Source organism: Plectropomus leopardus, chromosome 10 (assembly GCF_026936395.1).
Source record: "Plectropomus leopardus strain MGB_pleo_1.0 chromosome 10, ASM2693639v1, whole genome shotgun sequence".
Lineage (NCBI taxonomy): Eukaryota > Metazoa > Chordata > Actinopteri > Perciformes > Serranidae > Plectropomus > Plectropomus leopardus.
This window is the reverse complement of record NC_142185.1, coordinates 12,905,843-13,194,200: the sequence shown is the minus strand read 5'-3', so window position 1 is coordinate 13,194,200 and position 288,358 is coordinate 12,905,843. Positions and strand designations below refer to the sequence as shown.

The 288,358-nt window shown below is 38.9% G+C and overlaps 11 protein-coding genes and 4 pseudogenes across 14 annotated transcripts; 11 read left to right on the top strand and 4 right to left on the bottom strand.

Moving 5' to 3' along the window:
• The first annotated feature begins 1,481 nt into the window (after window positions 1-1,481).
• On the top strand, window positions 1,482-2,457 carry LOC121949113 (olfactory receptor 10A6-like; annotated as a pseudogene).
• Window positions 2,458-6,127: 3,670 nt separating this feature from the next.
• On the top strand, window positions 6,128-6,921 carry LOC121949111 (olfactory receptor 10A3-like; annotated as a pseudogene).
• Window positions 6,922-7,452: 531 nt separating this feature from the next.
• LOC121949106 (olfactory receptor 51E1-like) lies at window positions 7,453-8,430 on the top strand. The gene has a single exon (XM_042494705.2). It carries the CDS (start codon window positions 7,453-7,455, stop codon window positions 8,428-8,430), a length of 978 nt encoding a protein of 325 aa, XP_042350639.2.
• Window positions 8,431-12,100: 3,670 nt separating this feature from the next.
• LOC148188490 (olfactory receptor 10A3-like) lies at window positions 12,101-12,894 on the top strand (annotated as a pseudogene).
• A 540-nt stretch (window positions 12,895-13,434) lies between these two features.
• On the top strand, window positions 13,435-14,412 carry LOC121949105 (olfactory receptor 10A6-like). The gene has a single exon (XM_088083872.1). The coding sequence runs from the start codon at window positions 13,435-13,437 to the stop codon at window positions 14,410-14,412; it is 978 nt and encodes a 325-aa protein (XP_087939998.1).
• Window positions 14,413-17,126: 2,714 nt separating this feature from the next.
• LOC121949104 (olfactory receptor 6N1-like) lies at window positions 17,127-18,062 on the top strand. Its single transcript, XM_042494704.2, has one exon. It carries the CDS (start codon window positions 17,127-17,129, stop codon window positions 18,060-18,062), a length of 936 nt encoding a protein of 311 aa, XP_042350638.1.
• A 2,723-nt stretch (window positions 18,063-20,785) lies between these two features.
• LOC121948992 (olfactory receptor 4B13-like) lies at window positions 20,786-21,718 on the top strand. The gene has a single exon (XM_042494576.2). It carries the CDS (start codon window positions 20,786-20,788, stop codon window positions 21,716-21,718), a length of 933 nt encoding a protein of 310 aa, XP_042350510.2.
• A 9,092-nt stretch (window positions 21,719-30,810) lies between these two features.
• LOC121949103 (olfactory receptor 6E1-like) lies at window positions 30,811-31,755 on the top strand. Its single transcript, XM_042494703.2, has one exon. The coding sequence runs from the start codon at window positions 30,811-30,813 to the stop codon at window positions 31,753-31,755; it is 945 nt and encodes a 314-aa protein (XP_042350637.2).
• A 1,765-nt stretch (window positions 31,756-33,520) lies between these two features.
• On the top strand, window positions 33,521-34,447 carry LOC121949102 (olfactory receptor 4E1-like; annotated as a pseudogene).
• Window positions 34,448-37,497: 3,050 nt separating this feature from the next.
• LOC121948993 (olfactory receptor 6N2-like) lies at window positions 37,498-38,430 on the top strand. Its single transcript, XM_042494577.2, has one exon. It carries the CDS (start codon window positions 37,498-37,500, stop codon window positions 38,428-38,430), a length of 933 nt encoding a protein of 310 aa, XP_042350511.2.
• A 6,629-nt stretch (window positions 38,431-45,059) lies between these two features.
• Window positions 45,060-50,468, bottom strand: LOC148188489 (uncharacterized). Its single transcript, XM_088083071.1, has 5 exons — window positions 50,303-50,468; window positions 49,134-49,850; window positions 47,066-48,403; window positions 46,028-46,089; window positions 45,060-45,344 (listed from the first exon to the last, which is right to left on the bottom strand). The coding sequence occupies exons 1-5, from the start codon at window positions 50,346-50,348 to the stop codon at window positions 45,075-45,077; spliced, it is 2,433 nt and encodes an 810-aa protein (XP_087939197.1). The 5' UTR covers window positions 50,349-50,468; the 3' UTR covers window positions 45,060-45,074.
• A 523-nt stretch (window positions 50,469-50,991) lies between these two features.
• Window positions 50,992-76,464, bottom strand: agpat3 (1-acylglycerol-3-phosphate O-acyltransferase 3). Of its 3 annotated transcripts, none has more exons than XM_042494390.2 (10): window positions 76,167-76,464; window positions 61,809-61,866; window positions 61,397-61,627; window positions 60,758-60,927; window positions 60,493-60,654; window positions 58,924-59,077; window positions 57,963-58,065; window positions 56,083-56,158; window positions 55,633-55,831; window positions 50,992-54,900 (listed from the first exon to the last, which is right to left on the bottom strand). In XM_042494390.2, the coding sequence occupies exons 3-10, from the start codon at window positions 61,572-61,574 to the stop codon at window positions 54,809-54,811; spliced, it is 1,134 nt and encodes a 377-aa protein (XP_042350324.2). In that variant the 5' UTR covers window positions 61,575-61,627; window positions 61,809-61,866; window positions 76,167-76,464; the 3' UTR covers window positions 50,992-54,808. The 3 variants fall into 3 exon arrangements, with proteins under 3 accessions (XP_042350324.2, XP_087939196.1, XP_087939195.1); XM_088083070.1 differs by lacking the exon at window positions 76,167-76,464 and adding an exon at window positions 74,225-74,374; XM_088083069.1 differs by lacking the exon at window positions 76,167-76,464 and adding an exon at window positions 69,825-70,267.
• Window positions 76,465-79,381: 2,917 nt separating this feature from the next.
• LOC121949016 (pyridoxal kinase-like) lies at window positions 79,382-90,942 on the bottom strand. Its single transcript, XM_042494602.2, has 11 exons — window positions 90,662-90,942; window positions 88,646-88,700; window positions 85,479-85,583; window positions 84,997-85,080; window positions 83,765-83,799; window positions 83,318-83,403; window positions 83,107-83,152; window positions 82,896-83,007; window positions 81,791-81,927; window positions 81,602-81,668; window positions 79,382-81,181 (listed from the first exon to the last, which is right to left on the bottom strand). Exons 1-11 carry the CDS (start codon window positions 90,740-90,742, stop codon window positions 81,069-81,071), a joined length of 921 nt encoding a protein of 306 aa, XP_042350536.1. The 5' UTR covers window positions 90,743-90,942; the 3' UTR covers window positions 79,382-81,068.
• A 5,821-nt stretch (window positions 90,943-96,763) lies between these two features.
• On the top strand, window positions 96,764-108,255 carry chpfa (chondroitin polymerizing factor a). Its single transcript, XM_042494856.2, has 4 exons — window positions 96,764-97,270; window positions 99,568-100,132; window positions 103,897-104,079; window positions 104,206-108,255. The coding sequence occupies exons 1-4, from the start codon at window positions 96,981-96,983 to the stop codon at window positions 105,466-105,468; spliced, it is 2,301 nt and encodes a 766-aa protein (XP_042350790.2). The 5' UTR covers window positions 96,764-96,980; the 3' UTR covers window positions 105,469-108,255.
• A 1,031-nt stretch (window positions 108,256-109,286) lies between these two features.
• On the bottom strand, window positions 109,287-218,099 carry asic4a (acid sensing ion channel subunit family member 4a). Of its 2 annotated transcripts, none has more exons than XM_088083068.1 (10): window positions 217,138-218,099; window positions 128,536-128,680; window positions 128,032-128,159; window positions 127,762-127,915; window positions 123,236-123,289; window positions 118,669-118,822; window positions 116,876-116,967; window positions 116,641-116,720; window positions 115,966-116,073; window positions 109,287-113,967 (listed from the first exon to the last, which is right to left on the bottom strand). In XM_088083068.1, the coding sequence occupies exons 1-10, from the start codon at window positions 217,711-217,713 to the stop codon at window positions 113,830-113,832; spliced, it is 1,629 nt and encodes a 542-aa protein (XP_087939194.1). In that variant the 5' UTR covers window positions 217,714-218,099; the 3' UTR covers window positions 109,287-113,829. The 2 variants fall into 2 exon arrangements, with proteins under 2 accessions (XP_087939194.1, XP_042350573.1); XM_042494639.2 differs by having other exon boundaries at window positions 109,287-113,970; window positions 217,138-218,096.
• Between the last annotated feature and the right edge of the window lie 70,259 nt (window positions 218,100-288,358).

Genomic DNA, 288,358 nt, shown 5'->3' with positions numbered 1-288,358 from the left:
TGTGCAGGTCAGAGAGAGGAGGTCACTTTGTCCATTATTTTCCTTACAGAGTTAGCATCTCAGTGCTAACTTGCAATTGAGTTCATGTAAGGCAAATATCGTGGTTATAGGTTTGTTTACTTAAATGCACAACTTCATCCGTAAGAAATGAGTGAGGTCCTGGTGTAGGCAGGCAGGCCAGAGGCTAGCTGACTGAGGTCTTCTGTTCCATAATGTAATATTTACTGTGCCTTTGGCTTTGTTGGGTATTCTTTCTGATTTGAGTATGCTCTAAACGGGTGAAGCAGATGCTGAACGTAAGAGATCTGACGCTGCTGTTCTTTCCTGGTGCGCTGCATCTGATTTTAGAAGGGGCTATAATGGTTGAGTTCCTTCACATGAACATCGCTTTCCCATACTGGACATGAAGATTAGACTGTTGCTGAGGGCTATTGCAGTGGATCGCAATGTTCTTGGGTTGGCATCCCAGCTGGTGCCAATGAGTTTGAAGAGGATGCTGTTCCTTGCACTGTTGCCTGTTGTCTTCTCATATGCATTTTGAGTAAGACATATCTGTCTCGAGCATAGCTAGTTTAAGTGCAGTCCGCAAGAAACATTTCGTGCAGCCCCAGAACATAACTATATTTTAATCATCTAAGTAAAATTCAACACTATGATTTTGAACAGCCTACATTTAATGCATTATTCCACTACAGTGTCAAACTGTGGACCCCTAACAAGTATCTGTCAGCTTAGGAATGACAACTTTTAAACGGCTACTGGTTGCATGGAGCTAATAGTAACTAGTGAGAATTATGATCTGCCATCAATGGTAGTACTGACAGCTGAAGTTAGGTTTTGTGGGACAACTATGCAGTTTATCGTCGAAGTGAGGTGCATGCATTTTTCCTGTGTGGCCCTCAGCCCCCTAAATTTGCACTCATCGAAAGTGAGAAACTCTACCTTACTAAGTCCCATTTGACAATGTTCCAGGTTTGATCCAGATCATGTTACTAACAACGTACAATTGGCTTATGGCAATTAATTTAATATTTTTTTGAGATTTTTCAGTCTGGACAGAAGTTAGGGGACCAACTGACAGACCGACTTTGTCATTACCAGAGCCAACCACTATGGTGTAAAGAAAAAAAAAATGCTCCATGAGAAAGTTCAATATGCTTCATGGAGAAGTTACCAAATTCTCCAGAGGCAAAATACTGTGGTGTCTCCTACCAGGCTGGACAAGATAAAGGCTGCTGAATACCCCCCCAGAACACATAGTTGTTTATCTGTGTCTAGATCTTAAACCAATGTGCAAAATATGACTGAATGGGTTAAATGGGCTAAAGGTATATATATTTTCTAAAATGTTTAATGACATTGCCTGTTCAGTTTAGTAAGACTGTTATTTTTACAATACAGCGATAAGAGGTTTTACAAGAACAGATAGAGATAGGTGTTGAATTTTTCTCTCAAAAATTAGATGCCTTTCAATTTAGATAATGGAAAATAGCACTCTCTTGTATTACTTTAACCTAACCATGTTCATTAACATTGGAAACTATCGTTATATAGCCTTTGTCAGTTGCCTTCTGTGCTACAGCTTTATTGTGATAGCTAATCTTGCCATGATATTGATAATAGTACAAGAGAGAACACTACATGAGCCCATGTATGTTTTCATTGCATTTTTATCTGTCAACTCTGTATGGTTCTGCTGGTTTCTTCCCCAGATTCCTCATGGACGTTCTGACTGACATTCATTTGATCTCCCGTCCTGCTTGTTTCACTCAGATCTATATTATTTACACATACAGTCTTTATGAACTGACCATTCTCTGCATTATGGCATATGATAGATATGTTGCTGTATGCCATCCTTTACATTATCACAGAAAGATGAACTATAAAACTGTCTACACATTGTCATTTTTTGCTTGGGTCTGTCCAACCTGTTACCTTACAGTAAGCATTAATACGATTGTCAGGCTTCCTCTGTGTGGTAACAATATACAGAAGGTATACTGTGCCAGCTGGAACGTTGTAAAATTATCATGTGTCACCACTGCTGTTAACAGTATTGTTGCTATGTTGGGGGCCATAGCCATAGCCTTTCTTCCCTTTGGTTTCATATTGTTCACTTACTTTAGAATAGTGGTTGCTTGTTGGAAAAAGTCATCGGAGGTCAGGGGGAAAGTATTACAGAGTTGTCTTCCACATGTTATTTCATTTATGATTTATTCTATCACATCATTTAGTGATACTGCCCTCAGCCGACAAAATCTGAAGGAGATAAATCCATTTTTGGCTGTAGTTTTGTCACTAGAATTTGTTATAATACCTCCAGTTCTGAATCCTCTAGTGTACGGTCTTAAATTACCAGAAATTAGAAAACACATCCTCAAGATATTATGCTTAAAGCTCCAAACAAAAAAGAATTTCTGTAGAACATTGCCAGATTCTACACTGATCATGTAAATGTTGTGTGTTGGGAATAAACTGTTTTCCACTTTAACAACCAACTTAATTGAAAATGCCTTGTCAAAATGTGTTTCCTGTAAGTACAAACTTAATGGCACAAAGTGAAATTTGTGCTGAGAACCATTGCTTATAACATGAATCAATAAATAAACATTTTTCATTTTCATTTTTAATGTATTCATCTCCATAACACTAGACAATGTACTGTGGTTGATCAGCCCACTTTATGCTTCATTTATATTCCCACATCAACTGTGTTTACGTTCATTAACTTTGTAATATTATATTATGTTACACAAGATTACTTTAGCTGTCACTTTTATCCAAAGCCACTTAAAAAATGTGCATTTAATCATGTGAAATTAACCCATTAATTTCAAGAATTAGGATTTATCAGCTCAATCAAATATGCCAAACAGCCTTAAGTGCAGTTAGATCTAAAAACATTAAAAGATAACGGGTCTTTCATTAGCCAAGGTACAGTCCAGACAGATGAGTTTTCAGTCTGCAATGGAAAATGTGTGGAGTTTCTGCTGTCCAGATGCCATGCGGGAACTCTTTCCACTATTGTGGAGCCAGAACAGCAAACACTCATAAATTTTCCTGAGCAGTACCTTAGGCCTTTCTGTGGGGATGGAGTCGCAAGCCACAGGTAACACAGTGGACAGCCTGGGTTCATCCTGCCAGTGTCACTGTGAGGCAAAAGGGGAAGGACCCAATCGCAGTCAATTGAGGCAGATTGGGACAGTTCAGTGATTTTAGCTTAAAGGCAGGTACGGGTACACAGGTAAGCAAAGGGAAACAAAGAGATTGATGGCCTGGGGACTGAGAAACAGTGAAGAGGGAAACTCCTGGCTGAAGGCCTGCAGATGGACAGAGATGGAGCAGGAGACCTCAGTGGTTAGCTGGGGGTTGGAAGGCAGGAAACCTTAGATGGACGGCCTAGAGGCTAGACTGTGGCCTAACAGTGGTGGAGCAAATGAGTTCAGGAGGAGCACCACACAATAGGGCAGGTGGGTGGGGTCACTCTAGAGGACAATCAAAGGGCAGGGCAGATGGGTGGAATCACTGCAAAGATGATGGGTGAAACTCTCTGGAGGTTGGCCCCAGAGGTTGGTGATGTAGGCATAGTCACTAGCAGGGCCATGACTTGATGTTGGGAAAGATGAATGGCAAATGAAGATTTTGCTGTAGGTGTGCTTACCACTTGATGATACCAGAGAAGAAGCCTGGCGACAGGACAGTGAAGACAAACTGTCCAGAAGGACTGAAGCTGTAGTGGTCCCCAGTGCAAAAAAAAAAAACGTGTCTGTGAGGAGTTTGGGGAGGCTATTGAGAAGGACTTTTGGTTGGCCTTAAGGAAGTCCTGGCAAACTGTTACACGCCTCAGGAAGGTACAGCAGGGCTTGTCTAAGGCTATGCTCAGGAAAGGGGGAGAGCTGCTTACCTGGACTAGGGATTTTGTCAAGTGCTGGAAAGAACTCCTCAAGGAACTCCTGAACCCCACCATCACATCCTCTGTGGAGGATGTGATGAACCAAAAGTAGTTGCTGAGGTAGTCAAAAAAACTCCTTGGCAGTAGGACACTGGGTGTTGATGAGATTCACCCCGTGAAGCTGCAGGCTCTGTACATTGTTGGGCTATCTTGGCTGACAAGCCTTTTCAGTGTTACATGGAGAGGTCGAGAACATTGCCTGTGGAGGGGCAGACCACATTGGTTGTTCCCATTGTTAAAAAAGAGGGGACCGTGGGATGTGCTCTATTATCGGGGCTATTGCAACGATCATCCTCACTGGCAAAGTTTTTTCCAGGTTGTGGGAAAGAAGGCTCACACTAACTGTAAGCACAGATTAAGGAGGAACAATGCTGATTCCGTCCTGGCCATGAAACTAGACAGTGGACTGGGTCTTTACCCTTGCTGGGCAGCTAGATCTTTCATGGGAGTGTGCTTATCCAGTCTACATGTGTTTTGTGGACTCTGAGAAAACTTATGACCATGTCCCTGTGGTGTCCTGTGGCGGGCACAACAGGAATATGGGGTACGAAGGTCATTGTAAACAGCCATGTGGTCCCCATATAACTAAAGTGAGAGCTTTAGTTCTCACTTTAGTTTTACGTCGATGTTGGCTTCCATCAGGGTTGTCCCTTGTCATGGATTATGTCTGTTAGATTTATGGACAGGATCTCAAGGTGCTGATTTGGGGACCTCAGACCTTCATCTTTGTCTTTTTGCAGATAATGGGACTCTATTTGTGTCATCACCAGGGGCGTCGTAGTGGGGGGAAAAGTGGGAGTGACTACCCAGGGCCCCAGTGGGGAGGTGGGCTCTTAATGGGCCTGAAATAAAAATAAATTTTTTATTGTCACTTTTTTTTCTTTAAGTTATAACTGCAATCACTTCACTTAATCCCCTACTAAATGTACAAAATGGTTTATTCCACTAACACAGCATTAACTCCAGCATACACTGGGGCACTTTACAGGCAGGTGTGAAGGAATTACGATGAGAGGGTTGAGATGGGTTTGGACTGTGTTAGTGCCAAAAGCAAGACTTCAAGTGTCTAGGGGTCTTGTTTGCAAGTGAGGGTACAATGGAGTATAACATAGACAGGTGTGTCAGTGTGGCATCAGCAGTAATCTTAATGTTGTACCAGACCGCCGTGGTGGACAGAGCTGAGCCAGAAGCCAAAGCTCTATATTTACCAGTCCATCAATGTCACAACCCTCACCTTAACTAATGAACTTTGTGTAATGACAAAAAAATGAGATGGTGGATACGGGCAGCTGAAACAATTTTCCTGCATAGGGTGGCTGGGCTTAGCCTTAGAGATAGGGCGAGGAGCTCAGACACCTGGAGGAAGCTTAGAGTAGAGCCGCTACTCCTTGTTGAACAAGTCCAGTTGAGGTGGTTCGGGCATCTGATCAGGATGCCTCCTGTTCAAGGTTTTCTGGGCACGTCCAACTAGTAGGAGGCCCCAGGAAAGACATGCTGGCTGGATTTTATGTCTCATCTGGCCAAGGAATGCCTTGGAGTTCCACCAGAGAAGCTGGAAGGTGTTAATGGGGAGAGGGATGTCTGGAGTACCTTACTCAGCCTGCTGCCCCCATGACCCCAGCCCCTATAAGCAGATGAAAATGGATGGATGGATGAATGGATGGATGGATGGACAAATGGATGAATGGATGGACGGACACACGGAAATTTATTTAGTAGTTATTGAGTTATTTCAGTCTTGATCAATGGTGAATAGACCAACCAACAGACCAACACTGCCATCACTAGAGCAATGCCAGTGCAAATGTAAATGTAAATGCAAATGCAAATACAAATGCAAAAAAACCCCAGTTTTTTTTTTAAGTGAAGTTCAAAATTTCTTCAGAGGTGAAATAATGTGGTGACATGTACCAGGCTGGACAAGATAAAGGATGTTAGACACATCCCAGAACACACAGTTATGGTTTATCTGTGTATAGATCTCTCCAAAACCAATATGCATAATATACATTTCTTTATAGGTTTAATGGTACTTTTTTCCATAAAATTTGATGACGCTGCCTGCATGTTTCAGTAATGCTGCTGATTTTTCTAAAGAGTGATAAGAGGTTGTAAAAACAAAAATAAATGTTGACTTTTCTCCGTACACAGCAAGACCCTTTGATTTAGAGAATGGGAAACAACACTATCCTGTTTTACTTTAACCTAACCATGTTCATGAACATGGTGTTTTTCTTTTGCCTCCTGCTCTACAGCTTTATTGTGACTGCTTATCTTGCCATAATAGTGATAATAATACAACAGAAAACACGATATGAGCCCATGTATGTTTTCATTGCAGATATGACAGATATGTTGCTGTATGTCATCCTTTACATTATCACAGAAAGATGAACTCTAAAACTGTCTACGCATTGTCATTTTTTGCTTGGGTCTGTCCAGCCTGTAACCTTACAGTAACAATCAACATGACCGTGAGCATTCCTCTGTGTGGTAAAAATATACAGAAGGTCTACTGTGCCAGCTGGAATATTGTAAAACTGTCATGTGTTTCCAATGCTGTGAGCAATGTTGGTGCTACACTGGGGGCCACAATAACCGTCCTTCCCTTTGGTTTCATATTGTTCACTTATCTGAGAATTGTGATTGCTTGTTGGAAAAAGTCATCAGAGGTCATGGGGAAAGTACTGCAGAGCTGTCTTCCACATGTTATAACTTTTGCAATTTTTTCTATTACATCATTTAGTGATGTCACCCTAAACCGACAATATCTTGATGAGATAAATCCATTTGTGGCTGTTATATTGTCACTTGAATTTATTATCATTCCTCCACTACTAAATCCTCTTGTGTACGGCCTGAAATTACCAGAAATTAGAAAACACATTTTTGAGATATTATTTGCAAAACCCAAAACTAATAAGAATTGTGGCAGAATATTACCACAGTCTACAATGATCATGTAACTGTTATATATTGGATGTAAACCATACAAAAGCCATGAATAATGTCTAAGCAAACGACATAAAATATATAAGATAAGAACCAGGCTAATAACAAAATATTTTAAATTCAGTGTGAATAGAAAGACCAACCAACAGACCAACACTGCCATTACTAGAGCAATACCAGTGCAAATGTAAATGCAAATGAAAATGCAAAAAAAAAACTCAGAAAGTTTTTTTCAGTGAAGTTCCCAAATTCTCCAGAGGTGAAATAATGTGGTGACATGTACCAGGCTGGACAAGATAAAAGATGTTAGACACATCCCAGAACACACAGTTATGGTTTATCTGTGTATAGATCTCTCCAAAACCAATGCGCAAAACATACATTTTGCAATAGGTTAAAGGGTACTTTCTTCCATAATATTCAATGATGCTGCCTGTATCTTTCAGTAATACTGCTGATTTTTCTAAAGAGTGATAAGAGGTCATGAAAGCAGAGATAAATGTAGACTTTTTCTCTGTAAATAGCAAGACCCTTTGTTTTAGAGAATGAGAAACAACACTGACTTATTTTACTTTAACCTAACCATGTTCATGAACATTGGACACTTTCGTTATCTAGCCTTCGTCTTTTGCCTCCTGCTCTACAGCTTTATTGTCACAGCTAATCTTGCCATGATATTGATAATAATACGAGAGAGAACACTACATGAGCCCATGTATGTTTTTATTGCATTTTTATCTGCCAACTCTCTGTACGGTTCTGCTGGTTTCTTCCCCAGATTCCTCATGGACCTTCTGTCTGATACTCATTTGATATCCCGTCCTGCTTGTTTCACTCAAATCTTTATTATTTACACATATACTTCTTATGAACTGACAATTCTCTGCATTATGGCATATGATAGATATGTTGCTGTATGTCATCCTTTACATTATCACAGAAAGATGAACTCTAAAACTGTCTACGCATTGTCATTTTTTGCTTGGGTCTGTCCAACCTGTTACCTTACAGTAAGCATTAATACGATTGTCAGGCTTCCTCTGTGTGGTAACAATATACAGAAGGTATACTGTGCCAGCTGGAACGTTGTAAAATTATCATGTGTCACCACTGCTGTTAACAGTATTGTTGCTATGTTGGGGGCCATAGCCATAGCCTTTCTTCCCTTTGGTTTCATATTGTTCACTTACTTTAGAATAGTGGTTGCTTGTTGGAAAAAGTCATCGGAGGTCAGGGGGAAAGTATTACAGAGTTGTCTTCCACATGTTATTTCATTTATGATTTATTCTATCACATCATTTAGTGATACTGCCCTCAGCCGACAAAATCTGAAGGAGATAAATCCATTTTTGGCTGTAGTTTTGTCACTAGAATTTGTTATAATACCTCCAGTTCTGAATCCTCTAGTGTACGGTCTTAAATTACCAGAAATTAGAAAACACATCCTCAAGATATTATGCTTAAAGCTCCAAACAAAAAAGAATTTCTGTAGAACATTGCCAGATTCTACACTGATCATGTAAATGTTGTGTGTTGGGAATAAACTGTTTTCCACTTTAACAACCAACTTAATTGAAAATGCCTTGTCAAAATGTGTTTCCTGTAAGTACAAACTTAATGGCACAAAGTGAAATTTGTGCTGAGAACCATTGCTTATAACATGAATCAATAAATAAACATTTTTCATTTTCATTTTTAATGTATTCATCTCCATAACACTAGACAATGTACTGTGGTTGATCAGCCCACTTTATGCTTCATTTATATTCCCACATCAACTGTGTTTACGTTCATTAACTTTGTAATATTATATTATGTTACACAAGATTACTTTAGCTGTCACTTTTATCCAAAGCCACTTAAAAATGTGCATTTAATCATGTGAAATTAACCCATTAATTTCAAGAATTAGGATTTATCAGCTCAATCAAATATGCCAAACAGCCTTAAGTGCAGTTAGATCTAAAAACATTAAAAGATAACGGGTCTTTCATTAGCCAAGGTACAGTCCAGACAGATGAGTTTTCAGTCTGCAATGGAAAATGTGTGGAGTTTCTGCTGTCCAGATGCCATGCGGGAACTCTTTCCACTATTGTGGAGCCAGAACAGCAAACACTCATAAATTTTCCTGAGCAGTACCTTAGGCCTTTCTGTGGGGATGGAGTCGCAAGCCACAGGTAACACAGTGGACAGCCTGGGTTCATCCTGCCAGTGTCACTGTGAGGCAAAAGGGGAAGGACCCAATCGCAGTCAATTGAGGCAGATTGGGACAGTTCAGTGATTTTAGCTTAAAGGCAGGTACGGGTACACAGGTAAGCAAAGGGAAACAAAGAGATTGATGGCCTGGGGACTGAGAAACAGTGAAGAGGGAAACTCCTGGCTGAAGGCCTGCAGATGGACAGAGATGGAGCAGGAGACCTCAGTGGTTAGCTGGGGGTTGGAAGGCAGGAAACCTTAGATGGACAGCCTAGAGGCTAGACTGTGGCCTAACAGTGGTGGAGCAAATGAGTTCAGGAGGAGCACCACACAATAGGGCAGGTGGGTGGGGTCACTCTAGAGGACAATCAAAGGGCAGGGCAGATGGGTGGAATCACTGCAAAGATGATGGGTGAAACTCTCTGGAGGTTGGCCCCAGAGGTTGGTGATGTAGGCATAGTCACTAGCAGGGCCATGACTTGATGTTGGGAAAGATGAATGGCAAATGAAGATTTTGCTGTAGGTGTGCTTACCACTTGATGATACCAGAGAAGAAGCCTGGCGACAGGACAGTGAAGACAAACTGTCCAGAAGGACTGAAGCTGTAGTGGTCCCCAGTGCAAAAAAAAAACGTGTCTGTGAGGAGTTTGGGGAGGCTATTGAGAAGGACTTTTGGTTGGCCTTAAGGAAGTCCTGGCAAACTGTTACAAGCCTCAGGAAGGTACAGCAGGGCTTGTCTAAGGCTATGCTCAGGAAAGGGGGAGAGCTGCTTACCTGGACTAGGGATTTTGTCAAGTGCTGGAAAGAACTCCTCAAGGAACTCCTGAACCCCACCATCACATCCTCTGTGGAGGATGTGATGAACCAAAAGTAGTTGCTGAGGTAGTCAAAAAAACTCCTTGGCAGCAGGACACCAGGTGTTGATGAGATTCACCCCGTGAAGCTGCAGGCTCTGTACATTGTTGGGCTATCTTGGCTGACAAGCCTTTTCAGTGTTACATGGAGAGGTCGAGAACATTGCCTGTGGAGGGCAGACCACATTGGTTGTTCCCATTGTTAAAAAAGAGGGGACCGTGGGATGTGCTCTATTATCGGGGCTATTGCAACGATCATCCTCACTGGCAAAGTTTTTTCCAGGTTGTGGGAAAGAAGGCTCACACTAACTGTAAGCACAGATTACGGAGGAACAATGCTGATTCCGTCCTGGCCATGAAACTAGACAGTGGACTGGGTCTTTACCCTTGCTGGGCAGCTAGATCTTTCATGGGAGTGTGCTTATCCAGTCTACATGTGTTTTGTGGACTCTGAGAAAACTTATGACCATGTCCCCTGTGGTGTCCTGTGGCAGGCACAACAGGAATATGGGGTACGAAGGTCATTGTAAACAGCCATGTGGTCCCCATATAACTAAAGTGAGAGCTTTAGTTCTCACTTTAGTTTTACGTCGATGTTGGCTTCCATCAGGGTTGTGCCTTGTCATGGATTATGTCTGTTAGATTTATGGACAGGATCTCAAGGTGCTGATTTGGGGACCTCAGACCTTCATCTTTGTCTTTTTGCAGATAATGGGACTCTATTTGTGTCATCACCAGGGGCGTCGTAGTGGGGGGAAAAGTGGGAGTGACTACCCAGGGCCCCAGTGGGGAGGTGGGCTCTTAATGGGCCTGAAATAAAAATAAATTTTTTATTGTCACTTTTTTTTCTTTAAGTTATAACTGCAATCACTTCACTTAATCCCCTACTAAATGTACAAAATGGTTTATTCCACTAACACAGCATTAACTCCAGCATACACTGGGGCACTTTACAGGCAGGTGTGAAGGAATTACGATGAGAGGGTTGAGATGGGTTTGGACTGTGTTAGTGCCAAAAGCAAGACTTCAAGTGTCTAGGGGTCTTGTTTGCAAGTGAGGGTACAATGGAGTATAACATAGACAGGTGTGTCAGTGTGGCATCAGCAGTAATCTTAATGTTGTACCAGACCGCCGTGGTGGGCAGAGCTGAGCCAGAAGCCAAAAATCTATATTTACCAGTCCATCAATGTCATAACCCTCACCTTAACTAATGAACTTTGTGTAATGACAGAAAAAATGAGATGGTGGATACAGGCAGCTGAAACAATTTTCCTGCATAGGGTGGCTGGGCTTAGCCTTAGAGATAGGGCGAGGAGCTCAGACACCTGGAGGAAGCTTAGAGTAGAGCCGCTACTCCTTGTTGAGCAAGTCCAGTTGAGGTGGTTCGGGCATCTGATCAGGATGCCTCCTGTTCAAGGTTTTCTGGGCACGTCCAACTAGTAGGAGGCCCCAGGAAAGACATGCTGGCTGGATTTTATGTCTCATCTGGCCAAGGAATGCCTTGGAGTTCCACCAGAGAAGCTGGAAGGTGTTAATGGGGAGAGGGATGTCTGGAGTACCTTACTCAGCCTGCTGCCCCCATGACCCCAGCCCCTATAAGCAGATGAAAATGGATGGATGGATGAATGGATGGATGGACGAATGGATGAATGGATGGACGGACACACGGAAATTTATTTAGTAGTTATTGAGTTATTTCAGTCTTGATCAATGGTGAATAGACCAACCAACAGACCAACACTGCCATCACTAGAGCAATGCCAGTGGAAATGTAAATGTAAATGCAAATGCAAATGCAAATACAAATGCAAAAAAACCCCAGTTTTTTTTTTAAGTGAAGTTCAAAATTTCTTCAGAGGTGAAATAATGTGGTGACATGTACCAGGCTGGACAAGATAAAGGATGTTAGACACATCCCAGAACACACAGTTATGGTTTATCTGTGTATAGATCTCTCCAAAACCAATATGCATAATATACATTTCTTTATAGGTTTAATGGTACTTTTTTCCATAAAATTTGATGACGCTGCCTGCATGTTTCAGTAATGCTGCTGATTTTTCTAAAGAGTGATAAGAGGTTGTAAAAACAAAAATAAATGTTGACTTTTCTCCGTACACAGCAAGACCCTTTGATTTAGAGAATGGGAAACAACACTATCCTGTTTTACTTTAACCTAACCATGTTCATGAACATGGTGTTTTTCTTTTGCCTCCTGCTCTACAGCTTTATTGTGACTGCTTATCTTGCCATAATAGTGATAATAATACAACAGAAAACACGATATGAGCCCATGTATGTTTTCATTGCAGATATGACAGATATGTTGCTGTATGTCATCCTTTACATTATCACAGAAAGATGAACTCTAAAACTGTCTACGCATTGTCATTTTTTGCTTGGGTCTGTCCAGCCTGTAACCTTACAGTAACAATCAACATGACCGTGAGCATTCCTCTGTGTGGTAAAAATATACAGAAGGTCTACTGTGCCAGCTGGAATATTGTAAAACTGTCATGTGTTTCCAATGCTGTGAGCAATGTTGGTGCTACACTGGGGGCCACAATAACCGTCCTTCCCTTTGGTTTCATATTGTTCACTTATCTGAGAATTGTGATTGCTTGTTGGAAAAAGTCATCAGAGGTCATGGGGAAAGTACTGCAGAGCTGTCTTCCACATGTTATAACTTTTGCAATTTTTTCTATTACATCATTTAGTGATGTCACCCTAAACCGACAATATCTTGATGAGATAAATCCATTTGTGGCTGTTATATTGTCACTTGAATTTATTATCATTCCTCCACTACTAAATCCTCTTGTGTACGGCCTTAAATTACCAGAAATTAGAAAACATATTGTTGAGATATTATTCGCAAAACCCAAAACTAATAAGAATTGTGGCAGAATATTATCACAGTCTACAATGATCATGTAAATGTTATATACTGGATGTAAACCATACAAAAGCCATGAATAATGTCTAAGCAAACGACATAAAATATATAAGATAAGAACCAGGCTAATAACAAAATATTTTAAATTCAGTGTGAATAGAAAGACCAACCAACAGACCAACACTGCCATTACTAGAGCAATGCCAGTGCAAATGTAAATGCAAATGTAAATGCAAATGCAAAAAAAAAAAAATTCAGAAAGTTTTTTTCAGTGAAGTTCCCAAATTCTCCAGAGGTGAAATAATGTGGTGACATGTACCAGGCTGGACAAGATAAAAGATGTTAGACACATCCCAGAACACACAGTTATGGTTTATCTGTGTATAGATCTCTCCAAAACCAATGCGCAAAACATACATTTTGCAATAGGTTAAAGGGTACTTTCTTCCATAATATTCAATGATGCTGCCTGTATCTTTCAGTAATACTGCTGATTTTTCTAAAGAGTGATAAGAGGTCATGAAAGCAGAGATAAATGTAGACTTTTTCTCTGTAAATAGCAAGACCCTTTGTTTTAGAGAATGAGAAACAACACTGACTTATTTTACTTTAACCTAACCATGTTCATGAACATTGGACACTTTCGTTATCTAGCCTTCGTCTTTTGCCTCCTGCTCTACAGCTTTATTGTCACAGCTAATCTTGCCATGATATTGATAATAATACGAGAGAGAACACTACATGAGCCCATGTATGTTTTTATTGCATTTTTATCTGTCAACTCTCTGTACGGTTCTGCTGGTTTCTTCCCCAGATTCCTCATGGACCTTCTGTCTGATACTCATTTGATATCTCGTCCTGCTTGTTTCACTCAAATCTTTATTATTTACACATATGCTTCTTATGAACTGACAATTCTCTGCATTATGGCATATGACAGATATGTTGCTGTATGTCATCCTTTACATTATCACAGAAAGATGAACTCTAAAACTGTCTACGCATTGTCATTTTTTGCTTGGGTCTGTCCAGCCTGTAACCTTACAGTAACAATCAACATGACCGTGAGCATTCCTCTGTGTGGTAACAATATACAGAAGGTCTACTGTGCCAGCTGGAATATTGTAAAACTATCATGTGTTTCCAATGCTGTGAGCAATGTTGGTGCTACACTGGGGGCCACAATTATAACCGTCCTTCCCTTTGGTTTCATATTGTTCACTTATCTGAGAATTGTGATTGCTTGTTGGAAAAAGTCATCAGAGGTCAGGGGGAAAGTACTGCAGAGCTGTCTTCCACATGTTATAACTTTTGCAATTTTTTCTATTACATCATTTAGTGATGTCACCCTAAACCGACAAAATCTTGATGAGATAAATCCATTTGTGGCTGTTATATTGTCACTTGAATTTATTATCATTCCTCCACTACTAAATCCTCTTGTGTACGGCCTTAAATTACCAGAAATTAGAAAACATATTGTTGAGATATTATTCGCAAAACCCAAAACTAATAAGAATTGTGGCAGAATATTACCACAGTCTACAATGATCATGTAACTTTTATATATTGGATGTAAACCATACAAAAGCCATGAATAATGTCTAAGCAAAAGACATAAAATATATAAGATAAGAACCAGGCTAATAACCAAATATTTTAAATTCAGTTTGACTATAATTGTATGATAATATTCATCATGGTACAATGGCATATGACTGTTGCTTAGAACAGGAAGAAATTAACATGCATACTTTGATTTTAGTTGAGATTCAAGTGATTTATGTCATTAGGCTACTAATGCTTATAATGTGCTATATATCAAAAAACACCATTCACAAATACTGTATCTCATCAGTAAAAGTCAATCTAGAGGAATAGTTTTTTGATATTTACCTCTGCACTTTAGCACTTGATGTCTACATATTTTCAAGGTTAACAAAGCAAAGAAAAGGAAATGTGACTTTGGATCATTTAATAAAGACACTTTCTTGATTATTATAGTAAAGGAGAAGGACTCAATTACATTTAACATAATATGAACATGTTAATGTTTAATTTTTTATGCTTCTGTATTTTTTAAATTTTTTTACCAATAAATACTGAAGTATTAAATGCCTAGATTCTCAAGCTGATCTTTGAAACTCATGTCAACACAATGAATAAACAGTTCAGTTTTACTGAATGTTTCTCAGATCCACTCTCAGCCACACAATAATAAAGCAAACTTTGCACAATGGCCAGAAATTTGTTTTTGCAGAACATTATGATGTAACAGTTTACCCCTAACCTTTTGGATTTAAAATGTGTGAACTTCATTTTTATATACTGTTAGACATTAGTGTGAAATTTGAGCCTATGAATTCTTGAGTTATAGTCAAAAACATGTTTTATGAGATATCGTGTTCGCAAGAATGAGATGAATGAAAGGTCACAGTAACTTTGACCTTTGAACATCAAACCCAATCAGTTTATTTTTGAGTCCACTTGTATGTCTGTCAACTTTTAAGATTTTACCTTAAAAAATTCCTGAGATATTGCGGTCGGAAGAATGAGACAGACAAGGTCAAAGTGACCTTGACCTTTGACCTATGACCACCAAAATCAGTTCAGTAAGTTCATCCTTGAGTTCAGGTGATTATTTGTGCTAAATTTGATGATATTTTCTCAAGGCACTCTTGAGATATCATATTCACAAGAATGAGCCAGGCAGACGGACGGAAGGTGCCTTCAAAATGTTGACGTGTCCTGCACTTCACATTAGTTCCTATTGCTATGTGCATTCTTTGCCAACCCACAAGCAGAGCTATCCTCTGCTTAGCGCTGTAACAGTTTGGTTATGTTCAAGGTGAGACCAAAGGTCAGTGACAAAAGTAATGCACTGTGATTGCTGGATGTGCTTCTAGAAAACTGTGTTCTAAAATGTTTGGCATAAGAACTGAGAAATGAGTTTACAGCTTATCCATTCTGCCATAGGGGCCGCAAAACCATTTTAATGCTGTACAAAACTGAAGTTTGATTCATTAAAGATTGGGGTTTTTTTTATCATTTTTGATGGACCTCATAAAATAAGACTATATCAGTCTTAAACCTTAGCTTGCCAGAGAAATCACTACAAAGTCTTTTAGCTTTTACTTAATACTGTGCACACTCCCGCAAGGTGCAGTCAGTTTTTGATGAGCAGACACAAGATGGCACAACACTGGTCCCCAGAGGATTTCCGGCTAAATTTCATGGGTTTATATTACCACAGACCTTCGAGGCTTTGTATTTTAAGGGCTTTTGAGGGCTTCGTATTTTAAGGTCAAATCAATCTGAATCCACAAAGTGATTCGGATATCCACCTTTACTCACCTCACACTCCCACCTGTCGTGTCCTGTTGCACACGAACACACTGCAAAGACTTCAGTCAATGGCAAGCTGGTCACCAATATTCATGTACTTTGTGTTCCTGCATCAGAAAAAAAATTGTAAGTTGTCTGTATTTCGAGGTAAAAGATAAAACTTTGTGAGTTAAAGATCACAGTCAAAGTTAGACAAGAAAAACAAATCTTAAAAAACTGCAATAAAGTTTTGCTTCTCATTTCTCTAGCATTGTTACCTGGTGGTATCTATGTAAAAAATGACAAGACAAAGTCAAAGCCAAGTATATGAATGAACCACATATGAAATGCTAGAGGGCTTTTCATTCTGAAACGGTGGAGTTTACTTTGCAACGATGGACAATATGCTATGTTATATCCAAATAAGTATCCTTTCTATTTTATTTGTATCTATGGGTAGGAAATTAGAGCATTATAAAATAATATTTACACAACTATTGTCAATCAAGTTATCTTTACATGAAATCATACAATATGAAGTCGTAATATGATATTACGATTTTGAATGATTGTGTTACCGTCTCAATTCTCTGAGGTAGAAAAATCATGATGATGTGCAGTCAGACAACATAAAAGACACAGGACTCCTCCCATTACTTACACCAGTGGTGTGGCTATAGATCTAACCAGGAGCAATATGTAGAAGAGTACTGACCACCAGTTCAGTGAGTATAGTTAACCTACAGTAGGTATGACCAATATTATATGACATTATATCAAAATGCCGATACTTAAGTATTCTGTAACACAACTTAAACTTAAATTTTCATTTGCACAGATGCATTAAAGTCTGTCAAATCAGATCACTGATTTCCAAAGACAGGAATGAGAGTTTGTCCATCAAGGGCAAAAATACTAATTCAATTGTTGCCGATTTATTGTAAGTGGAATGGAAAACAGTACTGTTTCCTTTTACTTCAACCTTACCATGTTTGTGAATGTTGGACCCTACTGCTACCCAGCCTTTGTCTTTTGCCTCCTGCTCTACAGCTTCATTGTGTCTGCTAATATTGTCATAATACTGGTGATATCTCGAGAGAGAACTCTACATGAGCCCATGTATGTCTTCATCGCTTGTTTGTCTGTCAACTCTCTGTATGGTTCGACTGGTTTCTTCCCCAGATTCCTCATGGACCTTCTGTCTGATACTCACATGATCTCACATTCTGCTTGTTTCATTCAGATCTATGTAATTTACACATATGCTTCCTATGAATTAACCATTCTTGGCATTATGGCACATGATAGATACGTCGCTGTGTGTAATCCTTTACATTATCACAGAAAGATGACCTCTAAAACAGTTTTTAAATTGGTAGTACTGGCTTGGATTTTACCAGCCTTTGGTATTACAGGTTGCATTTATTTGTCTGCCAGGCTTCCTTTATGTGGCAATGAGATACAAAAAGTGTTTTGTGCCAACTGGAATATTGTAAAATTATCGTGTGTCACCACTGTTGTCAACAATGTTGTGGGTATGCTTTTGACCATAACTACAGTTTTCCTTCCCCTTTTTTATGTCCTGTACACTTATTTACAAATTGTGGTTGTTTGCTGGAAAAGCTCAGCAGAATTCAAAGGGAAAGTATTGCAGAGCTGCCTGCCACATGTTGTTTCATTTGTGATTTATTCTATTACAGCATTTTGTGATATTGCCTTGAGCCGGTACAATCTTGAAGAGATTAATCCATTTGTGGCTGTTATTCTGTCACTGGAGTTTGTAATCATTCCTCCAGTTCTGAATCCTCTTGTGTACGGCCTTAAATTACCAGAAATTAGAAGACAAATTATAAGGATGATACCTTGGAATAAAATATTCCCCTAAAAATGATCAGTTAGAACCAAAACTACAGCGTATTGTTTCCCTAGAATTTTATAAATACAGACTGTGAGAACATGTTAGTCTATAGAAGCTGAGAATAGTGTTTTAATACTAATAAAAGTCACCTGGTAATTATTTATTCACGATAAATCCAAAAGAGAAGATTACAGTCATACAGGATTTCATGACTGAAGATAAATTGGCCACAATTTTATGTTCTCAGGATATTCAAATAAATTAATCCTCAAAATACAAATATGTTGTGGACATTAAACTGTATGTTGCCTCACTGTACACTGGCTTTAATGATAATATGATCAACTGAACCTGCTATTTCATGTTTTTTGACACATAAGAATGTAAAAAAAAATTATCAGCCGATGTAAATATTTTGGTTTTAGCTGGGCAACTGAAAAGCATGTTGGAAAGATATTGGTTATGCTAGAATTGACATAAATAAATAAAGCCCTTAAATACAGAAAATGACAATACATTTAATAACTGTTGGGAATTCGCATTAACTAGAACCTTCCAGAAACACGACTGTTTTGATTACAAATTACGATTTCCTGAGGCTAAATTGATGATTTGCTTTCCATTCACAGAACACATATTGGCATTTTATTTTAAGAGGCCTCATTTTCACTTTCACACAATTTCAAGAGCTCAAGCTGAGAAAGAATAAGAAACTTTTGGACATAATAGTTTTGCTAAATTCTAAAAAAACAGAACAAGTCCTTGGTTTTATTATACAGCATTTATTTGTATGGTTAAATCTTCCTGTAATTTCTTTTTAAAATCTGTTAAAGACGATAGTTCTGGTTGCTTTAGGTGGGTTTGTACCCACTGACTCTGGGTGTGATCGTCCGATTTTAGAAATTCAATTTAGTCCCATTTCAGTCAGATTAACATGCTTACATGTATTTTAAAAATTCAGTTTTAGTTGACTAACACAATAATTTGACTTTTTCTGGCATCATGTAAACGTACTGACTGGCTATGGATAATAACCTGATACTACCCCATTTCAAAACATATGAACTATCCCTTTAAGGTTGAAGGTTAGAAAATACCATATAAATCATATTTACCATCCTTACACTGACAGAAACTGGAACAACCAGTTTCCACAATATTTCTCAGAGTAACTGCATTCATTTTACAAAAAGTGGACATCTACAGTGGTAAAGTCAGCATTTCTTCAAGTAAATTTAACTGTTATTGCTGTGACTGCCAGTCAGCCAACTGGCTGTGAGCCGATAATGAGCAGAGTAGCATTGACTCACAAAGATCATCATCATCATCATCAATTTTTAGTAATTATTAAAGTGTAGTTTAAGCTGCTGGGAAGCCCTTGAAAATGAATGAGGGAGAAGCTTTGCCTCACAGCATGTACAGCAGGGGGTGGGAATATTAGGCCACACGCACACAAGTCACAAGCAATCCTCAAGTTACTGTGGTGAGAATCAAGCTAGTCAAGTCGAGTCCCTACCTAAAGTCACACAAGACAAGTCATTGCTCAGATCAAGCAAGTCACAAGTCAGTGACAGTGAAATTCTGATGTTCAGCCAGTAGCAGCTGAAAAGACACATTCATGTACCGTTCTTTAGGGGTCATGTAGTGATAGATGAGGTTTCGATGTTGCATACCGCGGTTCTCTGTTCACTCAGCAACATAATCTTTGAATCCAAATTTTATTGTTTCTGGACCAGCCCCCTCCCTGTTAGCTGCCTCATGTCCTTTCAGGTTGCCAGGTTTGTGCGCATCCCCCAGTCATGCTTCAAAAACAATATAATATGTAAAAAAATGCAAATATTTAATGGAAAAAAAGTCCTTTTGAGCCATTTGTCTCAAGTCTAAGTTAAGTCTCAAGTCATAAATACCAAATCAAAGTTAAGCTGAGTCTTTTATCAATACTGGTCAAACAAGTTTCAAATCCTCAAATTTGTGGCTTGAGTCTGACTCAAGTCCCCCACCTGTGATGTAGCCTGCAGTAGCCTATCTATTAATCCTGGATTCCTGAGCAAATCCATCTGTTGCTAGTCCAAACATGGACAATGTTACCTAGCTTAAATAAACAGCAACATTTCCAGTGGCAGCGACCAAAAACAAAAGGGTTTACCTCAGTGTGTCAACTAACGGATCTAAGCACATGAAGTGGAATAATGATGAATATTGATGAAAAGCAGAAGGACTGGTTAGCTTTCAGACTGCAAATTTGCAAGCTATGGGAAATTTTAACCCCCAAAGAGAGAGAGATTAATAAACTTATAGTTATACCACTTGAAAAAATATTTGAATCTGTAAAGATTTCCCAGGCAAATGTAGCGCCACCTAGAATGTCATTCCAGTGGGCCTTTCTTTGTCTTGATGGCAGTGAAGTCAGCCAATCACCAGATTCCAATGTATTCCTCCAATGTATCACCATGAAATAAAGAAAGACCTTCAACTCCTGATGAACTCACCATCAGGGAGTCTCCAGCTACATGTCGGCTACTGAGCATTTTGTTGAAGGTATAACTTGAAACTAAAAGAGGCTAAATAACAAGCTCAGGTCAGGCTTTCTAAGTGATTTCTTAAAAATAGTTTTATGTAATTATACAGTCACTGATTAGTCTTCCACAGGATCTAAATATTAGATTTACAGAAACAATACTAAAAGAAATTATTAGAAGAACAGTTTAAGGATTTTTCTTTAAATCTCTGTTTCATCCCAAGTGTGTAAAATGGAAAATGACACAACGTTTCACTTTAACCTCACAATGTATGTGAACATAGGACCGTACCGCTATCCAGCCTTTGCACTGTGCTTCCTGCTGTTTGCCTTTAATGTATTTGCTAATCTTCTTTTATTAGTGGTAATATCACGCAAGAGAACACTACATGAGCCCATGTATGTTTTTATTGCATTTTTATCTGTAAACTCTCTGTACGGTTCTGCTGGTTTCTTCCCCAGATTCCTCATGGACCTTCTGTCTGATACTCATTTGATCTCTCGTCCAGCTTGTTTCACTCAGATCTATGTTATCTACACCTATGCTTCATATGAATTTACCATCCTGAGCATTATGGCATATGATAGATACGTTGCCGTATGTGATCCTTTACACTATCACAGCAAGGTGGCCCCTCGGACAGTTTGTTGGTTGGCAGCCTTTGCTTGGATATGTCCAGCTTTTTCTGTTGGGGTATGTCTTTATTTAACGATTAGACTTCCTTTGTGTGGCAACAAGATCTTAAAAGTATACTGTGCTATCTGGAATGTTGCCAAACTGTCATGCGTTACCACTTTTATCAACAATATTGTTGGCTTGCTTGTAACTGCAATTACAATAATTCTGCCCCTGATCTATGTCTTGTATACCTACTTTCGACTTATACTTGTGTGCAAGAAGAGATCAGCAGAATTCAAGAGCAAAGTGTGGCAAACCTGCTTACCACACACTGTGACATTTGTCAGCTATTCCATCACTGCATTTTGTGATATTGCCCTAAGTCGTGTTAATGTTGAAAAGCTGAACCCATTTTTTGCCGTAATTTTATCATTGGAGTTTGTGATGATACCTCCACTTCTGAACCCTCTTGTTTATGGCCTGAAGTTGCCAGAAATAAGAAGACACATTTTCAGCATGCTGTCATGTTTGAAAGCTCTTTCTTAAACTCTCTTTGAAATAATTACTTCACAAAGTCACGAAGTTGATTATATTCATGTCATATTGCCTATGAACATTTTGCCTGTAGGGTCTGTGTAGGGTATGTTACTCATTCAGTTATTCCATTCAATCATTAAACATTTGAAGAAACAGGCAGGAGTATCACCGCAGAAGTTAGCCAATGTACTGCTGTGGACAGGGGCAGCAACAAAACACATTTTATCCACCTAATTAACCATCTATGCTTTTGTCAAAGCCAACAGACTTTTTTGAAAAACAATGCTTTAAACTGATACTTTGTGTTACTATAACTGAATAGAAATATATTTTTTGGTTTTTGGTTAGGAGCCTTTAATAAGGTCTGTGGTTAACAACAGCTTAAGAGACTTTCATGTTTTGTTCTATGAGATAAAATACGTCCGTAAATACCCCACTTCTTAAGATTTTATGTGTCTTGCTATGAAGTTGCTAAATGAGACGACAGAACACCATAAAGCAGAACCGCGCTGAACACGGCTTCACAGCCTCGTAGTGTTGGCGAGGCAACCATTGTGTAATTTATTTATAGCCTAACATTAGCCTTCTGCTTCTGATAATTGTATTTAGGCTTCAAAAATTATAAAAGTGCAGTTTATTTGTGAAAATGTATTTGCTAAACAAAATGTGTAAGAATCAGACACTTTTGTTTGCCACAGAGCTTATTTTCTGCAATGATCCAAAATCCCATGGAAAAATTCCATGGGCTGTTTGACGAGGGAACCAGTGCAATGTTAGCTTCCGGGCTGGCCTGCAGAAAAACATCATCCCTGGACTCTACAACCATTAAAATAAACTTTTTTTTTTCCTCAATGTGACCGTTCTGTCATCAGGTGGAAAGGAGAGGAAGAGCTGAGTGTCATCAGCATTGGCTGCTGGCGTGCTGGCGTACTGCGATGGCGTGTTACATCACTTCCGGTGTATCTTGTCTGTGTCTCTGGTAGCGTCTCTGAGCTGCTCCTACAAGCGATCCTCAGCTAATCTTCTAACTTGTTCCTTACTTCGACTGCTCTTATCTATCTGTGACTGAAAACTCACATAAGTTTTACTTAATCACTCACAGCTGTCTCCTCCTCTCAGCGGTTTTTTCTGTGTATTCACAGCCGCTCTCTCACTGTTAGCCAGTTAGCTTCGTTAGCATTAGCTCTGGTTAGCGATGGCTTCTCTCTGCTCCTCTCCCTCTTCTGCTCTCTCCTGCTCAGTGTGTCAGATGTTTAGTTACTCCTCTGCCTCCTTCAGTGATAGTGGTACCTGTAACAAGTGTAGTTTATTTGCTGCGCTGGAGGCGAGGCTTAGCGATCTGGAAGCGCGGCTCCGCACCGTGGATAATCCCTCTGTAGCTGCGATAGCTAGCAGGCCTGTAGCAGTGCAGACCCGACATAGCGTAGCCTCTGCTAGCGTCCCGGCAGCCCCGTGCAGCCGGGAGGCTGGGTGACTGTCCCGGCGAAGCATAGTAAGTCGAAGCCAGCACACCACCCACCCCCTTCACGTTTCAAATAAGTATGCCCCTCTCAGCCACACACCGACCGAGGACACAACCTGGTCGTTGGTAGCTCTATTTTTGAAGCGTGAAGTTAGTGACACCAGCGGCCATAGTCAAATGTATCCCTGGGGCCAGAAGCGGGCGCGTCAGTCAAATTTGAAGCTGCTGGCTAAGGCTAGCGTAAATACAGTAAGATTGTTATTCACGTTGGCGGCAATGACACCCGGTTACGTCAATCAGAGGTCACTAAAATTAACATAGAGTGGTGTGGTACGCCAAGGCGATGTCGGACACCGTAATCTTCTCTGGACCCCTCCCAATGTGACCAGTGATGACATGTTTGGCATGTCAGCACTCAACAGCTGGTTGTCGCGGTGGTGTCCAGCAAATGATGTGGGCTTCGTTAATAATTGGTGCTCCTTTTATTAAACCTGGTCTTATCGAAGGGCGGCATCCATCCCACTTTGGATGGAGCCAGCTCTCCTCTCTAAGAATCTGGCCGATTTATTTAGAGGCCCAAAGCCATGACAAACCAGAGTTGGGACCAGGTTTTGGTCGCAGTCTTACACGCTTCTCTATGAGCTTCCTCTAGCACAGTCACACACCCATAATGTAAATGTTATAAAAACAGTGTGTCTGTCCCCCGACCACTTCATTTGTTTAATACTAAAATAAACAAAGGGAGTTGTACATGAAAATCTCATAAAAATTAACTCATCTCCTGTCATACAGCATCATAACAGGAGAATTAATCACAGGACTCTTGAGCGTTAGATCCTTATCAACCAAGGCTCATTTAGTCACTGATTTAATATCGGATAACCATATTGATTTATTATGCCTCACTGAGACCTGGCTTTGTCCTGAAAAGTACGTTAGCCTGAATGAATCCTCCTCCTGGTCATATAAATAGTCATGTTGCCTTGGGACACTGGCGAGGAGGGAGTCGCTGCTATTTTGATTCAAGCTTACACTAAGGCCAAGTTAAACTATAATTCATTTGAAAGCCTTTTTCTTAGTCTTTCTCACCCATCCTGGAAAACTTTACAGCCAATTCTATTTGTCATAGTGTGCGTGCCCCCGGCCCATACTCTGAATTTCTATCAGGTTCTCTGAGCTTATATCAAGTTTAGTGCTCAAATCAGACAAAATTATTATTATAAATGGGATTTTAACATTCATGGATGTTAATAGTGACAGCCTTTAGTTCTGCTTTCTCCACACTTTTGGATTCAATAGGCTTCAGTCAGTGTACATAAACCCACCCACCCGCTACAATCACACCTCGATTGGTCCTTGCATACGGCATTGATATTGCAGATTTATCAGTCTTTCCTGAGATTCCTGCTCTGTCTGACCATTATTTGATAACTTTTAATTTTTTATTACTTGACTACAAGCCTCTCAGTAAGAGCTACTCTTCTAGATGTCTATCTGACTCAGCAGTGGCTAAATTTAGAAACTAATTCCCTCTGCTTTGACATCATTACCATGTCTTACAACTCCTGAGCACACTACTACTAACCAAGTCATTCCCAAATTGACTGTCTCATCGATAATACTACTGGCTCACTGCGATCAGATCTCGACACTGTTGCACCCTTCAAGAAGAAAATAATGAAACAAAACAAATTAGCCCCATGTTTTAACCTCCAGATTCGCAAATTGAAACAAACATCGCGAAAATTTTAAAGACATTGGCATTCTACCAAACTGGAAGAGTCCCGCTTAGTCTGGCTGGACAGTCTTAAAGTGTATAAGAAGGCCCTCCGCCATGCCAGGGCAAACTATTATTCATCATTAATTGAGGAAAACAAAAACAATCCCAGGTTTCTTTTCAACACTGTAGCCAGGTTGACTCAGAGTCACAGCTCTATAGAGCCCTGTATTCCTTCGGCCCTAAGCAGTGACGACTTTATGACTTTCTTTAATGATAAAATTATAACTATTCAAGATAAAATCCATCACCTCTTACCCTCAACTGACCTGACCCCGGACTCAGATAGCCTGATTATGGCAGCAAGGCCCGAAATTTATCTAGACCATTTCTCCCCCATTGACCTTCATCAACTCTATACTTTGGTTTCTGCATCTAAGCCATCAACATGCCTGCTAGACCCCATCCCAACTAAGCTCCTTAAGGAAGTTTTACCTTTATTAGACAACTTTTTTTAGATATAATCAATGCGTCTTTATTAACAGGTTATGTACCCCAGTCTTTTAAAGTAGCTGTCATTAAACCTCTTCTAAAGAAGCCCACTCTCGATCCTGAGATTTTAGCTAACTATAGACCGATATCTAATCTCCCTTTATTTCTAAAATCCTTGAGAGTGGTTGCTCATCAGCTCTGTGACTTTCTCCGACACAACAGTTTATTCGAGGACTTTCAGTCAGGCTTTAGAGTTCATCATAGCACAGAGACGGCACTAGTAAAAATTAATAATGACTTATTTATCGCTTCTGACACAGGTCTGGTCTCTGTTTTAATCCTATTAGATCTCAGTGCCGCATTTGACACCATTGACCATCAAATCTTACTGCACAGACTTGAATCCTCAATTGGCCTTAAAGGAACGTCACTAGCCTGGTTTAAGTCATACTTATCAGATCGTTCCCAATTTGTTCACATCAATGATCAACCCTCCGCTTTATACAAAGGTCTGCTTTGGAGTGCCACAAGGTTCAGTGCTGGGACCAATCCTTTTCACTTTATATATGCTTCCTCTAGGCAACATAATTAGAAAACATTCCTTAAATTTCCATTGTTATGCTTTGATGATACGCAATTATATCTATCTATGAAACCAGATGACACTGATCAGCTATCTAGACTTCAAACATGTCTTAAGATGTAAAAGCCTGGATGAGCCGTACTTTCCTGATGTTGAATTCAGACAAAACTGAAGTTATTGTTCTTGGCCCAAAACACCTCAGAAGCTCCTTTTCCAACAATTTAATTTCTCTAGATGGCATTACCTTGGCCTCTAGCACAACTGTAAGGAACCTCGGAGTTTTATTTGACCAGGATTTATCCTTTGCCTCCCATATAAAACAAACTTCAAGGACGGCTTTCTTTCACTTGCGTAACATCACAAAAATTAGACATATCCTATCCCAAACAGATGCTGAAAAATTAGTACATGCATTTGTCACCTCTAGGCTGGATTACTGTAACTCTTATGTAATAACTGTAACTATTATTTGGTTGCCCAAACAAATCTCTTAGGTCTCTCCAACTGGTGTAGAACGCTGCTGCTCGTGTTTTAACGGGAAGCAAGAAAAGGGATCATATTTCTCCTGTTTTAGCTTCTCTGCACTGGCTCCCTGTGATATCCAGGATTGAATTTAAAATCCTCCTCCTTACTTACAAAGCTCTAAATGGTCAGGCTCCATCCTATCTGTCACAGCTCATAGTTCCTTACCAACCTCAAGATCACTGCGCTCTGAAAGCATGAGGGTTACTTGTGGTTCCCAAAATTTCAAAAGTGGGTTAGGAACCAGAGCCTTCAGCCCTGCACGCTCCTCTCCTATGGAACCATCTTCCAGTTTCGGTCAGGGAGGCAGACACTGTTTCAACTTTTAAGGGTAGACTTAAGACCTTCCTCTTTGATAAAGCTTATAATTAGGGCTAGCTCAGGCTGCCTGGACCAGCCCATAGTTAGGCTGACATAGGTTTAACCTGCTGGGGGACTTCCTCTGATATGCTGAGCTCCTTTCCTTCTCTCAATGCCGCCATCAGAAATCATGCATGTTTGTTTACTGCATTGCCATTTGCAAGCTTAACTTAGCTCTGTAATAGCCATGTGGTACTCTCACGATTACAGAGCCTGGGTCTGTTGAACTGCACTATGCTAATCCTGTTGCCTCCCGGCAGCGTTCCTGCTCCCTTGTTTCCTAGTCTCCCTGGATCCTGGCCGTAACCTTGACTGTGCCTGACCGTGGTGATAGCTGTGCTGATGCTGCGACCCTGCCTTTGGTTGTGTGCTTTCGTGCTGTGGCTGAACTGATTCTGTGCCCCTCGCCGCCCTGATCGTGGTCTGGTCCTGGATTGCGCCGATGCTGTGATCTTGCCTTTGGACAACTCCCTTTCACATATGCATGAGACTGTTATCATCTCTATCAACATCATCCTTTAGAGCAATTACTAATTTCACACCTACCATTATTGTAATATGACATGCATCTGTTTCTATTGTTCTGTACCCCCCTCTCCCCTCTCCCCCCTCTCTTTCTCTTTCCTTTTTTGCCATGATTGTATTTCACTTGCTATTTACGACATCTATTGCTCGTCTGTCCGTCCTGGAAGAGGGATCCCTCACTATCCTCTACCACTCTTCCTGAGGTTTCTTCCTCTTTTTTTTCCCCGTTACAGGGGTTCTTTTTGGGGAGTTTTTCCTTGGGTGATGTGAGGGTCTAAGGGCAGAGGGATGTCGTACACTGTAAAGCCCTCTGAGGCAAACCTTGTTTTGTGATAATGGGCTATATAAATAAAACAGACTTGACTTGACTTGACTAAAATATGTTTTGCTCCTGCACCCCGTCCACAGGAGGACATTGCTTAGTTTTAATGGCAGTACTCCTGCCAGCTTCTCCAAACTGGGGGCATGCCAACTGTCATTCATTATATGTAATATACTGACTATGGATAAGTACCTAATACAACCCCATTGAAAAAAAATCTGAGCTATCCCCTTGGGGTTAAGAAATTTGATTAAAAAAAATTTAATTTGTGATAATAGACGCACTGTAGCCTGCTATGAATGTAAAGGGGAGGTGCACATAAATAACATTTGCTGCATAAATTAAACTGGTGAAATCATTTTTCGCCCTTGGTTTAGACAGTTATCCTATGATGCAATATAAATAATTTAAAAGGAGACAATAAAGCCTTGTTTCCAGTCTTGTTTTTGAAATGCTCACATCGTACAGCGGCATCTAGTGACCATGGTCATCATGACAGTAATTAATTATTAGAGTATAGTGGGTGTCTTTCCAAAATGTAGCACATCAACCTTCGGCCAATCCATTTCATTTGTAGCCAGAACCACCACAACCTCAATACTCCTAATCCTCACCTTTATCACTGTTGGATGGGTTCAAATCCACAGCATCATAATCACATTTGCATCTTCATGAGGCTCAAAGGCATAATGTTTTTTAATGTTAATTAATTAATTAATTAATCAGTAACTGTACTGTATGTACAATACAGGCATGTCAAGTCAAAGATTGTATCAGCGCAATAAGGGCATTATAGAGTCCAGGTTTGACATTTCTCATAGGCCGACAGGCAGATTAGCATCTCCCTGATTCCCTCATCAAAAAGCCCATGGGATTTTTTATTGGATTTTGGATTATTGCATAAAATAGGCCCTGTGGCAAATAAAGGTTTATGATACTTACATGTTTTGTTCAGCAAGATAATCTTTACAAATTACCCAGACTTTTATGATTTTTGAAGCCTAAATTTATCAGTTACAGTTATCAGAGGTAAACAGCTAAAGTCAGGCTGTAAATGATCTACACCCTGGTCACAAGCATTCAACTGATCCACAACAAATGGACATAGGTTTCACATGGGAATTTACATGGCTTAACACAAAAACACCAAAATCACGTGATTTCATGTGCAAAGCACGTTTCACGTAGTTCCCATGCGATCACATGTGACCACATGGATTTTTGCTTATGTGAAATCCATGTAGTTTTTCTGCAAGGGTTTAAATACTTTTTAAAAATCCCAGCGAACAGATACAGGCAACTCAGCATCCCTCCTCTCCTCCCCTGCACTCCTGCTGAACAGCAGCACCAAACGGTATGTAGTTTGTGTCTAAATGAATAATCAAAGCCACAGTGTGACAAAAATAAACATTATTTCAAGTTGAGTTTTGGGTTTTAAAGAATTCTGGAAGTGGGAAAGCAATGCAGCATCTGTCTCCCTTCACACCTAGACAGTTAGTGAACCTGAATCTGACAGAATTGGAGGGAGATTGTGTGGTTTTCCACCAGAACTCAGTTCAATTTATTATTTGTCTCAGATGGCCATTTGTGTGCAGCAAGTGTAAAAACATAATGAAATCACAAAAAACACAACAATATGACACAGAAACATATAACAGTGGACATTAATCTGTACTCAAGGTGACTTGCACCGATGCAAATTCAAGCTCCACAGGAGCAAATTGAGAAGTGTCCACGATAACTCCATGGTGCCTATAATAATTCAGATGGTGTTCAAAATAACAACATCTCCTAATAACATAAATCATTTCCAGTGTAGCACACATCACCATCAACAGGACATGACAGTCACAATAATGCAGGACCAAGACCGCTACCATAAAGTCCAATGCTGCAACATAGCACACAAGTACAATATATACAAACTATTACTAAACACATCAAAATCTTCATAATCAATACTAGAATTACAATATGTCTAGCTACTGGCACTCAATCATCGTCATCAACAACATCAATACTACAAACAATATGTGCTGTTACTGTCACCATCATCATCAACATCATCATACTACAACAGGTACTGTTACTGTCGCCATATCATCATCATCATCGTCATCATCATCATCATCGTCATCCTCATCCTCATCCTCATCCTCATCATCATTATCATCATTACAGGTACTGGAGAGCCAAAGCAGTTACCTCCTTCTGCTGTTAGTGTTTAAAGCGTGAATGGAGATAGGACTGATTAGTTTACTTGCTGTTAAAGCTTAATGGTGAGTTATCTGCTAAGTTAGGCTAGCTGTACTGAGATGTTTTAACAGTGGTTTCATGTCACAACAGTAACAAAAAATGCAGGTGCTTAGGGCAAACACTATTGTTAGCTGGCTGTCCATGAAGGCGGGCCACAGGGAAGCGTGGATGCGGTTCTACAGGGCCCTCCATTTGCCTGAACTTAAGTGGCTCTGACAAGGGAAGGGGAGCGACAGGGGCTCACCTCACATGCAGCTGTTGGGCATAATACATGATTTTAATGAAGAGCTGATGTCATGGGCTATCTCGAAGAACTAAAATATAAAATTACTAAAGGAAAAAGAAATAAAAGTCTTAGAAAAAGAGAACACATCTAGTCAGAGGCTGAAAGGGAAGGTGCTTGACCACCACCTGTTCTCGGGCCTGACAGGCTGGCTCCCCTCCACACTGCTCCTCATTAGTAAAGAAAAAGGAAGGCAGCTCTGTTACGAACAAGATCAATCTTATTAAGCTTTTGTTATGAGGCATTAGACCAGAATGCTGGACAGTCATCTAGATGGGATAAAACTAAAGATTGCATTTATTTGTTTTTTGTTGGTAATTAAATAATTGAATCATTAGATTATGCAGACCACACACACATCTATCTGGCACGGAGCTGATTTAGAGTTTGAGGTCACATGTTCACAACGTCAGTAATGATTACTGCTAAGAGAGAATATAAGCAACTGGGAACATACAATCTAAGGGAATGGGTGGACACAGAGCTAAAGGCACCTTTTTCCTTCTATCAAGTAAGTAGTGCAAATTTCTTACATGCAGTATTAAAATGACATCTGACGATGACAAACTGTAATGGTTTATGATGGATAATACATCAGTAATTACTATGTTTACTCTGTCAGGGTTAAGTGGGATACAAAACTACAGAATTGGTCTCTTTGTTCTCACTCTGTTGTGTTACTGTGTAATTTGGGTGGTAAATTTGACCATTATTGTGACAATAATTATGGACAAAAAGCTTCATGAGCCCATGTATATCTTCCTCTGTAATCTGTGCGTCAATGGACTTTACGGGACAGCAGGCTTTTACCCCAAATTCCTCATTGATCTTCTGTCTACCACTCATGTCATCTCTTATGCTGGATGTCTTTTGCAGGGTTTTGTGTTGCACTCCTCAGCTTGTGCTGACTTCTCGCTTCTAGCGCTAATGGCCTATGACCGATATGTGGCTATATGTAGCCCTCTGTTGTACCACTCTGTGATGACGAAACAGAAAATTTGTGTGTTTGTGTTTTTTGCTTGGCTTATACCATTTTACCTTTTGTTCATGAGCACAATAACAACTTCAACATCTAGGTTGTGCGGCTCACACATACCGAAGATCTACTGTATTAATTGGCTGGTAAATAAACTAGCCTGTTCGGCCTCCATAGCAAACATTATTATTCCAGCTTTTAATTATACTTTTTATTTTGGCCATTGTGTGTTTGTTGCTTGGTCTTATGCATATCTGATCAAAACATGCATGACATCAAAAGAGAACAGGAGCAAATTTATGCAGACATGTGTGCCACATTTATTCTCTTTAGCAGTAGTTGTTGGCTCTTTGCTTTTTGATTTGCTGTATGTGCGTTTTGGATCCAAAGCATTACCACAAAGCGCAAATAATTTTATAGCAATGGAATTTCTCATTGTTCCTCCAATTATCAATCCACTGATGTATGGTTTAAAGTTAACACAAATAAGAAACAGAATTCAAAGATTTATATGCAGTAGAAATTCAGTTGTTGGACTGAAGTCATGAGCTGGTCTGCACAAAGGAAAATTAAACTTGTATATGTTTGTGATTTGTGAAAAATACCTAATATGTCTAACAATATTGTTATCCTTAGACAACGTGACAGGAGCAGTGAAAAACACAAAACTGACAGAACAAATGAAAGCAGTTTAGGAGGAACAAACTGTCTCTAAGGCACGGAAAGCAGGACTTTTAAGTTATATCACAATAATGTTTTAAATGTTTCAATTGATTTTCAAACATCTGTTGTTTTGAATAAATCTGAACCTAATAACTTATGCCTTGTTTTATATTGCAGTGCTTATCTTGCATGAGTTGTGGAGTTTTAAAAAAGTAAAAGTGAGTTTACCCCCATGAAAGAAAAACAGCACATATAAGCAGAGTAATAAAAAGAAAGGCTGTTGCTTTGGCGACCATTTGTCAAGTAACAGACCACAGTCAAAAAGGGCAGCTGATGTACACACAGCATTTGAATAAACTCTGAAATTCTGTAATAAATACCATCACATCTGAAACAGTGACTTATTGACAGTGGAATACTGTTGTTACTCTCACAGCAGACGCACAAAAAAACAACATATAGGCATAAAAAAATATTTTGCAGTAAAGTCACAAAGCTGTCCCTCAACATCTTATTATGTTTTGCAGGGGTCAAATTAAATGTGCTCTAAAAGTTGTTTTTTGTGTCATTTTATTTGATTTTTACATTAAAAAATTAAATAATGGGAAAAGTGGCAAAGTGTGAAGGACAGATCATGCTCTGCAATAAACTCACTCTAAGACACATATTTTTTGTTCGGAAACAGTCAGTCAATGATGATGAGGTTGCAGCGGTAACTGTTGCTACTGGTAACGTTGTAGTATGCTGGAGTGCACACACGGCACACGGTTTGTGACCACGGTCCAATTCATGTCAGTAAAGCACTTTTTTACCACTGGTGGCATATAACAGCTTCCTCGAGCACACTGTGCAGAAACAAACGCCCGACTCCTTTCCTTTGTGGCACCAACTGCCAAAAGGCTTCCCATCTACACCCGTTTCTTCAATCCACACCCAGTGCCATTTGTTTTTCAGTCCTTTATCAACTAAGGCCGTATCTTCTCCAGGCTTCATTAATCTACTTTTCATTTTTTCAGCCAAATCTAACTTTTTAACACTAAATCATTATCACACACCCGTAGAAGCAACTGAGTTTGGGTAATCGTTTTACTTTGTGTCTTCGCTTTGCCATTCAAATAAATTTGGCTACCAGTTTGTGTTAAAAAAAAATCTGTAATCTGTGATCATTCAACGGTTCATTTATCTCTCCCTGCCTTTTTGAGCAACATTGCTCCATTCCTAGATCTCAGCAATTAATGTGAGTGCAATGCCAATATTTCCCTCAGAAGCGATGTCTTACAATGAGGTCATAGTTGCAATAAATTTATATTTATAAGGATCTCTGCTATCAAGTGCATCGAAGTTATCAAAAACAAAACCTTTTCCCAGTGACAGTCACTTTCAAAGTTCCACATCTTACACTGATATGCAAGTTTACTGCATTTAGAATTACATCACTAAATGCTGTGTGTGCCAACAAACCGTATTTTAGTACCTTCTCCACAACCCCTACTGCTTGAATTCCCCACTTATTCTGATTCATCAGAGAGATGATTTAAACAGAAGAACCAGCCTCTCGTAAGTCACACTCTATGATCTGCAGATTGTGAGGTTTGAAATATTACTACTGACCATCTACATGAATGAAACTGTGCCAGCTGACATAGTTTAATGGATAATGATTCTGTACTAACATTTTTTAGGTTTTCAGGATTAAATTACACAGTGCAACACAGAATCACTCTCTTTGTTCTCACTTTACTGTGTTCCTCGATCATTTGGATAGTAAATGCTGTTCTCATAATAACCATCATTGTGGAGCAAAAGCTTCATGAGCCTATGTATATTTTCTTGTGTAATCTGTGTATTAATGGAATTCACGGAACAGCAGGTTTTTACCCCAAATTCCTCATTGCTCTTCTGTCTACCACTCATGTCATCTCTTATGCTGGGTGTCTTTTGCAGGGTTTTGTGTTGCACTCCTCAGCTTGTGCTGACTTTTTTTTTCTAGCTGTAATGGCCTGTGACCGATATGTGGCTATATGTCGCCCTCTGGTGTACCACTCTGTGATGACTAAACAGAGTTTGCGTGTTTGTATTTTTTGCTTCGCTTATACCCATTTATTTGGTGTTCATGGGTACAATCACAGCATCGACATCGAGGTTATGCGGCTCACTCATACCAAAAATCTACTGTGTTAATTGGCTGGTTAATGAACTCTCTTGTGCTGCCTCCATGGTAAACATTGCTATTCCAGCTTTCAAATATACTTTCTATTCTGGCCATTTTGTTTTTATTATATGGTCTTATGTACATCTGATCAGAACATGCCGAACATCCACAGAGAACAGGACAAAGTTTATGCAAACATGTATGCCACATTTATGCTGTTTACTTACTTTTTTGGGTGTTTGCTTTTAGATCTGTTGTATATATACTGTATATTTGACTCAGAGGACTTGTCACAAAGTGTACGAAATTTTATGTCGATTGAATTTCTCCTCATTCCTCCACTCATGAATCCCCTCATATATGGTTTCAAAATGACACTTCTAAGAAATAGAATAATAGAGTTTTTGAGAGGTAAATGTCTGTAGACTAGTACACCATCATCTATTGTGCTTTTAATAATGATGTTTAATATAACCTCTGATGCATTTATTTCAAAATCTTCAGTATCAATAAAAGTCGATTTAGTTGTAATATGAATGATATTAGAAGTCTTTTGTCCAGTGATGGCTGAGTTAACTGGTTGGGAAATACGGGTTATTCAACTTCTAGAAGACATCTTCAACACTGAACACACACAAATGCTCCATTGGTTTCGGTTTTAATCTAATAGGAATTAAGTTTGTTAAAAGGGCAATAATGGTAAATGCATTTTAAGTTCAAACTAAAATATGGTATTCTCTTTTTGATCAAATGCAAACAAACTTTCAACCTACATATATTGAACAACAGCTACAAAGGAAAATTAATGTATTAAAATGTATTCAATTACATTTAACAGATCTTTTTGAAACTTATAAAGTAGCAACTTGAGGTTATCATCTGTTTTAAGTGGATAACTTTAAGATTCTCACTCCGTCTGGATATTGAGGTTCTTTGGGGAGTACAGCGGACGCGGACCTTACTGTGGACAGTTGTAATAGGGGCTACTTCTGAATATCTCCACTGACATTGTACAGATGTTGTTCTATGGAGATCCACCACCTCTGTATTGTTTCTGACTCTGGAAAGATGTTATGCTTTGAAATATTTTGAGGCCAGGAGAGAAAAAAGGCTGTGTTGTACCTCCACAAAATGCCAAGGTTCCAAAATGTAGTAATACAACACAACAGTATTTTATACAACTTAGATGTGTTGTGAATGTAATTGAAAGGCTATTTCTTATTTGCTGAATTCTGATTTAGGAAACACTAAAATTCCTCCTATCTGTAATCAGCCTATTTACCCAAAAAGGCAAGTGCTACAGTAACATACAATTCAATAAAATGTGTTTTCATGATTACTAACTGTAACCATCTTTTGTTATTTCCTTTAACAACTGGAGATACACTGTTCTGTACATGAATATGATACAGTAAAAATACAAATACTTCTAATATTTTTGAGACACTGGATTTAACCAAATAAAAATTAAAAAAACTAATATTTCCCTGTAATAAGAGACTGTACAGGAAAACATGAATATACTATGGGATGCCATTCAGGAAAATATTATATATAAAGTGTAATGTGAAGTTTCAGTTTGTTGAAAAGCCAGTCGGAACTTATAGATTTAAATTTTGAAAAGAGTAAATGGAATTACAGTTAGAGTGCATGGAATGATGTTCAAATGTATGAAATGACAACTGGAATATACAGACTGAAAATTTAAATATGGAATGAAACCTGAATATATGGAATAAAAGTCAGAATGTATAGAATTACATTGTGAAATGGAAATGTCTGTCAAAATGGAATGACAGTCAGAATATATGGAATTAAAGTGTAAATATATGGAATGACAGTATATACAGAATACAGAATATATTGAACCAAAGTTGAATGAATGAAATCCGATGTCATCAAGGCGCTGGAGCTATTTTTTGTTTTCCATGTGATTAAGCAATACAGATGTTACTTTAAGAAGTGAGTAAGCGACAAGCGAGTCAGCACAAAATCAAGTATCACCAATTCTGAGTAATGAAGATATAATCAATGTATGGGCCAAAATAATACTAGTTACCGTATTCAATTCCATTCCACCGATGAAGAATTTTTTTCACATTGCTGATCACTAAAAGTAGTGGACCTTAAAGGCCCGGCAGTTCCTGCTCATCAGTGATTGTTAACACAGAAAGAAACAAAACCTTCATCTCCCAGGTGCTCCCCAACAACCGTTACATGTATCTGGAGACTCTAATAGTTCACATGAAAAGGCCAGAGACACAAGAGGTAACACCGGAATGAAAATTGAAATGCTTAATTCGGATCAGAACGGACCAATTCAACACCAGAGTTACACAATGAACTGGCACGGGTAAATTACTGTTTAGGCCAATGGAGTCTGGTGGTTTTTAAGAGAGGGATATAACAGCTGTTTCTAGTTAAAGAAAGGATCTTACTCTTGTTGTATGAAATGTTAATTATCTTTTTATTACTTAGGATTGCTGATACTTAATTTTGTGCTGACTCCTTAGGGACAGACTTACGGCAATATCCATACATATTAATCACACTGAAAACACAAAATAAAAGCTTAATAATTTCTGATCACTCAGTACATGTATTCTTCCCATATACTCTGCTCTGTCATTCCATATAGTCAAACTTTAAATATACTGCAATTGCAACAATGCAATTACAGACCTGTGGAATCCAGTGCTACCAACCATGTCATGCTAGCTCCTCAGGAAGAGGGCAGAACAGTGCTCCAAATTTGGGCTTAATTTTGGATAGAAAAATGGCATGGACATTGTGCATGGGCCCCTTGACCTCTGACCTTCAGGTATCAAAATGAAAAGGGGTTATGGGTACCAATGAGTCTCCACTTTACAGAAATGCCCACTTTATGCTAGTCTCATGCAGTTCTTTCCTATTCAAAACTGGTAAAAAAAATAACTTTCCCTTAATACCTTAATATGGACTTCATAACTTTTTTAAAATGCAAAATAATGGAACTGGAAAACGTGATTTAAAAAATGTGATGAATCACTATAAACCATAGAAATTCTTAATTTTTATACACATAAAATATATGTGTGTATATATATATATACACACACACACACACACACACACACACATATAGATAAATATATATAGATATAGATATATATTTATATATACACACACACACACATGGCCTCCTAATGTCAACTCAAACAAACTGTATTTTAGTGACTTGTCTTGAACCTCTGTTGCTTGAAATCCCAGTTTGTGTTGAGTCATCAGAGAGATCTGATTTAAACACAGGAACACACACTGGTGCAGTCAGAGGCACTCACAGGCACAGGATGCTCGCTGCCCTAACAGTAACTCAGGAACATGTACGTCAAAGATGTCTCTGTGAAGTCACACTGTATCATCTGCAGATTGTGAGGTCTGAATTATTACTACTGTAGATTTCAATGAATGAAACTGTGCCAGCTGACGTAGCCTGATGGATAATGATTCTGTACTAACATTTTTTAGGCTTTCAGGATTAAACTACACAGTGCAACACAGAATCATTCTCTTTGTTCTCACGTTACTGTGTTACTCGATCATTTGGATTGCAAATGTTGTTCTCATCATAACCATCACTGTGGACCGAAAACTTCATGAGCCTATGTATATTTTCCTGTGTAATCTGTGTATTAATGGACTTTATGGCACAGCAGGCTTTTTCCCCAAATTCCTCACAGACCTTGTGTCTGACACTCACGTCATCTCTTATGCTGCATGTCTTTTGCAGAGTTATGTGATATACTCGTCATGTGGAGCTGACTTATCAATTCTAGCTGTGATGGCTTATGACAGATATGTGGCTATATGTCAACCTCTGATGTACCACTCTGTGATGACTACACAGAGGATATCTCTGTTAGTTGCCTTCTTTTGGCTCTTACCTCTTTTTTGCATGCTTGCTAACACAATGACAATATTCCAATTAAAGTTATGTGGCTCACACATCCCTAAACTTTACTGCTCAAACTCACTAATTGCTAAACTAGCTTGCTCAACCCCTTTGACAAATATGAGCATTTCATATTTTAACATTATTATTTACATTTTCCATTTTTTCTTTCTTGTGTGGTCTTATATATACCTGGTCAAAAAATGCCTAACGTCCAGGCAAGGAAGGAAGAAGTTTATGCAAACATGTATGCCACATTTGGTCTCTTTATTTAATTTTGCCACTGCAGTGCTTTTTGATTTAATGTACGCACGATTTGGCTCAAGAATATTATCACAGAGTCTTCAGAACTTCATGGCAGTAGAATTTCTTTTAATTCCTCCTGTTATAACCCCGCTGGTGTATGGATTAACATTAACCGCAATTAGAAGCAGAATTCTTGTTTTTTTGGGGAAAAAAAATAAAGTGTCGAAGTGATAAAGTAATCAAGGCGAGAGATCCTCCTCTCTACTCTTCCATGCTTGAACAGGTGTTATACCATCTTTTTTTCTAAAACATTTTCTCATTGATTCAGAACATTTATGTGACATTAAAAGAGGTATAAAATAACCAGTGTTTATTTTATTATTCCCAGTAAATTTCTGTTGATGTCTGATTTGACTGTTTCTGTGAGCTATGTTATATGACATACATGTCATGATGGAAAGTATCACAATGCATTTATCTTTTGTGTCCAAATTTTAAAAAATTCATTATTCCAAAGCCCTCTAACTGTGCAACTTCATTGCAAATACAATATGCATTTTTAACCTTTGCCCTATCACATTATTTGTTGGAGAAAACAATACTGTAGTTTTACTTAAAAAACCCTCCTCCACTATATTCTTTTAACTCATATGTGCCAGTAAAATTGAATGCTATTTGCAGGTTTTGGGCTTTTAAAATATCTAATCATTTGCAAATCAACCAGCTGCTTTTGGAGTTGTTGCATAATTTTTTAAGTTGACAAATGCTTTTCTAACTGTTCCACATATTGAGAGGTCATGTTTAAAAGCATGCAACTGCATATTTTATATCAACTGTGGCTAAACAATTGTGTGTGTGTGTGTGTGTGTGTGTGTGTGTGTGTGTGTGTGTGTGTGTGTGTGTGTGTGTGTGTGTGTGTGCACCTGACTGCTTTTTGTCTGTCAGCAATGGCTCAGAATGTCTGAAATCTTTTTTGGGCGCAAAACCTTTGCACAGCCACAAGTACAGCTTGCAACTTTTTAATAAACAGTATTTGAATTAACAACAGAGGGATAAAGGCTCTGACTTGTGACTGCATTTATTCCCAGCCTCAGGCCTAAGGGTACCTTAGTTAGCAGCAAACACACTGTCATATAAAGGAGATGAGACTCACATGTTGTGCTTGCATTCACTTCATGACAGGAGGAATGATTTTTCTGTGCTGCCGTCAAAACATCAGGTATAAAACATTTGTTCTAAACTAATGGCCTTACCTTCAGTCTCCACTTTATATAACATGGCCATTTAACAGCATCAAGCTAGAGCAGTAAACATTATTTCACCTGTTTATTTACATGTTCATTCGGAGATAAAGATTCAATATTGCAAATCATGTACAAAAAAATTAAATAATAATTTACAGTTATAGTAATTGTAACATGTTAGTTTGACCGTGGAAGTAATAGTATCATAACGTTATTTTAATTTCTATTTTTACCATATTCTAGATTTACCATTACAGTACTTAACAAGAGTGAATTTTCAAGTTTTTTTATTTAAATAAACGGAGTCTGGCTAATAACTGGAAAACAATTAGGCAAGTCTAGAATATGTAATGAAACCTTGTTTACTAATGCAGAAAATAGGTCGAACCTTGGTAATGACCTAGCAACAGACACGTTTTCTAGTCCCTTCAGAGTCTGCTAGCCAACTTGAGCTTATGCTTTCTATCGATCGTGGGGTTTCCCAAACTAAATAAATACCCCAGATATAAACACAAAAATGCTTAAATGTTTAAAAATCTGCTTATCTGCTTTTTAGCTAATAGCACCATATGACTGTTCAAGCTGATAGAGGATGCCAAAAAAAATGCTAAACATTTCCAAGCAAGGTTATGTCCAAATTCATTTCATGAAAAAAAAACAAAAAAACAGATTAAATCATTTACAAAATTCACATGTTTTTACCTGACAAAATGTTATGCTTCAGTCCATATTTGATGGTGTTTAGCCTTTCAAAAACAACTTTTTTGCTGAGATCACTTAGCCTAAGTATTGTAGCGATTAGGCCTGGGCAATAAACCGAAAATTTATCGATACCGAAATTTACGACGATAACCGACGTCATTTTGCCCATGTCGGTATATTCGGTGTTTAAAAAAAAGAAAATGAAAATTGGTTTTGGTTACGTGTAGGTAGGCTATGTTCTCATGTCCCTTTAAGACGCTGTACTACGTCGGAGACGTGACTCCGCCCCACCCAGTCTGTAACAAACAGGGAAAGAGAGGTGAGGAGATGGAGGACGGTTTGAAAGTTGCAGCGGCTGCTGTGGCGGCTGAAGTAGACGAAGTTGATGTGGTCGAGGGAGAAGGTGAGCAGCTTGTTCCAAAAAGAAATGCTTCATCAATCGTTTGGCAGTATTTTGGGTTCAGCAAGGACGATGTCGACCAAAAAAATGTGAAATGTAAACTGTGCCAAAATACTGTGGCGACAAGTCACAGTAACACATCCAACCTCTTCCACCACCTGCAGTACAACCACGTTATTCAATTCGAAGACATAAAAAAAGCGAGAAGCGAGAAGCGATCAGGACCAGCAACAAGTGCTTCCACCACCAGGCAGCAGCCTATAACCAAAGCATTTGCTTTTAGTTTACAAGGGATGCAACTTGTTTCTCTCATTATAGAGAACCTGATTACTTGACAACTTGAATGTGGCCATTTTGGAGTAAGCTCTTTGTAATATCCATATTTAGAATTTGTTTATTAGAGATTGTATTTTTAATACTTTGTGTTTGCAGGAAATTTAAGTTATCGTTTACATTTCAAGTAATCTGTGCTTATCAGCTGTTCAATAAATCTTAACAGCTAAAAGCACTTAATTTGTATTTTCTTCATTTATTTTCAGACAGTGTGGTTTTACAGTCCTTTAAAGTGGCAAAATAATTGCAATAAATAGGTCCAGGGGAGTCATACTATGAATGTAACTGCCACAGCCCCATCTATGGCCAAACTTTTTTTTTGCACAGGGGGCGCAGGGTTATCGTCCATTTAAAGTTATCGAGGTGAACTGCTCAATATATCGTGATATTGATTTGAGGCCATATCGCCCAGCCCTAGTAGCGATGCCCACTTTCTAAATCCGGACTGAGTTTTTTTTAGTTTGCAGTTAAGTTTGCTGTTTTGTGTCCCGAAATGCAAATGTCACCTTTTGTCAGTGTTTATATTGTGCCTGTTCAGGACACAGTGGTCTACTTTATGGTTTACACCGTCAGCGAGTTTACTGCTACTCTTCATAATGTTAACTTCATTGCTTCAGTGAATACTGGGGGTCCTTGTGCATTATGTGTCTCACATTTACTGATGCCACTTTGACATGTCCTGTTTGTCTCCAGTCTGATGAAAGAAATACCATAGACATACATTTTCTGCAGGAACAGTAGTTAAGAAATGATATAGTTGTTTTTGTATCCATGGGGAAGGTGTGCTGCCATGCTTATCCCAGCACATTCTTGACTCTGAGTCTGAGCTCACATAATCTGGGTACTCTGTCGCACAATAGCTTGTTACTTCACATTCCCCAAATCAGAACTGAAGTAGGAAAAATGTAATCCTCTTAAAGTGCACCTTATACAGGGAAGAGTCTGCAAAGGGACTTACTGTAAACTTGGACACTTCCATCATTACGGTCATTCAAATGCTGTATTTCAGATCTTGATTTAAGTTAGTGTAGACGTGTTTAATTATAACTCTACACCTCACCATGTTTGCTTTTGCTGTATTTTTATTGTTTTTTAGCTACTTACGTTGCTATTACCGTTTGTTGTTTGATATGATCCTGTCTCTTTTTAAACTGTTATTTGATCGCTTGTTGAATGTTTGAAATGTCTTGTTCACATTCGGCATCATTGAAAATGAAGCACTCCCTCAATGATTTCTCAAGAGTCTTAAATAAAGGTTTGAATGAATGTCTTTTACACAAGTGCACCACCATTCTGTTTATTAAACTACTTTACAATAACATTTCAGACCTAAGCCAGAAACCACATATACGTCTGTTTGGCTGCAGAAAATAATCAGAAAATAACGTCTTGCACAAAACCTGCATTATAAAATCAAATGCCTAATTCCGCTTGGTAACTTCACAGGTTTCTCTGTCGTTTTGAGTTAGTTTTACACACACACTGTTACACACTACACAGGCCCGCTTGCATTAGCAAGTTAGCCAACCGATCAAGATCTCAGTTCACAGAAGCAAACAAATCACACACCGCACAGCTGATGGTTTCCAGCCCAAAACATGTTCAAAAACCGCCCCAAAGCACAAAACCGCACAAAACATTTAATCGGTAAAGCAACGTCATTTTGACCACCCTAATAATTTCTGTATCATACTTAAAAGCAACGAAGGCCTGCAGCTGAGGCATGCATAATAAATCCTAAAGCAACAAGCAACCTGCAGCAGCCAACTACCACAGCAAAGCAGCTTTTTAAGGTGCATTCCTGCCAAACTGAAGCTGTACAATGAGATCATCTTCATCATATTTGTTTATAAGGCAGCTGGTATCTTTTTACAACTCAGTATCATTTCAACAAATAATACAATAAACTTTAACCTTAAGTGGGGTAACTTTGCATAAATTCAGATTTATGCTCCAATTTATGCCCCAATTTACGCTCCTCTTTGCACAAGCGTAAACACGCACAGAGAAAATGCACTTTTACAAGGCAGATTTTAATTATTTTAAATATTTCCGATTATTCATTACATATGCAATGAATTATATTATAATTACTAGGTTTTAAGTCAGACAGGCTGGTGTGTGCTGCGAGGTCTTACCTTTAAACGCAGAACAGGTCGTCGGTTTGCAAATTGAACTGGCTGCTGCAGGACACAGCTGAACATCGGGAGGGTACTGTGTAGAAATATAAAGGGTCCCTTTCACATCGCTTTCAGTATGCCTTCTCGTATTTGGCATGATGAAAAACACACTTTGCCACACTGGCTAACTTGCTACCGCCAAAATTTCACCACCACAGCACACTGCGTCGATAGCTCCAGCGCAGGCGCTATGAGGTCAGAGGTCACGTTAGGGTGACGTTGTCAACCCCAGCTGTTTCTTCTTCTCTTGATTATTGGCGGATCACAAAAACCCAGCTGCTTCTCACAAGAATGGAGTATAAATCAAACAGATTTGTGCTAAGTAACTGTGTGCAAAGAAAAAATATATATATATATATATATATATATATATATATATATAGATATATATATATATATATATATATATATATATATATATATATATATATATATATATATATATATATATATATATATATATATATATATATATATATATATATATATACATGTAAAACCAGCCCAAATTCTCTCTACCCGCCCGAGCTCAATTTCCCTGCACATTGCAACCCAAAGCAGCCCAACTGGCCGGAAAACCCAAAAACCCTATCCGGCACATCCATGGATGTATTATGAGGAAGTCAACACAGTCTGTGTTGCCGGAAGTGTTATCCAAAAGCACCCAAGTGTGATGCGCCATCTAGTGACGTAGCGTAGTAGTGGTTTAGTGACTGAAATTACATGGCGTTGACATGAATTGAAATAAATGCAAAATTATAATTATAATTATTATTATTATTATTATTATTATTATTATTATTATTATTATTATTGTTGTTGTTGTTGTTGTTGTTGTTGTTGTTGTTGTTGTTATTATTATTATGCAATGCCTTCTATGAAGACAGAGTTTACTTAATTATTTCTTAAGTCAGCTGTTTTCAACCATCTGCATATTAACTTTAAAGTATTTAAATTACTAAAAAGATTTAAACTTGGGAAGTGTGTCTGGACAGTGGATTGTCTTTTATCCCTGATATATACAGTACCAGGGATTTTGTGGAGTGTCACTGCAGATTTCACACAAATCAGTAAAGTTAAAAATATACTACTATAAAGGATTTTCCAAAATACAAAACAGATGTTATAAAGTCCCCTTGACCAAGAAAAACACTTATTACAGCCTTCATTCCCACTGCTATAAACATCTTCAACTAAATGGTAATGCACAACACATCTACATAAACACTATGCCACTCTGCACATAGTAGAATATTGTAATTTTTATTCTGTCTAAATTATTTGTAGTAGGTATTTATTCTGTTTTTAGGAACACATGCTGTATGTTTATTTTCTCAGTTTGTTTTGTAAAGTATGATGTATGTTGAGCTACGCCTAAGACGATTATTTGTTGACAGACAATAAAGTTTCCTGCCTCTGAATCTGAATCATCACTTATAACCCAATAGAAGTGAGTGACGGTGTATTTTTCTGCAGAGACTCTACCTAATTTATTCCATATTTTCTGTGTTTATGGGCATGTACCCGCACAGTGCTGAAGTCATAATAAAAAGGTAGAGACCCAGTGATCAAGAGTGAATCTGGGTGTGGCTTTCACTTTTGCTGGCGAGTATGTTCACAAACAGTAACCAACTATCCTCTGTGTTGTTTGCTGTTGTGTTAGCTCCTCCTTGCTGGACAGAGTTTGAAGTGTTTACCAGGAGGAGAGCTGCTGTGGAGCTGGCAACAACACAAAGTTTGCTGATCCGGCAGGGAGTCAAGACGGTCCAGCATGCTCCTACTTGGTACTGGGTTATTTCAGTCATTACCTTTTTCCTTTATCCACTGTTTCACAGCTGCAACAGTAGCGACCGAACAGGCTACAGAGCCTATGATGTTAGCACAAGTTTAAATAACTTGGTTTTCATTGGCCAATGAGCCCCGTCCTGGAACACATGATGCTACTCTAATGTGCACCCTGAAGGACAGACACACACAGAGGGTACATAAAGACAAAAGAGAGAGCTGGATAATTCTTTATGGATTTTTTGTTGATCTACTGGCCCTCCGATGTGCGGGCCCACCTGGAGTTGTCCCAGTATGCTGAAGCCCGGCTCCTTGGACCAATAAGCTGCCCAGCAGGGCCCCAGCTGCAGCCCCAACAGCTGACCTGGTACTTAACCCTGTAGCCACCCTGGAGGAGCCAGCAAGGGCCCCAACTGCGGCTCCCAGCGCAGTGCCTCCAGCCCTCAGCCACGACGGAGTCCAGTCAATCTCAAGTTGCCCCACTTGGTCTGCAGTCTCACTCTGTGGACCCAAAAAGAATCACTCTATTAATATACCTGGTTACCATCCCAACTTTCAGCAATATCAAGTGCACGGTATCTCACAGCTGATTAAAATATGTCCTTATGTTTATATCGCAAGCTGTCTGACTGTATTCAGTCAACCAATTATCTTATATTTGCAAAAAGTATGTGTTTCCAAGACTTGGGACCCACCCCAAGGACAGACAAACCCTGATTATGACACTAGTGCCAACTGCAGGTCTCTCGTTCTTGGCAAAATGCTTCAGTGACTAATGAGTGTAATGAGCTGTGAATATATAAGGTACTGACATTCTCTGTGGCAAAACAGTTGGATCAGACTTTCCAGCTCTGCATGAAGTAATGTAACACTGTCTGTCATGGGTCATGACGTTTGCTGAGTACATTCACACTCCTCAAAACATGAATCTTTGTTATGTGTAGAGGGAGGAAACTATACTGAACACCCAGGCTTATCAATATGGTTTAGTTGGTGGTAACTCAACTGGCTTAACAAAAATAATTTCTCCAGTTGACATTAACAAAGTTTGGCTTTGTGGCAAAATCTTAAAGAATTTTTACAGAAATCACTTGTTTTGCAATCCTCCTCTGATACAGTTATCAACCAAGATATATCTGTTTGGGCTTATCATATGTTTTTGCAGCAATGTTCATCTCACTCACCTTCTCATGTAACATGTTGTCATCATCCAACACTACCAGACCTTTCTGTTCTGTCTCTGCAACTAAAAAACATTAGTGACATTTACTCAGGCAGAAGAAGTCACATAGCATTGTTATTAACTAAAATTACAACTTTGTATGTCTGTGAATACTTGGATGCTGATTTAAGCACACTTTCAAGGTGGGCACTGATGGAAAAGCTACTACTACACCAATTCAGTATCTGATCAAATATCTCTCATTTTGTTCCTGAGTAATGAATAACAGCCAGATAAGTATTTTTGCAGAACGTTATGATGTCACAGTGAAGCTGACCTTTGACCTTTTGGATATAAAATGTTATTACTTCATCATTTTATCCTTTTAGACATTTATGTATTGTCATATCGAGTGGGTGAATTCCAGAGTTATAGCCAAGAATATGTGTTGTGAGGTAACAATGATCTTAACTTTTGACCACCAGGATCTAATCAGTTTATCGTTGAGTCCACCTGAACGTTTGTGCCAAATTTGAATTTCCCTCAAGAAGTTCTTGAGATATCGCAATCACAAAAATGGAATGGATGCACGTACAGACAAGAAGACAAAGAAGTTGGTCAGTCGGAAACCTGAAAAAAAACGCTATTACTGAAAGGCTACCTGGATCAGTGACCTCTGTAGCGCATTCTAATGCGGCCATTTCTCAATATGATAGAAGAGTAAGGTGTAAGGAGAGAGTCAGCACAATTTTGGTCGTGTCCACCATTGCACAAAATGTCGCCTCAATGAACTGTGCACACTCTGACATTACAAGCCAAAAACTCTGTTCTCCCTGTTTCCATGTCAACACAAAAAACAGTTTCTGAAAATCTTCAACCTGGCAGAGTTTCACAAGAGATCTGTTTAAAGTGACCTAAAACACAGTTTTGCGTGTTGAAAAGACCTAAAAACATAGAAAAAGCAACATTTTCAAATATACCTGTGTACATGTGGACAAGGCCTCAAATAACTACATCAGACTCATTTCACTAAGGATCTGCAGGGTTGAGTTTTACTCACTGGGCTTAACAGCTTCTCCATGGTGGCTGAATGGCACCGTAAATGCCCATTTGTGTTGTTGGCCAAGATCCTCCAATGATTTGAGGCCAGTCATTGTTTTCTTGTCACTTTTGTTGAAGTGCACAGTGTTCATCTCATTTTTGGGTTCTTTTTTCTGGTAGTGCCTCTGCATCCCTTCGATTGTGGCCTTCAACACCCTCTTTGTATCCTCATTTTCTCTCTTCAGCTGTGCTATTGTCTGTTTAAGATCTTTGGCTTCTCTTTTGTGATTGATCATCATTTGATCCAGCTCTTCATCTTTCTTCTCACACTTTTTCTTCAAGGCTGCCGTCTCTCGCTCTTGTTCCTTCACTCTTTCCTCCAGCTCTACCTTTTCCACCTCAATGCTTTGCTTTGTAGCTTTAATGACATCATCTTTCGCAGCACATTTTTCACTCAAGCTTGTTATGACTCTGTCTTTCCCTATAATGACTTGCTTGAGCTGGCTGTTCTCCCTCTCGGCCTCCATTAATCTTCTGCCAATCTCGTCATAGTCTTTATTCCTCCCCTCCCTCGCTGCCTCCAGAGCGTCAGTGTCCTCATCTTTCTCTTGAGCTGCTTTAATCATGTCCAATACTATCCTCTCCTTCTCTTCAACTGTTCGCCTCAGCAGATCATTGTCCCCTCTTGCCTTCTTGAGCCGTCTTGCTTTCTTTTTGGAGATTTGATCCAGCTTCTTGTTATTTTCTTGGAGTGTCATAAAACTACGCAACAAGTGTACGTTATCATTACCCACCTCAGTTTCCTCAATCATTGCCAGCAGTTCTTTAACCTGAACATCTCCAACCTTGTTTAAGTTATCAAAAACATGGTATCTATTTCCACATTTGTCCACCAACCACTGAAGGGCAGGCCACCTCTCAATGTGCTCCTCAATGGGGGTGACTCCCAGTTTGTCTCCCCAAGTGAACAGTGTGATGGCTCGAGTCCACCCCCAAGGTCCAAGCAAGTTTAAGTGTTCCTCCGTTTTCAACCGGTCCGTTTCAGTGAAAGTCTCATCACTGCGTACGACCACCAGGACAGCATGAGGAATTGGGGAACACAGAGATGCACTGTGGGTAATCTGCTGTTGCACTTCCTGTGGAGTGTCCTCTGAACAGTATCTGCCATGCCAGCCAGGAGTATCAACCACAGTGACTTGCTTTTGGTCAGCGTTACCCCGTCTCTCAGAGCACTGCGATGTTGGATGTCCAGCAGGAAATACTTCCTCCCCCAGTATGGTGTTTCCAGCTGAGCTCTTCCCAACCTGCTTTGGCCCCACGATGAGAACTCGAAGCATTGAGATCGGAGGCAACTCTCCTGGATTTTAAATAACATGCAGAATTTAAGCAACAATATTAACTTGGAATAATTTCATATTTGGATATATTTGACAATTTAAATGACAATAATGTAGAAATCTGTTAGGAAAAGTGTACCTAAACTCTTTCAAAAAGGAAAGCTTTTTTTAAAGAAACTTTAGCTATTTAATATTCCTTGGTAGAACCATAAAATTATTTAATCAAAATTAGTCTTCAGCTGCAAAGTTCCATGTGAACTTAAACTTGCAATCTGAGGACAGCAAACTCAAGAAGTAAACGCTACACTCACATACTCAGAGCATTAATATCGCAGCAAACAGCTATTTGAAATGTAAAGATATAGCGGTGTAATGGTGTCCTGAGCAGAGAATGACATTCACATTGACTGAGACCTGTGGGCAAATATTCACTCTCCTTTTAGCTCACATTTTGGTCTCTACCAACTACAGAGGGAAATATTTAGCTCTGAAACTGCTAAATTTTGCAGCTACCTTATTTGTTTAAAACACTAACCTATTATGGCCAACAGCTACATTATGAAAGCGTGAACAAGAACAGCCAATTTGCAGAAAACCAGAACAACAGGCTGAAAGAAGCTAAAAACCTCTGAGGGGAACCACAGTGATAGGTGATAATTCTTTGTTGGGTTCAACACTATAAGTGACTGCTTTCACATCACACATTCAATCCAGTGTCATAAAAATATCGACTAATTAAAGAATACTTACCCATTAAAGATCTGAGTGTGCTTCTGGTTATTTGCACATTCATTCGTCTCAGAATCGCCCTCTTTTCCACTTTTTTCCTTTCCCTCCCAGTTATTCTAGAGACTTCTACGTTTGCAGCCACATAACCATCTCCACCTGCATTTTTCTTCCTTGCAATCATTGCATCAATCTTCTTCAAAAGTTCTTCAATCTGAGCATCATCATCTTCTCCCCAAATGCTTGTGTCTAAAAGGTGGTATCTATGTCCACACCTCCCCAAAACTGCTTTCAGAAACCTGTGTCTTGCAGCGTAGTCCTCAATGGACGAGCCTCTCAGTCTCTCACATCTGGTGAATATTAATATCATGTTTCTCCACACCGTCTCATTAAGCAGCTCAAGAGGTCCTTCAACTGTCCACTCCCTGCCTCTGTGAGGGCTGATGGGTATGACCATGAGGAAGGTGTGAGGTCCTGGCAGGCACATGGTCATGCAGGCTGCCATGTTGTCATTCACCAGGCCGGGGTCTCGAACGGAGTAGTGGATCCACCTTTCAGGGCTGTTGACCACAATAACTGTACGGCCATCATCAAGAACACCCTGTCTCCTAACACACATCTTCACATCTCTACTGGTGTCAAACATCTGTCGGCCCAGGATGGTGTTTCCTGTCAAACTCTTCTCCAGCCAGTCGTGGCCAAGAAGGACAATCCGCAGCTCCTGAGGACAGTGTTTGTCCCCTGGAAGATGACAAAATTAATCAGCAGCAGTGCAAACATGTCATCATATCGTAATTTATATCAGACGCAAAAGTAGAACTGAAATGAAAGAAGAAATAGAAGGATTTTGATATAACTTTTCAATGAAGTTGAAGGGAATGGAAAGTTCATTCTGGACCCTGAAAACAGTCATTGTCAAGCTCAGTTTTTCAATCTTTAACCAGCGCAGTCCTTAAAATATTCAGAAAAATTGAACATGATACTCTGTCTGCTGAGGAGGATCATTTGAAGCACAGCGACCACAAAGACCTTGCTGGCAGATTGCTTACTCATGTCTGTGTTTTTGATTGCTCTACTCTGACAACCATAAAGTCACATAACTGTTGTAAAGCTCAATGCTACATGCGAAATAATTTATTTTATTCTCAATAAAGTGTTAAAAGTTGAAGAGCAAATATAATTCAACTGCATACCTTTTCGTGTCTGTGCTTTGCAGCCCATTGAAACTCTTTCTTCCATCTTTTATCCTGTCAAATGCTTTTTGAAAAACCACATTGTCAGTCCCCATGGTCAACCTGCACTTTAATGTTTGACTCGGCTTCCTGTCTGATAAGCGGTCAAAGTCTAGCCGACCCAACCACTCATATAATCTCTGTAAGGGGAGATATCACACGTATAAGCACAATCAGAGAACAACTTTTGAACAGTGACACTAAGTTAACCATTACATTTATTGCCAGGGTCTGAGGTCAGTGTGTTTAATTTATTCATTTTTCAATGAGCCTCTTATTTTAAGTGATATACTGTTGATTGCATAATAATCTGTCAAAGCTGGTAGTTTTTATTAATTGACATGGGCAATTTCTCTATTTCTGCTCTTCCCACAGCTTTAGGGTAAGAGGGCTCAGTTGGAAAAAGTTGAAGTCATGTATATCCACCAATCAGAGCAGAAAATTTGACCAGTTAAAACAGCTTAACAAGTTTTCAACTCTAAACCCTTGATAAATATTACCGGTGGAATTTTTTTCCCTTTAAAATTAGTTTTGATGGTTGCTTATTTAGAATATTTTATATTATTTAGAAAAACATGTTTGGAACCAAGTTTTCAAGGGCTCTTGAGAAGATATCTGAAAAGTAACGTTAACAAAAGCAAGAATGACACTTTTTCAGCTTCCTCAGAAAGCCTTTTTATTCAGATTCAAATTCAGAGTTAATGCCACAGCTGCTGCATTGCCAGTCTGTAAGAGTCCCTGAGTCAGAATTAACTCGATTCAGTGACTGTGCAATAGTGCACATCATGCAAAAAGTAACTGACTACAGTAAGAAACCATGATTAATTACAAACTTGAAAAAAAATGCTTTGTAAGCATCATCAGCCTTCTGTCTGTGGCTTTAATTAGAAGAGAGGCATCGCTGAAGGTATTCGCAGCTCCAAACCTGAAAAGGCGAGCTTGTGTCAGGTATAACCTTTGCAGATCATTTCGTATACTGCACCCTGGAGGCCAGCTCAGTTCAAATCCTCTTCTGCTGTAGCTTTTCCATCAGTGTTACATTTGGTTGTAGCCTGAACGCGTGGCCCGTCCTTCAAACGAACTATTGCAAAAGAACAGAAGAGCATCTCTGCCATTTCTAAAAGTGAACATCATACTCATCATTTACATTATGTACATATTTATACAGTCTCTCCACATCCAGTCACATGTCTTGTGACTCTGTTTCCAATATGTCCCCAAGATGTTTGATGGACAGTTGGTCAATGTGTCATTCAAAAGGTCTACTGCAAAAGAACAGCTACGTACATCTCTACAATTTCTAGGAGTGAATGTGACATTCATCATTTACCTTATGTACATATTTTCAGTTTACAGTCTTTACATTTGGTCACACCTGTGACTTCATACTCAATGAAATTTGTGGATGTGTCACAATGACCGGCGAATGTAAATGTACCTCTGCAAAGATGGCTGTGTTGATGGATGAGAGAAGATGGGAGGGAGGAAATGGATTAAACATGTTTTGTGTGAGTTCAGCTGCCCCTGCCCCACAAATCACGCTTGTCTTTTTACCTGACCTGCTGTGCAAACAGACAAAGTCACACAAATCCAAATAAGTCAAAAGAGTAAGAGTTGCTTTGTGATTAAATCCTTTAATATTCTCAAGTGTTTTGAACATAAAAATAGCCTTAGAAAACAAAACAAAAGCTGACTCAAGAGGTGCCACTAACTAAATTATCTTAGATTTAAGAAAAAACATTAAGTGGTGTCAATTTGTTAAGTTATTTGATTCCATTGGAGAAGTCAGAAAAAAACAACAGCCACAAGTTACAGTAATACTTATTTACTGAATAAAAAACATCCCGTGTAAAAAGTTACTTTTTTTCCCCCAAATACTTGTCTGAACTTCTCAGCATACTTTCTGCTTTGGATTATGATTTTTACTGAATGACAGGATGAGTTGGACTGGGTTCGAATCTGATCAGATCTCTCAAGGAAAAAAGATACTAAAGCTTTAAAGAAATATTTGAGGTGAAGCAACTCAAAAGTATCTTGTAAAAAATGAGAATTACAAACAGAGCTCTTTGTGCATCAGAGCAACCTTCATCCATTCTCCTTTCCTTTCAAATGTTAAACTTTTACAACAAGCTGCTTGGCAACTAATCCCAGCACTTGTTTTAATACACCGGAGGACATGTTTGAATCAACCTTTACTACCACAGCGGCTCAGTTAGCTTCTACATTTTCACACAAAAATTAAGCAGCACTGTCTATTAAGGCTTGCATGAAATCTGTCTGGGTGGAGAAAGCTCTACAGAGAGAGGAGGTACACAACATGTTTCTGCTGAGTGATAAATTAAAACCAACAAATGATTAAAACTATGTGGCACGGGGGGAGGAGGGGAGAGAGCAGGACACCAAATATCCCCTCCTTGTCTTGCTACCATTGTTTGTATTTTGGACCAGAGAATGTGGCTTGAAGCATCAGAAGAGATCCACTCATGCTTTAGCAGCCACATTTGTTTCAGTTAAAACAACCAACTCTGGGACGACTGATTCTAAAAATGGTGAAATATGTGGAGCCATGCACTGACGACGGCGAGGACTTCCAGAAGAACAAAGCTGCCTGTGTGTAAGCAGCTTCCTTTAACTAACAACTATGTTCAGGTACAAAGACGTCATAAACAAACCAACAACGTTCAAGCTTTACACTTTGAAGATTAAAGTTTCAATTACTCATTTGGTAATCAAACCAATGAAAGCACACTGCTCCTCCATGCACTTTACTGGACAGAAGAGAATGAATATTAAAACCGGAGGTAAAAGGGGGGTGCTGTTTTAAAGGGGTGGCGAATAAGCAATCCCTTGCCTGAGCAAGCTTGATTTAAGGCAAAGGTTAAAACATTACTACCACAGTCTATATCTGAAGACAAAAATAATTCGCTAACAGCTGTGAGGCTACATGGAGACAGTCGGTGACCTTTTCCTGGAATCTGGATCTGCAGATATTTAACAGCAGAAGCAGAGCAGAGCAGTGTGGACAGCTTTTAAACTGTCGACACTGGCATGGGAAGAGGGTGGGGGGGTTGTAGGCTGAACTGCTTCAGTGTTTGGACTATGATTGCTGGTTGAATAACCATCACATTTAGCAGGTAAGGAAGCGATTACCCTTTAAAAACAAACAATAATATGTATGCAAATGTCTATTTGTGTAAAGCAAGTGAAAATAGGAATAAAAACTGGAAAAAAACAAAAAAATCTGAAAATGTGTCAGGATGAGTCTGTGGGTGTTGGTGCTGCGGGCTACAAATGAGACCTGTAACAGATGGTAGGTGTCCTTGATGAGGACGGTTTTCACATTCAGAGCCCTTGCTGTGGTTTAGCAGACACCAGCCTTTTTGGAGCCACGATGTTAAGAGGTCAGTTCACCAAGATCACAAGTTAAAAAAAAAAATCCCATCTAACCCATGCAGTATTGAGGTCTGGAGATGATGTGGGGTTTTTATTTTGAGATCTCTGCCTTGAGACTGCTGCTGCAGCTAATCCAATTCAATAGAGGTGAATTGCAAGTCATTGGGGGTGCTACAAGTATTTAAAATTGTATTTTAAAAAAACACTCAAGAGCTATGCCTTTGTCCAGAGCGACAAAAAAATTGTTTCTGCAAAGACACACTTCTGTCAAGTTTTTCAAATGCACCATGAACGTTTCATTCACCTGTGTTGTATTGAAGCTGCAGTAGAAATGTCAGTGGCAGCTATCACAGACCCGAGGAACATAAAAACGATCCGGCTGGCTACACACCTGCAAGTTAAAATGGCAAACGTTTTGTGATTTGGGTGAACTGACCCTTTAAGATTAAGGAAACCAGGCTGGGCCTCAAGGCACCGGTTCCCATTACAAGTCCCACTTTGTGAAAACAAGGGAGGGAGATGTTCTGCATGTTACAGATTGCTGTTGCAGAAACGCACTGCCCCCGGATGGCTAAGATTAAAACAGATCTGGTACGGATCGGCTTGTGTTCTGATTGGCTGATGACTCTGGCAGGAAGTGGAGGTAGGTAGCGCAGAGCAGGAAATGGGCTGACTGGCTGTCTTTGTGACCCCAGGCAGGTTAAGAGCTTAACCTTGGGTGTTACCAGGATTTACATGGGACTTGGATGTGGACAGTGGGTCACTAGCTGGATTAAGAAAGATGCAGGGGAATACAGTACTGCATCTCCCCCTCCTTATGTTCTGTGTTACACCAGAGAGCTTGAACCCCAGACCTTCCACGCTCTCTCTCTCTCTCTCTCTCTCTCTCTCTCTCCCTCACACTAGTGCCATTTAGTAATTCTAACTCTGGTCTCTATTATGTTTTCACAGCTGGGTCTCCTCCCCCGACCTGCCGACTGACTCAACAGTAGGAGGAGAATAAAGTTGGGTAGAGGTGAGACACCGCAGGGCGACTGTACAGACACAGCCGTACACGGAGGGGGGTGACACACTTTAGTTTTGTTTCTTGGCCTCCTGGTTGCCGTAGCTGGAGCCTGTTTTCTTCACCTCAGTGACCCCAATGAGGCGGCGGATAGCTATGGAGGCTGGGGAGAGAACGAAAGGAGAAGAGACAGAGCGGAGTGAATGAGGACAGCGATTCAAATATTTAAACAGCACTGGGTGTTCAGCAATTTCAAGAGCTTTGAATTTATTTATTTGTTTTTGTTTTGTCTTTATTGTATTTTTACAGGTGAAGTCAAATAATATCCCCTTTTCACAGGGATCTACTACAGGGTGGTTATGAAGTCAATTCCTTAAGTCTCCTTTGCATTTTTACTTAAAACCAAACAACAGCATGCTGCTCCAGGGTGTGGTTTTAGACAGCATGCTAGCATCACAGAAGTAAAAGTGGCCTGACTCTTAACACAACAGCCTTGGCCTATAGTGTGGTGTACAACAAACGCATCAGCAGCCCTTTCTCAACAATAAGGCTTTTTTTTCCCATGTCGAGTTTTAAAGTTTGAATAAGCTCAGCAGACAGCATGACGGTGGCATTCATGTAACCTTCCACCCATAAACCCATCCTGCCAGTTGTCCCTTTTTAATGACACTTTCAGTTCTGTTACTAACTCCCTTGCCAGCTCAAAGGGAACTCTCTCCCCCATTCTGCAATTGCACCTTTTATACAGAAAGGTAAGACAGCACAATGGTGCCATTTTCCCACTTTGAGCAGGCAGTGTAAAAGGGGCTAACCACTGCCCCCCCCGGTCAAACCACAGGAGGAAGATGCTGTGTCATTTTTCATTCTAAGGGCTGCTGGTGCAGAGTTTACCTACCTATGATGAGGAAGAGGATAAAGCCAATGATTAGGAGCGGGGAGCCACTGACGGCCACCCCACAAGCAAAGTTGATGAGGGGCGAAAGCAGCAGGGTGGCCCAAAACAGGAAGTTCAGAAGCGTCCATGGCCTGCGACGTGGAGTTATTGTGGGTCCGGGGAACTTGCCTTCCTTTTTATAGATTTCCTGTAGGGCATCCTGAGTGGGACAGGAGGAAGAATTGGTTTGCACTGAATTAACTGAACATGTTTGCCACTGCCTCATTTGACCTAACACAATAGTAACCTCCCATTTTTACTTCAGAAAATATCCCTCAACCCCTCAACCCCAGGACTTAAGGGCCAGAGCAACAACTAGCAATGACTTGCTGGTCCAAGCATCTGAAAACTTTGTGCATTCTACATTTTGGCTGCAGATTGTTCCTTTAATATCAGCTTTCCTCAGTTTACCTTCTCCTGGTACAGTTTGTGCAGCCAGATGGCACACTCCTTCTCATCGTCTGGTATCTCCTCCACAGGAAAGCGCCTGGTTGGCAAAGAGAGAGAAAAAAATCTTAAACTGGGAACGGACCTGAAGATTCTTAAAACAACAAAGACTAGACACCAAAAAATTCAGCCAACATTCACAGATTGTTTTGCCTTGACAGTCTGAAATGAGCACATAATGAACAACTGAGGAAATACTTAAAGGACAACACACTGCATGACAGGCTGCTGCATTGCTAAGCAACCGCCAAAATCCTGAACAAAATCCAGGAACATGCTGCAAAAACCCAAAATGTATGTCCATCAAAAACAATTTGACTTGCTGATCTACGCTGTATTTTGCGCAGAAACAAAAAACATAAAAACAGCAAACTTTGAATAGGCAGGTAATTGAAATTATGCACAGAGAGCTGAAGGTGTGTGACCTCTAATAGAATGATGTGAACGTCAGGTGCACTGAAACCTAATGAATGGGATAAGCACACCACACAATTATACTGCTTCCTCGCCAAGTTCTTATTTTTCTCCCTTTTATGACTTGCTACTAACACACATTGAATCTGTGGTTTTGTGAAAATTAGTCTGGATGAGAATGGCAGGTGGGGTCTGGATTACACTGCATGACTGTCTCTTTATCAGTGAAGCCAACTGACCCAGAGTGAGACAAATTTAATCTGACATCAGTCCTGAGCAAGAACAAAAAGGGAGAACTAGAAATACTGAAATCATGACAAACTGACTCAATACAACCAGAAAGTTTTAAACAAATAGCCAATATACATCTGACATATGAGGATATTCAGTGAACATTGCACGAGAGCGTATGACTCTCAAATCATAATGTAATGGAAAATAGAGTTGAAGCAATCAATCGATTAGTTGATAACTATAAAATTATCTGTCAACTAATGAGATAATTAATTAAGTGGTCTGTATAATTTCTTATTAAAAGCTTCTTAAATATGTATGTCTTCTATTTTCTTTACACTTTAATGACAGCAAACTGAATATCTTTGAGTAACAGACAAAGCAGGACATTTGAGGATGTCATTGAGTTTTGGGAAATACTGACCAACATTTTTTGCCATTTTCTGACAGTATACAGACCAAACAACTAATCGAGAAAATAACAGACAGTTAATTAACAGTTAAAGTTCTTAAATATTTGTTAGTAGTAACCCTGAAGGACATTGAGACACGACATATATTTCATGATCAATCCAGTCCTCTTAAAGTGCAACAGAAAACATTTCACAATATAATAAACCACTTGTGGCCCATTATGACAGTCTGTCACCACCAGGTGGCTCCCTCACCTAAAACTTTCTTCAACTCTGCACCAAAGATCATCTGTTACTGTTCTGTGTGATTTCTCAAGGTTACAATTATCTGACTCCACTCTACTCAATCATGTTTCCACAAAATTATCCTCTGGTATTATCCTTTTTATTTGATTTACTTAAAAAAAATGAAGAAACGCTATATTTCTTTAATTCTGTTCTGCCATCCAGACAAAAGACATGCTTTCTGAGCCATTTCAGTGTGAGCTATCCCAATCTGTCCCTGTCTCATGGCCAGCTCTTTACTCAGTAGGAGTGTCCTGGCCATTAGAGTTATTGTTCTGAAACCATAAACGTGCTGGGAAACAAGCCAACATTTGGAGCGTTCTCACTGTCTCTTCCATTGTTATGGGACAAAAAAATGCAGTTGGGAGGAGGCCAAAAGGTTTAGAATACATTCATCATTTTCCTCTTGAAGAATCTCAGTACAGCTGGCACTGTAATGCATCATTATTACAATAACTGATGATTCAAAAGCAAATGGAGGGTATCAGTGGCACTCACCTTACGCTCATGTCGGCTTTGTATTTCTTGCCATTGACAATGCCCAGGAGAGTGGGAGTTTGGTTGTCTTTGAAGTTGAGAGTCACATCGTACACAGCAGTTACTGTAAGAGAGAAAAGAGACAAATTAAGATTAAATGCCCTTTTTGCAAAACACTTAGCCCGAGGCAAAGAGAGCTGTTGGCCTGGAGCTAAAGAGGGTTCACACACTGACACATTCAAAAGTGGGGGTGCTGATACTGCTCCAGAGCGTCATTAGCCTTGAGTTTTTTTGGGTTATCCCCCAAAAAATGACCAAACACTTTGCTAAAAGTTGCTAACAGAGTTATGTCACGTTTTTGTTGTCCAATCATGCAAATCTTTTGTAACATCATCAATATACCTGTGCTTTATATTTATGTTGTGACCACAGGTCAGCTACTTTAAAACAACATTACTGGAGAACACTGAAAAAATCGTATTGGTCGCAAGCAGAGGGAAGTTCGCCACTACTGGATAAGGCGAAAACAACAGATATCTTCTTTTCAATCTCCCCTTCTCCGCTCTCACTTAACGTTTTTGCGTACTGATTAAAAGTAGTCAATCGTCATTCTAGAATTTAAACATGAGCCATTTGCTCAAACGACTTTTAACTCAGGAACTTCGGGAAAGTGCAGAGTGAACTGTTAATTGTTAAAATACCTTCACTCTGACTTATTAATATGAGTGAAGATTATGACAAAAGAAAAGATGTAGGCTACTAAAACAATCATGTAGCATGCTTATTTATATTGGTAATGTTTAGTTCATTTATTTTACATAGATATTTTAGTAGAAAATAATGGCAGTTTTTCAATACTCACAGAGAAAAAAGTATTTGGAGCCCTACAATGCATGTTTGAAAAGGGAGTATTTTTTTGCCCAGAGCTACAGACAGCCCTGGGCTAAGAATGTGAAGTGTGAAAAGTGCGAACAGACGTTACCTGTGCCCTTAAGACACTGCAGTGTGGTGGTGAATCCTTTGGTCCGGGGTAGAAGGTGGTATTTGAGTTTGGGCAGGCCTTTACTCTCTGCAACCTGCATACTGATTTGGTGCTTCGTTTCTGTGAAGCGGGTGCCCTCGCAATACAGCAGAAACTGAGGAGAGAGATGAGCTGTGTTAACACACACCTATAAAAAAGATTCACACAGACTCGCGGTAACCTCTTTTTTCTTGTCCTTTCCATTAGCCTGCTTCTGCTTGGCTAAATTACAGATCGAGTTCGCCTCAGCGTAACCCTAAAGTAAACGCTCTACCTTTTCTCAACAGGCATGTAAATGACAACTCTACCAAAGAGCGTTTAGTTTGTTTATCTGAGAACATAGAAACTGTGTCATCAGCAGTGACCTAATGCTTGACTTAAGGGGTAATTAGATCAACTGCTGATCTGCCTAATCTCAGCTGGTAAACTGGTTGAGTCAAGGTAAAAAGCTGCTCTACACCTTCAGTAAAAAGCTGCACAACAAACAGCAGCACCTGCCACAACCAGGTAAAATGCCATGGATGAAAGCCACCTGCTTGTTTGAACACAAAAAAACTGTTTTGCCTCCCAAAGCAGGGTGAAGCCTCCTCTGGCTGTTTATGCACTGTGGAACGCCGAGTTCATGAGGTTTCAAAGAAAAAGAAAACACAGACCCTCCTGCTGAGTGTTTTAAAAACAGCTGGTGCACTCAGAGAACTGGTGTGTATATCTTTACAGAGTTCAATCAGTTCAACGTATGTAAGTCAAACGGCAGCATCTTTTTCCCTATGAAACCTAAAGAACAGATATGAGAGGATTCAAGAGTGATTCAAGTTCATCAAAACTTGCATCTCACTTTTTAAGGTTTTAGCCACTGCTTTTATTGGCAGTGAAAACATTGGACTCACCAAGTTGACAGCTGAGATTTGGGAACACAAGCTGTCACATGATTACACAGGTTTTTAACAAACTGCCAGGTTAGTCAAACTTGTTTGGAAGGAAAAAAAACAAAGACAAACAGTATTCTCATAACCCAAACTGCTCAGTGTGAGTTTATGGTTTTTGCACAGTTTTCCTGTGCAATACGGGTTTATTACCTCCAGAAAAATGGTCTGATATGCCCAGTTACTTGTGTCTTCAACTGCAGAACCTCTATTTAGTGATCTCTCACTGCTCTGATATTTCAACGATTGACTTAGTATAGAGTAAAGAACAGTAAAAATGAGGCATAAACTACAAAAATGATACCCAAATTGTAATTAAAAAAAAAAAAAGTAAACTGCTTTGTCCACATCAATGATTTCTAATTCCAAATGTAAACAATCATACATACAGTTCACTGAAATCATGCACTCATGTAACTACTTGTCTGTTACTAAGATGTCTATGTCTATTCTGAGAGGTTATTTCACAGCTGTTATTGTCCTGCTGGGCCAGAGTTGTAGCATGACAATGATTCTAGACAAACTGCTAAACCTTACACACAGTTTACTGCTACACCTACACACTCACAGAAGACAAACGAACACAGTATGTCTGACGAGTACCTACCCACATATATTCAGGATAGTCTTTGAGCCTGCTCAGTCCTTTAAAGACAGTCTTTCGGTCCTCCTCCCACTTTCTTTTGCAGAAGACTATTTCTAGAAAGTACCAGGTCCAGCCAATCAGAGGAACCTTCAGTAGCTCGTGTTTGGCTAGCACTTTTGAACTCTGCAGAGGGAGGACAGGTATAGGTTTATAACAATGAAGCTTGGGATTCCTTGCAATCAGATTTTTTTTCCATTTTCAATTTATTTTTTGCAGCATTACTGACCCCGAGGACACCAAATCTTTCACACATGGTCCAGCCACACAGGAAGTCAATCTCAAAGTTGTGGTTGAGGATGGTGATGACATGCTCTTTACCAAACTTGTCCACCGTAGCTTGGTCGGTGTATAGGGTGCATTCTGTGCCCGACCACCACTCCAGCAGCATCACCAGCTCTGCACAGACATCACAACACATCATATGGGGTGGGAATATACTGACTAGTCATCATTTATAGTATTGCGAACTATGCGAGTGCCTATTCAAGGCATTTTTCTTTAAATAAATGTCAGGTTTGTTCCTCAGATTTGCTGAGTACTTTAACAGTGATTAATGACACAAATTAGTTGTCCATTGTTTAACTGACACAGCAGCTGAATGGAGCTATTTTAGTGTTAATGCAATGTCTGTTTGAGCCTCAGCTGCTCTCATTAAGCCACATAGGACTGTCACTGCCACCTGACCGGCACCAAACAGTGGACAGAAAAAGTTAGCTGGTGCCTTGAGATACTGTGATACTGATACTGCATAATGAACATGCATAGACACCTGGCACATTTCATCATTTACTTTTTCTGAACTAGGAAATTTGAAATATGCATTAAATAAAAATACAACAACAGCACAGGAGAATGCTCTACTCACGACTCCAGAGGGAATAGGAGAGCCGGCAGTTGATTCTGCGATAGAGTTGCTTGTTGATCGGCCAGAGGATGCAGGTGCAGAGCTGAATGAAATTTATGATGAGGCCGCTCACCACAAACACAAAGCCCATCAGCAACTGCAGGATGAACAGGCTCTTCAGGTAGGCCAGCAGAGCCATGGCTGAGGAGCCTGGAGAGCTGAGTGGGCTCCTCTCTATACACTACGACCAACCTGAGAGAGAGAGAGGGCACAGCGATGAAAACAACTTGAGTGAGAGATGTGGGCAAAAAGACAGCACAAGGGAGGGGAGGGTGGCAAACAATTAGAGACTGAAAGGAAGTGGCCTGTTTAAATCTGTTGTTCTGCAGGCAAACATGCTTTCAGAAATTCAAAAAACAGCAGTGTTTCTTACCACGGTGGGATCCTTTTACAAGCCGCGTTTACACGGTCCTTCAGCCAATATTACAGACCTGATGGAGACAGAAGAGCAGGGGCTGAGCTATCAGTGGCAGAGGCAACATAAAAGGCTACAGCACAGTCAATGCAGTAGAATTTAATAAAGGCCATGTTTGATCTAACAGGTTGAATCGTGTTAGCTAAAGGCAAGAGAACATCAAAAATAGCCTTTATTGTTCTTAGTGTAGGTGGCATGCTTACATGAAGCAAAAGACAGATGCAGGGTCAAACTGTAAAAAGTAATATGCCATGACAGCTATGAAAAATAATTATATTCTTGTTAAACAAAGAGCATGGTTATTTGTTGTGGCTACTCACATTGTGACCTGAATCAGACTTTTCACAATGGCTATGAGAGAGAAGAATTACGCATTTTACAGGGAACCCCAACACTACTTGAATATAAGCAGTTTAATTTCAGTAGACCACCTCTCGTAAAACACAGAATAATACAGGATGACCACCGCTCCAAAGTTAATAAGTCCAAGCTGATAGGATTTTCTTTTGTACACTTGTGATTCATCACTGCACAAAAATTGATCATAAAAAAAACTGAATTCAACTGAATTGTAGGACAGTGTAATGTAATAAAAGGCATTTTCTTCCTCCTTTAGTCTCTGAAACCTTCTCTGTTTCCCAACTTCCTGCATTTACTATGTGAACTCTCCTGGTCTTGGTATGACATTGGTGTTGGGAGCTTGTAGAAAGTCATAATGTAAAAAAATATGCATAATTAAATACAAACAAATGTAACAAGATAAGATGTCTGCACACTTGATTCTATGCAGTGTTTCACTTTAAAGACTGCATTGATCTAAATGTGTGGAAATCTTTTCAATCAGCTAAAACGAAGTTAAGCTTCGGGGTTTATACTCCATAGTTCTAATAAAAATAAGGCACAGGCCTCGGAAAACTAAATTTCAGTTTTCAATAGTAGGCTTTAGGCTGGGAGGCTTTACATTTAAGCCGAAGCACAGCAGTACTGGGTGAGATATTAAATTCAGCTGATGCCACTTGCAGTGCAACGACTAATTGTTGTGATATCCCTCAAGTTTCCATTGTATTATTAGTAGAGTGCAACTCAGGGTGCATATTTCTGTCCAAATCCGAGACCAATCCAAGAAAGTAGTACTCCAGCCCGACCCAAACTCGACAGGCATTCTGTTTTTTATGTTCGAACCCTACCCGAGCCTGGTGCAGTTACTGTGACAAAAACCCTCCACTCCAGTGGCGCTGCTGAAACACATAGGCAACCCTGTTTACACTAACATGTCCTTCTTTGCATCAGTTTGACAGCTAACTAAAAGGCGTAGCATAGCGAGAAAGCAGAATTTTACAGGGCAGCGAAGGATGACGTAACATGTCAAGTGGGATGAACCTAGACTTCATTTGTAAGTGTTTGTCAGAACCTGGCCGGCTGGGCTCGGGATGGTGTGCAAGCTGTACTAACAGAGGTTATGTAAACACATAGAATTGGAACCACAGTGAATTAGCGCATTTTTAAGTGATCTGTATCAGTTATAAAAAACCTGGTCCTGAATTTGATGGTTCCAGCTTAAAAAATGTGAAAACGTTTTACATTTCTCTGTTTTATATTATTCTAAATTGAGTATCTGTTAGAGTGTTGATCACACAAACTTGTAAATTAATCACACAGATGATCATTAGTTGGAGCCTTGGCACATCATATTCCGCCGCTGATGCTCTCCACCATGACAGACCTGCTGCCAGTGTAGCGTTTAAGGTTCTGTGCGTGCTTGTTTGTCTTTGGGTGCTCCAATTTCCTCCAACAAGTCAACAACACGTTAAACCCAAACGAACTGGAAACATTTCATTGCCCTTAGGTGATGATGTGACTGTGTTCGTCTGACTATTAGCAACTGATTGGAGAACTATTCAGGATGTTTCTGTGCAAAGCATGCTGGAAAGGCTCCACCCCTCCATGATGCTGAATGATAATGGACTGGTAAAAAGATGGCTCTATATTATGCAGGCACCTCACACATGTTTATACAGCTTGGATGCTGCCAAGGTAAGGTCAATTGGTGCCCATTAGATGTCCCATTAGACATCTCACATTACACCATGTACTGGCAAAAGACTTGTTCGATCAGCCCCCATGACACTGTTCACAAAAATATTGAGCGTTTTTGTTGGAAGTGACAGTTACTACCACTGAGTACCAATCATGATGACTACAAGATGTCTGGCCTTGGATGGTCCTTTCCCACATCTGCACCAAAGCCCATTAAAGTGTAGGTCAAGCCAGTTTAAAGCTGTTCTAAGAAGCATGTCTAATCTGAGTTGTCCTATTGCCAGTCTGTGCGGCGATCTGTGGACACCCAATCCACTCCAAGACTGCCAACTGGGCCTTCACCCGCTTTGTTTTACATTATTTTTTTTGGTGACAGCACAAACTGTCAACATGAGAGTATATGGCTAAAAATAATATAGCTGCTGAGTTTCTACTAAAACATTTTAATGAAATAGATCTAAACATCATGAAACCAAATCTTTGTTTACATGAAACTAGCGTCTTCTTGTAACACATAAGATACAAACTAAATGAATAATATAAGGCTCCAATCTGAAAGTGAGCGCTTGATTTAATTCACCACAACAAGCACTTTAAAAGTAAAGCATCAATACTGCGCTCAATAAAGTTAAACTCAAGCACAGCGTAAAATTTAGTTTTATTATACTGTTAACTGTGCAGTGTTAGCAACATGAACATATGTACAGTCACCTGCATTGCTGATACAAGTGTGTCAGCAAACCAGCAAAAAAAAAAGAGGCCGTCTGGCTTTACAGAACAACAGCCTGTGTGTTAGACAACAAGGGAGAAACAGAAACACTGTGTGCCTGCGTGTCACACTGACATAACGGTCTCTGACCACAGACACTGTTCTGTTCACATAGCATCTGTAATGACTACTTTATTTGTTTCTTCAATCAAAGTCTCGCAATTTGTTTTTTTCACAAGTGCAACTAGATAAACAGAAATGGGTAAAGTGAGTAGAACCCTAATGACCAGAAATCCAAGACGTTTACAGCCGCCTTTCACCTCAAGTCTGTATCATATTTGATTCGAACTATCTCGGGGAAGAGCAAACCAAGCAACCTTAAACTGCACCGCATAATTAACACAAGGCCAGTTCATTGTGGGCAACTAATGAAGGCAACTAGTCTTATCTAGTGCAATCAATCTCTCTCAAACACTGTAACACAACACAGAATAGCACAGTGCCCTGGGTGTGACGGAGAGGAAATCTTACATGCACATCCACAGAGCTTCAGCTCAGTCTGTGGGGCAAAAGATAAAATGTTTCTAAACCTCTGTGGTTAGGACGCACTGCTGTGTTGAAATACTGTCACGTGTGCATGTATGTCATCAATCACCCGATGGATTACACGATCAGTCCAAACATCCACGGTTGTATCTGTATTTCGTTTAAGATATGACCTTTGTTCCGACTGGGAGAGAGTGACTTGGAGGGGTTAAGTTACACCATTGCACATTTCACTCGTGGCGTCTGTGACATATTTTGCAAAGGTGGTGAGCTGCAAAGCTGTAGAATCAAAGAGGACAGTGTGTAGTAAAGACAAAGTACAAGTTGTACATGTTTTTTTTATGTTTCAGTTACCTTCAACATTATGAATAGAAGTAGCTAAATGTGCTCTGGACAATAAAAATGAAAGTCTAGAATAAGCAGCTGGGCACATGTTTTTCAATAAGTTCCTCAAAAGTTGCCCAACCGACTTATCTATATTTGTTTATAATAACACTGTTCATAAATAAATATAGTGCAGTATAATCAACTCTACGAGCTTAAGATAACAGATCTTTGCCCCAGGATGTCATCTCTAATCTAATGTTTCATAATTTTGTGAAAATTACTAGTAAATGTTATTAGATAAAATTGTTGTCATAAAGATCACATGAAATGTGCATGCTTGTGGTGGGGTTATCAAGCAATGATAAATCAATCAAGATAAACACAACTATTACGTGTGTGATTTTCTACTGTAGACTACTATTCAGCTCTCGCTTTCAATTTATTAATTTTGGTTGACAGCAAAAACAAGCTGTGACATAGTTTGATCAAGTTACTCATGACAATTCGTCTGTAGTATGTTTAAGGAAAGATAAAGTATTCCTTGTTGTCCCTTTGTGGAACTTTTCATTTAGGCAAGCACAGCTGCAATCAACTTAAAACAATAGGTAGCCAATAAGAAGGAGTACAATATCAAATATTGTGCATGCCTGGTGCGATAAAAGATACATACACGGGCTTTACAAAAATGAGGACAGAAACCATAAATCCATAACACATAATGCGTAAAACTAAGTTTCACAGTGCCTCTTTGCTTATGAACTACCTAAGTCAGGATTAACCTGTTTTATCGTTGAGTGGTGTATGTAGACGTTGGGAGGAAGGAAAGCTTAAGGCAGTTTTACGTTTGCTGGAAATGTCTACCTGAAGGTATACTTAGTATTCACAACACAGATTACAGGTCCTTAACAATACAGTGTGCATGCAAGGTTGGATATAAACTTTTTTGGCAGGTGGACTCCAAAATCTACCAGCCACTCAGTTGCTTACCATTGATTTTTGGCTGGTGAGTGAAGCAAGTCTAGCAGCAACTTACATAATTTACAAGCATTTGACTGGTGGCTGGTGCTAATTTTCAACCCTGTGTGTGTGTGTCTGACAACAGTTCTGTCATAGACAGTGTGAAGGGACGGATGTTCAGTCTGAGTCTTTGGAGAAAATGAAGCCCCTCAGCTAGCCCTGCATACAGATACTCAAAGTGGGCACTCCATTTTAATTTATTGCCTATTACGCCCAAATTGTTTATAGGAGCACACACACCTGCTCAATTTCACGTTCACTAATGATTACAGGGTCAGGGACTCCTACCTCCGTGGGCTCGATTTATCATTTTAAATGGTTCCTACAGCTTAAGGCAAGTAGGATTTGAGACTTTTCAATGCCACTTGCAATAAAAAATTAGACCAATTTCACAGCAATGAATACAGAATTACAAAAAAAAAGAAAAAAAAAAGGACATGGACCAACCTCAATTACATAAGATTAAGGAGAATTTTGCCCAAGCATTTATTGTAACATAAAACGTGACTTTTTGGTGATTCTATTGCAAGACGCATTATTTAAATTATTATTTTTAAGTTACCCATTATTTGAAGCTTTTACAATGCAATGTGAGGGAAAAAAACGATTAATAAAAACTGCACCTCTGATGTAAAATTTTGGAAGTTAATCAAAAAATATTCAACAGATTTGGAAGAATAATTGCCTCAAGTCAAGTAAAGTAGTGCTTAGGTTGGTATTTTAGGGCCTTAAAATATTAATTTATTTTTTCCCCTTACAATCAGCTGCTGGTTCAAATGTTTTATCAATGCCGTATGAAAATCAGCTTGTGGAGACTTGAAACTTGCTGGGAAAAGCAGAAACATTTAACTTTCTGTGTTGTTTGGCTTCAAGCAGCCAATGGAGAAGTAGTCTGACCACCTTTTGCTGCAGACACAAGCATTAACTGTGTGAGAGTTTAGACAGATTTCTAAACATATCATGAACCTCGTTCTCATTTTCCTCCATATTCTCTTCTTTCCGTCTCTGTACAATCATGGAGTCATATAACTCTGAACAACAACAAATTTTCACGCCAGTTGAAATGGAGGCCTTGAGTCACAGTGTCTAGAGCAAAGTGCATCTTATCACTGACTTTGTGTGCATTCTTGCTGCCTCCAAAAATAACTTCACTTCGCAAAACGCAACCATCTACCAGCACTCAACATATTTGCTTTGAGAACAGGGTTAAATGGCCAATCAGGATCTCAAAGGAATGTTCGTCCAACCAAGTTAATACATTTTTTTCTTTCTTTTCATGAGTACTGTCTTAAAACCATCCTCTATCGTGCAGTTTTATTCTAATGAAGAAAAATATCTGCTGGTAAATAATGTGATTTATACATTGAAGGGCTGCTCCCTAAAAATCAATAGTTTGCGTCATCAGAGGAGACTGCAAGTTGACTCTAACGGTCGAGTAGAGAAGGTTAATAGAGACAGGAAGAAGTGCACAGGCAGCAAAACTTGTGTGATTTCAACTTGAGCTGTCCCTATGCTCTCAGCACCGATTCTGACTGTTAGAAAAGTTGCGTAAATATTTTTGAACCACATGTTGGTGCAACCTTCTTTACTGCTTTCAACTGTAACTCAATTTTGGACTGACAGCAGCCCGACAATAGAGACACTCCGGGTTGCATGAGGATTTTCTAAGTATTTGCAGGATGCATGCTTTTACTTTCTTTGACTTCACATGAGAAAAAGCATGAATCCTTTAACCACAGTGACATGACAAATTATTAATATATTGAAGACATGTTGCTGCAGACTGAGTCAACTCCTTACATCCAGATTCCAGGACTAATACATTCACTTAAGAGTCTATTGTTTGCATTTTGCATCAAAATGTATAGAAATCTAAGAACCTGGTGAACCTGAAAGGTTTCTGCAAACTTTGACTGATTAGGTGAATCAATGACACATTTCAAATTGTCAGTTTTATTTTAGTTAAACTTTGTTTAAAATATTGAGTGTGTCATTTGCCCCGTATCTTGAATCAACATTAATGCATAGGAGGTGAAGTGTATATAGTGTACACCACAATGTAAAAATTTGACTTCACGTAACACAACAGCTTTATCCTACAAGCAGCTTAACTATGCTATGGTTTAGAGCCAGACAATACTACATTTCTGAAATGATACGAGGTGTATCAGCCTACATAAAATAAACACATGTAATAAGTACCCCTTAAACAAATCGAACAGTTAAACCGAGTACTTTGTAGAACAGATGACAGCATTTCTGAATTATTTCAAAATCTTTTACATTTCTACACATTCATTTCTTTTTACTTTTTGCCTGACATATACCGCAATACTGACTTAACCGCAATAAGGAAATACTGGCCAATAACGGCAGCCTGCTCTACTAAGATTAGGGAATGGGTCCTTAAAATTGTTACAAAAATGTTTCCTCATTTTAACCATTTCTTTACACAATATATTGACTACAACTATGTATATAAAAACTTCCAGGCAATCATGCCAATGTAAATGTTGCTCTATATCTGAGGTCAACAGGTAAACAATCCTATGTGTCTCAGCCAAAGTGTAATTGATTAGATCAGTGCTCCATTTCAGTTATTCAGGTTAGCCATTCAGAATAAGCAGTAGAGAGTAAAAACCCATTTTGATAAAAATGTTCACACTTGATTCTCCCTCTTGGCCCAATAAGAATATCACTGCCATGGATCTTAAAACAACAAAATAATCTCATAACATGTTTTTGCAAATCAAACAAATCAAGTTGTCCTTACTGTGGTGGTTTAACCAAACTTTAGGTGTTCTGTTGTGAAGACTATATTTATCTTGTGTTGTGGTTTCAATGACTTCATATAACAAAGATGGAATAAAAGATGTTCAGAGGAACAAACACTGGGTTTAACAATGAGAACAACCGGTGGATGTCCACCTTCCTGTGGGTGCAGGCCCACCTGCAACCACACAAAGATTAGAGACGCTGACTGGGTTAAAGCTGCTTAAGGCCGGACAGCTGCTTCTGCTCTACATCACTTGAATACAGCTACGCCAACAAATAACCACTGCCTGCTAGGAGGCTCTGATTCAAGAAAGGAGAGTTGAAATGTACATTAAAAGACACCAGCTAAACACTGGCAAACTGTAGCCACATCCTGGAAGGCACAGCACCTTTGTTGTCTTTTTAATGCTTAAAAACTTGGCAATTTGCCTGCAAAGTCTGCGCTTCCCACTGTGAATAGTTGAACCCTTTAGTACTATGCTTGCTTCCACCTCTTCAATAATTCTGATAAAAATGGTCAGGCCCATCGTATCACAGGTATACCACCCTTGCTCTTAACTTACCAGTAGACATAGTAGGCCATTGCCATAAGCACCAATGCCCCACAAATCCCAGTGAAGATCATCACAGCACTCTGGTTCAGCATTTTGGCTCCTGGTATCTCACCAAATCAAAGCCAGAGTAAAAAAAAACAACATATAGAAAAGTCCTGCAGAGAGCAGTGGATGGTCACAGGCTGTCCTGCCTCATCGCCATGGTAATCCCACAGAAGGAAAGAGGGAGATTATGTTGATGACAGCGAGAACACAGCGAGATCCTGTTGGAGGAGCTGACTAATCAGCACAAGAGTTTACTGAGGAGCAAAGAAGTTCATATCACCAGAAAATGTTTCAATAAGAATAAATCCTCATTGAGAGCAAGTGCAAAAAAAGCACCAAAACCTTCCAAAAGCCACAGTGGATTCTCACTGGAGTCTACTAATGAATGCTAGGAAGACCGCTCACTTCTGGAAGGAGGGAGGCAAACATGTACTGTAAGCAGTGTTTTACATGCATTCCCATCCTCTAATCCAATGGATCAGATTAGGACTGATTAGCAGGCTATGGGCACCCTGGATATGTCACATTTCATTAACATTAGCAATGAAGAACGCTGGGATCTCCACAACCAGGGTGGAGTTTGCAGAAGGGCGTCTGTTGTGTTAAAGGAACCAATCATAATGTAGAATATCTTGCATTACCTTGCCACTGGCCACCTGTTAATAACGCCTACGCTGCATTAGGCAGATGTGACAACCTCAAGAAGAGGAGTAATCATTTCCTTAAACAACCTCTTCATGTGAGTTGCTGAGCTGTGCTTCTTTTCTCTTGGGTGTAATATAAAACCCCAGTAATGAATCATTAAACCCGGAAATCTGCTAGCATTTTAGCAGCTCCAATTCCCTCGTCTCAGAGTCAATGGGTTTTTGGTTAGAAGCCTTACAAATGGTCTGTGGTTACATGTTGTTCTATGACATAAAATACATCAGTAAAAACCCCATTCGCGAACTCTGAAAGTTGCTAACAAGTAGCTAAATAAGACTACTGGATGTCATCACGCCGAACCATGCCGAACACGGATTTACAACCTTACAGCGGTGGCAATGCGACTGTAGTGTAGTTTGTTTTAGCAATAGCTTTTCACTTCTGGCAATTACACATAGGCTTCAAAAATACTGAAAGTGGTGCTCATTTGTGAAGATTATCTTGCTGAAGAAAATATGCAAGTAAAATAAACACGTGTTTACCACAGAGCTTATTTTCTGCAGTGATCCAAAATCCAGTGGAAAAATCCCATAGGCTTTTAGGCAAGGGAACTAAAGTGACGTTAGCTTCCAGGCTGGCCTACAGAAAAATGTCATCCCTGCGGCACTCTGATAGGGATAAATTAAATAAATCTATGATGTTTATCCTACATCCTTGCTCTCTGTCTTCTTGACAGTACCTTAGGTACCAGAAATTATTAATACCAAATATGTATAACTCAGCCACACAGAGATGGCGAACTGGGCCAGTGGGCAAGCCAACAAAAAAGCCTTTGAGTTCCCACACAGAGCTAATGTCAAATATGGTTCAGACAAGCTGGCAGAGAGATACAGAAATATACTCCTGCGTTTACTGAAGCAAATGGGTCAAAGGTTAGTGTACAGTCCTAAGGCCTCACCACTGGCCGTTAAAGCCAAATATAAATAGAGATAAAAATACATTGTGATAGCTTGACAATAAAGGTCATTCATGTTTCAAAGCATGAAGTACACTCAATCCTGCAGTTAGCACCACAGTGCTGCTCAACTCTAACAATAGCATCTCTAGTTATGCAGTTGTGTGTTAGGCCAAGTGTGATACTTTAAAGGCAGACTTTATAATATCACCAAATATGGCATTTTCATCCAAAGAATAAATATAATATCATATCCTGATGAAACTAGTGTGTAATGACTAAGTGGGCAAAGGCAAATAAAACAGCTAGAACGGTCTGCTCAATTTAGATTATTGCGATAAGATATTACGATATGCACAATCTATGACAATATCTAGTCTCATATCACAATATGTCTGTAATGTCTATAGTATAGCATTACAATAGTAAGTTTTGACTATATAAACATTCAAGATATTAGCCTTTGGGTGATATATGTCACAGTGAGTGCAGTGTAAACTGCATCCATGAGCATGTTCAGTGACATTTTTCTAACAGAAAACTGCTACCCAGATACAAAATAAAAAATGCAGCTGTAGCACGGTTTCAAATTAATTCTAAAATGATGGGATTTGATACTGAGGATATCTTGAAAACAACTCAGACATCGCATGCAAAGTCTCAATACATTGGCATCTCAGAAAGGACAGGCAATATTCAACAAATAAGCTTAAGAGCTGGCTAACTTAGAAAGGCCTTGCATCACTTAACACTGTTACAACCCTTTCAAAGCTCACTCCAGGCTCTGGATGTGGCCATAATAAGAAGTGATGACTGGTAAGACTCATGGATATTTAAGGTACTTCTTGCTGTAGTCAGCTAAATAATGGGACTAATGTTAAAGGGAGGAAGGGGAGTTAATGGGTAAAATTGACTGCTTGAGTATAAACACAATAAGTTGAGTATGATGGTTCATAGTTACATTGCTTTTAACCAGACAGCTACAAAAAAAGATCGCATGGCTAATAAACTTACACGTTCCTAGAGTGGGATTACCGTCCAAGGTGGTGCTGCTCAGATAAAAGCTTATCTACATAGTTATGTCTGGGAGTCCTAAAGGGCAATACTTGATTAGCTGATAATGAGTTCAATAGATTACTATGTGTAAAGGCCATGTCAATGGACTCTGAACCAACAGTTGTTCATAAAACAAGAATGTTTTTCTAACATGTATGATTCAGATATACAGCCTGACACGTTTTGAGGTAGATGTTTCAATTTGGCCACCACCGCAACACATACATGTCTAATTATAAAATACATCATTTCTGTTTGCACTTTGATTTACAAGGCAAACACTGTTATAAGACACCGTAATAAGAGAAGTGCTTAAGAAAAAAACACAATGACTTTTAAAATGCTATGGTCTGTAAAGGGATTATTAAAGGAAAATAACTGACTTTGCTTTTTCTTAAAGAGAACTCTGGGTAATCACCAAAAGGAAATTAAATAGCTGATGACCAGAGTTGGCCAGAGAGATTTCTCACCAGGCTGAAAGCTCGCATACACGGCTAGATATTTGCAGTTTTCCAATTTATTTTACATCATAGCCACAATTAGTGTTTGCTACACATTTTATCTGATTAATGAGAAATGGTTATTAGGAGACCCTGTGGTCAGCAGGATCACATTGTGATTACTGCCAATACTGAAAAGATTAGACAGTCAAGGGGTAATTCTCTGAACAGAAAATTTACAGATTGCAATTTAGATAAGTGGCTATTTGTCATGGTCATTCATCAGATTACTGAAAATGACAGACACGCCTTTCATATTAACTTATAATCTATAACAATAATCATGAATCACTGACATGGCAAAGCACAGCAGTCAACCCATCTCACTGACAAGGTCTGCTGCATACAAGTATACAGGTTTGGAAATATTGAGTCATAAACATATTCATATTAAAAATTCATTACTCTCTATTTGCCAAGACAAAAGATGTATAAATGGACTACACATTAAAGGTCCAAACTACAGCACCATGCAAAAGCCTTAGGCCACCACACCATATATATATATATATATATATATATATATATATATATATATATATATATATATATACAGAGACTATGTTTAATTCATTAAAATACAAAAAAAAAGTCAGAAGAAAATGGCTTCTTCAGGATGAATGGTGAAACATGGAATTGTACAACTTAAAACAAATGAAGCCACAATTACTGAGCTTTGGACATGTCTTAATTGCAACCTGGTGTAAATACACCAGAAGGTTATCACTGTAAATCTTACACTGTCTGCCCAGGAGGAGAGTTCAAGACATGCTGAATGAAAAGGGAGTGCACACTGAATACTTGCAACTTAAACCTGTTAAAGTTGTTGTATTCTGAAATATTTGCATTTTTAATACTGTATACATATTTCCTGAGTGTTCTGGTTGTGTTTTAGTGAGGGACTACTGAGAAATTCAAATGTATGATCCTTGGTAAAAAAAAAATAAAGTTTAAGGTGGCCTAACACTTATGCACAGCAAAGTACATATTCCCATTAAATATTCATCATAGTCTATTTGTCAAGCCACCCGCTGTATAAACGGACGACACACACAAGGCTCTAACTACGTGGACAGTGTTGTGAGCTGCCTCCTGCACAAAGCATCAACACTCAGAGCATTATTATGATCACACTAGTAAACATCAAAACATGCTTTAAAACACAGCTAGCAACAACTGTCAGAAATGATCAGGATAACATCACTTGCCTGTCACGCACGTACTTCTCGCCTCGTTGGTTAAAATTAAAAGCAGCCTAAAGTTGGCACTGACCAAAAGAGCCGCAGACCTGAATGAACTCCAGTAACCTCACGTCTGGTGTGTGTGGTACGACATCGTTACGCAGGTCAACTCGGAGCCAGCTGCTTCACATGACGTACGGCGGGGCACAGGCGGCTGCAGTATAAGGTTTTTTTTTTTTTTTTTTTTACATTGAACCCAGTGACATTTTGCCACCTACTCTGGTATGCACTGCCTTGCTGCTACAGTATATCACACTATCCGACTGCAGCTCCATGCCCCCCCGAATAAAAGTGCGGCATAGCTAGCTTAATGCTAAAAAACGAACTAGCCAGCATGCCCATTTTGGCCACTGACGACGACGAAGTTAGCCTCCGCTTCGTGGCTTCCGCTTCAGCAGTTTGGGGGAGTGTTAAAGGAAAATTAACTCATCTTGCATTACATTTTTACTACTACAATAAAGGTTTCACAGATCTAAAACTGTGTTTAAAATAATATTTAACTTATCTGGGATAGTCTAGTCCAGATTGTACTGTCCAAGTATGGTGTTTTTTGATTCTGGACATGGCCCACAATGGTCAACATTTGAGAAGAAAAAGCAGTGAAATCTTCCTTTTCTATTTTTTCCACGACTAGAATAAACTAATCACTAATCCAAACTGTGTTTTTATCAACCTTTAGCCTTACTGGGATAGTCTTGTCTAGATATTACCTGTCTATGTATAGAGGTTTAAAAAAAAATCTGAATATGGTCTTACGTACTCTACATTAAAGTGAAGTCCCCCCTTTTTTTCTTTTTTGCATTTTAACAAATAGAAAAAAATGTTTCACAAATCTGAATCTGTGTTTTAAATAATATCTGACCTACATAGAATAATCTAGTCCAGATTTGAAGCATTTACATATAGTGGTTTTTGGTCCGAACCTGGTCTAATATGGTCTGTATTTCAAAAATAAATATGAATACATAAAGAAAGAAAGAAAGAAAGAAAAAAAGATCTGACCTGTCTATGTAGTGTTTTTTGTTGTAGATCTGGTTCAATGTGGACTAGACTTAGACTAACCACAGTGTAATCTACCTTTTTATAATTTCACAAAATCTGAACATGAGTTTTAAATAATCTTTACCCTCTCTGGGATAATCTGGTCCGGATTTGACCCATCTAAGTACAACGGTTTTCAAGAAAGACCTAATCCAGAGCAGTCTCTTTTTTAAATCTACCATTTTTGCATTTTCACAAATGAAATAAATGTGTTGGTATATTTGTGTCTGATCTGAACCTGGTCTGGTGTGGACAGTGAAAAAAGCAGTGGGATCTTCCCTTTTCATGCATTTCCTCAAACAGATTAATAGGTTTTTACAAACGGTAGCGAGCCAAGCAGTGTTGGGACTGTTCCCTTAAGTTTTAAATCGGAAGCCAACTTCAGCGTCGTCGTCCACTGGGTTTATCATCTAACACACATGTCTCTACTGCGGCCGGGGGACGCAAGTTAAGCTAGGTGCGCGGTGGACTCTAAGTTGCAAATACAGATCATTTCACATCTTTACATGACAAAATAAAATAATCACATATGATCTGCAATTATTATCAAATGCCGAAAACACATTAGCGTTAGCTGACAGGAACCCGGACCTGATGAACTCATCCGAGCAGCACAAGGACAGAGTGAGCTGCTAACGCTCCTGGCTAGCATGCTAAGTTAACAAAACCAGTGTAACTATGGTAATAATTATATTTAGGGAAGGGGATTGAAGCTGCAATTTGGATAGTTGAACTCCCAATGAGTGCCAAATTCTCCACGTCTATTGTCGTCTAATAGTCCGCTGACCTGTGCTGTTTATCGCTACGCTATGCTAGAAGTGTTAGCAAGCTAACGTTAGCAGCCAGTGTAACGGTACTCCGGGCTTACCTGAATATTATTCACTTAGGAGTCGGAGGATTTTGTTAGACTTTTTAGCCAATTCCTTGTCTTCCGGGGCGTTAAATAAGTCGGTTAAGGAGCCCCTCTCACCTCGTCCGTTTCCCCAATAAAAATGACTTGAGGTAATGCGATTTGCAAGACCGCTATTGTTTGTCTGTTAAAGCCCCACATTTCCTCAAAGCCCATCTGAAGGTGGTATGCCCTACATCCGGTCCGGCCCCTCAGTCATTCTTAGGAATAATTAAAAAAATATATTTTTACAAAAACATCCGGCTTCTGCAGCGTGCCGATCCATATTCTGCAAGTTCAAATAACGTGCTAGTAAAGTGGTAGATTTACTGAAAATAAGCTTTGTATGTTCTTGTACAGTGCTGATCCTCTCTCAGCAGCTAGACTACACTGGCTCACAGAGTAAGCTTGTGCTTTTAACCCGTTGAAACCTGGAAAAATTTGCTTTTTTTCCCCTTCTTTTTTTCAAAAACATGGGAAGAGGGCGACGAGCAACTTCAAAAGAAATGACCCCAAAAATGAACAAGGAATGAGTTAAAAAGTGAGAAATTTCTAAAAGTAATTATTTTAAAAAACTGAAAAAAAGAGGAAGAAACCTCACCTCACCTCAATCAAATACATTATTTTTTGTAAAATAATCTTAAAGCTATAATTAAGACAATCAAATATAGTATAGTTCGCTGGATTTTTCACTCATTTTTAAAAAAATATTATCTTTTTTTTTTTTGTTAATATCTAATAATCCCTTCAAGCCAATATTCAGATACTTTTGTAGTCACTTTTTTTTTCTTTGAGTTTTTTTCAGTGTGTAGGACATTTTTTTTCCACCTTGCTCATTTTTCCCTGTATTTTTGAAAGAATTTAAACCAATTTTCTCAGGTTTCAAAGGTTTAAATGCTAGTAAAAAAAAGGCATCTGAATGCAGCACAAGAAAACTGATGTTCATCCAGGTGTTAACAGGTTGAACTAGATTTTGTGAGAATCCCCATTGTCTCAGAAAGAGAAGTTGAATCTCCTCTTCCCCAAACATGTACTGTCCACAAGTGACGTGTATTACCTGAAACATGATACCCTAAATTGCACAGTCACAACCTGTGGCAGAGTTTATTCTGTTGTGCTGCAATGCTGCAAATGAAATTGTTCTAATAACATTTAGCCTTTTTAGCCATTTAGCCATTTTTTAATTAACACTCAAATGAATGGAATTGTATCAAATCTAATCTGGCATTGGTAAGGGACTGTGAGCTACTTAACTTAACAGAGTAGGAGTGTAGTTGGGGTGTGACTACTAATATGACCCTCCCTGGAGCGTCCAATAATTTTCATCCAGCCCCCCTGAGTGCCTGGAAGAACATGCAGGACCATTCCTCCACCCTAGATAACTATATTTAATAGTTTCTGGCTATGATAAATGATGTGATTTGGGAGAAAACATGTCTTTAAAACCCACTTGCAGGTTTTGGTATTCTCCATTTAAAATATATAAAAATAACTACAATTTAAAGTTCAATTTCTCTCTCTGCGAAGCAATATCAAAACCTTCAACTCCCTCGCCAGTGCTGAAAAAAAATATTTGAAGTGCCTCTCCCAGTGTTGCACTCCCCTCTCATAACCAATGGTCCCTAATGGTGCACAATACATTAACCTTTTACCAGACATTTTTCTCCCAAATCTCCATCTTTCACAGCCAGTAACATGTCATTTAAGTAACCCCCTAAGTAGGTGTGCATGCCTGATCAACTTTAGACCTCTTTAGCCCCCTGCTGGTGTTTTTGCATAGCTGCAGCACAAGTCAAAGTGAGGGAAGCTGAGGGATCAGTAACTTGTCCACATAAGCCCCAGGGCCTTTGTTTGACAAATCTGGTATGTCTGTTGGGAACATATGGCATTTTATCCTGCTGGACTATTATGTCTCAAACATGATCCAGTCACAGCAACAAATTTATCCCTTATCTTTCACAAGGAAATCCAGAGTTTCTCACTCGGTTACTGCATAGATAGTGCCAAATACAGCGTCCTTCCAACTTTGCTTACTGTACTCAGGTTGCAGTTGGGCCGACATGTTGGCCTGCCTGATTATTTGGGTTAATGCTGGCTATTCATACTGTGGATTAGTGTTCACAAAACAGAGCTGTCACCTGGCCCTAATCACACAATATAGTAAGCACTTGGAAGCTGACTTGTTTGCCTTTCTTTTTTATTCCTTGCTTTTATTCTCTCGCCCTTTCAAATTAAAAGCACCTGCTCTGATTTCTCATTTTATCCACTTTACAATACATAACGATCAATTACAATCATGATTTTTTTGAGGTAGTCCATTAAAATTTATTTGGAATACATTTTTATAGACTTTTTTTTTTTTTTTACTTTTTCTTATGTAAAATTTAGTAATTATGTCTAAAGGTTAATGTATAATTTATCAATGTCAATGTGTCACTTTACACCTTTCTAATGAACATCTATGCAAGTTAGTTTCTTTCTGATCCGCCACAATATTTTCTTTTCCTCTTTTATCCCCTCTCATCATTATTCCTATTCTAACTGAACTTGATTTGGGGATTACATCTTTCACATTTACAGTTGCGTTATGACGTCCAGTAATGACCAAGTGCTTGCAGAACATTCTGATGTCTCAATGACCTTTGACCCTTTGGATTAAAACAAATGTGTGAAATGTTGTCATTATTAGTGTATGAATTCCTGGGTTATGGTCAAAAACATGTGTGAGGTCACAGTGACATTGACCTTTGGCCACTTATGAGTTGATCCTAAAGTACGTGGATGTTTTTTGCCAAATTTAAGGAAACTCCCTCAAGGGCCCTTTTCAGATATTGCGTTCATGAGAATAAGATGGACAAAAGGTCACACTGACCCTGAACTCTGACCACCAAAATATTATCAGTTCATTGTTGAGTCCTACTTGATGTTTGTGCCAAATTTTAAGAAAGTAACTCAAGTCATTCTTGAAATTTCACGTTCATGATAACCCAAAATGGGACTTCTTCACTTTACTAAAGCGCAATGCCTCCACCCACAGCTATCGTTGGCATACAAAGTTATTTGTATGCAGACATAAAGTGACCTTCATGTTAACATGAGGAAGAATCAGTGGCTTTACAATGCTCTTTTACCAAGTTAATAGGTCTATCAGTAAAAATAAATGACATGCTTGAGATCAAGCAAGAAAAGACAGGTTCAATAAAATATTATTCATTTATTATTTCTATTCTTATATTGCTCTACATCAGAGCAGCAGCTCAAGGTTTGGCACTTGACTTTTCTAACATTACGTGTGAGGATCAACTATTACATTGGTACACAAAAGAAAAACATTCATAACCAAGTTTTTCTTCTTTACCCCGTTAAGGCTATTTTACAGCATGGTCTCTCATACCGACTCTTTTGTTGAGATATGACAACAGTTGAAAAAAGAAAAGAAAACAATGATCATTAGTAAATATATTAAAGATTATCTGTGCAAATACCTCAATTTGAGATGCTTAAGACATGGATCTAACATGTTACACATCTGCTAGTTCAAGACATCAATGCATAATTAAAAAAGGAGGTGAAAAACTTTTTTTTTTTTCAGAAAATTGATTAAAAGAACTATTTTAGACATCAGCTATTCTTGTGATTATCATTAAGTTACAATTGAAACACACTGGTGTAATGAAACTGTGTAGACTACATATTAATTGCATAAGATGTCTGACATTTTGTGGGAATCACATTACAGCACTGAAAATGCATCCAATCGGCATCTATTGGGTGATGACACTAATCTTAAAGTGCATGATAAGACACCCAAGCGCATTATAAGCACACTGCATGCATTCATATCTTTATTTTGTAATCATTCCAGAAAACTTTCAATGCAACTAAATTCTCTGTAAACCTGGCATCATTGTTGAGAAATTGTTTTTTACCCTCACTAGAGTCGGTTAAAGGTCCAGTGTGTTAGATATAGTGGCATCTAGTGGTGAGGTTGCAGGTTGCAACTAACTGAAATTTCTGTGTGCAATGCGCAAAGGACAACTATTGAGGCCCATGCAAAAATGCTAAACTGCAAATGGCACCATCTATAGCAAGTGTTTGATTTGTCCATTATGGGCTACTGTAGAAAAAACATGGCTGACTGAGAAAGAGGACCCGCTCCGTATGTATAAATGACTCATTCTCAGGTAATGAAAACACAAAGAGTATTACTTTCAGGTAATTATACACTGATGAAAACATAGTTATGAATATTATATTTGATTTCTGCCAATATTTCGCCCTAAATCCTACACACTGGACCTTTAACCCCTTTGCTTTTGCATTTTTGCATTACTTCCTAAATCATTATATTTTCATTACATTATAAATTGTATATTGATGTGCTTATAATGCCTTGTGAGCAACACACTTTAATTAAATGTGACTAGTCCTTACTTTGGATCATAGCCAAAACAAGTAGAGGCATGGTCATGCATGCATCTATTCAGCTTCATTTAAGATGAATTGTTTTCTAGCAAGAAATAATTTCCACCATGTTAAGGAGGATTCAAGTACACTTACACTATCTTTAACCCTAAACATAGTTGGGTAATGTCCTTTTTTCTTTTGAATGGCAGATGATGTCTACACAGGCCATAGTACAGACGCATATGGCAGTGATTCCAGTGTTTCTCAGCAGAATCTACATACAATAAATCCTGCTGAACCCTTTCATGAAAACACTGTTGTACTCCTTCAGAGATTCTGTAAGGCAGAGACACGTGAAAGTCTTTGATGTGAAGATCCTACATGTGTCTGGCGGACTGCCCAGATTTCAAGCTGATTTGTACCGTCGCAGTGTGAATGTTCACAATAATGTTACGGCCTTCAGTGTGAGGGCTTTTATAAAACCTTTGCTTCCACTACAGTGGCAGGATTCTCAATGTCGGCTTTGCTCTGAACCATCCTCAGCTCCAGTTGTGCAGGACTGGGCCTTTTCCCAGGGCCAGCCATTTCTGAGAAGAGAGTTGAAATACAGAAAGAGGTTTTTGGACTCTCACTTACTGATCAACCTAGTGGTAAACAGGTCATTCTTATCTCACGCTGAGTTTGTTATTCTTCTTGTTGCTTTTTACATGCAGTTATAAAAACAACAGCTATGACATAACTTCTGTGCCTCCTTCTAAATGTAATTTATTTTGAGTTGATACCTAATAATAGTGAAACCAAATCTGTCCTGTAATCAACGAACACATGCATCTTGACATTGCCACCTCTACATAATGCACACTACTGGCTGATTACTATTGACTTTGTGTAAATATAACAGCAGAGGGAAGCAAACAGTGCTCTTTTATGTCTGGTAAACGACTTCAAGATAGAGTGGAGAGGCCACATGACGAACAGAAGTCAATAAACACACACACAGTTCCTACCATTGGCATAAGTAATGGTCCTCTTAATGACATGGTGCATGACTGAAACAGTCTTTTCACAGGCAGTCTGAGAGAAACAGAGGGCAGACAAGGTTACGAGCAGGTTCGGATTGATTTATTACAACGTGGCAACATAATTAGACCTGATTTCATCAGCTTTTTAACTGAAAAGTCAAGTGTACTACTGACCTTCAGGTCTTTGGGGTGATGGTGAGTCCAGGCTAGCAACATGGCAGCAAACAGGTCTCCTGTCCCCACAAACACAGCATCCACTTTAGGGATGTCCATGCAGATTTTCTGACTGGTGTTGGTCCCATCTGGTTTCACTACAGAGAGGACACAGGATAATTATATCGGTACTATCTTGGGGCAAAGGTTTCTTCCACCAGAAATGAAAAATAAAGAGTAAAATTAAATAATTTGTTGTAAACACAAGTTTATTCTATTTTAGTTTATTAGGATCCCAATTATTCCCATTACTACAGCATTACTGCAGCAATTCTTACTGGGGTCCACAAAACAGACTTAACATAGTGAAGATGCTAATGTTAAATTTTCTTCTATAGCGTGTCAATCTAAAGTGAATGATAAATTATTGAATAAAATAAACAGTAACAGATGTTTCATCTAAATCCAAGTAATGAACAAAGTAATTTGTTTTTAACAAATAACCAATTTAGACAATTATGCATTTCAACTACACTGATCGTGTAGTCACAATAGAGTGCTATAAATGCTGCTCAGTTTAGTACTATTTGTAGTATACCACCAAACTGCTTGGCAATGGTCAAGATTGGACAATATTAAGGCCTGAATCACCTGTCTAATTCAGTTTTGTGTCAAACATTATGCACATCTTTTAATAACTGAAATACCACTTTACATTTTAGCAAGTATCTTATGTATATGTTTTGTCCATGTTAGTTTACTATCCTAGACAATTACCTGGATGTTAGCACTTGGTCAATATGCATCATTTACACAAAGATTTAAGACAGGTTTTTTCCTACGTGTGTGGTTTGAACCAAATATAACGGTATTATGGAAAGATCGGTCTTAGACACATTCAGGACAAGTTTATTTTCCCTTATTCATTTAACCACTGATTGCAACTTTAAGTGAAGATCAGTGTTTAACTCACTGGTGGTGAATGCTGACATATACACAGAGGAATCATCTGCATACATCAAAATACGGGACACATGTAAAGAAAGTACTACACTGTTTGTGAAAGCGGTGTGAAGTAAAAATAAGTAAACAGACACTGTATGGAGAAAGTTGGTCTGGTACTTACCCATTTTTTGGCTCCCAAGGGCCACCAGGAACTGGTCGCCATGTTTTGAGGGTAAGTCCGTGCTAGTGAGGACAACGGTCTCTGGACCCATTTTATGAAGCAAGTCCATCACCTGAAAAGTAGAAGGAGTCCCATTTCCTCAAGCTTTGTACTTTTTGGTGTCACAAACTAAACTAGACACAGCACAGTGAGACACAGGTTTGATACTCACCTCAATAGCATCTGCCTCTGTGGTGATTTTCTTCCCTGTTAATAGCCTGTGAGAAAAGAGGTCACGTATCAAATAATTATTCCTTTTAGCTAATAATGCCAAATAAGAATCATCCTTTACATAATTTTTACAGCCAGATTTTATGGATGTTTTTCAAACGATGCTGTGTAGTGTACTATTAACTGTTTATGATGATTGAAAGTGCACTCACTCTGCTTCAAACTGGTTGGGGGTGAGGATGTCGGCCAAAGGCACTACTTTGTCCCTGTATACTGGAAGCAGGTACTCTGGAACGTACTGAAACACATCACCAAAATAAGAACTTCATTGTGAGTGTGTGTGTGTTTTTTTTTTAACCTCCTTTTCTATGCAGTTTTGAACCCCTTACAAGTGTCACCTACTTTTTCTAAATGACGGATTTCCGCAAAGTGAAAACAAATAATTACTATATGAAGAAAAGTTAGAGGATTACTTTCACACAATTAGTTTTACAGACTAATTATGATTTAAATTAAAATTTAAATAAATATAGTTCTTTGAAAGTTTACTTCATTAATACAGTGCAGAAAAAGGACAGAAGAGGTAACAATACAGTAAATCCTCATCAACTGTAACGACTGGGCGAGGAAAAATTGGGAATTTTCTGAAAGATGCTTACCATAGCACCGTGGTCTCCCATAACAGGGTCACAAACTGTGGAAAAGAAGACTCATATTTAAATGATGGACTTGCATAAAAATAGCAAAAATTAAACTCTGTTGGGGCTCTAACTGATGACTGTCATTATTGGTTAAGCTGCTGATTTTTATTTTACCATCACTTTACCATTTGTTTACCATCACTTAGTACAGAGAAAAGCAAATGAGAAGCTGAAAATAGGAAATCTTGTAATACTCTAGTACTTTTACTAAAAATTATCAATCAATTATCATAATGTTTTTGTCCAGCCACTGATCAGATCAGCTAACCAGCAGTGGTTATTTCAATTTGCATTGAGGCTGGACGATATGAAGAAAACCAAATATCTCAACATATTGACAAAACACCTGAATAACAATATTGTAACGATATTGTAGGGTTGACTGTCAGTGCTTTTACAAAATATTGACACAATGAGATTTTTGATAAATAATCATCAGTAATGTAGATATAATGACTATATGGGTAAAGGCAAAAAATAAAGCAGCTAGCTTACAGTCTGGTAAGTTCAGAAAATCACATCACTTTACTGTGATGCAGCCTTTTCAACCCGGAAAAGACAACACTTACAATATTATGATACCCAAAATCAAAGGCTAGTCTCATATAGTATTGTCACAATAGTGACATTTCTAACTTCAATATAATACCTTGAAAAATTTTCGATGCCACCGGGAAAATTCATCATTGAAGCCATAAAAAAGAGCAAGGAAGTGCAGCTAGTACTGGTGTTTTGATGCTACGGTGTTATCGATACTGCAGAAAATACTGAAACCGTTTTAAATTTTCAGAATTGATATGTATTGATAAACTGATATTTTTAACAATCCAAGTGTGGCGCAAAATCACACAAAATCAAAATCAAACTTAAATCAAACAATCAAAGGGCCACTGGCACACCATGGTTCTTGCTGCCCCTCTTGCAGGGATATAAAAACCAGTTTGCCTACCCAGGTGCATGCTGGTCCTACCTGTCTAGTTATCGTTATAACCGTGGGTGCTCCGTATTACAAAAAGAAATACTAATTGTGCAAAAACTAAATCTATTACAACACACTAATAATAATAATTAAAATAAAAAGGACCAACATATAGCTCCAACAACAAGTCTTCCATCCTGATATCGATGTAATATCGATATATTTCCTAGGCCTAATTTAAAATGTGAACAATATAACAGTGTTTACTCACCATATACCAGGCTGGGATTTGCTTTCTTCAGCTCTTGAATAATGTCAACCACCATCTCCAGGAAGGACGAGTCTCTGCTGTACCCTTGGGGATAAAAATGTGATGAAGATAAAATTACCTACAGTGAGCCTGTTTTACTTTGCTGCTCCCTCTGCAAATACTAAAACTACTAATCAAAGTTTATCAATGCAAATATGGCAGCTCATACAAACTAATGATCAAATTTAAGGTCAGAGAAATGCAGGTACACTAGTGTCTGCACATCGATAACTTTAAGGGGGAAAATGTGCCCCTTCATACAAAAGGCAGCACCACATTGTGTATTGGATTTCTGTCCTGCTGAGGCTGCTGTTGAAGGAGAATTTAGTATCAGTTCTCATAAAGGACTAAACAAAGCTGTCATCAAATGTAGCTGCTCAAGATCACTGCTACCAGGTCTGAGCTTTCTCATCTCTAAACAGGGACACGGTGCTCAGACTCACCTGTGAGGATGTAGTCATAGTGGTTCACCTTATTGAGCTTGATGCCTTCATAAAGCACATTTAGCTCCTCGGCTGTCAGTACTTGACCTTTCCAGTGGGCGTAGCCTAGGATTCAAGAGGGACAATGGAAGTTTAAAACTACATGACATTGTGAAGACATTCAATTTGAAGTTGGAAAACAAAAACGAAGATGTTTTAGGACTTTTTAAGGATCCCTGGGGAACCATGACAAGTACTTAACATTGCTTAACCGTTTAAATCCTGAGCAAATTTGCATGATTTCTTTCAAAAACATGGGGAGAAGGTCATGAGCAATGAAAGACGAAATGACCCAGAAATTAGCAAGAAATTAGAAAAAAAATACAAGAAAATGACCTGAGAATTGGCTTTAAAAAGAAAAAGAACATTAAAAAAACAGAAATGATCCTGAAATGTACTTGAAAATTGGAATAGTTGTGCTAAGTCATTTTAAATATGTAATTATGATCATTACAAATATACCATTTTCTAGACATTTTTAAAAGAAACTTCAAAATCTACTAACTTCTTTCAATTTGTAAAACATGTATTACCAAGTCACTAATTGCTTTTTTCCCCAATGTATTTTTGAAAGAAATCGAGTCAATTTGCTCAAGGTTCAAAGATTCAAATATTTTCATAAGGCCTCTGAAATCAGCACAAGAAAAGTGATGTCGCTTAAGATTTCAAAGGGTTAAACTAAGAAAAACACTGTAGTATTGTATTAGCCCTGCTGTGCATCTGTCTAAAAAACAGACATCCAAGTGTTTTTCTCCTCCTTGCTCTGTCTTCCCATCCCCCACGCCCTCTGCTGAGGTCCCCCTCCTCTGTGTGGTGTCCGGGGCCAAACAGGGGCCTCCACACTGACTGAATGGGATGCCTGTATCCTGGCTGCCAACTTCCCCCTTTTCTTTGTCCCTCTTTCACCACTGACCTAGAATAAACATGCACAAGCTGTTCTGACTGCAAATGATTGGACATGCACATAAACACACTTCCATATTCTTCACACGGTTCACACAGAACCCAAACTGACCCTGAGTCAGTGAGAGCACCTCCATGCAGCGAGGACTTAGCAAAGTGAAAGCATGTGCTGCGGTTGGAGGGCAACCTGAGCGCTAATTCCTCTGACAAGGGTGTAAGTTTCTGTTTATTATTGTTGTTTACATATTCTACTGTGAACTAGATGTAAGATTATAGTCTACACAGCCTTGTAGTTTTCTCCACATGCTCAACACTGACCACTTTCCTCCCACCGAGAAGCAGATGTTTATATTGATTTAAGTTGTGCAAATGTCTGCTGCCCCCGTGGCGAAAGCACATTCTTCACATACTTTGGCACATGATCCCCAGATTACAATTCTATCCTCACTGCAGGTGATTCAGCCAACAAGTTTCAATCAAAACATTAAATGTTGTGTTGCTCTCCTTAATGAGTGAGCATTTCACTGCTCCATTGCACAGGGTGACTGTAATGAAGTATGTCTATGTGGGACAATGATAGTGCCGGCATTTATATATAAATTAACCACCGAGCCAGAGATGACGTTATTTGGATCAACAGGATTTGGTAAAATTAAAGGGTGTCTTTGTTTTTTTTCGACCTGGTTCCTGACTCGTGTTTTTGTGTCCAAGTGACTAACGGGAACAATAATGTTATTGTGATCAAATTTTTATTTTGATGAATAAATACATTAAAATGGAGACCAAGGACCAGGGAACAACAATTTTTGATAAGTGGTCCAGTACTGAGTGAGACAGGCTGCAATGTAAACACTCAGAGCACCGTCAATTTCCGTCCACTAAAAGCGCTTGTGTTTTTGCCAATAAAAGGGCTCAGATTGTTCTGAGTTTCTGACAACATTATGGGATGGATACTGACAGAGATAGACCTTTTTGTTAAAGAGTTGAAACAACCAGAAACACAGCCAGAAACAGCCCCAGCACTATCACTACAACCCAATGAAATTCATTTCAATTAATATTCATTTTAGCGAGTATAGAGCCAGCATATGTTCACATCTTTTTAACCCAACCAGAGTTGAAAACAGTGAAAAGATGAACCAAGAGAGCATTTATGAGTTTTATTTAGTTTCTTTCGACTTTGGATTCCCTTTGTCAGACTGTAAGCTGCAGTATAAGTTTTATATGTGTTTTTTCTTTTTTGAAAGGTTTACTGTAATGTTAATTCCTTAATAAACTCAATTTAAAGAGGAAAGAAAAGTCACACTTACATTAAAGAAAGCCCCAGTGTGCAGCATGTGTGTGATTGTAGCATCTTTTATTTAACTTGGCGTCAATTGTCCCTGAAAAGACTAAATTTTGTGCAACACAGTATCCATACGAGGCAACATGCTCCCACAGATACACCCAATGTCAAGTTAACAGAGACAGAAGACAAAGTGATCAGACAGAAATGGTTCTTAGAAAACATTAACTTTAAAACTCAGTGATCGATTCTTCTCCTCTAAACCCAACTGATGATTAAAAAGATTGGATTTGTGTGAGTCATCCAGAGGTTTCTGCACTGGAAGGACAAAGTACAAGAACTTCCGGCAGTGATTGACTCCGTACGAACATCAGACCTCTGAACCCAAAACCTAAGCCGCCTAATTAAAGGTAGTAGAGTCAAACAAACACAGATTGTCTTTGGGTTCAGCATTTCTCACTCAAACATTTTGTGAATACATATTTTAGCCAAAAAATTCATTTCCAAATCCAGTTTCTGAATGTTTTGAAACCTGCACTTTCTTAATGGGCTGCAGGTATTTTTTTGGTGTCCGTGTGTGTGTGTGTGTGTGTGTGTGTGTGTGTGTGTGTGTGTGTGTGTGTGTGTGTGTGTGTGTGTGTGTGTGTGTGCGTGTGCTGGTAGAGCACAAGATTCAAACAAAATGAGTGTTTGAAGTTTACACAAAGATCCTCTCAGATACTGACACCACAGAGAACTAAATGGTTTTTGACTGAAATGTTTTGAGCATTTCCAGTCTATGCACTACACCAGTAAAAAGTAAAACACACAGTTTTATATGAGAATAGAAAGATGAAGGGGTCAAGTTGTTTAGTGAAAATTGGCTCAATATACTTTGCGAAACTGAATAAAAATCACCCCGTTTTCCTCACATGGGGCAATTTAGAAGCACTCAACCAACCTGTGTGATTGGAGAACTGCACAGAGTTGATAGAGTCCACTTCAAAGCCCAGCACCTGAGAAAAGAGACATTTCGCAGCTGTTAAAACAGAGAACAATGACGTCTACAGGTCTAAAGGAGCTGCTGGATTTCACTGTACTGTGGGAAGAGCAATTACTGTGGGAGTTGTTCAATGAGAATAGTGTGTTTTTTTTAAATCACAGATTAAGTTACTATCTTTTGTAATCATTGACAGGACTCAGGTCACACTTTATATATATCACATTACATTTTAACACCGTTATCTAATGCTCTAGTTTCTGAATGCTTTCCCTGCACTTTTAGACACACGGTAGTTTCCGTGAAAATTAGCTTGCAGAGCTTTTGTTAGGAAACTTGTTTTGAGATAAGAACCATAAAATGGATCGCTGAGTCAGCTCTTTGTCGTCTCAGCACCGTCACACAAATTTCAATGACACGAACATGATATTTGCTGGGGCTGGGCGATATAGAGAAAGTTAAATATCATGGTATTTTTGACCAAATATCTCAGTGCCAGTATTGCAAGGACATTTTAGGGTTGACTATTGGTGCTTTCAAAAAACATTTACACAATGAGATTTTTGATAAATAACCATTAGTAATGTGGGAGTAATGACTAAGGGTGTGAAAATAACAGAACAGCTACAAACGTCTTGTAAGTTCAGAAAAATGAAATCACTTTAGCCTTTAAAAGCAAGAGAAGACGAAACCGACATCATAATCTTCAAAATCTAGGACGATACCTAGTTTTAGGCTATATCATGATATCTATATAATATCAATATATTGCCCAGCCCTTAATATTTGCCATTATGGATTTATTTATTCATGCTTGTATATCTCAGAAATTGCATTGATATGGGAATGAAAAATAAAACAGTAGCTGAGTAGAGTGGGAAGTCAGATTAAAACAATCTTGAAGGATTTATTTTGCTAGGGGTCAACAGATATTGTTTTTTTAGAGCTGATACAGATCCAGATTATAAGTAGTTAATGAGATTGATAGCCAACATTTGGAACTTATATGCATTTACATTAAAAATTTAAATCTTTGTGTCAATATTTAGAATTTGGAATATAACCAAACTCCAACACAACACTTTGTAAAAATGTTTATTCAAAACTGAAACTTTCAACATCAAATACAACAAGGTTCCCAGCAACTTGTTTTTAATTAAGTCAGGTTTAAATCTATGTTTTTCAAAAAATGAATGAAAAAAATAGAAATAGCTCCCTAATGTTTGACATCGTAAAAGTTCCTCTCATGCTGACACTTTCTTTGCACTTTAAAATCAATTCATTTTATTGGTGATCATTGAAATAAAACGCTGATCCAGATAAACATCAAAATGCCAAATATCGAGCCAATAATCATCCAGGCGATATTCTGTTGACCCCTGCAATTTTGCCTTTGAAAGTGGCCAGTTATAATGTAAAATTGTTTTTCTCAAACAACACACAGAAACATCAGTATGTTTTATTAAACTCTTGTTTTCTACATGGGGAGAAATCATTAGGCTAATATCATGATTTCAAACATTTCAATAACCCACACTGTTTCTAGGACATTAAATTGATTAATATAACAAGCAAAAACAAAGTTACAAAAAAGCTCACACTGACTGAAGCTGCTACCTGTAGCTACACGCTGTGTTTTTTAAGGAGAGGAGATAACTGGGCTCTAATTTATTTTCAAACTTCGGACTGAAAAGTTGTCATATTGCACTGTTTTTTTTGTTGTTTTTTTTTAATTCTATTTAATTTATTTCACAGCAATTGTCTGTTGAGCTGTAGGTGGGTAAAGTCTAAAAACGGGATATCGGCCTCAGATGTTTGGGCAGGACAGGAAGGATCCTCACAAATGCAGGACACATGTCACACATCACGAAGTCTCGCTCTGTATTCAACACACCCGTCCGCCATCGTTTCTCTGTTTTGTTACTGTTTTCTTAAGACATCTCGTGCAGCCACCTGAACATTAGATCCAGGACTTACCTGCAGCGGGAACGTTGCCGACTTGTTCCCGACGTATCCCCTGACAACATGACTCTGAATGGACAACACACGACACTCCATTACCGCAATTATACCGACTGCGTTTAAAAACACCGCACAGAGACAACAGGCGTGGGAAAACCTAGAGCTGCATTAATAATGTGTGCTGGCTCTGATACGCCGATACTTAGCATGTGAGGAATAACTCCAGCATTGAAGGGCAGAAGCGGCGCCGCTGCTGGTGACATTTGGTTTTTCTTCAGGCAGCTGCAAGGACACCTAAACTGATGCGTTCACAGGTTCGTAAAAAAGTGGGAGACACCAGCTTCCTGTCAGAGGAAACCGTTCACCTCAGCCTTCATTTAGTTAACCTTTTCAAACCCTAGAAAATTCAATAGGTTTAAAAACATGGCAAGAGGGCAAAAAGAAATAAGTAAAAAGTTACAAGAAAAAGGCCTAAAAATAATAATTTAAAAAAGTAAAGAAAATGCCCTGAAAGAAAACATGAAAAAAACCCCCACGTGTTTTGTTCTATTTTCCTAAATACATTCTCCAAGACATTCTTTTACTTTTTAGATAACATTTAATAATCTCTCCACGGGTAATATAAGTTATTTTCTTCTCACCTTTTAATTGATTCTCTCTTTTTTTATTTGCAGTTTTTCCAAACATTTCTTGCAAGTGCTCCTTGCCTTTCCCATGCGTAGGAACACAGCACAACACAACTGATGCCAATCCAGGGTTTAAAGGGTTAAATGATAGGTCACAATTTCTTAAGTCTTAAAAACAATATTCAGGAACATTGCAAAAGGATTTGCTTACCGTGATTATTCCTTCTGTTCATACTAGATCCCTAATGCATTTACAATGTAAGTGATTAGTGATAAAAACACACAGTTCACCCTCTGTGCAAAAATCATACATACCACTTTTTATCTGACGATTATTCTCAGTTAACCTTCAGCTACAAACCAAGTCAAGATCTTCAAAAGTAACAGTCTTTTTAGTTACTTTCAGACAGTCTTTCTGACATTAACACAAACAGGAAATTGTGTACACCTACATAAAACAATGAATCATTGTATGATATTTACCTGAATTTTCAGACTACTGAAGCTTCATATCAGATAAACTTTGGAATACTTTTTCTTTTTTCTTTTTTTCTATTTTACATAAAAAGTAGACTCTAGATGTTGGATTCCATCACTTACATTGAAATTGCTTTGGGGACTAATGGCCTCAGGGTCATTATAGGATCATAAACAAGCCATACCTGTTTTAATGTTTATGGGCGTTGTTACCTGACTACTATTTGAAAACAGGCCTGATTACTACTTTTCAAGAGTTTTCAGTGATCTAGGGGTGCATGCACAATACAGTGAATGAGTGGAAGATTAAATAAATGATTTTTTATAGGACAAACCACCCCTAATTAAAAAAAAACCAAATAAACATTTTTTAATCTAACGTGTAGTGCTATTTATCAGTCTGACTGACAGTCTGACTTTTTTATGCAAGTTGCTGTGTGTTAGTGATATTGTGATGAGAGATGTCTGCCTTCTCTCCAGTATAATGGAATTAGATGGATCTCCGCTTGTGGTGCTCAAAGTGAACAAAAAAAAAAAGAAAAGAAAAATAATTTTTAAAACTCAACAGCAATATTTCTTTCCAAATCATGACCTGGTCACTCAATATAATAGACAGAGCTTGTTGTGAGCAGTTTTCCTGTCTACTCATGGAGGAGAGGCTTGTGGTCGTGATAGTGCCAGATGTAAACATTAATGGCGTCCTCCTTAGCTGAGCTGTAATGCTAAAAGCTCAGGTGAGCCGGCAGTATTGAACTAAGATGCATACTTAAGGTTTCTATTCATCAAACTCTGTGGATTATTGCAAGTAACCAGGTCATGATTTATGGAAAGAGACATTTCAATTGAATTTTTTCAATTGAAATTTAAAAAATGTAAATGAAAAATTGGCACCACATGCCAAATGCCAGAGAAGGCAGATATCTTTATATCTGATATCTCCAACAATAGACAACTCACAGAAAAACAATCTAGATTGACAAAAAGCACTACAGGTGAGAGGAAAAATATGTGCTCTTGATTTAGAGGTGAACTCTCCCTTTCTGTTGTGAATCTAAATACAGTACATAGATTTTTGAACCACAAAGAGTTAAAAGAAAAAAAGACATAAAAAAGAAAAACAATTAAAATACTTTTCACAGTCACATTTTCAGATATTTATGTCAACAACAAAACTAAAAAAAATCACCAACAAAATATAATGAGATCAGCTTTGTATTCTAAAGTGCTAAGAGAGCACATACTTCTGACAAGGTTTCATTCTAAATTTGTAATTTTAAGAATAGAAAATGATTAGAAAATTTGAATCTATGTCAGGATGTATCAAAATTCATACAGCAATAGCTAATTGTGGTGATTTAATGTTGGCGTGCATGACTTTTGGGGTAATGTTAAGGTTTTGTATAAGGATGCAGCGTGCAAACTCAAAAAAAAAGGTTTTCAAACTCATCACTTCAGAGTTTTGACCATTTAAATACATAATCAATGCCACCTATGGGTGACATCATTAGACTCAGTGGTATACATGTGCACATGTAAACGGTTTGCTCAACTGCGAGTTTTGGCAGTCTGTGCAAAATAGTCCACAATACAATCAATTGATCAATTAATGAGAAAATGGCACACTGTTATTATTGTTGTTCCCAACCCTTACATTAGACTTTTTCATTTGTATCTAAATTGTTTAAAAATGTAATTTTAATATTTCAGTGACCAATAAAAGACACTATAATCACTTAATCTGTGTACTCTTTGTTTAAATCTGGCTGCCTTCATTTTGTATACTATTTAATGTTTTGTTTTTACTTACTGTAAAGCACTTTGAGCAGCAATGTGTTTATGGAAAATGGTCTATACATAAATTTACGGTTATTATCATCACCATAAAAATACCACTAATAATCCACAAATTGATTTGAATATATTCAGTAATTATGGAGCCAAATGTAAAATATTCTAAGTCAATATTTATTCTCTAATCACTGATCCTTGATCATAGTTCATTGCTTTCAATAACCCTCTAAGTTTCCAAAGTCAGGTGAATTAATGTAAGTATTTTGGTTTCCACCAGAGGGCACAAGAGAGCTGAGATTTAATTTGTACCTGACTAAATGAAAAAGCTGAGAAGGTGTAGTGGTGAATGGAAAGCAGGATCACAATAATCCAAGCATGGATATACTTGTTATGTTTTAGTTATATATCACAGAGATGGCTTTAATTGAGGATATGAAGCAAAGAAAAAAAATTAACTGGCCACCGAGGAGTTCTCTCATCTAGCTGCTTGGGCTGTGTGGGGCTTGGCAGGTGAGGCAGGTGAGGTGAGAGGGGTGAGATCATCTGCAGCGAGTTTCAGATAAGGACTCAAACAGATGCAGTTGAAGGATCGACTGAGCAGACCACAAAGCACACTGGCCCTGACATCTGGGTGAGGAGCACAGAGGCCAGATAGAGAGGAGCGAGAGCCAGGTGGACGAGCTGAAAGCTGAGCGAATCATCACTAAAATATACAAAGCTGCAGACAGAGACAGACATCTGCTACAGACTGATTACTTTTCTTATGGATCATTCATAACGATGGTCTTGTGAAACTTGACTGAATTGTGTCAGTGCACTACAGCCTCTGGATAAATCCCCAAATGTTTTCAATGATTCACAAGACACACAAATAAAACCTTTTTCTCGTCATGCCCAATGCCCGGTGCTGATATACAGGCTACACCTGCCTGTCGCAAGAGCAAAACACGTGACCTGAACAGAGTAAACTTAAATATCTTGAATTATATATCTGAAATCATGCAAATAATACAAAATGTGTTTGGACAGACAGACTAGATGTATATGATAAGGTACACAAGATACGTGATTTATAACCAGTTTTTATCATCACCATTGCTCTCTTTTAGATAAGACACTGTAAGATATATTCAGAAAGGGCAAATCGCAATGAAAGAGATAAAAGCAACGGACAGAGTTTTAAGTTTTTGAGGCCAAGGTAACAGTCCTTATCAGTGTAATGTGTCCGGTAACTATTAAAGGCTCGATGGCCAGTGAGGAAACATCTGTGCTTTCGGTGGTGCTCCCTGCTGGTATCAGTCTGCTAATGAAGGTGTTCATCCAGAAAGGCATGAAGGTGCATGTCAGTCCCACAAATGTGGAGAAAGTATTCACATGCTTTACTTAATAACACCTCCAAAAATACTCCATGACAAAAGTAGTAAGAGCTATCTGATGAAGGTTTTGGGGGAGAATAAGTTTGCCTCTGAATTGTAGATGAGTGGAATTGTTAAGGGACTGTACTTAATTTATCAGAGTAGGGAGGTAGCTGGGATGTGACTCTGTATTTTTGTTTGTTTGACCCTCTCTGGAGCTACAAATTTATTTTTCCCCGAGCCTCCCTAAATGACTGGAAGAAAATTTATGACCCTCCCTTTACAATAAATGCATATTTCACAGTTTCTGTCTTTGATAAACAGTGTGATTTTGGAGATTTTTTAAAGAAAACACATGCCTACTGACAGGTTTTGGGGTTCTGAGGGTATGAAAATGCATACAAACATCAATCATTTAAAGTCAAATGTAACTCCCCTAAGCTAAATAAAAATATCTTCCCCACCTTAAAAATATCTGAAGATAGGTGAATACAGTTATGTTGCTGACAAATTTGATGGTTTGCTTAATTTTACAATTTTGTTATTACATGGGCCATGGGGTACATTAACCCTTTAACACCTGGATCTACATCGGTTTTCTTGTGCAGCATTCAGATGCTTTTCACAAGCATTTAATCCTCTGAAATCTGAAAAAATTGTTTGATTTCTTTGAAAACATAGGGGAAAAGGCAATGCATAACCCTGCAAGAAATGTCCTGCAAATTGATTTTAAAAAAATAAAGTGAAAAAGTGACCTGAACATGTAGGAAGAAAACTATATTTTAAATTCCTGTAATTATGTATTTAATATTATGTTGCAGTGGAAAAAAAATCTAGAAATACAGGGGCTGTCAGTGTTAACATGTTAATCGCAATTTGTACATAAGGTGTTATTTTTTTTTAATTGTGTCAATCTCAGGCGGATATTTCCGTCTTGAGACTGCAGGCCTATTGGGCTGGGTTTTAAAAGCTACCTGTGATTATATGAGCATCATCTGAAACTAGAACACAGAAAGAATCCAGTAGTACCAACTATGCCATGATAGCTTCTCAGTCAGGGGACTGAATAATGCTCCAAATATAGGCTAAGTTTTGGCAATTGAAAAACGGCATGGTTATTTCACAGGGGCCTTTTGATCTTTTGATGACCTCAAGATATATGAATGAAAATGCATTCTATTGGTTCCCATAAGCCTCCCTTTTACAGAAGAGCCCGCTCTATGCTAGTCCCTATCATTTGATTCCTAGTCAAGACAATCGGGTAAGCATTTCTGTACCTTGTCAATATGGACTTTACAACAGTTTTGTAATGCAAAATAATTGAATTAAAAACATGTAATTGAAACATGTGATTAATTGCAATAAATTATTGAATTATTGAAACCCAATGCAAATAATCACAATTTTTAAAAAATAATTGTTTGACAGCCCCATTAGATACATATATTTTTATACTTTTTCTTTTTAGCTCTTTCTTAAGGTCACTTAGTACTTTTGCTTTTCTTTGTTTATAACGTTTTTACAAATGTCTTGCTAATTTTTGGGCCATTTCTTGTTAAGTTGACCATTGCCTTCTTCTCATGGTTTTGAAAGAAATCATGCCCATTTTTTCAACGGGTTAGCTGTATGTAATTTCAGTTTCAGTTAAATGGGATTAAAAAACTGCATCAAAATTGGCATTTACAGCTGAGTCCACATGACAGCGTGTATGAATGGGGTCATCACCTGTAATAAACCAGAGACACGCAGAGGGACTGTGGCGGTGTTCCAGGTCGCATTGCCCTACCTTCAGTTGTTGAGTATCCCTCCGCCCTGCGCAGCCTGAACACATCCACTCAGTCTGGAACTAGTCCCTCCTGTGACGCTGTCGTCTGGCCGGGGAGGAGTCAGCCAGCAGCTACACTGACACGTAACAATCCTGCGTAAAATTTAAGGAAGAAGTTACATCTTTTCCTTGAGTTGAGAGTCTATACGGCTGCGTCGAGTGCGACTCGATGCACAATTGACCTGTCCCGGACCAGAGGCCTGTTCGGACGCTTGTTTGAAGCGACGCGGGGCTGTGAGACAGAGGAGCCGACGCACAAGATGAGATTTTCAGCGTTTATTTCTGTCCTGCGGTCGGTCGGCCCGGTGGTGATCGGTATTTCTTTAGGGTTCACGTTGAGTTTGTTGAGTGTAAACTGGACGGAAGAAGCGTGTTACTTAGACGGTAAGGAGGGAGAGGAGGTGACTTTGGGTCAGGATGAGCAGCTCAAAGGAGCCCGAAAGCCCAACTCTATCTCCACCATCAACGATGCGGAGTCTGAAGAGGATTTTGAACCAAGAATAGTCCCATACAAACAAGTCCAACAGAGTGCCCCAAAGAAAGTTTTCAGGTACGCTTTGCATGTGCTATAACTGGTAAATGCAGTCTATTACTGCCTTATAACACACGTATTATACTTGTTTTGAAAACAGGCCACATTATTATAGGCCAGCTACAGTACAATAGGCCGTAACTCATCCTCTTTAAAAGATGATGAATTAATCGTTTTGTTCACATTTTGCCAGGTGTCATTGGTTGTCATATGAGATTTTACAATGACAACATTATAACGGCAGGCACTCCTAACTCCTCTGTAGTCTTTTTCATCTCCCTGACAGTCTGATAATAAGTCTGCAGCCTCTTTTTCTTCCTGCTAACACTCTCTGCTGCCACAGAGCTAATATTAACTGCATTTTGTGCCATGTCTCCACGCTGACTGACTTCTGCCTCACATTTTCTTTGTAAACAGGGCTGACATTCCCAAGATTTCCTGGATAGAGACCTTGTTTGAGTGTTAGTCCTCACACCCAAAGTGGTTACATTGCATTGCAGTTCTGAGAAAGAGACTTTCCCTGTGGAAAAGTTCTCCTGAGGTTAGATTTGAAAGCATTTCAACATCCAGGTTTTACAGGCAACCAGCTGTCAAGCAGTGGTTTGAGTTAAAGATAGAGCGGCAACGATTCATTGATTAGTTGTCAACCATTACAGTAAACACCAACTAATTTGATAAGTATTAATGAGTTTGGGTGATTGAAAAAAAAAGTCAACATTTTCAGATTTCAGTGAATATTTTCTGATTTTCTTTACTCCTGCTTGACAGTAAACTGAATATCTTCTGGTAAAAAGCAGACGTTTGAGGACGTCATTGTGGGCCTTGACATGTTATAGATTAAAGAACTGATCAATTCATAGAGAGAATAATAGATTAACAAACAAAAACAGTCGTAAAGTCGCAGTTATATATTGTTTTAATGGAATGCCAAAAAGTGTCAAAAAATGCTCATCGCAACTATCCTGAGTCCAAAAAGATGTGTTCAAATGTCTTGTCCCAAATATATATTTCGTTTACAACGTTAACGGAAAGTGGCAAATCCTGCAGCAAATGTTTTGCATTTTTGCTTGAAAGAATAATTTCTGATTTGTTTTTGTTCTTTCTGCTAATTGATTAATTCACAAATTGCCGCAACTCCAATAAGAAGCCTGATAGATGCCATGTCCAAAATCATAAAAAAACCCCCAAAAGTTAGGTTGGGTTACTTTTACTGTGATGAATCACAATTCAAGTTGTTGCATGTCTTACTTTCCAGTGAACTCATGCTTTTTCTTGTTAATCCGTTAATCTTGATATTTTAAAAACACCCAGGAAATCTTTTTGGGTCCTCTTTTTCCCACGAGTCAGATAGTTATCAAATTATAGTCATTTGTAAAGCAAAAATGTTGAATATTGCATGTCCACTGTACTATATAAAAAGATTTCCAGTGTTTCCCTCTATGTCAATGTAAATGTTATATCTTTGGATTTTGGACTGTTGGTAGGATAAAAAACAAGCACTTTGAAGACAACACTTATGGCTCTGGAGAGTTGGTCATTTTTCATGAAATGACAACTGAAAAAAAACTAAAAACATGTTCTACTGTTGAATAAAAGCAATGGTTAACTACAGTCTGTTCAGTTATTCCCTTATTATAATAACTGACAAATCTAACAAGTACATAAATCACTCCAACTTGAGAGTTACATTTGGCCTCGTGTGGAGGTCAGGATTCAAATTTCAGAGTTGGCAGCGTCCCGACTCAAGTTGTTCTTGGTGCTGCACCATGTTCCAGATACAAAGACAATACATAGAGTTGTGCCGCCCACACGCCACACAAAAAAGGACTTCTGAGTCATTTTCAGGAGGTTTCTTCATTTGAAGTTAGATGTGCAATAACACGCCTTGTTAACATTTGGAATTGGGGGAAAAGGGCTTTCAGATCATTCAGTTAAAGCTGGGCCCTTCCAGAGACCTCAGTGCCGTTCCTCTCCTCGGTTTATTGGGCAGCACCTGCTGAGAAAAAGTATTTGACTTCATCGACAGTAAAGGAAGCCAATGTTAAAAAACAAAACAAAGCAGAAAACACTCTGGATTTCCTTAAAAGTTTGTGAATACAACCACAGAGTAAGTCGTTATCCAATATTTTCTGCTTTTTATAAACTGTTGTTTTTAAGTCATGTGAGCGTTATTGGAAATAAATAGTCGAAAAATGTATTTTGGTCTTTCAGTAACTATTCAGTGTTGATAAAACTTTGTTTAGTTTTTTTGTGTGTGTTTTTAATTCAAATGTTTATTCAGCTTTTATTCAGTAGCTGTTTGATGTCTCTTTCAGGGCTAAATACATAAGCACAGAGTTGGGGATGCGAGAGCGTCTGTTCGTCGGGGTCCTGACATCCAAAAACACCATTAACACTCTGGGGGTAGCTGTCAATCGCACCATCAGCCATCACCTGGACACTGTGATCTTCTTCACCGGCATGCGCAACCGCAAAGTCCCTCACGGCATGTTTGTTGTCTCTCACGGAGATGAGAGGCAGATATGGAACATGTTTCAGAACATCAAATACATCTTAGATCATTACATCAATGAATACGACTGGTTTTACTTTGTCCAAGACGACGCCTACACGGAGGCTGACAGGATCAAATCCCTGGTGGATCACCTGAGTATGGATCGAGAGCTCTACATGGGCAGTCCTGAGGAGTTCATAGGTGGAGAAATGGAGGGGAAGTACTGCTACGGAGGGTTTGGGTACATCCTGTCACGCACCTTGCTCCTCAGACTGCAGCCCTTCCTGGAAAACTGTAGGAATGACATCCTGAGCGCGAGGCCCGACGAGTGGCTCGGGAGATGCATCATTGATTACACCAACACAAACTGCGTCGGTGAATATGAGGTAGGTTGAGCGTATTTTTAAATGGGCTCATGATCACAATGCACTTATTCAGCCCTTTTCATCGCTTTTTTCAATAATGCATCGTTTTTTTTAATCCGTAAAACTGTGTCTTGGCTTCTTAATGGTTAAAGGGATGGATTGAGGCAGTTCATAGTCAAATTGAATGACGAGCTGCGGAGGGAAATAAAATGCTGTCACTCAGAACAGTTTGCGAGACAGGTTACAGCAGGGGTTCTCCATCTGCACAGAAAAACAAAACTGTCACGGCAGAAAGCATGCGCTGCCTCTGGGACAGCGCTTAAAAACTGACAGACAGCTATATAAAAGTGTAATTACCACGCGCCAGCACAGAGGTGGTGTTTATATTACCGACTAGATTGTTAATACCCTTTAGCCTTTCATTTTTTCTCTCCACGGCTCCAGCAGCAACGTGGAATAGGTAAACAGGCAGGCAGAGCGCCGCTGAATTCAGCCTTGCTTAGGTTTAATGGTGTTAAAAATCCCCTGTGGGTCAACATGCTCTGCTCCTGTAATGTCATTAGCATTTAAGGTCAAACAAGCTCTGTGGAGACCTGATCTGTCCCAGTGCCCTCTGAGGAGGTGGTTTGGAGCATTCAGCACAGTTTGCTTCATCCGCGTGTGCGTGGTCTTCTGCAACATATTCAAATACATTGTCCCAAGGTTATCAATGTAAATTGGCGCTGTGTATATTGGTAGGTATTGATAATGTGATGGCATACTAGATATTGTCTTAGGTTTGGTATATTTTATGAACTTATCAGATTGTGCTTGTTGTTCCTTTGTTTGCATGTACTCAGTTATTATATAAACATTTCTGATAATTGTTCAGCAAAAAAAATCCTTGTGTAAATATTTCTGTGAAGAACCCTACTATTTTTTTGCAATATATATTGTTGCAATATACACTATATTAAGTTGGGGGAATTAGCTTCTCTTGTACAATCAAAGGCATTTTTAAGTTGCGTTTCTACAATAACTGATAGTAAAACACAAGTTTTTAAGTAAGAAAATGTGTTTTGCTTTGTAGTTTTTTGGCCTGCAGGTCCTTAACACAATCTTAACTGTCTGAATTTGTGCAGGTATTGTAAGTGAAGGTTTCATTACCTTGCTACAACTTTTGTTTGAAATGAACTGACGCATACATTTGACTTTAAATTGCACACAATATTAAGTTGACGGAATTATCAACATTATTATGTCAACACAACTCATCAGAATTATATTTGCAATTTAAAAAGTTTATCAACTTAAATAAATTAGAAGTTTTTATCCTGCAACCTTACATTTATTTAGGCGGGGGTGACAGGTCCCCTGAATTACTTTTTAGAGTGCACAGTAAAGGCTGACTAATGTAATTCCTCCTCAGTTTTGGAGTGCCTGGATTTCCTCCCTACTTGTATAAATAAACTTTTTTTCCCCCTCCGCTATCAAGCCGATCAGTCAGCAAACAACAAAATCTTATAAATAAACAACTCAGAGATCGACCACACATTACCACATTAAACGCTTAGTAAATAACTATATCTAATGTAAGGCGTCGCCGTCACAAAAATCAAAGAAATGAAATTAATCTATAAATGGATCACTCCTCGCGCTGGCGGAACACCACGGCGCGCGCACGACGTAAATAAATATACATAAATACTTAACTTGCGGTAGGTCACAGATTATTTTGTGCTACTGTTAAACTACATACCAATAACGTCCCCGTGGTTGTCTGAGCTTTGATGCAAACAAAACTTTTCTCCGACGTGCTCCTCTTTTCGGGAGACAAACACAGGAAGCGCACCTGCACAGCTGATGCTGATGAGATCAGAGCGCGCCTGCGCCGCCATCCCTGTTACACGAGGCTGCCTCTTTTCTGCCACTTAAGTTGCACAACTCTAAATCTAAACAAAAGAAGGAAAAGGAAAATAAGTCTGTTATTTAAATGCTTCACAGTGAGTCAGTCAGCTAGCCTAACATGAAGAAAAACACTGTCAGGTTTCTGAGGGTGGTCAGCTCGAGGAGATGACTCTTGGGGCAAGTGGATAACCCTTAAGATAAGAAAGATTTTCAGCATAAAAAAAATTACATTTGTGACATGAACGTGTTGTAGTCAGTTGATAACGTATTGTAAGAAGTTGGTCAAAATTAAAAATGAACAACACTGTTTACAAATATGTTATTTTTGAATGAATACTTGGATGAAATTAGATGAGGTACCCTAAATGAATTTGAGCACTTAATAGCACCACAACATTTTTATTCATATTAAATTAAGTCAAACTATTTGGGTATGCCAAATTATCAAAAGCTCATAAGATTTTCTAAATGCTACCAAAGTTGAAAGTACTCCTCTAAAAGACCTTACCTTACCTTTTTTTTTGTAAGTTGAACCAGTGGACTATTTTTTGGGGTACAAAGCTTCACTGTTTTCCTGTCTCAAGATGATGTATGTCAGTCACTTAGATATTTTTGTCAGCGTTTCAAAGGATTGAGTGTAAAAGAGAGTCCTAGCAACACTACATTAAGCTAGCTAAGCTCTTAAATATTATTATCAATTATCAGGCTAATAGTGGTGGAGTGACTTCCTCATGCCAGTAATGAGAATGATAAAAACACTATGTAACAAATGGTCAATACTATACAATATGTACAAGGCTAACTGTGAAGAGAGAAGCAATGTTCATTAATTAAGGAATAAAAATGCACTGTGATTATTTAAGTTGGAGGTGAAGGCAAAAATGTTACTGTAGAGTAGACAGGAAATAAAACGTACATAAAACAGATGCACATTATGCAGGTAGACAACATACATGTGGGCCAGTATTTTGTATTTGAGTTATTCAGCTGTCTTTTGCTTCCATTTTCTCCTCCTTGGCTGTGACACAAAGCAGGAAACCATCTTGTTACACAGTTGAGAGTGAGTTGCACGGCTAACTAAAGTGCCGTGAGCCAGAAGAGCTCCAGCAGGGCCCCCTCGATGTGGGAGGGAAGCAGGGGGAAAGTTAAAAGGCCTGGTGTGAGTGAAGAAAACAGCTTGAACACTGAGCCAGACATCAGTTTTTTCTGTTTAAGAGAGAACATTGATGACAATTAGGCACGGATAATGCATCACTAAGTGAACCACTACAGGCTGTTGGCAAACATTTACCACAGAGTGGCCTCGCTGCTCAGTTAAGCAGTGTCTCCATTCTTTGTTCTTTTAATAGCTTGATCAGATTGGATTCACTTTTTTTAATCACTCAAGCTCCTTAGGTGACTACTCTGTTTTCAGCTTAAGTGACTGTGTCTTTAAGTGGGATTCGGTTGCTGGTGATAATCATTTGTGTTACTTGGTTTCAGCCTTTAAATTCTCAGCTGTTGCTTTTTCTCGTGATGCTGCAGTGATTGGACTTTATTATCTATTTAAAAAAATGGCAAAATGATTTAAAATGAAGCATCTCTTAATCTTCGTGTTCCCAGGACAAATGTAATTCCTGAAATGATCAAAACTTTGACAATAGACAGTTGTTGTACAACAATAGTATCCAATTCTTGCAAAATAAGAATGCGTCTTTCATTCACTGTGCAATTATGGTTGAAACCAGCCTGTTTGCAGTGGAGATGAGCACAAGATGCTGTCTACATAGTGTGTGATGTTTGTTTGAGTGGAAGTAGCACAGCATAACAACTAAGCTTGGAAAAACATTAAGCATGTTTCTGTCATTCCCGATTTAAGATGCCTCATGAAAAGACGTCTCTGTTCTCTGTCTTCTCAGGGGCTTCAGTACCACCATTATGAGTTGGGAAAAAACTCTGATCCGAACAAAGAACAAAGTGAACAGTTCAAGAGAGCTCTGACTGTCCATCCAGTGTCTGACCCTGAGCAGATGTACAGGCTGCACAGATACTTCACTGAGATTGAACTCCAGAAGACTTACGATGAGATTGCTAAGCTGCAGGTAAGCTGCTTTTCAAGTGTCACACATCACCCATGGTTCAGTCAAAAATAAAAACTGGGCTTCTCTTTTCTTACCCGTGGCGGGTCAGCAACTGTCCAGATCTGAACACTTCTTGTGTTTCCACAGGCAGAAATAAAGAACGTCAGTGTTGTTGCCTTTGAGGGCAACCGAAGCGCCCAGTGGCCCGTGGGGATCAATCCATCTTTTGAACCTAAATCTCGGTTTGAAGTTCTGAAGTGGGAATACTTTACTGAGGAGGAGATTTATTCATGCATCGACGGTCCTCCAAAGTGTGAGCTGCAGGGTATTGACCGCATGGATGTGGCTGATGTCATTGACATAGCCGTGATAGAGCTCAACAAGAAGTACAAGCCCGTCCTGCACCTGAAGAAGCAGCAGCTGATTAACGGGTACAGGCGCTTCGACCCTGTCAGGGGTATGGAGTACACCTTGGACCTTCAGCTGGAGGTGGTTAACCAAAAAGGTCACAGCCGTTCCATCACCAAGCGAGTTCATCTGGTACGACCTTTGAGTCGGATTGAGATCATCCCCATGCCCTACGTTACAGAAGCTACAAGGGTTCACATCATTATACCTCTCACTCTGCAGGACCGGAGCTATGTTGATCATTTCCTGGAAGTCTATGCCTCAAATGCTTTTGAGACCAGTGAAAATGCCATCCTAACATTCTTGTTTATTTATGATCCCATGGAAGCACAGCAGGTTAACCAGAATGATATATTTGCCAGCGTAAAGACTCAGATAAACACTTATGAACGCAAATACCCCACAGTGAAGATCCCCTGGATAAGTGTGAAGACAGAAACACCATCCCAGATTAAATTCATGGACATCATCTCAAAGAAGCATCCAGTGGACTCTCTGTTCTTTTTGGCAAACGTCAACACAAATGTCAACGCAGAGTTTCTGAACCGCTGCCGTATGAATTCCATAAACAACTGGCAGGTTTTCTTCCCCATCCATTTCCAGGATTTCAACCCTGATGTGGCCTACCACAACCAGCAGCGCCCGGCCACAGTCGATCTGGTTAAGGACGCAGGCCATTTTGACCGCAGGTCATTTGAAGAAGCATGTTTTTACAACTCGGACTACATGGCGACACGCACCCGGATGGTGGCAGACGTCCAAGAGAATGAGGAGATTCTAGAGACCCTGGACATCTTCGACATGTTCTTAAAGTATTCAGATCTGCACGTGTTCAGGGCAGTGGAGCCAGCATTGCACCAGCAGTACAGCTACCAAGCCTGCAACCCACGTCTAAGTGAAGACATCTATCACAGATGTGTGCAGAGCAACTTGGAAGGTCTCGGTTCTCGCTCTCAGCTCGCCATGCTGCTGTTTGAGCAGGAACAAGGAAACAGCACTTGAGAAAACCCATTAACTTCAGCTGTTGAAATAGCTGCTTGATGTGAGCTAGAATTTGGAACAGTGCATATCTGGGGTTTTAGGTTACATACATGACCCTGTCTGACCATCTCCATTTTTCAGTGTGCATCAAGGACTATTCAGTTGATAGAGTTTTTAGTTAGTTTGAAGAAATAAATGCAGTATATTCCCAATGAAACCTTTCCTTAAATGTTTACAGTACTTGTCCATACAGATGAGAGCTAGAACCAAATATTTTTGCAACTCTGGCGATTCTAAAAGCTGCAATTTTTGACCACTATGTGGCAGAAACTCACAGCAGCAGAGCCATGACGTAGTGCTTGCTTATCCAGTTGTTACGTTTGAGGTGTCCACTGCACATCCAACGGACACAAGGCTACATAGGTAACCCGTTAGAGTTGTTGTTCTCGTCATGCGTCCAGTGCATTTCCAATATTTGCTTGGATTTTATCCTGCTTGGTCCATTAACTCTTGGAAGAAATATCTTCATTTTGACCATCATGAGTTGCGGAGGTATCATACAGTACATAAATTTGAGATAAGGCTGAGTACAGCTGCTTATAGTTTTGTTTGGGAGGACTGAATCAGTTTAACCAAAACAATGAGTTGAAAGTGTCAAAATGCCGCAGTGATTTGTTGATTCTCAGTGGGATCAGAAGTACTAGCAGCATCACTTTCACACTTATAGAATGTCATAATGTTAATATCAAAGATATTGTTGAAATGAGCTTTGTTGTATAGCTCTAGTGGTTATATTATGTATATTAGTATAATGCACCACAGGTTGTGTGCCCGTTCACATTGAAACATAAAGCTTTTGACATTTACTGATTTCAGTATTTACAAAAGCGCATCTTTGTATATGTGCCTTGACACTGATTTTTCATACTCATACAACTGTTTTGCAAGTTGCCCGGTCAGATGATGCACAGCTGATGTTTATCGTTGGAACATGAACAATGGTTGTGAAGGGTTAGGAAATGTTATCTTTCGCTGTGGATAATGCCTGTTACATAGCTGGGAGAACTGAATGGGTACTCTGTTAGCCATTAATGTTTTTGTAAAGGGTGACGGGGAAATATGATGATCACAACCATCCACAGGTTGTTTATGTGCCTCAAAGCAGGGAAGAAGAGTTGACAGGAAGTATCTTCTGTTGGTCTTTTTAGGTCATTGATGAGTGTATGCCAGCAGTGTGTATTTAAGTTTAAACTTTCTCCGTGAAACCTTTTGATGTTGCAAGAAAATTAACATGCAGAAGGCAAAGGAGAAATATGAATAATGGGGAGAAAATCACCTTGGTAAATGTCTGAAGTGATTGCAGGTGAGTCCTCATTGAAGTGGTACTTTAAAACAGGATTTAATTAGCTTAGATGATTGAAATTAAGAATGTATGAAACTTATTTTTTCCACTTCGTCAAGTATAGCAGAAAGTTTTTATACTTTAAAAGATGTTTAAATGTTCCAAAGTGTTTTGGACTGTATTGTTAAAGATTTTGTAAGTTATTGAATGATGTCATTGTCCTCCATTTCCTGAGCTCAGTTTTAGAAATGGTTTCTTCCTAATAGTCTCAGTGCAGTCCAACGGGAGGCCTTTTCTACATCATTGAGTGGTGGTTTTGGAGGTAGCGGTACTGGACACCAGATAGATATCGGTTTATTATAATGTGCAATATTACAGATAACACGACTGGCGAGATGTCCGATGGAGGGCTTTTAATTTCAAAGACATTTGCGTGAATATCACAATACTGTTCCTGATGTTACACAAAGACTTGTGCTTTCTGTTTGATGTTAAGTAAATACACTGTAATTTCTTTTGAAGAGACCTTTAATGTATTTTGCTGACACTAGACACTTTTCATCATCAAATTTACTTTGAAATATATCAAATTAACTAAGGCAAGTCCTTTAATATAACTTTAATTGGATTCGATGTATTTGTTAGAAACACTACATCCACAGTCGTGATGGTCAACAGTGTTTGCTGTATTTTGAACAAAGACCATAGAGGTCATTTTATATAACGCATCTCTGTCTCGATGAGAGCAGACGACACTAATAATGTGCGGAAATGGAAACTGATTCTTCCAAAAAAAAAAAAACCACTGTGAAAGATGGAGGGATTAGATTACAACATGAAGTGTGGTAATCTTTGTCGTCTCTGCCTTCCGTTGACGTGAGACGCTTTGAATTAATGGTGCGTGGCAGATTAATCATCCCGTGTTGTTAACACAGCCGCCATCGCTGAGCGAAGTCTCTAAGTATTTTGTCCATAATTTATTTATCTGTAATTTCTTTATGAATTATGCAGATTCTGAATACTTCCGCACTAGCAGAGACTTTCATGACATTCTCTGTGTGTATAAATATTTTATAGACTCTATTTTTAAGCCTTTTGTAGCTTTATGTACACAGCAATTAATTCATTATTTTTGTTGACAAAATTAAACATACATTGTATCTTAGTTTATATTTTGTGCTTTGAAAATCATGTCATTTGACCATGAAGACAATTTAATGTGTATATATCTCTCACTTTAAAATCAAGTGATTTGTTTCAAACTGCAAATGCATAGGCTGATTTTTTTTTAAAAAATTTCCATTGTTGTTTGGACCAGTTGGTTTCCATTATTTTATGCATATGGGTACTAGTATAACCAAAGCGATATGTTTTAATCAATGCTCATCATATTTAATTGTGTGCTGTAATTCCCAATGAACTGTGAATAAATGTAATTTTTAAAATAAAGAATATTTGAATATAAATATTTTCTCTTTATTTTTTTTTTGAAGATGGTCAAAATGGTCATTTTTGTATTGCAGCTACAAAATCCAGTTTGTCCTTTAGGTGTCAGCAGAAGAGTGTGTTTTCTGTCTGCAGCTCAGGTCCTGGCTGCCAGTTGCTGAGGTGAGCAGCACTATACTGAACAACATTTAGAAATTACATTTCTAACAAAACGTAGCTGTCTGCATGTTCCCGGTGTGTGCTCAGTGGGACTGCAGTTAACATTCCTGCTCATGTCCGACCCGAGGTATTCCTGATGTCTGGGTTGGGTAAAAACAGGGAAAACGTTGCGACCTTAATTACAGCTTTAGTTATTTCAGGGGTCTATATGCACTACCCCGAGGCATGCTGTAAAACCACATAACTACAGAGCAGCTGGGAGTTAATTGTAAGTCATTATTTTGTACTTCGTTTTACGTTCGATCCCAGCACTTTCTCCTCCCACACAGAGACGCAGTTGTTCCCTAGAAGCTGGTACTTGGAGTTCTGAGTTTCCACGACAATTTGGGTTTACCTGGAGGGCGTTTTAAGAAGCAGAATGACACAAATTGCTAGATATTAAGAAGAATGGTCAAGAAATCACTTCTCCTCACTAGATAATGACACTTCCTTAGAGACTTGCTGAGTTTTCCCATGTTGTCTCCCCAAAATGTACCTCTGACATGCTGTTGGTCTTTTGTAAGCAATTCTGGTAAAAAGGTTGTAAAATTGGGGGGCAAAACTGAAAAACACTTTGACTGTGTTGTGAAGAAAAAGTAGACAAGTTACAGAGTGAATTGGGCTCTTGATTTAGGAGGCACCGGTTTTACCAATCTAAACTTTAATAGTTATCGTAATTACCATATTTAACATTTATAAAATGTGTTCTAACAGAGGAAATAATCACAAGATCACACATCTGTACAAAATGTAAGCACTCCTTTTTACTGCAGTGATGGTCCATTTCCTTGTCTGTCAGATATGCGATGGAATTTCTTCTGAGGAATTCCTGACAGCTGCTTGTGTCGCCCTGCACTCTGATTTTTTTTTTTTTTTTCTCAGACGACCTCTCAGACGTCAGCTAAAAATAAGTGGCTAAAAAAAATCAGGTCAACATCAGATATTCTAAATTTAACATCAGTGGCTGGTCAGATTAAATTGATTTTGTACGGATAATGTAGTCAAAAGCACATACACATGTGACTGAATGTCACAGAGCTATAAAAAGGTAGGCCCCAAAGAGCTGTGCAACAAGGGAGCTCTGAGTGGAGCCTCGAGGAATCCCAGGAATGTGAGCTACATGTTATCAAGCAGGGAAGTTGTCCCATCTGCTACAGTACAGACCTGCCGCCCACCGCCCAGTCCTGTAGCATCCCACACAGACAGCATGCTGCTGTGTACTTATGCGTAGTTTTAAATGCTTTTGTAATCAGGTTGTGTTTTACAGTGCACAGCATCCTGAGGACAGAAAGCCTTTCGACTCCCGGCTCCACCATTCAAACACAACTCCACAGCGATAATGCGGCCCAGCATTCATCTCAACACACCAGCCCCTGTGTGACTTGTCTGAGGATGGCTACAATTATTGATGACAGAGGAGAAGATTGTTATGCATAGCCTGTACAGGATGCCATCAGAGACTGTGATTGGGAACCTTTTGAAAATGTCAAAGTGACACATGATTATGAATATTAAACAGCCATGTATAGCCCATGATTACTTGACAGGAGGAGGGGATTTGACAGATGGGGGAATCTCATTGTGAGCTAAAGCGATGAATGGCGATACTGCGGCGACAGAATGCACCCATTAAATTAACAGAAAAATTATGTCGACATTTGTAAACATGATATACATTAACCGGTCAAATGTTGTCATTTACACACAGAGGGGATTGTCAAAGGCCTGTCAGAACTTAAAGCAGGCTCTGTGCAGTTTCGACTTTAAAATTAAGTTCACAATTAGCAACAAAACAGTATGTGATGTCACAGATCTGAAGCCCAAACTGTTACATTATAGCAAGGAAGTTGCCTGCATGCTATGATGGAAACACGATCAGCATCTCCACCAAGATCAAAACAATTCTCATGTGATTTAGCACACGTGTTACAGCTGCCTGTGAATCACTTTCTTCTACCCTAGCATTGTCAAATATGTAAATGGCTGATGGGGCAACATCAGAAGTTATGATGCACTAATAAAGCAATGCATCTAATGTTCTGCGGGTGAGAGTTAATTAAAAAAGACCGCATCTCAGGGATTGCATCATTTCTGAAAGCACAGTCCTGAATGCTTCTTTCACTAAGGGTGAATGCGAAGCTAAACAAATATTTGCAAAAGATGATGCAAGTGTGCTTGTAGTATAAGTAACATTAGATTGAAGCAAAGGGCAAAAGGGTAAGAAAGGAAGAAACTATTGTGAGGCTCAGTTAACTATTTCTACTGACACAAAGCAAGGGGCCAAGTCATGCCAAATTGTCTAGAAATGTATTACCAGCCTGTAGTTACTTAGATTGTTTTAAACCATTTTCCACTGCAGGAACTTAACATAACTTAACATGCACAAGTTCTTGTTTCCATTTTTTGTAGATGAGTCCTGGAGCAAGAGGTGAAACGAAATGCTGTGCATTTAGGGTTTAGCAACAGCACTGTTAATGGTGACTGATAAACAAATAATCTATATTGAGTAGAACAAACAATATGATTAAAAAAAATTAAAAGAAAAAGAAAAAACAGTTGCTAGGTAGAGAAAGAAGTCTGGGTGAGGGAACTATTAAAAACAAAGGAAGACGAGTATTTCTCAGCATCTGCAGTGACACATGGCCAAACAGTGCAGGGAATAAAGTAAAAAGATCAAACAACTGAAAAACTACAAAGTGGTTCACAAAGCTGGACCCCACTTTTGACCACCAGCAGCAGCAGTGCCCTGCAGCGAGCATAAATGTGCAAGAAAATCAATATCTGCACTACTTCTTCCATTGTCTATCCCACTTAACTCTCCTACCATGAAAATTACATAATAAAGTTATATAACATATATGCTAAAGGTCAATGGTTCCCGACTTTTTTTTCTTAAGGGACCTGTTTTCTATCATTGAGCAAACTGATAACCCTTAACTAAGCTACACATTGTATGGATATTTTATGTTATAATCAATGCATAACAATTATAGTACAGAACAACTGATTAACTTTACAACTAACCCAAATAGTTAACACAATAACTGCAGGAAGTTTTTGTACAATAAAGATTTGGATCAATTTTGATGTTTTTGTTTGCTGTGACAATTGCACCAGAGATCAGAGTTTTCTTAATATTTTTAGGATTTTTTAAATACAGTTCTCACTTGGTATTATGTAGGTTTTGATTTAAATTATTTATTTTTTGACAAATTCTGTCTTTCTTCTTACGCTTAAGTTGTTTGAACTGCATATTTTTCTAATGCAGGATGCGGCTGCTTAAATGGAGAGTGAAGGCTCTGTAAGTAAAGCTTGTGCTCAGGTCTTGACCGTACCCTTTTGCTGTGAGATTTCTTTTAAGTTTACATCTTAAATAATAAACTAAATCTTAAAAAACAAAACAAAAAAACAAAACAAACAAAACATACTCCCCTTAAAATCAAGAAGGCCTCATGATCCCCAGTAAGGCTTAGGCAACCCATAGTGGGGATCGGGACCCTCAGGTTGGAAACTAATGTTATAGGTAGGACTGCTGTTACCTTTAAAATAAATTGTCTCAGTTTGTAAAGAATAACACAAGGAGGAACCTTTCACTGAAGGCTAACAAGATAATAAAAGATCAGATTATAGGAAGCCAGAGATTACTGGTTAAGTTCCTGCAGTGCATAACGGCAAGTGAGGATGCTGGTTCTCTATAATGATAAATATGATTATGGATGAATTGATGTAAGTGCCTGTATTTGTATTTTTCATTCCCACTTTGCTATCTTGTGCTCTTTAAAACTGTTGTGTCTTTGTCCCGCCCTCTGAGGATTAAGTCAACCAGTAAGAACATTTCAGCCTCCAGAGCATTTTTTAAATTAAACTCTGAGCTGTCCCACCTCTACATATATTTTATAAAAACCTTACTGCTGCAATAAAAACTCTTTGCTTTCTTGCTAACTATTTCGATTTTCAAACATCCCTTTTTTTCATGGATCAGCCCGGCCGTGTCGCATCAGCCCAATGTGCTCAGTCATGTGTGCAAAATGTTAAAGTGCACATGCAAACAAGCAAACAGACACACCTCAGACATGCACACACACACACACACACACACACACACACACACACACACACACACACACACACACACACAAACCTCACACACACACACACACACACATTGATGCCGGGTTGACACTGTAAATAGCTGCAACACTTTTACAGTGGTACTGCCCCACAAGCTGAAGGAGATGACTCTGCAAAAAAATAAAATTCTGTTTCTTATTGCTTATGTCAGCTTAAAGTTATGATGCTAACCAAAGTGAAGAGTGGATGGTGGGCAGAAATGAATTGAAGAAGAGGGATAATTTAACCATGTCATAACTAAAAACGTCATCCAGCCCTCATCCAGGATGTGTGTGTCGTCTTGGAAAAAAGCAGGACGTATAAAAAGATAAAGAGATATAATAGCCACGATCCATACAGTCCATTTTTGTCACCTGGACAAATGTATTGATGTTTGGCAGTCTAACATATCTGCAGATTGTAAGTGTACAGTAATTGCTACAATCGTGACCGCTATTGTCATACAAAAGTCTTTTTCTAAAATGTATAAATAACTCAAATTAATATATAAGTTATATATTAACGGAATATAAACAACAACCATTGAAACAGAGCTTTAGAACGTTCTCATTTTAAAGTTTATGTACAGGTACATTGCTACTCTCTAACACCTTAACCACAAACCAGACAAAGTGTATCATGTGGAAAGATGCTGCTAGATCTTCTAAGCCAAGGTCATACAGTTCAGCCTAAATACTTCCCCTCACATTATGAATGGTTGTAACACGAGTAAGACCTGTAAGTATTCTCATCTTGTATACAATATAGAACATATAGATAATAGTATCTCTTTAAATAATTACATAATTTAGACTGTGTGATGGCTTGGTATGGTACAGTGTGTCTTCCATGAAGGACTTGGAGGGGAGATAAATGGAAGGATACAGACAGGTAAAAAAATATCAGAGATGCTAGCTGAATAAATAAATCATTGGAGTATAAACTGGATCAAGGTGACATGCAGTCCTCCTTTTGTTCCCTTGTCGTGATCATGTACCAAAAATTGGTCCTGAAAACACAAAGTGCCTGAATTCTCAGGTGAAGTTGAAAGGGATCCCATCCGAAGAGAGAAAAACAAAGAAAAAGTAAAAGCGGTGTCCAATTTGTGCCTACATACTGTACGTACAAGTGCTTTGTTAGCAGCACGAGTTTGGTGTTCGACTTTGGCTGTAGCTTTTCACTGGTGACAGCAAAGGAGCGACGGAAATGCCGACAGTCTGTTATTGATCTGAACACAGACGGTTTTTATCTTTTGCGGTCACCAGGACTGAAAACGATGGTTGGTTCTAGCAAGCGAAGTCCTCAAACACCCCATGGTGCCCGGCGTGATGGTGGTGAGGGTGTGGGTGAGGGTGGTGGTGGTTGGGCAGGATTGTGTTGGCATACGCCCCCTCTGGGTGACTCCGTGTCATGTCGTTGGGCTCCTGCTGAAGACACAGCAAACACACTAGTGTCAATCTCATGCTTGAGAGATCATGTGTAATGTCATATGTGACAATATGCAGATGATAATTTACTTAATTTAAAAGCCTGTCACTGCTGAGGTACCTTGATCATGCTGAAGATGCCATCAGAATTGAAAGCTCGCCTGGCTCTTTGCAAAGTTAAAATAAATGCCAACCAACACCTTTAAAGATATTTGATTTACATGCAAAATGAAGTTTTGCTGTTTAAGGTGAGGTAATATGTAACTATGAAATCATGACGGATGAAATATGAAGCTAATGCAGAAGTGCCAAAAACTGCAGTCCCTCTTTTGGGCACTTGAGGCCGGCTCCAAAACAGTAAATCTCCAATGAGCCCAGTGTTGAAATGCCCCACTTTAGAGCAGAAATAAACATATTTACAGCTTGGTAAAAAACAAAACAAAAACGCTTTTAGTCTCTAGAGCTAATTTAAAAATCCATGACAACTGTAATATATTTGTTTATATAACTTACCGGTTTGCATTTTATTAAGGCTTAAGGTTATGCATATTTAAGGGTGGGGCCTCTTGAGAGCGACAGACTGTCTGTGAGTCAGATCCACCTCTCGCTCCTCCACAGCGCCAACCTCTCACCCAAATATGGTCACTTGTGGCTCAGAAAAAACAAGGTGGCAATGGCCGAAATGCCAAACTCAAAGCTTCAAAACAGCAGTCCACAAACCAGTGGTTTATGTCACAGTAGCTCATCCATTACTTATAATGTCTATGCTACTACCATGCAGCATCTCTGGCTAATTTCACTGTCATGACTGCAACTGGCTGCTGTTCGCTGATAGTAACAGCACATGATTTCCCCTTAATTGTCTTATTTACATTTTCATTTAACGGACTGGAACAAAAAATAAACTGCATTTAGCAAATTAGAATTCTTCAGACTTGTCAGCTTAACGTTGCTGTTTATTGCTGCTTCCAGTCTTTATGCCAAACTGCACTAACCATATCCCTATTCCCACTTGCAAATTTTATTTTCCTAGGATAGGGAAGGCATGACCCACCCTCCACTCCCTCTGATTGGCTTGTACTTGTTGCCTTTCAATCAGTGGCACAGGAAGGCAGAGTAGAGGTGCCATCGCTATCATAGGAAACACAAACTTGCTTCCTGCTCTGTACTAAATGAGACACTGATCCTCTCTGCTATCTCTTGAAAGAAAAACAAATCCAGTGAAGTGACCCTGTACGCTGTGTGTCCAAATGCAATAGAAATGTAGGAGGCTGAAATTTTCTCAGGTGTTGCTCATTGTTAATTCAGTGTAATTGTCAAATGAAATTCTTGGATCTTGTCTGCATTTGTAGGACGGTGTGTATAACACTTACACTTGGCCACAGATGCATCTCTGACCATGGTTTCCAAGAGAAAGATACCAGCAGAGTGTAAATTACTTTTTAAGTTTTGTGTATATATTTTAAATGAATTAAGAGCTGTTCCCTGTTAGCTTCAATGCATTTTCTGTGAATTGCTAATGGATTTTCCAATAGATGGACTATGTTTGCAATGGAAAGTGAAATGTGATGTTGGCCTGTCACACCAGCCAAACACAATCAAAGCTGTAAATAATGACTGATATCGGAATTACCTGTCTTTTCAGTTTCTCTGGCTGACTTGTTTAAAAGTAACAATTGTGTTATAGTTACAGCATGTTGTGTGGAATTGCAACACAGTTATGGCTCACGGTGAGACAAGAAGTCTATTGTTCAGATTTACGCACAATAAAGTTGCAACAACAAATCCAAGCTCCAGGGGAGGATGTGCTCTGCACAGTGGTTAAGACTAATTAGGAACAATACATTCTTAATTATTTTAGGAGTGGGAAAAATATTAATTTGCCTCTCCCTGAATTATTCCCTTGTAGTTTCTTAATACGGTTACAGTGCTGCAGGGAAAGTTGTATACTCTGCAGGAGCGCAGCTATTTGTTACAGTACAGTGTGTGCTGTACCTTTGCTTTCATTTCCTCCAGACCCACTGTTGCCACAGTGCTGGTCTGCTGCTTGTTCTTCTTCTCTTTCTGCGGCCTCAGCAGACGTTGTAACCGGTGCTTGATCACCTGGTTTCACCCATAGCACAGCAGCAGGGAGGGTGAAAGAGCAGAGATGAGTGAGGGAGATAAGAGACGCAGTGGAGTGGAGAGTTCATTCACTGTGATGTCTGCATTACAGGCCCTCCCTCTGATTTCGCTATATTCATACGTGTTTGGCAGTCAGCAGGTAGCCGGCTAGAAAGCTTAAAGGGGATCCGGCTGAGACTGGAGTTCATTTCATGCATGTCTTCAGCACAGACCTGAGCGGATATTAGTTTCTCCAGCCTGGAAATCAAATAAAACTCCTCACCACACATAATAAATGATAACATTTACACCACTGGTCCTCTGATTTTCCAATGATTACGCTTGATAAGAACGCTAAAAATAAATAAATACATTTTGTCAATATTGGGGAAAATTAAAACAAACAATGATGGCACAAATGTGTTTTCTAAATAGAAAAATTAGCCGGTTGCAGCAGATTTCTTGCTGAGGACAATAGCCGTTAATTACTGCCAATTATATCACAGCTAGTACTGATCTCACGTTGTGATTGACTGATGTGTGTGTGGGCTTGCACAGCCACCATACCTCATAGATGTAATCCAGTATTTCTAAGATTGTCAGAATGCTGGCTCCAATGAATAAGCCCATCTGTCCACCAATGTCACCTGAAAAGAAGGAGCACTTAGAGAGAATGGAAGTAATTCCAAAACAGTTTATTTTTCACCAAAAAGTAAGTGCAGCTTAATAACAACACCTTTCGCTTTGCAACAGTCTTTTTAAGTATTCAAATAGGAGAGAAAAAAAGTGACAGAAATCTTACCTAATAAACCTGCAACATCGTAGGCTTTCTTTTGTTCAATGGTTTCATAGTTCAGAGCCTCAAAGAAGATATCTAAGACCAGGAAGTTGTCTCTGGAAAAACAAGTGTCAAACACAGTGAAATGCACTTGTGCTGTTTTTATAAATCACTACAAGTTCAACATCGTTTGAAAAAAAAGGCACCGTTCCAAGTCGTCTCTATGCTCGCTGTAAATTGTCATGATGGGATTGTCAGGCCTACAGCGTTTTACACAGATCTAACCAGCGATTGTGAGATAATGAGGTGTTTCAGGGTTTAACTGAGATGAGCAGAACGAGCACTGACAGCATGCTCAGTCATTGCCACGTCTCTGATCTCTCTGGATTTAGAAAGTCTGGTAATATTAAGTGTTGTGAGGCACCATGAGCTCTTTGGTTTAGGCATGTTTACCTTCTACTATATCCCCGACTATTAGGCGCTGAGAGGAATGATAGTATAAGCACGTTTTTGAGTGCATCCAGATCATTATAATCTGAATATTAGTAAATGTTACATAATGCATGTTGTAAAACAGGATTAAAAGTTAAAGCCCTGTTAGTGGTTGCTAGAAGTTACAATGTTCATTATGCCACACAGTATTAATGTGCTGGATGGAACAGACAATACACCTCGAAAAGTGCACCCATACCCCTTTCTACCTAATTAGCCCATGATTTTGAAATGGGTCCATTCAGGACTCTTGGTGCTATTTCGAGAACCAGCCCATGTTTCCACCAGTTTTGAGCAGATTCGCTTCAATCAAATGGAGGTCGTTGCACAGTGCACAACAAAAGTAATCAGTTGCAGCAAGTTGGCAGATTGCGTTTGCGTTTTAGATATTTGTTTTTATCTAAAAAGAAGCACGGACAAACTGTCTATCGGCAAACTGAAATTGCAAATATAAAAAACACCTAATGGAAACACATCATTTAAAAAAAGACTGTTTATCGCAAAAAAGTTTTTACGCTCACATGAGGTGGTATTTCAGAAAAAGCTATATTTTCCAAAACAGCAATGAAAACACTTTTTTGGCTTTTATAAGTCACATGATGCTTTGGCTATGTGCTCGTCAGTAGGAACTGGCATGATGCAGCAGGTGCTACAAGAGGTGTTATTGTATTGCATAGCTCTCCAAAAGTTAAGCGGATCATCTGAAGTTTTTAATCCACTATTTTTCTGTGAAATCAGACCAGGAAATACTGACCAATCAGAGCAGATTGAGCTTTTTCAGGAGAGGAGCGAAAGAAATATGCACGAAAACGAAGTGTTTCAGACTGAAGATGAATACAGATATATCGAAACAGGCGGTCCAAGAAAAATGATGGTTTTTTTTACATTAAAGAATGTAAACATGTTCTAGCAGAAACACAAATTAAAAGTATGAACCTAAAAATGAGCATAAAATAGGACCTTTAAGTGTTCATTATAATTGCTAAACTACTATGAAAATTTCACACTCAAAATTTGGTTTGGGAGTTGCCTTTTAGTGGTACCTTAGGAAAGACCATAGTCTTTAAATCATTGTTGTTTAATTAATTTCACAAAAATCTGATACCCTAAAAAGTGATGCTGGAGGAAAAGACAGGAAGTCACCTGAAGAGAATCAACCATTCACCCAAAGACAACACATAAACTGATGCTTGTATGAAAACACAGTTGATGTTTGTTTATATTTATGGTAGAGTGACTGGAGGTCATAGTTTACGGCCCTTTTTATTGAGCACCACATCACTGCCCATATGTGAGTTAAGTCTCGTTGAAGGTTCCTGTCGTACCTGATGTAGTCCTCTGACTTGTCGTATTTCCTGGAGAGATAGCGAGCAGAGCCCTTACTGGGGATTTTGACCATGGAGAGCTCTTTACCGTAGCGGGTGAGATTACAGGGTGTCTCGCATGGACAGGTATCCCCACTGTTCTTCTGTAGCTGTGCTGCAACACAATGGAAACAGTGGTTTAACAGACTGGGTCAGGCAAACACGCTACCTGAGAAACATACAAGATACTGCACAGAATCTGGAGGAAAAAACAAACTGCAATCAAGCAAAATGTGTCAAGCACTGGGCTTTTTTTTTTTTTTTTAACTTAAATGCAGTAGAACATGCTGTAAACACAACTATTACATGTTTAAACATGATATAATTATTATGGCTACTTAGTAGTCTAACTATGAATTACAAACTGACCACCTGGCAAATTTAAGCCCAGCATTCACTTTTCTTCAAACTCTGTTTTCATCCACCAACACTTGAAGAAAATATCTTGCTCTTTAGCTGCTACATGCTCCATTATGTTCAGCTAGTCGCTAACTTCAGCTCCTTTTACACCGCTTGTTCAAAGCATTAATATCACACCGTTACGGCCTTGCCTCTTTTGCCACCATGCCCTTATGCATAAAAGGTATGTTTGCAAAAAGGGGGGGCTGCAGAGTTGTCTCGCCTTTGACCCTTTAAGGGAAGTGGTAACAGTGGCGACACAGTGTCTGTGTAAAAGGACAGCCAGCAGGATGGGACATAGGATAAAGGAGCTAGTAGCAATTAGCAGCTAAATCAAAGAGGAAGAACATTGGTCATAAACATCCACAAATTGGGATAAAAACAGTGAGGTCAGGGAGCTCTTTATTCTCCATGCAGAAGGCAAATTAGGCGCCATATGACAGGGACAATAAATGATTGTTACTAACATGTTATGCTATTCTTATTGTTTAGAAAGTGCTGCTGGTGTGTAGCCTATGTTATGTTTTACACTAAAAGCTGATGCTGTTGTGTTAAACATTATGCCTTGCTATTTAAATCATGCACTAGAGCGGCATGATGTCGCCGCTGCTTGGTTCTATGTGAAAATGCAATGGTGGCATAAAGAAGGGACTTTGTAGCAGCTCTATGCGTAAGACGGACCTTTGTCTGTGTGCTGTTTGATGCTGGGTAGGTAGCCCACAGTGGATTCAGTATTTCTAAAAAGTAAACCATCTCCCTGTTTGGCAACAAGGCTGATGAAAGCAGGGAACGAAAACAGTTAACAGTTAACAGTTAACAATTAACTAACAATTAGTCAAAAGATGCTAAAATGCTCTGTTGCATTGAGGGGCTCTGCAGAGGTGATAAAATCTGTGGGTTTGTCACTATGTGCGATCCCTTTCACATTACACATAATAATTGTATCTATTGTTTGAATAAAAATACTGATGGGTGCAGCTTTACAGTTGTCTGTTACTTTATTGTATGGCTGCAGAAATGTAAGGCCTGTTTTTGATTGGTTGGCAGGCATCCATTAAAACTGCATATCAAGACACTTTAATTACATTTCAAGTCAAGTTCAGCCTCTTCAGATGGAACCATTTTGTATATTAGAAAACAGGTGACCATAGCAGCAATACTTAAGAAACATATTACATACATTTCTCACAATAAAAATACCTTGCAGGAAGTGGCCATGGTGTAAGTACAAACAAGTGCAATTGATGTAGTGCAACAAAAGTGCACACCAGTAGACAGTAGACCATGAGGCCTTTTCTCTGTGTGGCTTTTCGGTGCAGTAATAAAGGTTTTTGAAGGGTAAAATGTGTATTTTTAGTGAGAAGAAGGAGCCAGCTCTCAGCATCATTAAATTATATTACTTCCATGCCCAGAAAATTACCAGTAGTTAGTGTTTCTCCCTGCTGTATGGGTAATTTTAAGGATGAACAAATTCATTACAGGATTTGAATGAGGAATTAACAGTTTGCTAAATCATTTAACAGATAAAATGTGCAACAAAATGTCAGGTCACATCACGCTTTATAGACTTCTCAAGCAGGAGTCTCTCCCATATTAGAAACTGACCACATGATATTAACAGACCAATATCGTTCTGGATATATGCACACAACGATGTGTTAGCTTAACCGGATTATTTAATAGACAACAACTGTGGCAGTGGTGTCTGCAGTAATTCAGTTATACCATTTGTCTTGAGAATAAATAATGGAGAACATTCAGTGCTACTGAGGGCTCTGCCAAACATACAGGTAGACAATGAACCCAGTTAACCTGCAGGCATGAATTTCTCACACATTAACCAATACATATCCACAAATAACACCATGTACAAGACTGTACTCTGTCAAAAAACAATACCTTAGGTCATTTTTAAACAGCTTATTATGACCCATTTTTATGTTAGGTGATGTTGTATACAGAGCAAACAATTCTGGTGGAAGAATGGGTCAAATGAATGCTGTGTCTCAATAGAGTGCTGCAGGAAAGAGTCCTAAAACCCGTAAATTACTTCACATTTTAGCACTCCCTTTTTTCTTGTCTCAAAGTCAATGGGTGTTTTGAATGGGTTTTATGGTTTGGTGTCTGAATAAGGTCTGTGGTTAACACAAGCTTAAGAGATTTTCTTGTTTTGTTCTATGACATAAAATATGTCAGTAAATCTCCCAATCGGGAATGTGTCTTGAAAAGACGGTTGCCAGCAAGTGGCTAAATGAGACAACAGAATGTCATCACTTCACAGCCTTGTTGTGGTGGGAATGCTAAAGTCATGCAACAGAGGTGTAGTTTGTTTTTACCTAATGTTTGCTTTAAACTTCTTGCATTTGCATAAACACTTTGAAAATCCTAAAAGTGGTGTTCATATCTGAAGATTATCGTGCTGAACAAAACATGTAAGTATCATAAACCTTTGTTTAGGACAAAGCTGATTTTCTACAATAATCCAAAATCCAGTGGAAAAATCCCATTGGCTTTTCTCTTGAGAAGTTCAGGATGATGTTAGCTTCCAGGTTGTCCTACAAAAAAAATAAAAAATCATTCCTGCAGCACTCTATTTACATTCTTCCATAGTGCATAGGTGCATTTAAATCGACAAGTTTGGCAACATATAGCGCACTATAAGCACCTGGATGGTGTACTCATGAGACTCAAAAAGTCTTTCACCATCTTGGCCAGGTGGCAAAAGCGTAGGGACCACCAAACTTATGGAAATGGTGGCCGAAGAGGCTGCAGAAGTTGGTATTCCTTCAGTTAACAAGCTGACAGACTGGCAGATATTATGGCAGCTAACAGGCTGGCAGATATTTTGGCAGGTGACAATCGTGATCAAATGTTGAAGGTAACGTTGCAATTTGCCATTAAGAAAAAGAAAAAGCGGTCAAATATTGCTATCCACATTTCTGTTAAGTGCACAAGAGCCATGGATGATTTGAAACACTGCCCTGTTGAAATTAGCGCACTATGCAAGTAAGTACATATTGTACACTGTGTACAACATGAACGTTTATTAATGGAAGTATCTGAATTGATACTCAGCAAAGCCCTTCAGCAGAGGAGGCTGCTGTTTATGTCCTGTACAAAACCAAAAGTCAACGTTATTTTAACTTACATACATTATATACTTAACATCATGTTGTCATGTTATAAAAGTTAAGCTATGTACAAACATAGTAATTATTTTAACCTAAACTATGATTCCTTAGCTAAACCTAACCACACTGTTAGGGGTGCTAATTTAGGAAGCACTTCATAAAGAGTAGGAACAAATGACCTATGTGGTCGAATGGTCTGTAGGACTCTGCTATGAACGCAGGAGAGTGAACAGCTCTTCTCAACCTCTGTTTCCAAATTCTAAATGCATTCAGTCTAGACAAAAACAGAGAGAGGGAGCATTGAAAGCAGTAGCTATAAATGTATGATTTATTTGTTTTATAAATCTAACAATAAGGTTATGTGTATGCAAGAGCACGGTAGCGTATATTCTTTGTCTAATACGGGAACAAAACATCTTTAAAATATAAATATATAAATGATAGTCTAATTTATTACCTTTCACGACGGGTGAATGTATTCACAGTATTTGATTCAGGAATATGACCCAGATGAATATGGCCCACTCTTGTGAGATATATCTAAGATTTCATTCAACCATATTTTAAATAGGGTTTGAATTCAGCAAAGAGAGAGATAATTAAATTTCTGGGTTTTTTGGCCGAGAAATGATAATTGTACTTATATGTCTGCCATGACCATTTCTTGCTGCAACCGTGATGCCTTTGAAACCAAGGCACCTTTGTTCAGTCGTGATGTCTGCTGGAGGAGAGTGAGGTTGGACTTGGGGTGGGGGGGGCAAATATACAGGAATGGAGAGTTGGTTTATTATTAACAGTTCAACAATGGAGGCAGCACAGCCATCAAGCTCTAAAGTGACTAAATACAATGAGGGAAAGTAATTTCAAAATATCAAGTCTTCCTCCAGGTATTTGTATTACAGAAAAAAAATCCTTATCATATTTACGGAGTGTGTTTCCATTTCCCTTTGGGGAATCTATTGTAATGAGAAAAGAAATGAGGGAAGATTGTTTCTTACCGAGTGCTTTGTCAACACAGTTGATTTTACTGGGAGGGCAGATATCTGCAGTTCCTGGAGAGAAGAACAGAAAATGAGTCTGATCAATCAGAAACAAAATGATCAGTGACCCGTGTCTGCTGCAATGAGGAACCGTGGCTGTGAACAACACTCCACAGCTTATTAGTCATCTTCAAATGAGGGCAGGCGCACAAAGGACAACTTCCATCCACGGAGCACGGGCTGTCGTGGACGTCTGTCCTCGATTGCTCTGAGAAATGGAACACGCTGGCTTCACCCATAACGCATATTTAGAGAGTCCTTAAAAACCAATCAATGAGTCACTTCCTCGCAGACGAACACATCGCCATTAATGACAGGTATTCATCAGAGGCACAATTAATTGGCAGAGGTGTGAGTGTGTCTGTCTGTGAAATGTTCACGGGGTTAATGTTTTGTGGAAGTCTCCTTCCCAATCACTCAGAAATGTTAATTAATACACAGTGAAATCATTTCTAATGATCTGAAGAGAGTCTATTCACACATTCAGCTGGAGTTATTGTTGTAGAAATTATTTGATAAAAAATAAACCATCATTAAACATTATTGATTGAAGAAATAACTTTATACTACCTTGGTATTTTATTTTTAGAAATTTTGAGTGTCGCGACAAAAGCTGTGCAGCGTCTCTGTATGCTGTCCACACTCTAAGAACAAGAACAACTTAAAAGGCTTTTTTGGTGGTCATCCAAATATAGAAATAGGACGAAATGCTGAAATATTAATCCTGAACCGAAGAATCCAGGAAAACACAGTTTTGCTTCTACGCCTCTCAGTTCAGGAGTCATGAGAAATAAAAATTTAGAATGCTTTTTAAATATCCACCTCAAATACAAATCACTCGTTCAGCCAAATTTTGGGAATCTCTGAAGTTGTTTTTGTGGTATCCAAATAATGAACACAGATGCATAAATATGTCACAAATAATGGAGGCGATAATTAGAACAACATGAAAATAACACAACAAAAATGTAAATCACAGTCTCAAAAGGACAAAAAACATAAACACACAGACCACAAAAAGACAATTAAACTACAAAAGGCTGAAGAACTCGAAGCAGCAGACTGTAAACAAATGCGGGATTATGTAAACACATGCTGATGACATTTTTCTGTCATGTTAAGCAGACTGTAAACACTTTCCGGATTATGTAAGTGAGTGTGAGAAAGAAATGGATTACAAACATTTGTGCCACTCTCTCAAAAGCAAACTATTAAAGTGAGTAAAAATTTCGAGCAACTGGAAACTGGAGCAGCAAACTGTAAACTGCTGCCGCGGCTGCAGAGAACTGCAGGAGAGAAAAGAATTGATACTGTAAATTGTGTTTAAGGTGCAGCGCTCCTGCGTTTCAATGATACAGCACTGCGTTGTCACATCCAGGCTGTAAAAAGATTTTCAATTCACAAGCTGGCCTCACGCTCCCTTGGTGAGCTTTAAACCAATCGCTCTTTGGAAGCTTATGAAGGAATTTCAGCAAACTTAATATGCAACGATAAATTTTATTCTCTATTGATAAGAGCCGTGAACTAATGCGAGCTTCCCGCTACCTGATAGAAGTCCTCTTCTAAAGCCGGACCAGGCAAATGGCCTGGAAAAGCTTCCACATTTATTACATCTGATATAATAAATATCATATCTGATGTAATACATCATCACAGAGAGCAAAGTGGTTCTGCTGCTCTCTGAAGACCTCTGCTCTCTGAACAGCCCTCACTATCTATTCATTTAAAAATTTCCCATTCAATAGTCCTTTTTCTTAGTTATGATTGATTAGTGAGATGGGAGGCTTTTCATAAGTTTGGACTGGATACTCTAAATGGGAGTAAGATGAACACAGGGTAAGTGAAAGCAATGAGATGTTCCCATGCCAGTTTTCCCAAAATCATGAGCTCATGGCTTAATGCAACACAATCACGATCCTGTAGCGAGGCAGGTACTGTCACCCCGCAGAGCACACAAACCGATTAGAAACGTGTCCGCTTCACAGCCTGTCGAGATCAAATGATTAGCTGTGATTCCTCTCTGCGGATCAGACCACCACCACTTTGCTGCGGCCATTACAGCCTGCGAATGGAAGTCTGAAATGTGTGTCTGACATGCAAATTTGAACCTTAGAACCACGGTGTTTATATTCCTGGTGAAGAGCTTCCCTTTGTCAAAATGCCATCAGTTCAGTTACAGCAGTATGGGGTTAAAACTTGTTTCAAATGTCTCATACTGTGTTGTTTATTCACAGAATAGATTTTCTCATATTTCCAATTGTGCAAAACAAGGCCGCAAATGTCATCTGCACTGTGTGAGTGTGGAATCTGCGCATATTCTGAGTTTCTAAATGCGACAACTTCAAACATGCCCACTTATCAGACACATCAGCCAACGACAGTTTGCATTCAGTGACTCAGCTGTTGGACTTTATGCACCCTGGCCGTGGTGACGCACATGCTGAGTAAGTCCACACGTCTTAGTTTGCTGGACTCACCTGTCAGAGAAACTGCATAAATGGTGGAACAACAGTGATGAGTTTCTAACCAACATACTTTGTGTTCTGCTTATATTTATAACACTGCTTTGAACAGATATCCAAATCCATTCACTATAATATATTTATCTCAGATATATTTTGTTTGTCACTGCTTGATTAGTACGTTTAGAGTTGTACTCTGTTGCATTAGACTGAATGTATTATGCTTATTTTAAGATTCATACTCATATTTTGGGTTTCTACAAGAATATCTTAACATGCTTTAATGGTCAAAAAAAACTATTTTTCTCATACTGTCAAGGATAACTACATTCACCCTCTGAATGAGACGTTTAAACACCCGTCTCTTTAAGCCACTCTCCCGAAAAAGCCCAGAATGCTCTAATTGGTGAGCATTTGCTGGTCTTTTGTATCTTGACATCTTTGCACCATCATTGTAAGCAGAGAATGACTGTCACAGAGAATAGTGGCACTTTTTACTGTGGAAAATCAACCATTAAAGCCTCAAAAAAACATGTTCAAGCACAGATACGATTCAATATCGGGGAGAAATTGACATCAGCGGTGACCAAGATTACATGTTTCTAGGGCTGCACCCTAAAAGTCTCCCTTAAAAAAACCCTCCCTTAAGTCAAGCAGCTGTTTTGTTTGTGTTAGCTTTTTCGATGGTCAGTGTGCAGTTTACTTCTGGGAAGGTTTCAATCCCCAGATTTAGCTGCAGAGTGAGCGCTCCTCACTTTCACACTCCTCTTTGATAGATCCTTTGCTAGGTCAGGCTCTGACATGACATTATTTTCTGCCGTCTGCTCAGAGGTGGTGAATTTACAGCTCACAGCGCCTTGATAAGATACAGTCTCTGGCTTTTGTTTGATATCTAGTGTTGGCAAAAAAAGTTGCTGCACATTTCTGATCCATCAGCCCAGGGAGCTGACTTGACTTGTTAAATATTACTATTATTGTTATAACTATTATTGACGATTATTAACCTCATTATTTAAAACTTATGCCACGTTTATTATGAACATCTGACATTACAACATGACATAAAATTAGAAAAGCAGTCAGTCAAATTCAGTCCGAATACAAATGAGATTGGGATTCTCCTAGCCATTTTTTGCAATCTGATATTTTGTTTGCTAACCTTTAATAGTTTTTGAGTTATTTTTAATTTTTTTTATAGATGTGTCAGTGATAATACCCTATAGTGAACAAGGCCAAATACACTTTTTTAATCTTCAATTTGTGCTAAAAATGAGAAAACACCCCTATGAATCATGAAACATCCTGATTTGCTCTGGGCCACATTTTAGTAACCAGGAGACATTTCAAAGTGATTGTACGTTGGAGGCAATCTCTCATTGTATAAGTCAATACTAAATTAATACGATGTAAAAGCAGAAATCCTGAGAGCTGTTTGTCTCCACCTACCAGTGGACTAATAAAAATAATCAATCAAAATAATTAACGAAGGCTGCAGGAGCACAACAGAACCACTGCCAAACAGCTGATATGTTGAACAAATGGATCCAAAAGTCATCGAGACTTTCATGTAGTCTGAAGAGTTACTGTCCAGAGAGCTGCTGAAGAGCAATCCACTCCAGTCATGAAGCATCGAGGTCAGGCATGTGGCAGCCCAAATTACGTCTGTGTGGGAAATATTCAAGTGAGCCAAAAAATAATGACTTGTTTTGCACAATTGGTCATCAAATGTGATGCAAATACTGGGCTGGCTGTTCAATCACTCTAGACTGAACACTGTTGGAGTATTTTTCACTTTTGATTTTGAAGTCGCCACAAAACATGAGAAGGATTTGTTTTGGTCTTTTTCTAACCACACATACATTTTCTTCTTAGTTTTTTCATTCTCAGTCCCTATCGTAATAACAATGTTAATCTGAGAGCATGAATCTCTTACATGTGTGCATTTGTAATTTATGCGCGCGGATGATTTTTTTTTCCCCCCGCTGGGCAATGTGTAACTGTGAGTTAGAGGGGGGATCTTACCGGGCATGTGCACCATCCTGCAGCCACACACTCGTAGGACCTCGTTGGTCTCGCAGAGCAGGCGGCAGGCGCTGATGCTGTATGTGTCGTATCCAGGGAACTTCTCTTTGCTTGTGGAGCGGCAGTTCCCCCAGGGCTGGGGCAGGTAGGTCAGCTAAGCACACAGAGATTTATTAGACCCCAGTCTGAAACACCAGGGACGAACGGTTGCAGGGAGGGGGGTAATCTGCTGGGGGATGGGGACGGTGGGTTTTGATGAGGAAGACCTACCCTCTGCTCTTGACATGAAACAAAGGTCTGGAAGCCCGGAGAGACGCCGAAGCCCAGCTGGTGGATGTAGGGAGGCTCATCCTGACTGTGGATCTGAACTCGAATGCCGGCCTCCAGAGACGTCTCATCTTCAGCATGAAACAGAGCAAGAGTGCGGAGCATTGCAAAGGGAGAGTACAAGGGAATTTCAGATGGCTGACAGCTTGGACTCAGTTTGACGCTAACAGCAAACCATATTTCTGTCGTGTTTAAAAAAAAAAAACCCAGTTGGGATTAATATTATGTGACACCTACAATGCAAACACAAATCTGAGGGTGTGTATTGTGTTCAGGAATTTCCTGTTACAAATCACATTTTCCAGGTTGCAGGAATACAATCAAGAAATGCATTATTTACAGTATGTGACCCAGAGAAATGTAGCTGGTTATTTTAAAGCCTAGCAGGGGTATCTCATGCTGTAGCATATGATGGGATTACACTGGACAAATAGTTTTGAGGCTTACTTGTCTCCCTCCAGATGGGCAGATACTCATCCTGCTGGATATCCAACATGATCTCCAGCCCATTTCCCATTCCACCCTGCTTGCTTTTCCTGGATGTTGTCTTGTTGCCATTAAAAGTGTAGCATTTCCCATATCTGGTATACACCTGGAAGAGAATAGATTCCTATCATGAACATCACCATAAACATGACAAAGTCCACAAGCCGGCTGAGACAAGATCATACATGTGGCGCATTTCAATGAAGGCAGAGATATGAGGAAAAAAAAAAAAATAAACAAGCTGAGCGTCCGCTGCGTGAGTTACTGAATATTACCCCCAAACCTCCGGATGCAGTCTGCTGGCTCAGTCCCTCATGGACTTTGATAAGCTATATCTGAATGAATTCCCATCACCCACCACACAAACTCTGCACAATGCTGCTCAATAGTACTACCATCCCGCTGAAATATCAAATGGCATAAGAGATTCTTTAATCTTCCTTCAAAAGAAAACAAAAGACAATAAGAGAGAGGCGGCTTTAAATGAGCTGTCACGTCACCGACTATCAGAGGAGCTGTCTCTGTGGGGGACACATCATCTCTTTGTTTATGCTTCTCATCCAAACTGCTGCACTTCAGAAAAAGGTCCATTTTTTAAGTCATTCTTCTGGTGTCTCCTGTGAGTTTTAAAAGCATAATTTGTGATTCATATGGAAACAAAAAGATACACAGGATGGGGACCTGGCAACACTTGCAACTTGAATGACAAGTATTGAAATAAACAGACTTAAAGCACCTGCTTATGTGTGCCCACCATTTATTTTGTCTGATTACTTATGATCCAGACATTCAGGATGTTTTTACTTGGAGAGAAATTATCCGGAACGGACTCTGTAATTTAAATATTTACAAAGATAAATAAAGAAGTTTTACATCAAGAAATCTGTTGTTTCTGATGCTGTTTAGCTCCCTGCGGGGGGCTGCCAACCATGATGGCTGGGGTGAAAAAGGCAACAACACCAGTGTCTCTATCTATAATCAGCATTTGGTTTGTTTGTTCTCGGCTACTGTAAAAACATGGCTGTGCAACATGGCAGACTACATGGACGTGGACCCACTCCCTGTAAACAGCTCATTATAAGGTAACAAAAACACAACTATCTTTTTTTTCAGGGGATTATACATCTGAAAAAAAAAACAAAACAAAACTTATATCACATTCAATTTCTGCCAATATATCTCCCTAAATTCTACACAACGGACCTTTAAATAAGGCTACAGTACATCTCAGTTATTAATTTTTTTTCAACCCTGGTACCAGTAATCCCTCCCTCTCTCTCGCTTATTGTTAATGTTAACCACAGTCTTTCTGCTTCTCTCCTCTGCAACCAAGAAAAAAAATCTTTATTGTCTTGTAATAACATTTCTATATTTATCTTTGAAAAAAGTCTTATGCCCTCAATCAAATTTTTCATAAAACTGGTGAAAAACAAATGGTATCAAATATATATATATATATATTTAAAAGGGACTGTATCGAAATTAGAAATTCCAATATTGTGACATTATGATCATGTGCATACTCCATCTTGAATACGCATATTGTTAATTTAAGGATGTGCAAAACCAATGCTCCAAACAGATGCAAGACACACGAGGCTACTATCACTCCAGTCCATCCATGTAGATAAAAGTAATATTTTTCCAGCACTAATGGTTTCACTCTTGTTGAGTTTTTACCTGATGATGTCTTTGTGAATATGATTTCATAGTTTTTATGATGGTGATTTTAGGCCTAGCTATTTTATTTACTTGTTATTTCACACGATTTTATGATATCTGGATAGATTGCTGCTTGTTTATTGTCTTGTAAAGTTTCATTGAGTGCTTTGAAGGCTGTCGATAAATACAATGCATTATTATTATTATCATTGTTATTATTATCATTATTATTATCATTTTGGGGGAAGTGATGAAAGTATTAAAGCCAAAGAAATCCCATGGCAGGATAGGTCAGCCGTGAACTTGCTGGAGAAATGACAGTGAAATAACAATCGAGCTGAGAAGACGGCAGACGTATCATTAAAGAGACACTGTGATGGTCCTGGCATTCTCCAAAACATCGACATCTGTGTTCTGACTTTGATATCAGCTTGATGCACCTAATGAGTGCTGTGATGTCTAAATAAGGGATGCTGGTGGAACAACAGACACTCTCATTTACAGACCACAGGGTGTATTCACATCTGAGATGGTTGAACAACAAATCAAAGCCACGGTTGTGGTGTTCAGTCCAGTCATTCCCTGGAAGAGTGGCAATTTAGCAATATCCACAACAGTGATTAGAGCAAGAAATGAGTACCATTTACAAAAGCTCAGTGTTTAGAAGGATGGCTGCATTTTACGCAATAATAGACCTCGAGGCTTTTGATCTGGGGGTGTGTGCATGCATGTTTGTATTGAGTGCGCTTTTTGAATGCGTTACAAATAGTCACCTTCAAAGTGAGTCTTACTTGAGGATTCAGAGAAATGGCTGACACAATTACAGATCTCAACTCGGGCTCTGATGTGGTACAAAAGGGGTCGTCGTGGTGAAAGATGTGCTCAGTTAGTTCCACTCTGCATTTCTTTGGAAATTGCAGCATCTTTGCAGCCGCTGTGATTAGAAAATGGGAGGTGGCAAAGTGGGGACGGCGGCCGGGAAGAAGAATGCAAGTGTGACTTTTGACTGACATGTGCTATTAGGTTGAAATGGTTTAATCTCTATTTGGCTGGTGCGGAGCAGTTGAGAAGGTAAGCTGCACTTATCAATGATCCTCCCCCCCCGTTCATTGACACACTTAAGCCTCGGCAGGCAGGCTTTATCTGATGGAGCAGGCAACAGAGGCAAAGGAGGATTTCACTTTGGAAATGCTCAAAACACCCCGACCAAGTACCTGGGTTCCGCTCTAAAACTTTGGGCTCTGGAGGACGCCGGTGCGTTCACAAATGATGTCCCCAGAGAGTACGGCAAAGTTTTCCCATCATCTCACCCAGGAAATGGTTGTTGGCAGAGATTCCACTGGTTTATTTCTCTGCCTCTGAACCCCCCACTCTTCTCTGTCTGCATCTGCAACATGATTGATGGAGCATTTTTCTCTTGTTACATCTTGCACCAAATTTAGCAAAGGTAACAGGGCTGACTTGGGCAATTCCCAAGTGGGGACTTGGCACTGCTGTTGACAAGCTGAAACAGAGCAGGAGCATGGCAGTTACAAAGCAAATGAAAAGAGGTTTTGTACTCCTCTGAGTGACTCAAGTTGTTTACAAGAGTTAATTATTGCGACACTTAGTGCAGCATTGTTCACTTTGTAGTCATTTGGAGGTCTAAAACAGTGTCATTCCACTGTTTTTCTATTTGGCAGATGCTGATGGTAAATAGATTCAAACATTCATTTCAACTGTGTATTGTTCTGAGAGTTCGGTCTAAACACAGACTTTTTCAAAAACCTGAAACTCTCTAACTTATTACACTAAATATTCACTTAATTTTGTATGTTCTGACCCCATGTTCTTCTGTTATGTATGCATTTGCATAATATTATTATTCTTTTTCTCCATGTTGAAATTCTACTATTCAAGGCTGGATTACCTACTGGGCAAATCAGCTGGCCTGGGGCTCCATAACCTCAGGGTTCCCCAAGGCCCCATGTTCATGTGTAGCAATTAGCCTGAATAATTGATGATTTGTTTGGTAATAGTGTCTGCACCGCTGAAAAACAATCTAAACCTTAGAGCGCTATAATAAATATTCTTATATTAATAATGGTCTGTATGGTTATTTGCATATAATAGGCTGCCCAGTGGTTAAAAGAGAATGCTGGCATGGATATTTTACATTAATATGTTTCATACATATTATATCAACATCAACACAGACTACATGTATGTGAGTTGAGTTTCTAATGAGGAGGAGGGGATGGTGGACAACATGAGACCGAGGCCAGACGGCTGCTGAGCAGCCAAGCAGCAGACCACTGTTTGAGACCAGCTGTGTTTTTTAATAACACATTGCGACAATTCCAGTATTTGTAACAACAACCGGGTATTTTTAAGGCAAGTTTGGCACATTTCCAGCAGTGATTGTGACCACAACAACCAGGCATTATAACCCAAAACATGACATGTTCCTAACCGTGACCAATGGTTTTTTTGTGCCTAACTTTTTGTAAAAGTTAACCACAGCGTTGACATACCATAAAACTGAATAATGAATGCAAAGTTTCAAAGATTCCAAACTTGAGGCTTCAAAACAGGATACTACAAACCAACGGCCAATGTCACAGTAGCTACGTCCATTATTTTTACAGTGTATGGTAAGGACTCACTTGGTGGCAGGACACTGAATCCAAAGTAACGAAATGGATTTCACCCATTGATAATTCTATTATTTACACAACACAAGTCTATTGTTTGGATTTTGCAGCCTGCAACTGTACTGTTTTGGATGACGGTTGGACACAAACATGACAATAAATTAATGGTAATGTTGCTCTGTATCTGTTGATTAAATAAACATGTGACTATTTCGCTAAAAGTTCGCCATAACAACTAAACTGATAATATGTTGCTGTTGTTTACAGCTTGTTTCTGTTGCCCCCAAGTGGCCAAAAAAAAAAAAAAAGTGAATGTTGGTTTTAGGTCGCAGTCCTGCATTTTTACTTTCTATTAATGTTCAGTATTTCACAATGATTGTCATTATTATAGAGATTTGTATTTAATCACATGGCCACAAACTAACTCACACAGTAAATGTGGAGATGGACAGTATTTCAGAATAAGAGTGGCGGTTGGTTTCTGAGTGCACTGTACAAGATGGGTGCTTAACACAATACATACATAATGCACAGACGGTGGGAAGAACTATTTCATCTTATCCTTGTTAATCCAGCACTGCTACTCCTATGTGCGACATCTATTGATGTCTGAGTGATTCCTGTTCTGTTTGTACTATTTCTCAGGCGAATTTTTAAATGGAGGTTCTGTTAACGCTGTGATGCTTTCTGAGAAAAATTTGTGATTCTGGGCAAAATGAATAAAGTTGGCTCAACTTCACAAGACTAGACAATAAAGTGAGAATGCATTAAGGTGAAGCCCTGAGTTATAGCAGCGACATGCTCTGGAAAGAAGCCCGATGTCATGTCATTTGCATATACTGTATCTCACCAATTACAGCATAACTGCCTTAAATGTCAATTCATTATGTGTCTTTTACAAGTGTTTTTTCTCCAAAAGTGCCTTGTTTCATTCTCTGTCGCTCCATGCTAAATGCATTAAGAGACCAACCCCTTACCATGTAATTCATAAGCCCTTGTGGGGGGAAACCCTTTAACATCCTCTTTATGGCTGTGATCTGACAGTCCCATGGCACTTTTCCTTTTAAATAACCTGCAGGAATCACTTCAGTGCTTCTCCGGAGGACATCCATTTCCAGGCAGGGCTGCGTGTCATCGGGTGGCTCTCCGAGTATGAGGAAGGAGGATTTGAATTCATTTACGGAGGGTGGAGGGAGAATATGCCAGAGCACTGATTGGCAGTTGAAAACCATTAAGGTTGGCTCACGCAGGTTTAAAGTTGAGACAGAGCGTTCCTTGATTTAATGGCTTCATTACAACCTCCCAGCAGAAAAACTCGACTCACAATGTGACATGAGCTGAATATTTACATGGCATTTCATAATGTTTTCGCAGGACCAACGGTATGTGTGCAATAGGGCTGCCAGTCATACATGGCAAAAATCTTTCACTCAGGTATCTACTCTATTATCAGCTTCTTTAACTGGAAACAAATGATAATGATAACCATAAATCTTTTAGGTGGTTCAAATTTTAGTTATTATTTGAGAGGAAACTGCACTGTGAGAAATTGTCTCATATACACACACACACACACACACACACACAAACACATTTGTACATAATATGGGACAAAATGGCTAGTTATGACCAATACACAGGAAAGGAAAATGGCCAAATGTCATTTCTATGCAAGTCATTTGCATTGTGGAGCTGTTTTACAAAAAAATGTTTTACCTCACTGCCATAAAGACAAGGAATTAAATGTTTAACTTCATTCACATTGCAGCCTTAAGTGTCCCAGTTCACAAATTTATGGACTATAAGGACAGGTGGTACATGCAGTGTGTATTTCAGTTTTCAAATGTCCCTGTTAAACAACCAGCCGAATAAATAAATCAGCATTGCCATGACAATGCATAAATCTTACATAATGCATCTGAGACAGTGTCATCATTTTAGCCCAAACTGCACTGGAGGACGAAAGGACATCGTGTAACAATGGGACGCCGAGTTGCCTCAAAAATTACTTAGGGAGAAAACTCAGTTCGGTCAAAACTGTTGTCAACAGGCGTTAGAGGGATGAACAAAAATATGTGATGTCCTTATCTAAGGGGTTCTTCTAAACAAAGAAAGAAAGAAAAAGAGAAATACAGAATCAAAGTGAACATTTTTGCTGCATTTCTTTCTCTCACCCGCATATTTCATACTACCATTTATGTACCAGATATAAACTCATGTTTCACCCTCGCACTTTAGACAAAGTCACCAGCACCCAAAAAGAACAGCAAAGGGGTAAAAGGCAACTCTAAACTGCAAGTGATCTTCTGTTAAACACAAAAGAGGTAGAGGGAAAAAAGATGGTTTCCACATCATTGCTGGTATTTATGTGTAGAAATTCTGTTCTGCTATTAACTTCACTTAAAAAAAATGAGAAGAAGGGTTAAGGGAAGGAAAAGACGGAATATGAAAAAATAATCTTTTGGATCAATGGGTTCCCTCACCACATTCTCAAGACATTTTTTGGGCACACTTGCACAATTCAACCCTGAAAAGAAAAAAAAAGCAACCTCTGACCTTCTTGTGGGCAGTAATGTATTACTGTAATAGAGCAGTAACAAACCAGTGCTTAAATTTCAATAATAATGTAATGTTCCCCCTAAAACAGCACTCATTACAACCTTACTTTTGTTGTAACACCCGTATCTGAAATCCAACAAGATCGCATTCCCGGATTCATTTTTGTGTAGTCGGCGCACATGCACAACAACAAGCAGCAAGCCAGCTTGGCAGATGGAAAAAAAAATATTCAGTGGCTGAAAATATTCATTACTTTGATTTTATCAAGAGGAAAGATAACAAGTACATGGTTGTCAAATTATAAATTGCGTGCAGGTGGTGGTACGAAGACTTTTCACGACCTCAAATCTCCTAAGACATCTACTATGACTGACAGCACAACAACATGAAGCTCGTGGAAACAGAAACCACAGGTGAGCCCTCTGTGGCTGCAGAGGATAGCTGTAGCCCTACACTGGCCAAACAACTAAAACTGGATTTTAATTGTAGACAGCTGCACGCCACAAGCAACAAAGAACTAATGACATCTGTGGCTGAATATGTGGTGGATGAAATGTTGCTTTTTCCCACGATTCACTCTCTGTTTTTCAGACAGATCCTTGGGAAAATACCAGTCATATGCAACAGAAGATAACATAGATAAAAAAAATCTTTTGCAAGCTATCGTACCAATTTTGTGGGGTGTAACCACAGACCAGAAAATAATGATATAGCCTAGCTACCATGACATCACACATTGGTTTGCTGAAGCCTCCAGTTTGGCATTTTTTTAAAAAACAAAAAGTGACCATGTGTGGGCACTATTGACAGACAGATGATAAAAAGCAGCATAGCATTTAGCCCTCAATTTTAGGTAACCTTAAGCCTTAATAACATTTAAATAGGAGAATTATATAAAATATTTATTTTTATTAATTTTTAAATAGTGTAATGAGTAATGAGTTGGCTAATAAATTCGATTTTTTGAGGAACAAGCCAAACACTGATCGTGGGTTGGACAAAAAAACCTTTCAATATAATATAGTTGACAACACCACTATCTGCAGCCGAGTAAACAACCACAGAGCTGAAAAAAACCAGACTCTCTGACAACAACAACTGATTTATGAGCTCCATTAAGATGGGGTGTACTACAGTGCCGTCATATTAAATCTGACACCAGCTGCCAACTCAGTGTATTTTTTAATTTTCCCAAAACTAAACACAAAAATTCCTTTAACAATCTGTGGTTGCACTCCATCATGAAATGTAACATCCCTCTGCTGTGACTAAACCTTCAGGAGTCTCCAAAAATCACGAACAAGGCTAACAGCAAGGCTGCACAGACTCTAAACATTTTTGTAGCTCAAGATTAGGGAAGAAAAATGATAGTGATGTGTTAACTCAGCGCACATTTCTGAAAAACTGACAAGAAGTGATAAGAACTTATTGCTAAATCTTTCTTCTTCTTCTTGCACCACGGTTAAGCTGCATAATTCATAAATAATCCTCAATCAAATGTCAGGCAGATTAGTTTTTATCCTGGGTCAGCGCTTTGAGATCTCTACATACATACAGTGGGGAGTAAATACAAATCAGGCTAACATCATAACCTCCCCAAACCCCCCCCCCTTTGATATATTCAGTTTGTCCAAACAGAGCAGAGCCTCAGACGTGAAGCCTAAACAGCGCAGTGAGTGGAATGTGAGACACACAAGTTTTGCACCATTAACCTCCATCTCAATGTCGGCACTGGGAACGCAGCTCTGGATTGCCATTCAACACATTACAGTGATTGTGTATCAATTCCAACCTTCATTACACAACCAAGTGCCGAGATCTCAATGGTAGTTTAATACAGTCATTCAAGTGAGGTAAATATGGTGTAATCAGCGGGGCTGTCACCGCGGTTGGTCTTTCTCCGCTGTTGGGCAGAATAACATGTTTAATAAATGTGATAATTTCTACAAATTGTTGAATGAAATGTAAATGAATGCTGGTTGTAATGAGTGTTCCCAGCAGATCCCACTGATTAATAGGAAGAAAAGCACCCTTTTGTGATTGAATGGGGCACTGACCCACTGTGCTCATCATCAAACACAGAGGTGGGTTTACACCACAAGGTGGTGAACTTACTCAAGCAGTGCGTCTATACATTTTGCTCTCCCGTTTGACTAAATACCATACATTAAAATGATGAACTGATATAAAGCTGCAGGGCTTGTTTCAGTCATTAGTGTAGGAGTTCTGACTCATCTCTTCTCTGCCTTTGCTGCCCTCTTTCTGGCTTCCTCCGACAGAGCATCAAAAATAAGTGGAGCACCGAAGTCAGAACAGTGCACTCAGCAAACCTCTCTCTTCAAATGTTAGTATTCCCATTTTTTACCCCGCTGTCCTTTTCCAACCCCCCCCATGCTGCTGCTATTCCCCGCATATCCGAGCATACTCAGCTAATGGAGCAGTGAGAGATGCTCTTGAAAAAGAGGTTGAAAATGGACAGGCTCTCCAGCACAATACAGCAACTCACAAATAGAATAGTCCACTACATTCAGCACTCTCAGAGATGTGAAAGCTTCCTTTGAGTACAGTCTGCACTAACGTCGGGGCCATGGGCCCATAAAGGTGCTGTTTATAAATGTGATTAGAAACTACTGTCATAATGGGGATAATTCATTTGGATCACCACAGTGAGACAGGTCCCTAATCAGTCTTTATGTGTAATTGAGATTAATCATTTCCTGTGGCGAAAGCTTGGGCCTGGGTCGAACCAAAATGGTAATAATTCTTGACCTTAAGAGTTGAACTGAACAGCATCTATTAATTATACTCTATATGGAACAATAGATGTCATTATCCATTTATCTGTTTTAAAATGAGTCAACCTAGATGGTTATATTTGTGTCTTTAATCCTCTAGATCAGGAATACTCAACTTGCTTTGCTTTCGAGAAATTACAGGAGACCGGGGGCCCGTCGCAGCAGCCCCATACATGCTTCTAGGATTTTAGGACATTTCCAGGATTTTAGCATGTTTTGAGGATTTTAAGATGTTTCTAGGATTATCAGACATGTCTAGGATTTTAGGACATTTCTAGGACTTTTAGATTTTTAGGATGTTTCTCAGATTTTTAAGGACATTTTTAGGATTTCAAGACATTTGGAGGATTTCAGGATTTTTGTAGGATTTCCAGACGTCACTAGGATTTTAGAACATTTCGAGTATTTAAGGACATCTCTGGGATTTTAGGATGCTTCAAGGATTTTCAGACATTTCTAGGATTTTAGGACATTTCTGGTAATTGAGGACATTTTTAGTATTTTAGGATTTTCAAGGAACATCAGGAATTTCAGGATATTTGTTTGATTTTAGGACATTAGAGGCTTTAGAGGAAAATAGTTGGGGGGGCAGATTTGGCCTGTGGGCTATAGGTTGCATATCACTGCTCTAATAATGCCAAAACAACATATAAATGTATAATGCATGTTGAAGGGCTCTTGTCAAAACTCTGGTTAATCTGAGTCATTCAGGATCCTCCCCTTGCAGCGCCTCTGGCCAGGCTATGGTTCTTTTTTGGCCTATGGTGGTTTAGGAACAATTTCAGGCTATTTATTCCACTCTAGAGCTTGAGGTTATGGCTCAGAAGAGAGCAGTAGAGTACAGTCATGCTGAATGTATGAGCTAATCGGGCTCTCAAGATAGCAGAGCAGCATATTGCCCCTCTATACATGAGCCAAGTATACCTCACTTTTCCACTTCACCTCATTTTGCCCACAGTCCTCTGATCAGTCATTCTGTACGGTCCGCACTGCCGAGGAGAAATCTGCCCAGGGCACTGCGCCGGCAAACAGTGCTGCCTTAGGCATTTGTCTAACTGTCGACTTTGTTTTTCTGCAGTCATTTAGATATTCAGGTTTAATTAAGGTACCTCTGTCATTAACACAGGATTTCATTTCCTAAGCTCTCAATCTCGCACCACTCTCTGCTTCTCTCAGACTCTGGCACCCACTCCAAAAACACAAACACTCCCACCCAACTGCCACTGAAGAAACGCCGTCACAGTTCCCTGGCCAAACTTTTATTTAGTATTCATCATAACCAAGACACCTGCTTGGTTGTTTTTCTTTTCCAGGGAACTCTGGGGAAATGATATCTGTTGGATTGGAGCCACATGTTAGGGTTGATGAAACTGCCGAAGAGGAAAAGCAGGATCTACTATCTCTTGACATGGATCATCAATATAAAATATGGCGTCCCTTCAGGGATATGAGAGAGATACAGATGCAAATAAATATCAGCTGCTACCTCTTGTCACTTTGTGACAAGTTACTCATAACTGAGCACATGCATCAACATGCACAAACGTTTGTGATTGCAGGTGTTTTATAAAAAAAGTGCCGGCTGCATGAGATAATCATAAATAAATGCTTTTATTCCCCCTCGCGTGCCCCATGTGTCTAATGTCCTGGGACTCCTAATGACATGCAACACTTGCTTTATTCACAAGATGGTGCAATAAGTGCACTTACTTATCCACTTACTGACTCACTTATCCAAACCTTCCCCCTTTTGGTGAGCGCAACAGTGAAACAATATTTGCCTCTCAACCGTGTAACATTTATGAGCATGGGGATTCGTGTTTTTCATGCTACATAAATCATCCAAGTAAACAAGTCTGATTAGTGTTTTTGCTCAGGCGAAAGAGCTTGTTTTGAGTCAAAAGCAGATCTCACAGTCCATTAGACTAAGCTGGATCTAAAGCCAGAGCCCAGGGAAGTTTGGCAGACATAGAGGTTAAAACTGCACACCTAAACACGCCCAGTTTAATTTGGCCTCTAATCACAGTCCGCTCAAACGGCTGAGTTAAAGAAGGAGATAATGCAGCGGTGGAACAAAGGGCCAGCAGATCGAACCGGAATTGAAAACCTCATACGACTGATCCTGTCCTTGACTGAGTCTGATCAAAGTCACAGTGAAAAAAAAAATTACAGGACAAAATGACCATATTTCTGCTCTGTGTATCTGCAGGGCACTGATAGAGTTGATGATTAATTTCATTAATTATAATTCAGGTGGTGACATTTCTGGCATTATAAACTCACAGTCTTGTGTTTATTCTAGTCTGGAACAAAAACGCCACAAGCCCATTCAACCACCCATGCACGCACACACACACACACACACACACACACACACACACACACACACACACACACACACACACACAAAAACACACGCACGCACGCACACACACACACACACACATATCCATGCACCAGACAAATGAGCGATGAGCATCACATATCAGTTATGAAAGCTACACACCCTTGCAAACAAAGCACCTTTATTACTTTACAGTGTAATTATTCCAGTATTTAACACAGTGACGTATCACTTCTTCCCTAGACTTTGTGTTGAATCTCTCTGTTGTTGATTTACACGTCTCTCCGTACCCGAGGCTCATCTATCACTGTTGTTGCAACTCCTACTGTTCACCAATGGAGGTCGATAAAGATTATAGATGATTTGATGCCCCTTTAATACCAGGTTATTAAGAGTGAGAGCAGAGGACCGCTGTAATCCCTGTCTGCACATCAAAGACAGGCCAGATATCTGGCCTGCTATTAACCGAGTGGCTGGATGCCACCTGCCCAGATGTTTGGCATGTGGACTCCGCTTCTGCCAAATGGGAATCATGAGACCACAGGACGCCTTCCAGGAAGCATCTGAGGCTCCCAAACTTCAAGGACAGGCCTGCGGTCAAAATGTTTTAAAGAAATGTTGCGTATTTTCTATACAAATCCATCAATCCTTTTATGTTTGCCGTACATGTATGTACGCTCTTTAATGTCCATTTAGAGGTTTCATAAAATGCTCTTCAAAAGATCCATTTCACACGTTGCTAACAAGGTTATTGCATTTGATCCACACACCTTTAGAAGTTGATGACACAGCTGCCTCACTTTTAATTTTGAATTTTCTATGAACATAATGGGCACTTTTGATATCCTGCATCAGAGGCCACAAAGCTCAGGGTGGATTAGGAAGAGTTGATGTTGGGCTCTGCATATCCCAGAGTCGTGACAATCCCAGGCCTGTTGCCTGGGCTCTGACTGTCAGTTAAAGAACTTGCCTGTGATAGGGCCTCAAAATATTGGAAGACTTCCTGTGGTTACAGCTCTGACTGTCAATGCACATTTGATCTCCTAAGAGTTTACTCACACTGAAGCTGTTCGTTGTTATTTACAGCCAGAGCCTCAGAGTGAGTCTGTGCCACTGTACACTCAGCCAGGCTGTGGCGGAGGTCGACATGATCGTTACCGTTATGTTAACCATTATTGAAACACATTAGTCACAAAACATGACCACACATACAGGTCACAAGGCCATTTTATTACATGGCTATCATATGACATAACAACTGCAACAATGCTAAAATATAGTCCACACGCACAAGTTAAAGGCATATAAATGTCTGCCACATTTAACCCTTTTAAACTGGAACCGACTTCACTTGTGTTGCTTCAGAAACCTTTTTAATAGTATTCAAATCTTTAAACCTTGTGCACATTGGTGCTATTTCTTAAAAAAACATGGAAAAAAGGCAATGAGCACTTAGGGACTGTTAATAAATGTATCACAAACTGCAAGAACTATTTTTAAAAATGCTGGGGGAAATTGTCTCAGGCAAAAAGAAAAAAAACAAGGGAAAAAGTAAAAAGTATTTCTAGTCATTATAATGACCTTTTTTAAATTCTGTCAAAAAAAATATTATAATTTTTTAAGCATCTCTTCCAGGTCTTTACTTATTTATATATTTATTTTACAAATTTCAGGTAATTTTCTTTTTTCAGTCAATTCTTCTTCTGTTACTTTTTGACTCCAGTGTTTTTGAAAGAGATCAAGCCAATTTGCTCAGGTTTCAAATAATAGAAGCAATGATGAAACCTACAATTAAATGGGCTGGTCTGTCACCATCCTGGTCCCCTGACCCCAACATTTATTTTGCCTTACTGAAATGTCATGTCCACTACTGGATGGATTGCATTGAAATTTGGTTCAGATGTCCATGTTTCCCAGAAGATTCATTCCAATGACTGGTGGTGATTTGTTTTATGACCACATAATGTAAAAATCAATGACATTATACTGTAAGCCTCATTTGTGCTTAATAGCAAACATTAGCATGCTGCAAGCTACATAAATGCTGCCTTCAGCTCACCTCAGAAGTTGGAGCTTGGAGCTCATAAGGGCATCAAACCAAACTAGTGTTTCAGTACAATACGTTAGAAAATCAAGATGTTCTTAGCAACACCAGTTTGAGCCAGATTAGCCATTGTTAGCAATACCAGTTGATAACAATACATTACACTGCATTTTGTGCGTTCAAACACTGTAGCAACATGCCCACAGATAGCAGTCGGACAGCACTGTTTGTATATGTGTTTTAATGAGACACATATAAGACACAAGTGCTAATAAACAGAATTTTACAGCAGCTTTCACTACCATTGATGCACGAAGCAGCCATACTGGTTTTGAGGTCGGGGTTGGTGAGGTTCCTCAGACTTTTCAAATTGGAAATCCGTTCCAGCTTAAATTTCCAACTGGGAACTTAGAATTCCAAACCGCTAACATAAGATGGAAAAGGTAATATCAACGACTGTCACTTGTCACTATCTAGCTCATCATGGACAAAAAGAGGCAGATTTAATTTCAGCTGCGAGGAGCTGGAGGCACTAATCATGTGGAGGAGTTTTCTTTTCAATAGTTTAAATTAATTATTAATTCATCATATTGTTGGTATCATTAGATTTTGATGTTCATGTTTTTCAACAATCTCTATTGTCACTGCCATACTGATCTAACATCAGGGCTGCTGCCATTTTTGGCAGTATTTTGAATATAGGACAGGGTCTGTAGCATCCTAACTTAAGATTCCTAGCTTGTGATATCCCTAAATTGGGACAGACATGTATTAGCTCAAGTCCTGTAATATAAGATAGGCATATTTCCTAAACACAGTTAGAAAACACGTCTTCTTTAAAACCCCAAATCCTAAATGCCATCCAAAACTGAGATAAGATTTCAGACTGAGGAGATTTCTGTAACAAGATTGCTGCAGTACCATAAATATTCTAGGTACTTTACGTCTAAATATTTAGAAAAAAACATGAAGACAGCATTTTTCAAAATCTTTCTACATCATTTCGACATCTTGGCTCATTCAACACTTGATACAATATCAGAAAATCTCCCAAGTGACTCAACATGATGATGTTTCTGCTTACACCTTACTCCCACAAATAAATGATATGATCACACGCATATCTCTTTAATTATGATAAACGCTTCTTCATTCTGACTCCAACCTCTGGCCAATTATTACAGTCACTTCAAGATCAAAAATTTAATATGGATCCTGACTTTTACACACTGAATCAGCTAATTTTCTTTACAATGAACATTATAGCCTTTGATTTTTTTTTGCTGTCATTATTTTATTGCTTTTGTAATATATCACTAAATGCATGCAGCCAGCTTGTATTTATCAATAAAGTAAGTCATGTAACCTGATGAGAAAAGGCTTAGGTGAAAGTGAAAAGTGAAAGTGAAAACCACACACTGCACTTTTAAAACCATTAATTAGAAAAGTTTGAAGTTAATACTGTTGTTAGCACTTGTGTGATGCTTTCAATCTGAACCTTGACACCATCTTTGTGTTATGATCCATAGATTATAAATAGTGTTTTTAAAAGTAGAATTGTTAAAGGCCTAATAAACAGTAAGTATAGTCACCTGCATCATTTACATTGTGTTTATTTTCGTTCCATTTTTAGAAATAGGAAGAAAAGTGTTTTTTGTGTGTCTCTGCAAAGACTGAACTGCAAGCTAACAGTTCTCTAACTGATTTTCCATCCATCCAAAATTTTGAATGCATATGGAGGTATTTATACTGCCTTCCTACCTATGACACAAGGCATTAATACATTTATTTTCCCTTCATGTCTCACAGGTGAATATGGCTCCAACATTTATAATACGAAAATATCAAGTGCATGCATTTTTTAACACACATTTGCTCCGTGCGGATGAATCTGTGTCAAATCAATTTCAAAGGTGGCACCCTCGACTCTGACCTTGTCCCGAGCTTCTCAGATTGTGACTGAGTTCCATTAACACAGCTCGGGGCAATTTCGTTGCATTTAAACGGACACAAAGCCAGCCTTGATGCTCCTGGTGACAAGCACTTTTGCAGGCAGAAAAGAGACGATATAACACAAGCGTTTTACATATCCATCATATCTAGAAATCTGTGCTTGTCAAATAGTCATCAGGCTACCGAATTTCAATGCATTAATAGATTTTAGTTTTACCAGCGAAGACATACAATTAATTAAACTTATACATTTTGATATTAGATCATAAAGTATGCAGGATTAATTCTTCTGCTGCAAGGTCATTTGCACCCTTCCACCACACACACACACACACACACACACACACACACACACACACACACACACACACACACACACACACACAGAATCAACTCCATTACCTGGAGGTGGAGAGCAGCTGCAGTGTGTTTCTCCTTGTATTCTGCCTCTAGAGCTCGGGCTGTATAAGTCTGATTCCAGGCAGGCACCAAAAAACGCATGACTTATTATAACAAACAACAAAGCTGTAAACCAAGAAGAAGAATTGTGACTTCTGCAACTCTTCTCGGGATCTATAATTCACTTTGACAGATGTCAGAAACAGAGCATGTTTATTTTAGCCTCACTTTGACAACAAGCCACAAAATATACCTCTGAAAACTACACAGGCCTGCACTGTGTAAGTTCTGCGCCATGTGTGATTTATCATTAGCGGGTGTTGACACCATTGAGATGACTAAATTATGATAACAAAGCGCCATGCATCAGAGACACTTCACCGTGACGAAATAGGGGAAGGCCTGGCCGACTCCACACGAGGCTGTGTATGCGTGTCTGCACCCTTCAGAGAGTCTATAGGCTTTTTAAACACGAGCAGCTGACTGCGAGTGAATGACAGTAAGTGCAACACACAAGAGCAAGCTTACCGTTTGCACTTAGACATCCCTCAGCACATTGGTTGTCATCATAGCTTGAACAGTAAGTCAAGACTTCTCTAAACTGACTCTGGCAACATTTCACAGTGAAAAACAGTCAAAGTGGATTTTTTTTTTTGCTCTGAAAGAAACAGAAAAAGAAAGCAGTGTTCCAGTGAAATGAAATGAGTATGGCCTTTGACTCGGTGGCTTAGTCTGATAAAATTCTGTTCACTGTCTTTCAGCTCCACCAAACAGTGGCAAACAGAATGTCTCTAACTGATCGGCACGACAGTCAATACATCAGCGTGTGCATTGGGATGAAGAAATCAATGTCAGTGCATTCGTATGCCTCCTCCATCTCTGCCAGCAAGCCCTCATACAGGGATGGAAAGCCATCAACTGAACCTACCCAAAGGGGATAGCGCACACCCGATATTGATGTTTGAAGGGTTGCCTTGGTGCCAAGAAAGGCCCTTGTAAAAGCCATGGTAAAGGATTATCCAAGCAAGCATGTCCTCCTTCAGCGCAGCCGAGAACACTAGTTTCCACCCTTGGTACCGTTTTGAAGGGTCATTTTTAAACACGGCGAGGGATGAAACAAACAACAAGAGAAGCTAGGAGGGAACCATCCATCACTCCTACTTGGCTTTACCCCGCTGTTTGTTGAGCTGGAGATAAAGCTGGCCTTATCTTCAATTAAGCTTGATCAAACATTGTTAAGGCCCAATCTGTAATGCTAAACAAAACAAACAAAGAGGCTCGCCTGGGACACACACAGCACATTTTTTATTGTCAAATTGACTGATAGAAAGTTTATTATGCTGCGATGATGGGTATAATGGTGACATAATAGTCTGCAGCTTTGTTTCAATTATACTGCTAAAAGGTGTACTTAAGGATATTATGGCTATGAGATGACAGTCAGATCCATAACATTAGTATTAGCTATAATATCACTGCTGCAACAAGCAGGGTTCCACACGTGGATCAATACTGTTTTACCATGCAGCATATTTCCTTATTCATCTAAATCTGAATGTATACATCCAAATAATGTAAAACATTTCATATAATTTTAATACAGTACGTTCGCTCTCACTGAAGACAGCTGTGATCATTTCTACATGTTTAATGTTACAGATTATTTTAAGAGAGACGCAAGGTGAGATTCTGAAATGATTCAAACACACAGAAAAAAAGGTTTTCACTCTGTATTGACAAAACCGAAAGCACACTATGTGGTGCACTTCAGTTGAGAGGTTTTTGTCGAGGTTTGGAGCTTGTTGCATGCAGCTTAACAGATAAGATTGATGTGCCGCTGCTCTGCGAAACAGACAATGTAATTAAAGTCATGCAACCATGAGCCTCACCATAACTGAGGTACATGTGGCCACATCCCTCTTCCAAAGTTATTCCGTCGAGGACACGGACACAGATACTAAATTGTTTTGTTTCTACAAGGAGACACGTACTGTTTTAAAATAACAGCCTGTTATATCCGGGGACATGGATCCAAACCTTAAAGTAAATGTGAACCCATGTTTAATGCACACATTTGGTTGGTCAGGTCATTTGAAGCAAAAAGCGTCAGGAGGTTTTAGGTATCAAAATTTGTGGTACATATTTCTTTCCAATGCATCACAAAAGCTACAAAACCAGATTTGGTAAAACAAGCAGTCAGCCCATCAAGCAAGCTGTGATGTCGCATAAGCAACAGTTGACAAAAAAATCAACCACTCCATATGAATTCTGCTCAAATTTGACCAATCATCGTAGTTCAGATAAGTTTGTCAATCACAGCAGTTCCCCACAGACAGGATACAGACATGCGAGGTGTGAGTGTCTTATACAAAATTTCTGTAAAAAACAAAAATTATTGCTATGGATCAAAATTGTGATACAGAAAAATCAAGCTGGAAAACATTAGATGCACGTTTGACGCTCCATTAAGAAATTTTACAAAACCTGGGATCCATTCCATTAGATTCAACCTGGCCTGAAACCAGGTATCTACAGGTAGTTTGTTCTTTATTAAATAAAGACATAAATACACTATGATGCTTTTTTTTTTGCTTGTTGTTTTTCTGTTTTTTGTGAGCTGACTGTTTCTTTTTCCTCAGATTTTAGCTTATGTTAAGCCATGCTAATGTCCTGTCTGAAAAATGAAAAAAATCTTCATAAATTTAAAATAAAATTACTTTTTATGACAGTGCACAGCAGTTTACTGGTGTTCTAAACTAAAGCAGGGTTAAACTGTTTTGCATTGTTGTGGTGAACCCCAAATGAAAGTAGACTGACAAACACTTTTTTACCACAACACACACCTGGAGGACTGAAATGCAAGGACCACAGACAAGACAAATCACCATGACAGGGACTGTATCTAGATCTATTACGCGTGCTGAAAGTATCAAGGTGAGGTAGATTAAATGTGGAGAGTTAGTGGAAATGTTAGCATAGTATAAATTACAAAATTAAAACAGTGCGATTTTATTCTCACTATCACAAGTTGCCTTTGATTATACACAAAAACGTAATAATTTTTGCAATTTTTTAATTGCTCCTGCAACTGCATTGAAAACAAACAAACAAAGAAAGCCTAAAACACTGCAAAATTCGCTGCAATTAAAAAAAAAAGCTGCTGTGGGTTGCCAAGTAGCTCACTTGATAGAGCAGGTGCCTCATGTACTAAAGTTGTGTCCTTACGGCAACTGCCAAGGTTCAATTTCAACCCACGGCCCTTTGCTGCATGTCATTCCTTCTCTCCTCCCCTTTCACTTTTAAGCTGCACTATCAAATAAAAGCAAAGGGCAAAAAAGGCAAAAATTGAAAAAAAAGTCAGAAACCACTCACAAAAATAAAGAAAGGCTGCTGTGAAATTTTAGTCTCTTTTTAGATGTTAGAAGCCCTCAAAAATCTAGAGGGACTGAGCAGTGGTATAAAACTGTAACTCTGGGGGAACAAGGTAATACAGGTTTAGTGTAGTATGACATGTGGGCACATAGAAATGGGATGGTACTGTGAAAGCCAAAAAAGGGAGTCTTAAATGTTGTTGTTGACTGTAAAATGGGGCCAGTAAAGTTATATTCAAAATGAAGCCCAGTTGTTCGGCTCTATTTACATAAAATTGTGTCCGCATTTAAGGCAGGAGAATAGTATGGCGCACTTTCAGGACCCACTGAGTTTGAATCTGCAAAACAATCTGTCCAAGAATTGTAGCAACTAGATTACTGAAGAGGTGATCAAAATGTGCAACCCTTTTGACTTTTAAGAAGATGACTATTGTGACCTCAGAAAAAAAAATCACATGCTCACACATGCTCTTCACTAAAGCCCAGAAACCCTCAGAACCCACTGATGTCTGCACTACAGACTAACAAAAAGCTCAAGACTGTCAAATCAGTACAGCTTCACCATTCCCTGCTACATGACAGAATAGTATGTAGTTTAACTAACAACAGGTTAGAGGCAGACTGCTGAGAGAAGCAGATCTGTCTTTAGACGAAGTGTCCATTATTTGCCATGCAATTGAAAATACGTACAAATCAAAGTATTGAAGAAGAGGTGAAAGTCAACAGAATAGTAACAGTCAAGCAAAAAGACAACAAAGTAAACGCAAACCCAGTAAATCCTGAACAAAAGGGAAGTGCTGCAGTAGAGTTGGCTTCAAATATGGTATAAAAATGTCCTGCAATTGACATGTATATCATGCCAGGAAAAATCATTTTATAAAGATGTTTGGATCACAGGGTCTGCATCAGCGGGAAGAGAAAGTGCATGCAACTGAGCAGAGTGAGAGTGAAAATGACATGTTTATTGGGACAGTTAAAGAGGAGCATGACAAATACACCAGGGTGATGGAGACTGCAGAGACAGAATCCGAGAAGGGAAAAATGGCCCGAAAGCTTGAGAATAAATAAGAAAAGTGTGACTTTTAGGCTGGACACGGGCACAGCCTGCAATGTAAGTTAAAACATTCAATGCACTGGATGTTAAGAGGCAGCCTCCGGGCAAGTACAAGCGAACTTGTTGACTTCTCTAGTCATAAGACAGCACCACTGGGCAAGAGAGCACTTTCATGTGGGGCAACCGCAGTAAGAGGATGTTAAAAAGGACATATATAAAGTCTATTATGATCTCTTCAATAGTGAGCACCAATGAACTCAATTTTCCATCCAAATTTAGGACTATTTAATGTGGAAATCTCTGAAAATTGGCAAAAGATAATGCAAATTTATGGGCTTTTCCATCCACTACCTAGGGAGTTGGTTCATCAAGATAGGCAGTAGGTTGCATAAATTCTCAGTCAGGTGCATGCCAAAGGAGAAGGCAAGCTGACGTAATTAAAATAACGCCAGTCAAATGTATATGTGATGTATAATAGAAGAAAGCATACTGGAGCACAGATATATAGAGTTTTGGACAACTAATATTACAGAACTGTGCTGTTGGAGGAGTTCTGTGTGCATACATAAGCTTCATTTAGAGATGGCATTGATGAAGAAAATCTTTATTACACCTACAATTGGATTGGAGAAGCTCTTGGTACAGCCTGCAAATGTACAGGGACATACCAAAAATTTATGGTAACCGAACACCGGTTTACCCTTACACAGTGTATCTCACTCGTCATACGGAGGCATGTATATTTAATTTATCTTGGAGGGTTCTTTATGTAATCCTTGGTCCAGTGTGTTTACAATCTACAAGGTCTACATCTTTTCATCTTAACCTTCAGACCACCCGAAGCCTCTTCAGTGAAGGATTCTGAAGCCTTTCAAACACCAAACTATTACCATGGTTGAGTCATACACCTTTATAAATATTATTATCATTTATGATGACATTAAAATTAGGGGTGAAAAAAACATCAATACACAAGAGTATTACATTATGTTTCGTGATATTGTATTGATCATGTAAAACACTGTATGGATTTTTATCTATTTTTAGTTTATTTACAAAGATTTGTGGCAGTGATTCATTTTATGTTTCATTTAACCTCAGCCTCTAGATCCTTCAGTGCTGTAATCCATCTTCAGTTAACTAAGTCAAGTGACAACATATCACTAGCATAAACACAAAGACCCCAAGCTTATGAAACAGGCGTAAAGTCATAAAGGCCACATTGCTAACAATCACAGTTTTTCCAAAAATTGGATTGTCAAAAATTGCAGTATTGCCTTAGATAAATAGAATTATTTTTTCATTCATAAAAATATGCATAAAAAACTGCTTCACCTGAAGACAGGCTTATTTCCTTTGTGATGCTCAAGGGGGCCAATATGCCAAGTCTGGCAAGAGTGATAGGCGCAAATACAATATTCATATAATTACATACAGAAATAAAAGATTCAAGCAATGTTAGATTAGTTTTACAAGGTACCTTTTTTGACAGACTAACAATTACAGACAGACTAACAATTTTTTTCAAAACTTAAAATTTCAAAGCTTAAAATTTCTCTCTGCTTCAATCAACTTCAGAGATACTTAACGTTTATTCTATTAAATTGCAGCCATATATCAAAAGGTATAAGTTTTGTATTGTACTCTTGTATTGCAACACATATCATATTGATAGATTCTTACCAATACACAGCCGTTACTCATTTTTTCATAATATCCAATAATTTTTCCATGACAAACATAGAGAGCTTGTTGTGTTCCATGCAATGACAGTATGCCATGAAGGTCTTTATTTATTCACCTAATCCATTTCTATTTCACTCACTTGCATCTATCCTTTCTCAACGCACCAAGCTTCCTAACTTCTCTACGTGCAAGTACTGCAAAATTCCAAGATTTTTTCAAATGTTTGATGTTTCTATTGGCGATTGGAAAAGCGCCTACTGTTACACGCATATATTGCTCACTGTTGAGGAAGTAGTTCCCTGTTTGCAAAATGCAAAGTATTTGTCTCTGCTGAATGCTAATCAGGGCTTCTGGCAGATAAAACTTGATGATAACAGCTCAAAGCTGTGTAACTTTAATAACCCCAAAGAGAGATGCAGATTCCTGTGCTTGCCCTGTGGGATTTCATCTGCATCTGAGGTGTATCAGTGGGCCATGGCTCAGAAGACTGAAGGTCTGAATGGTGCTGTTCAGATCACTGATTACTTGCTTGTTTGGGGAGAGCATGACCACAGGCTGAGAAATGTTGGTGAGTGCAGGGGTGTATAACCTAAAACTAATCAAAAACAAGCGCTACTGCAGGACAACGGAAATCAAACACACTAGACATGCACTCTGTGCAAGGTGACTGAGACCAGATAAGGAAAAAATGTGAGCAGTGTCCCAGCTATCACCACCACAGGACAAGCAGGAGCCTCTGAGGTTCCTGATCCAGTATTGTGTGAAGTTCATACTGAAGATGGCAACGGAAGGATGCACAAAAGAGGAGTTTTGAACCACCTAAAGAGCTGACTCAAACACTGAATTTTTGTAATTTTAGCAAACTGATCACAAGTTCAGTAGATTCCAACTCAGAGGATATCAGAGCAATCATACTGCAGGATGGGCGGCCTATACCAACAGGTCAAAAGCTACTCACTATTGTCTATGTGAGAGGAATTCTATCAGTATGTTTATGAAAAAGACATCCATATTGAGCGTGACCACTAGCTGTGTGAGAGCATTTTTAAAAAAAGCAGCACCACAAAGTCTGCTGATGCTGGTTTGGCTGCAAAGATACAACCTTAAAGTCACCTATAGGTCAGGCACGTAACTTCATACTGCAAATGCTTTATGTCGAGCATTCATCGAAGAGAAGACAGAAATCTGCGGGACCATGGATTGGAGGTACACTGGATCACACCTTAGAGGAAAAACTGACCCTGAGATACAGCAACCGAAAAAAAAACCCCACTAAATGACTGGCAGAATGAAGGAAGTGCAATACCAAAGAGTACTCAGCCATAATGACCATTATTATTTGAGATCACCCACATGTCTGGGTTGTTTAAGCAGTGAAGCTCATTGTTTCATTTCAGCTGAGACACAAAACGCTTATCAAAATATTTGAATCACATTTCGGAATTATGAAGTATAAAGAAAGAGCTAGAGACGTATTTTTTGGGCCAAACATGACTTCACATATGAAGGAGAAGGTATGTCAATATGCCCTTTGTTGATCCTGTGGATCCAAAATGGCGTGGCAGACAGCAGCTTTGGTGTTGCGCTCTCTAGTAATTTTCTGTTTGTGTTTTGTTTTGTTGCTTTCCCTCTCTGATTGCATTCACCAAGGAGAAACTTAATAGCATGTCATACTTTAAAATTTTTTTTTCCAACTTTCACCCAGTTTTATAGGACAATAGTTGGTATTTCAAACTGTGCTCCCATCAACACATCTTGCGAATGCCCACTCTCTGGCCAAAAGGATGGATGAGCTGCTGCAGAGCAAACATGGACTTTTGCAGATCCTCTGGATTTTGCTCACCAAAAACTGGGTTGGTGAACATTTACGGGACTCCTCACTCCATTTGCCGGGCTTCCAACTCATCCGAGCGGACTGCATCACAGAGCTGTCGGGGATGACAAGAGGAGGCGGAATCTGCGTCTATATAAACAAAGGTTGGTGTACAGATGTCACAGTGTTGAAGAAACCATGCAGTCCTCATCTAGAGTCTCTTTTTATTGGCTGTGAACCATTTTATTCATCGTGGGAGTTTTTTATTCTGGTCGGTGTTTACATCCTGCCTCAGGCCTGTGTTAGTGAGTCATTACAACACTTGGCTGACCAGATTAGTAACGAAGAGAAAAAAAAACAAAACATGCAGACTCCCTGCTCATTGTTTAGAGCAAATCTCAGCCATGAACTGCCAAAATAAAGACAACATATCAAGTGTCCCATCTCGATAACACACTTGACCACTGCTTTACAACATTAAAGGACGCTCTGTTTCCTGTGCAGCTTTGGGAGTCTCTGACCACTGTCTTGTTCATCTTCTGCTGACTTACAGGCAGAAACTAAAATCTCCTAAGCTTTCTGTCAATACTGTGAGGAGGCAGACCACCAAGGCAAAGCTGGAGTTACAGACCTGCTTTCTGCTTTAGACCTGGATGAACTTTCTGACACTTTGACATCTTACATCAGTTTTTGTGAGGATAGTGTGTGTCGACTAAAACCTGCATACATACAACAACAATAAACCCTGGTTAACTACAAAACTCAGACAGCTTTGTCAGGCCGAGGAGGAGGCCTGTAGAGATGATGACAGAATCTTGAACAGCCAGGCCAGAGAGGAGGGCTGAGGTCCCGTTTACACCTGGTAGTAACATTACTGGGTAATCAGGTCACCAGTGGAGAGTGGTTTGAATCCACCCAAAGAGTTTGGAAAATGAATTGCTTAGACTGTATTCAAAGTTGGTCTGGGCCACATATGGTCACATTCTTGTAGCAGTGAATATGCTATGTGTCCTGAAGGACCACAAACTGCTGACGTTCTTGCTTATAAGACTCCCTTCCAGTGATGTATTGAAGAGCTGTGTGAGCTGTGTCCCCTCCTGCTTCAAACACTCCACAATAATTCCTGTCCCCACGAAAAACTTCATCGCGGGATTAACTGACCACAGGCCCACAGCCCTGAAGCCTGTGCTCATGAAATCCTTTGAGAGACTTGTGTTGGATCCATATGGATCCGTATGTGCATGCATAATTGGGCAATAAAACTGATTCTGAAAACATCTTCAAAAGGCCGCTTCACCAATGTTCTATGAGGCTGCAAAGATTTAGCCTTAAAGTCACCTAACGGCAGAGCAAGGAATTTCAAATTGCAGATGCTCTAAGTTGAGCATTCATCAAAGTGCAGACAGAAGATCTGATGAACCATGAATTGGAGGTGAAGTGGATTACACCTCAGAGAAAAACTGCACAAGTTCAGAAAAGCTCGAAATGCAGCAGCTGACAGACATAACACTGAATGGATGGCTGAATGAAAGAAGTGCTCTACCAAAGGGAATTCAGCCATAATGGACACTTGATGAAATCACCCACACGTCTGGGTTGATGTTCAAAGCAGCGAGGCTCATTGTTCCATATCAGTTGAGCAAAGAAATGCTAAACAATATCCATGAGTCACACTTAGGGATTGCTAAGAATAAAAAAAGAGGCAGAAACATACTTTATTGGCCAAACATTACTTCACATATTAAGAGGATGGTAATGCTGTGTGCCTTTTGTTGTTCATGAGAACAGGACAGCAAGAGCAGTTACTGTCACATCCAGTACTAGAAATACAGTAGGAGAAAGCAGAGACAGATCTATTTCACTACAAAGGAGCTGAGTTTTTGCTGTGTGTGGACTGCTTTGAAAAGTTCCCAGAGATCACAAGCTGTGGACCACCACCAGCTGCAGTGTCGTGTCATTGTCGCATTGAAATTGATGTTACAGACTGACACGTCCAGAAAGAATTGCACACACACACAAAAAAAAATGTAATAATGGCTGTTACCACATTGCATTCTTGGACTATCGCAACACACCGCTGGAATTATCACCAGCACACTTAATGCTGGGATGTCAGCAGAGAGGAAAACTGCCAACCTTAACCTTAAAAGGTTACAGTCCAGGTATGCGGGCATTTGAGAGTAAAGTAGGAGAAACAAAAGCTCTGCAACGACAAGCAAGCATGACAACTATCTGATCTGTAAGCTGAGGAAAACGTCACGATACAGAGAGGAGAGACACGGAAGCCAGATGTGGTCTTGCACAAACATAAGCAGATGTAATCGTATGTGGTTTGCACACCAGATGGGAGACCATGCAGAAAGTATCTGAAGAAAACAGATGAGAAAACCCTTCCATCTACTGATGAACAGGACAAAGAAATAAACACTGACTCAGGGATGATACTGGCAACATGGGTGACAACAAACAAACAACACACATTTGTCACACACCATAAGGATACAGCTAACGAACAATTGGAAACATATTAAACAAGGTCTGGTAGACAAGGAAGAATACTAGAAAATTACGCTTTCCTGTTACCATTTCAGAGCAGTGGTGTAAGATTGTCATGACAGGCTCCAGTGCACATCATTATGATGGGTCCTATTGCATGCTAGCTATTAGCCATTAAATACACACGCGCACACGCACGCATGCACGCACGCACGCATGCACGCATACACGCATACACACAGGCAGCTTTTTATAAAAATGCCAAGAAATCTAATTTAGAGGGCTTTGCTACCTTCCTTTTTCTTTGTTCTCTTATCTTTTCTTTCTGTTGCTTGCATGTTTGAAAGGCATGATTCCTCACTTCGCTTTTAGATGTGCTCAGCTGGTCAGCCTTGACCAAATTTGCAACCACACTAGGTAACGTATATCATATTGTCTCCTCACATTATTAAATAGACACTGGACAGCATCAACATAGATATTACCTGTAGCAATTGTCATTGCATATCTGAAATTTTAAATTAAAATTTCAAATTTTATTGAGTAGTGTTTGTATTTCTTTATAGTTTCTACGGTTTATGTAAAATAAGCATTTGATTTCGTTCCAAACGGCTACCGACTGTAACAAAAAAAACGAAAGAAAGAAATAAAGACAAATATAGAGATAAGTTTGCCTTTTTGAAGGTGGATAAAGCAAATCCCATTGTATTTTCAAGGTGGCAATCATTTGCTAGGGCTGGTTCTCTTTTCTTCATTTTTGGAGGGTCTGCTTGCTCTTTACCTTCCCTCTGACCCCACAGGCCTCCAACTGCACTGTCTATATTTACACCCCTATGACAGAATTCAAGAACTTTTCATGGTTGTTTAAATAATGTTTATATTAAGATAAGCAGTTTGACTCATTTATAATGTAACATGTTTGCAAGATATTCTTAAAGTAACCAAGATTTAACAAACTCTATAGACCCTTATGTGTGACTTGTGAAAGAGTGGCACGAGTGGATTGTAATGTGATGTAATGCAGAAGCGTCTAAAAATGTGGCTGTTGTAAAACACGACCAGTACATTTCTGTTCATAATGAATGGCAGTGTGTGGCTCCATTTATATAACAGCAGGAAATTACTGATTGAGATCACCAGTTGTAATTGTGATGTAAAACAAAGCTCTGATTAAATCCTTGTGTTGTAAACACTGCCAGCAAATGTTGTTCATCCAAAGGGAAATGACAAATAACATGACTCACCCACAAAGCTGACAGCAGTGCTATCTTTCCTGAACATTGCCATGATGGATATTGTAGAAATAATTAATCTATAAAATCTTGACATTAACTATTAATCAGTTTGCATTATACATTTTTGGCCTCTCGGGGGCAGTGCAACCAGCTGTATACGCAACATTGACCTGTTATGGCAAATGTGTCAGTCAACAGTTGCTAATACAAACACCCAGCAGATAGGGGGCATTAGCATTTATTTGGAATCATGTTCCTGGCCACTTAGTTTCCTCTTAGCTCTGTTTTTGGTCTCCACCAACTCCTGAGTTAAATATCTGACTCTGTAGCTTCTAGATGCTTCACTGTGTTCACCAGCTAGTAATAAACTTTGTCATTTGTTGCTGGGCAGTTTGCCTAGTTGGTTTATCTTTGCTTTTTTATGTTGGAAACAGCTGTATGCTAATGCTGCTGGAAACAGAAGAAGGTCATGAGAGTAGTGAAAATTAGCCAGAACAGTTAAGTTGCTGACATCACAAAAAATAGTGAGTCAAAAGAAGTTTGGTAGAGCTGAGGGGAACAGCAGATTTGGGTGATAACTGACTGTCAGGGGAGCTACAGAAATGTGGATTACTGGCATAATTTAGAATCATCTTTTGAAGCAGTAAAATGTCACCACCAAACTTCATCAGTCTTCAACTGATTTCCGGTAGACTGATTTTTATCACGCCACACCATTATGATTACACCAAATAAGTTTTATATATATTTATAAGTTTGTGTGTATCTTTATCAATATACACTGGTTGAACCCTTAAATTCTGGGTCTATGGCCCAATCCCACTTGGCCTGACCACTCTATTTTGAGTGCCACTACAGACTACAAATTGAGTGGTAGAAGAAACTTTCCTGAATACTTTGCGAACTGCAGCAGTCTAAACCATAGACTATGATAATAAATAGACCGCAGACCAAAAATGTTCCAGTGGAGTTGCTCGCCTGGCACATACGCTGAAAAAGTTTTCTAGTTTCCAGGTGTACTTGTACAGTATATGCAGTAGTGTTCCTGCTGCTGGCTACACCCGTGAGTTCCCACTCACCTCATGGACTTAACAAAGTGATGATATCAAGGAGCTTTAAATCGCTTCTTGGCTCCAGGTAAGTTTTACGAATATAAAATTACCATGGTTATAAAATTATAATAGAAAGAGTTGCAATTAACGGATACTGGATACCTCGAACTGTTTATCCTGTCAACAGTTTTACAGTAGTTTTTTTTAACAATGGTGGTCAATGAGGAAAATGCTTTCTTGGCTGCAGGGGATATTTTTCTGCAATACCAGGAGTGGCCACTGGGAAAACTTTGCTGCAAGGGGGATCAGTTTTCCTGGGGGCCTGGTCAAAACAGGCCACATGGTAAATCCATTACAACCATTTGTCAGATACTTTAAGATAACTATTTCAACCATTCAATAATTGCTTTTAGCTAACTAATCCTATTTCAACTGTTAATCTTGCTTCCTGGTTTTTGTAAATAGATGACATTAAATACAGCTCTGGTGAAGTAAGTATGCTGACTATACAGATCTGTGTCTGCATTTTCTCTGGGCAGCATGTCTTCCATCCTATGTCTGTACTTAAGATTTTGTACTAAACATTCTTTGCAACAAAAGTATATTATTACTCAGAAAAACAACATCCTTTATTGTTTGTATATTGCCTGCCAACCCTGTCTGCAATTTCGCTCAAGTCAAGGCTGCAAACAACATTAGCCGCAGGTTTAGTATCTTAAATTAAAATAGATTCACAGCAGTCTGCTGCAGTAGGACACTAAATTATGGCTGCTTGTAGTCTTGTAAAAGTGCAGGTAGTTGGTGAGTGAACATTAGTGGATTGGTCCAGAAGAAATAATGTCAGACACATACTGGTGCAGGTCATTTTGTACGTCAGGAAAACCTTGTTAAAACAGATTTGGACTGTACACCCTCTTAAAAGGTTAATCTGACAAATGAGGTGACGACATTAAAATCTGATAATTAAGGAGAAAACAGCCAATTTTCCCAAATGAAGGGCCCCTTAGTGACATTTCAAAGAAGAAAAAATCACATACAAAAACTTTGTCAGATCTTCCCAAGTTCTCTGCACTGCAACACATTTTTATCACCTTATGATTTTAGTTTATTGTAACACATAAATCATCTCTGTATCATACCTGAGAACATCCACGTTTGTTTTACCCATGAGCTGTGACCTCAATACACCAAACAGTCTTTACAGAGGACCAAAGCATGGGTATAAACAGATAAATATGAGAAGTTGACCCTACTGAAATCCCCAGTTTAATTAATGCCAGGTCCCCTCTCTGTAATTTGAAGTCTCCTTTATTAGAAATTTTAAAAGTGCTCTCCCCAGGGATGCTCTGAGTCACAGGGAAATTGTGGCACAATATGTTTTTAATTTCCCAGGAGGTCCTTGCACAGCAACTATTTAACGATGGAGCAGCTTTGCTGAATGAAACTAAAAGGTATGCTTTTTTTTTCTTTTGTCATTATGACAGGCCCTAACATGAAATATTCTTCCTATTTGCATGGTCCGCTATTGCGCTTATTCAAAGCTTAGTACTACTTACTCTTATTTGCCTTCCACTGGGACATGCACAGCAGTGCTGCTAGAACAAACTGCAATATTCAACCAAATGGAACTCACATTAAACAATTAAACGGCAAAGAATTATGTGATAAAAACGCTGCAACTTTATTTCTAATTCTTTGCCTTTCAATTATGCCATAATTAGGTTTTCTCATTAAAAACATTGAAAGAAATTTCAATTTAGTCTGTTTGACATGGGCCTACTTAGACGGAGGACATTAACTAGATCACCAAAATGACACAACAAAACACTACAAAACTGTCAGGAGTAATACAATAATGATAATAATCAAAGACTCTTTTCCGTTGCTGTCCTTAACGGAAAGATGGTAAAAAAAAAAAAAAGACAACAGAGGCCCGGATTGGGTTATACCAGTTTAATCCATGATTGTGTGTAGTCTGGTTGTGTGTAACGCCCAGGGCCGGCTCTACCCAATTTGGTGCCCTAGGCGCCCTAACCCTAACTCGCACCTCCGCACCCAATAATGACACATCACGTGGTCACACATAATTTAGGAACATGTCACTGTTTATTTATTTGTAATGTTAATATATATATATATATATATATATATATATATATATATATATATATATATATATATATATATCTATATTTTTTCTAGACAGAAAACACTGAGTGAGGGCGCCAGTGGGCATAGAAAATTATTATGTTATTAGTATTTTCCCTCGAGGCCAAGGGGGACTGGCGGCATGGCGGCGCCCCTCCAGCAGATGGCGCCCTAGGCGACCGCCTATATTGCCTACGCCAGGAGCTGGCCCTGGTAGCGCCTGCCATTGGCCATCTATCTCAAAATCCCCGCCAACACGTAAAACTTAGCCTGACCTATATCCCCACTTTGTTTTAACACTATGTGTGAAACAACAACTTCTGCACTGGCAACCTAAATGCTAAAACATCTTTTAATTTCTCATATTCAATTTTCTTTTGTAGGGATTTAGCCATTTCAATGTCAGGACTCCCCTCTCCACCTAAACAAGTTCCCTCCTGACATTATTTTTTGATGTATCTGGGGCTTAGCGCCGCCCAGAATGATTGTGATTACTTTAAAAAAATACAAACAACCCAGAGCGACCCATCTTACTGCAGAATTATGATGGGTTCAGACAGCTCTGGCATATGGCGAGATAGGTCTGGCTATATCAGACTGGTTTGTGTCTAATTCTTTTCTGTGTTATTTGTAACTGCAAGCTAGTTTAACATGGACTGTATATACAGATGGACGACATGTCTCCATTTCCTCCCACTGTTCAAATATGGAGCCAAAACATCCTGGATACGGCTACTGCCATCTTGCGCTTTTGATGTCATTTGGAGCCAAAGTCTGTGAAGTATCGCTTTTCCGCCCACACACTTGTCCAAGCAATTTCAAGCAGCGCCATTGATTGCAAGTACACAAAATGACACACACAGCAACCAATCGTAAACCCACCCTTTTTATAGCATCAAATAATTGATTAAAAATAGAACACTTGAAGATCCATCAGTGTGATCAACATTGTAAAAATGACAGAGACCATCTTTCAAAACAAACTATTTGATGTGGGCATCGCTACAATATCAACAAAGACACACATTCACCTGCATCTCAACAGGATTCACTTGACTCAAAGTTTACAAGAAGTAGCAAAAAAATTCACCTTTACCACAACATGGGATTGATGATGCATGATGCCGTTACACTCAGTTATCACCAACACAGTATATTAACTAATGACATATATTAACCTGCATCATCTATACTCCCCTGCCTGACCTCAACTTAAAGGAGTGGAGGGAGGTGAAGATGGCTGATATCACTGGCATGACCAACCAAATGTTTGCATCAGCGCCCTCTGTTGCCTGCCAGTGCCACTATCTTCAATGATGCTTTAAAAAAAAAAATTTAAAAAAAGAAAAAAGAAAAAACGATGCATGTGTGGTGGTCGTCAGCTGTCCGGGACTACCAGCCGTTCTGTGATTATCCAGAACATCCAGATGGCTGGTCAGCCCCCTGGCGATCAACATGTTTTGGTTTTGTTGTACAGTCTGTGGCTACTTCTTAGTATGTTCATGTGCAACAGTCACGTATTCCAATTCTTGGCAGCATAGAAGCTAAAGGAATAAGTATCTATGTTGGTACTGAACCCCTGCTGTTATGAATACCAAACTCGGCTGTAGCTGTACTGTCCTTCAGGTGTAATAATTCAAGCTACTGGAACTATTGTTGGTTTGGGTTCAAACCCATGAAAACCTTCATGAAGTTGTTTGAGAAATCAATAAGTGAATTCTCCCAGACCTTCAAACCATTGACAGGTAAGAGCAGTCAAAGCAACTCAAAACCAGAGAATTGCAATTCAATATTTTTCTTCCTTCAAGGTTTTAAAAGTTGAATATTTGGTCAAATCTATTAGAGCCAGATAAAGCAGTGGCTCAAAGAGATTCAAGGTCAGATTAATGCTTTCCAGTCCATTTGGAACTCATGGAGATGCCATTTCCAGTGGTAGCATAGTTATTTTGGGGCAGTATTTTCCGACCTTCTTTGTCGAGTCCCACAGCTCTATCAGTACGACTCAGCTATCCTTTCATCAACACCAAAACATAAATACAGTATGTTACTTTGACCACATACTTTCCTTTCCTTCATTAAGGATTGTTTGTCTTAAAGCTGGAATCACGCTCTAGCTCACATTATCTGTTCCTCTTTTTGATTTGGGTCAAAGCTGCAGAGGTCAATTCGCACAAGACGTTAGATCCAAAGGATAAGGGTTCATTAAGGCCATATTTCCCCAAGTCTGGACAAAGTGACAGTGTCTCGTCTGTATCTTTAATCTTTAGGCCACAATCTGAAGACGCATCCATCATCACACTCCTGCAGCCCAGGAAGCTTGCTGCTGCCGCTGCTCCCAGTCCTACTGAAGGGGTTCCTCGCCCGGTCCAGTTTAACAGATGTCCTGTCAATATCACTCAAATATAAGCGCAACTCACTGTGGAGTTCAGAGAGACATGTTTTCACCATTTTCACTACAGGAGTTCTGTCTGTCTGAGAAACAACTCGCTTTTCATTCCTCACATCTTTCTGCCCACAGACTGACCTTGATTTTGAAAACATTAACCTTGTGGGATTTCTGTTTCTTTAACTCACAGTGATAAATTCAGGTCGTTCACTTTGGATGGTTCAGGTGCTCATTTAGAAAAGTGCATATCTCAGTGCGAGGTTAAAAAAGTCTTTCAGTTCTTTTGCAACAAGACAGCCACCTGATAAAGCAGCTGAGGAGCAGCTCTGATCTGTCATCTTGACTTTGAATCAGTCTGTGTTTCACAGGCCTGAACTGGATGATGTCTGTCATCTCATGGCATTATAGCACTCACAACTGAACCTAACGATGTACGTGGATGATGCGGTGAGTTCTTTCTACATCTGTTGAAAATGATCCTGAAGGCCATGCACTCCTTTCATCAATGCTGCTGCTCAATCTGTATTTCAACTGCATCATTTCCAATTTAAGGACTGCCAGTCTTATAAAACATCTTGCAATCTGAACTGTTTCTACCATTTAAGAGTGGCAGCAGCACGTCAGTCACAACTTTGTGTATTAATCAACATTAGCTTTTGGGCTTATCAGCAAGGTGTGTGTTTACAGTTAGCTGGGGTGTTGCTAATCACACAAGCCACTGAGAAAAAACCAAAAGTATGAAAGCAACATACATAGATTGCATAAAAGAAGTGAATGTAACCACCGTGAATTCAAACCAGTGGTTTATGGAGTGCCATTTTTTTAAAATATTGGATTTTTTTACTGTCACCTTTTTGTTTTTTTAGAGCCAGACATAACAATACATCATACCGTAGATCACAATGTACCCAAACGCTAAAGCATTATTGTCTTTTTCACTGCACTTCCTCTAAATAATATAATAATAAACATGTTTACAGTCTGATACAAAAATGGTTTTGGTCTTAATTTCCCCCTTAATGACAACAGTGTGAGGGGTGAATTTCTTATGTAATTTGCCTATTTACGTTTTATTACGGTTTAAAGTTAGACATTACGGAGCGGCTGTTTTGAGTGACAGGCTGTCTGCTGATGGTGTCCTCGGCTTCTCAGTCATAACCATCCCTCGCTTCTTCACAGCTCCAGCCTGTCAAATGGTCACTTCTGGCTCCAAAAAACACTGGGAACAGTCAAAATGCCAAATCAAACTAGTGGGTGACATCATGGTAGCTATGTCTATAATTTTTACCCCCCTGCTGTCCATTTTAAAGAATGCTTTAAAGAATGATATAAAGCATTTCTGCATTAGTTTCACTTGTTAGACACATAGACAACTCCTTGGCTATATATATTAGTTGTAAGGTATGCATTTTGTGATGAACAAGCTGAAAAAATTCACATGATTTAGTTATGTGTGTGAATTTATTTCCCTTCTATTAAATTATGAAAACATAACTATTTTTTTTAAATGTCACTTTTTATTTCCATTGGTGTGTGCTGTAAAAGTGCCTGTTAAAAAAAGCAGTAAAATAAACTGGGATAAGGACAGGCATTATTTAGCCTGTCTGGACACTGACCATGCCATGGCTGGCTACTTTTGTTCCAGTTCAGCATGTGTGCTGGTGTGACATACGGGACAGTGTCAACACATTGCAAAGTCAACACTCTGTCAGGCCTTGTGGTTTCTGCTCCTAAGTGGGAGACTTTAAGCAGACAAAGCACTGAGGACTGCTTCAGGTAAAGCTCTGGTCACTGCAATGCCAGTCCCTTCACCCCAGATGCTGTTTTTGAAGTTATATAACATTTTGTAATCTTGAGCTTTCTAAAGTTTCTCCCTGAACATAGAAGTGAAGTCTTCAGCCTCAGAGTTTTTTTTTGTTTGTAGCTTTGATGTTGGAGCTCTAATGAGAACATATTACTACATACCTGTTGGGAAGAGACACACTCAGCAAATCAGTAAGCTGCAAAGCAGCTGTTTGAAGTGCCCTTGCCCGTTCCCTTTGCTTAACATTTTAATGTGGAGAGATACTGTCTTCTAATGTGCTTGTAATATACTGCGTGTTCCTCAAGATGACACAAATCAATAGATATACTAATCCTGGTGTATCCAGTGGGGCATTCTCTTATCCTGCTGGATTTTCACACACTAACTTAAAAATCCGTTGAGTGGTCTTTAGGGCAAGTTTCTTATTCCTGTCAGAAGCAAGAGGGATTATGTACGATACTTAAAGCTTCACCCACTTAGAGTTGAACTTTTTCTCCACATGAGGCAAAAAGAGAAACTAAAAAAAGACCCCGTTTTACATTTGCTGACATCGTGGGACGTGATAAACAAACCTTAAAAACAGGGGTTGTGCAAAGATTGCCCCATCAAACTGGCAGATAAAATGCCTTCTGTTTTCTGTGCTTGTTGACATTTTCTAAACTCAGTGGTGAAGATGGAAGAAATTCTTTGAATGTGAAACTGAATCCACAACAGTGCAATTGTGCCAAAGGAAGTAGAAAAAAAAAGACAAGTGGGGTGCAGGGGCGTCAGATGGAGGTGGAGGCAGCAGGGCGGTTGGGGTTGTATTTCAACAGCTACATAATATATTATTGTTCAGGTTAAAACAACCTCTGCAGCTCTGACAGTGGTGTTAAAGTCATATTTCAGCCGTTCATTAGTGAGAAGTCTGCACATATGGGCAGCAGCATGCTGCGGGCAACCACTGAACTCGAATAGGTTAAGAAGGCTTTGTCTATTGCCTCGTTAATCACTGTGTGAAAAGTGTAATGGGCAAAGTGATGTGTGAGTGACTTCTTAAAGTTTACATTACAACTTCCCTCTGAGTTTGACATGGTATTATTTGCATCATTGTGAGTTCATTTTCTTGTCCAAATAACAAATAGTGATCAATAAAAAACACTAGCATTGCTGGTAGTCTCGGTCAAGCATTTTTTTAGGCAGACTGGTGATTATTCTTATAACAGAATATATTTGACTTTAATCCACTCCTGTGTTTGCTTCAGTGATCCTCTTACCAGAACTGATTCCACATTAAGGGTGTTTAGAGTTAACATATTCCTGCCTGCTCCCCTTCTTCCATCAATCTACAACTCCAACGCTGCTGTTTGTAGCTATTTTGAGAGTACCCAAAGAGGATAAAATGAGGCACCTGACTGATGGTAAATTATTCCCCCCCAATCCTTGAACTGTGCGTCAAAGCTCAGATTCATGACTCAACTCACATCTAAGAGGGCTTGATATCCGACATTGTCACAGAGTAAAGAGTTGGCGTGTAATTGAATTGAAAAGCACAAAGCCAGTGGTAGATCACACTGGAAATTCCCAAAGCCTGTGGATTTGAAACCAAGTCACGACCCTAGTAGCCATAAGTGCCATCCAAGTCAAATCCCAGTCGCTTGCATGTGTCTCTCTCTGTCACATGGAATCCAAATTCCCCCATCAATCGTGGCGGTGGGCGACACGATCCCTGACAACTTTTCACATCAGTCTGGGGATTAGAGGCATAAGGTTTACGCTGGCCTTGCCAGAATCCAGGATAACATTTTTTGATTCAGCAATTTAAACTAATTTCAAGGCTGGCTCTGCAGCAATTTTCTGGATCAATGGAATGTCATAGCTCACTTGGTCACTAGCCCTCTTATCGCAGGTACCTAACACAGGGGGATGCTATGCTAATTGCCTGGTTTTGGAGAGCAGGGGATCTTCATTTCCTCTATCTTAGCCTGATGTCTGACAGCCAGAAGCAAACATTTGATGTGACTGATAATAGTTTTTACCTGACAAACAAAAGCCTATGCATGAAAAGACAAAATGTTGACATGATATTCTTCGTTGTTTACACTGAAATATGTTTTCAGTGAAGAGCCAGGCACTATTACCAGAAAATGCAGGAAATTCTGACTCTCTAACATGGTGCAAAACTAAAAATGCTTGAGAATAAAAATAAATTGAAGAATAAGAAAAATTCTGGCATTTCAAATACGTAAAATTTCTACATAAACCTGGAGCAAAGATAGTAGAAATGCACTGACTTCTAAATGCATGCTTACTGAGGCAGTGTGCCATGCAATGTATGTAAATATACGTATACCATTACATTTTAGTAGACTCTTAAACATATATATTTTTGATTGCTATTCAATAACCATTAACCCTGAGAAATGGACATGTACTGTCATCAGTGTGGCTTGGGCATTGAACAGTGGAGCACAAAATAAATATCTGCAAATCATTTCCGTAGTGTGGCTTCGGGGTGGCACAGCTGAGGACATTATCTGTCCGACTATTTATTGGTGCTTCTGGCTCCCCTTATTCCTTTTGAACATGAATAACTCAAATATTGCAACTGAATCTTCGAGTCATTAAATCTGGTGAGCGCAAAGAAAAGGAGCAGAAAAACTGTCAAAATTACTAAAATTGCTGTAATCGCTGACATATTCAGCAGGGTTTCCTTTTCTCCTTATTTCTGCAGACATTTCAAGACTGGTTTGGGATTTGGGGGAAAATGTTTTCTGTTTGTTTTCCTGGCAGGGTCTGTTCCCATTTTCTAATGTTTCAATTGCCAAGGACAGAGCAAAGCCACATAGGGTTAAAAAGCAATTTCCTACATCATGACAACTGTACAAATGTATGGTGGCAAATGTTGGAGGAGAAAAGGGGGAGGTGGGGGTAGATAAGGGGGTGAAAGACACCGTGGTGGCAGTGGTGGAGTAGAGAGGTTAATCCTGCTGTTTAATCTGTGGAGGTATGGGGGGGCCTTATCTCTGCCGCCTGCTGCCGTTGCGCTCTCCTTCAGCATCCAGCATCCCTGACTGTCTGACATCACTCAGTGCTGGGTGGTGGTGTTGGTGGAGGGGAGTGGAGGTTGGCTGGGGTGAAGGGGGAGAGGAAAGACAAGCTAACTGCAGCTACATTAAGTTTCGATGCTACCCGATGCTACAGTACCCCATCTTCCCACCTCCCCATCCTCACCCGTCTTGCGGCTTTGTGGCGACCACAGAGAGTCAGACGCCGCTGATTCTCTTCAGCATCCTGTGGGACTGAACACTGACATCCTCCATTTCCACATTTGTTTTGGGCGAAGCCGTGATGAGGAAAGAAAGCAGCGAAGAAACACTGGCACTCTTTGGCCTGCTATCTGACAAGACTGTTGGCAAACCGAATAGCTGTCAACTACCCTCAGGCAGCAAAGAAACAAGAAAAATCCCACATGTGCATAAATTTTAGCTAGCATGCCTATTTGAAAAAACTGATGCATGGGTATTCATATTCGAAGCCACATCTCACTGCAACTTAGCTCATGGCTCTGATTAGTAGATGACAGTATAATATGCACAAGGGCAGCTTGTACTGAAGGCCCGCAGCAAGCTCAACTCGACTGTTATTAACAGCACAAAACAACTGACCCGCCTCCAGGAAGAGGGAAGGAACTCAAATCTTATGATGATGACTTCCACTTGACCTTACCACTACCATTTAGGCTTCAGCCTTGGATCCAGCAAGCTTTTCTCGAGGGCTCCGTGTTAGAAAAAAACAACAACACAGGAGCCTTGACGATTGCAAATGGAGAGAGGTATTACTGTATTCACTGATTTGGAGTAGCAGTAATTATGAAAATTAGCATAAAGAAGGAGATGACATCAAGTGACTCCCTCATTCATTTGATTTCCATCATGCTGGCTTTTCTCCCTAAAATAACCATTGCAAAAATTCATGGATATATTAAAAGGTGTCATCTCTTTGTATGTTCTCGCTATTGACAGTTTCACATTCATTGATTAGTTTTACTCCACCATTTACTGCTGTACAATCACTACTCCATTATTTTTCACTTAGTCATCTCTCAAATTCAAATTACTCAGTGCATCGTTCCTGTAACTGCAAATGCAAGACCATGTGATATGATTTTAACTTCTGATTAAGGTTTAAAAAGCTAAATATGATGCAACAGGTTATATAGGGATAATTGGGAGTATTCACATCAACTAAAAAGGGACAGTTCATCCCCAGATCAAAAATATGTATTTTTTCTCTTAGCTATTGTGCCATTTATTAGTCTAGCTTGTTTTGTTGTGTGTTGCCGACTGTTGGCGATAACGGACCAGATATCTGGAATATAATTAAGCTAGATGGCACTCTGCTTGAGGTACTCAAAGCACTAATAAAAGTATATTTGAAAAACTCAACAGCAATGTGTCTTTGCATAAATCATGACCTGGTTACTCAAGATAATCAACAGAATTTGTTGTGATAAGATTTACATAGGAACCATTTTTTTCTACTGAACTACACTCATGAACTGTATCACTGCACAGAAGGAAGTGTGTATCTACTCATGGAGGAGAGGCTTGTGCTCGCAAGACCTTGAGAAATTAAGATGAATGGCCTCCCCCTCAGCTGAGCTGTAAGGTTAGATAGCGCAATGGTGCTAGGTGAGCTAGCAGTAGCTACACACTTCCTTCTACATGGGTGTAGTTTGGTACAAATGAAATAGTTCCTACATGAAACGGCTCCCAACAAGGTCAGTGAATTATCTTAAGTAACCAGGTCACGGTGTCTTGGAAGAATTATTGCTGGTGAATTTTCAAATATTTTTTTGTTCTTTTGCAACTTTTAGCACAACAAGCCAAGTGCCATGTAATTACATTATAATATAATATAGAGAAGACAGAAAACTTCATGGCAAATATCTCCAACATTTGGCAGCTCACACCAAAACAGTCTAGACTGATAAATAGCACTACAGGTAAGAGGAAAAAATATGTATTTTTGATTTTTTGGTGAACTTGCCCTTTAGAGTGAAAATAAACTTTATTAACAACACTGTCAGAAGCCAGCAGTGTGGTACCACAACTCAAAGCTTAGAGGCTAGACTGCCAATTTGACAGACAATTTCTAACACAATCTTATTTTGCATATCAATTAATGACACAGGATAAGTTACAGAGAGTTACAAATGTTGGCAGGTAAGATGCCCTATTTAGGACATTTTGGACCTAATTAAAATGACCTGGCATCCACACTTTTCCAACAGTATATTCATGCAGAAAATGGGCAACCCTTAGCTATGATAGCAAAAGAAATAAACAGACCAACAAAACAAATCCGCATCCCAAGCCTCAGGCTACAAAAACAATTACCAGAAAATCCATTTATACATATACAGCTTCCTATTCTTTTAATGACTCTATTAATGATAACATTGCATTGACTGGGCAAGGTCCCAACTCTATTGTCCATTTTTTTTTATAGAGCAAAATGAGAGAAAACGTTGTTTTGAGATAAACGGCCTGTTGTCTTTACAGAGCAAATCTGCAATAAAAACAGGAGTTATTCATCAGAATGTGTGAGATGTTGGACAGCCCAGTCGATACTGTATTTGTTTACACCGACATCCAAATGCCAGAATAAGGAGAACAGAGTTCCTAATCTGTGCTTGTATCTAGCAACAGTTTCTGGAGGTGATTTGTAGACAATGTTGCTTAGGCAGATTTAACAGGCTCATAGTTTCTGAGTCCCTTCATAAAAATGAGATTTGCAGATATGAAAATATGTCCACGGTCCTGGATAATCCCCTTAAGAACTGTTGGTGTCCACAAATAGCCATTTTCAACCAAACAGTTCCAAGAACTATAAGCCCCAGGAACACGTTTAGCGACTTCATGTTCTTTAGTGCATTTGTTTTTGTGTTTCCACTGCATCTGAAAAAATGTGGGCAAATGAGAAATTTTCTCTCAGATTAAAAAGCAGCTGAGTGCTTTCAGATGTCACCTTAGCACATGTCGAGACATTAACACAGAGACATCAACATGTTCTCTGGACAGGATATGTGCAAAGGTGGAAAGGGAGATTAAAAACACCAAGAAAGCCCAGACAGCTGTCTCCAAAGGGGACTGTCTTTATCAGAAAAATTACACCATCAGTCATTTGTTCAAATGCTTTAAAGCAAAGGCAAAAGTAGTGTGATGTCTTTATACAGCCGAAAAACATCTTAGGAAGGAGGTCAGGGTGGACGACAGGGCGTTCAAAGCATGTGACATCGCAGCCAGAGATCGCAGTGCCTGATCTGTGTGTTCCTTTTAACCACAAACATGATATATCCCTAACCTTAACAATGATTAAATGCACAAAATAATCTGTTTTTTTTAACTTACCCCAAAAAAGATATTTCAACCAAGCTGTTTTCATGACTAATGAAAATGAATGCTCTGCTAATATACCTGCAGCCCTGAATACTCCAACTAACGGGACCTAACATGTCGTTTATCATGTCAAAATACATTAAGTAAAACGGCTTTTGCTTGTGCCATTTTGGTCAAAGTTTCCTACAGTGGCGAACATGTTTAACTGGGCAAACACCGTGTCCCACTCTCATTCCTTCAATCAACCTTCTTGAAAAGGTTGGTGATGTGATATTTGCACATATCTAAGAAGCTGCTGATGTCCAAGTCTTTAATAACGTTTATAAATTATATTTTAAATTCGGTGAGTTTCTTCTTCCAACCAGATACATGGAATTTTCTTTTGGACATGGATATCTACCCTAGCCCTGAAAACTGTATCCATGACAGTGCTCAGAACCGACAGTACATGGGCAAAAGGTGGTGTATCGCAAACTGTGGTGAAACCCTAAATTGGGACACATAGTTTGAATATGATATATACATGTCCAAAGAATGCTAAAACCCGAATAATAAAGGCATCGCACATGTCTTACTCCATTAAAATCTGAGAAAATTGTCTTGATTTCTTTCAAAAATATGGGAAGAAGGCAATGAGCAACAAAAGAGTAAAAATATATTAGCAAGAAAGAAAAGTACAATAAAAAATACCTGACAATTAGTAAAACAAACAGACAAACAAATAACAAAGAAAGGGAAAACAAAAAACAAACGAGGCAAACAAGACTTAGAAAAAGTGCTTAAAATTTCCTATAAGTCTGTACCATAATTTCAAATATGCAAGTATGATAATTATATAGTTGTGTGTCTTAGAGTAGTGCTAAAAATTGTTGTGTTTTCATTGTCCATTTTCAAGCTTAAATACTTTTTTTTTTAACCACAAATGTTCACTCTCAAGGATGAAAAGTTAAGCACACATATTGTGACTACAGAATGTTTCACGTGTGTGAAGTTTTTTCATATTTTTACTTTCTCGGGAGCACTAAGAGCCCAATAATGACCAGACAAATTGGTAAAACGTGGGACCAGGTTTTTATTTTTTTATTGAGACACTACTGTATTTCTTCCTCGGTGGTGAGCCTTAGCTAGCAGCATTAATGCACAGTTGATGGCTAATGACAGGTGTATTAAGTGATCATGGGATTTTAATGGCCACTTATCCCTGGCAGTCAAAGGCAAGAGTCTACAGAAAGCTGCTGGGAGCTGCTACAGCAGCTGTCTGTCTGCCAAATGGGCAGCTTTCTGCTCTCAGACACTCCAATTCTCCAGAGATTCTTTTTGAATTTGTTCTCTTCATGCGATTGAACAACACACTCATTTAACTCTACAGAACATCTGTGTCATCGTTCACGAGGGCCCAATCATTTTTTATATCAAAGCAGGTTCCACAAACCTGTCGCTCCTTATTACTTGAACCCTCACTGACAAGACAGCAACATATTTATAACATGCAGTAAAACACAATACACATTAGTTAATCACAAAGCTAATAAAATCCATTAATCCCTCTTTTTGTTCTTATCAACAGTTATCGGATTCAGACCCTGCAACCTGCAGATAACAGCAGTTTTTAATAATTAAGAGTGACTTGCTAATATAATCAGCCATCAGCGTATTAACATTTCAATAACAAAAGGTCTATCAGAGGAAAGCACTGCAATTAAATCCATTAGTCCTCCCACTCTGTTCAGAATACTTTCAATCTGGAATTCAAATAAAAACTGATACCTCTCGGAAATATACCTTTGAAAATAAATGGGTGGAAATCGAGAGCCTGCAGTATCTGCTGGTTCAGTGTTCAGCATCTGCAGTGAAAGAGCAAACAAGTCTTTGCACCATACAGTGTGTGTGCTGCTCATTGGCTTTACATTGGAAAAACATAAAAGTAATAAAATGTTTTTATTTTTGTGCCGTGACATGGCACGAATATGCTTTTTGTTGTAAAATAATGAGAAGGTGAGATGAGGAGGCTGGCAGTTCACCTTTGAACTGTGTATCTTAGAGAAAAGAGGTAAGAATGCATTTTCTCTCTCCCTTTCCTTCGGCAAAGAAGATTTCTCACCGCCATTCTCATGGGGGGACCTTCTAAAACACATCCAACACCCACATAACTTCGATTTGAGATCTGCACCTCAGCTAGTAATATCATAGACTAACATTTCACAATATCCTGCCCTGATGCTTTGTCTTTTGTAACTGCTGGTGTGATTACCCCTGGGGCATCAGCCCTCCGTGAGCTCCGGTAGCGTTGGGTCTTTTTTTACGTAATGGCGGTTGAACAATGCTAAACAACAGGTCACTCAGCCCGTGTTTGACTCACATCCGCGTCAGGCATTATACAATATCAGTGAGCAGCATCCATCACTTCAGTCTGCATCAATTTATTCTTTGGATCAATTTATCCCTTTTCTCTTGGTAACTTCACACATCTCATCAAGCCACATTTGAAATGCCAGTGGTTTCATTGATTTCCATTAGCACAGTTCATATCCCTTGGGTGCGGCCACAGGCACGGTGGTCAGGATATTTGAACACTTGGATTGTTTAACACACTTCAATGCCTTTAGCGATCTCTGTAACCACATGGTTGTATGGTTACTTTCTGCAGCCGAGCAGTGGTATAACCACATGTAGATCTGATAAAAAACAATCCACAACATGCATTTCTTTCCCTCAGCAACCGCCATTCCCACTTTTCCACCTACCTGACTACCTGAGGAGCAGCTCTATAGTGGTGCCTCATGTCCATTTGGACAACAAGAGATGATCGGTTCATTCCCTGTAGGATAACAGAGGGAACCAGAGAGCCAGGCCTCTTCTGAAGGTGCACGGCACTAAGAGCCATTTGGTGGTCCAGGGGACATACTTGAATGTCATGTTGGATCATGTCACACACACTGGGAATAAGGTCAACATTGAAAAGCGTGGAAGACCTCAGTGGATACAAGGACGAAGCTGAGTCAAGATAGTGGGGGGGGGGGATTATTAGACAGCCAGAGCTGCTTCCTAAGGAGAGAAAGATGTACTTAAAAAGGAATTTTCTCCAAGGCTCAGGATATGTTGTAATTACTCCAAGCAATTTTCCCAATGCAAAACTTGTCAGGCTTACAGTCAAATGCCTCATCCCTTGTGGATGATGTAAAAATGCTTTCCCTATCAATAATCTCCGTGGCAACAGTCAAACAGAACTATATAATCAATTCTGCACTTCAAAAAATGGTATCATTAAAATCCCTGGAAAACTTGTTGTTGCCTTCTTGGTTTTTTTTGAGCCAGGAGTGACCATATTTGGATGTGAGGGTGGAGTTGTGGGGGAGCGAGGGGTGATCTGACTCGCTGACTAAAGGGACACCTTGCAAAATGTCAATCAAGTGGCCCTGCCCTTAAACATGTGTAATTATCAGCCTTAATAGAATGTAAATTGGTGCTTGTTAAAAAATAGTGATGTTAAAAAAAGTGTTTGCTGTGTCTCGTGAAAAACACTGAGATCACTGCTTTTAAAAACTCTTCTATCCTCTGCAAGCACTGAGTTTATTTGCACATAATTGTAGGTGAAAATGTAGTTAGCTCCCTAATGTTAGCTTTATTAATTTTTAATGTGTAATCTTTGATGTTATGATAAGGAAGAGAGGGGTAGAAAGGAAGACAGAGTAACAGGTTGTTCATATCTCAGTTGTATTAGGCTTTCCTTGATTACTTGGTCAGCTAACCTGGTAGTGAGGTAGTTAAAAATGTTAAAATTATGACTAATAATGTATTAACACTGTTTCTTAGTTTAGTCATTGGATTTTTTGCTAACGTTTCAAAGAATTTTTTTTTAAAGTGAAAATAAGCACAACCTAATCAATTTAATACTTGCATGATATAATAGGATACTTATTGAATGGGGGGTTTTATTGCTATTTCCAGTTTAATAGGGCAGCATATAAGACTTAAAGAAGTTACACTTTATTATGACATGGTTATTAAATATTTAAAAGTTCAGTATAAGTTGTATGGAAATCCTGAGATTTTCCAGGACATTACACGGTGAATCAAAAAGTAAATTATTAGTATATGAACACAAGTTATGTAAATAAAAATAGGGGTTTGTGTATGAGATGCCAAGAGGATTTCCATCATTTCTGAGGCTGGCAACACTGACTGACAGATCAATCATGGTCCTGACATTGGTCCAACTCAAGAAAATATCACACATAATGGTGATATGCATAATATAGTAAATTCATCTTTATGCAGTGGGGATGTACTAAAAATATACTGGCTACAGCTATGTTTCTGTTATATATATTGAATACAAAGCAATCAAGAATCCCTTTGCAGCCTTATCCATTCCACCATCAGCAGGAAAACTAAAATCATTCCTACAATTGTTCAGCAGAAAATCCCAGCAGGGTGCCTCTCTGTCACCTGGTTTATTCTCTGACCCGCTAGTGTGATGATCACTGTCCCTGAGCTGCCAAGATCAAGCACCGCGCTACACGTGCCTCACCAAGCAGCAGCATCACTGGGAATGCTTTTGTCAGCAACATGTGAGCACCGTTGCTAAATGTCAGCTAACAAGGCTAAAGGAAAAGAGCTCATTAAGACGTACTATGATCTCCCTGGCCTCCAGCTGTATCACCAGGTAGTTGTAAAGAGAATTTAGCCTGGGAGAAAGTCAATGAAGTGATGATGAAAATGAGCCCCCCTGATGCAGCTGATTGATTTTTTCAGTGAAAAATGGCAGGTGCGTAGGGAGTACTTGTCAGCACTGCACAAATCGCAGAAGGTATGGGGAATCGTTTTCACTAGGTGTTCTCACGCTACCTGAATTTATCTTGAAAGTGAGGGGATGCTGGTTCTATGCATCGAGTTGCAGAGCTGAAGAAGTGTTTAGACCTTGACTGAAAAATCTGAACCAATCATAGAGTAGAAAATTCACTCTGGGTTTCATCCTTACTTAACGTTAAAAAAATAAAAATGTCAGAAAATCTTTTTAGTGTGACAGATCAGAGAAAATGTATTTAAGGCAAAAAGATCCGCAGAGCTCAGAGTGCTTCAGCTCCCAGCTATAGAGCCCTGCAAATATTTAGACACTGAATCGATATTGATACTACAACCTGAGTAAGGGTTAACAGGATCCTGAGTAAATACAGCACTGAAACAGCATTAAGATGAGGTCTGTGTTCCTCCATAGCTATCTCCTGTGATATCAACACCGAAATCTTTGCCTCTTCCAGCAATATGCAGCTGAATCAGATGCTTCTAAGATCAAGGACAGTGAACCTCTGAGGAAAGACATGTACTGGAGCACTTTCATTGATTTGCAGCCTTTCCTTCAACAAAAAGACTGGAGTTTGACTCTCAGTGTGTCCTCATTGCCATCAAAATGCACAAAGGCATCAGTTTTAAACGAGCTGGATGCTAAGAGCATATCTATGATTTAGAAATTGTCTGCACACAGTTCTCCACATGGCCATGGCAGAGCCAGCAGCTAACAGCTAACGGTGCTAACAGCTAACGGTGCTAACAGCGCAGACAATGTTAACACCCCCAACCAGCACATTCTCATTTCAAAGTAGTCAAATACTGCCGATTGGTCAATAATTTTGAAGTCAGACACCAATGCCAAAAGGCACCTTTTTCAGCAGTATGACAGGTCGGTGGACAGCATCAGATAACAACGTGGCTGAATAAAACCTGTTGTGGCTGTATGTTAAGCTGTTGGATCGCATTGGTTAGAAACCCTCCTGGTAATGACAGAATCTAAAAAGCTGGAATATCCCTATGAGGTGGGCAGGTGGGGCCGTGAATGGGCCCAACAAACCCTAAACTTTCACCCATTAGCCTTCCCGTACGATTGCTAAATGAAACCATGTTTTTCTCTAAACCTGACCATCTGCTTTAGTTGCCTAAACCTTGCCAATGTGTTTGTATTGCACACATAAATAAACTTAAATTAAATACAAGGTGTTTTACCAACGTTGCAAGGTTTATTTTGAAAAACACTGTATGCATTAAATGAGCAGAAACTGTACATTTCCTGTGAAAACAGAAGTGTATTTTGAAAAAAACAAACAATGCATTTAACAGGTGTAAATTGACACGGCATCCTGAAACTTGAACAACAAATGCCGGAGGATACCTAGCGTGCAATATGTAGACATGAACGGCATTGACCAGTATTATATTATGATATTATTTGATAAGTCAGGATAAAAATGTGCCCTTACAGTGCTGACAGAGCTTACAGTGTTAACCAACATGGTATGGCATTATCAGCCATAACTGTCAAATGACTACAATGCAAAGTGGTGGCAATTAACTAGCCAGTGGTACACCCACAGGGACTCAGATGCACACGTGGAAATCACTGGACGTGTCATGCATTGTGGCTGCCTTTCAAATCTGTACAACAGCCACTAGACACACCATATGAAAAACCAGTAGTTAAAGATGTATTAAGTATTGCACTTCCACTGAGTTGAGATTCTGAAAACAAATGCACAAAATAGAGGCCACAGAAGCTAATATATCCTAACTTTCAGTCCAAAAGTTCTGGATCCCATTTTTCCAATAATGCAACTTAACGTGTAAAAAGTAAAAATCAAAATCGGACATTAACACCCTGCTCACACCACCATGGGTCAGATGTGCCAAGGTAGGAAAGGAGCCAGAAATTGAACTCTTTTTTTTCATTTGTTACACACCTATCTGAGGCACTTACGCAGCAGAGTTCAACACTATGACACTATACACACTATCTCCATTGTAAAACAATGCTGTGAATGTCATACAGTTGTTACATTTGTGGAATGTTGATGCTGGGAAAAGTGGTGTACTTGTTCAGCAACCCACGATGACTCTTCAAGATTGCGGCAGGTGTGTGGGTTGGCTCTTACCCTTTGAGCTTAAACCAGTTTTCCTTGATCTAAAGTGGGAACCGTGACGACATCCGTGAGCGTGTCATATTCTATGACACAAGGCAACGGTTAAACAGTCAAATGAGAAATGGTGGGGTAAAGAAGAGCTTGCAGTAGCCCATGCTTGTTTTTTGGATAAAAGCAAATATCTGTAATAACTGAACAAAAGCTTGCAGGTATTGTGCACAGGGCAATGCCCTTTATTGATGACACATCCTTGATTACAATGGTTCTGCTTAAAATAGTTGGAAATGTGCTGGTTTGGGTGAATAGCACCAAGTTTCCAAAAATCCTGAGCAGAACTGATTGAAGAACCGAGAGCTATTTTGGTGGAAAAAAGGTTACAGAAAACAAAAGGTGCCAAAGTAATCTCAAAAACTACAAAATTTCTAGAGATAGCCTACTGTAAAATATTAATGGTCCTAACAATTATTAACTACTACTACAACTAACAATAATTACACACGGGTACCAGCTTTACATTTTTACCTTTTTATCAGCATGTCAAATCCATCTAAACCTGTTTTAACGTACCGACGACCTACAATTTCTTAAGTGCTTGCTGCAGGCTTTCAGCTACACGGCTGTAAATAGGAATGAAAAGATTAGATGTAAAAACAGAGAGAAAGCATCTCTAATGGCAGCATCTTTGAACATCTCTCCTGCTGTTTTTTTTTCCACTGGAGTGGAAGAAGGGAAGGAGGTGGGTGGTGAGAGGAGGGGGGCAGGGGGGTGAACAGATGAACTGATGGCCTTTTGCTGTGTTTTACAGGACTACAGCCTGGCCAGGATTGTTCTCTGCTTCCCAGAAGACACCAGTCAGCTGCTGGAGGCTAATGTTAATTAGAGCCTGTCAGAAGAGCAGCCTTTAAAAAAGGGTCAGAGAAAAGGTCAGTGTGCTATATTGTAATTATTTTACATGTTTAAACCAGAGCCTGTTTTCCTCTCAGAAATCTGACACCAGCACGATCTTTTTCTCCGGAGCGGAATTTGTCTGTCTAAATATTAGAAAAGGGAGCATTTACTGTAGATAAAACAGTGTGATTTATTATCTAAAACTGAGTCTGAAAAGCAATTTAACTATTGTTGACTGACTGTTGACGCACGCACCCTTTGTGATGGATGACTTGTGGAAAAATGTTAAATATTATCTTTGTACTGATAGTGATGGAACTGAAAGGAACTGATGGAAATTATTTTTACGAGACTGTCCCTCACAAGAAAAATGACCTTGCGTCATTTGTTCAAAAACCTGTCTAGACCTTTGTTAACCAGACCTCCAGCTGCCATTTAAGATATGATCTTTGTTTATGTGGAGCCACTGCAGAAGTGGCAACATTAAAAAACAGCAAAACCGTGTGAGGTCGAGGTGAGTCTGATCCTATCACCATACAGGGTATATATCATAAAACATCAATTAATAGCCCAGGCTATTATTTACTGAAATCTCTGAACTCAACAGACTTGTATATGGAACAGGCATTTAAATGGGGCTTTTAATTTCTTCCATACAAAAGTGTTGCTCAGCAAAGATGAGAAATACATCAAATTATTTATTTGAACCTCGTTTTTGTGTCTCCCTTGTTTACTATGTTTACTGTCCTTGGTGTTCATGGTTTCAGTAAATTAACTTAATGAATAAACTGTGGAGAATGTCACCAAGCTAACCATGTGTGTAGCATGTCCATACTGATGATCTACACAGCTAACTAACATTAGGTCCAGCAGGTATCCAACAACCCGGTTTTATACATCCACAAAACTACTACAAAAATGAACAACATGACAACCAGACCAAGCCTCTAATTCAGACAGGCAGTTATTTGTCAAAATGCATAGCCACACAGGGCTAGTGAAAGGGAGACGTTTTACAGTATTTATATATTTGAGCTGGGTAGTAAAATGACAACAGTTATTATCTCTGAATAATTTTTCCTCATTAGAATTCAAATAAATGTTCGACATAACTAAACTACCCATAAGCCCATAGAGGGGGTCGTAATGCAACTTTAAACACCAGTTCCCACCCGTCATAACCTGAAGTAGTAGTAGTAGTAGTAGTAGTGGTTGTAGTAGCAGAGGAAGACAACACACGCCACCAAGATTATGCATACAGTAAAGTATTTTTCTAATAAAGTTAAGTGTGACTATTTTGAACATGAAAATGGCTAACTAGCCATTTCATTAGAATATATCACATGACTTCACATAATGTAAATAAAACTGATATCTTACATTTCTTTGTCCATGAACATGATTTTGCCTCAGTCATTTCAGATAATATCCACTGGCAATGAATGATCCCAATTACTTTACTTTACAATTACACGTCATCAGCATCCAACTTTTGTAATTGTTTTGATTAAGAAGAAATAACCGACTTTATGTGTAAAACCTCAGAAAATATGACCACAGTTGAGATTTTTGTTATTACAATTTATTCTGTTAGTATTGTCAGCTAAACCACTTGCAAAATATTTAAGTGACCACCTTCTCTGTCGCCACACTGTTGCTCTCTCTCTATCTATGTGCAAAATTCAACCTCTGTTTCATAATTCACCTGAATATTACTATCTAACCTGTTGAGAGTAAAGCTTTCCAAGTTATGAAATGAGACTGGGTGCCCTGTTTTTCTCTCTTTTTGAGGATGTGTGTGTCCTGCATTTTCATCACTGCCTCTTTGTCAGACAACTCTCTCAAGGCTTTTGATGAAAAACATAGAAAATCAAACCTGTTTTATTATATTTTATGTTTTAATGATGGACAAAAAATTGGGAGTTTTTGTGTCAATGTGGCTGACACAACGTGAGGTACCAATTACTTTTAAATGTGCAACATTTTGGATGAAAATTATGGACTAGTGTGCAAATGCATTTACAGTGATGGCAGATCTGAAAATGATCACACAGATAATTTGATAGTTTGGATGGTAACTGACGTCGACTTTGTAAAACCGACAAAGACATATTTTGTTTTTGTTTGTATTTACACAAACACTGATACATACACACAAATATACATACATACATTTGATAATCTTCTAAAGTTCTATTTCTTTTTATTTGAACTTTTTTCTTTATCTTTCATAAAAAACCTATAAATTTGCCAGCGGCTCATGGACATATTTAGTTGTTTAGCTTGGATAACTTGTTGTATTTTACTTGTAATTTACATAACTAGGGATTTAGAATAAATAAATTACATCACTTCATGATAATCAGATTAATTGTTTCCATTATTGTTTTGTTTTTATGGCATTTTGTTTCAAACTTAAATTCAGCCAGAGAAGCTTCAGTTGTGTAACATCAGAGACGTCATGACAAAAGGAAGGAATTCAGCCTTGTTTCACAGATGCTTCTGTTGTGGGCTGAGCCAAAGGCAACATCATTCGGAAGCTGTTAACCCACAATACATCAGGTGACACCTGTCTGTCCTGTGCTGACCTTCCCATTCTGTCCTCGCCCCGCTCCTGTCTATCCTCCCTGGCAGTGTCAGACAGAAATCTCCCAGGGCCAAACTGTGCCACGTCCATTCACTGCTTCCACCCCGTCAACCAGCAAACATCTTCAGATTGGACTGCCTGACCCAGCCCCCACCCCTGCGGCTAAATAGATTGCCCCACCCCCCTTCCTCCCTTCCCCCCTCCACAGACAGGTAGAGACAGGTAGAAATGTGTGTCTGTCTCTGCTGGACATTCATCACACCTGATCCTCTGTTGTATCTGCTAAACAATGTAGCAGAGATAATACAGCATTAGAGTCCTCACCTTCATCATGCTGACATTTGTTACGCTTCGGCAGAGCCGCTGTTTGATCCAGCACGTTTCACCATCACATCTTTAATCTGTGTAAACAAGTCAAAGGCCAGCGTGGCTTAGGAGTCAGAGGATGGAGAAACATTATTCAGACTGAAGCACGCAGCACGCCGGGTGAACCCTAACGGAGATTAGAGTGTATAGTCATGTCACAGGGAGTCAAGACAGTCACGTCCTGTGTGCGTGTGTGTGTGCGCGCATGTGAGTGGGGCTCTAGCAGGTGTTTTCTCTGAGACGTCTGAGGGGAGTGTTTAGATTCCCGTGTGCATTTCCAGCACTGGGCTGTATATCATAAAGAAAAGCGTAACGTCGGAAACTGACACTTGTCACTTTGTCAAATCACAAATCATATTTACACACACAAATCCATAATTTAAATCACATTAACTCGACAAAGACAGGGTATAAAACACTTGGATAAACGAAGAATATGGATAATACATTCTTTAACACACTGCTGTCCTCCATCTCTCTAATGTCTGTTGCCAGTAACAGAGAGCATTTGTCTGTAGTGACTAATGACAGGGACGTTGACAACAGACATCATAACAAGCTATGATGCATGTGGACTATTACGCCGTATTATTACATTTGTTCTTTGGGCAATTGAATTTGTTATGCCAAGCATTTGAAACTTCATTTAGATGACGTAATGCTGACTGTTATTCTCCAAAGTCTGGGGTCAATGCTGAGATAAACCACGGAGATGATGGGCCACATTGAGCTATTTCATCGGCAGATTAATGTAAAAACTGTATTTAATGCGTCCTATTTATTAATGCTGCTGCATATTCTCAGGCTGACTTTTTCTTTTTTTGTTTAAATGGATGAAGAGGTTATGAAAGCACTGTGTTCTCACCAGCAAAGGAAACACAGTGCAGATGAGGTAAAAAAATAAACTACACAAAATCACGCGCCCTCAAAATGAAAGCCCACAGCTCAGATCAGTCTAAGCCCTGCTGAGATTTGACAGAGCATACAAGTTGGCATATCTATCCAAAAGCACTCCACAATTTCTCACTGACCAGAGATAGAGTGTGCATCTCTCATTGAGCGGCAGCGTTAGATGAGAGCATCAGTCAGAAAAGAGTTTGTATCTGAGGTTGTCAATTTGCACAAAGTAAATAACAGCCTCGCACTGCCAGTGCCACCATTTAATGTAATGCTGTTTCAGTGTGAGGTAGACCCTCCTGCAAAATGAACATGAGAACATCTACAATAAATACAAAAATGAGACATATATTCAGGGATTCTGAGTGAAAATGAAATAAATCTTTTAAAAAAAAGGTCTTATTTGAGAAATGCATTAGGTCAACCACTTTGCTCTTGACAGAAATATCTTGATAAATATTGGATGAATAGCCATACAAATTTGATTTCATTTTGGTGCTGACGGCAGTTTAAGTTAAAGGGATACAGCCTATTTTAAGCCAGCTTTACATCATATCAATGTGAGTTGTATGTGTAGATGAACTGTGTCTCCCTACTCATCTCTCAATTCAGATCTGCTGGATTTTACCCAGCTCTAGGGCTGGTTCTTGAACTACAGACTTTACCTTCTCATTCTTGTATGCCAGCTGACACAGAGTGCAAAAGCGTATCAAGAGAGAAATCAGCCCCTCTCCCTCTCTCTCTTTCTCTCAATCTCAGACCAAACTCAGATCAAACTGAACAATAGGCAGTGCTAATCCAAAATAAACCAAAATTCTGTGTTGTATCGCCTATTTCTTGCCTAAAATTTCCCAGTGTAGTGTTGGGCTGTAATACGAGAATTTCTAAACAGAAAGTGGGGGCCATACTGCTTCTTGCACAGTGATAATGGAGGCTGAAATACAGAGATCAAATAGTAAAACTAAGCAGTGCTGATGAAATATACACCAAAACTCTGTCACAGTGTTGCTAATTTCTCCCTGCAAATGTTTTCAGAAACAAAAATTACAGGTTTATTTCTGTATATAACTGAAGGCTATGACTTTCGATTAGAAAAAGGTCTTAAGTAAGCAATTTGTGTGTTTCTCAGCCAAACACAAATAAAAATAAAGGCGTTTTAATTTAACATGATAAAATTATTTATACAGTGTATCATTAAGCCTTGTATTAAAAGACTGGTCAATCAATTGGGAAATAGTAGCAGGGTTTTAAAATGGAAATAATTTTGGCTGTAGTGGTATTCTTTTGTTTAAATCTGGATCAAAGATCTCCCTTTTAATTCAATTTATTGCAAATTAACACAAAAATAATTATATGGGAAGGCCAGAAAGGATGTATTAATCAATATATCCAAATTGATTTGCGTTAATTCCAAAGAGCAAAAAGAGGAAAACCGTGGAGAGACTTCATCACTTGATACAAAGGCTTTATACCATACTGCCCCGAGAACATGAATATCAAGCCAGAGCACGACGGTTTTATGCTTTGTTAGTAAAGGTCAGGCCGACACATTGATGATGTGCTTATTATCTGTCTCAGCGGCAATCTGTTTAAAATTACCTCATTATGTTGATGACCAAATCAAGTGCACCCCTGGGCCCCATGCACTCCTCCTTAGATACTGCTTATGCCAAGTCACGGGCTACCAGTGCCATCATGTTAGACCTGATGAGAGCTGTAGGGCATCTAATACTACATGTATGCCAGCTAAGCCATGACACGATATTAATTAGATGAAAGCCCTCCTTGTCAGGCTGCATGATCTTCTTATTAGGATCACAAACAGGTGAGGCTTCAGGCTCCTTCACCCAGTCTGAGCGTGATAAGTGTGCAATGAGCTAATGAATTGGAAGTTTTCCAAACATTTATTCAGTCGTGAAATTCAAAATTGAAACTTTCACATTGCCATAGTAAGTACATAAAATGTAATTTCAGTCTGCATTCATAATACATATAATTATCATCTGCATATGATTATCGCTTTTGTTGCATTCACAGAAGGTCAAAAAACGAGAATATAGGCATTGCATATGTATTTCCTTTGTGCAGGCAGGATGTACGCATGGTGAAAACAAACTTGAAGGGTAATGATACGCCAATGGAAATTCAACTACAGGCAGCACCTGATATCCACATTCTGGCATTACTTTGAATTACAAAGGACAAACCAAACCTTGATGACTAAACTGCTTGCAAAATCATGGCAAAGTCCTTTTCTCAAAAGTGTAGAAAAGAAGTCAAGCTGGACTTTAGTCAGAATTTACTTGCAGGTATCTGATTTGTGATTTTTTTGTCTTAATATTTGGAAATATGCACTGCAGTCTGGATCTGATCGACATTAATTAGCATTTAACAGAGTAATAAAGAGGTGTCCATTATTCATCATTATTATGTCTTGCGGTAATTCGTCCAACATGCAAGGCACATCTCCCTTCCATAGAGAGTTAAATGCTGAGGCAACCAGCGGCTTTACCTGACAACAGACTTTAGAAACATGCCTTTAAGGTCTGCTCTGATTTTTTTTTTTTGTGAATAATAAATTAAATAAAGAGCATTTCACATCCTCACTCACCTTCCAGTAAGGCTTTGAGTTGCTGATGTGCAAAGATTGTAGTGTAGCCCGAAGACAAACTTGCGTCAAAATCACATCAAAAGCTTTCAAGCAGTATTGAATTAGTATTCACAACATTTGTTCACCTACAGTAGCTCGATTGGTTATTCACTATTCATTTCACTCAATTTCCTCTGTGCTTTGTTTGTGCTGAACTGCACCCGAGCGAATGCTTTCATGCAGAACATGTAAGTGGCCACCCAAGTTCTTATTGATTAGGCTATAGCACACTGAAAGATCAGACACTCACAATCTTTTGACAGAAATCAAAAGCAGTCAAACCTTGACACTTATCCCACTGGGATCTGTACTATTAAACAGCCCTGTGTGATGGGCCACTTGTATAGTTGAAAACATTTGACAAATACCAACAAAAAAAAGTCAATCGAAAGAAACGTTTGGACAGTGGGCCAAAAATATACAGCAGATATTTCCACAGAGTAAAGGTTAAAACTGTTCCCAAATTCACAAACAGGAACAAAACAGGACATCCACAAGGTGGACAAAACTGAGTCTACAAGCTATAATCACACAGCAGCCACATTAAATGCAGGTTTTTAAAAAGACTGTGTTGAGAACCACCCAGATAATTCTGACCATCATTAACCTCTGGCTGACCCTAATTCAGCTTCACAATCCCCCGGATTCTGAGGATTAATGCTACATTTAAATAATTAGGGTCAGCAATGGACAAACACCACATATATAAAACCTGAGCTGACATGACCGCTATTGAATTTAATAAGATTGTGCAGCCACAATGAGCTGTCATCCTATATGGAAGCGGTGGATAAAAATGTGGCAGGAAATAACACGTTGATTAGTAGCTTTTTATGCAGCAAGCTGTTCTGTTTTATTGCTGCCCACATGTACTGCATGCCGTCCATAGACAAATGCATGTTAAAAGGAGCATGGCCTTAAAGTCAGTAGCTGGTATGCATCATAACAATATTTCAACAAGTATTGCTTCTCATTTATATTATCTTTGAGAGGCAAAGCCCAAGCAAAACATGATTACCTGTCATTACAATGTGCAAGGGTTGAATCTAGGTTTGCTGATCTACTGACCATGAAAAGACCTCTGAATAGGCTAACAGCTCAGCACTAAAGCTAGACAGACACAATTTTTAATGTAGTGACTGTATAAGCAGCCAGGTATTAGACTCAGACTCCTTCATTGGTTGGTAGACAGAAGAAGAGGGCAAAAAGAATGAATATTGGATGGTAATATCTCAAAGGATTGTTAGTGTTACTTGCTGGATGCCTAAATGTGTTCAGAAAGTTACAATATGTAAGTGACTACATTTACATGGACAAAATATTCAGTTTTGTGCCATTACAACACAGAAAAGGACAGCATCTCCTTTACATTGTGAAATTGCCAATAAAAATGAATATTCAGCCAGTATTCCCATTTACATGCAGCCGTGCATACTTAAATTGTCGTGCCCCTATATGTAGTTTGTCATGTCAAAGTACAGAAAATTGATATGGAACCACTTGTGCCATTTTGCTTATTTGCGTCAAAAAATGAACGCTTTAGAAATACCTTTCCAACTTGTTTGACCATGCAAACACAGCTCCCCTCTTTCATTCTTTAAACCACCATCTTGAAAAGGTTTGTTTTCGCAAAATTTGTGGAAATCCAAAAAGCTGCTGATATCCAAGTTTTTCATAATGTTTAAGGATGTGTTTCTGTGTATACATGTAATACAAGTAATGTTCCTAAAACTTGACCTATACTAGCATATCCCATATAATTTAATTGGAAAGTGCTATATTCAGAAGAAGGTCTTATTTGGAAATGCTTTTTCAATAATGGAATATCACTGTGCATGTAAAAGTAGTCAATGTTGTGTTCAAAGCTGCTTCTGCTACATCTATGTGACCAAAACAAAAAACTGGTTAAAAAGTAGGTTTGACCCCTGATTGACAGCTGGTGATGGTAACATGCCAAAAAATGTAGCAATGCACCACTTAAGGCATGAAAAAGATGTAGGTGGAAGTAAATAATGTAGGTTTCAAAGGAAGAAGAAAATAAATGCATTTAATAAATGTATTATTATTTTGGTCTGGCTTTCTGGAATTCTTTACCACAAGAACCAAGGCCTGATACAACAGCGCCCTCTTTTAAAAGCAGACTAAAAGCACATCTTTTTTTCACAAGCTTTTAGTTTCAGATTATATTGTGAGGTTAATGGGTAAAACTTTTAATTTTAAAGGAGTATTGTTATTAACTTATCTCATTCATGTTTTTATATATGTGACACTATAGGTGGCAAGATGGTGGCCATTCATTCCAGTGGAGTTGTTCTCCTGATGTAAAAGTTTCTAGCTTGGGGGTTTACTTCTGTGCTATGTGGCCCACTGTATATGCGCAGTAGTGTTTTTCCCGCTGGCCCCGCCGACAAGTTCCCACTCAACTCGTAGGCTTTATATTTTGATTATATCAAAGATTTTTAATGGCCACAGGAGATTTATTGATTTATTTATTTATTTTTGCTGCAAAACCGAGGATGGCCACTGGGAAAAATGGGAAGCAAGGCTAAGTAGCTTTCCTAGGGGGCAGAGTAAAACTTTCCGATCTTACATGTTCTTGTATGTTTTTATAATGTATGATCTTTGCCTATTGATTTTTCTTTTTATTTGACACACATTCATTAAAATGTGCGATATAAATAGATTTGATTTGACTTTAATGTGTTTGTTAGGAAAACAATGCATTTTGGTGAGAAAAAAATGTATGTAAACATAATTTTGTTTGTCCAAAAAGAAAAAAATCAAAAAGGTATCTTTAATAAAGGACCCATTTATTATCACATGGCACAAAGCAATGATTCAAACTAAACATTTGACTGTCATATTCACTGTGCTATGTTCACTGTAGCAGGTACTGTAACACTGAAGGCATCTATGAGTACTGAATATAAAATAACCCCCTGCATAACACAAGGCGCTATTCCCACCCTCATCAATCCACTAGCATTCATTGCACTGAATCTCATTTAACACCTGCTGTTGGTATTTTGGATCAGTGTGATGTACAGCATTAAGTGCCATTTAAATGTAATGCGCTCTGCTGCTAATCTGCATTACACAATGTGAGGTGTGTGCTTTGGAGCTAAGCTGCGTCTTTCAGCTCAAACTTGATGTAAAGTTACTGTAAGTTGCCTTTTAGAAGACTCAGTGCACCTCCACACAGGCAGAGCAGACGCCTTTATGAGACTGCACAGGGTGAGAATTACTGTAGCACAAGTAAGATGACACTTCAAACAGCTAATTGATCCATGCATTGGGAAATAAAATCAGAAAATCTGACAAATACTTTAGGCTGCTTTAGAAGTGCTAATTAAGGGTATTGATCCCATAAAATAATGTTTAAAAACAGAGAGCTTGTCTCTCACAGAGTAATCTACTGTGAAACTGTGGGTGCCAGCTCACCACTTTTGTGAAGGGCATTTCTCTGTGAAAGCTTTGATGGTATAACGTCTGCTTTGTTTGGTGTGTGTGTGTAAGTGTGTGTGCATGTGTGTATGTGGATGAAGGAGATGGGTGTGTGTGGTTGGTAAACATTCGTTCTCTCTTTTTTTTTTACTTTCTTTCTCTCCCTCTCTCTTTGGTCACAGCTTTCGTCTTTGCTACTATTTGAGGTTAAAATCAGCGTTGCCTTCGGCTCTAATGGCAGAGTGAGTGACAGGTCAGTGACAGGAAACAAATGTGAGCCTTCATCGCACTGGGCATCCACATAAACATTCAGCAACCCCAGGGCCACGCTCTGAATTGCTAATTCGTTTGTGATGAGGACGACAGGGAACGTATTTTGAGGGGGGAAACCATGGGTGTCACAAAGTCTATCCCAGCTTCCATTAACAAAGTCATCAATTCAGTGTGTTTTTCACTTCCCCCACCGCTCCCAGACAGAATGGACAGTTTTCTGTTTTCAACAACATTGATCAGCCTCTGAGCTGCCGGGACTTGGGATATTAGAGGGAAAATGATCAGCTAGGCCTGGAGAAATGGCTCACCGCTGGGAGGCTTTGATTGACTTTCCTTGGGGGGGGACACTGCCTTAGATCTACTTCTAGGTCTTTGTTGATATACTAGTCCACAATGTAGCCGAAAAGGACAGCAGGTATGTGTGTGTCTGTGTGTAACGTGAAGAACGGGAGTAACAGAAGGCCAACACAGGAGAAAGTGGGATGTCGGGATGTCTGACCCACTCTGTGTGGGATGTAAACTACTTGTATGTTCTTCTATTTCGGGATGAGTGGAAAGATGCTTTGTGTTTCATTTTTGAGGCCAGAGCTCCAGTGCGAAAAATAAAAAGTGTTGCAGTAAAGCAGTAAAAATGTAGAGACAGAAGTGAGAACAGGGTAAAGAGATGACTGACACCATATGAACCAAGCTTTAGACCCTATGTGATCCAAACATTATGAACTGACAAATTTATTGAACAAATATTAAGCATCAGTATTTATTTATTACTATTAATGATTTCATTAACTTCAACAATGGCACCTGTGCTCTCTTCAAATACAGGGATAACATAATGCAGGGGTGTGTGTGGAGAGACAGACATGGGCAGCGCTACAGCGTGAGGTGAAAGGAACAGGTGCAAGCTGGGGCTCTGAAAACAACAGGAAGTCAGTTATTGTAGTTTGATTTAGCCCACTGAACACGGTCAGCAGTTGCAGCTGCCGCAGTGGTTGTGACAGCTCACGGAGGCAATTAACTACTTTAATTACTTTAAAACCGTTAGCACCCCAGATTGCCGCTATTAGTGTCAAAAATTTGAACACCCTCTAGGAGTCATAGCTCAGTTAGATCTGAACACACATATATGATATACATATTTTTAGACTTTCAGAGGATATCATTACATGAATCATGAATAATATTCATAAATCCGCTTGAAAATCAAAGATTTAAAAACACTGCTTACAACTTCAGAACCTGCATGAGAATTGTTGTGTTTTTCGTCAGTATCAAAGTGATCCAGTGAATCTATGGATACTGCGAACAGGAACTGCTTATAGTAGGGATGCACAATATATATCAGTCGAATGAATTATCAGCCGATAATGAAAAATCTTTATTATTAGATATTATTCTGATTACAAAATTCAGGCTGTTATGATGGTTTGTGTGTTTTCCTACAAAAAATGAATGCACCTGAATTTGTGTACATCCCACATATTATGAAAGGTTGCATTTGCGTGACGAATGTATTAATGGGAGTAAACAAGGAGGCAGTCCTGAGTGGTAACTAGGCAGGTTAGGTGGTGGATGGGACACAAAACATTGGACTTTTCCCTGGGACTTTCCCGTGCAGACATGTTTATTTTCCTAAACCTAACCTCCGTAACTGTATGTTAATTACATAACTATATGTTGAGAATGTAACGTCATTCATGGGCCACCTATTTGTATGATAACATTGTATTTGTTGTGCGGGGATTTTTCTAGGATATCATATGAACCCTTCTATGAGAATATATTGTAAATTACAGTCATTAAATAATGCCAATAACTTTACTAACTTAACAAGGGCAGCATCTATGCGCTCAGGTAACTGTTCACCTTTAAAGATGGTTTACGAGCTGCTTCTAAGCACAGAGAAGAAGAAGAACGGCAACAAGTGCAGCATGCTGAATGGAGAGCCAAATGTCATAGCCGGTGTGTAGATCTTTCCCAGTTTTGGAGGAAAACAACACAATGGCATCGAAGGTCTGATCCCTGACCGCCAGACTCCTCACCAGAGCTGGCGTTGAACAGGTTGACGCAGTGCTGAAGGACTTTCTCTGGAGTGTAAGCATAAGCGTACACTCCAGAGAACACAGTGGTTATATCAGTATCAACATGAGAAGCAGGTAATTATCGGTTATCTGTATCGGCCTAAAAAATTCTTATTGTGTATCTCTAGGTAACTGAAAAAAATGGCATACAATTGTGATGAGGGGCGCATCTGTGCCAGTTTTGTCTGACAGGGGGCTCACTGTGTCTGACTGTGAAAACCCATGCAGTGGAGTGAGAACCAGGTGACATTTTGGGTGAAAATGAGAGATATTAATCAAAAACCAAAAGTTATGTCACTGAATACACAGAATCATTTCGGGGAGTAAATGCCCCTTAGGGTTGCCACTGAACTGCATTTTTAAAGAAAATAAAAAAAAATCTTTCTGTCAATAAATGTCAAAATATTGCTCATTATTTTGTTGTTTTGACTCTCCTGTGAAGTTGGTCAAATGTCACTAACGCCCCTCTGGTTTTGGTCTTTTGCAAGTGAAATCAGTGCTCTTAAGTGCTCTGCTCAATTAACACAAGGAGATTGATGGTATCATCTAATATAATTATCTGTTACTGTCTCTAAAAAATATTCCAGTTTTGCTCTTTTCCACAAAATAAGTTGGATTTAAAGGCCAGGGGTGTATTCACCCATGCAAATCAGGACTGTGTATAGCCAAAACTTTAACCTTTATGTTATCATTACAGGTCATTCTAACATGACTACCAATATTTTATTATGCATTTCAAATGTTCCGCTTGAATAACAGTCACTATCCTCAAGATAATGTGACAAATGTCCACCAACAGTCAGAATATTATGCAAAGATCCTTTTCAGCAGGGAAGCTGATTACGTCATGGTCACCATATGGTCACCATATCTTAAAGCCTGGCTGTTGAACCTCTGGTGCTGTGCTTTAGTAATCTAAGAGAGTTTGAAATGTGCCATTACCTCCGCAATGTGCCGTTCAGGGGAAGGTGGTACAGTTGTTTTCTATAGGAGCCACCAGCATCCAGCAAGCAATATAGGAAATGCTGCAAAACAGCCTCTGCACACACTACTGGTCTACACAGTTGACAAGTGAACTCGGCTGCCAAGAGCTCATTTTGCTGTGGCATTTTTGCAATATAGTTCCCAGAGAATGAACTGATGATATTCATTATAACTGACTCAATCTGTGGTCCTTACATTTACAGAGCAGAGAAAACAATTGTAAGATTGGCGAGGCAAAGAAATGAACCTTGTTGGTATATTTATTGCCCGATCTATCAAGGCCACCACGCAGGCATCTGTGTTAGTTTATGTTCCTGTCTAGCCCCGAACGGCCTTGAATGACGCTGCTGAATGTGGAGGGACTTCAGATGTAGTCAGGCAGGCAATATCTGTGAGTTCTGGTGCTCTGTGGTAAGACCTAATGGACCTAATGGTCTGGGCCACTATAACTCAATGGATGGGAAGGGTTCAGCAGCTGTATAAGACACCTGTCAGTGTTCCGATATTAGTTTGTGTTATATATCAATGTGAGTAATAGGGGATGTAGATATGCAGTGCAAGACTTGGCATGACTTAAACCCTAAAGTTACACTGTAAAATCTGACAAGTTGATTTTACTTAAAATAACCTTGGAAACAAATTGCCTTGAAAAAGGGAAGTAAATACACATCTTAAACAATGTTTACTTTTTATCTAATTGTTGAGCTCACTTGAAATTAAGCTGTATTTACTTAATTTTGTGAAGCTGTTGCAACTTAAAAATGACAAATGAAATTAGTTTGTTCTTTTTTAAGTGTCAGCAACGTCAGTAAACCAAGTTAGTCTGACTTAACTTGATTATGACGAGGAGGATTTTGCCTGTGATGAAGTTAGGAGATCTGCAAGTTCTGTTTTCTTAACATGTTTAAGAATATACAAATATGACTGATTAGTCTGAATAAAGATATACAACAGCACAGTATACTTGATTTGATGAAGTTACTAAAATTTAGAAAGATTGATTTAATTAAACTTTTCATTTTTAGGGTGCAACAACTTGACAAAATCAAGTAAATATAACTACGTCTTTAGTAAACTTAAGCATTAGATATAAAGTTAAGATAAATTGAGATTAATAGTTATATTCACCTACATTTTTCAAAGCAATTGGTTTAAAATCAGTAAAATCAACTTGTCAGATTTTACATTGTGTGCAGTTACTCTCAAACTTCATCAAAATGTTAGATCGGTTGTGTGTTGTCAGTTTATAACATAATACATGCATTAGCTAATTTTGGTAATTTTTGGTCAAGTAAATAGTGCAATGCAATCAACAATGTGAGTGATTCCACACATTTTTCTTGATCCAAGGCACCATCATGTCTGTAAATCAGCCTATTTCCATTCTACACCAGCTCCCTCATTCTAGACTAATGGCAAACGATCCCTTGTGGTGCTGCATCTTTTTCCATCTCACTGCCAATTGTACAGGACATCTTTCACATTCTGTCTCTTCTTTGACATTGTCCCCTTTGGGTTGCCAAAGCAAGCAAGGAATACACAATATGTAGGTGGATCTTCATGCTAGTATCTGACTGGAATACTTAATACAAACATGGTGTGCATGTCAAATATACTTATCTAATTTCTATGGTGTACAATTTTGTACATTTGCATATACCTTGAGAGCAATATGCACCGCCAAAACATGAAATCTTGGGACACTAAACAGATAAAATATACCCATAAACTGTGAACTTATTACAAGTGAGGATTACAGAGTTGTGGCCAGCCTTTGTATCAATAGAGGAAATTAAAGTACCTGAAAATGAAGTATAATGCCATATTCAACACATTCCAAAGGGCATTTTAAGTATCCTGATGCAGCTGCTGGCATGCTGCAGTGAACCAAACAGAATGCAAAAATAATCAAACATCCACTCCCTCTCGCTCTAATCTCCATGACTTTCTGCACTATGGCTGATAAAGTCCATTAGAGTGAAGTTAATATATCGAGACTTGACACATTTGGCCTCTGAAGTTAAGGCACCACGTTTCCCCCCCACACATCATCAGCGAACTGACGGCAAGAGTAATGTGCAGCACATGTGGGAGCAGTCCAGTACACGACACAGTAAAAAGGCTCAGTGCACAATTCTGAACAAGAGATGTCTGTGAGGGGTAAAGTCTAGCCACAGTCTCATGTGAACGACTGGAATGTGTTATTTACGCAGACACACAGCGATGACGGGGTGTGTACACAAACATTTTGCTCAGTAATACAGGCAGCGGAAGATTTACATTAATTTACCATGAAGACTCAACTGAGAGGAGCCTAGATCCTGTCGAATTCAAAAGAAGCTTCCTCCCAGTGGACTGCACCTTACATCAAGCAGAGCCCTGGTTAACATTCAAATCATGAGCCTCTTGGCTAGTTTTAAAAAAGAAATGTCAGGTCATTATAGATCGCAATTTTTGCCGGGGTAAAACGAATACATGAAACCTTTATTACCCACAAGGCAGAGCAGCAACAGAGGAAAGACACCTTCAGAATAATTCCTTTCTTCTCCTGGTTTACTGGTCAGATCAGACGCTCTCCCACTCCCCCACTCCCCAGGCTTCTTTTACAAGTTCCTGGGCCAGTCATGTCAGGGTCACTGCCTAATCACATTAGGGCTTGATCAAAGTTGCAAGAGCAAGAGGGAGAGCAGGAGAACCTCATTTCTCACAGTGTGGGGATTAAACTTCCAGCAACATCTCAGGATCATCGGCACCGAGCCACGTCCCACAGGCCCCACAAAAGGCTTCAGCTGAGTGGTGGGCGGTGGACAGGCTGCTGAACCTGTTGTAATCTGGAAGACAGAATACGGAGGGCAAATCCAGGCTCCATGTGCTGGGCCAAGATAGATGATCGGCTGGATAAAATATAAAATAAAATACAGGAAGTAAATCACTGCTGCGGATGTCTCTGAGGTGGGTGATCAAATGATCTTAACTTTCCAGCAAGGGGAGACTGCTGGAGTAGTAGTTCCCAGACACACTTATCAATATTTCACAGGAGGAGTTACCAGCTTTAAGATCGTCTGAATCACATCTTACATTGCCTGCAGTAACAGAAATCCTCACATTTATAGGCATAAATATATTTCCAAATATGCATTTTCCCATGATCAGATTGATTAAGAGGGATCTCTGCTATAAAATGGGGCTGGTAAAAAAAAAAGAAAGAATGCATTTAATGAAAAAATGTTTGCATTGTTTGTTTTTGCGAAACATGGATATGCTCAACTGATTATTATTTCGTAGTGATTACGTTTAAATTTTTTAACAATGCTGTGGTGAAGATGTGGTCATGTTTTGGCCGAAAACACCTATTTTTCTGAAAGAAAATCTGCTGGAAAATCAGGGACGGGTTTGTGAAAAATATCCAGGTTAGATATCACAAACATCTGTGAAAACGCCAGAAAGGGTCACCAAAAAACAACCAGCATCGTTGGCTTCAAACAGTGGGTTGAAGCTTGGCAGGTATCTTGCCTAAGTGACATGCCATCCACCATAAACTTTACCTCCCAAAAGTCAATGTATGAATTACATGACTTTGGATATGTTGATATGAAACATATGAAACGTGTAAATGTAACATATTTGTGGCTTGCAGAAAAGTATAACATGAATAGCTGGGCTGCCAATTCTCAGCTAACAATAAATTATGGTGAAACTTGATAGGATGAAAAATTATCTGGGTAAAGCAAAATAAATAAGTGTAATGACTGTCACACCACTGAAAAATGCAATATTATTAATTATAATTATTTTTTTAAAATATGCCAAGTATATAAAATTAGGTTTCAAAACTGAGAAAAACTGAGCAATATTCTCTGCACTGAGACGTGGTGGACGTGACGGCTGAGGGAGCTGATATTATGTTACAGATACTCCTGACATTAGAGCTTGGGATGTATATGATACTATGCTCCTGGTTTGGCCTTATGAGAGTCTGTAGCTGTGTGGCGGCTTGCTCTTAAGATTGGGGAACGTGTGCTTCGTGCTACTGTGAAAAACTGTTCAACGGTCTAATTCCACATTGCATTACTACACAGTTTCCGGTCTTTTCATGTGTTTTTAACAAGTATTTTCCAATATCTGTAATGTGTTTAGAAAGAAAACATTGATTTTTCTTTACCCAGACTTTAAATTTCAATCAATATACAATTTTCATGGTCATTCAGACTCATGGTCATTCAGATATTGATATGTTTCATTTTTATGAACAATTCTATGTAATTAGGCTCCTCTTCTAACAGACAAGCACACATGATTCAAATTCAGATAGAGTAAATAGCATTTTCAAAACTCTTGTTTGTTGCATTTTTTTTGTTATTTTCAAACAGCAAGACACACTTATGGCCAATTATGGCCCTTAAAACTGTAATCAGTGTATATATTTTGGTTTGCTAATACAAATAGTAACATTTGAATGTTTTGATCGTCGCCCTTCATCCCTGCTGGTCTCCACAAATGGTCCGCCTGTTGCATCAAAGCAAGATGATAGCTCCGAGTAGTTTTCCATTATTCAGTCTGCAAAAAACATTTAAAGTTGTGTTTTTCGTGCTGCCTGGTGGTTCCGAGCAACTGCAGCTTTTTGCTTTCACTGCTCTGTTTGATCATATTTTTTTTCTGTGCCTGTGAATCTGAAACAGACATTACATGACTGGCCTTGGGAGAGAATGACAGCGCCTCCCACCACTTTCCCATCATTTGATCATGCCCTTCTTCTTTCCTTTTAAATTATGACAATAATACTTCCCCCTGCTAAAATTATCTTCACTAATCCTAACAGAATAAACAAGTAAAGAACTCCACCATCATCATCATCATCTCCACATCTCTGATGATAAGAAAATACATCTGATAAAGTGGCATAGTTGGAATTATGAGGCAGGCAACATCTTAGATTTTTAACTGAGATGGCAATTATATCCACTTTTACCTACTGATGGACCTCCTTCTTAAGTGTTTCTACCAAATACACAACAATAAGTGCTTGGTGTTCCTCATAGCTTTTGTGCATAGAAAATTTTAAGGATGCCACAATTTTCAAACTCTGTGCCATTCTTGTCACAGCTGCACCACGCTGAATGTAATAAAACTTGTAGTTGTTAGTTGTAAATGTAATTAATGGCTCAGAACAGCTGTAAAGCATAGTGATACATACATAGTTAAAAGTCACAGTGCAGTTGTACTTTAACTGCACTCGTGGGATGCCTCTTGTCCAATCAAATGATAAAAACATAACTCACATTACTAATAAGAGGTGTGTATTTGTGTCAGGTCTGACAGTACAGAAAACAGGGTAACTGCTGTAATATTAAAGTAGCAATGAAATGGGGGGCTGAACTAATATCAGATTAAATAGCTTCCCTGTTAACTGGTGACTTTAGCCTCAATGTGTCATTGGTTATGTAGTAATTAAAAACATGGAGATAACTGAGACTCTCCACACCAGCATATGCTCACACGGCTTAGAATTAATTACTCAGAGTCATTTATTATTTAACCAGGACTATTTGATGAAACAATACACACTATGGAAACATTTAATGGGATACGTGGAAGTAGAGTTTGGCATTATACATCTGCAAAGTCTAAATGAGTATTCCACTTATATTTCCATTCACATGCAGCCGTGTATACTCTGATTATCATGCCGTTGTGTCGTATTAAAATTAAATTTTTGCCTTTTGTATCAAAATAGTATTTTTAAGAAGTCCTCCACTAGAGACAAAATTGTTGGACTGTGTGAACACAGCTTCCCTCTTCTGTTCCTTTAACCACCTGCTTGAAAATGTCATTTTTGCAACATTCGTGCAATATATTTTAAATCTGTCAGTCTTTCATAATGTTTAAAAGTAGGTGTGTTTCTCCTTCTGACCAGAAGAGTGGACTTTTCTTTTGGGCATGCATCTCTACCACAGTCTTGCAAAGTTTTGGCTTGTTGCAGGGTTGCAGAAATATACTGCAAAAACTACATGCCATAGTATGAAAATTGATGGTAATAATACTATGTACATTTGCTTATCTATGTTGTTAATAGTCATTCTAACCGATGAAAATCTCATACCACACAGCCTTTGTTGGTTTGTGTGCAATAAATTTATGACAATGCACAGAGCTGACCACAAACAGACAAGAGGCTGTGTGCTGCAAACTGTGTCGAAAACCCCAAATGACGAGCATATTCCAAATGTGCTGTATAAATATACAAAGGAAGCTCCTAAAACCTGAATACTAGGCATATCCTAGTATTGTCTTAATAGCCCAATGTCTTAATTGGAAAATTCTTTTCAAATAAGTCCCAATTTAGAAAATCCAAATGCAATATGTTGTTTTATTACCGGTATCATATTCCAAATATTGTCATATTTTTTAAACAATAGTGGAATATTAGGGGGCATGTAAATTTAGTCATTGTTTATTGGGCTGCCAAAACCTTATAAAATGTTGACCTTAACACTGCTATACAACCCTTTCCTGACCTGTCCCTGCCAATGTTATGTTTTGGTTAGGTTTAACCAAAAACTGTTTTGTTGAGGAACAATTGTAGTCATGGTTAAAAATGACTGACGTTGAGTTAGTTGGACATGGGAGGCAAACAGCTGCCTTTCATGTCAGTCACAAGCTTTGTGCTCCCAAACCACCCCAACCTCCTAGTTTTGGAGGTTTTGTGGTGCTATAACACCATTATTTTCCTCCCCCACTGATTCTGAGAGACAACAGTTCACATAACCACAAAAAAGGTATGAGAACTAGTTGGTAAAATCAGGCTGTCATCAGTAAAAATTCAATAAAATTTAGATTTTATGATATTACAGTACAAGCTATCTTGTTTCTGTGCTGCTTCTTGTCCGACGTTACTCCTGAACTGTGAAGTCCAGTTACAGTCCCTTTTAACGCCTACGACCAAAATTTTATTTGTGAGCTCTATTGTGAAACCCTAGAAGATGAATAAAGTCATAGAGCAAGATGACACACAGCACAGCCTTTTATCAGTCACCAAAATATGCCCTGTTTTGACTTTCCCCTGCAGGTCTGTATGGTGCTGATGATGCAGGACGACAAGTCACCAAAACTGTCCAATAAATGCCTGTCAGTCCATGTGACTTCATGTTTACCTCACTTGATGTCTAATAAGTCACTGTGACCCCAAAATGGACAAGAACTCAAGGACAGCGATGTATCATTTTTATTCTTTGTTCAATGCTAAAGGAAGCAAACAGGTGTGACAATGTAGGTCACAGCCAGTGCCTCCTGTTCTGTAGGCAGAGTAGGTGATGTGGTGTTCACGCTGCCTTAAAACTCAGTGAATGCCTAATTTTATTTTACGGATAAAAACAACAAAGTCACTGTTTAGCATGTCACAGTTTTACTCTGTGCCTCTCATTTAACAGGGTAAAACAAAAAAGGAAAATATGTTTTATGACTCACATGACTCCAGTAGCTTACTTGTTTACTGTTAAAAATGTGTACTTCATATGCCAGTTTAAATAACTCAACTTATGGTTTTATTACCTCACACCATGGTGGACATACTGCAGTCCACTGCTGCTACAGTTGTTTTTCTGTGTTTTTGCACATGTCTATGCCCTTTTGTATCAGCTTCAAAAACCTTACATGCACTGTTCAGTATGTGCCTGAAAAAAATCCTTTCTAACCTATCAGCAGGGAGAGACGCTCAATATTTCTTGCAGTGAAATCAACTTGTGAAACATTTCAGCAAATCCAACCATCTGAAAGCCAACTGTTCGACAAACCATTAAGTCCTACTGTCTGGATTGTTAATTAAATCTGTGTTATTGCTATCTTAAAGGGAGAGTTCACCCCAAAATAATAATTAAAAAAAAAAGTCCTCTTACCTGTGGTGCTATTTACCAATCTGGACTGTTTTTGTGTGAGTTGCCGAGTGATGGAGATGCAGGTGTCTGCCCTCTCTGGAATATAATGGAACTAAATGGTACTGGGCTCCTTCCTTGTATCAAGTGATCATTGTACCAAAACAGTTATTTTTTCCCTAATCTTAACCAAGTGCTTTTAGTTCCCGACTAGACCGTAACCACAGCATTGTAACAACATAAAAGAGGAAGACAAGATTATTTTGAAGCCGCTAGCAAGATTTTCGCAAAAATATGGTTTTCATTATTTTTTCTTTTCAACCTTTATTTTACCATTAATTCCTATAGAGATAAAATATTTACAAGAGAGAACCGGCAAAGGGAGAAGTCATGTAAAATACTAACATATTTAAAAACAAATGATATACAAAAAAATACAATAAAACAAAAGTTCAGCTATTTAACACAGCAGTCTCTCAAAAAAAAAATCCAACAACCACATGCATCCATCACCATATTTTTTTATGATGCTCTTAAATTCATCAGTGGATAAGTTTCTATTTTCAGATCTTTTTGCGGATGGTTTCACGTCCAAGGTGCATCTTAGAAAAATGCTGTTTTCCCAGATTGGTCAAAATCAGGGGTGCATTAAACAGCAACTACTTGGAGGAGCATCTAGTCACGACTACTATTTTTCCGTTTCAAACCACACTCGCCAACCATATCACTGCACAAAGGGAAACTCACCTTGAGCCTGAGCTAGCGAACATTTACTGCTCAGTTGAGTAAAGTTTACATCTCATCTCATGAGCACAGCCCTCTCATCCATTTGGTTTGGTAGAAAGAAAATAGTTCAAGCATGAATCTGCTCACAACAAGATCTGTGGATTATTTTGACTAAGCGGGTCATGATTTCTGATGATTTCTGGAAACTGGCATTGCTGTTGAGTTTTTCAAATGTATTTTTTTTAGCAGTTTGAGAACCACAAGCCAAGTGCCGTCTAGTTCCATTATACTGGAGAGAAAGAAAGCAGACATCTCTACGGCCGATATCTCCATAACTCAGCAATTCACACCAAACAATCAAGACTGATAAATAGCACAACAGATAGGAGAAGATATATGTTTTTTTTTCTTTTATTTTGAGTTAACTGTCCCTTTAACCTTTTCCACGTGTGCTTACACTATAGATATTAGGTCTAAAGCATTAAAAGAGTATTGTTTTAAGTGAGCACCCAAGTGAGTATTAAAACTAATCAACATGCAGGACCTGACTCTATTCAGAAAAGCCTCTGAATCTGTAGTGTGACATTTCTATAAAAAAAATAATATATTAAATATTTGGGCTGATAAGGGGCGGTATTCTTGGCAGGTAATTTTTTAGTTTACAGCCTTTGGCAGTGAGCTAAAAAAGTTAATTTCAGACACTGCCTACATGTCATGACGACAGACCAAGGCAGTTTAACTTAAGTAAAATTCACAGTGTGATTTCTTGCTCTGCTCATAGTGTGATGAAGATTTTGACGATAGTGTTGCACACTAACAAGGAACAGTCCTCAGAGCTAGAAAGAGATTACGGTGCTATCACCAGCTACAGGTAAACACGCCACCGCCATTTCAATCAACACTCAGACTCCAGCCTCCATTTCGAGCATACGTATGCCAGGGATGTCATTTCACCTTAGATATGGAAATACATGTTTCACAATCCATGTGGGAATAAAAATTGTTTAGTTTGACTTGCCACACAGCACACCTGGGAACGCCATTTAAAATACCAACATTAACCTTCTTTTTCAACTTTGTTCAATGCAAGTCTGTAACATTAACCTAGCCATCCAATGCTGCAAAGTGCTGTTTGTACGGCTAAATTGAGGTGGTGGTGTGGGATAGTCGGGGCTGTCCAGGCAATCCAAGCGTTTCATATTTCATTCATATCTGTCAGTTATAGTACATCTCCCGGAGACATCTAGGAAATCAGAGTGGATAGAAAGGGTTTTTTTGGCTCTGCATTCTGGAGCCATGCAGGAAGAACACACTGACATCCAAGTTTTATCTTAATAAATGGATGCCCCAAAAGAGACCACATGTTTACTGCAGGCTGACAATCTGAATATCTAAAATCTCCAGAATCTCTGTGAATTACGGTTTGAATTTCTCTCCTCAGGCAGATTATTACCACTGTCTTTTGGGCTCTTGTCTTTTGTAGTTTACTGCTCTGCTGAATGTGTTTACTTATCCGTGGGGAGCACAATCAAGGGGAAATTGCATGTTCATGGCGCAGATAACACAGACTGGCCACCAGCAGGAGACACTTTTGCTGAGGCCAATTTATCTCAGAAGCAAACTGTCACCAAGTTTTTCAGTGCAAGTATTCTCTAGATTACACTGTCCTCCTGAGTATACGGGTTTCAGCAATAATCTCACACTTTTACAAATATCACATGGGTGAATTTTGCCTCTGTAAGCTTGTCCGACCAACATCTCTGCCATCCTGTAATGATGCAGCTGGTGTAACAGGGCAGGCGATCATGCCTCACAACAAGCTTGCAGTACCCACAAAAAAGAAGACCCTTTCCAATAAAAAAATAAGGCTGCACTCATTACATTTATAAAAATGAACTCTCCAGGGAAGGCAAAAACCTAAACCTCTTCCACATAGAGGCAAAGGACCTCAAACAGTCCCCCTTTTGCTCGGCTTCTCACTCTTTTGTCCACAAACCAGTGGCGCAAGTACTGTCTAATGAGATGCTAATCCTGGCATCTTACACTGGTGTTTGGAGGGGTGAGGGTTTTATTTATTCAGTGGCATCTACTCTGTATACAGGCGATGTCTGTTGAGATCAGGCCATAGTCCTGCATAACCTGCATTAGAAAGAGGCATGGTTAAAGGTGACCTCTTCTGAGTATCATCATAAGCTCTGTGAGGATCAGGTCTGATTCATTTTCCACATCATCACTGAAATGTAAGAGCGCTGAGTTCAATTATTCAGAGGCGTATGAACTACTTTGTTGTGGTCATATTCAAAAGAGTATTTGAAGAATAAAATTCATGTTGACCCTTTGCTGAGGAAAGTTCATTCTCCTTCTAATTACATGGAATGTGAATTAATACAAAAGTACATTTCGAAGCTCTCACCATTACATTTCTTTTCCTAAACAGAAAGATGCCACACTAAAGGGGAGAGCAGCCGACTTACTTGCAAGCTGAGTCATTCAGCAAGGAAATGAAGCAAATAATGGCTTGATTTGGAACACTTGAGCAGCATACGGCAGGTGGAAACAAGGGGGGAGGCTCTAATTCTGCTCTCGAGCCAGCTGGTCCTAAAGCAGGGCTGCAACCCAATCTCACTGACCGCTCTGTTTCCCACTGAGCTGTTTCAGCTGAAGGAGCTATGCCAAGAGGTGTGGCACCTCTCTTCAAATCACCTTTCTCCAGGCTTTACAAGGCTCTCTCCGGTTATAATCGTAACATAATCATGCCCACTGCATCTATTGATCTGTTCACAGTACACTTCCACTAGAGCAGCCAAATGGTATCCTCAGGCGAAGCTGTTGCCAAGAGAGATATGATGACACCAATTAGATTACGCTGATATTCAAATACACAATGGATTTACGTGGCGTTGGCTAACAGTGAAGCTTGGAAATGTATCGAGTTGTCGAAGTGTCCCAGAAGTCCCTCAATGTCATGCTAATTAATTATTTATCATTACCTAAATGCACTAATTAATTGTCAGTTTAAGGGCATGCTTTTATGGAAGACATATTCAATCTGTCTCTGGGGATGGCTTTCATCATGGTATACATACCAATTATTTATTAATATCCTGCTAATTCTTTTTAGAGTAGACACAGTGAAGGTCAGAGAGGCAGAAAAAAGCACAGTGATTTGTGAGTGAAGCCTACTGACATTTATCCTTTCCTGTGGACTTTCAAGATCTGTTTAGAAAGATGCCGTTACCCCCTTTCCTAATTCTCAAAGTGAATGTCAAGGACAGGCGTAAACAGCGATGCCATACCTCATTACTGGTCATATTTATTCTAAGAAGATGCCCTTATCACAGCGTTTATAATTAAATGGATGAGACTGCAAGTTTGAAAAGATCTGTCATTTTCTCACATCAGGTTCCTGGGGGGGTTGTTTAATGGATGAGCTATTTGTCTTTTCTAGCCATGGTGCATGTTATATGCTTTTCATCTCGTTGTAAGATCAGACAATCCCATTTTGAGTTGGTCTAATTATAGCAGCCTCCCATGAGTTGGCGTTAAACTACAGAAGCACGCAGACATCTGGTATTCAAATAATTGGCACACACAGAGAGGGTCCATGGCATTTTACAGATGTTCCTGTGCACTGTTTAAAATGTGTCAGGACACCCATTAGCTGCTTCTGAGATGACACCCAAAGTGCAAGGAACTGTAACTGGGAACTCAAACCTCCCAGCTTCAAATACTCTCTCTGTTGTTAAGGGCAACTCAAATGCCACATTTTCAAGATTTTGAAATGTTGCTTAAATATCAACAACAAAAAAAGAAGAGAGATTAAAGTTTAATCAGAGTTTACTCATTATTAAATGAGGAGTTAGAGGCCAGACTTTTTGTGCAACAAAATAGAAAATATTTATCTCTCCAGTTAATTGGTTTAACACTGCTTGAAATTCCAGTGTGTGGGATTCTGTGGAATATAATGGCAGAAATATATCATTATATCATTATAATAATAATAAAATAATAATGGTAATAATGATAATAATATATTAGGCTTGGGTGGTATCGATTTTTCCACACCTTCATACCCAACTGAAATTTCACCAGAATGCACAGTATATGACGAAATTAGTGTGCGGTGTTGCTACCCTCCCTTTCACCCTTTGATCGAAATATTCACTACATTCTGCAAGCTGTCCTGGCCTTTTCTGTCTAATAAATAAACTAAGTACACTCACAAAATGTCAAGAAAGTTAATAATCTTGTATCTGTTTTCCTTAATAAACAGAAAAAAATACAATCATACACTTTCTAAATTGAAGTACCCCCATCGTCAGCAACGGCCACACACTGATTCTAAATCTATGGGAAACACTGCAAACCAAACACTGACTTTGGATAGGGACATCTGTAGTTTTGCGTCGGCCACTGTAGTTCCAAGCCCCTTTGCGAGGAGCTGAAAAGCATTGGAAAACACAGACTTTAACCTGAATCTGCTTTATTCAGTGGAGTGGTTAAAACTTCCTCAACATTTGGATAAGAAAAAAGGTGAACACACACGAGCAGGTGCTGGGTTACAGCTCGTCTGGTACGAGCCAAACAGCATCAAAGAAACTCTGACTTGTGACGTAAAACAGTTTTATTGAGTGTTTTCACATTTCAAATCACTGGGTTTGTTTGTTTTGGAGAGGAAGAGACCTCTAAGAATAATTTCTCTCCCGGTAAAAACCTCGTGAACAGTGAACCCTGAAGGAATCCTAACTCGGAATTCATACTTTGGCACATGATAGGGATTTCAGCTGGTTGCAATCAGCTATCCTCGATGCTAGATGCCTCTAAATCCTACACACTGCTCCTTTAAACCTTAAAACTTAACCTTAGCTTCACAACATTGACATTTCGCATCATATACACACATCCGGCTGCTACCAGTGAATAGCTTCTATTCTAGTCTATGTATTTCATACACTATACTCCTCAATCAGCAAACTATTTTACAATGACAGATTAAAAAGATGTGAGGGATTGAATTTTACCTTGAAATGAAACACACTGTGTACAAAAACACAACTCCCAGAGATGGTTAAAAATGTCAGTTCCAGGCTACTATGTCCATGATGCTTTACCCCTTCGTGTCTCATAAATATAAGCATTTTATATGGTCTAAGTGAAATCTAGGACAGTAGGCTATTAATGGCCAAGGGACTCCTCTCCTGGGGCAACAGTGTTAATCGGAGCAATAGGTCTCCTTCCTGCTGGATCAATGTCAGCACAAATTTCAGATTGCTTTCCTGATGTGCGCCAAGTTATCTGTGATTCAACTTTAATAGGTTATTGAACGGAGCCAGCATTTAGGGAGCAGGGCCGTATTTCACGTTATTGACAATCAAATGCACACAACTTTCTCATTAGCATGCATTAGGAAAACACGGAATTAATCTTGACAACACCATTGGGGAACATGACTAGAGTTACACGCTTGTCTAAACAAACACGCCTGATGGTGGCTCGATGTCACGTGAGGAAGGGACACGAGGAATGTAGGTAAATACACCCTGACAGACGTTACACTGGACAAAAGCTACTGTGCCAACTGAAGGAGAAGCATAAATTAAGAGAAGCAGGAATCAGGAGAAAAAAAGGGACGCGCAGAGACAATAATGTATTTTTTCCCAACAAAAAATAAATATTGCAGAATACTTGCACAATGATAAAATGATACACAATATCATCTTAAATGTTGCAAGACCTCAGTGCATGATGGCTTCGCTTACTGTCATTTTGGATAAAATTATGGTTTTCAGCATGAATGCCACTTCAAAGATTTGTAGTGCATAGTATCTCTCTTATGCATGACAAAAGATGCCTACATGTCTCACATTTATTTGACCAACAAATTGGCATCAATGCTAAAATATACCATGTAATGGATGGTCATCCATTTTCATATTCTTTACAATTACACACACACACACACACACACACACACACACACACACACACATACATATATGCACTATCAGCTATAGAAATGTGGCCTCCAAATGACATTAAGCCTTGTGATGGGTGTGATTCAGATGCTCTAAGCAAGCTCATTATATTGTAATGCATTTGCCCTGACAATTCCTAACCAAAACACAGCGCTTGGATGACAAAATGAGTGGTGGCAATTCAAACTGGCTGTGCTAAATCAGATGACATTTCGCTGCACCTGAAGGTCAAGTGTTTTGTCAACATGGACAGAGCCTGACGACGAAGCTGCCAGCATCATGTGAAAGATTACCAGCCCACATGTTATCCCAACAAGACATAGACATAACACATCTGAGAGGAAGGGAGCTTTACAGATGGTTGGTAAATGGGTACATTTACACTGTTACAATAAAGATTTGAGTGTATACAATATTTATATATCTAAGGAGAAAAATGTGTTTCAGGCCTGTGTCCATTTCTAAAGTGTAAAACAATAAATAAAGAACAAGTGTGTCATTGTTTTGCTAGGCAAAAAGTACATACAAAAGGAAGATACAATGGGATGCAACAATGATCAATTATCACTTTGATATCAAAATTGTAAGTTGTCTGAGAGCAATTTTGAAATTATTTTAATTACAACTGATATAATTAAGTGTCTAAAGTAGCTGTCGCATGCAGAAATTTAGGTCAGTAACTGATGCAGGAAGTTGTACTACTGCTGCAGCTAATTCACCTTAATTCTGTGACTTAGCGAAACAATAAATATTTTTGGCTGTTTCCTCATGAATATACTCTCTGTACTCCAGGGTCTGCAGTATTAACACACGTAAAAAAAACTGTTTAGATGGAAGACATACTATTTATATTAAATTTCAGTGGGCTGTGTCTTTTGCTGTTCAGGGAAAAACAAAACAAAACAAAACAAAAAAAACATGATACAAAGTAAGGGAGAGTGGGGGGTCTGATGGGACATTTTTGTGTTGACAAAATACAAAACCTTCCATTCACAGACTACTTGAACAGTAATGAATATAATTTGATCCCTGTGCAGATACAATTGTCTACTGTCAATTTATCACATTTTTTAGAGCCTAACCCAAATGTGTAGGGCACAGTTTTTCCATAGTGTCTACATAGCTACGTGCTAATTGAAGAATAAAAGTATTTTATTTAAAAAAATTATCACCGTGAAGGTTTAAAGTCAGGCATTCAGATTAGTGAATTCTTTCTGTCAGTTTGTCAAGCTAACGATAGCTAAATACAGATCTATCATTATGTTTTAAAAATGATCACCATTTTAATCACAATGCTGGTCAGAAAAATTTAATTTAAAAACAAAAACAAAACTCAAGTCTTTCACCCCAGTAAGCACAGGAGCTCAATTAACAACCAAAATACCTCAGCTAGGGGATTTATTTATCTATTTTTTTATGCTTTGTTAGTTATTGTGACTACAGCCGCTTTGAATGATTCGAGGTTTTATCTGCAACCTAAATTTGAATTTGTTGTAAAATGTGCAATTTGCTATTGTCTTAGCTTTACAAAACAGTATAAAGACGTAACCAAGGTCCCTCCAGAGCAAATGGCCTCCATGATGGCCAGTAGGAGCTACTAACATTAGGAGGGCAATAACTTGAATTATTCAGCATTTTCTATTGTAGGGTATTGTTCCATAAGCTTGCTGTACATTATTAAGTAATATAGAATGTCAGTCGGTGTGAACATTACAGACGGGGAAAAAAAGCATTCGGTGCATTGTGCTGCTGCCCCAACCTCAAAGCCATTTGACAAATCATTGCACGCAGCTCCCAAGAGGAAGCTACAAGGTATGCCAAATGTCATCATACAGGATGGTCTGTTCAGTCGGTCTACACCACAAAGTCATATAGATTCAGACAAAATATCACACCTGTCATGACACTTTAGTGTTTATGTACAACAGTTCAAACCTTGTTTGCATAACTGTAGCCAACAGTAATGTAGCCAGAGAGGGGAAAAGAGACAGGAAATAGATTTTAAAAAGCATGTTGGTTATGTGTAGTGTGTGTGGTAACAAACTCCCAAAAGCAGCAAGGGGAGCAGGCAAGTGTGTGACATTAGACATAATTCAGAATAAGGGCCAAGTGTCCAGCCAAGCGGACAGACGAGGCATTCATGTTCAGACTATGCCAGGGGTAAATATTCACTATGACATTTGTGCTGTATGCTATTTCCATCGGCTGAATTGTAGCCGACTGACATTTTCGTCCAAGTCACACTGGCCGTGATTTCTACATTTCAAATCAATTTAAAATATCAAATATACAGGGGCTTCACACAATGAGGAGGAACAGAGAATAATAGACTGTAAGATGTTCATGGTGTTCTTGCAACTAAGAGGTGATATAACACCTCTCTGACACAGTCTCACCCTCAGAGTTTGAGATCAGTTTTCCAAGCTTTTCATCGCATCTATTTCAGTTTTTTAGTTTTTCTGCCCTTTTTTAATGAGCTTTTATTTACAAAAAGGCTGATTTTCATGAAACCTGGTGGTAGGGTGAAGCCTGGGCCAAGAGAGAGCCCACTTAATTTTGAAGCAGATCCAAATCATGGGCCGTTACACAAATTATTTTTCACTTTCGTTAACACTGCTAAATAGGGTGTTTGGTCTTGGTGGAATAAATGCAAAAAATCTTAAGTAAAGTAGAGAAGTAAAGTTTAATAGACCTTTTCCTTGCTATTCTGTTGCTAGGGCAACTGTTTTGGTCCCTGTTTACTTCAGGTCAGCTACCACAGAAAACATGAAAGAAGGAAAGTCCATGACGTCAGTGACAGCATTCAGATTTTGACTTTGGTGCCACTTTTGGAGTGAATGATGTTTCACCTTTGGCTAAAAAAATCCCTTCACAAAATTAAAACACACACATTACGTGATGTTGGCTTTTTTTTTCTTAATGTCCATGTTCTTTTCCTTGTTGTTGGTCTCCAAACAGATCTTGGTTTTGTCTTGAAACTGCATCTCAAGCCCCTATTGGCATCAAGCATTGTAGGCTACAATGTAATGTATTATCAATAACTAACCAACCTTCAGTCTGTTAATGATATTTATTAATATTCCGCAGGGCTAATGTAAACAAGCTCATAATGTTTCCTCATATTATCAGGAAGTGGCGCTAATTGCCATATTATTATATATCTGGACTTTTCTCGATAACCAGTACCTGTTATTTTGTTTGTCAATGAAAAAAGTTGTCATTTGCTGAGCAAACGATAGCCAGCAGATGTCCTACATTAATTAAGTCAAATCAGTAAGAAGCAATGCCTGTGAATGTGTAAAAGAAACAGAAAGAGAGCTACGGTATTGGTGAATGGGCAACGCTGTAATCTGTTTGGAGACCAATGACAAGGAAAATAAGCACATTTAGATGACAAACATCGGTAAACATCAAATAATGTGTTTTTATTTGGTGGAAGGATTTTTCAGTGAAAGGTGAAACAGCGAAGATATGAAAGTGGGTCTTGCCCTGTACCCTTCAGTGACTTCAACAGATGTGGCACCAAAACTGTGGCTCCAGTGCCAAACTCGAAAGCTGCCACTGATATCATGACCCGTCTTTCTTTAATAGTTTCTTTTTCAGCTACTTCATTTTATTATTATTTAGCCTTTATTTAAACAGTTTTGTCCCACTGAGATCAAAGATCTCTTTTAAAGGGAGAGCAGGTCAAGAATAGCAGCAACACAGTTTCAATCAATAAATAAAATTCACATAAAAGCTCATAGGTCTGAGCAACATAAAACGATGAGATAAAACAGTTGCACAAAGAACATCCAGGACTCAATAGATTTTACTATGGTTTTAAATTAATTCACTGTCACCATGTATTATAGTTATGCAAACACTATGCAGAAAGCAGTAATTATGGAGCACTTGTTTGACACAATTGCTTGGAAAAGGTTTGGAAATATATCCAGACACACAGTATATAGTAGACGGGACTAGTTTTGTGGTCTCCGAGTGCCCTTCCAGTTTGACCTAAATTTGGAATTAAAGCAGTAATCATAAACTGGTTACTCAGCATTATAAAATGTGGATCTGTATATCTTTTGAATGTTTTGCAAAATAAGGTCATTGTTAATGGTTTTTTTTCACATGGTGGTCAGGCTAGTGAGCCAGAAATCTACTTACCCAAAGTCAATTTATACTTATCCCAATACAAATCCTTTTATTTATCAGTGGTTATAAAAATATTTTGAAAACTTGACTTTCCTTTAAAAACCTACCCAGTTGTATTCATTTTGCTCTCAAACTTGTGGCATACTGTGCAGTTCACTGTCTAAAACCACCCAACTAAACTCCTGTTTCCAGGGTAATTGATACGAGTGCCTGATTGGTACTGCGTTTCATATGAGGACAGAGATGACTCACTCCTTAGCTACTTCCATCATCAGCTTCAGAAAAAACAATGTGTTCAATTATTTTTCCACACTTGCCTGATCGGGCAAGTTAGTTAGTTAGATTTACTAGCCCCGGGCAATCAGGCGGTCCTTACCATTGAGCCCTGCATAATCTGGTAGATATCCCTGATTTAACAGCTGCTTCTCTCTTTTATGTTCTGCAGACTGTTTGACCCACAGCAGCTTCATTGGAGCATGACGTTAAACTGTTGGCTAACCACATTTCTCCCATTCAAGCTGGTCCTGATATTATTAGCTGTTAGGCATTTCTCCCCTTAAAATGTTGTAAAATATCTTTATTGCAACAGTTGAGTTGCGTTTTGAGATTTTTTGGTTTTGTCTTCTAGTTCAAAGTTACAAATGGCTGCCAGGAGACATTAAGCACTTAAGTTTGATACTTTCTGGTATGAACTCCAAATGATCCCACACTGCTCTGCTCTCTAGTTTGAATCCTCTACTTTAGTGGCTCAAGTCCATGATCTCAAACGTTCGCTCCTTCCGTGACTAATGTGATATATATTGAAAATTTATTCTGTGCAGTTCGACATGGAAATTTAAATAAAGAAAATAAAATGATTTTGTAACATTTTATAATAATAAATTTTTTTTTATAATAATAAAATCATAATTTTTGAAAATGGTTTACTGTTGTTTATGTTAGAAAAAATGGATTCTTAAATTTCAGTTCAGTTTTCATTTACAAAAATAAAAATACTGCATTGAGCCATATTACACTGCAAGGTGTCTTGATTTTTTTGTCCACCTCCTGCATGTGCTATCTCTCCCAAAGTAATTAAACCGTATGAGCGGGGGGAATGAAGAAGCACGAACCCATTATGTGGCGGTGGCCTAAAAGCAAGCTTGGTTAATTTTTCAGAGGAATTTCCACTAATGTATTCAGAGACTGGGAAACATGACAAAATAAAAAGCTCACATTGGCAGCTAAGAAGAAAAGTGTGCATGTTGAGCGTGCTCGGCCAAAGGCTTTCACAATCATAGTTATCTTGTCCGGTGGATGCAATTCATCATCAATGTAAATTGTTTTTTTTGAAAAGCGTTATTATGACGGATGTACAAGAGTACTGGAATGCTTCATTAATCAAAATTGGAGTTGAAGTCTACTTTTTTCCTTTTTTTTTCAACAAAAATACATACTACAATTAACACCAATTATTAGCTTTATTCAAACCGAGGTCAGTCTTTTCCTAAATATACTGATGAGCTCTTTTCAAAATAATCTTGGGGAATAAAAAAGATATTTTGGGTATTGCTCTGAGTCAGGTGGAGATGTATTTGTTTGAAGGGGTCACTGAAGCAAATGAAACCTTTCAAACTGGTAATATAAAGACCCAGCTTGAAAATGCCACAACAATTTATAAGCAGAACATGCACAAAATAAAAATCAAGAAAATCGTCATTACCCCAACGACCCTGCAACATGTGGACACACAGGCTTCATTTGCAAGACCTAATTCAAATTCAGTAATCTTTGTTAAATTTCGTAGTAATCTAACCATGCCCAAGGGTGCAATATCCATCAAAATTTCCTCTTGCTCTTTATTAGGTGGATCCTAATTCAGACGCCGCTGTTTTAGGGGAACTTCAACGTCAGTCAGCCACACATGAAAAACTTCTATTCTGACTTTCTGGATCTGACTTTAAATTTGATTTCACTTTATCAAAATGCTCATTCCTCCCCATCCCCACGCAGTCTGAGCTGTGAGTCATCTCGTGTTGCTCGATAATTTCAGCGCCCTTTAGGGAAGAGGTAGACAGTGTATATTGATTGATTTGGGCTGGATATACGCTAAAACAAACAGATATCTTGTTCTAAAGATCAAATTCCTCACCAACTCTGGCGGCATTAACAAATGCAGCTGAGACTGGGCCCCAAAACACAGGCACAAGATAATTAGTCACACCAAGCTTGGAGTAGGAAGGGCAGGGAAGCAATCTGACTGAAGGATGTATTGATCCTGCAGAGAGGGAGGGGCCCCCGGTCAGGAGTCATGATCAATCTTGCGAGCCAACTCTCTCAATCTGTGATGAAACCTGTGTGTGTTTGTATGGGGAAGCATTCTGTCTACACTATACACACTCTAAATACACATGTTTGTGTGTGTGTGTGTGTGTGTGTGTGTGTGTGCAGCCACATTAACACTACCAACAGCTTGGTGTATGACTTGTCAGAAAGAGACAAATGCCTGTGTGAGTAAAAGACTCCCAGGGGTTAGAGGAGGGGGGTTTAGCAGTACCACAACATCGGAAGCCTTTATCGTTGAGTTAAAAGCCATCCCTGAGCCGGAGATTCTCCCCATCAAACCGAGCGCTCCAAACCGTGGCACAGTGAGAGGTTTTAAAACCGGCTCAGAGAGTGATAGAAGGGGTAAATCTTTCCAAATATAAACTGTTTGCATATTGGTGTTATCCAGTGGCTGGTCACAGGTGGCTTTCATCTGATTAGACAGTGGTGATGCATATCAGGAGGTGCAGCCGACCAATTGCACTGTAATTCATCTTCCTCTGATAGGAGGAGGAGGAGGTGGAAAAGGAGTGCAGTGGGACTGAAGTAGGTTGCAAAAGCAGCAGTCCACCCTTTAGCCTCAAAAGATACAGGATCAATGTTCACTTATTTCTTTTTGCATTTGGCAAGAAGGGTAAAATAAAGACGAAAAAGACAGCGTGTGTATTTGTTTGTTTCTGGGTTGTGGGGGGTGTAATAATGCTCAGCGGCGGCCCTCCAGGGTCGGGTGTGCGGATCAGATATCAGACAGCATGCTAAGCTGCAGGGACACCCACAGCAGTGGAACTGTAGACAGCTAATTGACAGGCTGTTGGAGACGAAGCCGGTCCAGATAGCCAGTCACTTTCACGCTCCCACACTCCTCGCTCTCCACCAGGGGGAAGGCGGGTGGCACGGCGAGACGTGCGTGTGAGTGTGTGGGTGGGAGGGTATGCTGTTAAGGGGTGCGTGCAGACCCACAAGGGAGGTGGATGTCACTCTCACAGTTATCTGCACATATAGACGGCACATTTTCACACATACACACAAACATATATATATAAAACTGAGAATGAAAGCCTGTACTGGGGAGTTTTCGCAGGAGTCACAAAGTCAGGACTTGTGTTTTTTGTGGGGATGATCACACTTTTTATCTTTCCACAGATGCTGGAAAACCACACATCCGAGTAAGAGAGACTGATGAAGTGGTGTGACCTTGCGCCTGGGAGTTAGAAATAAAAGTTGTGCATGGCTTCAGGAAAATGTAAAACTTGTTTCGCAAAATAGACGTTAAACCAATCAATCTAGGCATGTCTTTCTCTGCATTTCTGGTACAAACCCTATGGGTAAAATACAAACAACAAAATGCAACTCTCAAATACAAATATAATTAATTTGCTCTTCCTATTTTGAATATAAACAAGCTTTTTCTTAGGCTGTTAACACGTTTTTTTTTCTACTAAAGTATATATTTTTTTCTGATGAACCACACAAGGGCACTTATTGAGATCAACTCATAATAATGTCTCAGATTGATTTACATTAATGTGCTTTAAGATTTCATCCCAGTATGAAGGATAGGATGAGCGAGGGGGGTGAACATCATCTATAGCTAACACTATTAAACTTTCAATTATCTATAAAACACACAATAGGGGCTTCAGTCAGTGTAATGACAGATTGCAGGTGGAGAGCTCTTCAGTGTTGTCCCCGTTAACCCGGGTTTTTATTGCTCACCTCGCATGCCACCCTATAGCTGTTTAGTTATCTCCATGAATATATGCAGAAGGGATCTGTCCTTGCTGAGAGCAAAATCTGATAATGCAGCAGCAAACACAGCAGAGAGTCAGAGCAAACCAATTCAGAGCTCTGTTTAAAAAAAAAAAAAAAAGCCAAAGGGCTCGCTGCTCATCTCTGAGACAGCACAACACAATAGATGAACAATTATTCAGAGTTAGACTGGAAGAAAAATAATCTATTTATTCATGGCTTGTTGAATCAGCTTTATCTTCTGTGATTAATCCGAGTCAATAATGTAATCTTTAATTATAAAGAATGGCCTTATTACCTACGTCAAATAATCACGCCGGTCCACGACGCTGGGGAAGGGGAAAACAAATTTCTCTGCTACGTGATTATGTGTTTTCCTGCCATAAATTAGAGCAGCAACACAATTTTGTTCTGGCCCTGAGACGTGCCATTATTTAAATCTTTTGAACAATGAATGCACAGAAGACAATTAATGATTTTCTGTAATAAACTGATAACTTCAAATGGAGGGGGGAAAAAACTTAGTCACACCCTGGATTTTTGGTGGTTCAAGTATTTTCAAGCACACTGTTCAGACAGTGAGTTTTGCCTAAATTTGCCTTTCAAATGCAATAATAAACTCAATTATGAGCAATTACTTGAAATTCTTTGTGGAATAAAACAAACTGGTAAGCAGAGCACAAAACAAGGCCTGTTTACATAAGAAGCTAAAATGTCAGAAAACATTTCAATTATATTTCATCATGCAATTTTCCCAACGGCCCCACATCTATGTAGCTATTACCAAAATGAAACATCTGGAGCTCACAGGGTGATCAATTGAAAGAAAACACATTACAAGAAGCCGATCCTGAAGGAGGGCCCCATGAGAGGACAAATAATGACCGAGGCACGCGGGAGATGTGGGTTTATACATGTTTGTGTGCAATTAATAGCACACAAACCACCTGTAATAATGGCTTCCTTGCCATAACAAATGAGGTGCAATTTGTAGTAACAAAATACACACTCACGCAAACACGAACAGAGGAGTGAACGCTTGTGACCGAGTTTGCACTCAGCTGCTTTTGCATTCTGCTCTCCAGCCTGGTCCCACAGCTCCCAGTCCTTCCTCCCAATGCACTCCCAGTTTTGTTTCCCACCAGGACTCTGAGTAAGTGATTTGTCATGCGTGGAGGCAGCAAGTAGCCTGTAACAAATCTAACTGACAGCCCCCGAAAATGCAGATCACATAGCCGACAGAGAGGAAACAGCAGCTTTGCGAACTTTCAACAGGATCGTAATCTGTGATGAAGTCACCCACTGTCCAAAGAGAGCTATGGGACGCTTCATAGACTGACACGGGACAGACATTTCCTGGATGTCAGAATTGTCTGCTAATTAATGTACTCAGGGAGGACTGAGTGTCAAAGTGTCAGAGAACATTGCCGTCAAACGTGCTAGAAGCACATTATAAACTTTTAGAGTCATGTTGTTGCTTCAGACTGAATTTCGTCAAAGTTTTCAGCACCCTCGAGGAGTATGACATTTTCTTTTGCCTGATGAAACAACTGAGAAAATTTCTTGGAGGGGGATCCATTCTCATGTCACAGGTAATTTTACGTCTCCATGTGAGGGGCTGCCTTAAAGTCAACAAAGAAAAATAAAAAAATATATGCTGTTCGAGAATGTAAAGCAGTTAAATGTTATTTTTTCTTCAGTGTAATTTGGCACATTAGAGGTAATGTGGTGCCATCTCCATGATAAGACAGAATCTTTAGGTCTCAGGAAGGTGAGCATATCAATGTTCAACACACCCTATTAAGACTTGACACCCACACTTTATCATCACTAAAGCAATTGCATATTCCTATTCCTGCAGGAGAGATGGGGAAATCCATCTCCCGCAAGGACAGTGCCTTTAATAAATAGTGCACAGAACACAGGCACAAACTCTCTCTCTTTCACCTGACCCTCTCTCTCTCTCTCTCTCTCTCTCTCTCTCTCACACACACACACACACACACACGCACACGCACACACACACACACACACACACACACACACACACACACACACACACTTTCACTCTCTCATGGAAATTGTTTCATTCCTTTTAGTCAATCTGGCTAATGCAAAAATCATGTATGTCTGTCTTTAAATATTTAATCTTAACAGCAGCAAGATTGAAATACAACGTTGAAGAAGCATTACTCCTCTCCTACTGAAAGGTACAAGGGCTCAGAGCGAGAGAGAGAGTGAGGAAGAGAGAGAGAGAGAGAAAAAGAGAGAGAGGCAGCTGCTCTGCAATGTGAGGAAGAGAGAAGGGGAGCGACAGCGAGAGATGGAAAAGAGAGGAAGAAGAGACTCGGCTATTTTCGATGACAATTTTGTTGCCATGCACTGTCAGCTACTGGAGTTGGAGGCAGCATTAAAGCACAGTTTGCCTTAGAAAAGTATACAACCACATACGACAGCTCTCCGTTTCTCTCTTTCAGAAGCAGCCTTTGTTCTTTGACATAATAGATTCTGGTACAGGCTGAAACACACGGCTGGAGAGAAGCACTGTTGCTGCTAAGAACTTACTGAAACGAAATACTGTTCAATGACTGAGCCAAAGTCATGAATCTTGCATGCAGAAATGTATCGTGGGAACCACATGGCCCCTGGAGATGAGCACACGCACAAAGAGAATTTCAATTCCTCTTGCCTTTAAGCAGTCGATTTGCTTTCATGCTTATCGGGAGTTTTGTATTAACGAGCCTTGTAAAGTTGTGTTTGTATGATTTTCTAAAAATGTTGCTTTTACTGAACTTGTTCTGTAAAAAAAAAAAAAAAGTGTTGATAAAGCTGATAAATCACTATGAAGCAATGTGATATGACAGGCGTCCGGCAAAGGCAGAACTTTGAGAAACTTTTTCACTCACCACAGAGAAGTCCTCCACTGAACAGTTCTGTCCACTGAAATTGCAGCTCATGAGCATCTCTTCTAACTGGTGTCCTGTCCTGTTGAAGATGTCCTGCATGTCAGGAGCAGGATACATTAAATCAGTAGGTTTGTGTCCATCCTTGTTTTTCGGGGGCAGACCCGTCAAGTTAGCCAGGTGGTAGATGTCGGCATCGGTGAGCGCGGAGAAGCGAAAGCGATTGATGTTGCAGATGGTCACAGCGGGGAAAACCATCTCCGGGGTTGCCTCTTCATTCAGAGCCGTGACATGAGGGTGCTCCAGGTAAGAGATGGCACACTTAGCCGCTTGGTATAGAAACAGCGCCAGTGAAGTCAAAAAGGCAAGAGCCCAGAGAGTCTGCCGGATGCCCAGGCGACCAGAGACAAAGATGTGGTTAATCCCATGAAGAGAGCAGGAGTTAGCAAACCCGGCCAAGTCCTTAGCCGGAGGTGTGCAGCTCTCCTCGATCAGGCTCTCCTTGTCCCCATCCTGCTTGCTTTTCTGCTTCTCATCCTCCTCTGCAAATTTGATTTTGCAAACAAATTCGATAGGCATGGGGGCAGCCAGGTCTGCGTTTTGGTTTTGTTTTTGATGGCAGCTATCAGCCCTGGATCACTTGCCTCCTACTTCCTTGGCTTTTGTCCTCTAAGCAGGAAACAACTCCAGAAAGAAGAGAAAAAGACAGGAGAGAGTTTGTTGCTGCTGCTGCCGCTGCTGCCTCTGCTGTGACTGATAGTGCTGCTGCTGCTCCTGCCGCCACGGCTCCTAGTGACTAGAGCGCTGCTGCTGCTGTGCCGCTACTGCTCTGAACGCTTGTCTCACTACTTGATCAGCTCACACAGTCTCGCTTATCAGCAGTAATACAGCTGTCAAATAAAAAAAAAAAAACACCCTTGCACACTGCCTCAGACCCACAGATGAAAATGCAGCATTTTCAGTCGGACTAAAATAGGCACTGGGTACTTAATAATTCATGAGAAGGTAACATTGTGATTATTTCCTCCTCACTGGCGCGAGTCGCAACTTCCCCCGGTCATCCCAGCGTTTCCCGCAGACAGCCCCCCTCCTGCCTAATCCACTTGTTTGGACGGCGCTTTCACTTCTTGACCCAAATAAAGTTGGTGTCAAAGGTTGTTCTGCCAAACATCCGGTGTTTGATGCGCATCGCAGGGGGTCAGCGCTTTTTAATGCCACCCCTTAAAAGGTCTCTAGAGAATGCCTAATTGAAACAATAATGAGGAGTGCGAGAAGTGGAATTGAGCACAAGCGACTCCTGGCAATCAATCTTGTCTTTGCAACAAAAAAGTAAAAGACTATTGATCGAGAGAACGTGTCTGTCAGAGATTAAGAGAGGCAGTACAACGGTGTTTTCTTATCAGGAACTAATGGAAGCATCACAAGACTCCTGCACGAATTTGAATTAGTGAATGCCTCCTGATCTGGACCCCGATGCTGCTAAAGATGTTGAAATAAAGTATTGATCTGCCTCGGTCCCTATCCTTTACAGTGTGTGTCTCAGTGCTGTTAATGGCCCTTTTCCAAGTTGCCAAACAAAATTATGCAAATGCGAGGCAGAAAAGTGAGAGCCCTAATGCATGTTATTCCCCTTTAAATGGAATTAGTCATGCGGGTCACATTCGCATCACAAGGGGCTGGGACCTCCAGAGAAAAGGCATATTTAAAAGTGAATTCAACCGCTACAAACACACGTGTCAAGTCAAGTCCGAGAGAACATCAGAAATGCAAGGTTACTCAAAACTGCAGAACAAATAAGGGTACAAAAGAAATCTGCTTTTTCCTACCCTCCCAACCAATTCTCCTGATGATGTTGACATGTGAAACACCACAATTTTTGCTGTAAATAAAGGACAATTTATGGCATAATTAAACACTAAATGTTAAGAATAATTAAAATTGTTTAATCTCTTTCACTGGTTAAAAAACAGCATTTCCTTTAGGGACAAAGCATAAAAACAAAAAACTCCTAACTGCCTTTTCTTTCTTTTATTTATTTTTTGTCATTGCCTCAAACTTTTGCTTTTTATATATATTTTTTTTTTATTAGGATTGTCTTTTGATGGTGCGTTCTTCTGCTAGATAAACAGATATCTAGGATATTTTCTTTACTTGACAGAAGTGAAGCGTCCATGGCATAGCTATGCCTCTGGCAGGCACTGAGGTCTGCTAACCACAGAGTGTTTTATGTAGTCACTCCCAGAGGATGCTGGGCTTATTTACAGTCTCACAGAGGAAATGAAAGCTCACAGTCCACGCCATGACTAAATACCAAATGTGAAGAAAAAACACGCAGGCACATCTGGCACATGAAAACCATTCAAGGAGTGCATGGCATTACGTTTGTCAGAGCCAATAACTCTCCAAACCCCCGGCCTGTTTTCTGTTTGATGCCCTAAAAATGAGATACAATGGATTAAACATCGCTGACCTTCAAGTTGTTTTTCACACTGCCAATAATATCTCATTTTGTAGCAACATTTACGTTAGAAAAACATAAGCAAAGGCTATTGTAAAGGCTTCAAGGTCACAACCATGAATTGTATGAATTAAAACTTTATGCAGTTTATGAATGATATGAACTGAATGTTTTTTTCCTTTTTAAATACAAAGATGCTCTGTAAAAGAAAATGTTGCTAAGTAGGCTTGAGGAGGTTTAAAATAGGTCTGTTTTTTGAGAAGTAAAAGTAAGAGAAAGAACTGATAGATGTGAATGGATGATGTCCTCCTTGAGAGAAGAGGGAGACAGTTTTACATCTCGTCCAAAAGCTCCATCTATTGGACGTTACTGTGGTCAGTTGTTGCTTTGATGCAAACTGCAGTGTGGCAATTGAATGGACATTTAGCAAATGGTCCAAAAATGAAAGCGGATGTTTTAGGTCTGCCCCTATCATAATCAAAAGGAATTATGTATCATTAATCTCGCTGATTTGTAGATACTTTCCCAAATGAAATTAAACACATTTTAAACCTGAATCTAAGAAATGTAGTTATTGAGTAAAAGACTACAGGGTAGAATGGGAAAAAAGATGGAGACTTCAGTGCTTAACATTTTAAGACATTTGACGATTAAGAGCTACTGAGCCCTTCAAACTCTGTCCTGACAGCTGCATCCAAAAGTAAACCCCCTGAAACTGCGACTGTTCTAGGTCCAGGAACCAAAAGTTGCATTGGAAAAAGGCTATTATGCTCGTTTCCCACCAATAAGTTTCTGTTTTCAACAGGGCTATACAAGAGAGAGTGCAGTACTGTACATGCTGAAATATTAATCAAAATCAATACAGCATTTTATTTTCCCCCCATTGGTAAGCAAAAGTCATTTATAGTAGTCAGGGCAGAACTTTTTAAAGGGAAGTGTGTGCTTGCTCGGTTGAAAGACAATTTTATGGCATCTCATGGAATTAAAATCCCCAATTAAACCGTTCTAATATTGAGACCAGTCTCTTAGCGATGGGTAGGAGTTACACATCATAGTGAATCTTTAGTGTTAACCCTGGAGCTTTTACCTGCAGGAACAGTCAGAAGTAAATGTTGGCATTATATCTTTCTGCAGACCATGAATACATTACATTTGCTCATTTCATATTTATCATATCAAGGTTTTCAAAGTGATGTAATATATGACCTGATGTTTTCATCATGTAGCATAGGGGATGGTGGGTAGTGTGTCACCTTTGTGAGACAATAGCAAAGCTGCAGACAGCTGCAAACCAATGTTTAAGACCAGCAAAACAAAACCGATCGTGTTTTAACTAATCACTGCGGTTTCCAGCGCATTTATAGGCTCAAACATGGATATTTTGTAGTGTGTTGTTGGGCTCCAAATGCAACACTTCAATGTGTTTACAGCAGTGTTTTAGGGTTCAAACATGGGAGTATTGTGGCGACCTGTCAGAGCATTTTCAGCTGCTTTTCAGACTACAAATGTGGGTGAAATGTTGCGACTCAGTGTTTGAAGTGGATTTTTAGGCTCCAAACATGGTTGTTTTCAGCGACCTGTTTGAATGTTTACAGCAGCTTTTTTTTTCCAGCACAGGTATTTACTAGAAAGTATTTTAAGCTGTATTTTGGTCTTTAAATGTGGGCGTTTGTGGCGACCTGTCTATTTTTCCAGTGGATCTTCTGCTCCAAACGTAGGTGTTTTGTAGGGATCCATCTGTGTGTTTCCATCTGCTTTTTACGCTCCAGACATGGGTGTTTTGTGGTGCTCTTTCAGAGATTTTCTCGGGGCTTTTTAGGCTTCAAACATGGGAGTTTTGTAGCAACCTGTTCATGTGTTTTCAGATCCTTTTTAGGCTACAAATGTGGGTGTTATGTAGTGACCTGTAAGTGTTTTCAGTGACTTTTTAGGTTTAGACTTTTGACTTTTAGGGTAGATGGCAACTAGCAACCTGTTGGTGTGTTCACATGGGTGTTTTGTAGCCTTTGTACAGTGATTTTCCAGAGGCTTTTTAGGCTCAAAACGTGAGAGATTTGTAGTGATCAGTCAGTGGGGATAATGCCATAAAAAGCAAACGTTTTTACAGAGACACTGCTGCTTTTTCTGCTGGAATTATGCACCCAAAAACTGTATATTTTAAGCCAAAACTTAATCTTTTCCTAACCATATCCAGGTGGTTCTTGTGCCTAAACCAAACCACATATTAACTACAGCGCTGTTGAATGGTAAGGTTTCAGCGTGTTTGCTACATCATAACACACAAATATAATGCATCCACAATTTGAGGAAACGTACATTCCCAACATTTTTTCTCGTGACTGGGTTAGCAGGAATCTGTGCCTTCGAGAGGCAGCTCAAGCTGAGCTACAGCGTCAGCCAGGAAATCTGCTTTGCACAAGAACCCTCAAGACTAATTAGCCACACACCTGTATGTGAGCTTGTGTGAATAAAAAGTTATAAGAGAAACATGCAAAATAACTGCAAGAAAAGTATTACCTTGGTATTTGAACAATGTAGTACCTAGACATAATGATGTGTACACAGTGTTTAAACTGAATTGAATTAAGGGAGAAACTTTAAATTAGGAAAGGAAAATAGATTCAGCCTTCAGTTTCTCTATGAGTGACAGTCTGACAGTGCTTTCCAAATCTATCAATTAAGAGTCAAAACTCTATTTCCTGAGGCTAAGATTTCTACATTAGGAGAGAAAGGAGGCTTGTGGTAACATCTTGATGTATGTCTGTGACTGTGAAAGCTGAAGTACTGAGAGCAGTTTGCATATTTTCTAGTCTTAAAAAAACACAGCTTCTCACTCTACAAGCGAGCACACTGATTATCAAAGTCAAAAGTCTTGCTAGCAACCTCTGGAAACTACATTATTCTTTAAGGCATGATAAATAATCTTGAATTAGTTGAACATTAAACAAATAATCTTAACTCAAGGTTTGCTAAATAGCTTTAAAGGGACAGTTCACCCCAAAATCAAAAAAGCATATTCTTTCCTTTTAACTTTAGTGCTATTAATCGGTTTAGATCAACTGAGGGGCCTGATCAATATGAGATGGAAATGATAACATAAACGTGCCATGAGAATTTCAGAATAGAAGCATATCTTAAAAATGACTTTATGTATTGTTTTGTCACTTTGCATTGATGACACTGGGTCAATATGTTGATCCAGATGGATGTATCACTACTAATTGGAAGTTTGGCGGTTTGATCTCTAGTCTGCAGGTCAAAGTATCCTTGGGCAAGAAACTGAACTCCAAATTGCTCCAGATGGCTGTTACACTTGTAGTGTGAGTGCGTGTGAATGTTCAGGTGAGCAGGTGGCGCCTTGGACGTTAGGCACAGTCACCAGTGTATGAATGTGTGTGAATGAGTGAATGTGACGTGTAAAAGCACTTTGAGTGGTGGAAAAAAGGGGCGCTATGCAAATGCCAGTCCATTTACCTTTTTTTCTAAATTTTGAAACTTTCAGCTCACAAGCAGAATGTGATTTAAAGAGATGGCCAACATCTCTACGGCTGATATCCAAATTTAAATGTTATCTGAACATGCTCCATCTGCTGAGGAACACTGTGACGTGCAGTTAAAGACCATGAATTTGATTAACTAGACATACCACCAAATTTTGTTAACAGGTAAGGATTTAATGTTCAGTAAGATTAAATGTAAATTTGGAGGTAAAAAGGGGAGTGAGTTTACAGTGTTGGGCAAGAAGAAAAACCACAAATGATGAAAAAGTGCAGGCCTAAAGTGCATAATCTTGACAGCGTTCCTCAGATGAAAATTTCTTTAATCATCCTTAAAAATGTGTATGCTGCTGAAGGCAGTTTTGTACATTTAGTGGATCATCAATTAAACACAGTAATTTAGTTGTAGATAAAACACTGTCATTAACATCAAAGAGATATTGGAATGCAGCTTTTACTGGACAAAGAATTTAGTGATGATGTGCTGGTTGCATGTTTGCTCTGAAATGTCTTATGTTACTGCAATGTGATAAAATGCTGCAAAAATATCCAGACAGGATGAAATTTAAGCTGCGATCAAGATTTACTTTCAACTTTGAGAAAGTTTTGCAAATGGCATTCAAAAAGCTGCTGGCAGATATATTTTCAATTGGCTGAACACTGTAGTTCTTTGAATGTGGATAAAAAATGGAATTCAAACTGTCAGCAGCCAATTATTTGTTAATTAATGGATTTTATTGACTGGTTTATATATTTTTTTTTAGTGCTCTGAATTAAAGCAAGAAAATGCATTTCACACACTAACAGTGATGTAACATTGCAGTATTAACATACATTGGAATTGTGATTTTCTATATTAGGGCTTTCTTTCAATCTCTTTTCAATGAAACTGTACACTGATAATTTGACATACACTCCCCATAGATTTGGTACACAACACAGTACAACTTTTAGCCTTGCATGTGTGTAATTTCTATTTGACAGGTATAAATGTGTTGATAACAAATAATGAAGACTCAACAGAGGCTGCTGCCACCTCAGCAGTAACACGGGCAGGTATCTGTGGTCAACAGAGAACCTGGCTCTGTAGAACCGGCAGGGGAAAATGTCATATTTACATAAAAGCCACAAAATATTGTATTTCTTGTTTTTCTCCATGTTTTATATTTGACGAAACAGAATTGTGGAGGCTGCAGAGAACACGCTGATATTTGCTCTTTACTTTCCTTGAGCTAACATCAGAGATCTTGGCTCAGTGAGAGGGAACTTTAGATTGAACTATTGCAATCTAATGAGAAAATGTACTGAAGGGTACTTGAGTGAATTAAGTCACTGATGTCTGTGTTCACAAAGTCTTTTATTGTAGTGCTTTCCTTTTTTGCATTTCTATCCGATAACTAGAGCCCACTTCTGCGAATTACACGATTAAAATATACTCTGTTTTATTCATATTTTCTCCCATGACTAAAATGAATGTAATATTTTAAAGGGGACCTGTTATGCTCATTTTCAGGTGTCATACCTGTATGTTGAGTTAGACTTGGGCGGCTACTATTCTATTCATTCCTTTCTGCAATTTCAACTGTGTATATGATGGCAGAAATGGGATCTGAAAAACTGTGAGAAAGTAACAACATCTGCAACCAGTATTACATATTTTCCTAAAAGCTACATGTAGCTACATGTAGCAGTGTATATACTATTAACATTTGCAATACCGTGCCTAGGGCAGATGACCATATGAGGAAATTTGTCACAAGCTGATGTCAGCTTGTAGCCAAAGCAGTAAAAAAAAACAGTTGAAACAGGTCATTCAGAACAGTCTGAAGCCTTTTTGCTCACAGGGATTACTTTACCATACTTCTACCTAATATTTTTTAAAATTTGGCCATACTTTAAAATAAACATGCGACATTATAACTTATGACAGTAAATAAGAAAAAGTATAATAGGTCCCCTTTAACTTAAATCAAAGTCATAGCTTTTGCTTAGCTGCTTCTGGTGGAGTTTTGTACACTGAAGTCTATTCAGGATAATTATGTTATGATGGAAATATCTGCAATTTCTGAGCTGCAGTCGCTTGAGCTGAAAGCAAAGTAAATTTTTATCTTGTTCACAGGAAATTTATGCACACCAAGAGGTGCATAAATAAGCCATGACAAAGAGCGCTGCACATGCAAAAAGTCATTGTCATCACCATGTAAGCTGTAAATTGAATTCACAGGGGATGGCATCCATGCCCCCTAAAACCAATTTATAATATTAGGCCTCTCCAATCTGCACGTGTGAAATGGTAGTGCCCTACCAACACCCTCCCACTGCTCTCATCGCTCTGTTTGAAGGTCATATCTGAACCTAATCACTAAAAGATCTGACTTTCAGTGATGACAGCCGATCTCAATGCAAAACTGCCAGTTACATTTCAAAGGATCATATTCTGACAGGTTGACAAGTCATGTCACAGTCAGGTTGCGCAAATCATGGTATATGCAACTACTTCACTGCCCCTTTCATATGTAAATATTTGCTTTTTCTCCATGCTTGTTCTAGTTTGTCATCACAAACTGAGCACGGCCCCCAAAATTTCACACACAGCTGCCAAAATTATTGTTCCCCCGATCTCTCGCTCTGCTAATTTGTTTAAACTCACCTCCTGTGCCCAGACATGGGGGAGCATAACACACTCTGACCACCCGCTCTGCTGCCGCTTCACTGTTCTTCCCTTTAGCTGATAGTTCAAGACAATAAGGAGGGCTAGCTCCACTGAACATACCCAAAATCACTCATCGACCTATATATCAGGGTACCTTATGTCCGCTTTAGTGTGCATTAGTTGTGTGCACGTGGTGTTGGTGTGTACACTGTGTACTCTGTGTACTGCTGCGCCTTATCTATCTATTTATACACTACAATAATTGGAAGTAGTTTGTGTGCAACTGTGTGCAAATTTAATATACATGGCCTCTATTATAAATGAATATTAAATGTTTGAAATAAAATTAACATTTAATTTATATGGCAGGACCATGACGGCCACAAAGTGATTTTATTTTGCGATCAGCGCTGCTTGGCTGCTTTCCCCTCACTGCAGATGGTTAGTGAACACCATGGCTTGCTATTCTAGTCATGGGACTGTCACAGCACACTGTATACTTTGTGCACAGCCTAATAGCATATAAGTACCAATGTCCTATTCTGTAAGAGACAAGATAATTAAAAGCACTCTTTGAAATGATTTAGTTTAGGAAATAACATATTCAGTGATTATTCATCTATGAAACACAACAACAATTTAAAACAGGTTTAGTGGTACTGTGAAAACATAAAAGAAACTGTGGCAGAGAGCAATGCATGACACTTACTTTACTTACAAAATGCCAGTATTTACAGTGATTAACAGGCCTAAAGTAGATCTACTTCTCGGCGACATAGCTGATTAGGGTTCACCACCGTTTTAAAAAAAAACCCAACATAAGAGAATGGGGATCCAAAGATCTAATTCTGTCAGTGCGTACCCACCAAACCAAATGAAATCGCGTCGCGCCGGACGCTCCAGTTTTGACGCTCGTACAAAAACCCCAAAATGGGACTCGACGCGCGACGAAATCGCGCCGCGCGTTGAGCCCGCCCAAACAACAACATTTCTTCCGCCATTTCATTCTCTCGTTGACCATGCCTGAGATAACCACGATCGCCCCTGCACTGCACCTGCTCTGGAGAAGTTCCCAGCGTCGTCTGCGGGCTAGGCGCCGACGTCGGTTCTGGGTGCATGCTACCCTACGGAGGCGGCGTGAGCTCGGCGAGTTCCACCGTCTCCTGCAACAAGGGACAGGAACTGTCGTACAGCTCTGGGTGAGCGGTGACAGCGACGATAAGCTGCTCCTCCATTGTTTCTGGCGGTTTTATTAGATTTTGCGAGGGAACGCCAGGACGTCCATACGTCAGCACGTCGATGACGATCTCAATGCTGATAGGCTGTCGCGGCGCGTCTTCACGTGACGACGCCGCAAAAGTTCAATTATTTCAACTCGAGCGTTGGACGCGACGCGAATTTCGCGTCCAACGCGACGCGAATTTCGCGTCCAACGCAACGTGAATTTCGCGTCCAACGCGTCCAACGCGTCCAACGCGCCGCGCAATCGTGTCCATCGCGTCGCCCGGCAAAATGAGGCGTCAAATCGCGTCTTTGCATTGACTTTGTATGTAATCTTGAGGCGCGATCATTTTTAATCGCGTTTGGTGGGTACGCACCGTAATAGTCAATAAGTAGCAAGCTGAAAAATGAAGCCAATGTGGAAGTGCCAAAAACTGCAGTTCCTCAAATGGCCACTTGAGGCTGGCTCCAAAACAGTGTAAATCTGCACCCATGGAAAACCTAACTTTACAGCAGAAATAAATGTTTACAGACTGGGAAAAAAATGTTTTGGCCCTTAGCTAATTTCCCCATTACATTTTATTTGGGCCCAAAGACATGTATATTTAAGGGCTGGGCTGCATGAGTGAAAGGCTGTCTGCCAGCCATCACTACAGTCTGTGAGTCAGATCTGCCCTTTGCTCCTCCACAGCTTCAGCCTTTTGCCTAAATATAGTCACTTCCCGCTCCAAAAAATCAAGATGGCAAAAGCATAAATGCCAAACTCGAGGCCTTAATACGGGAATCAAAAAGCCATATAATGATGTCAAGGTAGCTATGTTCATTATTTTTACAGACTACGGTACCAATTCAATCTCTTAGATCAAGGTCCTACAGTATAATCTTATCAAATGGGGGTCTGTGCTGTAATGTGTATCAATTTTAAGGGTCATTGACAAGAAAAAGTTTGAGAACTACAAGATGGCAACAGATGAAATGTTAAACTCAAGGCTTCAATATGGAAGCCAACAAAGCAATTAGGAACATCACGGAAACTATGTCCATTATTTCTGCAGTCTGTGGTCAGTAGTAGAGGTACACTTCTCATTCTGGGAATGCAGTTTACCTTAATGTGTTCATCAGTGAGTGATCATGACAGTCACAACATGCAAGAGCCTTGATGGGTAAGGTGGAGTGTATGTGGACAACATTAGAGTAAGAGAAAATGAAAAGACAAAGGCCCTTGAGGATGCATTACAGAACAGAAAAAAAAGAATAAGAGAAGATATAAGTTACTTATTTGGGGTAATTTCCCAATAGCGTTTGCTCTAATATAATATCCTTTTGAGGGGGGGGTCTTGGGGTGCTGAATGTACCAGGTCTGGGATGTATGAAATAAAAATAAAGTCCAGTCCTTAAACGAACACAAAACTTTGTTTATATCAAACCAAAATGTCCCGGTGAAATGACATGACTACAAACTAGGCGAGACAGAATGATCAAAGGCCACACAGTCTAAACGTTTGGTCATTTGTGATTCTGGATTAGGCTGAGACTACTGTGAAACTACAGAGGGAAATTGGAGGCATTCACTCACCACTTCATTGCAAATTCAGAACACTTGAGTTTTACAGTAGCTTTCATCACTATGAAAATGCTGAAATGACTGGTGTAGCTCGCTAGGTATCATATCAGCTTGCATTAATGCTGAGATTGGACATGGTGTGGTTCAGTAGCTTAGTTCAGCCTTTGCGAGCACAAATTCTGCTAGCATGTTATAATAGTAGATGAAAGTCAGAGGTTCCACTGCCCAATGAGTGCTCTCATTATTAAGGTTGTACTATCTTCTGAGAGACCATATGGGTACTCATTTTTCTGTATATGTAAGAACACACTGCCCAAAGGGAAGAGGAAAATATGGGAAGCTTGTGCAGTGGACTGAGGAATTGCCATGCTTTGCACATGAGCGCAAAGAGCAGGGTTCAGTGATTTTTTTATAGCCCCAAGGATCACTTCTCTTCAAGTCCTCACACAGCATGGCACTTTCTACGGCAGTGCAACATATTACTCATATACTCATACATATTCTCAATGTTTATATGCAAAACAGAGAAAATAGTTAAACAATTAACGTGACCACTGTGTCACTTGCTGGAGGCAAAAGAATTGTGTATAGAGGTATGCCATAACCTCTGAGAACATGAAGAAGGATGAACTTGGTGTTAACTTTTATTCCTGTCACCTGATAAATGTTGATTTCAACAGAATGACTTGCAAGCTACGCTCCCACGAGAACAAAAGAGGTGGCAATACATGTAAAGTTATTGATCCAAACTCTGAATTAAAAAAAGTTGGCTGTTGACAAAGGGCACCCAATAATCGACTTGCAAAATAGCAGGGAACTGCCTTTATAGCTGAAGGTCACAGCTGCAAAGCAGGTAACTGAGGCGAGCCTTTGCTTCCTCCTTCTAAAGTGCATTTTTTAGTTCTCTAAACTGACCCCTGCATGAAAAATAAAAGAAATTCCCTCTTGCCCATAAGCAAGTGGAACAAAAGCTAAATGTCACCAGTTGAATCTTTTCTGACCAAAAAACCATTCATGTGAAACATCTACAGTATATGTAGTTTATAATAAATAATAAATGAGCTTACTTTCTTACAGCCTCCTAATAAAAAACACACTCACTTCTCTTTTCAGAGTGAGTTCATGGTGTCATTCTAACAGACTGTTAGAAACCTACAGAGCGATACCACACAGAGAATAACTACAACGTAGTTTTTTTTAGTCTTGCAGAAAGTAATAACCGAAGTTAAATAAAATTTAAAAAGCAGGTTATGACAAACATGACATGGTTTCTATCCAAATGCAGGACAAATGGTATCACATTTTCAGAAAATACATGAGAAAATGCAAATGGATGCATTTTTCCGTACCCTACTGTTATGCAAATTTTGGGAGTAGGTTCTATCACTTCTAAAGCTTACTAATTCACATATGTATCTATATATATATCTCATGTATTGAATCCAGCCATTAATAGAAAACTGAAAATATAAATTAGTGTTTTTTTTGTAGGATTTATGTGCTGTAAATATTTTGTGGCCACAAGCAATGATTGCATAGACTTGTGGCCACAGTGAGGTCACCAGGTTTGGCATCATTGTGCCTGTTTAAAGCTCAGGGACCAAAGAGCAAAGACAAAGAGCACTGTAGTTACTGACACTAACACATGCAACAACTGTTGATAATCAAGAAATTGTTGCAGCACTCCTCCTAAATGATCCACACATGATCAATTAACATTTATGTTTGTGTACAGGTTTTAAAATGAGATATAATGTCCTAATTGCAGTTTTAGAGATGTGGGAAGGCAGATTTTCTATCTTTTTGGTCGTTAAGCAAGCTGTTTCCCCCTGCCTCCAATCTTTGTGCTAAGCTATAACTGCATCCTCTGTACTCCCTCTCTTAATGCACAAAAATTAGAGTGGCATCATCTCAAGCAAGTAAATACATGCCAGAATGCTGAACTTTCCCTTTCAGAATCTGAAACACTTTATCCCCGGGGGAAATTGTGATACATTACAATCACTCTGATGTAAAGCATTGAAAATGATGAGAAAGTAAAAATAATAATTATGAAAATAAAAAGCATGTACAAATATAAAAATAAAAATATATGCATTATGGTGCAATGTTAACACTCGCAAAAATATAACATGTATATTAAGCTTAACATGTGAAGTGTGTAAAAATATATTAGTATGTGCATTATGCTACCTTGCAATGTATAAAACTGATGTAAATGTAGATATATATATATATATATATATATATATATATATATATATATATATATATATATATATAAATATATAAATAAATATATATATTCAAATTATTAAATTATATTAAATAATTTGGATTTATTTAATATTCTGGTATACTTGCACAGCACTCATCCTACTGCACACAATTCACAATGTTTTGTGCATTTTAAATGTGATAATTTCTCCTCTGGACACTTACTGTCTTAAGAGAATGGCACTGTGTGACAGACGACAGTGGAAAGCTGACGTGTGCAGATCTTTGCTGCCTTTGCATTTGCAATGCAGAACTGTCCAGCAATTATTGTTAAAGGTGCTTTGTAGAGGAGCATGTGATTACAGTGAACTGATGAGGCTACACCATTATCATCATCTACCTGTTAGCATTTGATATCTTGATGCTGAGCAGGGGGCCTGATTCCTGGGCAGATGCTGACTTGTTATTCTGCTCACAGCCTGTCATTGCAGGACAGATGGGACAGGGGGACAGGATGGGAAGCCTGGGAGGAACCACTGACCCTCTTCCCCTCCCCATCAGCTGTACCAACAACATGCCACACGCATCATGGGCCTGACCCTCCTCTACTCTGACAGAAGCTCACCTGCCCTCAAGCCCCTCAGAACAACAAGGCGCGCTCCCCTGCCAGCTGTGTCTAACAGCCTGCACCACTGCACTGCTGAAGCCCGAACAAATTCTCCGCTAGCCTCTGGGAGACTTCTCGTTCATTAGGGCTGTGACATTTAATAAACAATGGCATAAATAAATATTGTTGGAAATTTTTTCAAGAGACTAATGGGGGGATTTTTTTTAAAGTTTTGAGCACAGGAGAAGCAATCATAAATGCCAGGTAGGGAGATAATCCTTGTAGGCAAAATCCTTTTAGGGTGCCTTTTAAGAGTTACTATTCTAGATGTCTATCTGATTCAGCAGTGGCTAAATTTAAGAAACTGATTCCTTCTGCATTGACATCATTACCATGTCTTACAGCGACTGAGAATACTCCTACTAACTTAAGTCATTCTCAAATTGACAATCTCGTTGATAATGCTACTGGCTCACTGCGATCAGCTCTCGACTCTGTTGCACCCTTCAAGAATAAAATAATGAAACAAAGAAAACTAGCTCCTTGGTTTAACCTTCATATCCACAAATTGAAACAAACATCGCGAAAATTTGAAAGGCACTGGCGTTCAACCAACCTGGAAGAGTCCCATTTAGTCTGGCTGGACAGTCTTAAAGTGTATAAGAAGGCCCTCCGCCATGCCAGGGCAAACTATTACTCATCATTAATTGAGGAAAACAGAAACAATCCTAGGTTTCTTTTCAATACTGTAGCCAGGTTGACTCAGAGTCACAGCTCTATAGAGCCTTGTATTCCTTCGGCCCTAAGCAGTGACTACTTTATGACTTTCTTTAATGATAAAATTATAACTATTCGAGATAAAATCCATCGCCTCTTGCCCTTATCTGACTTGGCCCTGGACACAGATAGCCTGGATATGGCAGCAAGGCCTGAAATTTATTTGGACCGTTTCTCTCCCATTGACCTTCATCGACTCTACACTCTGATTTCTGCATCTAAGCCATCAACATGCCTGCTAGACCCCAACTAAGCTCCTTAAGGAAGCTTTGCCCTTATTAGACAACTTTTTATTAGATATAATCAATGCGTCTTTATTAACGGGCTATGTACCACAGTCCTTTAAAGTAGCGGTCATTAAAGCTCTTCTAAAGAAGCCCACTCTTGATCCTGAGATTTTAGCTAACTATAGACCGATATCAAATCTCGCCTTTATTTCTAAAATCCTTGAGAGAGTGGTTGCTCATCAACTCTGTGACTTTCTCCAAGATAACAGTTTATTCGAGGACTTTCAGTCAGGCTTCAGAGTTCATCATAATACAGAGACAGCACTTGCAAAAATTAACAGTGACTTATTTATCGCTTCTGACACAGGTCTGGTCTCTGTTTTAATCCTATTAGATCTCAATGCCGCATTTGACACCATTGACCATCAAATCTTACTGCACAGACTGGAAAACTTAATTGGCCTTAAAGGAACGTCACTAGCCTGGTTTAAGTCGTACTTTTCAGATCGTTCCCAATTTGTTCACATCAACAATCAACCCTCCGCACATACTAAGGTCTGCTTTGGAGTGCCACAGGGTTCGGTGCTTGGACCAATCCTTTTTACTTTATATATGCTCCCTCTAGGCAACATAATTAGTAAACACTCTATAAATTTCCATTGTTATGCTGACGATACACAATTATATCTATCTATGAAACCAGATGAAACTGATCAGCTATCTAGACTTCAAACATGTCTTAAGGATGTAAAAGCCTGGATGAGCTGTAATTTCCTGATGTTGAATTCAGACAGAATTGAAGAATTGTTCTTGGCCCCAAACACCTCCTTTTCCAACACTGTAATTTCTCTAGATGGCATTACCTTGGCCTCTAGCACAACTGTACGGAACCTCGGAGTATTTGATCGAGATTTATCTTTTGCCTCCCATATAAAACAAACTTCAAGGACGGCTTTCTTTCACTTGCCTAACATCGCAAAAATTAGACATATCCTATCCCAAACAGATGCTGAAAAATTAGTACATGCATTTGTCACCTCTAGGCTGGATTACTGTAACTCTTATGTAATAACTGTAACTATTATTTGGTTGCCCCAACAAATCTCTTAGGTCTCTCCAACTGGTGCAGAACGCTGCTGCTCGTGTTTTAACGGGAAGTAAGAAAAGGGATCATATTTCTCCTGTTTTAGCTTCTCTGCACTGGCTCCCTGTGAAATCCAGGATTGAATTTAAAATCCTCCTCTTTACTTACAAAGCTCTAAATGGTCAGGCTCCATCCTATCTGTCGCAGCTCATAGCTCCTTACCAACCCTCAAGATCACTGCGCTCTGAAAATGCAGGGTTACTTGTGGTTCCCAAAGTTTCCAAAAGTAGGATAGGAACCAGAGCCTTCAGCTACCACGCTCCTCTCCTATGGAACCATCTTCCAGTTTCGGTCAGGGAGGCAGACACTGTTTCAACTTTTAAGGGTAGACTTAAGACCTTCCTCTTTGATAAAACTTATAATTAGGGCTAGCTCAGGTTGCCTGGACCAGCCCATAGTTAGGCTGACATAGGTTTAACCTGCCGGGGGACTTCCTCTGATACGCTGAGCTCCTTTCCTTCTCTCAATGCCGCCATCAGAAAATCATGCATGTCTGTTTACTGCATTGCCATTTGCAAGCTTAGCTTAGCCTCAGTAGTTTAGCTTAGCCTTACATCTGTAATAGCCATGTGGTACTGTCACTACCTGGGGCTACCTGTTGAACTGCACTATGCTAATCCTGTTGCCTCTCGGGAGCATTCCTGCTCCCTTGTTTCCTAGTTTTCCCGGATCCTGGCTGTAACCTTGCCTGTGCCTGACCGTGGTGATAGCTGTGCTGATGCTGCGACCCTGCCTTTGGTTGTGCTCATGCTGTGGCTGTACTGATACTGTGCCCCCCACTCGCCCTGATCATGGTCTGGTCCTGGTTGCGCTGATGCTTTGATATTGCCTTTGGACACCTCCCTATCAACATGTGCATGAGACTCTTATCATCACCCTCAACATCATCATAGAGTGCAATTAATGATTTCACACCTACCATTATTGTAATATGACATGCGTCTGTTTCTACTATTGCTGTGCCTCTCTCAACTTCTCTCCCCCTCTCCTCCCCTCTCTTTCTCTTTCCTTTTTGCCATGATTGTATTTCATTTGTTATTTACATTTATTGCACGTCTGTCCGTCCTGGAAGAGGGATCCCTCATCATCCTCTACCGCTCTTCCTGAGGTTTCTTCCCTTTTTTTTCCCCGTTACAGGGGTCCTTTTTCGGGAGTTTTTCCTTGGGTGATGTGAGGGTCTAAGGGCAGAGGGATGTCGTAAACTGTACAGCCCACTGAGGCAAACCATGTTTTGTGATAATGGGCTCTATAAATAAAATTGACTTGACTTGACTTGACTTTTAACATCTGGCCAGGGGCAGAAGAAGAATTCTAAGTTGTATGCTAATCATTTATTTTAAGTGCCTAGTATATAAAGTTAAAGGAGCAATGTGTAAGATGTGTCCAGCTCTTGCTTTAGTTTCAAACATTCAAAAAATGAACTTGTATTGTCAACAGAATGTGAAGAATTAACGGTTTTGACATCATGTCAAAGATGCGATATTAATGAGAAATTAACTGAAATGATCATGCTAACCAGCATGCCCCGACCGGAATTGTCACTTGTACCTAAAGAGTTGATAGTCAGTCACTGCAGCGTCTAGTCTGCCCTTATGAGTGGACAATGCCTAGATTTAGTTTTTGTTTTGAGATACCTACAGTCTCTCCTGACATCAAGTTTTTAAATGCATTTGATGCTTCTGTAACTGAAAATCAGACAAAATATGTCCAGTGCCAAAGAGAATTGGAAAGCTGAAAAACAAACCAAACCAAAAAAAATTCCAAATGGAATCGATTTATGGTTTTGATACAGCTACTGTCTTGCTACTACAGTTTTGCCAAAATTGTCACATGAAGATTAGAAAATTGCAACATTATTTTGGGGTTACAGCTGTATTTGTGATACTGTATACTTTAGTATGAAAATTGATGCTCATCGTACATTTGCTTATTTATAATTTTCGACACTTTCTCATCCCAAGTTATCCCGCGTTGCTGTTTTGTCATTGGGCTTTCACATCAACATATGACATGCATCTGCTGTTAATGTTCCTGGATGCAGCTTCCAATGCTGGGATGTCAACAAAGGCACATGGTTAGGTTTAGAAAAGAACATGGTTTGGCTCTACACTTATACAGGAAAGTCTGGGGTTTGTTGGACACATCCACCATGCCTTCTGCCAACCAAATAGGGACTTTCAAGATCCTTATATTACGTTGTTACCAGCAGCTTCTTGAACTGATGCTGTCCAGCAGCGTATTATACCGCTGCGACAGGTGCTATCCGGCCACATTATGAACTGACACCGCCTGTGTGCGTTTTGTACTGCAGCAACAGGTGCTGTCCTGCCACTGGCGGCATTTCATAACACTACAAAATATTGCATTTAGTGTCAATATCTGATGCCAAAATCACTGATGAAGCAGAGGTACCTGACGACTTCAGAATGAGAATGGGCTAGATTTTGCCACCCAAAAAAAAAACTGGATGGAGAAACTCACCAGCATGTGTGCATCTCCTTTTCTTCTCCACTGCTGACTACTTCCATTAAAAAAAGTGTCAAGAAAAGTTAAACAAATACTGTATTTTTAAAGGGCCAATATAATTACAAAAGTTTAGAACAGGTAAAAGCTGATAGCCGATTGAAAATCCGTTAGTGGCTAATGGTCACGCAGCTATTGGCTATCATCAATCCGCTGACAGTAGTTTATATCCTATCAGCGCAGATTAATCAGCCATGCTGCTTAATCGGTCATCCTCTTATTTCAAATTCCATTCTATTTACTAATTTGTTCAGCCAAAAACAAAAACACTGTCTTCATTCCTCATTACTATAACTAATAATAATAATGATAATTGTGTAATACTGTGATACCATTGCAGCCCAACCAGCTGTCAGTTTTAGCAGTTTGGTCAGATTTCACAGATTCTTGCCCGGCTGTTAGTTAGTAGTTGGCTTGGAGGTGAAATGCTGCCCCCTGTATATAACACATTACACCTTCAAAGGGGGACTCCGAAGTTTTTCTTTTACACTTCCATAAATTTAGAAAACTAACACGAGGCAGATTTTAAAAAAGAGTGGTCAAAATTGAAGAAACTGATGCAGAGATATTCTGACTTTTAGTCTCTAGCATGGGTCAAACTCCAAAAACACTGGAACCTATGTTTCCCATAATGCAATCAAAAGTGACTTTCTATAGTCCCTCCCTGACTGGTCAACACCCCCATCTTTTAAACTCCACTCATCCTGTGTGTAACACAGACTAAAAAAACAAACAAAAAACTGATGACATCATTATTACTTTCATACTTAGCAAAGCTCTTCAACAGACAAAGATGGCATTACACAAATGTTTTCACAAGCTGAGTAGTACTCTTGGCAAGTAAACTGAACTTTACGTCTAATATTTAAGTGATTGTTTAAATTCTGGACAGGAAAGGAGTCTATCTTGGTATATTCTCTATTTATCTGTAGTTCAACCTTCCATATAACTGCACTGTCAGTGTAATTGTAATGTGTGTGTATACAGTGTTTGCTGTGGTGTGCAGTGTTCCAGAGGCGTGATTTAGAGGCGGGAATAAAAGGTGTATCCTGGTGTACTGATGAAGGTCACAGGCTAAAATGTTTATACTTGTGTCAGCTGCTCATTAAATTGACTGAGGAGCCTTTGGCATCATGTGGTCGTCTTTTTTTTTGTGGATTTTTTTTTTTGTGCAAACCGGATATTATTTATTATCAGCTGTGCAGAACAGCCTGCTTCACTGCCCCGCTGAATCGTAAACAAATTCTCTGCTTGCCACTGGGAGACAGTTTGACTGTGATTTTGTGTACATTATGTTTGCTAGATTTTGTAAACAAATGGCGTAAGTACTCTAAGTACAGCATGCCCATGTAGTGGGTATCTCTAATGCATCACAAATTAGTTTTTCCAGCTGAATGCTAATATGTTATTTTGAGGCAAGACTGTCTTGTTTTTGGTTAAGTCTTGTTTTTGAGAAATGGAAAACTGCTTATTCGATTGCTTTAAAATTTTCCATCCACAGAATGCAAATTGTGCGGCTGTTAAGTAAAGTGAGAGACAGAAATGAAAAACAGTCTTCTATTGACAACATAATGAATATAAAAAGCACCAGTTTTCAAACTGCGTCAGGATTCGTTTAAAGAGTCAGTCCCACAACTAAGAGGAGACTGTCACTGCCTTGTGCCTCTGGAGAAACTGAAGCTGCAGTCTGTAAAGACGGTCTGATACTTGGATGGATGATGAAAGTACACAGGGCCTAGACAGCCGAGTCCCAGAGGGTAGTCCTGACGCAAGATATTAGAAGCTGAATAAATCATGTAATGTTGCTGTATCATCCCTGCCCTGATCAATCTTGCCCGATCAATACATCAGTCTTCAGGCATGATATCTGAGGGACAGTAGAGCTGGAAACTGGTCATTAGCATCAGGTGAATGATTGGCTGACAAACAGGCTCAGTGGGGTGGGTGGGGGGCAATTGTAGAGGGGACATAGAGGGGTGAAAAACATAAATATTGCAAGACAGTCCCCTAATAATAGAATTCATGCAATTGCAAATAGAGACAGATCAATTTTACACTATTTGGTAAGCTTTCGCATCAGCCATCTGCTCTGTGCAAACTCTGGAGATGGGCACTGCTTATGATTTCTTTCGAAAAATTCCCTACTCTGGGTCAGTTGTTCATAACAAAATCTGGCTATTCATAGCATGATGCTCAGTTATCCGACAGCACCTCATATTGTTCAGTCAGTTTATGAATGCGCGTCGATTCTTATTTTGTTCCGTGGAGCAAAGATAAAGAAAACAATAATCCTTTGTATTAAAAGTATTGCCACGGCTCCCACAGTTCATCAAAGCACTGTGTGAAATAACAACACTGTGCTACGAGTTGCTGATTAATTCTGTAACACTTGCTCACAGCACGAACAAAGAGTCTTACTCGACAATCTCACACGGACTCATTTCCTCATTTTGCTCATTAGGGAACATTTTAACTTTACTGTGTATCATTTTTGTTTCATGGTGCACATACTGTATGTAACTGGCTACAGACAGTATCACTTTAAGGTGGCGACTTGCTGGGTGCTTGTTTTTCTCCAAACTGTCTGTGACAAATTGTAGCTAATTATTTGGTTATTAGAACCTAACTGCAATATTAAAAAAAAATCTATTTGTTGGTATGTAGGCACATCAGTCATCACTTCTAATGGCTTATTTGAAAATGTAGCCATGTTTTTCACTAATGGGACTTTTTACATAAAATACATTTTGTCACAGTCGGAAAAGCACAAGTGTAAAAAATAAAGTGAATGATGGATGAATTCCATTTCACTGCGTAGTTTAAGGGTCTGGGTATTGTTCAAGCTGGATCACTTTCACACTTCCATGGCTCACTGGGACACTTGAGTAGAACAGAACCATTGTTAATGTCATTAGTAACACACCTGAGCTTTTCCGAGACAAAACAAAGGCTTGCTCCCAGTACACCCCTCTACTGCTCAAGCGTTATTCGATGCCTTACCTATAGTTTAGGCTCTGCGTAGACGTGCCCAAAGTTGTAGCCTGACATGCACCTCCCTAAAAATGTAACTACAAGTCACAATGACACAGACTTCCTATTTAATTTTATAAGCTGAAAACCATTTCCCTCATTGGAAACAAAGATTTTATTTCTTTTATTTCACAGAAAGGAAACAATAAATTGTGCAGACATAAAGTCCCCACAAAATAGCTTTTGAAGTCCTGTGTGTGATTTATCCTGGCTTCCGAGCCAAAGAAAGTCCGCTAGCCACTAGGCTAATTTATGAAATGCAAAATGTCATAGGCATGTGCTAAAAACATTAGCGTGCTGTACTTGAAGGGAAAATGTGTCCAATGAAAGACAGGTGTTTTGTCTGTGAGCCTTGCGAGTTATACTAAAGATGAATTGTGTACTTATGTTTTATTTTTTCATTACTAAACCATGTTTATTGTGTGGTTAAGGTGTGTTTTGAATCAATCAAACTTAACAGCACTTAAGTATAGACCAAACCTGACACTTGTGACTTTTTGTGTTACACAAAAAATATGCAACTCTGGTATAAATGTTTCCACATTTCATATAAATGTTGCTTAACAAACCTGAAAACATAAATACACCGCCAAGTAAAGGCGGCTCCTACATATAGGCTTGAAATCCAATACAGAGCAATAATGAAACAATAGAGGAAACCTTGAATTATAAAGACTGTTCATCAGTGACAGGAAATAGCAAACAGCATGTATGACTGTTGAAAGCTCTACTGTAAACTCAATCGGTCTGTATTGTAGTTTGAGACCTGACTTCCGATATTATTCTGATCTGAGTTTGGGTAAAATACTAGAAATATTGCCTCGGTATTGTTCAAAGCTCCCATGTGACGGTAATGCTATGTAAAAATCCACACAAACGTTGCAGACCACTGACCAACATTACATTTATCAAGCCGCAACATCAAAGAGTTTGCCACACAGCTCTCACACTTGTCTTATATGCTTGAAATAGCCAGACTTTCTGATATGAAAATGTGCCCAGTGAAGAAGTGAATGAGGACTAGACTAAAGGCAAGGGAGGGCTAGTTGCCTAGGGTGAAAGTTTCATGTCAGATAAAGGCATTCACAAATAAAATGAATGGGTGCCCAAAAATACCCTGCCTTGATTAATCAATGGAACAATACCCCTGAAACTTTACCATCACAGAGGGACAAACGCACAACCACAAAATTTACAAATGCACAACCACAAAATTTACTGATCTTGTCAACTCATTATCTTGTGGTTGTAATCATGACATTTTGGGATCTATTATATAGTTGGAAACAGAGTCTACTAGAGTTATTCCAGGAAAACCGGATCTAAAAATACACCATATGACAACGGATGATTCAAAGATTCCTTATGTACAAGTGTTTTCTTGATCTGCTGCCCAAATATATACACAGAGTTATTATCCTGCAGATCCTTGGGAATTATTTAAAAAAAACATTTTTTGTTACTATGCCAATAGTCAAATTAAAATTACCTCTCTTGTTGAAGTTTTGTTTGGTAGTAGTGGAGTCCTTCATTCCTGCGCTGGCTTCAGATTGCCTTCACAAGCACAAAGGATTACTGTAACAAAAAATAATAAACGTATGTTATTAAGCACAGTTTAGGCTACTGTTCTCTCACAAAAGCATTAAAGTAATATTTCACCCCTGGAAAGATGGCCTTTTAAACAAACTATAATGTCTATATAGTAGAAAGACACAAATACTTTTGAAATTGAAACATTTCCTGTGTACAAACTCTTGCTATTACAGCTAAAAAAATGCACTAAAATATGTTTCTGAAAACATTTGAGGCGAGAAATATGCAACGCAGTAACATAATCATATATGTTTTGTTTTTGATCATTACTGCCTAGCTTTACTGTTTGAACGGATTTCTGTCCCAGTTCGAGAGACAGAGGCAGATCTGTCTCTTGATCTGCTTCCATACCGTTTGTGTCCATGGTGACGGCATGGGTGGTGGGCAATATGCAATGTTAAAGTAAAGCTTGTAGTTCTAGCAACAGTCCCAAGAGCCAGTGAAACTCTGCAGGATGGTGTGCATTACATCAATTTGCAGCGATTGGTGCTGGTTAGATGGAGCAACTTCTCCCCCTTCAACACCAAAAAAATGTAGCAGGATGAATTCATTCATTGTCTGTAACCGCTTGTCCTAATAAGGGTAGCGGGGGGCTGGAGCCAATCCCAGCTGTCATTGGGCAAGAGGCGGGGTACACCCTGGACAGGTCGCCAGACTATCGCAGGACCGACACACATAGACAGACACATACAGACAGACACACCTACCGCAATTTGAGTCACCAATTAACTAATTAATGTAGCAAAATGACAAATAAATCTACCTTGTACCTTGTACCTTGGAAGTTCAACAAAGTTTATCATGTACTCCCCAAACTCTTTAGATAGAAAACGTGTTGCTGAAAATCAGCAAAGTATAAGTTAGTGCTAATTTATACTGAAATCTTCATTGCTGAAGTCTTTGTTCAATACATACAAAGTCAAAGCAAAGATGAGAGTTGACCTGAATCTGCTTCAGGGAGGAGCAAATTGGGCCATGGACACACTTCTGCTAATGCTGGAAATGTTTAAACTTGAGCAAAAAAACAAAAAAAAATGCACTAATCCGGAGGCTTCATGACTCCAATTCCTGATTATATGGAGAAAAGAAAAACATGCAAGAAAAGCCAGAATGAAGTGGAGCCCCTGGAAGGTTTTGAGATCAGTCAGGCTGAGCAGCCACATGTCGCACCGCTTCTGATTCAAACACCCAACATTCACATTGCCCCTTTTAAGCTGTTTCATCACATGACCAATGCTGTTTTATGTGGAGGCAGTCTCACAATCTCAAAATGACTTTACTGTGATTTTCTAATATTCATTTTAATTTGATTTTAATTATTTTTAATAAAACAATAAAAATGAAAAAACAGTTCATCAAATCCTAATGGTGCATAGTCATATTTATCAAATGCTGATTTTAAGTAATTACTGAGTAAAGTGCCATTGGAGGAATGTGACTCAGGATTTTGTTCAGTTGTTTGGCTGGCTCAAGGTTCGTGCACTCTGCTCTGTTGACATTATTCCAACAAAATTTCGCCACGCAGCTGGACTGTAAGCAGTCATTCTAGCATGAAAACTAAATGAAGTAAACAGCTGCAGGCTCACACGTTAAGCCATATATTCAGCTCAGTTCTTTGACATCTGAGGGCATATTGTTAATCAAGATAACATTTTTACCAAGCTTTTTTCAACACTAATATAAATCAAGCAAGCTAACCTTAATAATACCGAAGTGGACTAAAATGAAATATATTATTTTTACTTGATGCTTAAATTAGAGTACAGAAAGTCTTACCTATAGTGCCAAATATCCAAAAACAGGCACTACACATAACTGATTTCACTGATTAGTTAAAAGTTTCAATCAGTGAAATTGCAATCGGGTAATATTGTTAGACTGGAAAAAATATTGTTGGTACACCCTGGCACATGGTTGGCCACCCCTGCTGCAGCATATGTGCACATCGCGTTGGAGGAATTTAATCAAATTTCACATATTACAGAGGATATTTATATTCCATAATTTGATAGATTATTTCTATAAGCTTTCTCTGTTATAACTTTTTTTTTTCCAATTTGGCATTAGCACTACAAAAGAGACATAATCCCTACTGAGTAAGTGGGTATGAAAGCCAAAATTGGAAAGGACTGTCTCTTTGACTAACAGGTCAAAAATCACACACATAAAAAATTGATTTCTCTCACCTAAACAAGATTGGCTTTAAATCAAGGGAAGGGGCATATTTTTAATCTAGGAAGTATTTTGCCCATGAATTAATGGAGTGTCTTTTGACAGACTGCAGTGCTAATACGATCAGCCCAATGCATAATGGCATGTGACCTTTTACAGTGCTTTTGGCTTCACCTCCAGATTGGAACATTTAGCTGTCGCTGTGGCCAATTATTTCTCAGGTACCTCCTGTTGTGCAGGATAATAACACTTAATTAGCCAGAGAATGCAGGGCGGGCTCTCTCTTTTCCCCCTCATCTCCCATTCCCTCTATCTCCCTGCCTTTCCCTGTTGGAATTCAGCTCTCCGACCGATTCTGCAGTGAGAGTCAATCATGTCCACTCTACTGCCTCAACACTCACCTGCACAGTGAGGGGTCGTGAGCCTATGCAGCCTGGCCTGGCCATAATCAGGATATTCACAGGTATCATGCTTTCAAGGGACGTGGAGGTCAGACTAGCGGTGGGGGGAGGGAGGATGAGGATCCATCTGCCCCTCTAGCCCTGAAGCTACTCTCACCCTCACCATCATCATCATCATCACCATCATCCAGCAGGGCAGAAACGTTGGAGGAGAGATTAGCCAGCAGCAACTAAAATGCTATATGTACTCTGTTCCTACAATCTGTGTCAACACAGAGGTCACATTGAAGAACCTGGACCAACTACAGATCATGTAAACACACTAAGAGTCTATAACAATGATAGCAGCTCCGTGAGGCTGCACTTTTGTACAAATTCAAGGTGAAAACTGGTGCAATGTTTATGCTGTTCACCATCTTAAGACCCTAAGAACTAGTGACGATGTAGCAGACTGTTGCGTTGCCTCACATCTCTTGTGTCTTAGCCAAAAAGTTACTCATGGATACAGCACAAAGACTACAGCCAACAGCCAAGTAGCACGTACATTCTGCACCTGCATGAGAGGAAATAACTCTCCAAAGGAGGAATTCCATATCCATCATTAAAAAAGCGCAACCAGAAGACCAACAGGATGAATTCAAGATGCCAGTTAGCCAGTTAGCACATTAACAACACAACCCGAAGTTAAAAGAACAAATTACATCCATGTGCTAGTGAACAATAACACAGATCATTACGAAATGAATCCTGCCTTGTGGAATAAGTTTGTTTCGACTTCAAGTCCTCTGGACTCTAGCCGTTTGTTTACTATCCCCATTTCTGTTTGTCTTCTCGTGAGCTAAGCTGAACTGCCAATCAAAGTGATTTCATTCACTGAGGTCTCTGATGCTTAGTCAACACATGGAAGCCCAAAAAAACAAACAAAAACAAGCCATCAGTGGCTGACAGAGGCAACGGTGCAGGACACACCTCAAAAATTTGGGCAAAAGACATTTACTAGCAGCAAGATACTGACCAGTGGCCAGCCGTTGGCTTTGTGTGTCAGTGCCTTTAGAGTATAACATTAACATGCTAACACTTACTAATTAGCAGTAAACACAAAGTACAGCTAATGGGAATGGATTAGTTTTGTAGGTATTTCGCCATTAACGAAAAAAATTTTGGCCTCATGATGGCACTGGATAAAAAGTGAAGGATCACCAAAGAAATTACAGTTTATCCTGAGCAGGGCAAGTATTACTGGACCAAATTTTAGGGAAATACATCCTTGTTGAGATATTTAATTTGAAACTATAAATGTCAACCTCATGGTGGTGCAAGAGGAAAAGTCGATCTGTCACCCACGACACTAGGATTCATTACTGTCAACCATGGATATCTGCAGGGAGAGTCATGGTAATCCATATGAGAGCTGCTGAAATTTTAGTCTGGACCAAAGTAGTGGAGCGACCGACTGGCCGACAATACCATAATGTGACCATAGAATATAAAAACACAATGGATGTAGCCACCTTAATAACACCATTGGTTTGTGGACTGCTGTTTTGAAGCCTGAAGTTTGGCATTTTGGCCGTCGCCATACTGTGACCATATTTGGACGACAAGGTGGAGCCAGGGAGGCTCGAGGGCTGGATCTTACTCATACTCCTTACAGACGACCTGTCGCCCAATGAGGCCACACGCCAAATCACGCATAACTTTAAACCTTGAAACAGTATAAAAAGTAAGTTATATCATATATATAAAAATCCACCCCCGTACAATAGTCAGAAATGTTGACATTAGCTATAGAGACCAAAAACATTTTTGTGCCAGGCTGTAAACATGTTTATTTCTGTTGCTATGTGGGGCATTCTAACATCAGGGTCTATGGGGATTACTAGGTTTTTGTAGCCAGCCTCAAGTGACCATTCAGGGATCTGCAGTTTTTAGCATTTCCTCCTTGGCTTCTTCGTTATAAGCCCTGGAGGTTTATAGCATGAAAAAGGTGTCTCAAGATAAGAAGAAAACAGACAAAGTGTTGACGGGAGGAGAAAAACACTCACTGACTGAAATTATAACCTCAGCCATGGGGTGGATCACATCTCAAGAACTTAAAATGGCTTTTAAATTCAATTAAAATCAACGACTTCACAAACTGCAGCATATCTTCTTCATTTTTTAAAATAAATCCAACGGTTTAAGTGTGACTTAAAATGTGTTTCTATTGTCTGGCACTGATTATATATATGGATTTCCTGCTTCTGTTTCTGCGACTGGAAACAGGAAACTAATTTGTAATCATGGTTCCACCTGACTTGAATACAACAGTAGGCAACAGTAGCTGTTGAGGATTTTGTCTCATCAGAATTTAACAGACATGGTTACCTTGAGTTCACTTTCTGGTCAGCTAACATCACCTTCATTGGTTGGATAATGACCTATTCCACAGCAACAACCCAACCCAATCAAACACACACTCTTCCTTGACCCGTGACATTGACATAATAACACTCCTTCCTGCATAAGGTGAGAATCTCAGACTTTTTTGATCAACAAAATCAATCACTGATGCACTGACCTCCTCATGCCCTCTGCTTCACACTTTCTTTACTGTCTCTTACATCTTACACCCAGGCTCCAAACAACTGGTCGGACAGGACAAAATGTGAACACATTTTCACCTTGATGAAGGTGATTATACAAGCAGGAAAGTAGAAGATGCCACAATTTTTCTTGTAATACTTTGTGGCTACAAAGAAACAGGATCTAAAACTAACAAACCCGAAGGACACTTGAACATGAGTCCATTACATCTTTGATTATGCTATCACTGCTCTGTCCACACAACAAAGGCCACTCAACTTAAGGTGACCAAATGTAATATTTCTAGCAACACATTCAGTGGTGGTCCTGCTTCCCTGACAACAAGTGTCATGTGATAAAATAAATAAAAATGCTGTATTATTTTTCCAATGCCTGTTATCTGATATTCAAATTTATATATTATATATTCAAAATAATATTTTTCATTAAAAAAAATAACTTTTGGGTCACATAATAATAGTTTCAGTATTTGCATTGCATTGCCAGTCAACTTGAACATTTTTAATTAAATTATATATATATACACACACACACACACACACATATATATATATAGTGTGTGTGTGTGTGTTTGTGTATGAGTGTTACATGTGTAAATAATTACATACATATATTTATGAAAAAAATTATCTATTGAATGTTGAATTAAATTATTACGAAATTGGTTATCATGTTGCGGTTGAAGATAATTTATTTTAACCTTTTACTAAAAAGAACACTGCGCTTTGCTGCCTTACCTTATCTAGCTTCTTGTTTAGAAGAAAAGTAAGTGCAAATAAAATAATAGAATGAGGCAAGAAAATCTAAGTGAAAGTGTGGGGAAAGAAATATGAAACCACAACATCAGTGGTTGATCCCCCCCATCCCTTGTGGAAATTAAGTATGGTTTCCTCATAAATGTTTGACATGCCATTTTGCTGCCAATGCTGCCCCCTTCATTTCAGGGTTAATTTTACTGGCTCCTCCACAAGAACAACTGGCCCAAGCCTGACACCTGTGGTTTAAATAGGCCAGAAACATGTCTGGTTATAGTGTGTGAATTTGATTATTAGTGTCCTGTGTGAAGTATAGGTTTATATCATTCAGATATGATTTTGGGAAGATGTTGTAGTGTGGCTACCCCACCCCCCCACCCCCCTCAGCACCCCTGGATTTCCGTTGGTCTTTCAGTCCAGCCTGTAGTGAATATTTTGCCTTTATGGGCACACAAGCAGCTGTCTAAATATGTCCACAATGGTCTAATGTTACACATCTTAACAGTTGTGACAAAATTGCAGACCCACTGTAATATGTACATTCTTGTAAAAATACTTTCTGCTGCCACAGTAAATGCTCCTGGTAAAAAGGCCACCATAATCAGATCCATTATATTTTAAAGGTCAAACACACCCATACATACCGCAGTTTTTGGCTTCTCTTTTCTCTGTATTTGATGATTTTCACCAGTACAGAGAAATTCAACATTTATTGCATCGTTTCCGCCAAGCCCTGGCTAAAAATAGGGAAGAGATACCATAAATTGCTAAACGGGACACACCATTTCCCTTTTGATGTGGTCACAGTGAAAGTCAAAGCCTTTGCAAACTGGCTGATGTCTGTGGTCCTGGTCAATCATTGTAAAAATGGCAGACGGCAGGGCTGAGATCAGAACAATAGAACAGACAGTCAGTAAATGACTTCAGTCAGTCATCAATTACCCAGAAGACCATGTGGGAAGTACAAAAGCTACCTAATTACATTTAATCTCAACTTTAGATGTAAAACAGGAGGTTAACATAATATCACTTAACCATCTTCATGGTTCAGTGATGCCAAATGACTAGGCTAATGAAAGCCAGTCTGCCTCACTAACACCCTCTGACTGGTCATTTTTTGTGAGACAAGGCACTCTTGAAAATCCAATTTTCTGTGTGCTTGGTTTCTTTTTTATGTCTATTCACTTGTCATGTCTTATGTCAAAGAGATTATTATTTTTTTGCCGTTTTCCTGCCTCTCTCTAAATCTATCATTTACAGCAGGTACAATACGTGGATAGGGCAAATCCTTTCTGCATGAGCTCCCCCTCTGTGGCAAGGACTTGAAAAGGGGATGGAAACTGTTGAGCAGAAGGAATGAGTTCTGGGGTTTTGAATATGTCATTGGCGTTATAATCTCAGGAGGTGAGACTACAGTACAGCTGAAAACACTGACATTAAGAATTTAAGTCATTCAGGGACCACGCCAGAAAACCCTCTCCACAAGCTGCAATTTTAAAAACAAAAATAAACAATGCTTTAAAACCCACATCGGGAATATATACATAGGCATAGAGCTAACTCCTGCACAAGGTTCATGTGTCTCACTGGTCACCACATCACAGTCATAGATCATGAAGAGTTATTACGGTTGTAGCTTGTAATGGGTCTGTACAGGTAATGGGAGAATGGGCCGAATGTGACAGACAAATGGCCAATTTTCTCGCCAACCTCAGAAGGCCTCTAATACTCCCCCATATGCTTTGTGCTCTCATAAGACACATAGCAGGACTTTGGAGCTCTCATTTTAGCCAACACATTTCTAGTAAAAAGGACTATATGAAGGAAGATCTATCAGAAAAATGGCACATGAAAAAAACAACAAAAAAACATCAGCGCAGGCTTTGTGACATAGAATAAATTGATGTTGAAAACCCTGTTTCTGATGTTGCAGCGAGCCTTGTCATATTCAGACAATTACCCCAACCATGTTCACAGAGACTTTCCCAATGCATGAGGCAAACTCTACAGCAACCCAAGGGCGTTCAACATTGAACTGTACAACAAAGCATATACCAACGACTGTAAACATGTTTATAAATAAATGCCTTGCCCTGAGGCAGACATTGACAGCAGTCAGTGTGCATATCCTAATGAATCTTAATTAGGTTTTTAGGGCATAACATAAAGCTGGTCTTGACCCTTTCAAACACATCACTGTGCAATTAAGAAGAGCATCACCATTATCATTAACAGCAATAGCACAACATTACAAACCTCTTATCTGGTCACTATCAATGCAGAATTACCACCAGGAACAGGCTGGCTGGCTGAATAACATTTGTCTTGCTTGGTATAGCATAAAGACAAGGGGAAACAACTATGCACAAAAACCACAGTGTAAAAACTGCACATCACTGAGCGTTATATCCATGGCTATTTCTTGGGTAGGCACAGTGGAACATAATCCCGTCACACTAGAATATGTTGTTTTAATTTTAATTTGGTTTAATTAATGAGCTTTAAAGGTGTTTTTATTTGGATTTTGTTACTCAGAGTCAGGCTAGCTGTTTACCTTTGTTTCCAATCATTATGCTAAATCAATGTTCCCCAATAAAAGCCAGCAAATTAGTTTGGCTCTTGGGTTTGAACCGCGTGTGTGAACGGTTCAAACCCAAGAGCTGAGAGGTTCATTGATGCATCATAGATGACACCCAGATAGTCTAGTATGCTAAATATCTGGACTTGTCTGTGTAACCAGTAGCTAGTTACCCCCCCAAACCACCACCACCACCACAATTACTTTGTGTTGTGTGAACAGTAGAGCAATCTGACGTGTAGTGTAAACTTAGCCTAAACTAACCAGCTGCTAGTTGTAGTGTACAAACATGACAAAGGTATCACTCTTCTCATCTGTCTGCAAGAAAGCAAAGAAGTGAATTTCAAAAAAATAAAAAAATAAAAGTAGAACTATACTTCTAAGATTCTGCGTTTTTGGTTTCACATTAAACATGCTGTAGCTCTTAATCATCAGGATGAACTTGTCAGAATGGCTCCAAAAATTCATCTTGTCATGATGCTCTTTCCTTAAGCCTCACCCACCTTTGTCTGTTTTCCGTCTGATATCTTGAATATTGCTGACCTTTTGTGTAAAATCCCTCTCCATGCTAACTCAGATTGGACTAAAAAGAACAAGATAAAGACAGAGAGAGAGGGGTCCCTGTAGACACCTTGTTCCAATACTCTACACCAGCTGCAGGCTACTTTAAGCCTCCGGGGTTAATCTGCTATTTAGTAGCAAACATGAACACATTAAGTAGATTTCCACTCAACAGAGTCCTCTGCAAGAAATGTTCTACTGGACTCTGATTATGTTGAGGGGCTCACACATATGCTTGAACAAAAAGGCTGTCTTAGGGCCAAGACTTTGCTGATTTGCATTCAAAGAATTATGCCATCAGGGTGAGAGTGACTGCCCTTTGAGCTGTGTGTGCCAAAGAGCCCCACTTTAAAACCTTTCTCCAACTAGCATATGTCAGTGCCCTAATGGGAATCCTCGATGCTTAATTTTTTCCCTAATGTCGCAGCAGAGGGAAATTTGAGAAGGCCAGATGACCCTAACCATGTGCTTTTTTTCACCCTATGCCCCTGAGAGAGTGCATGTTAGCCAAAGATGTGTGCCCAAACATAATTTAATAGAGTTTATTGCCTGAATTTCTTGTAAAATACCCACTGCTATAGTAAAGAAGGGTTGAATGAATTGTGAACATGGTGTGCCTCGATATAAGTATCAACTTCCAAAAAAAAGAGAGAAAAAAAGATTGCATGCCGGATTTATTGGACAAAACAGCATGTGTTGCAATAATGTTTTTAAATTGTTCGTAAATAATAGCAACCTGCATCTACAAATAATCCTACCAGCACAGTTTTGTGGCCTTGTCAAGCGTTATATACTGTGGAACATGTTGTGTTTACCGTTGCTTAATCTTACTATCATCATTGGTTGTACCACATTATTGAAGGAAAATAAAAGATTAATGTGTTCTGTGGCCATACCTTCAGCATAAACCTCTCCCCTAATTCAGTGTCCATTGCTTACAGGCTATTGTGTATGTGAGTAGAATACTAATGGTACTACAAGGACCTGATGGCTTTGAAGTGCGCTGAGGAGCTCAGAAAAGTGCAAAAGGCTTCAAGACTAAAACAGACATGTTTTTCAAATTTAAATATTTTCTTTTTAAAGAAAAATAAACATTGTCTTTGGTATATGTAAATTCAGACACTGACTTTACACTTCAATTGTCTGACACTGGTTAGTGGAAAACAAAGTCCAACATTTTAAAACATGCAACAAAATATTATTTTTTTTTCTATTCTCCATTCACATTTGACTTCATTTTGAAACATCCTAACTAATTAGAGTCCGCTTTTGAAATCAAGGCCTCAACATTAAAAGCTTCAAAACATAATAAACCCATTTAAAGTGAACTTTACATTTCATAGTTTTTGATTTGACCTCCATCTAAACCCTTTTACATTGAAATCAAAAGTGCAACTAAATATTCTTTTTTTTTAACTACCCTCCATTCATATATGGATGCTTTTTGAAAAATTGAAAAAAAGTAATTAAGCTAGGTTTTTTTCTCATAGTTTTCAATTTGTACTGTGACATCTGAACTCTCTGAGTGAACTTGTACTGACCTTAACATTCCTTTAACTTATTTTTTTTTCTCTTATTATCGTATCATATAGTTTTCATTATCAGCTATCTCTTTGAATGTCTGGATTTGTTACATGCATCAGTTAATACTATTATTCGATCAAAGGCTGAATAGACTTCTTTAATGATTGTGTTTTAAAGGCAATAATTAAATATCAATTATGTGTAAGGCTTTGCAAATCCTGAAATGTAACATAACAATTAACAGGGTGATCACAACCACATATCTACAGAGACATGTTTTACTACTTTTTGAGATGTTATGGGCTTATTTTGTTGAGAAAAAAAGTGCTACAGAAATAGTATTCCTAATTATCCAGGTTATTGCTGGTACTCAGTAAGTCATTTTAAATTCTATTTCATTATGAATGAATGATTGAGTATGCTTTGACAAAACTGATGTTTAATATCTGACTGTGATAAAAGGGTAGGATTAACTGATTTAAGAGCCATTAACACAGCCACTCCAGACTCTGTGCTCTGGCTATAGGATCGTATCTAATGCATGCGATGAGTGAGATAACTGACTGTCACATAAAACCATAGCATCAAGAACTCACTCCTCTCTGTGACACGAGTGCTGGGGGCTATAACAGCAGAAGGCTGGTCCTGGTCTGATATGGCATTGTTGGTGGTGTCACTAAGTTCAATATTGACTGTGGCATGTTCTATTAAAAGGGAGAGGTGAAAAACAGGTGCTGCGGGATGTTTGAAATATACAAAAGGAAAAATATAATTATTTTCATGCCAGGGAAGAATAGAAGACCCTCTATTTACTCTGAATCATGTTGCTTTACATTCACACAGTCTGCTGCTATCTGTCCACTGAGAGCTTCCCTGGACAACCAACAAACACGGAGATAATTCACTGGTGCATTTGGGGTAGCGTTCCTTGATCTACGGACGCTTTAGATTAATCTTTGAGGAGGGGAGAGGGTTAAACAGTTTCACTTGTCTGACAATTTCCCAATTTTTCACTCACAAACTCTCTAGAAATTATATTTATATAAATATATTTAGAAGAAAAAGTAAATGCTTGTTAGTTTATGTTTAAAGGCCACATTTTTTTAAAGAAAGACAGGCTTTTTGTACCACTCGTAAAAGATGGGCATATAAGATGCAAGACTTTTGGCACCTGAGACCAGAATTAGAGTGAAATGATATATAAAATATATAACATATAAATGATATATATAAAATAATAGAATAAATAATAATAATATATAATAATATATTAATATAATAATAATAATGTATGTTGACAGGAGGCAACCGTCCCAAATTTAACAGCTGTTTCCTATCACATTTGTGACTGACAGCTTATAATCCTTCTTTTTTTCAATAAATAATAATGTAATAATTTTCACCAGGTTGGTCTGTTTTATATAGCCTGCATGAAACTAAATGGTAAGAAAGAACAAGTACCTCAGATGATAATAACAATAATAATAATAATGATTCTATTAATGCTACCACTAATACTACTACTAATAGTAATATTGATAATAATAATAATCTTTATTTTCACAAAAAATATCTAAATCCAGGCTACAAAGTAACTCACAAGGCTGGAAATTAAAACAGAGAAGTAATGAAATCATCTGGTCATTAAAGAAAACAAAACAAAAAATGTATTAATTAATAAATAAAAATAATAATTTGGTGTATAAAAAGCAATTCAATGACGACGGGCTTTGGTAGTCTATTTTCACAATGGTAGACAAATGTCAACAACATCTGCCGCCACATTGTCATGGAGGATAGTGTTAAAACAGTCAGATTCTCTAGACACCATGGTTTTCTTTTCCTAAATCCTTATAAATCCTCCTTCATATCTTTCCTTGACAACATTTTTCATCAAGGTCAAGGAAAAATGTTGAGAAAAGGATTTTTTTTCTTTTTTCACTATTTGACCGCAGCCCAGGTGTAACTAAACATGTAAAATCAATGTTCCAGCACGGATCAACTAATGTATTGTAGAAATAACAACTGTTGTGAGCTAAGCCACTGCTCTGGGTAAAATGTCAAGCTGCACTGGTCCTGTGCTAAAAATAGACAAAAATCATTTTATGGCAGTATTATTTAGAAGATACCTCAAGTTGTAGTTTTTTGACAATCACACAAAAAGCGTCAAAATGAAAGAAAAAGAAGAGTTTTCTGAGAAAGCTGTACAGAAAACAATAAAACAAGAGTGGGTTCACTGAAAAACAATGTCTTTGATTTACTGTATACAATATCTGAACTATTTTTATAACACACTTTGAACTGCTCACTTGAACCTTGGATGGTCGCCTACGCTTTCAACATGTTTGCTTTGCAATCAGAATCCTCTTTATGTGACAAAATGGTTGAAAACAAAAAGCACTTGTTCCCAGCCTTGTAATTCTTTCTTTTCTACATTAAAGCTTAAAGTGAGTAGAAGAACAGAGGAATGACAAATAAATCCCCCCTGCATTCTCATTAGCACACAAAAGGCATCTAATAAAAGGCTGACCTTCACACCATGTTTTTGAGGGAACCTGCAGTTTTAAAGTCAAAGTCTTTATGCCAGATAAGCAGTAGTGCATTTTAATCCTCTCTGTGCTGAGTGGGGCATCTGGTTAAATAACTGCCTTTTCACCTCTTCTCTTTGTAGTGGGGATTTCTGTTATGGCTGCGCTTCCTTCCGCAGATTCCCAAGACCTCAGATCCACCCATTGTATAGTCACATTGTGTCAAGCTTAAGCTCCCGCTCCAAATAGCCTTCACAGGCTAAGGCAGCATATTCCTGTCCGTGGCATGAACCAATCCTTATTTCCGGTGAGTTGAGATTATTAATCTTCTTTTTTCAATATTTCTGTGCCCGTCCCGTGTTTACAAAAGCTGCTGTTGGTCAGTTATGGTTGAATCTCAAAACCAATTAACTTTTTTTTCTCTCTTCACTGAGCTGATGCTCCTTCCAACATTATCTTTTCCACTGGTTGGTGCTTCCAATCCAATGTTTCCAAGGCAACAAGGCATCAAGCAAGATGCTGCGGGTTTGCCATTTCAGGCCATTTCAACTCTAGGACTTCAGCCAGGTTAATTACTTATTAAAGATTTAAAAAGTGCACGCTGACATGGTCAAGACATGTAGTGAGAGGTGGGTGGATTCCTGTAATGAACCTCATTATTCTTACCGTGCACTCCACACCCCGGATACAAAGCAAGTGAGTGTGCACCCTTTAAATATGCATGCACTGAACAGTTGACTGTACTACCTGGTAGGCAGTATGTCCAATCAAAGCTGTCTCCCTGCCATATCTGAGAGATCACAGGAGGTGTCAGTGTATGACAGTTTCTGTGTTGCTGACTTTGGTGATGCTGTGGTGATCTCCCTCAGGCAAGGGATCTTAAGCTACCTCACCCACAGCTGATATATGACGCTTGGAGATGATGCAAACTGGTTTAACTAAGTGGCAAAATCCCTCCCCTACTACACTTCTACTCAACTCTAATAATTCAAAAGCTTCACCTTCCTTTTCAAAGTCCTTGTCAAATGTGAATTTCCAGGAACTAGATACACAAGGCGCGATGCTGTCGGTACCCATGAAGTAAAATGTAGAGAGGGAGCCAAAGCATTAGCGTGAACAGCATCGTAAATTAAGGATCAGGTTGGTATGACCTTTCTGCCAGTTGATGTTACAGTACAAGGAGTTACAGCCATGTAAGATGACGAGGGTGCATGCCTTCAGTCCCTGGTGACTGGCACACTAATCTTCCTCTCTGCAAAGACTTTGACACGAGGCAACCCCCCTGACGGATTTGCACACAGATGTCTCTCCTATTCTGACAACATATGCAATGCAGTGACATGATAGGGAAAATAACTGCCATTTTAAACATTTCATAACACCTATTTATGAGGTAATTATTACTTGACACTATTAAATGCTTATATTTGCACATCAAGTACAACATGCACAAGTACAACATGCCACGGCTGCATTTTCATTGTATAATCCCTTGACAAAAAGACTATTGCAATTTAAATTGCAATCTAAATAAATGGCATGTTACAGTTATGTTCCATTATTATTTCCATTATGTAAGGGATAATGCCTGACGAGGAATCCATTATCAGTTTTTAAAAACTGATGACACTTCATAGGGCATTATCTTGATAATAGAGTGCCCCAAGTAATGAGTCCGAAACCCCAGAAATAAGTTTGCATATCTGTACCTCCCGTTCACTCGTCTGAAAGTCAACAGGTTTTTTTTTAAGGGTGTTTGGTTAGAAGCCTGAAATCAGGTCTGTGGTTAACACAAGCTTAATTGACTTTCACATTTTGTTCTCTGAAGCTTTTCTGTATCTTAAGAAAGGCAGACGCCAACATGCGGCTTAATGACACTACAGAAGGTCATAATGCTGAGCTGCAACAGACACAGCTTTAGAGCCTCGTTATGGTGGCAACGTTAAGTTATGCAACAGTGCTGTATTTCATTCACAGCCTATCATTTTTTACCTCTGGCATTTAGGCTTAAAAAATCCTAAAAGTGGTGTTCACTTGTGAAGAGTATCTTGCTGAACTAAACATGTATTATAAACAATTGTTTGCTACAGAGATTATGTTATACAGTAATCCAAATTTTTGACGAGAGAGCCAGGGCAAAGCTAACTGCTACGTTGGCCCAAAGAAAAACGTCATCACTTGGGCACTCTATACCATGGTCAAAAAGAATATTCATTTTTATTTTTATACTTTTTGCAATCAAAATTTATATTTTTTTTACAAGCCAAAACTCAATTTCCTTTGTGACACCTGAGGTTACCTGGAACTATCATCACCCCCATAAGGTCCTTTTGCCATGGAAATTTTATTCTTTATTCCAGATGACAGGACAAACCTTAGATTTGAGGTAGCAACGGGAGATAGTTCAGTCACTCAGCTCATAGAACAGTTTGGTCCAGCTATTAGATGTAAAGCTATGCAAGCATGATTCAAAGATTCAAAATTGACAACACTGTATGTTTGAAAATATAATTTGACTTTATGTTGCAAGCTAGCTATCTAGCCATGTCATTGTCCCCACATAAATATCAAGATTTTCATGTACAAATGATATGCCATGTGTAATGTTACTGTCAGCTGCAGCTTGAAGTAGATGAGTTGCGAGAAGATGTTTAAGTTCAGAAAGGAGGCGGTGTAGTACCTGCAGTGTGTATTAGAGTCTCCATTCTGTGGTGTTCAGAGGATGAGGCACTGAGGGATACACTCAGTGTTAGATATAGATTGTAAACAGAGGCTTCGACTGCATCCCCAATTTATATTATATACAGGCTGATACTATTATAGCCGACAGTAATTTAGAACAGTGAATAGACATTTTTACCAGAACTACTTAGTGGGTGTCCATTACCAGTTTTTAATGGACACCCTGTCAATCAAAACCGAAAATTCACCCAGATGATGGTGCAAGCACAGTTAATGTAAATGCATATGTTTGGCTTTGTATTCATCCTTGCATCATGCAGATATGAGGTGGCTACAAAGATGGTTTTTACTCGAGATGTTAAGTACAACAGTATTTAAAAAAAAAACAAAACTAAGAGTCAAAGGAAACTGTGAGGGTTCCTATCATTAATAGAAGTACTGCCAGAGCCATGATAGAGGTCACACTGACACACCAGCTCTGGTGGAGCCTACTCACAAAGTGATTACCTGCAAGCTCAGAAAGCTACGGCATATTTTTCTGTTTCAAAATTAATTTAATTCCCGTTTCAACAACATTATTTGGATTGTAAATTTATAAACCAATTCTGTACTCCTCTTTCAATGAGGTACTTCCACGTGGAACTGTTTGTGGCATATTTGTCTGACACTGAGACACATGATGGATATGGAGTGGGATGATGTGCTTCAGAATCAACATGCAGTGTTATGGTTACATAAGGCAGCATGCACCTTCAATAACCATCTCTCCTTTAACGTAGGCTAGCAAACTCAGCATCTTGTTTAAATCACTCGTCAAAACCTACTTTTACTATACGGTGCTTTTTTTGTTTACAGTAAATCTTTTCTAGTTTCTATCCCTCTTTTATCAATTTAATTGTTTTTATTACACATTCTGGTCTTGGCCTATGTTTATTGTTTTTGTTTGTTTTTATTTATGTTTTTGCCATTTTTATTTAACAGTGTATACTATTTTACCTTGTTCTGTAAAGCACTTTGTAACTTTGTTATACAAATAATGTTTATTATTAAGATTATTATTAGTAATATGAAAATGACTTTTGATTTGAAACTGCTAAATATTTTTAATAAAAGTGTTACCTAATGAGCTTAGATGTCAACCACAAAATCAAACATAAAATGTTACTGACTGTTGTGAGCTCACCTCTATTACTATATGATGGCTATACTCTGTGGTTAAATTACATATATACATTTTGATGCTGTCCATTGCATTTAGCACGAGCTGAGTGATAAAATGGGCCTTATCCTCAGAGAAACCTAACAAAATCACACCACATTCAAATTCATGCATGTGCCACTCGTCAATCTGATAATGCACTCAACTGAGTGGAATAAAGACTCACAGTACACATGTGAATGCAATAGAACTGTGTGGATCTTAAAATGTTCTGAATAAATGGGAACCCTTTCAGTGGAGCTCACAGCACATCATTTAGAATGAGTATAATGAGAAAGTGTGAGGAACGGCAATTAACATTTAAAAAGCGGAGCCTCTCTCATTGGTAATGGCTGCAGTGCCGCGGCTCTGTATGACTTGGCACTGTGCAAATATTTAACAAGGTCCTAAATGAAACGGATGAATGTAAAGAAGGTGATGGAATCTGAGAGAGGAAAATTCTGCCTCAGCATTTTACTTGTTTAGATCTCACTAGATGTAAGAAGCAAAAAAGAAAGATTTTCTAGCACTATGTAGAGAGATGCAAAAATGTTGATAAAGACACACTAAAGCACAGCAGATCAATTCTTGCTGGGAACTCGCAGTGAAGTAACAAAATAATTAATGGTTGAATGGGCAAAAAATAATACATTTCAAAAATGAGCTTCATACACACATTTAGAATGCATTATACTGATACGACACAGGCTTTTAATAAAAGCCCTGAGGTGTAATGTGCCAGAAAAATGAAATAAGAAAAAGAAGTGAAAACACTGCATGATAAAAAAAGAGCCATTAAAAAAGGTTTAATGATCCATCAGTGTAAAGAGCTAAAATAAAAAAAAATCAGCTACAGAAGTTCAGAACATAAGATTATTATTATTGAGAGCTGGAGTTTGAATTTGCTAGACGAATGTTGAATGTTTCTCTCATAACTGCAGCAATAAGAATGGAGGTGTAGTGCGCACAATAACTGTCTTCGTCTTGTCATGAAAATTAAGGGCAGTATTGGACTCTACAAAGTGATGCATTTTGCTAAATCGGGGTGTGACAAATTAGAAAGTGGATAAGATATATGGACTGACACAATCTTGCTGATCTACAGCGCGGTGCAATGCGCATCCAATATTTGCTCTGCAGCTTCCTCTCCGTTTGAATTTGCAGAAACACACTCTGATGCTTAGGTCTTGCATTTTGGCAGTTTTGGATGAGTATGAAAAAAAAGTGCAGTCAAAGCAGGAGGCACTACTTTATGAATCTGGACTGCTTGCATCCATCTTGTTTTGACAGAAGCATTTCCAGTAGAGCTCATTCCCACGTCAGCTGCCGTTCTTTGATGTCAACGGTGAGGATTAGTTTTAGCAAAACGCAAAGTTCTTGGAGGAGAGTGAGAGCATCCCGGGCCCGCTGTCCTTCCCTGCCCATTGTGAAGGACATTTCCCTCCTCCTGACTGCCCAATCAATCAGCCTCCTGCAGGGAGAGGGAGCTTCCTTGTCCCTGTCACAACAAGTGATTGCCTTGGCTGCAGTAGCAGCATAACGTCAAGCTCTCAGCGGCTCATAATCGTCCTTACCTGACAAAACCTGTCTCAGCAGATGCAGGTATGGAGTTGAATGAAAAAGATGTTATCACTAGATATTAAACTACATTGTATGAATTCAGTTATGTTTAAAGACTGGTGTTTTTAGATGTTTTATTAGCGCATTAAATAAAAACTGTGGTTTGCAAATCAACTAAGAAGAAACTTGAAACTCTGTTGCTTGTTTCTGTTGTCCCTTTAACTTTGATTAACCTTACGTGTACAGACAGTAGATTTATTTCTTTAATGGCAGTGAGTCCAGAGATCTTCGAACAATTTTCAAGTCATTAAAACGCACACAGTTGAAAGCTTGTAAGTCTGGATTGCTAAATACAGACCTTAACTGATGATTATGTGAAAAGTCCTTTTCACAATACTTCTTGCTGACATCTGATGGTATGTTAAGACGGTCAGAGAGACAATTGCTAAAGCAGTAGGTGCTGAAGTATTTACAGACAATTAATGTGTATCATTATACAACTGGATGGCAAAGAAACAGAAAAAGTTTGGTTGTAGAGGTTCTGAGTAACAAGAATGAATATCATTCTAAATTGATGCATGACATCAAAAATATTTTACAATTTCAGGTCAGTTGCTGGATAGGATGTTTTTCAAGTGGTGTTTTATTTGCACTTGGCTCAAGAGGCCGCTGTATGGGGACAGGCTTTAGACTGATAAAATAATGGTCCCAACTACCATGACATCACACTTTGCTTTGTGGACTTCTGTTGTGAAGCCACGAGTTTGGTCTGTAAAGGAGCGAGAGGTACATCTGACTGAGAAGCAGACAACATGATCCACAGATCAAAGCAGTAACTAAAAGCCTTAACAAAATCAAAAGGGTGAGATATTTACCAAAACAATTTATTTTACTCGGCTGTAAATATGTGTATTTCTGCTGTAAAGTTGGGCATTTTAACAAGAGGGTCTATGGGGACTGACTGGCTGCCAGAGCCAGCCTCAAGTGGCCGTTTAAGGAACTGCAGTTTTTGGCACTCCCACTTTGGCTTCATTTTTCAGCCCTGGAGGTTGGGAGAGCCCCATACTAGCCATGCCAAGTGCTCTGACTGTGTGAAAACAAAAATATGCATGCCCTCAGCCTTTGGCAATGAAGGCAGATGGCTGTCGCCCTTGTGCAATTTGACTAGGTATTTGCCAATTACTGTTGTAATTTGATTTCGGTCTGGAGAAGTTATTTCTTTTCAAGAAGACAGTAACTGCAGTCACCATGAACGATGTAACCGATCTTCTACAACACGAATGTGAAAGTCTGTGTCCACCAGCCTTGGGATAAATCAAACACCTTTTACAAAAAAAGAAAAAAAAAATAGATGTAATGTGGAGTGATTCTCCAGAAGAGAATAAGGCTGTTTTTGCTTCCTGTGTGTTATTGAGGGGATGGTTTCTTGTCAAGAACAGCCTTTCAGGATCTCAAGCATCCCTCTGAGGACCAATGAGCAGACAAGGCTACCCAAACTGACCCTGCACACAGATAAGGGACTGATCAGTATAACAGCAAATTGTGTTAAACTGTGTGAGAAATGTGCATTATGTGAAATTGTGTATTTTGCTGGTTTTACATGTGTCCAAAGTAGATGGACACATGTAAAACCAACCAAAGTAGTGGATGTGATGATTTTAAAGTTGCTTAAAAGCAGCTTAAGAGTTGAAAAATTGTTGTGCCCGCACAATCAGATGCTTTCTTATTTATCTATGCCACCCCCAAAACCTTTCAGCACTTTTCATGAATGTAAAGGTATATGCATATAAAGCTGGTGTAAATTCTAATTAAAATAACATTACTGTATGTCATCATCTAAGAATAAATACTTTTCAGGCACTGTCCCTTCTGCACCGTATGCTGGCTATTCAAAAAGTTGTACTATAGACAGCCCAAGGTTTTTATTACCTACCTTTTATATGCATGGTTTTGAATAAGACATCTTTTATCTGGAGGTGCTGACTTTGACTGTAGCCTATCTTAATGGAAAATGTCATGAATTTTCATTCACATCAGTCCGAACTTTTAAGTCTATAATATTGCAGATTTATAAATCCATTTTATTCCAAAAATACAATATGGAATATGAATACCAATGCTTATTCACAAATGTTAAGTGTTGAAGACATCCAGTCAGGATCCCCACTGCAAGTGTGGGAATGTTGGCTGGATGTGTAAAACTGTGTTGGCTAACAAACCTGCTCCATGCCATAGATCCTTTAGACAATGTGTTCAAATTGGCTCACAAGTTACATGTCATCTAATCCACCATTTATTTATACTGTAACAATGTGTAACATTGTTAGAAAGTGGAAAAGTCAAGTGATATATATATATATATATATATATATATATATATATATATATATATATATATATATATATATATATATATATATATGTATGTATGTATGTATGTATATGTATATGTATATATATATATGCAGCCTAAAATCACACATTTGTTCAGAGGACTTTTGTTTCATCAAATTAACTGGAAATAATATATTCTGAATAAAATACGTATATAAAAAGTGTGAACCTGAAAGCTTGAAATTTTTGAAAAATTTGTCTGAGCGCCTCCCAGTTTAAATGACCTCTGGCTGCATTGTGTTGGTGAATAGCTCTCTGGGAAATGAGACACAGGCTGCACAGGCTGCCATGAAGGTAGCCTAACGCGCGAGACAGGGAAACAAAGCAACAGTTACAAAGTGAGAGTGGGAGCTTTTAGTGCTATTTCTGTCCTTTTTGAATCCAGGTGAGTGATGTGAAGTTGTTGCTTGTCTGCTCTACTCAGCCTCAGGCACCATTTTCTCCTTCTTTTTTTTTTCACACTGAATTGTCAAATGCGGCCTACTGTCAGAAGCAAAAGCTTTTGCTTGAGAAATTGCATCAAATAATTTCCAAAAATAATTGCTTAAGTGCAAGAGCACACTGATGTCTTGCAGAATATAAGACTAGATTATAGGGAGAAACATTATCCTATTAAATCTTTTATTTATCCTGTTCTGCTCTCGCCCTGGTAAATCTGCGAAAAGTATACTGTTGTGAGGTGGCAATAATCTGAAGGTTTGTGCAGCCTTCCAATTATTAGCATTTCTTTCCCGGCAAATGTTCCTCTATATAGTACTTGCTACATAGAGGGGAGCTCAAAGAGTACCCTAAAGGTTTCTTGGAATCACCAAGAGATTTTGTTTTCATTCCAGACCAAAAGGCATCAGAGTTGTGTTGTGCTCACTGAGAAGAGAATTATGGTCACATAAGTGCAGTATGTTCGTGGTAGTAATAATGAAAAGCAAAGCTGAAATGAGTTTTGGGGGGGAGAAATGTTTTCCTGTTTTTGCTTGGCAGTGCATGTTATACAGAAACATGACTGCGAACCAGATAACCTTTACTGCATATCAGACGGGAAATCCTCTTTCATCAGGGGAGAAGCAATGGAAGGCGCATGTCCCCACAGATGCCTCCATATCCCTGTGATGATGGGTGGACAGAAAGATCAGGGATAAAACAAGCCAGCCAGAGAAGTAATATTTCCTCTGAGGCTGTAATATAATGGCTTGGATCTTAGCTGTGATAGATTTTGCTTTGACACTGTGTAAAGAAAATTTCCACACTATCCAGTTTCCATCTGTAAGCGCAAACAACGGCGAGATGGGTCGACGGCTAGTTTATTTGTTTCACGTTTGTTCTCCGCTCCCTGTGGGTAATAGTTTGCACAGAAGTGTCATTGAATAAAACAGACAAACATTTAAGCTGAGCGCTGCCCTGACTGTAAAACAGTCTCTGAAACCAGCTGTATCGATTTCTTGTCCTGGGCACACAAACACAGTAGCAGGGTAGAGTACCATCTTTATCTCGACTTTCCATCGCCACTGTGACTGATAGGAGAGGCCCTTTGCTAACAGGTCTGTCCTCTACATACATGGACAGTTTGGAGCAGCTATACATTGTCCTCTGCACACACCCTGCCAGCCCCCTGAGCCAACAGTTACAGTCTTTGACAAATGGACTGATGCTATCTCGCTCAACAATATGTTGACTTCAACAAAAGGCAATTCACGGGGACATTTCGGTATTTATAAATGTCAACTTAAGTAAAAGCTAAGGTCTCCTGCTGCAAAGGTTTTGTAATTAAAGGTCAGCATTTGTGATAAAGCTGTTGTTTTTTTCCTTTTTCAAACTATTCCATTTTTTCCGTGTTCTTTTCTCACACTGAGGGAAGACTAAAAAACAATCCGAGATTAGAGGGAAAGGTCTGCATTCCAGCAAGACTCGAGAAAGCATGAGTGGGGGTGCTACAGATGCTAATATTAAGATTAGCTGTATATTCGAGGATTTGATACATAACACAGTCTAAAGAGCAGAGGAAATGAATACTAATGAAAGCTGTAGCCAAGAATAAGAATTCACCAATTTCAATACATATTTAAATCATTCTAAACCGAACTCTCAAGCCACAAACGAGGTCATTATTTCTCCAGTTTTCCAACTTGCATATCAACAGTGACAACCTGCATGTGAACCATTTGATCAATTTGTGAGGGTGACCTTTTGAGTCGATTAATGCTGAATACTGTATGTGTGCCTGCCTACCGTCCATCAAACAGTTCCCCTGACATCCCAGGAGCTGTCAGCCACTGAGCAGAGAGCATCGGTGGGACGGACAACTCAATTTAAGTGGACCATGTGTGGAATAAAAGCAAAAAGAGAAATAAATGCAAAAGAGTCAGTGAAGGCCTGGAGAACATCAAATGAGACACCTGTTTCCACTCCAGTAACATGGTGACAGATAAGAAAAAGGGGGGCTGGGGGACCTTCTCAACTGGCCACATCATGGCAGACAAAGTGACAGCTTCAAGAGGAAACAAATTCACACTAGCTGCAGCAGCTGCAACAATTATATGGATGTGCAGGAAATAAAACAAATCAATTCTGAATTAAAGCAAACTCTCTGGCTGCACTCAAATAGTCTTTCTTTGCCTAGAAAGGTTCCTAACTGGGTGAAATGACCCGGAAGTATCTAATTGGCAGACATGATAAGAGCTGGTCGGATTCTCTTAGTACTAAGGAAAGGTGTTTTAATCTTTCCTTTATTATCTCTTTAGGATTCAGTATACCATCCTTTACCAAAGAAAAGGGGATAATGCAGTCCCACACTTCCTTGCAGCAGCAACATTAAAAGCAACACATCGACTGGCAGTTCACAAAAACAAATGATGTGCCTGTAATGTGTAAATGTAACAACTATTTTTTTAAACAATTATATTACTTAAGATTCAGGACAATAAATATAAGTGGACAGAGGGGTGAGTGTTGGTAACCATTCTCAATGTGACAACCATTTTGCTTCATTTTTCTAGCTTTAATCTCTTTTTTATTTTAATTCCAAGCTCGGTAATGAAGTACTATTTTGTCACTGGATTTTCCTGTCAAATAGCCTGCATGAAACAACAAAGTAAGAGCGCATAGGGCCAAGTAGGGCTGGCAGATATGGCTTTAAAATAATATTGCAATTTTTTTTGCCTATATCGTTACCATGGCATTGTTGAACTTGATTATTCTCTGTGAGTTGGGAAAAAACTAACACTTCTTCAGTTCATATATTAATAGCAATTACAAGTTGTAGTGATGTTTCATAATTGCAAAATGCAAGCAAATATTCACGGCCTGGAACTGGTGCTCGTGCATTTTGTGTGTGTGTCTGTGTGAGAAAAGCAAAGAGCTGTAGAGGAGAGTGTGAGAATCAAAAAACTGAAACGAGTTTTATGCTGCTGGCTTACAAAAACAACACGACAATTTATACCCTACCCTACATATCGTACATGAAATAAGCCATGAGTAAGAACAAGTATATTCAATTTATCGCCCAAACCCAATGAAAAAAGAAGGTAAGTAAGTAAGTAAAAAAGTAAGCAGTAGTAGTAAAAATAATAATAATAATAATAATGATCTTTATTTTTAGAGCAGTTTTCAAAACCCATGTTACAAGGTGCACCGCAAAGACAGATTAAACTGGAATTACAGCCTCTAATCAGTTCATCCTTAACTCAAAGTGGAGGTTTGTGCAAAAATTTTAAGAAATTCCCTCATTCTTTAGATATTATATTATTATTGAAAGTGAGATGCATGCAAGTTCAAAGTGACCTTGACCTTTGACCACCAAATTTTAAACAGTTCATCACAAGTGGATGCTTATGCTTAATTTATAGAAATTCCCTCAAAGGCATTCTTGAGATATCGAGTAGAAAAGAATGGGACCAACTAACTGATAGGCAAACCGAAAACATAATCCCTACTACCAGAGCCAACGATGGCATGGGGGTGTTATGAATTGGATCCATCAACTTCAAAAACGTCAGTGGATCCAGTGTATCTCCACCAAACACGTCAGTGCATCAAGTGAAGCCTTTGTTCCCACTGTGCCATGACTGAGCCACTATACTTGATAATAATTCAACTCTCAAAGGTGTTTATATGAAATTCGTCTTAAGTACACTAATTATGATATTCTCTGACCGCATTAGCTTATTATTTAATAAAAAGTGTTTGAAAAGCTTAAATTCAAAACATGGGCCACATAACAATAATATTGTGTGGACTGTTACTGTTTACAAATGTCAGTAAAATTAGAGGACACCAGTTCTTCTTTGTTTAATTCAGTTATAACCAACAAAAACAACAAAACCTTTTCAGGACTAAGTCTGATTGTTTGTTTATGTGTCGCATTTGATATCGGAGACACAACTGAATTTACAAAAAAATAGCTCTGTGTTTGGCATTTTAAAAATTACACTGATTGGAAAATTAGAATGAGGGAGGAGGTGGAGTGATGGTTTGTTTGTTTCATGTCACGACTGCATTTCCAACAAAGCTATTCATTTATTTATGAAAAGAATGTATTTCACCACTTGTTGTGTCACATCTAACATTATTGCTAGATCAAGGGCAATGCTGTTTTTTTTTGTTTTGAGTATGAGGTGTCATCAGGGAGTGTTGGGTGGGCATGTTGATAAAGAGCGATGGGGGCGGGTTGGGGAGGGCAACATAAACAGTTCCTCAAAAGTTAGCCATGAATTTATGGGCCATGCACAACAATGCCGGGTTTGTTATTAATTCGAACCAAAAGACTCTGATTAATCATAATATTCATGAGGCTCTAGCGACAGAGTGGGAGTGACCTTGACTTCTCCCTCAATGTGCTTATGTGAGCCCCGAAGTCAAGGAATATCAAAGGGGACACAGTCCTGGAGATCTGGGGCAGAGACATCACCCACATCCGTCACACACCTCTGGGCTAAACCAACTCTTGGAGAGGCTGAACGACACTGAGCAAAATATCAGACTTTTCATGGCCTTCCTAACTTAAGGTATTGGCCAAATCCTGGGAGGCTGTAGCAGTGTGTTTGTATATGTGTGTGCCAGCACAGAAAAAGTAGGATGGATAAAGGTACAGCTGAGCAATAAAATAATGTGAAAATCACATCACGGTAACATTTCCTTGATTAAGGAAGTTATAATTAATCAAGTTTCTAATTAATATGGTTCTTGGTTTTTATAACTCATACAATCAGTCTGAAGCAAATCAGGATGCTGTTTGTTCAGTGCAGACAATCAGGCTGTAGTTTGCTTCTGTTTTCACAGTTGCATAGAAAAAATAAATTGACTGATAAAGAAAGTGGGAGAAAAAAAACTATACAAGAGCAATGCAGAACTAAAGGAGAACAAAAGCAAAGCAAACCTCCGAACATGAGGAAATTGTCGATAAAGAAAATGTCACATTTATGCAAAGTGGACTTTAGTTGTAATAAAACTGAAGCGGCTCAGACAAAACATTTTTTATGCCACAGAGCAATGCAAGAAAAATGACTGATCTCTTTTACTGCGTGTATATGTAGCCACTGTACCAGCACACTGGGCCCAATTTGTGCTTTGCCCTTTCATTCAACTAGTGCTCACCGTCTGCATGAAATTAGCGTCTGATTAAGTAAGGCAGCAGGTAATTATGCAATCAGTGACTGGGTCTGTCTACGTTGTGCATTCTGTGAGCGAAAGATGCTATTCAGTGGTTTGAGAAAAGCAAGCTCAGAAATGAAGTCAGTTCAAAAAGCATTTTTACAACATGGTGATTGTGAGAAATGTTCATTTGAAACTATTTAGATTATGTCAACTAGTTTATTTATTTTTGTATTAGGGATACAAAGCCATGTTTATAAAATTAAATGTTCATTTACATTTAGATAGACTTTTTTCATGAAGGGATACTTTGGTGATTTTCACCCAGCTTTGTATTAAAACAAGGTGGGTAAAATGAGTAGATGAACTGTGGTAAATCCCTCCATCTAAATGGTGCATTAATGTCCCTCCTCCCTCTGAGAAACTCCGCCAAAGCACATCAGCCAGCAGAGTTACGCTGGCTCTCCTGGGCTGCTGTTGAACTACAGGCGGTACTTTTGCATTTGGTAATGCCCGCCACCGAGAACACAAAGTATATAAAGTGAAGAGACAGACCCTCCCCTCTCTCTCTTTTTCTCAATATGGGATTGAAACCCGATCAAACAGTAAACAAACAAAACAAAAAACAAAATTTAAATTAAGATTATGTTTCTGTGTTGTCTTGGACACCACTCTGCTTCCCGGACAGTGAAAACAGGCTGAAAAACAGATCAAACGGTGAAAGATTCTGTTATCGCTTTACCTAATTCTTGTCTCAAATGTTTTCAGAACATGTTTAGCTTACCATTTAACTTTAAAACAAGATAATTTTTTGCTGTATTGCCGTCATTGTTTCACACATACAGGGTCGTATTACATCACCCACCAGCAGGAGCATTTATTGGTCTGGTGCAGCACATTGCTAGATCAATTGAAAGGCAATCTTTCCAGCTGTGAAATACATGTTTAATCAAAATACAATAAAATCATAATGATTTTTTGGGTTGCTTTAGATCACAGCAGTTACCAAAATATTGGTCGATGTTGCAAAATCTGTTAGATGAAATGTATTATGATGTATTAAATAATTACACCAGCACATTCCACTTGTCATAATAAAAATGCAGTATTGTACAAGTATGAATAATGGCATTACACAAATTACCGCTGTTTTTATAGTGTATTTTGTTGTTGGTCTTGAAGCACATGGTCAGCAGCACTGGTCATAACAACATCAGTCAATGAGCGCAACAGTGATTTTGATGCATTAGTGCTAATTAGAAATCAGTAACTGATATCTAGTTCATCAATACACCTGATGTATGAAAAATGAAGAACAAGTGAAACACTAATTGGCTTAGATTTGCTTGAGGCAACACAATGTAAGTAGTATTGGCTAAGCCTCTTATGTTTTGTGTTGCCCTAACTATTTATGTCCCAATTTGGAGTCTCATAGTGTGTCACGTTAAAATCTTATTAATAGGAAGTGTTACTTATTTGAGCCATCTCATCTATTCTGCACTGTCTCCCATTTCTGTCAATTTATAGCACTCCAAGGGAGGCACCTGATGACCAGATAGACCAGCTCAGCCTTTCTTGAGGTTCACGTTCTGCAGCGCCAGCACAGGCTGTCAGGGACATTTAACACAGAATTTGCATTATTTATGAGGCTACCTTTGAAATGCTTTCCTTAATTATGTTCCAAATTTCCATTTAGAACTTGTGCAGTCTTCTGAAAACATCCTGAAAACACATGCCGAACGCAGCAATCGGAGGAACAGAGCCTGGCGTCTAAACAAATTGAGTTGTGACACAGTTGCTGATTGATCATGTTTACCAGCCCATCTCGCAACTCACATTACGGATAAATGAGTTTTAACCAATTTACAACACTTAAAGCAGTATGGTTTCCTTGGTTACTTTTTTGCCCAATCACAGGGCTTGGTGCCTGTCCTCACCCCCCACCACTCAGCCTATAAATGGCAGATTAAGTTAGGGGACTTGGATAGATCCATTCTAAATAGCCTAGGGTTACACTAAAACAAGCAAAATAAGGCAGGAACTAAATTACCTTTGTTTGTGCCTGTGAATGATATCAGTCAAAGTCACTTTTGTACGGTGTAGCGGGGAAAATCCTCCTGACTGTTTGCGGGAGTGCTTAGTGAGGCAAAATCCAGTTTATTCTTATGTATTTAACAAAATATCTTATGCTCATTCAGCTTGTAGATAAACAAACAAAACTCGTCAATAAAATTTTTATATCGGTTTTTTAGGAAATTTACTGCATTCAGTCATCAATCTGCCCAATAGTTAGGCTTTGAATCTACAGCTTTTAAAAAATGTGTCACATACTGTATAATCTGCTACATTCCTGTCTTTCCAAGCATAGCCCTTTGTGTGGACCAAAATTCATATAAAAATAAATCTTTACACAAAGACTGGAGCTAAACAATCAAGAATCCACTTCTGAAGAACAATAATCTATTATTGTCTTTATGTTTTGGCTGCCAGCATAGCCATTTAAAGGTTGCATTTAGTATTTAAGTGACTGTGACAATGCTGTGTCCCTGCCAAGTGAGTGATACAAGCTGAGGCTGCAGCTCACTATTGTACTGGTAAATTATTTCATACAAAAAATATGACGTTTAAAAGGCAGCATTTCAGGATAAAAACTATTTTTTTCTCTACTGTAGATCCCCAATTCTGAGCATGGGATTTGGTGAAGCAGATGTTGGAAGAAAAAAAAAGCAGCTATAGGAAGCGGAGGAAAAGAGAGAAGTGTTTCCCTCAGTGAGAATATTTGGCTGTATTTCCCAGATGCATGACTAAATAATATCTCCTTTCCACATAACAGAGAAGTAATCAGGTGCTCCTTCAGCATCTGGCAGGATGATGAATTTCCTCATCGGATCCTTCAGTGAGGTGTTAATGTATTTAACAAATTGCATTCTATTCAGAAACTGATACATTGTGGGGAAGGGGTGGTAGCTGCAGTTGTGTTTTTTTTTCTTTACTTACTTTTAATGCAACCCTGTCAAAAGAAAGAAAAATATGCCATGGGAATTTTTGTGTAGACATTTTGAAATTCATGGAATAATTCCCATATTAATGTCCCTCTGTGCAGGTTTTTAAAATGTCTTCTGTCTCCCACAGCTTGGATTAAAGAAGACACTGGGAAAGAAGGCAATGTGTGCCAACCCTGAAAGTTATGCCATCTGAAAAGCTGAAATATAGCTTAAATCATCATCACATAAAAATACATAGGGATGTTTCCACAGTTTTGCTTTAGGCTTTAAAATTCTTTACAAAAAGTCCAGTATCAGGGAGGTTCTAATAATAACATAATATTAACACTATTTGTATAGCACTTATCAAAACAACATTACTAATGAAAGATGGGGTAGAGTACCACAGTAATGAGTTCTATAACCCATAAATAAGTTAGCAATTCAGCACCCAGGGTATCAAAGTCAATAGGTTCTTTGAAAGCGTTTTTAGTTAGAAGCCTGAAATATGGTCTGTGTTTAACACAAGCTTTCACATTTTGTTCTATGACATAAAATCTGTCAGTAATTACCCTACTCCCGAACTTTGAAGCTTTAATGTGTGTTTTAAAAGGAGATGCAAAGAGGTGGCTGAAGGAGACTACAGAATGTCATTACATTGCATTCGGCTTTATGGTTGTGTTGTGGTGGTGACGTTAAATCATGCAACCGTAGAGTAGTTTGTTTATAGTCTAACATTAGCTTTTTACATCTGGCGATTGCATTCAGGCCTCCAAAAATCCTAATAGTGGTCTTTGTGGAGATTATCTTGCTGAACATAACGTGTAAGGATCATAAACTTTTATTTGCCACACAGCTTATTTTCTAGAGTAATCCAAAATCCAATGGAAAAATCCCACTGGCTTTTAGAAAATGGAAACAGGGCAGTGCTAATTTCAATGTCGCCTACAGAAAAACATCATCCCTGGGGAACTCTATTGAGCTGCTTTATGGAGATTGTGTTTAAAGCTTCACCCATAGGCACTAAAAGGTCAGGATATCCTGGCCTCCCTTGCATTGATTTAACTTTTTTATTTGTCTCCTCTGAGTCCCAAAACTTTACAGAAGTGCACTGCTAAATCAACAGATTATCCCTTAAACAGTATCCAAACTTTGCGTGAGGTGTTGTTCCCTACCACTAAGAGAAGCAAGGAAGAGAAAAAGCATTAAAGCAGAAAATCACAGTACTGACCTGTGAAATGTGAGTGCAAGGATTGGAACAAAAGTTTTGTTCTTTTCTAATAGAAACATTGTTGCTATTCAGAAGAGGACATTGAAAAGTGCATAAATCTGATATATTCAATCTGTATTTTAAACTCTTATTTCTTGTCCATATATGACATAATGTCTGACGGTAGAAAAACCACCTAAACAGATGGCATGATGCATCCAATCTGGAAGCGTGCTCTTGGCTTTGCCATTAAACCACCTAATTTCTCTAAAGCACCATCACAGGGACTGACTGCAACCCCTCTCCCAAGATGCCTTTGCACATTTTGCACATATTAACAACTGACAGGCTCTTAACAGTGCACAAAAGGGGAGGAGAGTCAAGTGAATCAACTATGAGAAAGTGGGTGGTGTGACTCAGCTTTGAGGGGACAGAACCAGAGATGCAGTGAGAACTTGGGGAAGACAAGAGGTGAAGAAGAAACCTCCAAGAAAATGGACAGAGAAAGAGAGAGATTTGGGAGATCTAAAATAATAGTGACATTGTCTCTCGACAGCACTCATTATTTCTCTATTCAGTGAGCCCAGTGCTGAGGGGACATGGCTGAAATACAACTTCAGAATACATTTGACAGCGGGAGCAGAGATGAGGCGGTGGATTTACAGTGCCATACAGTATCAGCGTAATATTCAACTCCTGTCATCACAAATCACAGTGTGCTGCGCACTGGATAAATCCTGCAACTTGTTTGCAGAGGAGAGATATTTTCTGTTTGTTTAAAGGGAGAGGTAAGAAAAATAAAGGCCACTTGATTTAAAAGCCCAGATCAAATCTTGTGCTACAAACACCAAACCAGAGTATGAGATCAAGTGCTGAATGATTTGTGGGCCATCAGAGCGAAGACGCTGCTCTGAGTTTGCTTCAACAGCCATTTGACCTGAGATTTATCCACATGAACCACTGGTGCATTTATGTTACACAATAAATAAAACAGAGACCAATAAAAAACACTAGCATTCAGCTTAACGTCCTTACTGAACAGGGTCCTGTTTTTTTTTAAGTTGCGTATAAATGTATATAGAGTAATAGGGCTGAACTAAGAATTAATTTCATTATCAATTAGTGTGGGTTTTACTGAATGAGTGATTAGTTGTTTGGTTTGTAAAATAGACTAAAAAAGGGTCCCAGATGTCTTGTTTTTTGCAAATTAAAACTGTTTACAATTATATAGACCATTATTCACATTCTCCTTGGGTCTATTTGTATTTCCTGTTAGAAAGTTTTGTACTGTATGGCAATGACATCAGCTGATAGGATGTAAACATGTGCCCAAGCTGTTGCTTACTAATGCAATTCCAGTAAAACGGTTTATAGACTGAATCATCGTGATGACGTGCTAACACCACCAATCACTTCCAGGCAGACAACTAGCTATTGAATTGTGGAGATATGTGAAATCGGCACACTTGTCGGTCTATAAACCATTTTACTGCACACTTGTTAAATTCTATTGTCAGTTTAGGCCATAACTGTAACATTTAAAGATATATAGTTCAGCACTGTGGTCTGATCCATCTGACATGTCTGCTGAACTTATTTAATGTGTTGCTTTGCTAGCGTCTTTGAAAAAAATTAACTCTACCAGCGTGCAATCTAAGCAATGTCCTGCTATGGGTGAGTTCCGCAGCAAAACATATTTTGTCCACCAAAATTTTTTTTTTTTACCATAAACACTAAGCGATAATTGTCTTGAAGGGGCAAATTATCTCTAGAGACAGCATTTTGTCAGTAAAGTGTAATTTAATGTAGGGGGGTTCTACAATGACTTTAATGCAAACAAACATTGAGATTTGGTTTTAAAATTGAAATGTGAAAGTGCCAGACCTCATTGGAGAGGCTGGAACCAGATAGTAGTTGGAAAATTTTGAAGTACTCAGTTATTGAATTTGTTACTGATAACTTTTCAATGTAATCGACTAATCCAGTGTTGGACTAATTGTTTCAGCTCTGAAGTCTTTTTCTCGATGTTGCAAAAGGCCGAATTCTTCCAAAAATCAAATGTCACTCAGCAAATTGCATATAATGTGCTCATAAATATGTATTTGTTCCAAATTTGTTTAAAATTATTTGTAGTGAGAAGCCTGTGAGCTATAGTTCACTTAAAGTCACTGTTGTCTTGCCCCTTTGTTGTGTCTGTCTGTTTTAAGGACCTTTGATTGTATTAATATGCCACTGCCTTGTGACAAAATGAATGTCACTGTCTGGTCAGCAAACAGACACGAACTACAGTGTGACACCATCCTGTGTCATTGAATGAATCCTGATGAAAACAAAGTCCGCAGAGGTGCTGAAAAAAAAAAAAAACATAGCGGGGATAAGATAGAGGAGAGCTGTATTCTTTGAAGATATGAATAAGTAAGTAAAACAAATCTGTCTGTGCAAAATGAGTGGCCCATATTAATCAACTAAATGACTGCGTATGAGTTGCCCTTTAAAATCCCAGCTGTCCCTGGGGAAGTGCTGGCTGTTAATATTTAATACATACACGTGTAGTGTCACAAATCAATCTGTCCTACAAATTAGTTCAAATTAATTCAATTGGTGGTCAAAAAGCCATCTGATTAACATGAAGTGCTGACATCGGTGCTGTGGAGATTTATTGTGCGGTTGATATTGTCACGGTGGCTTCTCTTGAAGCCACACGATGCCTTTTTCATTTTTCTGTCCAAACAGCACACAACGGCAAACTATTTTTAGCGTTTTTGTGCCACGTTACGTGTAAATAATGGTGGAAAGTCATCCTGTGGTTTGTTAAGGATAATGTGGCGCAGGCTCTATTAGTGCTAAAGGCTCGTTTTTGTTCCGGCTCTGCTTTGGTAAGCATCCGACCGGGCTGGGTGTTAAACAGATATTTCTAGCTGGCGTCAAGGTGGCAGCGCATCATAAATATGTATGTACCTGAGGCGCTCATGGAAAGCAATAAGACATCATCATCACAGAGATCACCCTGCTGTCACTCCCCTCTGCAGGGCCCATTAATAAACACTGACAATCAGAGCCCTTGACCTGCCCCTGCCACCTCGGGGGGTGGGGGTGGGGGGGCGGAGCATCCCTGTTTCCCCAACAGCTCCATACACTCCTTTCAGGGGGTTCAGCTTACAACATTTTCTCTAATGTCCATAATCAATTTGTCACAGGAATATATTTTGATATATCACCATTACTGAAAATCTGTCATGGCAGCCAAGTAAAACTAAACTTAGGGATTATCAACAAGCACTTGTTAAGGATATACTATATATATACTATATACTGTATATATATATATATACTATACTTTTACTTTTAGACTTGACATAGCGGCAAAATCACCAGTGTAACATAATGAATTTTAAAATGTCCACAGAGAAAGGTCTATTAGGTGACTGATAAAATAGATAAGATTGTAAGGCACAGTAGGTGCTCAGCTGTGGGTGAGTAATCAAAGCGCTAAATAGGGTGGCTGCAGTTGTGGGTGTAGTGCAAGAAATAAGTAAAAGCCACTAAGGGCGTAGCTTCCACTTTTCAAAATTATATATTTGTCCCCCTCTTACAGTTTAAGTGTGATTAATTTGACATTAAAGACACTGAGCTGCACTCTTACCGTTAAGTTATTTTGTGCACTCACAGCATTCATGCTTTTCAGGTAGTAGTGTTGTGATTTTGCTGTGGATTATGCCTCTTTGGCAAAACACAAGCTGGCTAACCTTCTGGGGGAGCTCGTGAGGAAGGCTGCAGACACTACGCAGGACTAAAATAAAATATATATTTTTTAAAAAGTCCATCAGCTCCTCTGTATTTTTTGAGTAAGAGTTAAGTTAGTTTTTTTTAAGTCATGGATAATTCCCCTAAAAAGATGTGAGAACTGATCATAGCAAAGTAAATGAGTGTTTGGTTTTTGTTTTTTAGACAGAAATAAAACATTATTCATGCAGTTTAAATGTTCATTCTTTACACTGGAACTGGTAGTTAATTTTTTTTTATAGCAAACAAAATATTTATCAAAAAGTATTCGGGTCTCTAGCAAATATATTAAAGGTGATTATTGGTTATTGCGTTATAATGCAGCAATTAATGTTTGTGTGCATTAATGGAAAGCATGAGAGCAAATTCAATAGTTTTGATATTTGCATGTTAAAACTTTATATAAATGAAGGCAAAAAAAATTATATTACTGCAGTATATAACTTTGTTATTGTACAGAACCTCTGACTTCATTGTAGGCCTACACAATATGGCCAAAGTTATAATCATAATAATTTTTAGCGATACTGAGATCACAATTATTTACTACTGCTATTCACTGATGGACAAAATATTTTTAATATATTTTTGTTTTATTCCATTGGATATTTCAGTCTGCCTTTGAGAGCTGAATGGATACATACCTACTGCTGTATTTTTTTATTCTTTTTTTTAAAGTGGTCACAGTATCATGAAATGCTGTTATGGAGATCAGAGATGATGCTTGACAATGATGGGAATCAAAAGTGGAGGCTGTCCGTTAGTTTAGAAAGCTCTTGATTTGATGTGCAGCAGAGTTTTCTATAAGCAGAGCATGCATTTCAATCGTCAGTATTGCAGTAGATTATGTTCATTTAATTGTGGGAAGCAAAACTCGTGATTAATTTTTGATTAATTGTGCAGCCCTACTTCATTGTGTGCCGCCCACCTCTGAAATCAACCCTATGCCCTTGATAAACCTAACGTGTAATTTTGTGTCCTGATAGAAAACAGACAATTAAAGGAAACTAAGGGCAATGCCCATTTATGCTTTAAACTCCAATTCTAAAGAGATGCATTTCCCACACATTTTGTCAAACCCTGTTTGTACCTGGTATCAAAATGTAATTTATATTGTGTCTTGATATCTTGCCAAAATAGTGAAATGCACAATTTTATGTAAGGTGTAAATACATGTAGAAAGCACTGCAATTGGTGGGGGTCCCGCATTATGATCATATCTCAGGTAGGTGGAGATGCAGTCTGGTTTGGACACATTTTTGGGTACAACAGGGGATCCATACATCAGTATTGCAGCAAATTAAAAAAATAAAAATAAAGGTAATTCTACTATGAAATTATTGGCATTCTAAACATGCACTTTCTTTCTTCAAAAATATTTTCCCAGTAATGATAAAGGTTAAAGTGTAAGTATTTTTCAATTTAAATGTGCTTTATACATCATAAGGGACTTTACAACAAATGCTTCACGAGGGCAAAATGGCAAAGCTGCACAAAACGTCTGAATTCCTGAGCAAAATTCCACATTGCATTTTCATTCACTCAAGGACAGCAAGTGTCTATCCGTGTTTAAGCAAATAGACTTTATGGCGAGACAGGGAGGATTTTGCCTCCAGGTAGCAGAGGCATTGGTGAATGAACAGGAGACCTGTCACACCGGAGCTGTTCTCCTCTGCCTGTCTGAGAGGATTAACCTTTGTTTATCCCTACCTCCACTCAGAGGGCTTCCTTCCACAGCCAGCCCGATGCCTCAGAGCAATAGGAGCTCCAACATCCCCTCCACAGTCTTCCATCCACCTCACATCCTGTCCATGAGATGTTTAGTGGATGCGATTAATTATTACTATTACAATTATTATTACTATGAACTGAACTGTAAATGTTATAAGTGATGAAATATGCAATTATCTTTAGAGTGTTCAACAAAATCATTGAAATTCTCTCCAGCACTTTACTACCTGAAAAGATGAACTACTGAAAAGACCTACTGGGAACAGGATAGGGACCTTAGTGATCATGGAGCCTCTGGGCTGGAGCTCTGTTTGAAGTGACTGTTCATATTTCACAACTGACAAAAAAGTACAAAGAGACACAAACTGACCTCAGAGACACACAATTACTAAGAGATGCATCACAACGGACAGATTTATAATGAGTACGAGTAGATGCCAAACAACTAGTGTTTAAATGACTGTAAAGAGATGCAAAATAACCATAAATGTATCAAAAAGATTATAAAGAGATGCAAAACAAAAACAAAGAGATGCCAAAAGACCACAAATAGATACCTAATGGCCGTAAACAGATGCAAAACAATCACAGAGAGATATAAAATGACTATAAAGAGATGGAAAATGACCATAAAGAAAAAAGACTATAAAGAGATGCAAAATGACAGCAAAGAAAAATGACTATGAAGCTGAACTTGAATCTTCCGGTCAACAGTTACATGTTAGCATTTAGCAAGAAGTTAAACTGCTACCACAGAACTTCAACTGTGACGATTTATTTACTGTGAGCTGTAATCAAACTATCAGCTCTCCAGTTCATATATTAATAATATTTGCAAGCTGCATTGGTGCTCTATGGTCACAAAATGCTACTAAATGGTTGTGGTCTAGAGCCAGGCAGATACAAAAACACGTCTTGCCTACAAACACTATCGATAAAGTTGTTAAAAGTTTGACTATTACTGCGGGGGGCATTAAATGTGATGATTTATTCACTGTGAGCTGTAAACAAACTAACAGCTCTCGATTTCATAACACTGCATTTTGCTCCATGGTCATGAAATACAACTAAATGGTAGCAATCTGGAACCCTGAAGATACAAAAACATGCACCACTCCTGCTCACAGCGGTCTAGATGGGCTTGAGGTTGTGTCTGACGAGTCATGGTTGTGAGTTGTCTTTTGTATGTGTCTATTAGAACAATAGAAATCGAAACACCCCAGCAAGTCTAATGCCGGTAGCTTAAAAAAATTACAATTTATACTCAATGTTCGCGATGCAGTCATTTTCATATTTCACGTGGAACAAGCTGCAAGACATCAGCATAATAAATATATCGCTTACCCATACCCATGATATTTAAAAAAACTACAATAAATCCTACTAAAAGGAATGACGACATAGTGAAAATAATAAACATTCTGGTGTGAAAGAGTGTAGTGGGTATTATTCCAGTGAAAAAATGTCTTCCATTACAAACATACAAACCTAGTATTTCATAACTTGCACAATGAATGTATGCCAATTAAACCATTACAAGTTACCTTATTTGAGGGTTATTCTAATACATACATCAATTTAGACTTTAAGTCTTAGAAGCTGCAAAAATACGAATCAAATGAAAATGCAATTTGAAGATATAGGTTTGAGGAATTCTGTTTAATAAATTAACTGGCAATATACATGAGGAGACAATTCCACTGAGGTAGCACATGTCTTTTAGCTTCACTCCGTTCTCTCTCCTATTAAGCTCTGATTTATGGCTTCATAACCATAATTGCTGAAGGGCAGCTGCTCCATTGCATGATTCAACTGAGTTTCTAGGGTGTCAACTGCATCACCTGCTGTTCTGCTTGGAACTAGACATCACAGGTAGCAGACTTCTGATAAATAACACCATGAGCATCCTGGCTGAAGTTGAGAACACCACAGCAAGAAATGACTTGAACTGAAGGAAAAAATAACCAGAGTGTCTTTCCTCATTTCATTTAATTCATCAAATATAAAACTGGGCCCCCTGCATGAACCTTGTGATTTAGAGAAGTAATTAATGGAATTACTGGGTGCGTCCTAATAGGAGAAGCCGGATACAGAAGATGGCTGCCTGTTGTGTGCTGTCATTTTAATAAAAATGTACATTTAGGAATATCTAATAAGACCTTTGTGGGGAGGTCTGCATTACCTTGCAATGTGCTGGAAACTTACCAGCCCTCCTGCCTTAAGATGCTTTCCTTGTTTTGCATTTCAAATGCAATCATGGATAATTCTGCCGCAATTTATTTGACTGACAGCATGACGGTGGGGTAATGACTGCGAAAAAGCAGTTCATCATGTCGTCACTTCATGTTCCAAAGATACAGTCCAGAAATCCAGAATGTGGAAGTCTAAATTTTGGTTGTATGTTTTTTGTTTTTTTTTTGGTCTATTTAATGCGAAATATTAGCTTGGAGGTTGCTTGAACTGCCAATTCAACTAAAATTCCCAACTCAAATATCTACGGCTCCTTGATTTGATGCCCTCAGATCATTGTGTTACTTCACAAGTCTGACAAACCAAAGGATTTGGGTGATGTCAGCTTGTTTTGAAGGCTATTTGCTACAGAGTATTAATAAAATAACATGTTAAATTTTAACCAGTGAATGAAAACAACAGGTCGCAACATTTTATACCACTGTTTTACATGTCACAGCTGCAGCTATACATTTTGCCCTGAAACAGCTCATTGTGTTATGCACATAAACTGAAAAGTATGTTTCCAAATTAAATCAGGAGAAAACAGTCCATCTATAAATTAAAAGTACTAAAATATCTCCACATACTCCCGTATAAAGAATGTAAGCATGCTTATGCAGTTAGACAACATAAGTAATGGCTTGAGGTTTGCTGACAGAAAAAAAGCTCATAAACTAAATGGAGTAACAAAGACATGACGATATCTCACACACAATTCTGGACACATTAAGACAAATATTTTTGTTCACTGACAGAATAACAGCACAATATTGCTGTGCATTTTGGAACAATAAAAATCATGCCGCCTTTTCAGATGTATGGCTTTCTGTGAGCTCTGAGTAGAATGAAAACATCATTTGAAATGTAAACACACAAACAGAAGAGATCAAATGTTTTTGTTTAGCAGGGACATGTGGTGATACCCTGATGATATCACGATACGCGGCGCTTTCAGATTTTTTTCCCTCTAAATAAGATTTCGATTTCTGAAGTCCACATTCATTGGGTAATGGCAGTGATACAATGACAGCAGTGATTGGAACTGGGCCAGATGACAAAGAGCTCCATGTGACTTTGCTGTCCAAAGGAGAAAAATAAATAAAAATGAGTCTCGAAGCTCTAAAGAGCATCTGCAATGTAATACATCTCAGTTATTGATTCCTGGACATTGTAGCCTTGTGTTTAAACAATAATTGATTTGTTTCCTGACTGTGTTTCTGGAGCCATTGATTTGAACACATCAGCAGCTGCTATTGTATGGTGCTAATCAGTTTGGTGGGGGGTTGTTCAAAATGTCATTATGATTGAAAAAATGGAGAAAGACAAAGCTGCGATACTGAGGTGATCCACAATTTAAGCAACGCCTTTTGCACAAATAGTTTATACCTGAGATGATGGTGTTAAAAAGTTTACCTATATTTTCTTTTTTAGTAGAAAGTCTTAGAGATGGAACACTTTTAAAGTTGACCACAGAAGTTATGGATGTTATTACCTTAGGATTTATTTCAAATCTTGTGTCTCCTCATAGACACAATATTTATGTTTTGAACTTTGATATAGCCAGCTTTGTTTTGTTGTGTTAAACAGAAACTAAGTTATGCAGTTATGTGTTACATTATATCATTTTTGTTTTATGTGTATTTATATAAGAATACAGTGTATCATGATTCAGATTAAGACACAGGGTTCACTATAGACTCATATCTTAATGTTAGAATCACAGACTGTATATAAAATTGGACGTTATAACAGCTAGTCAAAAGGGAAGTCAAAACATTTCATTGGCCCCCTGGTGGCTGGCTGCAGTATACATAAACCCCATTAGTGAATGGGACATGGGCAAAGTAAAAGTACATGTCAAATACATTTTTCCCAAAGATGGTTTCTGTCATTTAAGGTAGTTCTTATCACACTGATGTTTGTTGAATTTTGGTTTTAATGAGCTATTCGATGGTATAAAAAAGGGATTTGACATCATGATTGACAGTTGTATGTGCTAATCGATGTGCTTGCGGTTAATGGTGTTGCTTGCGATTGGCTGAATAAGTGTGAAGGTGGGAACTGGATACTGCAGAGATTGCTACTGCACAGATTCTGGCTTCAAATGACATCACCAGCGCAAGATGGCAGCAGCCATGCTCGAGTAAGTGGAGATGTGCCATCCATCATTAAATACAGCCTATGGTTTGAAGGAAAACGATTTATAACACCAGAAAATTATATTTCTTTCAGTAGAACCATTAATGTCTTTACACAGATTTTAATTAAACAAACAAAATTCAATTCAAAAGTGCAATGGACTGTAATTACTAATGGATAGCATCTCCAGATGTAAAACAGGCCTCTCCTATGATCTCCTATGATCAGAGTATGCATGGCTGCAAGCAAATGGGAGTGTTAGTGAAATAGTCATTGTCATCAGCCATGTGAACAGCTTAGCAGGAATATTGTCTTTTTTGGAATAAGGGCAAAAACTGGACTATTTTGTGCATGTAAACACACTTGATGACAGAAAGCAGCAAAAGAAACTTCTCGAACCATATGCTCAGTATGTTGTCATAATTCAAAATGAGACTAGATAAACTTCTTTGTGTCAATATTCAGAACAAGTTATTGACATGCACACAACTTCGTGGCACCTACACTGGTCAAACTCATTCTATTCTTGCTTACTTACTGGCATGGCATTCATTCCACGTAAAAAGCTTTGTATGCTTTCTATTTCCATGCTCAGCAATGTCTCATTATCATAAGATTATCATCTTATTATTCTTGGAGCAACAGGGGAGTCTTGAGCACTAGCAGGCCTGCTAACTAGGTATGTCTTCAGAGAGTCAAGGAATAATTTAGGAAATGGCCAATCAGGTAAACTATTTATTTATTCAATTTCCTTGACACTATCCTTGCAGCAAATACTCGACGCAATACTGCCTTCATCTGTATAGACATTATACTGGATGTGATTACATGTTTATCATTTGCTATTTAAGAACATTATACTGTAATGTTAAAGGGTAGGCTAATAAATAGAGGTTCCCCACATTGTGCATTTCCATTAAACAAGGGAAATTTCACATATCTTAAAGCAAGTTTGCCAGTCAATTTGAAGATGACTATTTTGATGATCAATTCTTGAATCTACAGAGTGCCTGAAAATAAACTAAACATTAGAAGTCTCCCTGTCACATTTACTTCACACTGGGGTAGCTTTTCTTCTCGCTTTTGCCAGTACTTTGTTCTTTTGTCTAAATTGGAGCATTTTCCACAGAGATCTGCCCTTCGTGGAGTTGAGCTTTGAAAACATCCGCTGATTATCAAACAGCTTTGCAGTGCAAAAAATGAACTGGCTTCTCCCAGGTTAACCTCCCGAAACCCTGCAGTCTCCAATGTGAGCCCATCACTCAGTGCTTAATTGCCTAGAGAATATTTCACCCATTAAGAGTGCAAGCATTGAGTGGCTGCGGAAATGTTTTTAGATTGATATCAAAAAAGAAGCCGATTAAAAAACAGACAGCCACAAAATAAATATTTAGGAAGAAGGTGGATTTACACTTTTTGAGGGAAGGATCAAGGGCAGGAGATGAAAACAGTGAAGTGATGGGAGCTGACAGGGACTGAAATTCTTGACTTAGAGATTGTGCCCTCAAAAAAAGGAATCAAGTGGGCTGTGCGAGCAGCTCCGCTTACTTAGTGCACCCTAATTGCTGTTTTTTAAAAATACTCTGGTACATTTAAAAATACACATTGACGCTTTACAAATTGTTAGTACTCAGACTTTTTAACAACAATTAAATCAGATTTTGGCTGAGCTCCAGAAGCCAATAGCATGGTGGGTTATTTAAAAAAAGAAAAAAAATAAGGTTCGGAGAAAATCTGCTTTTAATGAGCAGTGCAACGGCTTGACGAGCTCTACGTTGAGAGCTGCACTGATTGATATGTAAAATCAGGCCACAGGCCATGGATTGTGCAACTTGGTGGCAGCTATCAGTGAGTCATTCTGGTATGAAAGAGGAGGTAGACTTGTTCCTTTAGTCAGGAATCACAGCATTTTATTGTAATCACATAGAAGTCTCCTCATTGTCTCTATAACTCCCTTTTGTGTTTGAAGTAACTCAGAAAGGCGGAAAAAATGCATTTACTATGACTTGACAGGCAGTAATGGGCACAGAGCAATTAACATTTCATTTATATCTAGCATTTCATAACAAGAGCTCTGATGTCAGGAAGAAAGTTGTTCATATTTAAAATGAATGCTAGTTGTTTTGCTATTTTTGTTTAATTGGCGACAGAATTGATGATTACTTCAGTGAAAGCTTTTACACTCTCTTCCATCACTGCAACTCAGGATAACATGGGGAGACTTTGTGAATATTTAATCTTTCTAGACTCAATAGGATTAAATAAATATATGAAAAGTATGTCCACTGGTTTTTATTAGAGAAAAAGATTCTGCTCATGTTTTATTAGCTCCTAGTGAATTACGAATTTAACATTTTGATCAGAAAAAGTTCTTGTTTTTTTCTGGACGTCAACACTCTGAACACCACAAATGTTATCCAATCCAAGTATCTCAAAGTGAGCTAAACTGACCTTATATACAGGCCTCAGGTGTTGAGTTGCGTTGTTTGGAGACAGGTGGGTGGAGAGGATGCTGGTAACGTTTGAGAGAAAATGTCGCGTATAAAGGCTTGGTTTTCCTTTTACCATTGGTCTGTATATTTATTTGTCACTGTGTATAGTGCTTGCAACTGTGACAAAAGCCAAATAAACAGATAAAAAACACTTCAGAGTATTTCATCATATTATACTGCAACAGACAGCCACTCTGAACAGACATAACTGCTCTGCATGATGCTAATACAATGTGACTATCCCTGAGCTGTATTTTCTCAAATCATACACAGCCATTCTGAATTTTAGAGCACAGTATATGTTTTTTCTTTGGGCTGCTCCCAATGGCATGTTTCCATCGCCTTGGCTGTGATTGCTGCATTCCCCAGCAGCTGGGGATTGTAATGTGCTTATTATGTGAAGACCAGATGCACAAGAATTCTGGAGAGCGTATGAACAGTCAATAACAACCTACTGTTAGCAAAGGACGTCAGAACTGGAATGGACCAAAAAGTACAAGCATCTTGTGTTGACAAAATGCTTTAAAGGAATTGAAAAAGGCAGTTTTTCAACTTAAATTTGTGCAAGCTGTCTGGACAACAACTGAACAGAAAGCATGAGCAGGACAAATATTTTCTGCACGACAAATTTCTGGTAAAATTGCTCAAACAAATAAGACTCTAATCCAGCTTTTTATATATCAACACCTTTTCCTTCTGTTGTCTTCTAAGTGCTCTCTATTTAACAGCCTATTTTTGTGCTGTTCACGTGGCCATAGCTTAAGGTTGTACTAATGCATTCTCATGCAAGGATATTACACTAAAATACTTGAGTGCTGTTAGGAAAAAAATATGTACTTGGCCTTTCCTCTGAGAAAATGCAGATCCCTATTATTTCAAAACAATTATATTACACTTTTTTTTTAACACTGGGGAGCAAGACCACTTTAGGAAGACCCTGGGAGTTTTTTATTTATTTATTCAAGAAAAGCTTTATAATAGCTGAAGACATTATGCACTGAGGATTCAATAACATATTGAGGTTGGTAAGCATCTAAAGAAAGGGCTTTACTGTGCAGTAGAAGTATCAACAACAGTAATTGGACATAGAAAGATCAAAAGTTTCTATTTATGTATTTAAAAAAAGTCTGCACCTCAGATAACACCCAGCATCACAGTAGGGTAATGTCACAAGTTTGCCCTGTTGCACCTGTAATCACACTTCACAGTGATGTAAGAGTTGTCCTTTAACTATTGGCAGGCAGCAAAAAAGCTGGTGGGCAAAAAAAGTTTTAATTCTTTTCCCCTACTTTTTTGTTGATGAGCAGGGATGCTCCAATCAGGGTTGTTAGTGCTGATAAGGATTTAATGTAATCAATAAGAACCACTTGGTTATCTAAACAGCGATCAGTGTTCTCAACATTTTCACAGAAAAGGCCTGGGTTAGCAGACCTTGTAAAAGCCACCACATAGCTCCACGTCTAGACTTTATAGGTGTTATTTCCTAAAGTGGAATCGCCTCTACAAAATGTTAAAATGATCCTTTATCACCCATTTCAAGTAGCTACGACATTCCTTACAGGTTGAGATTGTGTTTTTATATAGAACTTTATACTTCTGGATCTGTCAGCACAACAGGTAATAAAATCTAAACTATCACTGCAGCAAACATTGATACTAATTATTGATTAATTTATGGCTTATTTGTGTAATTAGTCTAAAAAACCTTGAATACAAGTCACAGGAGCTGAAGCTAATGTGTTCAAACAGCTTCTCAAAAGTCCCAAGGGTATATAGCTTACATTGTTTAATAGATAAATAGCAGCAAAACCTCTAAAGTGCGTCCAAAAAAAAAACCAAACAAAAAAGTAACTGCATCACAAGAGAAATAATAAAATCCTGTCTGTTCCTAAATATTTATAGAAAAAAAATAATATTGTAACCAGCTATGGTAACAGCATGCAGAGAAGCCAGCCACAGATCCATTCATTTGTGGTGGCTCGTCATGATCAAACGATCTTCTGCCACAAATTGATTATCTATTTCTGAAGCGGGACCATTTATTAGGAACACTATTGAACAACATATATACTGTTTGGTTATTCATTACACCACACTCTCGGAGCACAGTGCATACTATTGATACTGACGGACAGTAGAATGCCTGGTGCAGTAAAACTAACTGTTAATTGTGCTGAGTTTCAAAGTTTGCATTCACCACCTCTGTAGCAACTGCTCCTCTCATCCATTCATCTGATCTGATCAGCTCATTCCAGATCAGCAGATCAGGTATCCACTAAGTGACTCAAACTCCTCTAACTGCTGCTTGAAGAGTTCTGCCAGCACTGTGTTCACAGACTCACAAAAATTTCCTAATTTAGGTAGGGGGACACAGTATAATTTTTTTTAAAAAAAGGGACACACAATATAAAAAGATGGGAAGTTTGTGCAAGCTATTAACCGCAATCAGTACAACATTTTACAATACTTGGAGTATGCAAATGCTTAAAAAAGAAACGTAGGATCATCCTGTAATGTAGCGTTATGTTACATTATGTTGTGCACCTTCAAATTGGTTTTACATAGGTGACCCAGGGCAGAGAAAAGACCGTCTGCACCAGTCTTTTAAATACATGAATAAGAGAAATAGCCTACCAGCGCAACTGGAATTGGGTCAATGTGTGCAAAAGTTCAGTGCAGCTGTATTGCTTTTTATTGATCCTCTTATCTGTAATTACAGTTAAGATAAAACTTAGCAGATTGTTGTTGAAAGAAAGTGTAGGAATTTAAAATACTCTTCACGACTTCAAGGCTGGTTCCATATAGCATTTGTTCAATGATATTTTCACAGCGAAGCCACAATCCTGACATTCCTTACAGAATTTAATCATTTTCACTGCATAATGGCTTCAAAGTATTATCATGTCGTACAACAGACTAAAATGGTATAGTGTGCCAACTACAGTGAGATATAGCTACTCAGAGGAGTTTTAAGCTGTGAAAAGTCCCGCAGCAGTAAGTGCCCACTTCTGCCAAGTGACTAACTGCCAAACTGAAACTGCTGCTGCTGTTAGGGATCACTATTCACTGGTACCACTTTCTTTCTATTTTCATTTTTAGGTAACTTATACTGTTTAATTTAACTTATTTTTTGTGATTTGTGCACTATTGCGTCTTTTAATGTCACTGTATTCAGCTAATTAACTAAGCTTCTACAGTTTTGAGTTGGTGATCGTCGTCGACACCTAAGTCCAATAAGTGGGAGTCACACACGGCCATAGATGTTAGATGTGTTGCCCGTTGATAGTGTTAAATTATAATAGGTTCCTTACAATTACTTACAATTTCTCCCTGAAAGTTTAATGTTGCCAAAGTCACATAAAAGTGGACCTGGATATATTTTTTTTTTCAGCAAATAATAGTTAATACAGTTTTTTTTTTTTAGCCTTTCTCAATTTCATTGTTCTCAATAATTTGTTTTCAGCAGAAATAGTTTAAAATGGTGCACTGAATAACAGTCTGAAGCACATTTGAATCTGGCACGGTAGATGTTAAAATGGGAGGCAAATTTTCACAAGGTTCTATTAATTCATCTGACAGTGGACATTTATTTTTTAAAACGATAGCAACAAAAACCACAAACAAGCTCAAGCCATATTTTTCTAGACTGAGCTGGGAGTGAGTCATAGTCTTAAACATGCAAAAGCACAGCATGTGCGTGGATGGATTTTGCAGTTTGCTGTTTTCTGGACAGGATTAAAATCACTGACCAGTGCATGCAATATTGAAATCACCAGACCTGACCAATAGAAATAAATCCTGTGCAGATGAGTCTTAAATCTAAAAATAACCACCAAAAATAACACCACTGTCATGTCAATACAAATTGTAAGGAAGGGAGGAGGGCCGTGCCAGTCCAAGTTGTAATGAGCGAGCATATGTCGGTACATGCATCATTGCTCATGATGCGATCAGTGAAATTAAACTTGGAGTCAATAGACATGATCAAATTGTCCCTAATCTGACAGGCTCATTCATCACCCAATGGCAGATTCTTTCCTGTCAGTGCCAGCCTCTCAACCTGTTCTGCTGCACTGCACTGATTACAATATGAAAGTATTGTTTAGTATTGGGACTTTTCAAAAGAGCCTGGAATTAAAACTTCATTTGTGACATCGCTTCTATATATTAAGTCTTTCAGTTAAAATCATAACAGCCCAGAACATAGAAAAACAACACACAGATGAACTGTTTCTGTTGTCAGTTGTGATTGTAGATGCATTGACAAGGGCACAATACAGAATTTATACATAATGCTATTTAATTGACAGATGAAGCACTGGCTGGTTGGTATTCCTTCTTTATGGGGTCTTATCTTCCACAGTCAATCACTGAGAACAAAATATGTATGAGGAAGCTTAAGTGTAGAGGAGCTTTAAATTACTGCACAGTCGTACTGATCATTTCTTTAGCACTCATAGAAAACTAGATTGTTTGCCATCATGTATTCAGTTTGTGCTGTGGAGATTAATTCCTAACTCAAACCAGGTGATGCACAGCTCCAAATAAACAATAGTTATCAAATAATTTACTTACACCCCTTATATCCTAATTAGGCATGTTTACTTTGGCAATAATCAT

Bases quoted from the DNA above. Each gene is read 5' to 3' on its own strand.
- LOC121949105 (XM_088083872.1), top strand. From the start codon at position 13,435: ATGAGAAACAACACTGACTTATTTTACTTTAACCTAACCATGTTCATG.
- LOC121949104 (XM_042494704.2), top strand. From the start codon at position 17,127: ATGGAAAACAGTACTGTTTCCTTTTACTTCAACCTTACCATGTTTGTG.
- chpfa (XM_042494856.2), top strand. From the start codon at position 96,981: ATGAGATTTTCAGCGTTTATTTCTGTCCTGCGGTCGGTCGGCCCGGTG. The intron at 97,271-99,567 runs GTACGCTTTGCA...TGTCTCTTTCAG, and splicing joins GCCCCAAAGAAAGTTTTCAG to GGCTAAATACATAAGCACAG. The intron at 104,080-104,205 runs GTAAGCTGCTTT...GTGTTTCCACAG, and splicing joins ATGAGATTGCTAAGCTGCAG to GCAGAAATAAAGAACGTCAG.
- asic4a (XM_042494639.2), bottom strand. From the start codon at position 217,713: ATGCCTATCGAATTTGTTTGCAAAATCAAATTTGCAGAGGAGGATGAG. The intron at 128,160-128,535 runs GTAAGCCTCAAA...TTCATGCTGAAG, and splicing joins GCCCATCTGGAGGGAGACAA to ATGAGACGTCTCTGGAGGCC. The intron at 116,721-116,875 runs GTAAGATTTCTG...CCTTCTTTTCAG, and splicing joins CGATGTTGCAGGTTTATTAG to GTGACATTGGTGGACAGATG.
- LOC121949103 (XM_042494703.2), top strand. From the start codon at position 30,811: ATGATGGATAATACATCAGTAATTACTATGTTTACTCTGTCAGGGTTA.
- LOC121949106 (XM_042494705.2), top strand. From the start codon at position 7,453: ATGAGAAACAACACTGACTTATTTTACTTTAACCTAACCATGTTCATG.
- LOC121949016 (XM_042494602.2), bottom strand. From the start codon at position 90,742: ATGGAGTGTCGTGTGTTGTCCATTCAGAGTCATGTTGTCAGGGGATAC. The intron at 83,404-83,764 runs GTAAGCATCTTT...GATGTGTTTCAG, and splicing joins TGGGAGACCACGGTGCTATG to TACGTTCCAGAGTACCTGCT. The intron at 83,008-83,106 runs GTGAGTATCAAA...TCTACTTTTCAG, and splicing joins CAGAGGCAGATGCTATTGAG to GTGATGGACTTGCTTCATAA.
- LOC121948992 (XM_042494576.2), top strand. From the start codon at position 20,786: ATGGAAAATGACACAACGTTTCACTTTAACCTCACAATGTATGTGAAC.
- LOC148188489 (XM_088083071.1), bottom strand. From the start codon at position 50,348: ATGGAAGAAAGAGTTTCAATGGGCTGCAAAGCACAGACACGAAAAG. The intron at 46,090-47,065 runs GTGAGTAAAACT...AATGTTTTTTAG, and splicing joins TGGAGAAGCTGTTAAGCCCA to TTGCAGAGACAGAACAGAAA. The intron at 45,345-46,027 runs GTGAGTGAGATG...TTGGGTCCACAG, and splicing joins ACAACATGTTACATGAGAAG to AGTGAGACTGCAGACCAAGT.
- agpat3 (XM_042494390.2), bottom strand. From the start codon at position 61,574: ATGGCTCTGCTGGCCTACCTGAAGAGCCTGTTCATCCTGCAGTTGCTG. The intron at 59,078-60,492 runs GTAGGTACTCGT...CTCTCTCCTCAG, and splicing joins ACTATCCTGAATATATGTGG to TTTCTGCTGTATTGCGAGGG. The intron at 55,832-56,082 runs GTAAACTGAGGA...TGTCCCACTCAG, and splicing joins ACAAACTGTACCAGGAGAAG to GATGCCCTACAGGAAATCTA.
- LOC121948993 (XM_042494577.2), top strand. From the start codon at position 37,498: ATGGATAATGATTCTGTACTAACATTTTTTAGGCTTTCAGGATTAAAC.